General features: G+C 44.3%; 6 protein-coding genes across 13 annotated transcripts; 4 read left to right on the forward strand and 2 right to left on the reverse strand.

Annotated features, from left to right (window-relative positions):
* Positions 1-99,908: 99,908 nt before the first annotated feature.
* Positions 99,909-100,474, forward strand: LOC310711288 (serpin A3-8-like; the record flags this gene model as incomplete). The annotated part of the gene is given in 2 exon segments (XM_083513061.1): positions 99,909-100,074; positions 100,077-100,474. Coding segments are annotated over 2 exon segments (564 nt in total).
* A 9,341-nt stretch (positions 100,475-109,815) lies between these two features.
* LOC310711296 (uncharacterized protein) lies at positions 109,816-145,908 on the reverse strand. Its single transcript, XM_083513075.1, has 10 exons — positions 145,581-145,908; positions 143,050-143,706; positions 128,621-128,882; positions 128,264-128,324; positions 125,848-125,958; positions 121,031-121,160; positions 114,766-115,407; positions 112,474-112,744; positions 111,183-111,330; positions 109,816-110,151 (listed from the first exon to the last, which is right to left on the reverse strand). The coding sequence occupies exons 1-10, from the start codon at positions 145,891-145,893 to the stop codon at positions 109,960-109,962; spliced, it is 2,787 nt and encodes a 928-aa protein (XP_083369201.1). The 5' UTR covers positions 145,894-145,908; the 3' UTR covers positions 109,816-109,959.
* A 13,529-nt stretch (positions 145,909-159,437) lies between these two features.
* Positions 159,438-166,408, reverse strand: LOC310706437 (alpha-1-antitrypsin-like). 4 transcript variants are annotated; one of them, XM_083502160.1, is made up of 5 exons: positions 165,773-166,392; positions 162,106-162,765; positions 161,426-161,696; positions 160,999-161,146; positions 159,438-159,778 (listed from the first exon to the last, which is right to left on the reverse strand). In XM_083502160.1, exons 1-5 carry the CDS (start codon positions 166,266-166,268, stop codon positions 159,584-159,586), a joined length of 1,770 nt encoding a protein of 589 aa, XP_083358286.1. In that variant the 5' UTR covers positions 166,269-166,392; the 3' UTR covers positions 159,438-159,583. The 4 variants fall into 4 exon arrangements, with proteins under 4 accessions (XP_083358286.1, XP_083358289.1, XP_083358287.1 ...); XM_083502163.1 differs by lacking the exon at positions 162,106-162,765 and having other exon boundaries at positions 165,773-166,383; XM_083502161.1 differs by lacking the exon at positions 165,773-166,392 and having other exon boundaries at positions 162,106-163,151.
* A 20,752-nt stretch (positions 166,409-187,160) lies between these two features.
* LOC310706784 (alpha-1-antitrypsin-like) lies at positions 187,161-199,149 on the forward strand. Of its 4 annotated transcripts, none has more exons than XM_083503029.1 (5): positions 187,161-187,225; positions 188,487-189,171; positions 193,978-194,248; positions 196,107-196,254; positions 198,772-199,149. In XM_083503029.1, the coding sequence occupies exons 2-5, from the start codon at positions 188,505-188,507 to the stop codon at positions 198,973-198,975; spliced, it is 1,290 nt and encodes a 429-aa protein (XP_083359155.1). In that variant the 5' UTR covers positions 187,161-187,225; positions 188,487-188,504; the 3' UTR covers positions 198,976-199,149. The 4 variants fall into 4 exon arrangements, with proteins under 4 accessions (XP_083359155.1, XP_083359153.1, XP_083359152.1 ...); XM_083503027.1 differs by having other exon boundaries at positions 187,190-187,705; positions 187,881-189,171; XM_083503026.1 differs by having other exon boundaries at positions 187,194-187,225; positions 188,369-189,171.
* A 9,350-nt stretch (positions 199,150-208,499) lies between these two features.
* On the forward strand, positions 208,500-214,167 carry LOC310706775 (alpha-1-antitrypsin-like). Its single transcript, XM_083502987.1, has 5 exons — positions 208,500-208,972; positions 209,527-210,232; positions 211,137-211,407; positions 212,676-212,826; positions 213,799-214,167. The coding sequence occupies exons 2-5, from the start codon at positions 209,563-209,565 to the stop codon at positions 214,000-214,002; spliced, it is 1,296 nt and encodes a 431-aa protein (XP_083359113.1). The 5' UTR covers positions 208,500-208,972; positions 209,527-209,562; the 3' UTR covers positions 214,003-214,167.
* Positions 214,168-224,434: 10,267 nt separating this feature from the next.
* On the forward strand, positions 224,435-230,929 carry LOC310706782 (alpha-1-antitrypsin-like). Of its 2 annotated transcripts, none has more exons than XM_083502999.1 (5): positions 224,435-224,584; positions 225,676-226,381; positions 227,268-227,538; positions 229,340-229,490; positions 229,645-229,850. In XM_083502999.1, exons 2-5 carry the CDS (start codon positions 225,712-225,714, stop codon positions 229,711-229,713), a joined length of 1,161 nt encoding a protein of 386 aa, XP_083359125.1. In that variant the 5' UTR covers positions 224,435-224,584; positions 225,676-225,711; the 3' UTR covers positions 229,714-229,850. The 2 variants fall into 2 exon arrangements, with proteins under 2 accessions (XP_083359125.1, XP_083359124.1); XM_083502998.1 differs by lacking the exon at positions 229,645-229,850 and adding an exon at positions 230,560-230,929 and having other exon boundaries at positions 224,437-224,584.
* The last annotated feature ends 14,702 nt before the right edge of the window (positions 230,930-245,631 follow it).

The raw sequence follows: 245,631 nt of genomic DNA on the forward strand, positions 1-245,631 counted from the left end.
ACAGTGGTACCTCAGGTTAAGTACTTAATTCGTTCCAGAGATCTGTACTTAACCTGAAACTGTTCTTAACCTGAACTTTAGCCAATGGGGCCTCCTCCTGCAGCTGCGCCGCCGGAGCCCAATTTCTTTTCTCATTCTGAAGCAAAGTTCTTAACCTAAAGCACTATTTCTGGGTTAGCAGGGTCTGTAACCTGAAGCGTATGTAACCTAAGGTACCACTGTACGGCTCCCGCAAGAGCTGTGTGCTCTTTAAAGGGAGCGCGGCTCTTGGAGGCTTTTCTGAGAGGTGGGGGCCGTGTGCTCTGTCCATTTCCCCACCTCCCACAAAAGCCAGGGATAGCTCCTCACTGCCCTGTGGAGGCTTTGCGTGGCTAAGCCAAAACCTAGATCAGCCAGCGGGATCGCAGCTGTCCTGGCTTCTTGCCTGGCCGCGCGCAGCCTCTCCTGGGCAAGGGGAGCCTTCATTCCCTGCCCGGGAGAGGCTGCACGCGGCTAAGGCTCCCCCAAGAGCCGCGCTCCCGTTAAAGAGCGCGAGGAGTGTGTGTGCAGCTCTTGGGGGCTTTTCCCCAGGAGGAAGAAGGGCAGCCCTTCTCCCTCCTTGGGGAAAAGCCCTGAAGAGCCGCACACATGCTCCATGCGGCTCTTTAAAGGGAGCACTGAGCAGAGCCTCCCGCCTGCATTTGCTCCATAAGACGCACAAACATTCCCCCTTACTTTTTAGGAGGGGAAAAGTGCATCTTATAGAATGAAAAATACGGTAATTGGCTCTTTTGATTGCATTATGATTTGGTATGGTTTGGTATTGTAGTAATGTGGCCTATGATCAGGACAAGACAGGATGTGTGTCTGCTTTTAAAGGAGGTTTCTTTCTGGCTACCAAAAAGAATAAGGACCAACTGAATAAAGAGCGTGACTTTGATCCGGTCCAAGAAACTGTCAGATATGCTTTCAAAAACGTATCTTCTCAAATGTGTGTATATAATGAAGTTGACATCTATGTAACTGAATATGAGAAAACTGTAAATATCCCTAAGGGTATTAGATTGCCATTTCCCTTTACACTGTTCCAATACTCTTAACGCTAAGAAAAAACATAAAGCGGTCAGACAGGAAAATAAGGAAAGACAGTTTATTTAACAGATACAAATCTTCAGACAACTGGGGCATATGCCCAAGGTGATCATTATGCAAACATGCAAGGACACCCGGGGGGGGGCAGACATGCCACGGAGTCAGGAACCGATAGCGCTTCCAGCAGTTCCGTTCAGAGGACAAACATCAGCGCCCCACAATCCCACCTAGGAAAAACTTTATACAACCATCTGCATTCATGTCCAAGAAAGAACTTGCTCCCCTAATAATAGTTTTGAGTATTAAGAAACAGCCCCTGCAAATAAGGGCAGCCAGGAGAAAAAACTCAACGGGAGACAAGCGATCTGCCCAAAGGCAAGGTAGACTGGGGATTCAAAACAACTTACTTAAATGACCTGTCAAGCACGGACCAATGAACACAACCAAACAGTGCCATCTTGTGTTTACTACACTGGTACTGCAGTGTAATCCCATATGCTCCCTTCATTGATCCACTATGTCAAAGAGCAATTGATTAGCGTAACTGAATTGCTACAATGTATCCACTGTAATTAATTACTTCCTGTCTATAAGGGCCTTCTCCAATTACGCAAACTTTCAAAATATTCTTATAAATTGACCGTTCCACGGATCTTCACCCTTCCAATTTAAGTCTGCTAAGGGGAAAGATGGCTACCAAAGGGAAGGGCTTGAGATGTGAACCTGGCAACCATAACCCCTAAAGCAGGAGATCACGTACTCAGCGAGCCTTGCCCAAGAGATAATATCAGACCCAGGTGTCAGACAGGTAGCCATCTCAAGAACAAAGACGGACTACCCAAGAAGGAATTTGGGTCTTGACTAAACAAAGAGACTGTGATTAACCTGACTGGGAGGGTCAGGAAACTGTAAATATCCCCTTTGTCTTCATCTATAGGTGTCTGGTGAAGGTCATGAGGAGGGAAGGGGCAGTCTCCCCATACTCAGGTTACTGCCACCAAACCTCCCCTTGTGTGACGAATCTATGATGTAGTAATGATGTACTTTTAGAGGTGTGCATATGTAATTTAGAAACTTATAAAAGTTTCGGTCCTCTTTTGTTTGAGGTCTTGCCTGTCTCTCTGTTGGATTGGGTAGGACCCTGCCATAGCAGTTGCTTTCTATCAAAATAAAGGTCAGGCTTCACAGCTGCTTCGCTTTAAGTTACTTTGGTTGTCGTCTAGTTTCTTTCTCTCTGACCACAGGAACCATCTAGTATCTTGCAGGCCCATCGTTTCTCTTAAGGACCCAGGTCGGTTTTGTTCTGTTTTTTCCTGCTGTATTGGACTGTTATTAATGAAAAATTAATAAAAATTATTTACAAAAAAATACACCAGTACAACAAAGTACTCCCAGCAGGATGAAGTAGGTGAAAAAGAGGAGTCCCAGGCAAATTAGGGGCTCCCTCCAAAATTCCTATGCAGTTCTGTCTCATACAGGGATCGAACCTGCAATTGTGGATCCAGAATTGGCCTCCGCAATCACTTTGCGGACTCATTGTTAAAACCGTGTATATGGAAGAAAATCTTACTCGGCTATGAGTGATCGCCAAAGAAGAAGCTTGGCATTATCAGCACTGTGCTATAACCAACGGCATTGATATATTCAAGTGCAACACTCTTTCCATGACTGCATGCTCACTTACCGTGGCTTCAGTGAATTCATCCATTTTAACAAAACGTCTTCATTAAGAGCATTTTCCAACTGCTCCATTTGCCCTTGTTTGTCAGGAAGAATAAATAATGCTGAAGCATTGCCCTTGTAGTGAAGCTTCACAACCTTACAGGACAAATCCTCATCTTGGTAAAACTCAAGCCAGCTGGCTTTTCTCATCATAGGGACTGTCACTGTTGTTTGTTCATCCACAAAGAAGTCATTTTCTTTTGTCTTCTGAGAATCGAAAGGGTTTTCCCAAAAGGCTTATGGAAAGAACAACAACAGCATACAGGTCATTGGAGACAGAGAGCAGGAGGAAGAGAGCCAAAATAAGACCATGCTTAAGGTAAAAAGCCGTTTCACAAACTCTAAAAGGAATATGACTTTTTGGAACAATAACAACTATTTTTTTTCATTTCTGGAAATTTAATCTTAGGTCTTCCTACTGGATTTTAGTGCAGGAATAAGCAAAAAGAACTTTCAACAGTGTATAAAACAAGTCCTCATGACTTACCTTTCAAGAAGATATAATTTACAAGAACCATTACAGCATCTGGGTCAGGCTTCTTGTAAACATTAGCTAATTTCCCATCAGTTTTCTTTTCAATGTAGCTATTGATTTGACTTTCAGCTTCCTCGGGATTTTTGAAATTAGTTGGCAAGACTTCTGTCTCATAAAAAGTTTTTGCATCATCCAAGAACTTGTCTAGGAGTTGCACTTGGTCAACTGTGAATAGGGCATTCCCAATGCTCAAGTGGATTTCACCATCGGGGTTGCTTAGCATCTGGAAGAGATGGCGGAAACCTTCATGTATTTCCTGCTCACTGATATCTGAATGCTAAAGCCAAGTCCTGACAAAAGCTCACTCAGAGTGGTGGTTCCAGCTCCCAGTGACACCATGGCAAACGCAGTGGAAATCCTCAAAGGTGAAAAGAAAATGTTATCGTGAGGAGTTTCGGAAGCAAGCTGGTGGTATAATCTAAAGTCAAACCCAGTATTTCCTGGGGCTATCTTCAAAGAGGGTAGATCACTGCCACGGTCTTCCTGGCATTCAAAAGTATAGTGGCAGTGGGGGAAAACACAGAGCCCAGCAAGAAGCACATATAGGTAGGTATGAGACATCGTTTTCCTCTGAAAGTAGTCTGTACAGAAAGAATCACACTTAAAATTTCTCATTACCATGACATAATAAAGAATGTTTGCAGTTGGGTGGTGTCTATTAGCTTATTAGCTGTATGAGTTCTTTTCTACTAAGGCAAAACACCAAGTGTCCTCACGATAGCCAAGGTTACTGGACAATCGACGTTGAACTGTGTTCATCTCATGCAGAGCTACCACAGTGATGACATAGACATCTCAAGCCAAAGACATCTCAAGCCATAGACATAGACATCTCAAGCCAAAGAAGGCCCATAACAGAAAGCAGAAACTGCGGCCTCGAATCAATGCTGCCAGAACAATCATCCCTGAACTTTGCGATTGCATCTCTGAGTCCTTCAGACAAGCTCAACTGAACTGCCCCAGGGATATTGTTGAAGCAAGGTGGAACCATGTGGTTCCTATTTTCTGTTGCCTCTCAGGCTGTATTTGGTGACACTTTCATATTGTCACAAAATGAAAAAGAAAGATTGGGTGCATGTTCTATCTCACCATTTCAGTGACTGAAGCTAACAAAACAGGTAAATTACTAGCCTGGCAACTGCGAAGAAGGCAGAAACAAAATGTGATAAATAAGATAAAATTGGAGGAGCAATTGATAGAAGTCCCAAAAGAAATACAGGAAAATTTCCTCAAATATTATGAGAAATTGTATAAAAAGGAAGAGGAAGAAATAATACGAATAGAAAAATATCTAGAAGACTGCAGCGGAAAGACTATAACAGAGGAAGAAAGAGCTCAATTAAATAAACCCATAAAAGTAGAAGAGGTCCAGGACGCGATAAGAAAGATGAAATTAGGGAAAGCCCCAGGACCGGATGGACTGTCAGCTAAATATTATAAAGTATTAGAAAAGCAATTAACGCCAGTGCTATGTGACATCATGAATAATATATTAAGAGGAGGAAGGATATCGGAGACATGGAAAGAGGCCCACATCACGATGATCCCTAAACCTGATATGGACAAACTTAATATCAAAAATTATAGGCCCATATCATTATTAAATAACGATTACAAAATCTTCGCAGAGGTAATGGCAAGCAGACTTAAAAGATGTCTAGTAGATCTAATTCATAAGGATCAAGCAGGGTTCCTCCCAAATAGGTTACTCAGAGACAATGTAAGGCATACCATAAATATCATTGAATATTTAGAGTGTAAGAATGAAGTACCTGCGGCGCTGATTTTCATTGATGCGGAGAAGGCATTCGATAATGTCTCATGGCCGTTCCTACTAAAAAGCATGGAGAAAGCAGGGCTAGAGGGTGAATTTATGGAAGGAATAAAAGCAATCTATTCGAATCAATCTGTCAAATTGATTATAAACAACAACTTAACAAATTCATTTAAAATTGAAAAAGGAACAAGACAAGGTTGCCCTCTATCCCCGCGTTTATTCATTATGATATTAGAGGTAATCACGAACAAAATAAGAGCAACACCAGAGAGTCGAGGGATCAAAGTAGGAACAAAAGAATACAAACTAAAAGCGTAAGCGGATGATTTGATGCTATCCCTAGAAGAGCCGCAAAAAAGTGTCAGTAAGGCCCTGGAAATATTAGAAGAATATGGCAAACTATCTGGTTTTAAATTGAATAAATCAAAAACAAAAATGCTGACTAAAAACTTGGGAAAAGATGGAAGAGAAAAATTAGAGAATCAGAATGGAATTAAGGTGGCCCAAAAAATAAAATATCTGGGAATTTGGCTAACCACAAAAAATATAGATTTAATCCAGGACAATTATTTGACAACTTGGAAGGAAGTCAAAAAAGATCTAGATACGTGGAATAGAGTGAAGCTTTCGTGGTCGGGAAGGATGGCGGCAGTAAAAATGAACATACTCCCAAGAATGTTATTCTTGTTTCAAAACATTCCTGTGATTAGAGGTTCCACAATGTTTAAGGACTGGCAGAAAACTCTTTCGAAATTTATATGGCAAGGGAAAAGACCAAGAATAAGATTCAAATTACTTACAGATTGAAAAGAAAGAGGGGGATTCTCGGTGCCAAATTTGAAATTATACTTCGAGGCTTCCTGCCTTTGTTGGATCAAAGATTGGATCAATTTGGAAAATACTGACCTGCTAGACCTAGAAGGTTTCAACAATAGGTTCTGCTGGCATGCCTACCTGTGGCTAAATAAAGAAAAGGTACATAAAGGGTTTTCAAGTCACATTATTAGAGGGCCACTATATGAAGTTTGGGAGAAAAATAAAAAACTTTTAGAATGGAAGACACCCTGGTGGTTATCACCAGTTGACATATTAACAACCAAAAAAGCAAATATGGAGGGAGAAAGATTGACCTACGAAGACCTAGTGATAAGATCAGAAAGTGGCTGGAAATTGAGAACATATGAAGATTTGAAAGACAAATTAACAGGCTGGCTGCAGTATCATCAAATAAACACAATATGGATGGAAGACAAAAAAGTAGGGATAAGTGAGAAAAAAAATCTAAATTTCAGATTGAAATAATTGAAGGCAAAACCAAGTTATTATCCAAAATGTATGATATATTATTGGAATGGGACACTAAAGATGAAGAAATAAAGGAGGTTATGATAAAATGGGCAATGGATTTGGGATACAATATAGAATATGAAAAGTGGTCGAAATTATGGAGTTGTGGAATGAAATTTATGGCATGCGTCACACTTAGAGAAAATTTAGAAAAGATGATGTATAGGTGGTACATCACACCAGCAAAATTAGGAAAAATGTACAAAACAGGAAATAAGGCCTGCTGGAAGTGTAAAATTAAAGAGGGCAATTTCTACCATATGTGGTGGACTTGTGAGGAAATGAAGAAATTTTGGGATCTGATTTATAATGAGTTAAAAAAAATACACTAAAACACTATTCCAATATTCGACAGTAGCGGCCAGAATATTAATTGCACAGAACTGGAAAAGTCCAAATATCCCAACGGTCAGAGATTGGCAAACAAAATTATTTGAATATGTTGAATTAGCAAAAATGACCCAAAAAATTAGAAACCCAAAAAAATACAAAGTTTATTAGCGATTGGAATAAATTTATGGCATATATTGAAGGAAACTATAGAAACTTAAAAACTACTGCCGGTTTGATATAAATCTTATGACGCGTAAAACATAACAACTTTTAGCTGCAGGAAAAAATTTTTTTGATCAAGAAGCCCGAAATCAGGAGGGAAGGAGGTCAACAGGTGTGTAGAGAAAAGATCTAAATAGGTAAAGATATAAGGATTCAAGGAATAAGACAAGGAAATGTAACGGAAATTGATGTTATTCTTGTGTTGTGCATGGATATTTTCTTTTTTTTCTTTTTCTTTTTTCTGTAACTGTTGTTTTCTTTTTTCTTTTGGTTATCTAAGTGAAATTCAATAAAAAGAAATGAAAAAAAGAGAAACTGGTCTTGAATGTACATAGAAAGACATGGTATTCTCAGGCCCTCGAGTAAGAGGCTGACCCAACATGAAACTGTTCCCTGTTTGGGAGACAGAGGGGAGTGATTGTTTTATCCCAGGTGAGAGCTAAGATGAGGGTAAAGTCCACTATTTTTATATTACGGGTGTTGAATTGTCTCCCACTTGGCTCATAGCATTAGTATATAAACATGTGTAAACTGCCAAATGTTTTTGGCATTTGTGTTTTGCCCTACAGTGCTGTGGCTTCCTTGGGATGTTGTTACGGTAAGTGATCCTGCAGATTTATCACCTAGGACTATTCCTTTAAGGTATCATAAACATTTTCAGCCTCATCCCTAGTGGATGATTTATTCTGAACCAGGCACTCTTCAGATCCTGCACACTTCCCCCCGGCAATCATTTTAAACTGTCTTTTCCCTTTCAGGTTCAGACAGAGCCCATCCCTTTTGTACAGACCTGGGTTTTCTGGAAGTGTTCCCAAGTGCCGCTTGGCACTTGATGCTTGATTGTTTGGGCTGAGATTCCGAGACTCCCGTCTTGCTTGAACAGCAGGTTTTTTTTCCAGTTGCTTTCAATTTATAACTCGGGATAGCATCTCCCTCCTCCTGCAGCAGCCAATTAGATCAGAACAGCTAACTAGCCACAGCAGCAACCATTAAGTTCATGAGGTCATTATTTGGAAGGGGAAAAAATAGATGTGGCCTAACTACTGAGCTGTGTAAGAAGAGGGATATGTTGCTTTTTCATAAATAGAATAAATAAATAAATAAATAGGAGCCTCCTGCAGCCAATCAGAAGCTGCACTTTGAAAGTCAAACTTTTCAACTTCTGGAAAGAATTCTGTTTGACTTCCAAGGTACGACTGTATGCTTTTCTTGATTTGGACACTGTTCTTCTGTTGATTCAACCTAGAATAGCATTAGCTCCCCCCCCCCCTGCTTCATCACACTTTTCCTAGTAGTCTATGAAGACCCCTAGTTCTTTTTCACATATACTACAGGCAAGCCAGGTGTTCCTATCTTATTTTTTTGCAGCTGTTTCTTCCTGCCTAAGTACAGAACCTGAAATCTATCTTTATTACAATTCACTTGGTTAGTTTGCGCTGAGCACACCAATCTGTTAGGGAAATCTTGAATGCCAATTATATCTTCAGTGACATTAGCTCCCCCTGCCAGATTGGAACCATCTGAAGATTTGATTAGCATCCCCATCAATCCCTTCATCCAGGCCATTTATAAAAATGTTGAGCAACAATGAGCCCAGAAAAGAATCCTGTGGCACTCCACTTGTACTTTCCCCCCAAGATGATTTGGAATATTGTGTACGGTTCTGGCTGCCTCACCTCAAAATGGATACTGCAGAGGCAGAACAGGTTCAGAAATGACGAAGAGCAGCTCCTGTATGAAGAAAAATTGCAGCATGTGGGACTTTTTTTTTTTTAGAGAAAAGGCGAGTGAGAAACTGAATGGGGAAGTAAAAAAATTCCTTCCAGTGGCACCTTAAAGACCAACTAAGTTAGTTCTTGGTATGAGCTTTCGTGTGCATGCACACTTCTTCTTCTTCTAGTTGGTCTTTAAGGTGCCACTGGAAGGAATTTTTTTATTTTGACTATGGCAGACAAACACGGCTACCTACCTGTGAATGGGGAAGTTTCAGGACAAATAAAAGAAAGGACTTCTTCTCTCAGCACACAGTTCAACTATGGAACTTGCTCCCTCAAGTGGCAGTAAAGAACACCAACTTGGATGGCCTTAAAATAGGATTAGAAAAATTCATGGAGGAGAGGGCTGTCAATGGCCACCAACCAAGATGGCTATGCTTTGCCTTCACTTTCAGAGGCAGTATGCTTCCGAACACAAGTTGCCTGGACCCAAGAGGGAAGAGTACTCTTGTGCTTGCTGATTTGCCAGAGGCTTCCAGTTGACCTCGCTGAGAAAAGGATGCTGTGCTAGATAACCACTAATTTCTGATCGGAAACCAATAGTTTTCTTGATCACTGAATATATAAATTATATTGCAAGGGTAGACCTGGGTCCAAGTTAAAGGTTTCATCATTTGTTTTTTTTTTAAAAAAATATTTTATTGCAAGTTTTTAACAAAAGAAAATCACTAAACATATAAAACACCATCACCAATAAGTAACGAACAAAGAAAACATAAATAAAGAACAACATAAACATAGAATATAAAAAAAGAATCACAACCGTTCATGCATTGTTTTTTCATAACTATCTGGACTTCCTCACATCACCCTTTCCTGCGTTCTCCATAAAAAAGTTATAAACCGCAATTTATTACCTTATTTCAGTTCTTATTTTCTAATTCTCATATATTATGCCTCAAATTTTAAGTGTTTTCATCAAATACTTAACTGCTTAGTTTAGACATAACATTACTTCAAATTTCATCTTTATCATTCCACTTATTCTCATATATTTCTCATCTAAACTGCTGATGCCATGTTATTTCCTTTCGTGCACTTTCTTAACACTCATACAACTTATAATGTTTTTGTAAATAGTCTTTAAACTTCTTCCAGTCCTCTTCCGCCGCCTCTTCTCCCAGGTCTCGGATTCTGCCAGTCATCTCGGCCAACTCCATGTAGTCTATCAGTTGCGTCTGCCATTCTTCCAGTGTGGGCAAATCTTGTGCCTTCCAATATTTTGCGATAAGTATTCTTGCTGCTGTTGTTGCATACATAAAAAAAGTTCTGTCCTTCTTTAACACCTTCTTCTCCACCTAAAAGGAAGGCCTCTGGTTTCTTAGGGAAGGTATACTTAAATACCTTTTTTAACTCATTATAGATCATTTCCCAGAAGGCCTTCACTCTCGGACAGGTCCACCAAAGGTGAAAGAATGTTCCTTCAGTCTCCTTACATTTCCAACATTTATTATCATGCAAGTGGTATATTTTTGCGAGCTTGACTGGGGTCATGTGCCACCTATATATCATTTTCATAATATTTTCTTTCAAGGCATTACATGCCGTAAACTTCACACCGTGGTCCATAACCTTTCCCAGTCAGCAAACATAATGTTGTACCCAATGTCCTGTGCCCATTTTATCATGGCTGATTTGACTGTTTCATCTTGAGTATTCCATTTTAGCAACAAGTTATACATTTTTGACAATACCTTAGTCTTGGGTTCTAACAATTCCGTTTCTAGTTTCGATTTTTCCGCCTGGAATCCTATCTTTTTATCCAAATTAAAAACCTCCTTAATCTGAGCATGATGTAACCAATCTCGCACTTTATCCTTTAATTTCTCCAAACTCTGCAACCTCCAAGTATCTCCAACTTTTTCAATTATTTCCCAATATTTCGGCCATTCGGCCTCCATATTGAGTCTTTTCCGAGCCTTGGCCTCCATTGGTGACAACCACCTTGGGGTCTTATTTTCTAGTAAGTCTTTGTATTTTGTCCAGACATTAAATATTGCTTTCCTCATTTGGTTTCATCATTTGGATCAGTTTGAAAGGAACTGAAAACTCGTTTCTGTTCTAAAGATTTTTATTTTATTTGCTTTTCCAGAGGGACTGCTACTCTCCACATCCTCCCTTTAATCCCACTGAATTGTAACACATTGTCCGTTCCACTGATAAGATTCCCCATTCCCAGGGGGCTCCAGTGTCCTAAATCCCAGGATCAAACTTCAACTCACTGGAATTGGATGCAGTGGCATAGCTGAGTCAAGCCCCTGTAGACATGGACATCTGGATCCAATCGGATCAGAACAGGTAGCTAACCTCCAACTACCACTGCAGCAGCCAATTAGAGCAGGACATGTTTGTAACGAAAAGAATAAGTAAACAAGCCCTGATCTAATTGGTTCCAGCAGCAGCAGAACGTGGAAGGGCTGTAGGCTGAAGCTCAGAGACTGGGTGGGGTGCAACAACACAGTGCTCCCACCCCACCCCCCATCTCCCCGGGCCAATCCAGAAAGCTACTGTGTTCAACAACCTCGGAGAGGTCAAGGAGAGCCAACAAAGTCATGCTCTGCACCCCCTCCCACTGCCATCTCTCTTCCAACTGGGCCGCCAAGGCAGTTTGGGTGCTATGGCCAAGCTGGAAGGCAGATGGGAATGGATGTGATAAATATTCAATAAACACACAAGATGTAACTGGCTGTACTTTTGAATAAATAAGGTATACTATTCATTGTATGAACCTTATGCATGAACTGTCTTGAGAATGAAATGATCCACTGGGTCTTCTGCTTTTTCCATTGAACTTTATGAGACTTCCGTTGAAATCTACAATTTGATACAATGAATGTTGTTGTTGTTTTTGTTGTTTAGTCGTTTAGTCGTTTAGTCGTGTCTGACTCTTCGTGACCCCGTGGACCAGAGCACGCCAGGCACTCCTGTCTTCCACTGCCTCCCGCCGTTTGGTCAAGCTCATGTTGGTAGCTTCAAGAACACTGTCCAACCATCTCGTCCTCTGTCATCCCCTTGTGCCCTCCATCTTTCCCAACATCAGGGTCAATGAATAGTATACCTTATTTATTCAAAAGTACAGCCAGTTACGTCTTGTGTGTTTATTATGTATGTTTCATGTAACCATATGTTTGTTGTTGTTGTTTTGGGAATGGATGTGAAGCATGTCTGAAGCCCCCACTATTGATTGAAATTATTTGAATGCTAGGTTCTGCTCTCTCAAGGTTAAATTAAGCATAATTCATAGCTGCCGGCAGAAGGAGACAAGGCCAGATGCCTCAGTGGGCTCCCAAGGAGGCAAACATTGCTCATTGCTGAAGGTACCTAACTAAATTAGGAGAAGGGGGGAAATAGATACATCGAGGATATAGGGTCGTGTGGAACTCTACTAAGTTGATATACTGGTATAATAGGCTGGCACAAGAATAGGGAAAAGTGGAACTAATGGACAGTGAAACTAGCAGAACAAACAGAACAAGCGTTATAGGCACAGTATGCACGCTTGCAATCTAAATGGGCACAGAACACATATAGGAAGATGAGATAAGCATGGAGGGTAGAGCATCTGATAAGTATTCATCAGAACACGGAAATTTTACAGCTTCAATGCTCTCAGCAAGATCAGGACGCATAACTGGGATGAGTTTATGGTGGGAAGGTCAATTGAATTCTAGGTGGATGTAGCTGTTTATGTGACCCTCAGCTTCTGCACAATAGAAAACGTCAGCTTGACATTTTAAAACATTTGGCATAATTCATGCATTTTTTTAAGAATATATATATATATATATATGCTTTCGTAGATTTTCACGGGTATAGGAATGCAGGTTTTGGTGTCTTCGGGTGTCTTCCCGTGTAAGAGTTGGGGTGTCTAGGCGACCTCGTCGAAACGTCGCCTAGACACCCCAACTCTTACACGGGAAGACACCCGAAGACACCAAAACCTGCATATATATATATATATATATATATATGCAGGTTTTGGTGTCCTCGGGTGTCTTCCCGTGTAAAAGTTGGGGTGTCTAGGCGACGTTTCGACGAGGTCTCACTCGTCATCTTCAGGCTGGTGCTTTCGGCTTCTTGTTACTGGAACGCTCTGTTCCAGTAACAAGAAGCCGAAAGCACCAGCCTGAAGATGACGAGTGAGACCTCGTCGAAACGTCGCCTAGACACCCCAACTTTTACACGGGAAGACACCCGAGGACACCAAAACCTGCATTCCTGTACCCGTGAAAATCTACGAAAACAAATATATATATATATATATATATATATATGAGCTTGATCATCTGTGATCCATGCTCTCCTGTGCTTCAGGAGGAAATGGTGGAAATCTCTATGTGCTCACTGACCTCAGTTTGGTTAAAGCCACGTCTTGACAAATGGTGGTTCAGTGTGGAGCAGGGCCACTGCTGAAGCTGCCTAAGCTCTTAACGATCTACCTGTTATGAAATAATAAATAATTTTGATCATGCTAGAAAAACAAAATACATATATACCTGGGCATTACCACAATGTATACCTATGGTTTCACTAAAGGACTTTTGACTTTGTGCACTCATTTATCAAAGACGCACTGTGCCAGTGGCGGCGCTTGTCATTCACAAGGGCAGCACTTGCGTGCTGAGGTCCCACAAAACACCCCTACCCCAATAACTCACACATCACACATAATTTTTGTTTAAGGTTTTTGGCATAATTTTGGCCACAACTTTATTATCATACAAATTGTGAGTGGTTGCTTAGGCATTGGTTATGACTAGCTATCCCCCCCCACCTTGGGGGATAGCACTGACTCCCGGATTCCAGCGTGAGTCAGTGTGGAGGAACAAACAGGGCAACTGGGGCTGCGATACAGACCCTTCAGTTCCTCCCTGCATGCGCCTTGGGGTCTTACACGGCCCGCACCCGATTCCAGGGGTTTGGACAAGGGGATGGTAAGCCCCAGAATGCCTTTAACGGAATTCCCATGCAGCAACCGCATTGGAGGGGTAGGCACAGCCAATCCATACCCCTCCACCAACCAATTTAACCAATGCCTAACCGCCACCCGAGCCCTTATGCTCGCCGCCAACCACTCACAAACCAAACCACACCCTCAACTTGGACACTACCGCATCCAACCAAACATCATTCCCAACCGTGGAAAGATGAACCCCATCAGCCCTGTATAAGACCTCAGCCTTAAAGGAAATACGAGGGTGAGGAATCACCAGTCCACCCAAGCTCACCACCAACTTGCCCACCGCGGAATTAATCCGCTTCCTAACTTTCTCAGTGGACGCTGGGCAAGGACTACCCCGCCAAATGCGGTGCTGAAGCAACTGTGACCAAATCAATTTTGCATTAGGCACCATAGCCGCCAGATCCCTTAGGTCCTGTAAAATAGCAGTACACAGCGTATAGCAAGGAAAGGACACCATATCATTTCCCCCCAGCTGCACCACAAGGAGGGCCAACCAGGAGGACGCGCCTTTTCATGAGTGGCAAGAATTCCCTCCAACGCATCCCCCTTCTGGAGATCCAGGACACCTGCACGTGCTGTGGAAGGCCCAGGCCATCTCCCAATCCAGACTGACGAGCTCTGTCAGCGGCCCAATGCACAATACTGTGGCCCACTATCCAGATACGGATAGTGCCCGGACCTAGGGTTAAAACAAAAATGTAAGTACACAACCACATTATTTCCTCACATAGGTCTTGAATGCATCCGACCTCCACCGACCCAAGTCTTTTATCCTCTTCACAGATAAACCCCAATGGGCAGCTGTCGTTGCAGCACCAATCCGGAAGGAGTGAGGAGCGAATTCCGATGCCTGAAGGCCGCACGCTGCAACGGCTTTACGCAACACCTTAGTGAATTGATGCCGCCCCAATGGGTGCCCATTCTCATGAATACACAGGGGCCCCTCACCCACAGGTCGCAAGGCCAGATACTTCCTAAGATCCCTTACCGGACAAGGGCCACTTTCCCCAGACGCCGGGAGCCTAATAACGGCTCCCCTGCCCAGCTGATCCGTCTTTGAGTTTCTGATATTAACTTGCAGGTCTGACGGAGACATACTCACGTCCTGCAACAACAAGCCCCTGGAACCTCCATCCCGCTTAGGCTCAAGGACCACTTCTCCCACTCTCAGGGCCCCAAAGAAAGCCAATGAGAAAGCTGCAGAAAATAAACGAGCCTCAAATTTAGACCAACAGATACCACACAGTTTAGTGTGCATCTGTGCCAGCAACTCAAATGTGATAGGCCATCTAGGGATAGGCTTAGCGGGGGTGAGTCGCCCCCAACCTTCTAATGCTCTGCGCACCACAAACTTCCCACACGGATCCTTGTTAAAAAATGCCCTGCTAAAAAAGGAAATCGCTGCCGAATGAAGTCGCAGCGTCCTGGCCACCCGGCGCATCTGGAATAGATGTGCCAAATACTTGAGCACCTGAGAAGTAGAATGGGGGGCGGTAACCTCCCCAACAGCCGTTTGTCCATTAAACGAAAAAAAATCTGCCCAGGCCTTTTTATAGGACCTCAACGTAGAGGGGGCAACAGATGCAGCTATTCCCTGTAAAACTAAGTGCTGCCAAGGTTCCAGAGATGATCCGGGAAAATTTCCGGACGGTCTCGAGCCACTGGCGCCAGGGACCTGAATCGCGCCATCTGAAAACGGGACAGAGCATCAGCAATCTCGTTAGATATGCCCGGAACAAAATGAGCAGAAAATACAATATTAAAACGCAAACAATGTAAAACAAAAACCCGCAGCAGGGCCGCTACCCTAGGAGAATGTGAAGACTGCTTGGCTAGTATCTTCACCACCGCCTGGTTATCGGACCAAAAACAAACTCGATGGTCCTTGAACTGCTCAACCCACAGGTGCACGGCCACTACAATGGGAAAAAACTCAAGAAAGGTTAAATCCCGAGTTATAGCTTCCCCACGCCAAGCGGGGGGCCAGCGCTCCGCACACCATCTACCGTCCCAAAACAGACCAAAACCAAGGGACCCGGCTGCGTCCGAGTGACCTGAAAGTCATTGTGGAGGTTCAAAGTATCCTGCCACAAAGACACACCGTTGAATTCCTCCAAGAATTCCAACCAGATACTGAGGTCAGCACGCACCTGACTAGACAGGCGCGCCCTATGCTGCGGGGCCTTCAAACCCGAAGTGAGTCTGGCCAAGCGGGAGCAGAATGGCCGCCCAGGGGCGACCACCCTGCAGGCAAAATTCAAATGACCTAACAACGACTGCAGCTGTCGCAAGGTGACCTTCCTCAAGGGAAGCAATTCCTCAATGACACGCCTTAAGGTGATAATCTTATCAGCCGGCAAGCTGGAGGTTTGGGCCACGGTATCCAACAAGATACCCAAATAAGTAAGCTGCGTGGAGGGACCCTCAGTCTTTTCCGCTGCCAACGGAACACCCAGCTCTTCCGTTAAGGAAGCAAAGGCCTGCAACAATACCACGCAGTCCCCCATATCACTCGCCGAGGCCACTAAAAAATCATCGAGATAACACGTGACTCCACCCAGGCCAGTTTTTTCATGCAAGGCCCACTCCAGAAAAGAACTAAAACACCCAAAAGCTGCACAGGCAACGGAGCAGCCCATGGGCATGGCCTTATCAAAATAAAATCCTCCCTCGAAATGAAAACCTAGCAACCAGAAATCATCAGGATGGATCGGAAGCAGCCGAAATGCCGACTCAATGTCACATTTTGCTAAAAGGGCACCGGGCCCAAACTTCCGTATCATCTTGATCGCATGATCAAGAGAAGCATATCGCACCGAACAAAGTTCCGGGGGAATCACGTCATTTACTGAAGTGCCTCTAGGATGGGAGAGATTATGAATGAGGCAAAATTCCCCCGGGGCTTTCTTCGGAACTATACCCAAGGGTGACACATGCAAATTAGGAAAAGGAGGGGCCGAGAAAGGACCGGCCATACACTGCAAAGCCAATTCTTTTTTAATCTTCTTACGTGCCACTTCTGGCATATCCTTAACAGATTTCTGGTTAGTAAGATTCCCGGCTATCGGGGTCGATGCCACCGGAATCCTGAACCCCAAAGAAAAACCCTCACGCAAATAGGATGCCGCTTCCTTGTCAGGGTATGATTCCAATAAGGACAACAGCGGCTGCAGCCTCACCGGAGTATAGGCTAAAGAGGACAGGGTACTACTTTCCGGCTCCAGTGACTGACGCCTGGGGAGCGGCTTTTGGGGGCTGCTGAGAGCCCCCTCCCTTACGAAAGGGTCGCCGCACCCCAGTACACACAGACGCTGAGTGGCTCCCTGAGCACTTCTCACACAGGTGTGTGTACCTGCAGGGTTGCCGTTGGCAGACACCCTTATTGAAATCCCAACAGAACAGCCGGCGACCTGCCCTTTGAGGGAGGGCCTTAAACTTCTGCTGATCAGGGGCCTTCTTGTCAATGCGTGGGGCAACATAGGTGGTCCAAACATCCAAGTCTTTTCGATCCCAGCGGGCAGTGGGGATCTTGGCTGCTCTACGCCTAAAGTTGTGATCATAAGCCAACGCAGCGGTTTCTCCGGCCATCGTGAAGGCCGAGCAGACTATGGACAAGTAAACCCATAAATGCAAAGACCTCCTAGGGTAGGCTGCAGAAACTACGCCAGCGAAAACTTGAAAACTATCTAACCATCGTTCGAAAGTCCTATCCGCTTTAGCTATACTTGCCCGCTTTTTGGAGGCAGCATAGCCCTTCTCCAAGGGCTCTTGACCATCAAGCGGAGGGGCTAGGCTAAAAATGTCAACATAACGACCATTCAGAATCCTGGCCCGCAATTTGGCAGACAAATGGGCGCCAGGAATGAGGTCCCTGGCCGAATTGGTGGAGACTTTAACATCAGGCACCAAGACTCCCTCCTGACAGTCTTGCACTGCCCCATACTTTGCCCGGTGGGAATTCGCCCTCCTCTCCCAAACCCATTTAGGGAACCCTGAGGTCTCACCAAAGCCCCAATAAAGCTTCAATGAAGCATCCTCATCACTGCTAGAGCTTTGGGAAGAAGTACCTGTAGAAGATGACGAAGTGCCCCTCCGTCTCCTCTTGGCGCGCCTCCTGGAGCTCCGTTTGTGATGGCGGTGCCCACCAGAAGAAGCCTTTGGCGGTGGAGGAAGGCTGTCCTCAACCGAAGACTCCGATATATCGCCCTGCTGCACAGTTCCTGCAACTGACTGAAAGGAGACAACCTGTGAATGACCCGGAGTTGAACAGCCAGCTCCCGACGACTGCCCAGGAGGCGCCCGCATAGCTCGATCCCGAGCTGATGCCCTTCTCCTGGCCCCACCCCTGGCATGACTCCGACCCCTTGGCGCAGCAACCTGTGACACAGGTGAGGCTGGGGACTGGGCCAGCTGTATGTCAGGTAAGAGAAACCCGGCTGATAATGGTTCTCTCTCTTCTTCACTAGATGATGACGCCGAAGAAGGAGCGGCCATCAAAGGAGCTGGTCGCGCAGCGGAGGTCGACGGCGTTGAGCACCGTTGCAGCACGCCTTCCATCTCAGCCGTAACCCGTGCCAGTGCCACTGGGTCACCCACCAAACCCGAAACCATGGATTGGAGATGTTGCAGCGACTGGGAAGGCTCAGGCGAACGTAAGGCCTGAGACGGGCCTTTAATATGACGCTTTGTGGAAGGGGCAGGTCCAGGCCTCCTAGCCGCCTTCTTTGGAGCCATCTCTACTATTGCAAGAAAACAGAAAAATTATTTAAAAACAAATAAGTGAAATTATATATAATTAAAATAAAAAAAATAAAAATGAACAATTAAGAACAACCGTAAACTCGAACCCCTAATTTACAATGACTTGGCAACAATACAGGTGGCTAAATAATAGTCACACCAAAGGTAAGGCAGGCAGCTAACTATCCTGCAATTGCCCCAACAGCCACTAGAGGCCACCACTTCAGCCTTTAAATGTGTGCCTGCACTTACTCAGCACGGCCACTAGAGGCTCCCACTCAAAGCAGGCAACCCTGCAGTTACGCGAACTGGCCACTAGAGGCCGCCACGTTAGAAGAAGACCGGCAAAATGGCGCTCCTGCCAAATTGCCATGCGATGGAGGAGCCTCCAGCCACCCTCCCCCCAGTGCCAAAGCCCAGAGTTGGCGGGGGGCTAAAAACTAGAGCCGGGAGCGCAAAGGCGCAAACCGGCTCAGCAATGGGCCCGCGTGCCGCGCCTCCCGCCCGCCACCGACAATCGCAGCAGCGGCGGAAGCCCCGCGGGCCCACAGGCGCTAACCGGAGCGCCAGAACAGTGACCCAGCATGCCGCGGAGCAAGGTAGGCCCCACCGTCCCTCTCCCGGCCACCCTCCCGCTCGCGGGGAAGAGGTCTCAGCAGGCTGTGCCGCTGCGGCGCCGCCGCCGCGCCCCGAGACCGGCCTTTCGGCCAGGACTATGCAGGCGGGCAGGCGGACCCACGGAAGCCAAGCGCCTCGGCTCCTCGGGCGGGGAGCGACCCAAAGGGAGCCCTCCGACCCCCGACTGGCCTCACACAGGCCTGGAGGAGCGGGAGGAGGGGGAAAGGGCCAGCTAGGCCAGTCAAGGCCTACCCCGAGGGCAGGGAGGAGGGCAATCCCCTGGCCCAAACTATAAGCTCGGCCGAGAATCAGTCCGTAAGCTACCCGGGACCAGGGCGCCCCCCCCCCCCGGGCAGCCTACAACACTAACGAATCAAGAATTATGGAGTTGGAAGGGATCTAAAATTAGAGGGAGGAAAAAACAAAAGACAACTAAGGAACAACTGCTATAAATAATGAGGAGAAGGAAGAACAATAAACGGGAAGAGAAGGATAAGAATAAAATAAGAACAAGGGAAATGTTATAAAAACCAATCTCTCGCTGAATTCACTCCGGTGCTGATCCGGTGTTCACAGCGAAAGAGAAAGGAACAAGCTGTGGACCCAGAATAAATAACCTCTGATCCCACCCCTAAAATTGGCAACATCAAAATTTTCCCAGTAACAACCTCCACCAATCAGATCCAATTCCCCTGCAAACAGCCTGGCTAGCAACTGGGGATGTTTTAATGAGAACACGCTTTGTCAGACTCAACGAGTATAAGTGCATTGTAAAATAAATGAGCAAATAAAAAAGTTTCTTTCTTTAGAAAAACCAAATACATATATACCTGGGCATTACCGAAATGTATACCTACTGATTTACTAAAGGACTTTCAACTTTGTGCACTCATTTATGAAAGACGCGCTGCGCCAGCGGCGGCGCTTGTCATTCACAACGGCGGCACTTGTCAGACTCAACGAGTATAAGTGCATTATAAAATAAATGAGCAAATAAAAAAAGTTTGTTTCTTTCTCCCCCCTTCTTTCATAATCAAGAGATAAGGCGTAAGCGTGGTGTCTGACATAAGCATAATAAAAGTTAATTTGGGGGCTAAACTAAATTTGGGGGTGCTGGGCAGATCTTTGCACCCCGGTGGCACATATGCTGAAGACATCCCTGGTGTGGAGGATCCGACTGTGTCACTTTCATCCCCTAGTAAAAAGCACAGCAAAGATGAAAACAAAACATTATTGCTGCCGGCCGCTGAAATAACCTGATTGTAGAATACAGTGGTGCCCCGCAAGACGAATGCCTCGCAAGACAGAAAAGTCGCTAGACGAAAGAGTTTTCCGTTTTAGAGGTGCTTCGCGAAACAAATTTCCTATGGGCTTGCTTCGCAAGACGACAATGTCTTGCGAGTTCCTGCTGGTTCCCCCCCCTTTTTCTAAGTCGCTAAGCCGCTTATCAGCTGATCCGATCAGCAGATAATCCGCTAAAAGCCGCTAAAAGCCGCTAAAAGCCGAAAAATACAGTATTTGAGTTCTGAGGCATCCAAAGAGAATGTTAATTTGCCTGGGTTTTTCCAGCCACTCTGGGCAGCTTACAGCATATGTAAAACATAGTAAAATATCAAACATCACCCACTCAACGGACAAAACTGCCCGTACTCAGGGGGCTGAACTATCCTAAATCCCACTAGTAAACTACAACCTACTGGACTTGAATTTGGGAGGCACCCATGTGGACATTTGGATCCAATCGGATCACAACATGTAGCTAACCTCCAGCTACCACTGCAGCAGCCAATTAGAGCAGGACGTGTTTGTAACGAAAAAAATAAACATGTCTTGATCTAATTGGTTCCAGCGGCAGCATGTGGAAGCTAGTACGGGCTGTAGGCTGAAGCTCAGAGACTGGGTAGGGTGCAACAATACAGTGCTCCCACCCCATCTGCCATCTACCCGAGCCAATCCAGAAAGCTACTGTGTTCAACAAACTCAGGGAGAGCCAACAAGGTCACGCTCCGCACGCACACACACCACTGCCATCTCTTTTCCAGCTGGGCGGCCAAGGCAATTTTGTACTTTTTGTGTTTTTCAAACCAGCTAGGTGTCCTTACCTAATTGCCCTTACCTTCCTGCTGCCGCAGGAAGTAGAAGTTAGCCAGGGCTATAAACTGAATGCAACCCAGCAAGAGAGCCCACTCTATGGGCAAGAGTGAAGACCACACATCTCAGGCCCCACAGACCAAATGCCAAGGTAGCAGGGAACATTTTATAATAAACCCACTTTAGGTATAAAATAGGATCCGTGGAACAATTCATGATCCACAATTCATGATCCACAAGGGACAAGGATGGAAATGTTTATGACTGGCCATTTTGGGGGGGTGTGTGTAGAAATATAGAACAAAATTGCAGGCAAAAGCAGTAGGAGGTAAACTAGATAGCTCATGAAGGTGTGTGGGCTTAATCTCAAGCCCTGTGCTTCCTTGCTGAAGTGGCTGTTTTTAAGAGGCTATCTGCCATTCTTAAACGCAAGTAACGTTAGGAATAGGAATAGGTTCTATTGAGGCTGTATACCATCTCCACAGGACACTCCTTTAACTAGCACACCTTGCACTGGTGCTGGGGAAGGGAGGAGATCACGCAAACCTGCTGGAGATGGTGGGTTGCATCCCTGTATGCAGAGTGAATTATTTCTGTTACATAGTTCTGGAGAACTGCGCCACACTCACAAATAAGGGTGTCTCATTCCCAATGAATTTTGTGTTTGATCAAAATGAATTCCTTTCAGTGGGTTTATAAAGGAGAGTGCTAACATATTCTGTGTTGTGTTATGTTTGGTTTGGTTTGGTTTGTTTGTTTGTTTGTTTGTTTGTTTGTTTGTTTTAAGCAAATCCCAAATCACAATGAAACTTGCCATCCATTTCTCCTTGTTACTGATTGTCCTTCAAGTCCACAATGGTCATGGAGATAAAGAACCACTTCAAGAAAAGCTAGCTTCCAGCATTGCTGACTTTGCATTTAAATTCTCCAAACACGTAGCTTCACGTCAAGGTGCCAAAAATATTTTATTCTCTCCTGTGAGTATCTCCATGGCTTTCTCAGCACTTGGCCTGGGTGCTAAGTCTAAAACCCAAAATCAGATCTACAGTGGACGTGGATTGACGACAATTGACACAAGAAAGATATATACAGGATTTCAACAGCTCCTCAAGGTGCTGACCACTTCAAAAAAAGCAGGCAAGGTGAACATAGGGAATACCTTCTACTTAACTAAGGGCCTCAAAATAGCCACGAAGTACAATAATGATCTCCAAAGTTTCTACAATTCTGAGATCTTTGCTGTTGACTTCAAAGACAATGTAGTGACTGAAAAGCAGATAAATGATTATGTGAAGAAGAAAACTCGTGGAAAAAAACCGAAATGGTTAGAAATGTAGCTCAAGACACTAGCATGTTTCTTGCGAACTATGTCTACTTCAAAGGTATGTTGAAAAAATATAAGTAACAAATATTTAATGCTTTGAATTGTTTAATCACCTGAAGATAGCAGGAATGACAAACAAAGGAACATTTACTCTCTAAAGTACATAATCTGGCAGGCAATGGTGGAAAAGTTATCACTTCCAAATGGGTGGCTTTAAAGTTGCATGTCTTGAACTGATTTTTGTAATAGTATATTACAGACCAATTTTCGAGAGTTTGTAAAGTATAAAAGAGTTGAAAGTTCCAAAATACATAAGTTCAATGAAATATTACAATATTAAAAAAGGGCAAGGGTTGAGGGAGGGGTGACAAAGCTCTGCCCCTACAGATGTTCTGGGACTACATCTTCCACCATCCCTGACCATTGCCATGCCAGCTAGGGCATAACATCTGTAGGGCACCAAATTTCCTGTCCCTGGATGCTTCTACCAAAGGAAACAGTGCCCCTCTAATTAGTCCACATTTTGGCCCGTGGGACCCTGCTTTCCCCCTTTTGTCTTTTCCTTTCTGTCTTCTAAAACTTCAAAGGTCTGTAGACTTGCACTTGGTAGTTTTTCTCCTTTGACTGCACTTGCCTGATGTGACGCATTGCTTTCATGCTTTTTTTGAGGTTAACTCAAAAAAACCCCATGGACCATTTGAGGTTAATCCTCAAATAGGCAGTTACCTATTCTTTTTCTCCCAAGACAACTGGGAGAACCCTTTTGAAGCTCGTTTTACCTGGGAAGAACCCTTTTTTGTCGATGCAAAGACCACTTTGAAAGTCAAGATGATGCGCAAAACCGAGACTCTCAATTATCTCCTCGATGAACACCTGTCTTGCTGGTTAGTGGAACTTCCCTACAGAGGAGGTGCTGTCGCCTGGTTTGTTCTGCCGGACAAAGGGAAACTGAAGACAGTGGAGGATGCACTGGGGCAAAATACTCTGGCCAGGTGGAAAACAACTTTACAAAAAGGGTAAGCTTTCTCTCTCTGCCGTTTCTAAGTACCTCTGTAGTATTTATTGTGCAGGAGAGTATGGAATGAAGGCATTCTTTTAAAATAAAGGAGAACATCTGTGCAAAGGACTTTTACCGATATACCAGTAGACGACTTGGGAAACCACTTATGGTGAAAATGATAGTTTTATTGAATATGGCTCCTTGCAGGATCTGCAAACCAAATTATACTTACCATAGATTCTGGTGTATAAGACGACTTTTTAACCACGGAAAATCCTCTAAAAAGTTGAGGGCCGTCTTATACACCGGGTATGGGTTCACTGGGCAGCAGCAGTGGGCGGCGGGCTCCACGCTGGGAGGAAGCTGCCCAGCAAAGCTGCTGTGTATAAAACTGGGGGCAGCTGCCAATTTGGGGGGTCGTCTTATATGCCCAATCGCCTAATACGCCAGAATCTACAGTAGCTTAACCAGAATATAATCTGTGCAGAAAAGTTCCCCAAACTGGGAGGAACCAGGTCACTCCCACTCCTGTGCATGTTTGAGGACATGGAGAAAAGTATTGGAAGGAATATTTCCTCCTTTCTCCAAGACCCTTGTGAACTAGACAAGTGAAGAGTTGCCCTGTTATCTCAGCATCCCCCCACCAATGTGCATGCCAAGCCTAAAGGGCACCACAATGGCCATATTCAGTGCAGCATCAAATCATCAAAGAGTCCTCTTAACCCAATACAGTCATACCTTGGATCCCGAACGCCTTGTGACTTGAACGTTTTGGCTCCCGAATGTTGCAAACCCGGAAGTGAGTGTTCTGGTTTGCAAACGTTCTTTGGAACCCGAACCTCTGACATAACTTCCGCAGCTTCCGATTGCTGCAGGAGCTTCCTACAGCCAATCAGAAGCTGTGCCTTGGTTTCTGAACATTTTGGAAGTCGAACGGACTTCCGGAACGAAATCCGATCGACGTCTGAGGTACAACTGTACTGCCTCAGCTATTTATCCCTCATCTTCTGATTCGTCTTTCCTGCCCAGACTAAAAGTCAATTAAAGCATAGAGAAGATGGGAGCTCCACCCCAAGGAGAAAGAAACTGAGTGTCCTTTCCAGGGGAACATGGGCTTGGCAGATTTACCCCTGCTTGATTCTGGGAGGGACATAATATGATTCATAAGTAGCTCACAATGATCCTTTAAGAAGTCATTCTGCTTCCACTTTTGAAATATACTCGGAGTCGAGAGTGGACTTCATGCTCTTTATTCAGTTCATTGTGGTGAGGAGGAATGGAAGTTCTCCCAGAATGTCTGCTTTATATACATTATTTACACAATGGGCCCCATTTGAGTGGCTAATTCCGGGATTCTCCTGCAGGCCAATCAGGTTGCGGATTCACTTCCACATGGAGCGGGATTGGGTGGCTCCTGTGGACCAATCAGACTGCTGCATTCTGGATCCTATTGTTCTGGGACCAATCAGACTGCTACATTCCGAATCCTATTGTTCTAGGACCAATCAGACTGCTGCATTTTGGATCCTATTCAACACAATACATAACAACTCTTGATATCATTAAAGAAATGCAGACCACAATCAGAGCTATTGTAGCAGAAAACAAACAGAAATGCCCACCTTTGTTGTTGTTTAGTCGTGACCGACTCTTCATGACCCCATGGACCAGAGCACACCACGCACTCCTGTCTTCCACTGCCTCCCGCAGTTTGGTCAAACTCATGCTGGTAGCTTCGAGAACACTATCCAACCATCTTGTCCTCGGTCGTCCCCTTCTCCTTGTGCCCTCCATCTTTCCCAACATCAGGGTCTTTTCCGGGGAGTCTTCTCTTCTCATGAGGTGGCCAAAGTATTGGAGCCTCAGCTTCAGGATCTGTCCTTCCAGTGAGCACTCAGGGCTGATTTCCTTAAGAATGGATAGGTTTGATCTTCTTGCAGTCCATGGGACTCTCAAGAGTCTCCTCCAGCACCATAGTTCAAAAGCATCAATTCTTCAGCGATCAGCCTTCTTTATGGTCTAGCTCTCACTTCCATACATCACTACTGGGAAAACCATAGCTTTTACTATATGGACCTTTGTTGGCAAGGTGATGTCTCTGCTTTTTAAGATGCTGTCTAGGTTTGTCATTGCTTTTCTCCCAAGAAGCAGGCGTCTTTTGATTTCGTGGCTGCTGTCACCATCTGCAGTGATCATGGAGCCCAAGAAAGTAAAATCTCTCACTGCCTCCATTTCTTCCCCTTCTATTTGCCAGGAGGTGATGGGCCCAGTGGCCATGATCTTCGTTTTTTTGATGTTGAGCTTCAGACCATATTTTGCGCTCTCCTCTTTCACCCTCAATAAAAGGTTCTTTAATTCCTCCTCACTTTCTGCCATCAATGTTGTGTCATCTGCATATCTGAGGTTGTTGATATTTCTTCCGGAATTCTTAATTCCAGCTAGGGATTCATCCAGCCCAGCCTTTCGCATGATGAATTCTGCATATAAGTTACCGTATTTTTCGCCCCATAGGGTGCACCAGCCCATAGGACGCAGCTAGTTTTTTTGGGGGGGGGGAATAAAGAAAAAAAATTATTTCCTCCCCAGGCGCGGGGCTGGGGCGGGGAAAGCCCGAGCTTCCCCCGACCCCAGCCCCCAGAACAGGCAGCTCTCCACAAGCCTTGGGAGACCGGCACGACTTCCCACCGGGCTCCCACGGCTTGCGGATATCTGCCTGAAGCCCAAACCATGTCAGGGGACAGCGGGATGGCGCTGAACCAAAGCCCGGGGGGCACTGTGCAGCGTGCCCCAGGCTTCGAGATACAGGCTGCTATCCGCAAGCCTAGGAAGCCCAACGGGAATTTCAGTGGGCTCCCAAGGCTTGTTGAGAGCTTCCTGAAGCCTGGAGAGCAAGAGGGGTCGGTGCGCACCGACCCCTCTCGCTTTCCAGGCTTCAGCAAAAGCCTGCATTCGCCCCATAGGACGCACACACATTTCCTCTTCATTTTTGGAGGGGGAAAGTGCGTCCTATAGGGCGAAAAATATATCGGTTGTTCCATATCCAGTTCTAACTGTAGCTTCTTGTCCCACATAGAGATTTCTCAGTAGACAGATGAGGTGATCAGGCACTCCCATTTCTTTAAGAACTTTCCATGGTTTGCTGTGGTCGACACAGTCAAAGGCTTTTGCATAGTCAATGAAGCAGAAGTAGATGTCTTTCTGGAACTCTCTAGCTTTCTCCATAATCCAGTGCATGTTTGCAATTTGGTCTCTGGTTCCTCTGCCTCTTCTAAATCCAGCTTGCACTTCTGGGAGTTCTCGGTCCACCTACTGCTTGAGCCTTCCTTGTAGAATTTTAAGCATAACCTTGCTAGCATGTGAAATGAGTGCAATTGTGCGGTAGTTGGAGCATTCTTTGGCACTGCCCTTTTTTGGGATTGGGATATAGACTGATCTTCTCCAATCCTCTGGCCACTGCTGAGTTTTCCAAACTTGCTGGCCTATTGAGTGTAGCACCTTAAGAGCATCATCTTTTAAAATTTTAAATAGTTCGGCTGGAATACCATCACTTCCACTGGCCTTGTTATTTGCAGTGCTTTCTAAGGCCCATTTGACTTCACTCTCCAGGATGTCTGGCTCAAGGTCAGCAACCACACTACCTGGGGTGTATGAGACATCTATATCTTTCTGGTATAATTCCTCTGTGTATTCTTGCCACCTCTTCTTGATGTCTTCTGCTTCTGTTAGGTCCTTACCACTTTTGTCCTTTATTATGGTAATCTTTGTACGAAATGTTCCTTTCATATCTCCAATGTTCTTGAACTGATCTCTGGTTCTTCCCATTCTGTTGTTTTCCTCTATTTCTTTGCATTGCTTCTTTAAGAAGGCCTTCTTGTCTCGCCTTGCTATTTTTTGGAAATCTGCATTCAATTTCCTGTATCTTTCACTATCTCCCTCGCATTTTGCTTGCCTTTTCTCCCCCGCTATTTGTAAATGCCTGCCTTTAAGTGTATGCAAATCTGAAACTGCAAATGCTCCATGCATACCCTCCAGCATTTCTCTGATGAAAATAAGGGTGTCCTGTTCTGTTGCTGCTGCTGCTGATTCTACACTGCCCATTAAACATTAAAAACCTTCCCTATACAGGGCTGCCTTCAGATATCTTCTAAAGGTTGTATAGTTACTTATCTCCTTGGCTCAGGGGTCGTATAACTCCATACCCTCCAACATTTATCCGATGAAAATAGGGACGTCCTATGGAAAAGTGGGACATCCTGGGATCAAATCAGAAACCTGGCCGGCTTCTATAAATCTGGGAAATATGGACACTTGGAGGGTCTGTACATGTTCGCAAAATAAAACTCCGTATTGCCTATCATTTTAACGTTTTCCTTCTCTTGTTTCCCAGCGAAATTAGCCTGCACCTTCCAAAATGTTTAATGTCTACATCCCACGATCTTAAAGATTTGCTTTCCAGAATGGGTATTACTGAAGTCTTCACCAACAAGGCGGAACTATCGGGAATTACTGGAAAACGCAACCTAATGGTTTCCACAGTAGGTACATAAACGGGGTCAAAACAGACTCAGGTATTTTGAGTAGCGTGTGGGCATGAGGCTTTTGCAACATTAAGCTAAGGTAAAGAGGTGTATCTTCAGCATCCACTGGGTGATGTATAATGAAGTTGCCAGACACACCTCTGTGCGGAGGGAGTCCCACATCTTAGGGGCTGCCACAGAGAATGCCCTTTCTCAGGCCACACAAACAGGTATGTGCAAACTGCTCAGGTGGAAGAATTACCAAGCGGACCCTCTTCTGCTGGTCTTCAGCACGTAAGACCATCTATAGGAAGGTCTTTCAGTTGGGGCCCGAGTCATTTAGGGCTTTAAACACTAACATGAACACCTTGGATTGGGCCCAGAAATGGCAGCCACCACAGCTGTTTTAAAACAGGGGTTTTAGAAGATCTAAATGCCTGAGGGCCCTGCTCTTGCCACTTACCATCTGGCCCGGGATGGGGCCTGAAACCTCACAAGGACTGCTCTGCTGCCCAGGAGGACTCCCCTGTGTGAGTGCCTGAGGGCCCGGCTCTTGCCACTTACCACCTGGCCCGGGGCGGGGCCTGAAGCCTCACAAGGACTGCTCTGCTGCCCAGGAGGACTCCCCTGTGTGAGTGCCTGAGGGCCCTGCTCTTGCCACTTACCACCTGGCCCGGGGCAGGGCCTGAAGCCTCAAAATGACTGCTCTGTTCCCCAGGAGGACTCCCCTGTGTGAGTGCCTGAGGGCCCTGCTATTGCCACTTACCACCTGGCCCAGTGTGGGGCCTAACAGGCCTCACAAGGACTGCTCCTGCCACTTACTATCTGGCCCAGGGTGGGGCCTCACAAGGACGGTTGTTGCCACTGATGCTGCTGCCCAGGAGAAGAAGAAGAAGAAGAGTTTGGATTTGATATCCCGCCTTTCATTCCCCTTCAGGAGTCTCAAAGCGGCTAACATTCTCCTTTCCCTTCCTCCCCAACGACAAACACTCTGTGAGGTGAGTGGGGCTGAGAGACTTCACAGAAGTGTGACTGGCCCAAGGTCACCCAGCAGCTGCATGTGGAGGAGCGGAGACGCGAACCCGGTTCCCCAGATTACGTGACTACCGCTCTTAACCACTACACCACACTGGCTCTCAGGAGGACCCGGAGGGGTGCAGAGTTCCTTTTAACGTGTTTTAAAATTTCCTCTGCTTAGCCTGTTCCAATCTCCTTTTTTGCCGTCTTGTAACCAGCATCATCCCTCACAAGAAATAACAATAACAATAACAACAACAACAACAACAACAACAACAACAACAACAATAACAATAACAATAACAATAACAATAACAATAACAATAACAATAACAATAACAATAACAATAACAATAACAATAACAATAACAATAACAATAACAATAACATATTATTTATACCCCGCCCATCTGGCTGGGTTTCCCCAGCCACTCTGGGTGGCTTCCAACAAAGTATTAAAATACAATAGTCTGTTAAACATAAAAATCTTCCGTAAAGAGGGCTGCCTTCAGATGTCTTCTAAAAGTCTGGTAGTTGTTCTTCTCTTTGACATCTGGTGGGAGGCGTTCCAGAGGGCTGGTGCCACTACCGAGAAGGCCCTCTGCCTGGTTCCCTGTAACTTGGCTTCTCGCAGTGAGGGAACCGCCAGAAGGCAATCGGCGCTAGACCTCAGTGTCTGGGCAGAACGATGGGGGTGGATATGCTCCTTCAGGTACACTGGACTGAGGCCATTTAGGGCTTTAAAGGTCAGCACCAACACTTTGAATTGTGCTCAGAAACGTACTGGGAGGTAATGCAGGTCTTTCAAGACCAGTGTTATGTGGTCTCAGCAGACACTCCCAGTCACCAGTCTAGCTGCCGCATTCTGGATTAGTTGTAGTTTCCAAGTCACCTTCAAGCCGCATGTAGAGTGCAGTAGTCCACGTGGGAGATAACTAGAGCATGCACCACTCTGGCAAGACAGTCCGCGGGGAGGTAGGGTCTCAGCCTGCGTACCAGATGGAGCTGGTAAACAGCTGCCCTAGACACAGAATTGACCAGTGCCTCCATGGACAGCTGTTTAAAGAAGATTGGAAAATGTTTATTGAATATATGGGAGGGAATTGTGTACACTTGAATATATGGGGGGGGCATTGTGTACACTTGAAAACGTTGCCAGCATTAAGATAAATTCAACAGTGTAAATAAGTAATAATGGAATACTGAATGGTTTAATTCATGTAAAATATGCAGGGATTTATGTTGTGCAAAACAAACCACGGAAAGAGAAGAAGGGAAGTCATTGATATTTTAAGGTTGTTTAAATGAATATTATTAATTGTAAAAAAGAAAATTTCATAAAAATTATATTACAAAATGAAATAGAGACATGTTTTAAAATTATCTTTATTGTACACGCAGTTTGCTGTCGATGACATAGTTGTCCTTAACAACAACTACTGAAGCATCCAGGGACAGGAAATTTGGTGCCCTACAGATGTTATGCCCTAGCTGGCATGGCAACGGTCAGGGATGGTGGAAGATGTAGTCCCAGAACATCTGTAGGGGCAGAGCTTTGTCACCCCTCCCTCAACCCTTGCCCTTTTTTAATATTGTAATATTTCATTGAACTTATGTATTTTGGAACTTTCAACTCTTTTATACTTTACAAACTCTCATAAATTGGTCTGTAATATACTATTACAAAAATCAGTTCAAGACATGCAGCTTTAAAGCCACCCATTTGAAAGTGATAACTTTTCCACCATTGCCTGCCAGATTATGTACTTTAGAGAGTAAATGTTCCTTTGTTTGTCATTCCTGCTATCTTCAGGTGATTAAGCAATTCAAAGCATTAAATATTTGTTACTTATATTTTTTCAACATACCTTTGAAGTAGACATAGTTCGCAAGAAACATGCTCGTGCCTTGAGCTACGTTTCTAACCATTTCGGTTATTTTCCCATGAGTTTTCTTCTTCACATAATCATTTATCTGCTTTTCAGTCACTACATTGTATTTAAAGTCAATAGGAAAGATCTCAGAATTGTAGAAACTTTGGAGATCATTATTGTACTTAGTGGCTATTTTGAGGCCCTTAGTTAAGTAGAAGGTATTCCCTATGTTCACCTTGCCTGCTTTTTTTGAAGTGGTCAGCACCTTGAGGAGCTGTTGAAAACCTGTATGTATCTTGCTTGTGTCAATTGTCGTCAATCCAAGTCCGCTGTAGATCTGATTTTGGGTTTTAGACTTTGCACCCAGGCCAAGTGCTGAGAAAGCCATGGAGATACTCACAGGAGAGAATAAAATATTTTTTGGCACCTTGACGTGAAGTTACATGTTTGGAGAATTTAAATGCAAAGTCAGCAATGCTGGAAGCTAGCTTTTCTTGAAGTGGATCTTTATCTCCATGACCATTGTGGACTTGAAGGACAATCAGTAACAAGGAGAAATGGGTGGCGAGTTTCATTGTGATTTGGGATTTGCTTAAAACAAACAAACCGAACATAAAACAACACAGAATATGTTAGCACTCTCCTTTATAAACCCACTGAAAGGAATTCATTTTGATCAAACGCAAAATTCATTGGGAATGAGACACCCTTATTTGTGAGTGTGGCCCATTTCTACAGAACTATGTAACAGAAATAATTCACTCTGCATACAGGGATGCAACCCACCATCTCCAGCAGGTTTGCGTGATCTCCTCCCTTCCCCAGCACCATTGCAAGGTGTGCTAGTTAAAGGAGTGTCCTGTGGAGATGGTATACAGCCTCAATAGAACCTATTCCTATTCCTAACGTTACTTGCGTTTAAGAATGGCAGATAGCCTCTTAAAAACACCCACTTCAGGAAGGAAGCACAGGGCTTGAGATTAAGCCCACACACCATCATGAGCTATCTAGTTTACCTCCTACTGCTTTTGCCTGTAATTTCGTTCTATATTTCTACACCCCCCCCCCAAAAAAAGGCCAATCATAAACATTTCCATCCTTGTCCCTTGTGGATCATGAATTGTGAACAAACGTCCCACGGATCCTATTTTATACCTAAAGTGGGTTTATTATAAAATGTTCCCTGGTACCTTGGCATTTGGTCTGTGGGGCCTGAGATGTGTGGTTTTCACTCTTGCCCATAGAGTAGGCTCTCTTGCTGGGTTGCATTCAGTTTATAGCCCTGGCTAACTTCTACTTCCTGCTGCAGCAGGAAGGTAAGGGCAATTAGGTAACGACACCTAGCTGGTTTGAAAAACGCAAAAAGTACAAAACTGCCTTGGCTGCCCAGTTGGAAGAGAGATGGCAGTGGGGTGTGTGTGTGCGGAGCGTGACCTTGTTGGCTCTCCCTGAGGTTGTAGAACACAGTAGCTTTCTGGATTGGCCCAGGGAGATGGTGGATGGGGTGGGAGCACTGTATTGTTGCACCCTACCCAGTCTCTGAGCTTCAGCCTACAGCCCGTACTAGCTTCCACGTGCTGCCACTGGAACCAATTAGATCAGGGCATGTTTACTTATTCTTTTTGTTACAAACACGTCCTTCTCTAATGGGCTGCTGCAGTGGTAGCTGGAGGTTAGCTACATGTTCTGATCCAATTGGATCCAAATGTCCACGTGGGTGCCTCCCAAATTCAAGTCGAGTGGGTTGTAGCTTACTAGTGGGATTTAGGATAGTTCAGCCCCCTCAGTACGGGCAGTTTTGTCCGTTGAGTGGGTGATGTTTGATATTTTACTATGTTTTACATATGCTGTAAGCTGCCCAGAGTGGCTGGGAAAACCCAGGCAAATTAACATTCTCTTTGGATGCCTCAGAACTCAAATACTGTATTTTTTGTCCTATAGGACGCACCAGCATTTATCCACCCCCCCCCCAGCCTGAGCTTCCCCCGCTCCCAGCCCCCAGAACAGGCTGCTATCCGCAAGCTGAGGGGGTGCTGCGCAAAGCCAGAAGCCTGGGGCATGCTGAGCTCAGCGCGCCCCAAGCTTCTGGGTGCAGGCAAGCTCTCCGCTAGCCATGGGAGAGCTGCGCAAAGTCGCACAGCTCTCCCATGGCTTGCGGAAAGCTTCCAGAAGCCTGGAGAGCAAGAGGGGTCAGTGCGCACCGACTCCTCTCGCTCTCCAGGCTTCAGCGAAAGCCTGCATTCGCCTCATAGGACGCACACAGATTTCCCATTCATATTTGGAGGGGGGAAAGTGAGTCCTATAGGGCGAAAAATATGGTACTTTACAACTGGTCTTAAAGAGAATTAATTGCTGAAATCTTTAACATGGACCAATGCTTACTCTTACACTATAGTTTATATTCAGAAACTAATGAACCTCTTAACTTCAGAACAGAGTTTGTATCATATCTCAAATTGCTCAAATTGCCTGATCAACCTGGACTATTGATAACCATCATCTCGACTATACTTGTTACACAGAGGGCTCAAAGGAACTTAACGGCAGAATTAAAAACATGAGCATAAATAAAAATAAGCAGGTTTTGACATCCTAAAAACTCTGTCAATGCAGGGGACAGCCTTCTTCAACCAACTGGGAATCCCACAGAATTGCAAATATTGAATTAGATGGGAAAGTGGCTCTTTGAGGCTGAGTTAGTCAACATTGTGTCACTGTAGTCATTGTTCTCAAAAGATGAACCTGCTCTGAAAGTCCATTGTCCCTAGTTAAACCTTCCTGATTAATCATCTTTGATTGACTGACTACCTGCTCATACTACTTTTTATTATTATTATTTCTTCCTACAAATCTATTTAAGATCAGATCTTAGCATTGCTCATCTCTCCATTGCTGTTTTCCTCCAGCTACAGATCCTTTTGTGGGGAGTGTTTCTGCAGGATCACATGGGTCTCCAAATATACATGCCTGTCCGACCATCCCTCCCATTAACAATGGTCACCCTCTGGTTAAAAGTGACAACAACTGGCCCTACTTAAAAAAACCCCAAAGTAAAATTGACTTGGGCAGAATATTCTACAATCAGGTTATTTCAGCAGCTGGCAGCAATAATGTTTTGTTTTCATCTTTGCTGTGCTGTTTACTGGGGGATGAAAGTACCACAGCCGGATCCTCCACACCAAGGGAGTCTTTAGCATATGTGCCACCGGGGTGCAAAGATCCGCCCAGCACCCCCAAATTTAGTTTAGCCCCCAAATTAACTTTTATTATGCTTATGTCAGACACCACGCTTACGCCTTATCTCTTGATTATGAAAGAAGGGGGGAGAAAGAAAGAAACTTTTTTTATTTGCTCCTTTATTTTATAATGCACTTATACTCGTTGAGTCTGACAAGTGCCGCCGCTGGCGCAGCGCGTCTTTCATAAATGAGTGCACAAAGTTGAAAGTCCTTTAGTAAAACAGTAGGTATACATTTCGGTAATGCCCAGGTATATATGTATTTTGTTTTTCTAGCATGATCAAAAATATTTATTATTTAATAACAGGTAGATAATTAAGAGCTTAGGCAGCTTCAGCAGCGGCCCTGCTCCACACTGAACCAGCATTTGTCAAGACGTGGCTTTAACCAAACTGAGGTCAGTGAGCACATAGAGATTTCCATCATTTCCTCCTGAAACCCAGGAGAGCATTGATCACAGAAGAACAAGCTCTTCAAAAAAAAAAAAAAAAAAAAAAAGCTAACTAAATAAATAATGCATGAATTATGCCAAATGTTTTAAAATGTCAAACTGGCATTTTCCATTGTGCAGAAGCTGAGGGTCACATCAACAGCTACATCCGCCTTGAATTCAATTAACCTTCCCACCATAAACTCATCCCAGTTATGCGTCCTGATCTTGCTGAGAGCATTGAAGCTATAACATTTCCGTGTTCTGATGAATACTTATCAGATGCTCTACCCTCCATGCTTATCTCATCTTCCTATATGTGTTCTGTGCCCATTTAGATTGCAAGCGTGCATACTGTGCCTCTAACGCTTGTTCTGTTTGTTCTGCTAGTTTCACTGCCCATTAGTTCCACTTTTCCCTATTCTTGTGCCAGCCTATTATACCAGTATATCAACTTAGTAGAGTTCCACACGAACCATATCCTTGATGTATCTATTTTCCCCCTTCTCCTAATTTAGTTAGGTACCTTCAGCAATGAGCAATGTTTGCCTCCTTGGCAGCCCAGTGAGGCATCTGGCCTTTTCTCCTTCTGCTGGCAGCTATGAATTATGCTTAATTTAACCTTGAGAGAGCAGAACCTAGTATTCAAATAATTTCAATCAATAGTGGGGGCTTCAGACATGCTTCACATTCATTCCCAAAACAACAACAACAAACATATGGTTACATGAAACATACTCAATAAACACACAAGACATAACTGGCTGTACTTTTGAATAAATAAGGTATACTATTCATTGACCCTGATGTTGGGAAAGATGGAGGGCACAAGGAGAAGGGGACGACACAGGACGAGATGTTTGGACAGTGTTCTTGAAGCTACCAGCATGAGTTTGACCAAACTGCGGGAGGCAGTGGAAGACAGGAGTGCCTGGTGTGCTCTGGTCCATGGGGTCACAAAGAGTTGAACACGACTAAACGACAAAAACAACAACAACAACATTTATTGTATCAAATTGTAGATTTCAACGGAAGTCTCATAAAGTTCAACGGAAAAAGCAGAAGACCCAGTGGACCAGTTCATTCTCTAGTCAGTTCATGCATAAGGTTCAAACAATGAATAGTATACCTTATTTATTCAAAAGTACAGCCAGTTACATCTTGTGTGTTTATTGAATATTTATCACATCCATACCCATCTGCCTTCCAGCTTGGCCATAGCACCCAAACTGCCTTGGCTGCCCAGTTGGAAGAGAGATGGCAGTGGGAGGGGGTGCAGAGCATGACCTTGTTGGCTCTCCTTGACCTCTCTGAGGTTGTTGAACACAGTAGCTTTCTGGATTGGCCCGGGGAGATGGGGGGTGGGGTGGGAGCACTGTATTGTTGCACCCCACCCAGTCTCTGAGCTTCAGCCTACAGCCCTTCCACGTTCTGCTGCTGCTGGAACCAATTAGATCAGGGCTTGTTTACTTATTCTTTTCGTTACAAACATGTCCTGCTCTAATTGGCTGCTGCAGTGGTAGTTGGAGGTTAGTTATCTGCTAATCAAATCTTCAGATGGTTCTAATCTGGTAGGGGGAGCTAATGTCACTGAAGATATAATTGGCATTCAAGATTTCCCTAACAGGTTGGAATACTCAGCCCAAACTAACAAAGTAAATTGTAATAAAGATAGATTTCAGGTTCTGTACTTAGGCAGGAAGAAACAGCTGTAAAAAAATAAGATAGGAACACCTGGTAGTATATGTGAAAAAGAACTAGGGGTCTTCTTAGGCCACTAGGAACAGTGTGATGAAGCAGGGGGGGGGGGGAGAGAAAAGAAAAAAGCTAACGCTATTCTAGGTAGAATCAACAGAAGAACAGTGTCCAAATCAAGAAAAGCATACAGTCGTACCTCAGAAGTCGAACAGAATTTGTTCCAGAAGTTGAAACGTTCAACTTCCAAAGCACAGCTTCTGATTGGCTGCAGGAACCTCTTGCAGCCAATCAGAAGCTGCGGAAGCCTCGATAGATGTTTGGCTTCCGAAAGAACATTCAAAAACCAGAACACTCACTTCCGGTTTTTGATCGGGAGCTGAAACGTTCGACTCCCAAGGCATTTGGGAGCCTAGGTACAACTGTATTCATATTGTATTTTACGTTTCCAAATGGATTATTAGCATATATTGCTCCATATTTTTCCCTTCCCCAAGATTCATTCATGTAACATATTTCTGATTGATATTACTATCATCATAGTTTTCCAAAAGAATCACACACCTCTTAAATCTGTGCAGTTCACAGAAACACCGTTTACCTTCCCGCCGGAGCGGTACCTATTTATCTACTTGCAACTTTGATATGCTTTCAAACTGCTAGGTTGGCAGCAGCTGGAACTGAGCAATGGGAGCTCACCCCATCACGGGGATTCGAACCGCCAACCTTCCAATCAGCAAGCCCTAGGCTCAGTGGTTTAGACCACAGCGCCACCCATGTCCCTCACTATGTGCATACTACCTTTAATATCAACAAAACTGCAACACACTGACAAATCTCCCCATTTCTAGAGGACTAAGCTATCCTAAATCTCTTTATCAAACTACAACTCACTGGAATTGGACACAGCTTGTGAGATATAAAAACACTGGTCCCAATTGGGACCCTTGAAATAAATTCTGAGTAAAGTTAGTGAAGCAGCAAAAATTTGTTTAGTTATCACAAAAACATACTTGCAAAATGGGTGTTCCGAAGCAGGCACACCCAGTTCAGGTAAAGATGAGTATATATCACCTGTCTCCAAGTGCAAGTCCTTCCTCTGTGCGCAGAGGTCACCACCTATCACGACTGCCTAATTAAAATATTAAACTCTCTGTCCCCGCTGGAACCTCCCATTTCCCTTTACCCAAATAAGGAAGAATGTTCCTATGCTCTCAAACATTTGCTCAAGCAATAAGCCACATTCCGACCACCCTTTAGAGTTACATGAATTCTATCCTGCTGAAGCTTCTTTAGATAAACCAGATTCTATCAAGGACAAGTCTTTTTATCACCTCACAGCTGCGATGGTGTCTCTGGGAAACTGCAAAGGCCCCAGTCGGGGGGAAAGAGTCGCTAAGGCAACGTTGGAAGACAGCCCAAGAGCCACTTTGTCTCTTGTGGTCAATACTGGAGCTAAACATTGCCTAGTGCCAACTGGTGGCCTGCTTCGGAACTGCAAGTTTGTAAAAAATGGACGCTACGTGTCACTGGCTGATGCTTCCAAAAGACAGCTCACTGAGACTGGAATGCTTTACTGTTCCTTTATAGATCCTGAAGTGCAGGCTTTTGTGGTGCCTGAGATTGCCAATTCTCTTTTAAGTGTATCAGCTCTTGTTGCTGATGGTTTCAATGTTGTTTGCTAATAACATGTGCTCTTTTTACAGGGATGGGAAGAAGCTATACAGCGTTGAGGGCAAAGATAGGCTGTTCGTGGTGGAGATGCCTATTGCTACTGTTGCTGACCCCCCTGAAGAGGCACAAGTGCAGTGTGCAAACGTACCACCACATGATACTTATGTTCACCTTTGGCATCGAGGGTTTTCACATGTGTCATGGTCTTACGTTAAGAAGGCCCCTGAGAACACAGTTGGGTGCAAATTTAAGGGTTGTGATAAGTTCCTTGACTGCAGAGCGTGCAAGCAGGCCAAGGTAACCACATGCACATATCCCAGCTCAGACAGGAGGACCAGCAGACCCTTTGAGCTGGTTCACGCGGATTCATGTGGACCAATGCAGGTGGCTTCTTTAAGTGGATCGAAGCATATTCTTGTGCTGATCGATGATTTTTCGAAACACACCTGGTTGTTCACACTTAGACACAAGAGTGAGGCAGCTGCATTGATCAGGGATTGGATCACAGCGATAGAGCTGCGTTTTCCCACCAGGATGGTTTCGTTTCAGTCTGATCGGGGGGCGGAATTCACAGGTTCTGCGCTGCAGAATTTCTTCAGAACAGAAGGGTATCAGTCACAGTTTGACAGCACCACATAGTCCCCAAGAGAATGGGATTGCAGAGAGGAAGACTAGAACTCTTCAGGAAGCAGCAAATGCTTTGCTTTTTGATTCAGGTCTCCCACAGCGCTTTTGGGTGGAGAGCTATCGAACTGCATGCTTCATACAAAACAGTGTTCAATTCAAGTGTAGGGGACACATCCTATTTTCTGCTGCATGGTAAGAAGCCCAAGGTGGATTTCTTGTGTGTGTTTGGCTGTGAGGCTTGGGTTCTCATCCCAAAGGCCAATCGCAGAAAGGGTGAACCAAGGTCCAGGAAGATGATCTTTGTAGGCTATGAGCCAGGTTCAAAGACGTGGCGTTTTGCATATCCCAATGGCAATCAGTCTATGCTGCTTATTAGCTGCAGTGCCGAGTTCTGTGAGCAGAATGGTTGGTGACGCGTGCATGGGAACCCAGAAGTTCTTTCAGAACAGTTTGACTCAGATGATGAGGAAGAGGAGGAGGACGAAACTGAACCTGTTGCTGAGGAACACAGTCCGCAGCCACAGGAAGCAGTCCAAATCTTTGTTGATGATATCTTGTATATGGCACAGACAGATAAGCATGTGGAGAAGTTTGCTAGGGAGCTTGGGAAGCGGTTCAAGCTCAAGCAACTTGGAGCTGTTAGGTCGTATCAAGGCGTAGATGTGTCAAGAACAGAGGGTGGAAGAGTTTTTTGCTGAGTCAGAAAGGTAAGATTGAGCAACTGCTTCAGAAGTTCAGGATGTCTGAGTGTGTGGGTGTCAGAACTCCCATGGAGACTGGCTACGTGAAAGATCGTCAGCAAGTAGAACGCGCTGTGTTTGAAAATGCTGAACTCTTTCAGTCAGCTCTGGGTAGTCTGCTGTATCTGTCCCAGTGGAGCAGACCAGACATAGCGGTTGCTATCAATCTGCTCAGCAGGGAAGCTTCAAGTCCAAGTGTGCAGGCCTGGAATGGTATCAAATGGGTGCTGCGTTACCTTCAGGATACCAAAGACTTTTGCCTTAGGTTGTCAGCTAAGGGTGACGTCAAGCTGACTTCGTGGGTGGATGCAGATTGGGCTAACCTCCAAGATCGCAAGTCAGTGTCAGGCCTAGTAGTGAAGTTTGGGAACTCAGTAGTTGGGTGGCGATCCCGGAAGCAAAGTCTCATAGCGCTTTCGTCTTCTGAAAGGCATGGTTAGTTCTGTGAAGGTCTGTGTTTGGGGTGAGCATTGTTGCTTGTTTCCCCCAGATGCAGGGCAAGAGGGGGTGTGGAGTCTGGTGGTTATAGAGTTAACCTCCTGCAATGTCCTGTACCTAGGGGAGGAGCCTCTACATGAGGCTGTGCGTCACAGTTCTTTGTCTGTGAGAGACTTACTTTCAGTTTGAGTCTGAGAGTGCTTCAGCACGGAGCGGAGAGAATGCAGCAAACCTCCGATGGTTGTAATGAACTGATTTATGCTTGTAAATAAACGCAATAGAGATAGAAGAAGCTGTCTCTAGACATGATTTATTCCTCTTTCTCACACGGATGGCAAGACCTCTGCGACTCTGCATTTTCTGCCCAGGTCGTCTCCAGCAAAGTGTGGCCCAGGGAAGCGTGACTGGACGGCAGATTTATTGCACAGATACTGACCCCAATAGTGCCTGCACACCCTACTCTTCCTCCCCATCAAAGGGAGCCACATAGAGGATGTGGATCCTGATAGTGCCTACCCTCCCTCCTTCCCTCCCTGTCAAAGGGGGCCGTGTAGCTGATCGTGATCCCTCCTCCCCTCCCTGTCGAAGGGAGCATTCCCATGCAGCTTCTCTCTGTGCCTCCCTCTGTCTCTGGCAGCCCATTCCCCAATCGGGAAAGCCACACAAAGCCCGTATCCCCACTTCCAGCAGCACTGTGCAAAAATTTGGCAGAGCTGTGGAAGAGGCAAGAGAGGGAATTGGAATATATAATATGTCCGTTTTCTCCCATTTTATTGTACTCAAACAGCTCCCCTTTCCATTCCTCAGGTACTACCGTCTTTCCCTGAAAGTAAGACATCCCCTGAAAATAAGACCTACTTCCAGTTTTGCCTCTCACTGTAAGGTATCCCCCCGAAAATAAGATCTCCTGATAATAAGGCCTCCCCCGAACATAAGGCCTCCCTGGAATATAAGGCACCTGAAGCTACCATAAGGCATCTGACTCCTCTGGACCGTAGCAGCGGGCGCCGCTGCACAGCTCACTGATTGGCTGCAGTGAAGCCAGAGCTATTCAGGCAGTGCGAGGTCTCTTTATTTTATTTTTTAATTAATATTTTATTAAGTTTTATCTATAAAATAATTCCGAAAAAAATACAAAAACAGAAAAATACAAAATCACAAAATACAGACATTAAACACAAAAAGGGAAAAGAGTGTGAGGCAGTGCGAGGTCTCTTTAAATCAGAGAGCCCACACTGCTACTAGGACAAGCTGCCGGCTCTTGCTTGCTCTGCCCTGATGGAGTCTGGCTGACTCACAATTAGACAATAAATGTGTACCGTATTCTTCTTCATGGAAAAATAAGACATCCCCAAAAAATAAGACCTAGCGCATCTTTAGGAGCAAAAATTAGTATAAGACACTGTCTTATTTTCGGGAAACAGGGTATGTGTACTCATGGTACCATGTGTTGCAATCAACATTAAGTGTCCTGTTCTATGTAGTAAATTAAAACATATATTTCATATAAGAACTCCCATCATATATGTATGTAGATTGAGACCCTAGTATACATCTGTTTATATCTGCTCTCCTCTCAATTTAGCTCTTCATATAAAACTAAGCTTCTGCACAATCCTAGAGCCAGTGTGGTATAGTGGTTAAGAGCGGTAGTCTCGTAATCTGGTGAACCGGGTTCACTTTCCTGCTCCTCCACATCCTCCATATTGGCACATTGGGCTAGTCACACTTCTTGAAGTCTCTCAGCCCCACTCAGCTCACAGAGTGTTTGTTGTGGGGGAGGAAGGGAAAGGAGAATGTTAGCTACTTTGAGACTCCTTCAGGTAGTGATAAAGTGGGATATCCAATCCAAACTCTTCTTCTAAATGTTAGCAGGGAAAATGTTGGCTTGATATTTAAAAACATTTGGCATAATTCATGAATTTCTTAGAAGAGCTTGTTCATCTATGAATAAGGCTCTCCTGGTTTTCAGGAGGAAATGATGGATATCTTAATGTACTTCCTGCTTACTGATTTCAGTTTGGTTAAAGCCACATCTTGACAAATGCTGGCTCAGGGTGGTGCTTTTATCCTCCAGTAAACAGCACAGGAAAGATAAAAACAAAACATTATTGGTGCCAGACACTGAGAGAACCTGATAGTAGTATGTTCTGCTCAAATCAATTCACTTTGTGATATTTTCATGTAGGCCAGTCGTCATCACTTTTAGACAGATAGTGGCCATTGTTAATGGCAGGAGTGGTCTGTACAGTGGTACCTCTGGTTGCATACTTAATTCGTTCTGGAGGTCCATTCTTAACCTGAAACTGTTCTTAACTTGAAGCACCACTTTAGCTAATGGGGTCTCCTGCAGCCGCCACGCCGCTGGAGCACGATTTCTGTTCTCATCCTGAAGCAAACTTCTTAACCTGAGGTACTATTTCTGGGTTAGTGGAGTCTGTAACCTGAAGTGTATGCAACCTGAAGCATATCTGAAGCATATTGTTAATGGCAGGAGTGGTCTGTACTCTTCTTCCTTAACCATTTCCCTCTTCCATTCCTCAGGAGTCTCATATGAGGGAGACAAAAACTGTGGAGCCCTCCAATATCATCATAGCACCTCCACGCCATGTTTTTGCACCTTGTGTTTCCCCATGAAAGCTTTAGAAATCCATCTAATTTACAGTTGGTTTTACACTGAGTTAAATCACACTTTAGTTCATGGTTTTTGCAATCTCCAGAGTGATGAAATGAAGGACATCCTCCCAATAATCCCTACTCAATGACAATTCACTTTGAACTTCGCTGGCGAAACTCCCCATACTCTGGGGGCTAGGTTTTCCTAAATCCCACTGTTTAACTACAGCTCATTGGAACTGGATGCAGTTGAATTACTGAACCACCACATATTTGTGTTTTTCAAACCATGAAGTCGTGATCTTATCGGCTGGCGCAGCATCAGATACAAACCAGGTAGGTGTCCTTACCCAATTGGCTGCTGCAGCAGCAGGTAGAAGGAAGCCAGGGTCATAAATGGAAGGCAACCTAGGGAGAAGAGAGCTTACTCTACAAGCAAGAGGGAAGAGCAAACATCTCAGCCCAAAGGAGCAAGTGCCAAAGTAATAAGCAGGACGTTTTGGGGAAAACCCAGGTATGTATACAAACGATCTGGAAAATGTTTGTTGATAATTCACCATCCATAAGGGGCAGTGAGAGCTAGCTGAATGAGTGTGAATGGGGAGACGTACAGGTTAACGTCAGGCCACTTGGCCCCTTTGCAGAAGTTTCTGACTCTAAAAGGCTGCTGTTCTAGGAGCACTAGGCCCTGGTGAGGCTGTATACCCCCTGCCTGAGTGGCTGAAGCAGCTCAGGACACTCCCCAAACTAGGGCACCTTTCATTAGTGCTGGGGAAGGGAGAATGCAAGGCAAGCCTGCTGAGGATGTTGGGCAGCATCACTGGCAAGGATGATGAGCGACAGGAAGCCCCAGGCAGTCAAAGCAAGTTATGCAGATGTGTGAAGGGACAATGAGTAATCCTCATTTACTGAATCATTTGATCAAAGTAATTCTGACCAATAAGGGCTCTGTAAGCTCCCAATGTCTGCTGGGATTCAAATCCTGGCAGAACGTACAACTCAGAACGTACAACTAGGCCACAGTCAACAAATGAGAATGACACATTCCCAATAAATGTTACCTTAGAACAAAAAGAATTCCTTTGAGTAGTTTTCCATAGAAGAGTGCTAATGTGTGCTAAAGAGAGCCAGTGTGGTGTAGTGGTTAAGAGCGGTAGTCTCGTAATCTGGGAAACCGGGTACACGTCTCCGCTCCTCCACATGCAGCTGGTGGGTGACCTTGGGCTAGTCACACTTCTTTGAATTCTCTCAGCCCCACTCACCTCACAGAGTGTTTGTTGTGGGGGAGGAAGGGAAAGGAGAATGTTAGCTGCTTTGAGACTCCTTAAAGGGAGTGAAAGGCGGGATATCAAATCCAAACTCTTCCTCTTCTTCTTCTTCTTCTAATATATGCTGGGGTTTTTTGTGTTTCTGTGTGTTTAGGAAATCTCAGATTGCAATGAAACTCGCCATCCATTTCTCCTTGTTACTGGTTGTCCTTCAAGCCCACAATGGTCATGGAGATAAAGATCCACTTCAAGAAAAGCTAGCTTCCAGCATTGCTGACTTTGCATTTAAATTCTCCAGACAAGTAGCTTCACTCCAGGGTGGCAAAAATATCTTCTTCTCTCCTCTGAGTATCTCCATGGCGTTTTCAATGATTGGCATGGGTGCTAAATCCAACACCCAAAATCAAATTTACGAAGGACTTGGATTGACATCAATTGACACAAGCAAGGTCCATAAAGAATTTGAACAGCTCATTCAGATGCTGAACAGTCCTGGAGCTAAGGTGGACATAGGAAATGCCATGTGGATAAAACAGTCACACCAAATTCTTCCTAAGTTTTCAGAGGATGTCAAAAGTTTGTACAAAACAGAGAGCTTTAACTTTGAACAATCCTCAAAGGCTGCAAAGCAGATAAATGCTTACGTGGCAAAGAAAACCCATGGGAAAATTACTAAAGCAGTTGAAAGCTTAGATCCAAATACCATCATGGTTCTTGTGAACTATATCTACTTCAAAGGTATGTTAAAGAAACATAAGTTACAAATATTTAATGCTTTGTATTGTTCAATCTGCTAAAACTGGAAGGAATAAGTTATCCCTTCAAAACAAAAGCATTTCTACAGTGAAACCAACAATTTAGTTGAATGTTCTAAAACATACAGCATTTAATGCATAATTAGAGAAAGACAGGTGTTGAGGCTGAAGTGGCTAACCTGAAGGATTCCAGATGTTCTTGGGCTACATCTCCCACCATCCCTGACGATTGGCCATGCTGGCTGATAATGATGGTGGTGAAGTCCAGCAACATCAAGATCCCTGCCCCTGGATGCTTCTAAACCACACAGGAAGCAGTTCCACTTGACTCAGTCCACGTTTTGGCCTGCGGGACCCCACTCTTCCCATTTCTTGCTGTCTTCTGATACATCAATAGCAGGTTGACTTACCCTTGTCAATCCTGCTCTTTTGTCTGCACTCTCCTGATTCGACATACTGCTTTCATACCCATAGTTGAAGGTTCATTCTCTAGCAGGCAGCTGATCCAGTTCTGATCCAGTTTTTCTGGATCTCTCAGCGGCTTTTGATACCATCAACCCTAACATCCTTCTGGACCGTCTTGAGGGGCTAGGAGTTGGGGATCCTGTTATACAGTGGTTCCACTCCTTTCTCCTGGGTTCTTCTGGACATGGGTCCAGAAAGTGGAGGGGGGATGAGTGTTCAGACCCTTGTGCTCTCACTTGTGGGGTGCCCCAGGGGTTTGTCCTCTCCCCCATGCTTTTTAACATCTACATGCAGCCGCTGGGAGAGAACATCAGGGGGTTTGGGTTGGGTGTTCATCAATATGCGGATGATAATCAGCTCTACCTCTCTGGTAAATCAGAACCAGTGAAGACAGTGAAGGTCCTGTGTGAGTATCTGCAGGGGGTGGGAGGATGGATGGCAGCTTATGGATTGAGGTTGAATCCTGACAAGACGGAAGTACTGTTCTTGGGATACAGGGGGCGGGCTGGTGTGGAGGACACCCTGATCCTGCTTGGGGAAACTGTGCCCCTGAAGGACCAGGTGCGCAGCCTGGGAGTCATTTTGGACTCACATCTGTCCATGGAGGCGCAGCTTAATTCTGTGTCCAGGGCAGCTGTTTACCAGCTCCATCTGGTATGCAGGCTGAGACCCTACCTGACTGTCTTGCCAGAGTGGTGCATGCTCTAGTTATCTCCCACTTGGACTACTGCACTCTATATGCGGCTTGAAGGTGACTTGGAAACTACAACTAATCCAGAATGCGGCAGCTAGACTGGTGACTGGGAGTTGCCGCTGAGACCATATAACACCAGTCTTGAAAGACCTACATTGGCTCCCAGTACGTCTCTGAGCACAATTCAAATGTTGGTGCTGACCTTTAAAGCCCCCTAAACAGCCTCGGTCCTGTATACCTGAAAGAGCGTCTCCACCCCTATCATTCAGCCCGGACACAGAGGTCCAGCGCCGGGGGGCTTTTGGCGGTTCCCTCATTGCGAGAAGTGAGGTTACAGAGAACCAGACAGAGGGCCTTCTCGGTAGTGGCACCTGCCCTGTGGAATGCCCTCCCAGCAGATGTCAAGGCAATAAACAACTATTTTACTTTTAAAAGGCAACCGAATGCGGCCCTGTTTAGGGACATTTTTAATGTCTGCCTCTTTATTGCTTTTAATATGCGGTTGGAAGCCGCCCGGAGTGACTGGGGAAACTCAGCCAGATGGGCGGGGTATTAATAAATTATTATTATTATTATTATTATTATTATTATTATTATTATTATACTTATTATACTTATTATACTTATTATACTTATTATACTTATTATTATTATACTTCTTTTTCATCTTAGATGACTGGAAATATCCCTTTAACCCGAAATTCACCCATAAACAAGATTTTTTTATTGACGAAGGAAAAACTGTGAAAGTTGACATGATGGTAGATCTGGGGCATTACAGATATTTCCACGATAAAGCTCTGTCATGCTGGGTAGTTGAACTTCCTCACAAAGGCGGTGCTGCTGCCTGGTTCATTCTGCCTGATGAAGGCAAACTGAAGGAAGTGGAGGATGCTATGGGGGAGGAAACTTTGTCCAAATGGAGAACATCTTTAAAAAGGGGGTAAGGCTTTTCTCTGCTGTTTCTAAATGTCTCTGTAGTAGTTAGTATGGAATGAAGGCATCTGCTTTAAAACTGTAAAATGCCTATATTTAAGGGTATGAAGGTCTGACACTGCAAATACAGTTTATTGCTGAATGTTATAAAACTCTTCATCGCTGATGGTTTAATGTTCTGATTCTCGTTTAGGGAAGAAATTCGTCTGTCCCTTCCAAAATTCTCGATGTCTGCATCCTATAATCTCAAGAAGGTGCTGTCTAGGCTTGGCATTACTGATGTGTTTAGCAACAAGGCTGATCTATCTGGAATTACTGGAAGCAGCGACCTGAAGATTTCCAAAGTACGTGTGTAAATATCATGTCTTGGGTATTTTATGGTATGAGATCAGGCTTTTAAAAGTAACTGACAAATTTACTTCGAAGCATTAAGAATCAGCCCCTGGACCTTTCCACCTTCTCTTGCAGTCTCTGTAGCAAGGAGACTGTGCCTGATCATTCCTTATCAGGAGACTCTTTGCCTCCTTGCCATAGTAACCAAGTACATAGGGTTGTAGGCAGTGTTAGTACCACTCAGAGATGACCCATTCAGAATAATTTTATTTATTTTGTTAGTTAGTTAGTACCCATTCTTCACTCTAAGGTCCCAGGGTGGGTTACAACATTGAAGCACAACATTAAAAATAGTTTGAAAACTACCTGCAATCATAAAAACAAGGAGGGTCGTAGAATTGTAGAACTGTAGAGTTGTAAGAGAGCCCTAGGGTCATCTAGTCCAACCGCCTGCAATGCAGGAATCTCAGCCAAAGCATCCATGATTGACGGCCATCCAACCTCTGCTTAAAAGCCTCAAAGGTATGAGAGTCCAGCACCTCCCTTGATCTGGATATTATACTGGAATGGACTTCCTTGGCCTAGATGCCCCTTTACGCCCCTTCTAACTCTACCATTCTTTGAGTCTATGAATTATTCTGGGACCTTTACTGGTGGCAACTGCATGCACACAGACTTAATTGCATTGCATGTGAGAATTTTGCTTGGGTTAGGGAAATGCTGCACTAAGTTCCAACACATCTGAAAGACGAATCAGAACCCAGTGTTGTGGAGAAAATCAAAATAAAGCAGCCAATCAAAAGACAGTCCAGACTGGAAGTTCTTTAAGACAGGCAGAACCCAGTCCCTCCATTCTTCTGTGCATATTTACAGGCAGCGCTTGTGGCCTTGGAACAAAGGTTTGGAAGGAATTCTTCCTCCTCCTTCCAAGCACCTTGGCCATGTGACTTGAGAAGCACCCAGGGGCCCAGAGGGCTTGGTGCTCAGCTCACATGCATGCCAAGCCTCAAGTGCACATTCAGTGACTCAGGGAAAGACGGCAGAAGGGGGACCAAGGTTTCCCTTCTTCTTTTAAATTTTTTTTTTAATTATTTTTTCTTTTTCATTCATAACATACATCTCAAATTCTTAACATTTACTATATATTCCTCCCTCCCTCCCCTCCAAGGTTTCCCCCAACTTCTGCTTCTGGTTTGTTTCTATTTTCACCCACTTCGCTGTCTCTTAACAGAAAAAGTTATTAATTACGTAACTTCAAGCCTAAAGACATGAAAATAATAGGAAATACACCATGATATTTCACTATCTTTTAAACATTTTCTAATGCTAATACAGTGGTACCCCGCAAGACGAACGCCTCGCGAGACGGAAAACTCGCAAAACGAAAGGTTTTTTCGTTTTCGAGTTGCCTCGCAAGACGAATTTCCCTATGGGCTTGCTTCGCAAAACGAAGCTTGCCCCGGGGACAGCGGGTCTTCTCTTTTGAAGCAAGGGGCTGCGTGGAGATCGCTTCTCCCCACCGCCCCTTGCTTCAAAAGAGGTCCGGGGGGCAGCGGGGAAGAAGCGCTTCGCTTCCCGCTTCCCCCGACGTCTTTTGCAGCAAGGGGCTGCAGGGAGATCGCTATCTCCCCGCAGCCCCTTGCTTCAAAAGAGGTCCGGGGGCAGCGGGAAGCGAAGCTCCGATGCCCGGCGGGGGGGGGGGACGTCTCCTCCCGCCGCCGGGCATCGGATGGCTTTCCTGAAGACTTGGGGTGGGAGGAGGGTTTTCCTTCCCACCGCCAACATTCAGAATGCTGTTCTGAATGTTGGCGGTGGGGAGGAAAAACCCTCCTCCCACCGCAAGCCCCGGGAACAGAGGAGAAGCGCTGCCTTCCTCCCCCCGCCTGCCTTCCCCCCCCCGCCTGCCCTGGGCGATCTTAAAATGCTGGCGGGCGGGAGCGAAGCGTTCGCTGCCGACCCCCAGCATTTTAAAATCTCCAAGGGACAGCAGAGAAGTCTCTGTCCCGGGGAGATTTTAAAATGCTGGGGGTCGGGAGCGAAGCGTTAGCTGCCGACCCCCAGCATTTTAAAATCTCCCCCTGTCCCGGGGAGGTTTTAAAATGCTGGGGGTCGGCAGCGCTTCGCTCCCCACCCCCAGCATTTTAAAATCTTCCTGGGACACGGGGAGATTTTAAAATGCTGGGGGTCGGCAGCGCTTCGCTCCCGACCCCCAGCATTTTAAAACGCTGTTCCGAAGGGGGGGCGGGGACACCTGCCCCCACCGCCCCACTTCGGAAAGCTGTTCCGAAGTGGGGCGGGGGGGCGGGGACACGATTTTAAAATGCCGCCCGCCAGCATTTTAAGATCGCCCCGGACAGCGGAGAAGTCCTCCGCTGTCCCAGGGTTTTTTAAAATGCTGGGGGTGGGAAGAAAAGCCCTTGTCCCCCCCCCCCCAGCCTTCAGAAGAGGTCCGGGGACAGTCTGTCCCCGGACCTGGTCTGAAGGCGGTTTCCCTAGGAACGCATCAATTGATTTTCAATGCATTCCTATGGGAAACCGTGCATCGCAAGACGAAAAAACCGCAAGACGAAGAGACTTGCGGAACGAATTAATTTCGTCTTGCGAGGCACCACTGTAATATGAATGTTTATTTACCGTATTTTTCGCCCCATAGGGCGCACCTAGGGGTTTTTTTTGGGGGGGGGAGAATAAAGAAAAAAAGCCTGAGCTTCCCCCAATCCCAGCCCCGAGAACAGCCTGCTATCTGCAAGCCTAGGGATTCCAGTGGTAAGTCGCGCCGGTCTCCCCAGGCTTTGGAATGCAGGCAGCTCTGCGCAGCCATTGGGAGGCAGGCGCGAAGAGGCGCCGGTCTCCCCAGGGTTGCACAGAGCTTCCTGAAGCCTGGAGAGCGAGAGGGGTCGGTGCGTACCGACCCCCCTCGCTCTCAAGGCTTCAGCGAAAGCCTGCATTCGCCCCATAGGATGCACACACATTTCCCTTTCATTTTTGGAGGGGGAAAAGCGCATCCTATAGGGCGAATGCAGGCTTTCGCTGAAGCCTGGAGAGCGAGAGGGGTCGGTGCACACCGACCCCTCTCGCTCTCAAGGCTTCAGCGAAAGCCTGCATTCGCCCCATAGGACGCACACACATTTCCCCTTCATTTTTTGAGGGGGAAAAGTGCATCCTATAGGGCGAAAAATACGGTAAATCCTGCCATCAAGCCTACTGACTTTCTTTGTTTCTGCAAATATAATATGAATGGTTCCCAATCTTTTTCGAAGTCTCTGTTGTCTTTTTCTCTTAGTCTATCTGTCATTTTTGCCAGTTCTGCATAGTTCATCAACTTCTCTTGCCATTGTTCTTTAGTTGGTATTTCTCCAGTCCTCAAGATGGATCAAGATTTCCCTTCACCCAGTACTGCCTCGGTTATCTGCCCCACTGTCTCTTGAGTTGTCTTTCCTGCCCTGACTAACAGCCAATTAATAAAATGCAACTGCAGCCTAACCAATTAGTCCCAAACATATGAAGTTCTGTAGAGGGGGGAAAAGGAGTCATGAAGCAAAATATTCCTCCTCAGCCCCCAAATAGGCAACTAACCAAACCCCATAGCATGCAGGGATGGAAGGTGGGCACTCCAATGAAAAGACTGGAGTGTTTCCAAAGATCGAGGCTTCAAAGCGGCTTAGTGCTTGTGTGCATTTTTGTTTGTGGGTTTTTTTTCTTTGTGTGTGTTTGTGGGTTTATTTCCTTGTTTGTGTTTTGATGGTGGGGGAAGCACTGGGAAATGTTTCCTGGAATGAGGATAGGAGGATTATAAATGTGTTTCACTTTTCATCTGTGATATGTTGCAGGCTGTGATGGTTCCAAAAATATATCTTCATTCCTTCCTGTGCAGGCTACTCACCAGGCTGTCCTGGATATACATGAAGAAGGTAGTGAGGCAGTAGCAGTGACCACTGTACAGGGTACACCTGTTTCTGGACGCCTCCCTTCTTTTCCTATTAGACTAGTATTTGACAAGCCATTCTTTCTCACCATATTGGCACCAAATGATGGACCCATGCTTTTCTTTGGGAAAGTAGTGAACCCTGCTCGAAAATGAACATTAGGTGGACCATTCAGAAGCTTCCAATTACCAGCCATCTTAGTGATGAAAGAGGACTTTCCCCCTTTCTATGATAGAAGAAAGCGTCATAACCAGTAGCTGTTTTTAAGGACAACTATGACACCGACAGCAAACTGCGTGTACAATAAAGATAATTTTAAAACATGTCTCTATTTCATTTTTTAATATAATTTTTATGAAATTTTCTTTTTTACAATTTAGAATATTCATTCAACCTTAAAATATCAATGACTTCCCTTCTTCTCTTTCCATGGTTTGTTTTGCACAACATAAATCCCTGCATATTTTACATAAATTAAACCATTCAGTATTCCATTATTACATCCATCACAACTTATTTACACTGTTGAATTTATCTTAATGCTGGCAATGTTTTCAAGTGTACACAATTCCCTCCAATTTATTCAATAAACATTTTCCAATCTTCTTTAAACAGCTGTCCATGGAGGCACTGGTCAATTCTGTGTCCAGGGCAGCTGTTTACCAGCTCCATCTGGTATGCAGGCTGAGACCCTACCTGCCCGCGGACTGTCTTGCCAGAGTGCTGCATGCTCTAGTTATCTCCTGCTTGGACTACTTCAATGTGCTCCACATGGGTCTACCTTTGAAGGTGACCCGGAAACTACAACTAATCCAGAATGCGGTAGCTAGACTGGTGACTGGGAGTGGCTGCTGAGACCACATAACACTGGTCTTGAAAGACCTACATTAGCTCCGTGTACGTTTCTGAGCACAATTCAAAGTGTTGGTGCTGACCTTTAAAGCCCTAAATGGCCTCAGTCCAGTGTACCTGAAGGAGCATCTCCACCCCCATCGTTCTGCCCAGACACTGAGGTCTAGCGCCAATGGCCTTCTGGCGGTTCCCTCACTGCGAGAACCAAGTTACAGGGAACCAGGCAGAGGGCCTTCTTGGTAGTGGCACCCGCCCTGTGGAACACCCTCCCACCAGATGTCAAAGAGAATAACTACCACCAGACTTTGAGAAGACATCTGAAGGCAGCCCTCTTTAGGGAAGCTTTTAATGTTTAACAGACTATTGTATTTTAATACTTTGTTGGAAGCCACCCAGAGTGGCTGGGGAAACCCAGCCAGATGGGCGGGGTATAAATAATATCTTGTTGTTGTTGTTGTTGTTGTTGTTGTTGTTGTTGTTGTTGTTGTTGTTATTTCTTGTGAGGGATGATGCTGGTTACAAGACGGCAAAAAAGGAGATTGGAACAGGCTAAGCAGAGGAAGATCTTAAACTGCTTTACTCCTGTTAAGACACATTCAAACCAGGAAAGCACTGCTCCTACTCTGCAAGGAGCATCCCTCCATCTTGAAACTGATGTAGGACAGACTCCCACAGGAACACTGTCCAGACTTAATCTATGGATATGTGCAGGAGCTGTGTCTTTCTCCCTCTCTTGTCAATATTGAACATGCGTACTTTGCTGAAGGTCCTGGGGCACCAAATGGCAGTGCAAGAAGTACAAAATCATGAAAATACAAAAGTCCTTTAAAAGTTTTTTTTTTTAAAGCCTCAGGTGCCATCATGGAGGGGGGTGACAAATTATCAAGGAACAATTTCCTTTTTTGAAAATGCCTGCTCCAAAGGTCTTCTCTTACTACACTAGGGATTATATGAAATTTCATGCATATCATTTAATATCTTGACCCTCCTCCATGAAAATAGCTGTTTACTTGACCGTTTTCCTATGTTGTGAAGGCTGAAATTTCAATTCAGTGGAGCAGGGTCAAGATATTATAGGATATGTTTTTTGTTTTGGTAAACCACTTTGCAGGTTTTTGAAAAATATTTTCTATTAAATAAATAAACAATAAATATAAATAAAATAACACAAGCCAAAACACAATCCATCCTGTAGATTTAAGTATCTGTCCACAGTCGCCTACTTGTTATCCGAGACCCAGAATCCACATTCCTTTGTAAGAAAATATGAAATAACGTTAAAACCATTTTTGCAGGCAAAAAAATAATAAAAATCAATGGGGTGACAAGAAATTTTCCACACCGTGTACCACCTGACCTTCCTACGCTTCTGGGTGGGGATCACCTTTCCCTGTGCCCCCCCATTCCTCCTGGAGTTTGTGTGTTTCCCTGAGTCTGGCCACCTGCCCTTTTGTCCTAGAATCCACTAGGGACACCTACAAGGGCTAGGGTTTTCTGAGCACAATACAAACAATAATAACATAATAATTTATTATTTATACCCCGCCTATCTGGCTGGGTTTTCCCAGCCACTCTGGGAGGCTTCCAACAAAGACCAAAAATACACTAAAATGCAACTCCTGGCATTTATCCCGTGACATTCCGGTCACACAAAATCCAAGCTCTGATTAAAGATGGAGAAAGAAATTCAAAGGACATTCACTTTCCTTACTGTGCAGCAGCATGCTGTTCCAAATCACCCTGAAAGAGTGGTGATTCAGGTCCCTGATCTCTGAGAGACCCAGTCCTTGCTGTCAGAAAGGAAATGGCCCCCTTCAGCTCAATTACCCCTAAAGGAGGCAACCCACTGATTTCTTCTAGCAGTGGAGGAGAGTGCAGCTAGCCATAAACCAGAGAAGCAGAGAGACAGAGTGAAAACGGGAGCCTTCAGATCCAATCTGCAAGGTCCCAGTTTTGAAGCTTGGTCAGAGAACAGACTCACTCACACGGCATGCTACTTACATTCCTCCCTTCCTACTCACCCCCGGTGGATTTCTGGACATCCTGCTGGCTTCTAGCTGGGCTTGTCCTGGGAAAACCTCTTTATCACCAAGACCACTGAATGATCTGTGGATTTTCATCCACAAACACTCAATTTTGTGTTGTGCACTGATGAAATCCTTATCCAGGTCCCATTCAGATGCCCTTGAGTGACCTGGGTCCCCATACAGGCCACCAACTGTGGTAAGAATTCACCTCTACACCACTTTGTTCATTACCCAGGTGAGGAACTTTTGAATAAACCACAGAACCAAGGAAACTGTTTTCAAGTCCAGCATCCAGATTTATGAACCCAGCGTTTCTTGTAGCTATTGTAATAGGACAGAGCTCACTCAACTCAACGTGCCAGTTGAGAAGGTCTGCCCTGAGGAACTTCAGAATAAAAGCTTATATTGCAGTTCGAGCACAGCAAACAAAGTCATAAAACATCTTCACATATGCCAGGAAAGGTTACATGTCATGAGAAGTAAAGCACACATGGCTCCATACGGGTAACTTCACCCCCACACCTTAAGAAGTAGATTCTTCATAATCACAGATATTTTATCTAGGCACATCAGCTGGTAGCAATGTTCAGCATTCTAAAGATGTTGATGTCTCATTTAATGAACTTTTATGACAACAAAAAAGACAGCAATATTTAATAACAAGCTATCATATATTCTTTTATTGTATTGTCTCAAGTCAATGCACATGAAATTAAATCTAAGCTGGCATTATCTGGTTATATATTTATTTTGCAGCCGGGAATTAAGTGGAACTGTTGCCTAAACAGCTGAAATAGTGCCGGGATGTAATTCACAAGTTTCAACAACATGACAGCTGCATCATCAGCAGGAAGGGAGAGCATTTTGCATAGGTGCCTTGTTTAATGGTTTGAAATGCATCACACATTCGCAATAGCATCTGAGGCTCCCCTCTTTGTCAATAAAGCCTTAGGGAGCCTTCCTTTTTAACACGTTGGCATTTCTCTAAGATTCAGCGATTTACTGTCTATGTTCCTTTTGAAGGCATAAATGACGTTACAAATCTGAAATAGCAAATGGATGTTCCCTTGGTGTGTCATGCTTGAAGTGGGTTCACTATTTTCCCCATGAAAAGCATTACCCAGTCCTCTGGTGCCCACATGAAGAGAAAGAACGGCCTGTCCAATTTGAGTAGAACAGGACTTGGGGCATTGGGTCCAATCTTGTCACTTCCAAAGCTGACTGCAGCTGCCTCCGTCCCTCTTTCATTAACATCCAAAACAGCCTTGTGAGAAGCCTGCACAGGAGGAAATACATAAATATATATATATTGTTGGAAACCATTGCAGCCTCCAACAGAACCACAAGTGAAGAGAGAGCCACTGATTTTTAAAAGGGCGAAGTTGTTTCTGCTCTTACACTAATGCATGTATTTACATACGTGTGAATGTTGGCAAATATGCACACATATGTAAAATATGTGCGATATAACATTGTGCCACCAGATGGCGATATGGAGTCCTGTTTTTCTCTACCTGTTTTCCCCTCTTAAATTTACAATGCTTTAAACTTCGTCACTTTTTTGATGTGTCTAGATCCAGCCTAGGAGTTTTACTGATGGCAACTGAATGCACACAGACAAAACTGCGTTGCGTTAGAGAACTTTGTCTTGGCTATGGAAATTCAGCACTAAACTACTGTGGACCAAGCAGCAAATATACTGTAGCTGCTAATTTCATAAATGAATTAAAGCATACACAACATGGCAATGTAAAATGAATTTAGAAGCCATGAAAACAGCTTTGTGGCTAGAAATGACACCTTAAAACAATATAAAACAATAATGATGAAATGAAGAAACAGACCACGATGCTCGGCACCTATCCATGCTCTGCTAACCTCCAGATTGGTCCAAAATGCAGCAGCAGGGTACTGGCTAGATTTCCATTTAATAATAAATAATAATAATAAATTTTATTTATATCCCGCCCTCCCCAGCCGAAGCCGGGTTCAGGGTGGCTAACAACAATAAAACAGTACAACAGTACAATACAACACAACACTCTAAAATCATTCATTATAAAATTAATTCAAATCAAGCCACTGGCAACCTTTGGGCCAGAGCTCTGCGAAGATTGCCGAGGGAGGGAGTCAGGCTGTGCCCTGGCCAAAGGCCTGGTGGAACAGCTCTGTCTTGCAGGCCCTGCAGAAAGATATCAAGTCCCGCAGGGCCCTAGTCTCTTGTGACATAGTGTTCCACCAGATCGGAGCCACAGCCGAAAAAGCCCTGGCTCTAGTTGAGGCCAGCCTGACCTCTCTGTGGCCTGGGACCTTCAAGATGTTTTTATTTGAAGACCGTAAGTTTCTCTGTGGGACATACCAGGAGAGGCGGTCCCGTAGGTACGAGGGTCCTAGGCCGTATAGGGCTTTAAAGGTTAAAACCAGCACCTTAAACCTGATCCTGTACTCCACCGGGAGCCAGTGCAGCTGGTATAGCACTGGGTGAATGTGATCCCGCAGCGAAGACCCCGTAAGGAGTCTCGCTGCAGCATTCTGCACCCGCTGGAGTTTCTGGGTCAGTCTCAAGGGCAGCCCCACGTAGAGCGAGTTACAATAATCCAGTCTGGAGGTGACTGTTGCGTGGATCACAGTGGCTAGGTCAGGGCGAGAGAGGTAAGGAGCCAACTGCTTAGCTTGGCGGAGATGGAAAAATGCTGCCCTTGTTATAACTGCAATCTGTGCCTCCATGGAGAGGGAGGTGTCGAAGATTACACCCAAACTCTTAATGGACGGTGCTGGCACTAATTGCACCCCCACAAGAGATGGGAGTTGCCCCCCCAATCCCATATCGTCCCATCCCAGCCACAGGAACTCTGTCTTCGAAGGATTTAGCTTCAACCGGCTCCCACGTAACCATCCAGCCACAGCTTCCAAATATCTGGTCAGTGTGTCTGGGGCCGAGTCAGGATGGCCATCCATCAACAGATAGAATTGGGTGTCATCAGCATACTGATGGCAACCCAGCCCAAAACTCCGGACAAGCTGGGCGAGGGGGCGCATAAAGATGTTGAAAAGCATCAGGGAGAGTATCGCACCCTGAGGTACTCCACACACCAAGGAGTGTTGCGATGATAATTCCCCCCCAAGCGCCACCCTCTGTCCCCGACCAGAGAGAAATGAGCGCAGCCATTGAAGGACTGTGCCCTGGATCCCCATGTCGGCAAGGCGGTGGTCCAGGAGTTTGTGATCAACCATGTTGAAAGCTGCTGACATATCTAGAAGAATCAGGAGCCCTGACCCACCTCGATCCAGCTGTCTACGAAGATCATCTGTTAGGGCAACCAGAGCTGTCTCGGTCCCATGACCAGCGCGGAAGCCAGAGTGGAATGGATCCAGAGCCGATGTTTCTCAATCACCTTACCCAGGAACAGAAGATTCGAAACCGGGCGGTAATTGGATAGATCTAAAGGATCTAATGATGTTTTCTTTAAGAGCGGGCGCACCACTGCCTCCTTCAGTTCCCCTGGGAATGTCCCCGTGCCAAGGGACAAATTGATGTGTGGGGCCCGAAACAAACTGGGAGAGCCCTAGTGTCGCCATGGAAGACACCAGGTCCAGAGCCTGTGAGGAGGGAGTGGCATCAGCATGGATGTTGAAGTCCCCCAATACCAATAGGTTAGGGAACTCCAAGGCCAAGCCAGCCACCACCTCCAGTAGGCCTGACAGGGTGGCTGCTGGTGCGCTAGGTGGCCGGTACACCAGCCAGACAGCCAAGCTCTCCTTGGAGCCCCACACTAGGCCAACACATTCAATGCCAGGGATCGATGGCGATGGGAGAGCCCTGAAAGGACAATCTTCCTGGATTAATAATGCCACCCCTCCCCCCGGCCCACAGTCCGCGACTGGTGGAGGACGGAGAAATCCGGGGGCACCATCTCTTGTAAGGTAACTGTTTCCCCTTCGCGCACCCAGGTCTCCGTCACACAAGCCAAGTCGACCCCCTGCGAGATAAAGAAATCTAGCAGGGTGGCGGTTTTGTTGCCTATAGACCTGGCATTGCACAGCACCAGTGACGGAGGTGAGTAATCCTTGCTCACCCTACCCTCGTCCCTCGGGATGAGGCGCAGATTGGAAGGGGTACAAGCATATCCATATCTCGATCCCCTTCGCCTATAGCATCTGCCCCCACCTCCCTCGCCCCTCCACGGTAGCAATCCCAAGCCTCATATTAGCCTCCATTGATGGCAATTAATGTTATTCTTTCGCAGCCTAAAACAATATAACCTTAAAACAATAATAAAAAACCCAGAAAACAATAAAACAATACAAATAAAAACTGCAAAAATTACAAATCCATCAAAATCAAACAAATTCGCAAGCCCACCCAAACATCCATCCCACCCCCATATATAAAAAATCTAAAGGGAAAGGAAAATTTCAAAACATGTTAAAAGGATCTCTGCACCCCTCCGGGTCCTCCTGGGCAGCAGCATCAGTGGCAACAACCGTCCTTGTGAGGCCCCACCCTGGGCCAGATAGTAAGTGGCAGGAGCAGTCCTTGTGAGGCCTGTTAGGCCCCACACTGGGCCAGGTGGTGAGTGGCAAGAGCAGGGCCCTCAGGCACTCACACAGGGGAGTCCTCCTGGGCAGCAGAGCAGTCCTTGTGAGGTTTCAGGCCCCATCCTGGGCCAGATGGTAAGTGGCAAGAGCAGGGCCCTCAGGCATTTAGATCTTCTAAAACCCCTGTTTTAAAACAGCTGTGGTGGCTGCCATTTCTGGGCCCAATCCAAGGTGTTCATGTTAGTGTTTAAAGCCCTAAATGACTCGGGCCCCAACTGAAAGATCTTCTTATAGATGGTCTTACGTGCTGAAGACCAGCAGAAGAGGGTCCGCTTGGTAATTCTTCCACCTGAGCAGTTTGCACATGCATGTTTGTGTGGCCTGAGAAAGGGCATTCTCTGTGGCAGCCCCTTAGATGTGGGACTCCCTCCGCACAGAGGTATGTCTGGCAACTTCATTATACATCACCCAGTGGATGCTGAAGATACACCTCTTTACCTTAGCTTAATGTTGCAAAAGCCTCATGCCCACACGCTACTCAAAATACCTCAGTCTCTTTCGACCCCATTTATGTACGTACTGTGGAAACCATTGTAGCACCCTGCTTGTGGTTAACGCTTAGCTGGAATGAAATATTCAACGCAGCAATAGAGAAATTAAAATAATTATTTATTTGTCAGACAAATAAATGAGAGGCACAGTGGTATATGGTTACCAAGCTCTGGCCTGGCTTCCTGCCATTATGGCCAGCCCTTATATTCCCTTAATCCAGCCCCCTTTGCTCCTCCTGTGGCTGCCTCTGTCCAATCAGCCTGGTTGGATTTCCTATTGGCTGATTGCTAGAACCAATCACAAAAGATACACCCATATCCTCCTGTCCTTATATGGAGGACAAAGAGCTATATATTGTTACATCTATAAATGACAAATAAGTAGTAATATATCTTACATGTGTCTCAACAAGGAATCTTAATTACCAGCTCACCTCTTGCCCTCCTTGCCCTATTGCCTTCTAAAACAAATGGTTAATCTTAAATTTTTATCTTAAACATATGTCAAGGATCTTGAGTTTCACATCAACATTGAAAGATCTCCTTCATTTGAAGGTTTCCAAACAAATGTCTGACAGCCATATATCAGGACCGCTTGGATGGCGTCTTCCTGTCTGGCAAGAGGGCTGGGCTGGTGGCTGACTTAATTTCAAGATAAATACAACTCTTCTAGCATTTGTTAAATCCTTTGCATAATTACATTTAAGACAATACATAACATAGGTAGCCTTTTAAAAGGAATAAGGCCTTTGTAAAGTAGAAGTAGAAAAGGGAACTCAGTAAAAAAGGAACACAGTAAAAAAACCGCTTTAAAAGAAGCCTCTTCAGTTTACATCCCCCCCTTCTCCAGCTGCTTCAGCCAGCTGCTTTGTTTCCATTAGCTCTTCCTCAAACTCTCTCAGTTTAAGAAAGAAACAGCTTTAAAAGACTTCCCAAAAATGCTTTAAAAAGACTTCCCAAAAATGCTTTAAAAAGACTTCCCAAAAAGCCTCTCTTTCTGCCAGCTAGATGCTTCTCCATTTGGTCTTGGCCTTTTAACCTTAGAAAGAAGATCTGGCTCATTTTACTGGGAGGCACATTGGCATTATTTTACTATTTACCAACTATTAATTATGTTTATCTCTGCCTTTTTTATCTTCTATAACATGTAGGGTCAGTGTCCTTACTCAGTCTGTAATTTCAGCTTTTACGACTTTGAGAATTGTTTTCTGCTATCAATCAAGGGGCCCCTTGTCTAGGAAGAAAACACTGTCAGTGTTTTCTTAAGCAGCTAGCCTTCTTGCCTGGCATGAAACTTTTAAAAATCTAAGCCCTCTTTAATATACAAGCCCTGATCAAACATTAATAAAATGCAGGCTTATGCCTGATGCCTCATTCCCCCCTTTCAAGCTCAAGGACCTTCGTCCCAAGTGTCCTTGATAGCTTGACCTTCATCATATTCCTGAGGTAAAGCTCTGTATAGGGCCATGATATGAGGTAGAGTTTCATTTGAAACCATCTTGCTAATTGTGATAGATTAATAATATACAACTTCCGACTGAGACTCTCTCTGGTTGCAGTACCGCCAAGGTGAGTAGATTCATGATAATTTCTTACAATTGTGCCTGCTAGATGATGAGGTACATAAATCCTATTGTCTGGCAGGATCATCCAACCGTCCTTCACAACTGCTCCTTCCAGTTCAGCCCACTTCCTCTCTTCTGGGGTATAGTGAGGTTTAACTTCTTCTGGAACTACCTCTGGTATGAGGGCTGCTATAAATCCTCCCACAGGCTTCTGGGCTGCCTCTCGGGCTGCTTTGTCAGCAGCATGATTTCCTCTGGTTATTGGATCCCTTCCTCGTCCATGACCTTTGCAGTGCATTACAGCAATCTGTTCTGGAGCCCATACTGCTTCTAACAAGATTTCTACTTCAGGTCCATATTTCAAGGCCTTCCCGTGGGCTCCTATTAGACCTCTTTCTTTCCATAGAGCACCATGTGCATGCAGGGTTAAGAAGGCATATTTAGAATCAGTATAGATGTTTGCCTTACATCCGGCTGCCAATTGCAGAGCTCTAGTTAAACCTATAAGTTCAGCTTTTTGTGCTGAGGTGCCAGCAGGCAAAGCTTCAGCTTCCACAACTTCCTCATTGGTGACCACAGCATATCCTGCTCGTCTGGCACCTTCATGCAGGTAACTGCTACCATCAGTATAATATACAACATCTGGATTTTTCAATGGTTCATCTTTCAGATCGGGTCTACTGGAATAAACTTCATCCATTATTTGGAGACAATCATGTGATTCTTCATCATCTACCTCTGGTAGGGGCAGCAAAGTTGCTGGATTGAGCATATTCACTACTCGTAGATGAATCCTGGGATTTTCACACAATAGGCCTTGGTACCTAGCCATCCTTGGGTTCGTTAGCCAATAACTACCCTTATATTCCATGAGTGTCAGAACAGCATGAGGTACATTCACATACATCGTCTGGCCGAAGGTAAATTTATCAGCTTCTTTGACAAGGCTTGCAGTGGCCGCTACTGCCCTTAGGCATGGAGGCCATCCTTTTGCTACTGAGTCCAATTGTTTTGACAAATAAGCTACTGGACGGTTCCAACTTCCTAATCTCTGGGTCAGGACTGCCGCTGCAATCCCATTCTGTTCATGTACATACAGCTGAAAGGGTTTTTCCGAATTAGGCAGTCCAAGGGCTGGGGCCTCCATAAGTCGTTGTTTGATAACTAAAAAGGCTTGTTGCTGCTCAGGTCCCCATACGAATGGGTCCTTTTCTGCACCTCAAGTGCTTTCATGTAAGGGTTTGGCCAGACTGCTGAAATCAGGTATCCATAGTCTACAAAACCCTGCTGTTCCCAGGAATCCTCTGAGTTGTTTCCTTGTGGTAGGTTCCTTGATAAGGCAAATAGCTTCTTTCCTCTCTGGCCTCAATGCTCGTTGTTGGTGTGAGATGTCAAAGCCCAAATATTTGACCTTTTCTAAACATAACTGTGCCTTTTTCTGGGAAACTCGGTAGCCAGCTTCCCAGAGCAAGTGGAGCAGTTCCTCTGTACCTTCTTTACAGGTCTCAAAATCCTTTGCTGCTAGTATAAGGTCATCTACATATTGCAGAACCACCTTTTCTCCAGGTATTGAGGGGTAACTTGTTAGATCCTTCGCCAAGGCAGTGCCAAATAAAGTTGGGGAATTTTTGAATCCCTGGGGCAATCTTGTCCAGGTTAGCTGGCCTTTTGTTCCTGTCAAAGGGTCTTCCCACTGGAAGGCAAATATAGGTTGGCTCTGTGGTGCCAGCCGGCAACAGAAGAATGCATCTTTCAAGTCCAATACAGTAAAAAATGTTGCTTCTGGTGGGATCAAACTCAGCAGGGTGTATGGGTTTGGTACATTTGGGTGCAAGGTCTCAATAGCCTGGTTTACGAGCCTCAAGTCCTGCACTGGCCTGTATTCATCTGTCCCAGGTTTTCGAACAGGCAAAAGGGGTGTGTTCCATTCTGATTGGCAGGGCTTAAGCAGACCATATTTTAATAGGCGGTCCAAATGTTTCTGGATGCCCTCTGCTGCTCGCCGGGGTAAAGGATATTGCTTTACAGATACAGGGGTAGCCATAGGTTTTAAGGTTACTACAATTGGAGCTATATTCTTGGCCATTCCTGGTGGGCTATTTTCGGCCCATACTCCTGGTGGCACCTGTAGAGTTCGGAGGAGCTTGTTTAACTCTGTATCCAATGTGGGTTGGACTTGCAGGGCTGACATTAGGCGCCATGATTGTTCCTTAGGTACTGAGAGGGAAATTATTCCTGCTGCCTTTGATGGCAGTTTCATTTCTGGACCTCGAGGAGTGAAGGTGATTTGGGCCTGCAATTTGGACAGCATATCTCTACCTAAGAGAGGTATTGGACACTCAGGTATATACAAAAACTGATGGGTTAAACGATGTCCCCCAATCTGGCATTCCAAAGGTTGGAGGAAAGACCTCTTAGCTGACTGACCAGTGGCACTTTTAATGACTACACTTTTGGATGCCTTTTTCTGCAATAGTTCTGGGAGTACTGAGTATTCAGCCCCAGTATCAATCATAAAGTCTATTAAATGGCTTCCTAATTGAATCGTGACCGTGGGCTCCTGGAAGCCTAACTTTATGGAGTCCGGTCTTTCCTAGTCTTGGGTAAAATCCTCCTCTGCCAGTCCAATGACATTGTCCCTACTCCGTCCTTGTCCAGGTCTCTGATATCTTCCATCTCGGATCATTCCCCGTCCCCGTCCCTGGTTTCTTGGGCCGGAGCCTGGGCCTGGGCCTGGGCCTGGGCGTACTTCTTCCAACCTCAGGGGTTCAGGACACTCCCGCTTCCAATGACCCTCCTTCTTGCAATTCGCACATTGATTCCTTCCCAGTGGTGGATTCCTTCCCCGCCCTCTTCCTCCATTTAAGGGGCGGTAGTCTTGCTTCACTGCTGTGGCTAGCATTACCATCTTTTCCTTCTGCCACTTCTTCTTCTCTTGTTTCTCAGCCTCATCCCTATTCCGATAAACTCGGCGTGCAATGGCCATAATTTGGCTCATCAGCATCCCTTCCCATCCTTCTGATTTCTGAATTTTCTTACGAATGTCAGAAGCGCACTGGGCCACAAATGTAGCAGTAATCATTCTGCTGTTTTCAGGGGCTTCAGGGTCAAAAGGAGTCCATATACGATAGGCTTCTTGCAGCCTCTCTAAAAAGTCTCCTGGACTCTCATTTGGTTTCTGTTCTACTTCTGAGACTTTAGACATATTAGTGGGCTTCTGGCATGCCCTGCGGATACCTTGCACAAGCGTCTGGCGATAGGTGGTAAGCCTGGCCAGGTGAATTGCATTGTTTGGATCCCAATTAGGATCTTCCAAGGGAAAGTTGTCTTGGAGATGACGGTCAATATTAAAAATATTTCCCACTCTGGCCTGCTCACGCAAATATATCTGTGCCTTTTCAATTATGTCTCTCCTTTCCTCAGTGGTGAACAGAGTATTCAGGAGCTGGCGGCAATCTGTCCAAGTAGGACTATGAGTATTTATTATTGAAGTCACCAAGTCCATCATAGCCTGAGGTTTTTCTGCAAAAGATGGGGTGTGTGTTTTCCAATTCATCAGATCCGTAGTTGTGAATGGAATGTACTGGAGGGTCGAAGTTCGAGGTGGCCGTGGTCCGAGTTGCCCGTTAACCAGCACAGGCTCCTCAAGTGCATCAAATACTCTTCTGAGAGGGGCTACTACGTGATCTTTCTCTTCGCTTTGCTCTAGGGGCCTCAAATCATAGGGGATGGTATTTGTCCCAAGGCGTTCTTTTAGCAGCTTTATACGCCTGGCTGTATTGCTTGCTGACCGATTAAGGTCTCCCTGTAACTTCTGTAATAATTCTCTAGGACTTGGATGTACAGGAGTTTGGGGTAGGCAATCAGTTGTTCCACTAAAAGAGACTGTAGATGGAGTTCTACTGGGACTCACAGATGGAATAACCACTTCTGCTTGGGCTTCATTATAGGCCTCCAATGCCTCCTGAAGATATTTATCATAATCTATCAAGGAATCAAGTTCTGTGACTCCAGCCCCATTATTCATTCCACTTTCTTGCCTTGGGGTTACAACTGGTGGAGTGTTTGGATTAGGCTCCCTTCGATGTGGAGCATAGGGTGGAGGTGGAAGCAGCTCTTCCTCTGGTCCCTCAAAAATGGGTTTGAGTTTATTTGGCAAGATTCCTTTCCTAGCTTCGGCTTTTACAGCCAATAATTTGCATCGTTGGACTTTGCATTCCCTTATCCATGGAGGATTTTTATTTAATGTGCTCAGCCAGGAATCTATATATGAAAATTGTTCTGGGCACCCTCCAGTTTCTTTGGCGATGTTAGACCAAAGTTTGCTTACTAAATTTATATCAAAGGTTCCCTGAGATGGCCATTCAGTATTTTGCTTCGGCCACTCTAATTCACATAACGTTCTCAGGCGCTCTGGCGTCATTTTGACTCCATACGCCCCTGAGAAGGCTTTCTTAAAATTATTTAACATACATTCAAGAGGTGTATTTTCCCCTTTTGAACCCCCAACTCCCATTGTATGGCCCTGTGAAGTATCCACTCAGTCACTCACACACACGCTTCGTGGGTTTCCTTGCCTAGTGAAGTCGCCTTACTAGGAACCGAAGTACTGCCCACTCCACACTCAGGTCAGCTACAGATTGCTCTGTACTTTCTCACACATACAATGCGCTAGATACTTCACCACACACTACCTCCCATTCTTCCCTTTTCCCCCACCAGATCACCATCTGATGTATCCAACCACCTAGCGTACTCAGTTCCCACTTACTGAGACGCAGAAGTTTGATCAAGACTTCTCTTCCTCCCAATTAATTGGAGGGCCAAAAATCCCTTTGTGCACTTACCCTTGGTTGGTTCCGTTTCCCCCCGGTCCGTCGCCGCCAGTGAGCAGGGTATCAGACAGACGAGACTTCTGCGTTCCCCCTGGAAAAATTTACCAGTGCGCGCTTGGGTAAGCAGTTTAGAGATCCTCTCTCTTGTACCCTGCCCAATAGGGCGAAGGGGCTGCGTTCCAGCAGACCACTTATCCGAGTCACAGGGGCACCATAAAATGTAGCACCCTGCTTGTGGTTAACGCTTAGCTGGAATGAAATATTCAACGCAGCAATAGAGAAATTAAAATAATTATTTATTTGTCAGACAAATAAATGAGAGGCACAGTGGTATATGGTTACCAAGCTCTGGCCTGGCTTCCTGCCATTATGGCCAGCCCTTATATTCCCTTAATCCAGCCCCCTTTGCTCCTCCTGTGGCTGCCTCTGTCCAATCAGCCTGGTTGGATTTCCTATTGGCTGATTGCTAGAACCAATCACAAAAGATACACCCATATCCTCCTGTCCTTATATGGAGGACAAAGAGCTATATATTGTTACATCTATAAATGACAAATAAGTAGTAATATATCTTACATGTGTCTCAACAAGGAATCTTAATTACCAGCTCACCTCTTGCCCTCCTTGCCCTATTGCCTTCTAAAACAAATGGTTAATCTTAAATTTTTATCTTAAACATATGTCAAGGATCTTGAGTTTCACATCAACATTGAAAGATCTCCTTCATTTGAAGGTTTCCAAACAAATGTCTGACAGCCATATATCAGGACCGCTTGGATGGCGTCTTCCTGTCTGGCAAGAGGGCTGGGCTGGTGGCTGACTTAATTTCAAGATAAATACAACTCTTCTAGCATTTGTTAAATCCTTTGCATAATTACATTTAAGACAATACATAACATAGGTAGCCTTTTAAAAGGAATAAGGCCTTTGTAAAGTAGAAGTAGAAAAGGGAACTCAGTAAAAAAGGAACACAGTAAAAAACCGCTTTAAAAGAAGCCTCTTCAGTTTACATCCCCCCCTTCTCCAGCTGCTTCAGCCAGCTGCTTTGTTTCCATTAGCTCTTCCTCAAACTCTCTCAGTTTAAGAAAGAAACAGCTTTAAAAGACTTCCCAAAAATGCTTTAAAAAGACTTCCCAAAAATGCTTTAAAAAGACTTCCCAAAAAGCCTCTCTTTCTGCCAGCTAGATGCTTCTCCATTTGGTCTTGGCCTTTTAACCTTAGAAAGAAGATCTGGCTCATTTTACTGGGAGGCACATTGGCATTATTTTACTATTTACCAACTATTAATTATGTTTATCTCTGCCTTTTTTATCTTCTATAACATGTAGGGTCAGTGTCCTTACTCAGTCTGTAATTTCAGCTTTTACGACTTTGAGAATTGTTTTCTGCTATCAATCAAGGGGCCCCTTGTCTAGGAAGAAAACACTGTCAGTGTTTTCTTAAGCAGCTAGCCTTCTTGCCTGGCATGAAACTTTTAAAAATCTAAGCCCTCTTTAATATACAAGCCCTGATCAAACATTAATAAAATGCAGGCTTATGCCTGATGCCTCACCATCAGGTTGCGTTTTCCAGTAATTCCTGATAGGTCAGCCTTGTTGGTGAAGACTTCAGTAATACCCATTCTGGAAAGCAAATCTTTGAGATCGTAGGATGTAGACATTAAAAGTTTTGGAAGGTGCAGGCTAATTTCGCTGGGAAACAATGGAACGAAAACGTTAAAACTATAGGCAATACGGAGTTTTATTTTGCGAACATGTACAGAACCTCCAAGTGTTCATATTTCCCAGATTTACAGAAGCCAGCCAGGTTTCTGATTTGATCCCGGGATGTCCCACTTTTCCATAGGACGTCCCTATTTTCATCGGAGAAATGTTGGAGGGTATGGAGTTATACGACCCCTGAGCCAAGGAGATAAGTGACTATACAACCTTTAGAAGATATCTGAAGGCAGCCCTGTATAGGGAAGGTTTTTAATGTTTAATGGGCAGTGTAGAAGCAGCAGCAGCAACAACAGAACAGGACATCCTTATTTTCATCAGAGAAATGCTGGAGGGTATGCATGGAGCATTTGCAGTTTCAGATTTGCATACACTTAAAGGCAGGCATTTACAAATAGCGGGGGAGAGAAGTCAAGCAAAATGCGAGGGAGATAGTGCAAGAAACAGGAAATTGAATGCAGATTTCCAAAAAATAGCAAGGTGAGACTAGAAGGCCTTCTTAAACGAGCAATGCAAAGAAATAGAGGAAAACAACAGAATGGGAAAACCAGAGATCTGTTCAAGAACATTGGAGATATGAAAGGAACATTTTGTACAAAGATTACCATAATAAAATACAAAAGTGGTAAGGACCTAACAGAAGCAGAAGACATCAAGAAGAGGTGGCAAGAATACACAGAGGAATTATACCAGAAAGATATGGATGTCTCGTACACCCCAGGTAGTGTGGTTGCTGACCTTGAGCCAGACATCCTGGAGAGTGAAGTCAAATGGGCCTTAGAAAGCACTGCAAATAACAAGGCCAGTGGAAGTGATGGTATTCCAGCTAAACTATTTAAAATTTTAAACGATGATGCTGTCAAGGTGCTACACTCAATATGCCAGCAAGTTTGGAAAGCTCAGCAGTGGCCAGAGGATTGGAGAAGATCAGTCTACCTCCCAATCCCAAAGAAGGGCAGTGCCAAAGAATGCTCCAACTACCACACAGTTGCACTCATTTCACACGCTAGCAAGGTTATGCTTAAAATTCTACAAGGCAGGCTTAAGCAGTATGTAGACCGAGAACTCCCAGAAGTGCTAGCTGGATTTAGAAGAGGCAGAGAGACCAGAGACCAAATTGCAAACATGCACTGGATTATGGAGAAAGCTAGAGAGTTCCAGAAAGACATCTACTTCTGCTTCATTGACTATGCAAAAGCCTTTGACTGTGTCGACCACAGCAAACCATGGCAAGTTCTTAAAGAAATGGGAGTGCCTGATCACCTCATCTGTCTCCTGAGAAATCTCTATGTGGGACAAGAAGCTACAGTTAGAATGTAAATCTTTTTAAAGATAATTATGAAAAATGCTGATCAGAGGTGAAAAAAGACTTGGAAAGTTGGACGAACTTGAAGCTTTCCTTGCTGGGTCGAATTGCTGTTATTAAGATGAATGTATTGCCCAGAATGTTATTTTTATTCCAATCATTGCAAATCATTGATAAGATGGACTGTTTCAAGAAGTGGCAAAGACACATATCTAGATTTGTCTGGCAGGGCAAAAAGCCCAGAATAAAATTTAAAATTCTTACTGATGCTAAAGACAGAGGGGGGTTTGCCCTGCCAGACTTAAAACTTTATTATGAGGCCACAGCTTTCTGCTGGCTGAAAGAATGGCTACTTCTGGAAAATACAGATGTTTTGGATCTTGAAGGGAGTGACAATGTATTTGGGTGGCATGCATATCTTTGGTACGGCAAGGTAAAAGTGCATAAGGCATTTAAAAACCATATTGTCAGAAAAGCACTGTTTAATGTCTGGATAAGGTATAAAGACTTTTTGGAGAATAAAACTCCAAGGTGGCTATCACCTATGGAGGCGAAAGCCTTGAAAAAACTTAACATGGAAGACAAATGGCCAAAATACTGGGAAATTTTAGAACAGTAGGGTGACAAACTGAAATTGCAGAGTTATGACAAGCTTAAGGAGAAGGTGCGGGACTGGCTACATTACTTTCAAATAAGAGAGGTCTATAACTTAGATAAAAAAATTGGTTTCCAGGTGGAAAAATCAAAGTTGGAAACAGAACTGTTAGAACCCAATGTAAAGATACTTTCGAGAATGTATAATCTGCTGTTGAAATGGAATACTGAGGAAGAAACAGTAAAATCGGCAATGATAAAATGGGCACAAGACATAGGTCATAACATTATGTTTGCTGACTGGGAGAAGTTGTGGACCACCGGGATTAAATTTACGGCATGTAATGCCTTAAGAGAGAATATAATGAAAATGATGTATAGGTGGTACATGACCCCAGTCAAGCTTGCAAAAATATATCATTTGCCCGATAACAAATGTTGGAAATGCAAAGAGATTGAAGGTACATTCTTTCACCTTTGGTGGACGTGCCCAAGGATCAAGGCCTTCTGGGAAATGATATATAATGAACTGAAAAAGGTATTTAAATATACTTTCCCGAAGAAACCAGAGGCCTTCCTCCTGGGCATAGTGGACCAATCGGTGTTAAAGAAGGACAGAACTTTTTTATGTATGCTACAGCAGCAGCAAGAATTCTCATCGCAAAGCATTGGAAGACACAAGGCTTACCCACCTTGGAAGATTGGCAGATGCAACTAATGGACTACATGGAACTGGCGGAAATGACTGGCAGAATCCGAGACCAGGGAGAGGAGACGGTGGAGGAGGATTGGAAGAAATTTAAAATTTATTTGCAGAAATATTGTAAAATTTATGAATGTTGAGGACATTGAAATGAAATGCAGGGGTATTAGCAACAAAGTAAAATGTAAGATTGGATTAACAACAGATAAATTAATAGGATATGAATTTGCTGAACTAATTTAAAAAGGGATACAGAAATGGGAGACGTGAGGAAGTCCGGAAAATAAGTCAATTGAAGATGAGAAATTAAGAAAGAGGGAATTTTTGTTTTTTTTTATTATATGTGCTTTTATCTCTCTTTTTTTCTTTTGATGTTTTTAATGTTTGTATTTTTGTCTTGTATTTGCTTTTTTCTTTTTTTCTATTTTGTGGTGTTGCATTTTCTCTGTTTTTGTATGTTTTTATTGTGAAAACCTAATAAAATATCTTATATAAAAAAAGAAGAAGCTACAGTTAGAACTGGATATGGAACAACTGATTTATTTTTCGCCCTATAGGACACACTTTCCCCCCTCCAAAAATGAAGGGGAAATGTGTGTGCGTCCTATGGGGCGAATGCAGGCTTTTGCTGAAGCCTGGAGAGGGAGAGGGGTCGGTGCGCACTGACCCCTCTTGCTCTCCAGGCTTCAGGAAGCTCTCCGCTAGCCTTGGGAGCCCGCGGGAGTTCCCTTTGGGCTTCCTAGGCTTTTGGATAGCAGCCTGCATCTCGAAGCCTGGGGCACGTTGCACAGCACGCCCCGGGCTTTGGTTCCCTGGTTTGTAGGCTGGTGGTGGGGAGAAATGCGCTTGTCCCCGCCGCCAACCCCACAAGCTCGAGGGACAGCGGGGAGGCGCAGCATGCCATCCCGCTGTCCCCCGACCTGCTTTGGAGGCTGGCGGCGGGGAGAAGCCCGCTTCTCCCTGCCGCCAGCCCCACAAGCCTGGGGGACAGCGGGAAGGCGCAGTAAAAAACTTTGAAGTTTTAGAAGACAGAAAGGAAAAGACAAAAGGGGGAAAGCAGGGTCCCATGTGCCAAAATGTGGACTAAGTAGAGGGGCACTGTTTTCTTTGGTAGAAGCTTCCAGGGACAGGAAATTTGGTGCCCTACAGATGTTATGCCCTAGCTGGCATGGCAATGGTCAGGGGTGGTGGAAGATGTAGTCCCAGAACATCTGTAGGGGCAGAGCTTTGTCACCCCTCCCTCAACCCTTGCCCTTCTTTAATATTGTAATATTTCATTGAACTTATGTATTTTGGAACTTTCAACTCTTTTATACTTTACAAACTCTCAAAAATTGGTCCGTAATATACTATTACAAAAATCAGTTCAAGATATGCAACTTTAAAGCCACCCATTTTAAAGTGATAACTTTTCCACCATTGCCTGCCAGATTATGTACTTTAGAGAGTAAATGTTCTTTTGTTTGTCATTCCTGCTATCTTCAGGTGATTAAGTAATTCAAAGCATTAAATATTTGTTACTTATATTTTTTCAACATACCTTTGAAGTAGACATAGTTCGCAAGAAACATGCTAGTGCCTTGAGCTACGTTTCTAACCATTTCAGTTATTTTCCCACGAGTTTTCTTCTTCACATAATCATTTATCTGCTTTTCAGTCACTACATTGTATTTAAAGTCAATAGGAAAGATCTCAGAATTGTAGAAACTTTGGAGATCATTATTGTACTTAGTGGCTATTTTGAGGCCCTTAGTTAAGTAGAAGGTATTCCCTATGTTCACCTTGCCTGCTTTTTTTGAAGTGGTCAGCACCTTGAGGAGCTGTTGAAATCCTGTATGTATCTTGCTTGTGTCAATTGTCGTCAATCCACGTCCGCTGTAGATCTGATTTTGGGTTTTAGACTTAGCACCCAGGCCAAGTGCTGAGAAAGCCATGGAGATACTCACAGGAGAGAATAAAATATTTTTTGGCACCTTGACGTGAAGTTACATGTTTGGAGAATTTAAATGCAAAGTCAGCAATGCTGGAAGCTAGCTTTTCTTGAAGTGGATCTTTATCTCCATGACCATTGTGGACCTGAAGGACAATCAGTAACAAGGAGAAATGGGTGGCAAGTTTCATTGTGATTTGGGATTTGCTTAAAACAAACAAACTGAACATAAAACAACACAGAATATGTTAGCACTCTCCTTTATAAACCCACTGAAAGGAATTCATTTTGATCAAACGCAAAATTCATTGGGAATGAGACACCCTTATTTGTGAGTGTAGCCCTGTTCTACAGAACTATGTAACAGAAATAATTCACTCTGCATACAGGGATGCAACCCACCATCTCCAGCAGGTTTGCGTGATCTCCTCCCTTCCCCAGCACCAGTGCAAGGTGTGCTAGTTAAAGGAGTGTCCTGTGGAGATGGTATACAGCCTCAATAGAACCTATTCCTATTCCTAACGTTACTTGCGTTTAAGAATGGCAGATAGCCTCTTAAAAACACCCACTTCAGCAAGGAAGCACAGGGCTTGAGATTAAGCCCACACACCTTCATGAGCTATCTAGTTTACCTCCTACTGCTTTTGCCTGCAATTTCGTTCTATATTTCTACACCCCCCCCCCAAAAAAATGCCCAATCATAAACATTTCCATCCTTGTCCCTTGTGGATCATGAATTGTGAACAAACGTCCCACGGATCCTATTTTATACCTAAAGTGGGTTTATTATAAAATGTTCCCTGGTACCTTGGCATTTGGTCTGTGGGGCCTGAGATGTGTGGTTTTCACTCTTGCCCATAGAGTAGGCTCTCTTGCTGGGTTGCATTCAGTTTATAGCCCTGGCTAACTTCTACTTCCTGCTGCAGCAGGAAGGTAAGGGCAATTAGGTAAGGACACCTAGCTGGTTTGAAAAACGCAAAAAGTACAAAACTGCCTTGGCTGCCCAGTTGGAAGAGAGATGGCAGTGGGGTGTGTGTGTGCGGAGCGTGACCTTGTTGGCTCTCCCTGAGGTTGTAGAACACAGTAGCTTTCTGGATTGGCCCAGGGAGATGGTGGATGGGGTGGGAGCACTGTATTGTTGCACCCCACCCAGTCTCTGAGCTTCAGCCTACAGCCCGTACTAGCTTCCACGTGCTGCCGCTGGAACCAATTAGATCAGGGCATGTTTACTTATTCTTTTTGTTACAAACACGTCCTTCTCTAATGGGCTGCTGCAGTGGTAGCTGGAGGTTAGCTACATGTTCTGATCCAATTGGATCCAAATGTCCACGTGGGTGCCTCCCAAATTCAAGTCCAGTGGGTTGTAGCTTACTAGTGGGATTTAGGATAGTTCAGCCCCCTGAGTATGGGCAGTTTTGTCCATTGAGTGGGTGATGTTTGATATTTTACTATGTTTTACATATGCTGTAAGCTGCCCAGAGTGGCTGGGAAAACCCAGGCAAATTAACATTCTCTTTGGATGCCTCAGAACTCAAATACTGTATTTTTCGCCCTATAGGGCACACCAGCATTTATCCCCCCCCCCCAGGTGCGGGGCTGGGGCGGGGGAAGCCCCAGCTTCCCCCGCTCCCAGCCCCCAGAACAGGCTGCTATCCGCAAGCTGTGGGAGAGCTGCGCAAAGCCAGAAGCCTGGGGCATGCTGAGCTCAGTGCACCCCAAGCTTCTGGGTGCAAGCAAGCTCTCCGCTAGCCATGGGAGAGCTGCGCAAAGTCGCAGAGATCTCCCATGGCTTGCGGACAGCTTACAGAAGCCCGGAGAGCGTGAGGGGTCAGTGCGCACCGACCCCTCTCGCTCTCCAGGCTTCAGCGAAAGCCTGCATTCGCCTCATAGGACGCACACAGATTTCCCATTCATTTTTGGAGGGGGGAAAGTGCGTCCTATAGGGCAAAAAATATGGTACTTTACCACTGGTTTTAAAGAGAATTAATTGCTGAAATCTTTAACATGGACCAATGCTTACTCTTACACTATAGTTTATATTCAGAAACCAATGAACCACTTAACTTCAGAACAGAGTTTGTATCATATCTCAAATTGCCTGATCAACCTGGACTATTGATAACCATCATCTCGACTATACTTGTTACACAGAGGGCTCAAAGGAACTTAACGGTAGAATTAAAAACATGAGCATAAATAAAAATAAGCAGGTTTTGACATCCTAAAAACTCTGTTGATGCAGGGGACAGCCTTCTTCAACCAACTGGGAATCCCACAGAATTGCAAATATTGAATTAGATTGGAAAGTGGCTCTTTGAGGCTGAGTTAGTCAACATTGTGTCACTGTAGTCATTGTTCTCAAAAGATGAACCTGCTCTGAAAGTCCATTGTCCCTAGTTAAACCTTCCTGATTAATCATCTTTGATTGACTGACTACCTGCTCATACTACTTTTTATTATTATTATTTCTTCCTACAAATCTATTTAAGATCAGATCTTAGCATTGCTCATCTCTCCATTGCTGTTTTTCTCCAGCTACAGGTCCTTTGTGGGGAGTGTTTCTGCAGGAACACATGGGTCTCCAAATATACATGTCTGTCCGACCATCCCTCCCATTAACAATGGTCACCCTCTGGGTAAAAGTGACAACAACTGGCCCTACTTAAAAAACCCCAAAGTAAAATTGACTTGGGCAGAATATTCTACAATCAGGTTATTTCAGCAGCTGGCAGCAATAATGTTTTGTTTTCATCTTTGCTGTGCTGTTTACTGGGGGATGAAAGTACCACAGCCGGATCCTCCACACCAAGGGAGTCTTTAGCATATGTGCCACCGGGGTGCAAAGATCCGCCCAGCACCCCCAAATTTAGTTTAGCCCCCAAATTAACTTTTATTATGCTTATGTCAGACACCACGCTTACGCCTTATCTCTTGATTATGAAAGAAGGGAGGAGAAAGAAACAAACTTTTTTTTATTTGCTCATTTATTTTATAATGCACTTATACTCGTTAAGTCTGACAAGTGCCGCCATTGTGAATGACAAGCTGGCGCAGCGCGTCTTTCATAAATGAGTGCACAAAGTTGGAAGTCCTTTAGTAAAACAGTAGGTATACATTTCGGTAATGCCCAGGTATATATGTATTTTGTTTTTCTAGCATGATCAAAATTATTTATTATTTCATAACAGGTAGATAATTAAGAGCTTAGGCAGCTTTAGCAGCGGCCCTGCTCCACACTGAACCAGCATTTGTCAAGACGTGGCTTTAACCAAACTGAGGTCAGTGAGCACATAGAGATTTCCATCATTTCCTCCTGAAACCCAGTAGAACATTGATCACAGAAGAACAAGCTCTTCAAAAAAAAAAAAAAAAAAAAAGCTAACTAAATAAATAATGCATGAATTATGCCAAATGTTTTAAAATGTCAAGCTGACGTTTTCTATTGTGCAGAAGCTGAGGGTCACATAAACAGCTACATCCACCTAGAATTCAATTGACCTTCCCACCATAAACTCATCCCAGTTATGCGTCCTGATCTTGCTGAGAGCATTGAAGCTGTAACATTTCCGTGTTCTGATGAATACTTATCAGATGCTCTACCCTCCATGCTTATCTCATCTTCCTATATGTGTTCTGTGCCCATTTAGATTGCAAGCGTGCATACTGTGCCTCTAACGCTTGTTCTGTTTGTTCTGCTAGTTTCACTGCTCATTAGTTCCACTTTTCCCTATTCTTGTGCCAGCCTATTATACCAGTATATCAACTTAGTAGAGTTCCACACGAACCTATATCCTTGATGTATCTATTTCATAAGGTTCATACAATGAATAGTATACCTTATTTATTCAAAAGTACAGCCAGTTACATCTTGTGTGTTTATTGAATATTTATCACATCCATACCCATCTGCCTTCCAGCTTGGCCATAGCACCCAAACTGCCTTGGCTGCCCAGTTGGAAGAGAGATGGCAGTGGGAGGGGGTGCAGATCATGACCTTGTTGGCTCTCCTTGACCTCTCTGAGGTTGTTGAACACAGTAGCTTTCTGGATTGGCCCGGAGAGGTGGGGGGTGGTGTGGGAGCACTGTATAGTTGCACCTCACCCAGTCTCTGAGCTTCAGCCTACAGCCCTTCCACGTTCTGCTGCTGCTGGAACCAATTAGATCAGGGCTTGTTTACTTATTCTTTTCGTTACAAACATGTCCTGCTCTAATTGGCTGCTGCAGTGGTAGCTGGAGGTTAGTTACCTGTTCTGATCCGATTGGATCCAGATGCCCATGTCTACACGGGTGTGACTCAGCTATGCCACTGCATCCAATTCCAGTGAGTTGAAGTTTAATCCTGGGATTTAGGACAGTGGAGCCCCCTGGGAATGGGGAATCTTATCAGTGGAACGGACAATGTATTACAATTCAGTGGGATTAAAGGGAGGATGTGGAGAGTAGCAGTCCCTCTGGAAAAGCAAATAAAATAAAATAAAAATCTATATGGATGCTTTAGAACAGAAACAAGTTTTCAGTTCCTTTGAAACTGATCCAAATGATGAAACCTTTAACTTGGACCCAGGTCTACCCTTTCAATTTAATTTATATATTCAGTGATCAAGAAAACTATTGGTTTCCGATCAGAAATTAGTGGCTATCTAGCACAGCATCCTTTTCTCAGTGAGGTCAACTGGAAGCCTCTGGCAAATCAGCAAGCACAAGAGTACTCTTCCCTCTTGGTTTCAGACAACTTGTGTTCAGAAGCATACTGCCTCTGAAAGTGAAGGCAAAGCATAGCCATCATGGTTGGTGGCCATTGACAGCCCTCTCCTCCATGATTTTTTCTAATCCTATTTTAAGGCCATCCAAGTTGGTGTTCTTTACTGCCTCTTGAGGGAGCAAGTTCCATAGTTGAACTGTGTGCTGAGAGAAGAAGTCCTTTCTTTTATCTGTCCTGAAGCTTCCCCATTCAGTTTCTCACTCGCCTTTTCTCTAAACAAAAAAGTCCCACATGCAGCAACTTTACTTCATACAGGAGCTGCTCTTCATCATTTCTGAACCCGTTCTGCCTCTGCAGTATCCATTTTGAGGTGAGGCAGCCAGAACCGTACACAATATTCCAAATCATCTTGGGGGGAAAGTACAAGTGGAGTGCCACAGGATTCTTTTCTGGGCTCATTGTTGCTCAACATTTTTATAAATGGCCTGGATGAAGGCATCGAGGGGGATGCTAATCAAATCTTCAGATGGTTCCAATCTGGTAGGGGGAACTAATGCCACTGAAGATATAATTGGCATTCAAGATTTCCCTAACAGATTGGAATACTCAGCCCAAACTAACAAAGTAAATTGTAATAAAGATAGATTTCAGGTTCTGTACTCAGGCAGGAAGAAACAGCTGTAAAAAAATAAGATAGGAACACCTGGCTTGCCAGTAGTATATGTGAAAAAGAACTAGGAGTCTTCTTAGGCCACTAGGAACAGTGCGATGAAGCAGGGGGGGGGGAGAGAAAAGAAAAAAACTAATGCTATTCTAGGTTGAATCAACAGAAGAACAGTGTCCAAATCAAGAAAAGCATACAGTCGTACCTCAGAAGTCGAACAGAATTTGTTCCAGAAGTTGAAACGTTCAACTTCCAAAGCACAGCTTCTGATTGGCTGCAGGAACCTATTGCAGCCAATCAGAAGCTGCAGAAGCCTCGTCAGATGTTTGGCTTCCGAAAGAACATTCAAAAACCAGAACACTCACTTCCGGTTTTTGATCGGGAGCTGAAACGTTCGACTCCCAAGGCATTTGGGAGCCGAGGTACAACTGTATTCATATTGTATTTTATGTTTCCAAATGGATTATTTGCATATATTGCTCCATATTTCTCCCTTCCCCAAGATTCATTCATGTAACATATTTCTGATTGATATTACTATCATCGTAGTTTTCCAAAAGAATCACACACCTCTTAAATCTGTGCAGTTCACAGAAATACCGTTTACCTTCCCGCCGGAGCGGTACCTATTTATCTACTTGCATATCAAAATATGCTTTCAAACTGCTAGGTTGGCAGGAGCTGGAACCGAGCAATGTGAGCTCACCCCATCGCGGGGATTCGAACCGCCAACCTTCCAATCAGAAAGCCCTAGGATCAGTGGTTTAGACCACAGCGACACCCATGTCCCTCACTATCTGCATACTACCTTTAATATCAACAAAACTGCAACACACTGACAAATCTCCCCATTTCTAGAGGACTAAGCTATCCTAAATCGCTTTATCAAACTACAACTCACTGGAATTGGACACAGCTTGTGAGATATAAAAACACTGGTCCCAATTGGGACCCTTGAAATAAATTCTGAGTAAAGTTAGTGAAGCAGCAAAATTTTATTTAGTTATCACAAAAACATACTTGCAAAATGGGTGTCCAAAGCAGGCACACCCAGTTCAGGTAAAGATGAGTATATATCACCTGTCTCCAAGTGCAAGTCCTTCCTCTGTGCGCAGAGGTCACCACCTATCGCGACTGCCTAATTAAAATATTAAACTCTCTGTCCCCGCTGGAACCTCCCATTTCCCTTTACCCAAATAAGGAAGAATGTTCCTATGCTCTCAAACATTTGCTCAAGCAATAAGCCACATTCCGACCACCCTTTAGAGTTACATGAATTCTATCCTGCTGAAGCTTCTTTAGATAAACCAGATTCTATCAAGGACAAGTCTTTTTATCACCTCACAGCTGCGATGGTGTCTCTGGGAAACTGCAAAGGCCCCAGTCGGGGGAAAAGAGTCGCTAAGGCAATGTTGGAAGACAGCCAAAGAGCCACTTTGTCTCTTGTGGTCAAAACTGGAGCTACACATTGCCTAGTGCCATCTGGTGGCCTGCTTCGGAACTGCAAGACTGTAAAAAATGGACGCTACGTGTCACTGGCTGATGCTTCCAAAAGACAGCTCACTGAGACTGGAATGCTTTACTGTTCCTTTATAGATCCTGAAGTGCTTTTGTGGTGCCTGAGATTGCCAATTCTCTTTTAAGTGTATCAGCTCTTGTTGCTGACGGTTTCAATGTGATGTTTGCTAATAACATGTGCTCTTTTTACAGGGATGGGAAGAAGCTATACAGTGTTGAGGGCAAAGATAGGCTGTTCGTGGTGGAGATGCCTATTGCTACTGTTGCTGACCCCCCTGAAGAGGCACAAATGCAGTGTGCAAACGTACCACCACATGATAGTTGTGTTCACCTTTGGCATCGAAGATTTTCACATGTGTCATGGTCTTACGTTAAGAAGGCCCCTGAGAACACAGTTGGGTGCAAATTTAAGGGTTGTGATAAGTTCCTTGACTGCAGAGCGTGCAAGCAGGCCAAGGTAACCACATGCACATATCCCAGCTCAGACAGGAGGACCAGCAGACCCTTTGAGCTGGTTCACGCGGATTCATGTGGACCAATGCAGGTGGCTTCTTTAAGTGGATCGAAGCATATTCTTGTGCTGATTGATGATTTTTCAAAACACACCTGGTTGTTCACACTTAGACACAAGAGTGAGGCAGCTGCATTGATCAGGGATTGGATCACAGCGATAGAGCTGCGTTTTCCCACCAGGATGGTTTCGTTTCAGTCTGATCGGGGGGCGGAATTCACTGGTTCTGCGCTGCAGAATTTCTTCAGAACAGAAGGGTATCAGTCACAGTTTGACAGCACCACATAGTCCCCAAGAGAATGGGATTGCAGAGAGGAAGAATAGAACTCTTCAGGAAGCAGCAAATGCTTTGCTTTTTGATTCAGGTCTCCCACAGTGCTTTTGGGTGAGAGCTATCGAACTGCATGCTTCATACAAAACAGTGTTCAATTCAAGTGTAGGGGACACACCCTATTTTCTGCTGCATGGTAAGAAGCCCAAGGTGGATTTCTTGTGTGTGTTTAGCAGTGAGGCTTGGGTTCTCATCCCAAAGGCCAATCGCTGAAAGGGTGAACCAAGGTCCAGGAAGATGATCTTTGTAGGCTATGAGCCGGGTTCAAAGGCGTGGCGTTTCGCATATCCCAATGGCAAATAGTCTAGGCTGCTTATTAGCTGCAGTGCCGAGTTCTGTGAGCAGAATGGTTGGTGACGCGTGCATGGGAACCCAGAAGTTCTTTCAGAACAGTTTGACTCAGATGATGAGGAAGAGGAGGAGGACGAAACTGAACCTGTTGCTGAGGAACACAGTCCGCAGCCACAGGAAGCAGTCCAAATCTTTGTTGCTGATATCTTGTATATGGCACAGACAGATAAAATGTGGAGAAGTTTGCTAGGGAGCTTGGGAAGTGGTTCAAGCTCAAGCAACTTGGAGCTGTTAGGTCATATCTAGGCGTAGATGTGTCAAGAACAGAGGATGGAAGAGTTTTTTGCTGAGTCAGAAAGGTAAGATTGAGCAACTGCTTCAGAAGTTCAGGATGTCTGAGTGTGTGAGTGTCAGAACTCCCATGGAGACTGGCTACGTGAAAGATCGTCAGCGAGTAGAATGCGCTGTGTTTGAAAATGCTGAACTCTTTCAGTCAGCTCTGGGTAGTCTGCTGTATCTGTCCCAGTGGAGCAGACCAGACATAGCGTTTGCTATCAATCTGCTCAGCAGGGAAGCTTCAAGTCCAAGTGTGCAGGCCTGGAATGGTATCAAATGGGTGCTGCGTTACCTTCAGGATACCAAAGACTTTTGCCTTAGGTTGTCAGCTAAGGGTGACGTCAAGCTGACTTCGTGGGTGGATGCGGATTGGGCTAACCTCCAAGATCGCAAGTCAGTGTCAGGCCTAGTAGTGAAGTTTGGGAACTCAGTAGTTGGGTGGCGATCCCGAAAGCAAAGTCTCATAGCGCTTTCGTCTTCTGAAGCTGAGTTTAATGCGCTATCTGAGGTTTGCAGAGAGCTTGAGTTCTATGTGTGTTTGGTCCACAAAATCTGTGGACAGAACTGTTTGCCCATCATTTTTTTTGAAGACAACCAACCGTGCTCGAGTTGGCAGAAACGGGGCAATTTAAGGCCAGGACCAAACATCTAGACATACGTTTCCAAAATATGTGTCAGAGTGTTCGTGAGGGATTAGTTGCACTGAAATACTGTCCCTCAGCCAAGAACCTCGCTGGTGGTTTCACGAAACCACTAACCTTCCAGAGGCATGGTGAGTTCTGTGAAGTTTTGTGTTTGGGGTGAGCATTGTTGCTTGTTTCCCCCAGATGCAGGGCAAAAGGGGGTGTGGAGTCTGGTGTTTATAGGATTAACCTCCTGCAATGTCCTGTACCTGGGGGAGGAGTCTCTACATGTGGCTGTGCATAAGGCAGCCCCCGGAAATAAGATCTCCCTGATAATAAGGCCTCCCCCGAACATAAGGCCTCCCTGGAATATAAGGCCCCTGAAGCTACCATAAGGCATCTGACTCCTCTGGACCGTAGCAGCGGGCGGCGCTGCACAGCTCACTGATTGGCCGCAGTGCAGCCAGAGCTATTCAGGCAGTGCGAGGTCTCTTTATTTTTATTTTTTAATTAATATTTTATTAAGTTTTATCAATAAAATAATTCAGAAAAAAATACAAAAACAGAAAAATACAAAATCACAAAATACAAAAATACAGACATTGAACACAAAAGGGAAAAGAGTGTGAGGCAGTGCGAGGTCTCTTTAAATCAGAGAGCCCGCACTGCAACTAGGACAAGCTGCCACCTGTTGCTCGCTCTGCCCTGACGGAGTCTGGCTGACTCACAATTAGACAATAAATGTGTACCGTATTCTTCTTCATGGAAAAATAAGACATCCCCCCAAAATAAGACCTACCGCATCTTTAGGAGCAAAAATTAGTATAAGACACTGTCTTATTTTCGGGAAACAGGGTATGTGCACTCATGGTACCATGTGTTGCAATCAACATTAAGTGTCCTGTTCTATGTAGTAAATTAAAACATATATTTCATATAAGAACTCCCATCATATATGTATGTAGATTGAGACCCTAGTATACATCTGTTTATATCTGCTTTCCTCTCAATTTAGCTCTTCATATAAAACTCAGCTTCTGCACAATCCTAGAGCCAGTGTGGTATAGTGGTTAAGAGCGGTAGTCTCGTAATCTGGTGAACCGGGTTCACTTCCCCGCTCCTCCACATCCGCCATATTGGCACCTTGGGCTAGTCACACTTCTTGAAGTCTCTCAGCCCCACTCAGCTCACAGAGTGTTTGTTGTGGGGGAGGAAGGGAAAGGAGAATGTTAGCTACTTTGAGACTCCTTCAGGTAGTGATAAAGTGGGATATCCAATCCAAACTCTTCTTCTAAATGTTAGCAGGGAAAATGTCGGCTTGATATTTAAAAACATTTGGCATAATTCATGAGTTTCTTAGAAGAGCTTGTTCATCTGTGAATAAGGCTCTCCTGGTTTTCAGGAGGAAATGATGGATATCTTAATGTACTTCCTGCTTACTGATTTCAGTTTGGTTAAAGCCACATCTTGACAAATGCTGGCTCAGGGTGGTGCTTTTATCCTCCAGTAAACAGCACAGGAAAGATAAAAACAAAACATTATTGGTGCCAGTCACTGAGAGAACCTGATAGTAGAATGTTCTGCTCAAATCAATTCACTTTGTGATATTTTCATGTAGGTCAGTCGTCATCACTTTTAGACAGATAGTGGCCATTGTTAATGGCAGGAGTGGTCTGTACAGTGGTACCTCTGGTTGCATACTTAATTCGTTCCGGAGGTCCATTCTTAACCTGAAACTGTTCTTAACTTGAAGCACCACTTTAGCTAATGGGGTCTCCTGCAGCCGCCACGCTGCCGGAGCACGATTTCTGTTCTCATCCTGAAGCAAACTTCTTAACCCGAGGTACTATTTCTGGGTTACTGGAGTCTGTAACCTGAAGTGTATGAAACCTGAAGCATATCTGAAGCATATTGTTAATGGCAGGAGTGGTCTGTACTCTTCTTCCTTAACCATTTCCCTCTTCCATTCCTCAGGAGTCTCATATGAGGGCGACAAAAGCTGTTGAGCTCTCAAATATCATCATAGCACCTCCACGCCATGTTTTTGCACCATGTGTTTCCCCATGAAAGCTTTAGAAATCGAACTACTTTACAGTTGGTTTTACACTGCGTTAAATCACACTTTAGTACACGGTTTTTGCAATCTCCGGAGTGATGAAATGAAGGACATCCTCCCAATAATCCCTACTCAATGACAATTCACTTTGAACTTCGCTGGCGAAACTCCCCATACTCTGGGGGCTAGGTTTTCCTAAATCCCACTGTTTAACTACAGCTCATTGGAACTGGATGCAGTTGAGTTGCTGAACCACCACATATTTGTGTTTTTCAAACCATGAAGTCGTGATCTTATCGGCTGGCGCAGCATCAGATACAAACCAGGTAGGTGTTCTTACCCAATTGGCTGCTGCAGCAGCAGGTAGAAGGAAGGCAGGGTCATAAATGGAAGGCAATCTAGGGAGAAGAGAGCTTACTCTACAAGCAAGAGGGAAGAGCAAACATCTCAGCCCAAAGGAGCAAGTGTCAAAGTAATAAGCAGGACGTTTTGGGGAAAACCCAGGTATGTATACAAACGATCTGAAAAATGTTTGTTGATAATTCACCATCCATAAGGGGCAGTGAGAGCTAGCTGAATGAGTGTGAATGGGGAGACGTACAGGTTAACGTCAGGCCACTTGGCCCCTTTGCAGAAGTTTCTGACTCTAAAAGGCTGCTGTTCTAGGAGCACTAGGCCCTGGTGAGGCTGTATACCCCCTGCCTGAGTGGCTGAAGCAGCTCAGGACACTCCCCAAACTAGGCCACCTTTCATTAGTGCTGGGGAAGGGAGAATGCAAGGCAAGCCTGCTGAGGATGTTGGGCAGCATCACTGGCAAGGATGATGAGCGACAGGAAGCCCCAGGCAGTCGAAGCAAGTTATGCAGATGTGTGAAGGGACAATGAGTAATCCCCATTTACTGAATCATTTGATCAAATAATTTGATCTGACCAATAAGGGCACTGTAAGCTCCCAATGTCTGCTGGGATCCAAATCCTGGCAGAACGTACAACTCAGAACGTACAACTATGCCACAGTCAACAAATGAGAATGACACATTCCCAATAAATGTTACCTTAGAACAAAAAGAATTCATTTGAGTAGGTTTCCATAGAAGAGTGCTAATGTGTGCTAAAGAGAGCCAGTGTGGTGTAGTGGTTTAGAGCGGTAGTCTCGTAATCTGGGAAACCGGGTACACGTCTCCACTCCTCCACATGCAGCTGCTGGGTGACCTTGGGCTAGTCACACTTCTTTGAATTCTCTCAGCCCCACTCACCTCACAGAGTGTTTGTTGTGGGGGAGGAAGGGAAAGGAGAATGTTAGCTGCTTTGAGACTCCTTAAAGGGAGTGAAAGGCGGGATATCAAATCCAAACTCTTCCTCTTCTTCTTCTTCTTCTTCTAATATATGCTGGTGTTTTGTGTGTTTCTGTGTGTTTAGGAAATCTCAGATTGCAATGAAACTCGCCATCCATTTCTCCTTGTTACTGATTGTCCTTCAAGCCCACAATGGTCATGGAGATAAAGATCCAACTCAAGAAAAGCTAGCTTCCAGCATTGCTGACTTTGCATTTAAATTCTCCAGACAAGTAGCTTCACTCCAGGGTGGCAAAAACATCTTCTTCTCTCCTCTGAGTATCTCCATGGCGTTTTCAATGATCGGCATGGGTGCTAAATCCAACACCCAAAATCAAATTTACGAAGGACTTGGATTGACATCAATTGACACAAGCAAGGTCCATAAAGGATTTGAACAGCTCATTAAGATGCTGAACAGTCCTGGAGCTAAGATAGACATAGGAAATGCCATGTGGATAAAACAGTCACACCAAATTCTTCCTAAGTTTTCAGAGGACGTCAAAAGTTTGTACAAAACAGAGAGCTTTAACTTTGAACAATCCTCAGAGGCTGAAGGGCAGATAAATGATTACGTGGCAAAGAAAACCCATGGGAAAATTACTAAAGCAGTTGATGGCTTAGATCCACAAACCCTCATGGTTCTTGTGAACTATATCTACTTCAAAGGTATGTTAAAGAAAGATAAGTTACAAATATTTAATGCTTTGTATTGTTCAGTCTGCTAAAACTGGCAGGAATAAGTTATCCCTTCAAAACAAAAGCATTTCTACAGTGAAACCAACAATTTAGTTGAATGTTCTAAAACATACAGCATTTAATGCAGAATTAGAGAAAGACAGGTGTTGAGGCTGAAGTGGCTAACCTGAAGGATTCCAGATGTTCTTGGGCTACATCTCCCACCGATTGGCCATGCTGGCTGATACTGATGGTGGTGAAGTCCAGCAACATCAAGATCCTTGCCCCTGGATGCTTCTAAACCACACAGGAAGCAGTTCCATTTGACTCAGTCCATGTTTTGGCCTGCAGGACCCCACTCTTCCCATTTCTTGCTGTCTTCTGATACATCAATAGCAGGTTGACTTACCCTTGGCAATCCTTCTCCTTTGTCTGCACTCTCCTGATTCAACAGACTGCTTTCATACCCATAGTTGAAGGTTCATTCTCTAGCCGGCAGCTGATCCAGTTCTGATCCAGTTCTTCTGGATCTCTCAGCGGCTTTTGATACCATCAACCCTAACATCCTTCTGGACCGTCTTGAGGGGCTAGGAGTTGGGGGTACTGTTATACAGTGGTTTGACTCCTTTCTCCTGGGTTCTTCTGGACATGGGTCAAGAAAGTGGGGGGGATGAGTGTTCAGACCCTTGGGCTCTCACTTGTGGGGTGCCTCAGGGGTCGGTCCTCTCCCCCATGCTTTTTAACATCTACATGCAGCCGCTGGGAGAGAACATCAGGCGGTTTGGGTTGGGTGTTCATCAATATGCGGATGATACCCAGCTTCACCACTCTGGTAAATCAGAACCAGTGAAGACAGTGAAGGTCCTGTGTGAGTATCTGCAGGGGGTGGGAGGATGGATGGCAGCTTATGGATTGAGGTTGAATCCTGACAAGACAGAAGTACTGTTCTTGGGGGACAGGGGGCGGGCTGGTGTGGAGGACACTCTGATCCTTCTTGGGGTAACTGTGCCCCTGAAGGACCAGGTGCGCAGTCTGGGAGTCATTTTGGACTCACATCTGTCCATGGAGGCGCAGGTTAATTCTGTGTCCAGGGCATCTGTTTACCTGCTCCATCTGGTACGCAGGCTGAGAACCTACCTGCCTGCAGAGTGTCTTGCCAGAGTGGTGCATGCTCTAGTTATCTCCCACTTGGACTACTGCACTCTACATGCGGCTTGAAGGTGACTTGGAAACTACAAGTAATCCAGAATGCGGCAGCTAGACTGGTGACTGGGAGTTGCCGCCGAGACCACATAACACCACTCTTGAAAGACCTACATTGGCTCCCAGTACATCTCCAAGCACAATTCAAATGTTGGTGCTGACCTTTAAAGCCCCCTAAACAGCCTCGGTCCTGTATACCTGAAAGAGCATCTCCACCCCCATCGTTCAGCCCGGACACTGGGGTCCAGCGCCGGGGGCTTCTGGCGGTTCCTTCATTGTGAGAAGTGAGGTTACAGGGAACCAGACAGAGGGCCTTCTCGGTAGTGGCACCTGCCCTGTGGAATGCCCTCCCAGCAGATGTCAAGGCAATAAACAACTATTTTACTTTTAAAAGACAAACGAATGCGGCCCTGTTTAGGGACATTTTTAATGTCTGACTCTGTATTGTTTTTAATATGCGGTTGGAAACTCAGCCAGATGGGCGGGGTATTAATAAATTATTGTTATTATTATTATTATTATTATTATTATTATTATTATTATTATTCCTCTTCTTCTTCTTTTTCCTCTTAGATGACTGGAAATATCCCTTTAACCCTAAATTAACCCATAAAAATTTTTTTTTTATTGACGAAAGACAAACTGTGAAAGTTGACATGATGAAAAACACGGAGCATTACAGATATTTCCGCGATGAAGCTCTGTCATGCTGGGTAGTTGAACTTCCTCACAAAGGAGGTGCTGCTGCCTGGTTCATTCTGCCTGATGAAGGCAAACTGAAGGAAGTGGAGGATGCTATGGGGGAGGAAACTTTGTCCAAATGGAGAACATCTTTAAAAAGGGGGTAAGGCTTTTCTCTGCTGTTTCTAAATGTCTCTGTAGTAGTTAGTATTTATTAGAGTTTGGAATGAAGGCATCTATTTTAAAACTGTAAAATGCCTCTATTTAAGGGTATGAAGGTCTGACACTGCAAATGCAGTTTATTGCTGAGTGTTATAAAACTCTTCATCGCTGATGATTTAATGTTCTGATTCTCGTTTAGGAAAGAAATTGATCTGTTCCTTCCAAAATTCTCGATGTCTGCATCCTATAATCTCAACAATGTGCTGTCTAGGCTGGGCATTACTGATGTGTTTAGCGGCAATGCTGATCTATCTGGAATTACTGGAAGTAGCGACCTGACGATTACCAAAGTACGTGTGTAAATATCATGCTTTGGGTATTTTATGGTATGAGATCAGGCTTTTAAAAGTAACTGACAAATTTACTTCGAAGCATTAAGAATCAGCCCCTGGACCTTTCCACCTTCTCTTCCAGTCTCTGTAGCAAGAAGACTGTGCCTAATCATTCCTTATCAGGAGACTCTTTGCCTCCTTCCATAGTAACCAAGTACATAGGGTCGTAGGCAATGTTAGTACCACTCAGAGATGACCCAGTCAGAATAATTTTATTTATTTATTTAGTTAGTTAGTTAGTTAGTTAGTTCCCATTCTTCACTCTAAGGTGCCAGGGTGAGTTACAACATTAAAACACAACATTAAAAATAGTTTGAAAACTACCTACAATCATAAAAACAAGGAGGGTCGTAGAATTGTAGAACTGTAGAGTTGTAAGAGAGCCCTAGGGTCATCTAGTCCAACCCCCTGCAATGCAGGAATCTCAGCCAAAGCATCCATGATTGATGGCCATCCAACCTCTGCTTAAAAGCCTCGAAGGTATGAGAGTCCAGCACCTCCTTTGATCTGGATATTATACTGGAATGGACTTCCTTGGAGCATCTTAAGCAGAGGTTGGATGGCCACCTGTCATGGATGTTTTAGTTGAGATTCCTGCATTGCAGGGGGTTGGCCTAGATGCCCCTTCTAAGTCTACCATTCTATGAGTCTATGAATTATTCTGGGACCTTTACTGGTGGCAACTGCATGCACACAGACTTAATTGCATTGCATGTGAGAATTTTGCTTGGGTTAGGGAAATGCTGCACTAAGTTCCAACACATCTGAAAGACGAATCAGAACCCAGTGTTGTGGAGAAAATCAAAATAAAGCAGCCAATCAAAAGACAGTCCAGACTGGAAGTTCTTTAAGACAGGCAGAACCCAGTCACTCCATTCTTCTGTGCATATTTACAGGCAGCGCTTGTGGCCTTGGAACAAAGGTTCAGAAGGAATTCTTCCTCCTCATTCCGAGAACCTTGGCCATGTGACTCCTGCAGGGCTCCCCACGCTGTGGATGTCTGGGGCGGGGCGCTCTGCTTGAGGGCGCCCCGCCCGCCGGGTGGCAGGCTGCTATCTGTAGGCTGCTATCCGCAGCATAAGGTGGACCAAGGTTTCCCTTCTTTTTTAAAAGAAAATTAAATTATTTTTTCTTTTTCATTCATTACATACATCTCAAATTCTTAACATTTACTATATATTCCTCCCTCCCTCCCCTCCAAGGCTTCCCCCAACTTCTGCTTCTGGTTTGTTTCTACTTTCACCCACTTTGCTATCTCTTAACAGAAAAAGTTATTAATTACGTAACTTCAAGCCTAAAGACATGAAAATAACAGGAAATACACCATCATATTTCACTATCTTCTAAATATTTTCTAATGCTAATAATATGAATGTTTATTTAAATCCTGCCATCAAGCCTACTGACTTTCTTTGTTTCTGCAAATATAATATGAATGGTTCCCAATCTTTTTCGAAGTCTCTGTTGCCTTTTTCTCTTAGTCTATCTGTCATTTTTGCCAGTTCTGCATAGTTCATCAACTTCTCTTGCCATTGTTCTTTAGTTGGTATTTCTCCAGTCCTCAAGATGGATCAAGATTTCCCTTCACCAGTACTGCCTCGGTTATCTGCCCCACTGTCTCTTGAGTTGTCTTTCCTGCCCTGACTAACAGCCAATTAATAAAATGCAACTGCAGCCTAACCAATTAGTCCCAAACATATGAAATTCTGTAGAGGGGAAAAAAGGAGTCATGAAGCAAAATATTCCTCCTCAGCCCCCAAATAGGGAACTAACTAAACCCCATACCATGCAGGGGCGGAAGGTGGGCACTCCAATGAAACGACTGGAGTGTTTCCACAGATTGAGGCTTCAAAGTGGCTTAGTGCTTGTGTGCATTTTTGTTTTTTGGGTTTTTTTCATTCTCTGTGTTTGTGTGTTTATTTCCTTGTTTGTGTTTTGATGGTGGGGGAAACACTGGGAAATGATTGTTGGAATGAGGATAGGAGGATTGTAAATGTGTTTCACTTTTCATCTGTGATATGTTGCAGGCTGTGATGGTTTCCAAAAATATATCTTCCTTCCTTCCTGTGCAGGCTACTCACGAGGCTGTCCTGGATATACATGAAGAAGGTAGTGAGGCAGCAGCAGTGACCACTGCACAGATTGGTTTCAAATCTCTAGGACCCCCCTCCGTTCCTATTGAACTCATATTTGACAAGCCATTCTTTCTCACCATATTGGCACCAAATGATGGACCCATGCTTTTCTTTGGGAAAGTAGTGAACCCTGCTCGAAAATGAACATTAGGTGGACCATTCAGAAGCTTCCAATTACCAGCCATCTTAGTGATGAAAGAGGACTTTCCCCCTTTCTTTGATAGAAGAAAGCAGCATAACCAGTAGTTGTTTTTAAGGACAACTATGACATCGACAGCAAACTGTGTGTACAATAAAGATAATTTTAAAACATGTCTCTATTTCATTTTTTAATATAATTTTTATGAAATTTTCTTTTTTGCAATTAATAATATTCATTTAAACAACCTTAAAATATCAATGACTTCCCTTCTTCTCTTTCCATGGTTTGTTTTGCACAACATAAATCCCTGCATATTTTACATAAATTAAACCATTCAGTATTCCATTATTACATCCATCACAACTTATTTACACTGTTGAATTTATCTTAATGCTGGCAACGTTTTCAAGTGTACACAACCCCCCCCCCCCATATATTCAAGTGTACACAATTCCCTCCCATATATTCAATAAACATTTTCCAATCTTTTTTAAACAGCTGTCCATGGAGGCACTGGTCAATTCTGTGTCCAGGGCAGCTGTTTACCAGCTCCATCTGGTATGCAGACTGAGACCCTACCTGCCCGTGGACTGTCTCGCCAGAGTGGTGCATGCTCTAGTTATCTCCTGCTTGGACTACTTCAATGTGCTCTACATGGGGCTACCTTTGAAGGTGACCCGGAAACTACAACTAATCCAGAATGCGGTAGCTAGACTGGTGACTGGGAGTGGCTGCTGAGACCACATAACAATGGTCTTGAAAGACCTACATTAGCTCCCAGTACGTTTCTGAGCACAATTCAAAGTGTTGGTGCTGAACTTTAAAGCCCTAAATGGGCTCAGTCCAGTGTACCTGAAGGAGCATCTCCACCCCCATCGTTCTGCCCAGACACTGAGGTCTAGCGCCGATGGCCTTCTGGCGGTTCCCTCACTACGAGAAGCCAAGTTACAGGGAACCAGGCAGAGGGCCTTCTCGGTAGTGGCACCCGCCCTGTGGAACACCCTCCCACCAGATGTCAAAGAGAATAACTACCACCAGACTTTTAGAAGACATCTGAAGGCAGCCCTCTTTAGGGAAGCTTTTAATGTTTAACAGACTATTGTATTTTAATACTTTGTTGGAAGCCACCCAAAGTGGCTGGGGAAACCCAGCCAGATGGGTGGGGTATAAATAATATATTATTATTATTATTATTATTATTATTATTATTATTATTATTATTATTATTATTATTATTATTTCTTGTGAGGGATGATGCTGGTTACAAGACGACAAAAAAGGAGATTGGAACAGGCTAAGCAGAGGAAGATCTTAAACTGCTTTACTCCTGTTAAGACACATTCAAACCAGGAAAGCACTGCTCCTACTCTGCAAGGAGCATCTCTCCATCTTGAAACTGATGTAGGACAGGCTCCCACAGGAACACTGTCCAGACTTAATCTATGGATATGTGCAGGAGCTGTGTCTTTCTCCCTCTCTTGTCAATATTGAACATGCGTACTTTGCTGAAGGTCCTGGGGCACCAAATGGCAGTGCAAGAAATACTAAATCATGAAAATACAAAAGTCCTTTAAAAGTTTTTTTTAAAAAAACAACAACATAAAAGTAGAGTTGGAAGGGATCCTGAGGGTCATCTAGTCCAACCTCCCGAAATGCAGGAATCTCAACTAGATGATACATGACAGATGGTCATCCGAACTCTGCTTAAAATCCTCTGAGGAAGGAGAGTCCACCAGAATGGGCTTTAATAGCCCCACAGTTCTGCCAATGTTATTTGAGTACTTTAGCTTACAATCATATGGGTGGGGACAGGGGCGTAGGAAGGGAGGCAGCTTGCCCCAGGTGCCATCATGGAGGGGGGGTGACAAATTATCAAGGAACAATTACTGCCCTACTAGGGCAGTTCATAAAAAACTTTTTTGAAAATGCCTGCTCCAAAGGTCTTATCTTACTACACTGGGGATTATATGAAATTTCATGCATATCATTTAATATCTTGACCCCCCTCCATGAAAATAGCTGTTTACTTGGCCGTTTTCCCATGTCGTGAAGGCTGAAATTTCAATTCAGTGGAGCAGGGTCAAGATATTAAATGATATGTTTTTTGTTTTGGTAAACCACTTTGCAGGTTTTTTAAAAATAAATTTTATTAAATAAATAAACAATAAATATAAATAAAATAACACAAGCCAAAACACAATCCATCCTGTAGATTTAGGTATCTGTCCACAGTCGCCTATTTGTTATCCGGGGCCCAGAAGCCACATTTATATATCAATGGGGGGGTGACAAGAAATATTCTGCACCGGGTACCACCTGACCTTCCTACACTTCTGGGTGGGGATCACATTTCCCTGTGCCCTCCCCCCATTCCTCCTGGGGTTTGTGTTTCCCTGAGTCTGCCCATCTGCCTTTTTGTCCTAGAATCCACTAGGGACACTTACAAGGGGTAGGGTTTCCTGACCACAATACAAACAATGCAACTCCATGCATTTATCTTGCAACAATCCGGTCACAAAACCCAAGCTCTGATTAAAGATGGAGAGAGAAATTCAAAGCATATTCACTTTCCTTACTGTACAGCAGCATGCTGTTCCAAATCACCCTGAAAGAGTGGTCCTTGATCTCTGAGAGACCCAGTCCTTGCTGTCAGAAAGGGAATGGCCCCCTTCAGTTCAATTACACCTAAAGGAAGCAACCCACTGATTTCTTCTAGCAGTGGAGGAGAGTGCAGCTAGCCATAAACAAGAGAAGCAGAGAGACAGAGTGAAAACGGGAGCCTTCAGATCCAATCTGCAAGGTCCTACTTTTGAAGCTTGGTCAGAGAATAGACTCACTCACACAGCAAGCCACTTACATTCCTCCCTTCCAACTCACCATCGGTGGATTTCTGGACATCCTGCTGGGTTCTAGCTGGGCTTGTCCTGGGAAAACCTCTTTTCCACCAAGACCACTGAACCACCTGTGGATTTTCATCCACAAACACTCAATTTTGTGTTGTGCACTGATGAAATCCTTATCCAGGTCCCATTCAGATGGCCTTGAGTGACCTGGGTCCCCATACAGGCCACCAGCTGTGGTAAGAATTCACCTCTACACCACCTTGTTCATCATTACCCAGGTGAGGAACTTTTGAATAAACCACAGAACCAAGGAAACTGTTTTCAAGTCCAGCATCCAGATTTATGAACCCAGCGTTTCTTGTAGCTATTGTAATAGGACAGAGCTCACTCAACTCAACGTGCCAGTTGAGAAGGTCTGCCCTGAGGAACTTCAGAATAAAAGCTTATATTGCACTTCCAGCACAGCAAACAAAGTCATACAACATCTTCACATATGCCAGGATAGGTTACATGTCATGAGAAGTAAAGCACACATGGCTCCATACTGGGAACTTCACCCCCACACCTTAAGAAGTAGATTCTTCCTAATCACAGATATTTTATCTAGCCACATCAAGTGGTAGCAATGCTCAGCATTCTAAAGATGTTGATGTCTCATTTAATGAACTTTTATGACAACAAAAAAAGACAGCAATATTTAATAACAAGCTAATCACGCCCTAAGATTTATCATATATTCTTTTATTGTATTGTCTCAAGTCAATGTACGTGAAATTAAATCTAATCTGGCATTATCTGGTTATCTATTTATTTTGCAGCTGGGAATTAAGTGGAACTGTTGCCTAAACAGCTGAAATAGTGCTGGAATGTAATTCACAAGTTTCAACAACATGACAGCTGCATCATCAGCAGGAAGGGAGAACATTTTGTATAGGTGCCTTGTTTAATGGTTTGAAATGCATCACACATTCGCAATAGCAGCTGAGGCTCCCCTCTTTGTCGATAAAGCCTTAGGGAGCCTTCCTTTTTACCACGTTGGCATTTCTCTAAGATTCAGCGATTTACTGTCTATGTTCCTTTTGAAGGCATAAATGACGTTACAGATCTGAAATAGCAAATGGATGTTCCCTTGGTGTGTCATGCTTGAAGTGGGTTCACTATTTTCCCCATGAAAAGCATTACCCAATCCTCTGGTGCCCACATGAAGAGAAAGAACGGCCTGTCCAATTTGAGTAGAACAGGACTTGGGGCATTGGGTCCAATCTTGTCACTTCCAAAGCTGACTGCAGCTGCCTCCGTCCCTCTTTCATTAACATCCAAAACAGCCTTGTGAGAAGCCTGCACAGGAGGGAAACCATTGCAGCCTCCAACAGAACCACAGGTGAAGAGAGAGCCACTGATTTTTAAAATTGCGCAGTTATTTCTGCTCTTACACTAATGCATGCATTTACATACGTGTGCATATTGGCAAATATGCACACATATGTAAAATATGTACGATATAACATTGTGCCACCAGATGGCGATGTGGAGTCCTGTTTTTCTCTACCTGTTTTCCCTGCTTAAATTTACAATGCTTTAAACTTCGTCACTTTTTTGATGTGTCTAGATCCAGCCTAGGAGTTTTACTGATGGCAACTGCATGCACACAGACAAAACTGCAGGACACCAGGTCCAGAGCCTGTGAGGAGGGAGTGGCATCAGCATGGATGTTGAAGTCCCCCAATACCAATAGGTTAGGGAACTCCAAGGCCCAGCCGGCCACCGCCTCCAGTAGGCCTGACAGGGTGGCTGCTGGTGCGCTAGGTGGCCGGTACACCAGCCAGACAGTCAAGCTCTCCTCGGAGCCCCACACTAGGCCAACACATTCAATGCCGGGGATCGATGGCAATGGGAGAGCCCTGAAATGACAATCTTCCCAGATTAATAATGCCACCCCTCCCCCCGGCCCACAGTCCGCGACTGGTGGAGGACGGAGAAACCCGGGGGTGCCATCTCTTGTAAGGTAACTGTGTCCCCTTTGCGCACCCAGGTCTCTGTCATACAAGCCAGGTCGACCCCCTGCGAGATAAAGAAATCTAGCAGGGTGGCGGTTTTGTTGCCTATAGACCTGGTATTGTACAGCACCAGTGACGGAGGTGAGTAATCCTTGCTCACCCTACCCTCGTCCCTCGGGATGAGGCGCAGATTGGAAGGGGTACAAGCATATCCATATCTCGATCCCCTTCGCCTATAGCATCTGCCCCCACCGCCATACCTCCATCGCCCCTCCACGGTAGCAATCCCAAGCCTCATATTAGCCTCCATTGATGGCAATTAATGTTATTCTTTCGCAGCCTAAAACAATAAAACCTTAAAACAATAATAAAAAACCCCAGAAAACAATAAAACAATACAAATAAAAACTGCAAAAATTACAAATCCATCAAAATCAAACAAATTCCCAAGCCCGCCCAAACATCCATCCCACCCCCGTATATAAAAAATCTAAAGGGAAAGGAAAATTTTAAAACATGTTAAAAAGAACTCTGCACCCCTCCGGATCCTCCCGGGCAGCAGTATCAGTGGCAACAACCGTCCTTGTGAGGCCACACCCTGGGCCAGATAGTAAGTGGCAGGAGCAGTCCTTGTGAGGCCTGTTAGGCCCCACACTGGGCCAGGTGGTGAGTGGCAAGAGCAGGGCCCTCAGGCACTCACACAGGGGAGTCCTCCTGGGCAGCAGAGCAGTCCTTGTGAAGCTTCAGGCCCCACCCCGGGCCAGGTGGTAAGTGGCAAGAGCAGGGCCCTCAGGCATTTAGATCTTCTAAAACCCCTGTTTTAAAACAGCTGTGGTGGCTGCCATTTCTGGGCCCAATCCAAGGTGTTCATGTTAGTGTTTAAAGCCCTAAATGACTCGGGCCCCAACTGAAAGACCTTCCTATAGATGGTCTTACGTGCTGAAGACCAGCAGAAGAGGGTCTGCTTGGTAATTCTTCCGCCTGAGCCCTGCTTAAAAATACCCCAAAGTAAAATTGACTTGGGCAGAGTATTCTACAATCAGGTTGTTTCAGTGGCTGGCAGCAACAATGTTTTGTTTTCATCTTTGCTGTGCTGTTTACTGGGGGATGAAAGTGCCACAGTTTGATCCTCCACACCAGGGATGTCTTTAGCATATGTGCCGCCAGGGTACAAAGATTCGCCCAGCACCCCCAAATTTAGTTTAGCCCCCAAATTAACTTTCATTATGCTTATGTCAAACACCACGCTTACGCCTTATCTCTTGTTTATGAAAGAAGGGAGGAGAAAGAAACAAACTTTTTTATTTGCTCATTTATTTTACAATACACTTATACTCGTTGAGTCTGACAAGTGCTGCCCTTGTGAATGACAAGCGCCGCCACTGGCACAGTGCGTCTTTGATAAATGAGTGCACAAAGTCGAAAGTCCTTTAGTAAAACAGTAGGTATACATTGTGGTAATGCCTAGGTATATATGTATTTGGTTTTTCTAGCATGATCAAAATTATTTATTATTTCATAACAGGTAGATCGTTAAGAGCTTAGGCAGCTTCAGCGGCGGCCCTGCTCCACACTGAACTAGCATTCGTCAAGACGTGGCTTTAACCAAACTGAGGTCAGTGAGCACATAGAGATTTCCATCATTTCCTCCTGAAACACAGGAGAGCATGGATCACAGATGATCAAGCTCATATATATATATATATATATATATATATATATATATATATATATATATCTTCTAAAAAAAATGCATGAATTATACCAAATGTTTTAAAATGTCAAGCTGACGTTCTCTATTGTGCAGAAGCTGAGGGTCACATAAACAGCTACATCCACCTAAAATTCAATTGACCTTCCCACCATAAACTCATCCCAGTTATGCGTCCTGATCTTGCTGAGAGCATTGAAGCTGTAACATTTCCGTGTTCTGATGAATACTTATCAGATGCTCATTCCACCTGAGCATTCCTCCATGCTTATCTCATCTTCCTATATGTGTTCTGTGCCCATTTAGATTGCAAGCGTGCATACTGTGCCTCTAACGCTTGTTCTGTTTGTTCTGCTAGTTTCACTGTCCATTAGTTCCACTTTTCCCTACTCTTGTGCCAGCCTATTATACCAGTATATCAACTTAGTAGAGTTCCACATGACCCTATATCCTCGATGTATCTACGGTAGTTTCCCCCTTCTCCTAATTTAGTTAGGTACCTTCAGCAATGAGCAATGTTTGCCTCCTTGGCAGCCAATTGAGGCATCTGGCCTTTTCTCCTTCTGCCGGCAGCTATGAATTATGCTTAATTTAACCTTGAGAGAGCAGAACCTAGTATTCAAATAATTTCAATCAATAGTGGGGGCTTCAGACATGCTTCACATCCATTCCCAAAACAACAACAACAAACATATGGTTACATGAAACGTACTCAATAAACACACAAGACGTAACTGGCTGTACTTTTGAATAAATAAGGTATACTATTCATTGACCCTGATGTTGGGAAAGATGGAGGGCACAAGGAGAAGGGGACGACAAAGGACGAGATGGTTGGACAGTGTTCTTGAAGCTACCAGCATGAGTTTGACTAAACTGTGGGAGGCAGTGGAAGATAGGAGTACCTGGTGTGCTCTGGTCCATGGGGTCACGAAGAGTTGGACACGACTAAACGACTAAACAACAACAACAACAACATTCATTGTATCAAATTGTAGATTTCAACGGAAGTCTCATAAAGTTCAACGGAAAAAGCAGAAGACCCAGTGGATCAGTTCATTCTCTAGTCAGTTCATGCATAAGGTTCATACAATGAATAGTATACCTTATTTATACAAAAGTACAGCCAGTTACATCTTGTGTGTTTATTGAATATTTATCACATCCATTCCCATCTGCCTTCCAGCTTGGCCATAGCACCAAAACTGCCTTGGCTGCCCAGCTGGAAGAGAGATGGCAGTGGGAGGGGGTGCAGAGCGTGACCTTGTTGGCTCTCCTTGACCTCTCTGAGGTCGTTGAACACAGTAGCTTTCTGGATTGGCCCGGGGAGATGGCGGATGCGGTGGCAGCACTGTATTGTTGCACCCCACCCAGTCTCTGAGCTTCAGCCTACAGTTCTTCCACGTTTTGCTGCTGCTGGAACCAATTAGATCAGGGCTTGTTTACTTATTCTTTTCGTTACAAACATGTCCTGTTCTAATTGGCTGCTGCAGTGGTAGTTGGAGGTTAGCTACCTGTTCTGATCCGATTGGATCCAGATGACCATGTCTACATGGGCTCGACTCAGCTATGCAGCTGCATCCAATTCCAGTGAGTTGAAGTTTGATCCTGGGATTTAGGACAGTGGAGCCCCCTGTGAATGGGGAATCTTATCAGTGGAACGGACAATGTGTTACAATTCAGTGGGATTAAAGGGAGGATGTGCAGAGTAGCAGTCCCTCTGGAAAAGCAAATAAAATAAAATAAAAATCTTTAGAACAGAAACGAGTTTTCAGTTCCTTTCAAACTGATCCAAACGATGAAACCTTTAACTTGGACCCAGGTCTACCCTTGCAATTTAATTTATATATTCAGTGATCAAGAAAACGGTTGGTTTCCGATCAGAAATTAGTGGCTATCTAGCACAGCATCCTTTTCTCAGCGAGGTCAACTGGATGCCTCTTGCAAATAAGCAAGCACAAGAGTACTCTTCCCACTTGGTTTCATACTGCCTCTGAAAGTGAAGGCAAAGCATAGCCTTCATGGTTGGTGGCCATTGACAGCCCTCTCCTCCATGAATTTTTCTAATCCTATTTTAAGGCCATCCAAGTTGGTGTTCTTTACTGCCTCTTGAGGGAGCAAGTTCCATAGTTGAACTGTGTGCTGAGAGAAGAAGTCCTTTCTTTTATCGGTCCTGAACCTTCCCCATTCAGTTTCTCACTCGCCTTTTCTCTAAACAAAAAAGTCCCACATGCTGCAATTTTTCTTCATACAGGAGCTGCTCTTCGTCATTTCTGAACCTGTTCTGCCTCTGCAGTATCCATTTTGAGGTGAGGCAGCCAGAACCGTACACAATATTCCAAATCATCTTGGGGGGAAAGTACAAGTGGAGTGCCACAGGATTCTTTGCTGGGTTCATTGTTGCTCAACATTTTTATAAATGGCCTGGATGAAGGGATTGAGGGGGATGCTAATCAAATCTTCAGATGGTTCCAATCTGGTAGGGGGAGCTAATGTCACTGAAGATATAATGGGCATTCAAGATTTCCCTAACAGATTGGAGTGCTCAGCCCAAACTAACCAAGTGAATTGTAATAAAGATAGATTTCAGGTTCTGTACTTAGGCAGGAAGAAACAGCTGCAAAAAAATAAGATAGGAACACCTGGCTTGCCTGTAGTATATGTGAAAAAGAACTAGGGGTCTTGATAGACCACTAGGAAAAGTGTGCTGAAGCAGGGGGGGGGGGAGCTAATGCTATTCTAGGTTGAATCAACAGAAGAACAGTGTCCAAATCAAGAAAAGCATACAGTCGTACCTTGGAAGTCAAACAGAATTCGTTCCAGAAGTTGAAAAGTTTGACTTTCAAAGTGCAGCTTCTGATTGGCTGCAGGAGGCTCCTATTTATTTATTCTATTTATGAAAAAGCAACATTTCCCTCTTCTTACACAGCTCAGTAGTTAGGCCACATCTATTTTTTCCCCTTCCAAATAATGACCTCATGAACTTAATGGTTGCTGCTGTGGCTAGTTAGCTGTTCTGATCTAATTGGCTGCTGCAGGAGGAGGGAGATGCTATCCGGAGTTATAAATTGAAAGCAACTGAAAAAAAACCTGCTGTTCAAGCAAGACGGGAGTCTCGGAATCTCAGCCCAAACAATCAAGCATCAAGTGCCAAGCGGCACTTGGGAACACTTCCAGAAAACCCAGGTCTGTACAAAAGGGATGGGCTCTGTCTGAACCTGAATGGGAAAAGACAGTTTAAAATGATTGCCGGGGGAAAGTGTGCAGGATCTGAAGAGTGCCTGGTTCAGAATAAATCATCCATTAGGGATGAGGGTGAAAATGTTTATGATACCCTAAAGGAATAGTCCTAGGTGATAAATCTGCAGGATCACTTACCGTAACAACATCCCAAGGAAGCCACAGCACTGTAGGGCAAAACACAAATGCCAAAAACATTTGGCAGAAGACACAGTTTACACATGTTTATATACTAATGCTATCGGCCTATGAGCCAAGTGGGAGACAATTCAACACCCGTAATATAAAAATACATCTTAGCTCTCACCTGGGATAAAACAATCACTCCCCTCTGTCTCCCAAACAGGGAATAGTTTCAGCCTCTGTTGGGTAAGCCTCTTACTCGAGGGCCTGAAAATACCATGTCTTTCTGTCTATGTACATTCAACACCAGTTTCAGTCACTGAAATGGTGAGATGGAACATGCACCCAATCTTTTATTTCATTTTGTGACAATATGAAAGTGTCACCAAATACAGCCTGAGAGGCAACAGAAAATAGGAACCACATGGTTCCACCTTGCTTCAACAATATCCCTGGGGCAGTTCAGTTGAGCTTGTCTGAAGGACTCAGAGATGCAATCGCAAAGTTCAGGGATGACTGTTCTGGCAGCATTGATTCGAGGCCGCAGTTTCTGCTTTCTGTTATGGGCCTTCTTTGGCTTGAGATGTCTATGTCTATGGCTTGAGATGTCTTTGGTTTGAGATGCCTATGTCATCACTGTGGTAGCTCTGCGTGAGATGAACACAGTTCAACGTTGATTGTCCAGTGACCTTGGATATCGTGAGGACACTTGGTGTTTTGCCTTAGTAGAAAAGAACTCATGCAGCTAGTAAGCTAATAGACACCACCCAACTGCAAACATTCTTTATTATGTCATGGTAATGAGAAATTTTAAATGTGATTCTTTCTGTACAGACTACTTTCAGAGGAAAACAATGTCTCATACCTACCTATATGTGCTTCTTGCTGGGCTCTGTGTTTTTCCCCACTGCCACTATACTTTTGAATGCCAAGAAGACCATGGCAGTGATCTACCCTCTTTGAAGATAGCCCCAGGAAATACTGGGTTTGCCTTTAGATTATACCACCAGCTTGCTTCCGAAACTCCTCACGATACATTTTCTTTTCACCTTTGAGCATTTCCACTGCGTTTGCCATGGTGTCACTGGGAGCTGGAACCACCACTCTGAGTGAGCTTTTGTCAGGACTTGGCTTTAACCAGTCAGATATCAGTGAGCAGGAAATACATGAAGGTTTCCGCCATCTCTTCCAGATGCTAAGCAACCCCGATGGTGAAATCCACTTGAGCATTGGGAATGCCTTATTCACAGTTGACCAAGTGCAACTCCTAGACAAGTTCTTGGATGATGCAAAAACTTTTTATGAGACAGAAGTCTTGCCAACTAATTTCAAAAATCCTGAGGAAGCTGAAAGTCAAATCAATAGCTACATTGAAAAGAAAACTGATGGGAAATTAGCTAATGTTTACAAGAGGCTGTAATGGTTCTTGTAAATTATATCTTCTTGAAAGGTAAGTCATGAGGACTTGTTTTATACACTGTTGAAAGTTCTTTTTGCTTATTCCTGCACTAAAATCCAGTAGGAAGACCTAAGATTGAATTTCCAGAAATGAAAAAGAAAATAGTTGCTATTGTTCCAAAAAGTCATATTCCTTTTAGAGTTTGTGAAACGGCTTTTTACCTTAAGCATGGTCTTATTTTGGCTCTCTTCCTCCTGCTCTCTGTCTCCAATGACCTGTATGCTGTTGTTGTTCTTTCCATAAGCCTTTTAGGAAAAACCTTTCGATTCTCAGAAGACAAAAGAAAATGACTTCTTTGTGGATGAACAAACAACAGTGGCAGTCCCTATGATGAGAAAAGCCAGCTGGCTTGAGTTTTACCAAGATGAGGATTTGTCCTGTAAGGTTGTGAAGCTTCACTACAAGGGCAATGCTTCAGCATTATTTATTCTTCCTGACAAACAAGGGCAAATGGAGCAGTTGGAAAATGCTCTTAATGAAGACGTTTTGTTAAAATGGATGAATTCACTGAAACCACGGTAAGTGAGCATGCAGTCATGGAAAGAGTGTTGCACTTGAATATATCGATGCCGTTGGTTATAGCACAGTGCTGATAATGCCAAGCTTCTTCTTTGGCGATCACTCATAGCCGAGTAAGATTTTCTTCCATATACACGGTTTTAACAATGAGTCCGCAAAGTGATTGTGGAGGCCAATTCTGGATCCACAATTGCAGGTTCGATCCCTGTATGAGACAGCTGCATAGTCCTGGATTGCAGGGGTTTGGAATAGATGAACCTCAACGTCCATCCCAACTCTACAATTCTATCATCCTATGTGTGCATATATAGAGATCTTAATACATTCTTTCAGCTTTATCTAATTGTAGTCCTGCTCAGAGCACATCCATTAAAATTAGTGGAGATATTTTAGTCTTGCCTATTAATTTCAAGGGGTCTGCTCTGAGTAGGACGAGCACTGGATATAACCCCATTGTTATAAAAATCTATTTATTGTGGTCATTGGCTACTATTTTTTTTAATCTTGTGCTTTTAGCAATAATTGACAGCCCCTTTTAGAATAGAATAGAATAGAATAGAATAGAATAGAATAGAATAGATTCTTTATTGTCATTACACAAGTGCAACATTGCACAAAGTGCAACGAAATTGGATGCCATCCCTTAAAACAACAAAAGCAAGACAACAACAACAACCAAACAAACCACATTCCAGCCACACCCACACCACACCCATCAAACTCCCAGGTCACACTAACGAGTTACAGCATTCAAAAAGGCCACAGCTCTTGGATAGAAACTGTTTTTCAGTCTATTTGTCTTTGACTTGATGTTTCTATATCTCCTGCCAAAAGGCAGTAGTGCAAACAGACAGTGTCCCGGGTGAGATGAATCCTGCAGGATGTTATTTGCTTTCCTAAGACAACGGGAACCGTACAGTTCTTCCAAAGATGGGAGAGGATGACCAATAATCCTTTGGGCTGTGGTTATGACCTTCTGGAGCACCTTCCTCTCCCTAGCTGTACAACTGGAGAACCAAGCACAAATACAGTATGTAAGAATGCTCTCTATGGAGCCTCGGTAGAAGGACACCAGCAGTCTCTCACTCAGATTGTTCTTCTTTAAAAGTCTGAGGAAATAAATTCTCTGCTGGGCCTTCTTCACCAGAGCAGTGGTATGTGCGCTCCAAGTCATGCCCTGATCGATAGCTACTCCCAAAAACCTGAATTCCGCCACCCTCTCCACCCGTTCCCCGTTGATATACAAGGGCTGAATGTCCGCCTTTTTTTTCCTGTAATCCACCACCAATTCCTTGGTCTTAGCCGTATTAAGAGCCAGATTGTTCTCTCCACACCAAACACAGAGCCGCTCCACCTCGTCCCGATAGGCGGACTCATCCCCTCCTGAAATGAGCCCTACCACCGTAGTGTCATCAGCAAACTTGATGATTTTGTTGCTGGAATAGATGGCTGTACAGTCATACGTATAGAGAGTGTAGAGCAGGGGACTCAACACACAACCCTGTGGTGAGCCGGTGTTAAGGCTAAGGGCTGTGGACATGTGTGACCCTACTCTAACCCTCTGGGAACGTTCTGACAAAAAATCCAAAACCCAGAGACAGGTGGAGTTGGAGAGTCCAATCGCCTCTAGCTTGGACACCAGTCTATGGGGGAGGATAGTGTTAAAAGCAGAGCTAAAATCCACAAACAGCAGCCTCACATAACTCCCCGGCTGCTCCAGATGGGACAGAGCAGCATGGAGAGTGGTATTGATGGCGTCTTCTGTGGATCTATTTGCTCTGTATGCAAACTGGTAGTTGTCAAAAGTTGATGGAAGACAGGAAATAATGTGACGGCGCACCAGTTTCTCAAAACACTTCATGATGATTGGAGTCAGTGCAACTGGTCTATAGTCATTCAAACTACTGATTGTGGATTTTTTAGGCAGAGGGACAATAGTTGACGACTTCAGGCAGGGTGGGACAATAGACTGGTGTAAGGACTTATTGAAGATCTTAGTAAAGACCCTCGCCAGCTGTTCCGCACAGCCCTTCAACACCTTTCCAGTGATGCCATCAGGTCCAGCCGCCTTCCTCGGATTCGCCATCCTCAAAACCTGTCTCACCTCATGTTCCTCTACCGTGAATGAGGGCCCCCTATGGGCTGGTGGCTGTAATACCGGCGTCTCAGGTGGCTCCTTCTCGAAGCGAGCAAAGAAGAGGTTAAGCTCCTCTGCCAGCAAGGGGTCACCGTCGACAGCACCAAGGTTAGGTTTGTAGTTGGTAATATGCTGAATCCCCTGCCACATCTGTCTTGTGTTGTTGCTCCTTAAATTATCCTCAATCCTCAGCCTATAATCCAATTTTGCCTGTCGAATACCCCTCCTCAAGTTTGCTCTTGCTACACTGTAAAGCTGCACCTCGCCTGACCTGAAAGCCCTGTTCCTTTCCCGCAACAGGCACTGGACCTCTCTATTCATCCAGGGTTTCTGATTGGGGTAAAACCGGATGGATTTATTTACTGTGACAGTGTCTGTGCAGTGATTGATATAGCACAGAACTGCCGCCGTGTGCTCCTCCAGGTCTGAACTATCGAAAATATCCCAATTGGTTCTCTCAAAACAGTCCTGCAGCTGGTGAATAGCACCTTCAGGCCAGATTTTAACAGATTTTAATATTGTGGGAGCCCGTTTCCTGAGTGGGATATATGCTGGTACCAGGAACAGAGACATATGGTCGGACTGGCCCAAGTGTGGCAGCTGTAAAGCCCTATAGCCGTGATTTACATTCGAATAAACTTTATCCAGTGTCTTGTCCCCTCTTGTGGGACATTTCACATGCTGATAGAGCGTTGGGAGCACTGTTTTAAGTTCAACATGGTTGAAGTCTCCCGCAATGATGTGCACAGCTTCAGGATACTTGTCTTGCTGGCTGCTGATAAGGTCCTGCAGGCATCCCAAAGCCAAGTTGGCATTGGCATCTGGTGGCACGTACACACCAGTTAACATAACAGCTGTGAACTCCCTAGGGAGATAGGCTGGTCTACATTTAACAGCCACATATTCCAAATCCGGTGAACAGTGACTGCCCACAGTCTTCGAATTATTGGACCAGCATTTGTTCACATATACACACAGCCCCCCTCCTTTGGTTTTTCCGAAGTCCATGCCTCGGTCATGACGATGTACCGCACAGCCTTCCAACTGAATAGCTGTGTCTGGTATGGACGGTTGAAGCCATGTCTCAATGACAAATAAAACGCAGCAATCTTTTACAAGGCTGTTTTTTGCTGCCTGCAGCCTCAATTCGTCCATCTTGTTGGTAAGAGATCTCACATTAGCAAGAAATATGCTAGGGAGCGGTGGTTTAGATGGACTCCTCTGCAATCTTACCAGGACGCCAGCCCGACAACCCCGCTTTTGCCTCCTGTCTCTACGTCGCCTTCGCCTCCTCCCTGGAGGCATAGTAATCCATGGAGAGCCCGGTGGCCTGGCTACTCCCACAGGAACGTTATCTGGGCGAAAATAATCAGCTCTTACAGCTTGTTCACACTGTAACCCGACCTTCAGAAGTTCCTGCCTGCTGTAAATCTTTCTTGCCCGGCCAGACATACTCAGACCAAGTAAAAATAATAAAAACAAAACAAAACGCTGAGGGAGAGCACTAAGCCACAGCGTCTATGCGCGCTGCCATCTTGTATATCTTGTATCTGGTTACTGGCTATTAGATTCCCATTAAACCACTCCTTTCCTTATTCGCTTGTTCAAGGCTGAATTAATTTTCGGTCCTCTTCACAATCAGGAAGGTGCAAATCCCGTGTAGACAAATGGCATCCCAAAGCCAGCGCCCTACAGCAGCTGAACTGTCAGTTGGACTTTAACTGCCAGTTGGACTTTACCTGGCTACTCCCACAGGAACGTTATCTGGGCGAAAATAATCAGCTCTTACAGCTTGTTCACACTGTAACCTGACCTTCAGAAGTTCCTGCCTGCTGTAAATCTTTCTTGCCCGGCCAGACATACTCAGACCAAGTAAAAATAATAAAAACAAAACAAACAAAACAAAACGCTAAGGGAGAGCACTAAGCCGCAGCGTCTATGCGCGCCGCCATCTTGGAAAAACCTTTTAATCTAGCCATATTGTAAATTTCCATTATTTGCCTTATGCATTTTTCTCAAAGTGTACCTCACCAGCCTCTGATTCCTCTTTCAACAGGAGAATACATCTATTTCTTCCAAAGTTTTCAATCTCGGGCAGCTATTCTGTCAAAGGACTATTAAGAAAAATGGGTATTACTGACGTATTCACAAACAGAGCAGACCTCTCTGGATTTACTGGGAACCCTGATCTGAAGGTTTCCAAGGTAGGCTTCTCAAAATCAATCACGTTGATCCAAAGGCTCTTTATTTTATTTCACCCTACACTTTGAGTCAAATGTTTTAGAGTGCTTGCACCACAATCCCATCTCCCATGAAGAGGAGGAGCCAAAAAATACTTGGTATTCCAGCTGTGCTGATGAAGAGGCACCACAAACTGTTTGATGACAGTTGAGGAAAAGCCCCAGGTCTTCTAACAGAACTGGTGAAGAAACCCTTAAGCCCTGGCTAACATCATATAAATAACAGCATACATAAAAACAGGCATCAATTAATTAAAATACATCCTAAAATTAATTCAGACAAATTAAAATCTGGACAAGTAGCAGTTATCAGGTTAAGACTGAGAGCGGTTAGTACTTGCCAGGACCAACTGTTTTCACTGATCATATAAGGACCTGTGAACAGGCTGGGAGGCCTCCTTCATGCTTGTTCTTATACAAAGGAAAATAATTATGCACCAAATTCGTCTTGTCTGACTTCCTCCCATGGCTTCCAATTTCAATCAATCGCCATCTTGCATATCATTATTTTTCCTCTATAAATTTCAAATCTTATTTATGAATAGATTGTCCAAATTTAACCCATCATAAATGTTGCAACCCTGCTAATGTTTTAACATATTCAGTGTTCTATAACATATTCTATAATTTTTTTCCAATCTTGTGGAAAAAAATTCTCGTCTTGTTGCCTAATCCTCACGGTAAATTTTGCCATTTCAGCATAGTCTATCCATTCTTCCTTCTTCTTTCCATTTTTGGGCAAACAGCATTCTGGCGGCCGTGGTAGCATACTTAAACAATCTCTTTAGGTTCTTTGGTATCTCTTCCCCCACTATTCCGAGCCAAAAGGCTTCTGGTTTTTTATGAAATGTTATCTTAAATAGTTTTTAAAACTCATTATAAATCATTTCCCAGAAGTCTTTTGCTCTTCCACAAGTCCACCACATATGCAAAAAGGTGCCGTCATTATCTTTACATTTCCAGCATACTTTCGTGGAGTTTTTATCCATCCATTTTCATGTAGTTTTTTACCTTAATTTGCCTAATTTGCCCGGGACTCCTCTTTTTCACCTACTTCATCCTGCTGGGAGTACTTTGTTGTACTGGTGTATTTTTTTGTAAATAATTTTTATTAATTTTTCATTAATAACAGTCCAATACAGCAGGAAAAAACAGAATGAAACCGACCTGGGTCCTTAAGAGACACGATGGGCCTGCAAGATACTAGATGGTTCCTGCGGTCGGAGAGAAATAAACTAGACGACAACCAAAGTAACTTAAAGCGAAGCAGCTGTGAAGCCTGACCTTTATTTTGATAGAAAACAACTGCTATGGCAGGGTCCTACCCAATCCAACAGAGAGACAGGCAAGACCTCAAACAAAAGAGGACCGAAACTTTTATAAGTTTCTAAATTACATATGCACACCTCTAAAAGTACATCATTACTACATCATAGATTCGTCACACAAGGGGAGGTTTGGTGGCAGTAACCTGAGTATGGGGAGACTGCCCCTTCCCTCCTCATGACCTTCACCAGACACCTATAGATGAAGACAAAGGGGATATTTACAGTTTCCTGACCCTCCCAGTCAGGTTAATCACAGTCTCTTTGTTTAGTCAAGACCCAAATTCTTTCTTGGGTAGTCTGTCTTTGTTCTTGAGATGGCTACCTGTCTGACACCTGGGTCTGATATTATCTCTTGGGCAAGGCTCGTTGAGTACGTGATCTCCTGCTTTGGGGTTATGGTTGCCAGGTTCACATCTCAAGCCCTCCCCTTTGGTAGCCATCTTTCCCCTTAGCAGACTTAAATTGGAAGGGTGAAGATCCATGGAACGGTCAATTTATAAGAATATTTTGAAAGTTTGCGTAATTGGAGAAGGACCTTATAGACAGGAAGTAATTAATTACAGTGGATACGTTGTAGCAATTCAGTTACGCTAATCAATTGCTCTTTGACATAGTGGATCAATGAAGGGAGCATATGGGATGACACTGCAGTACCAGTGTAGTAAACACAAGATGGCGCTGTTTGGTTGTGTTCATTGGTCCGTGCTTGACAGGTCATTTAAGTAAGCTGTTTTGAACCCCCAGTCTACCTTGCCTTTAGGCAGATCGCTTGTCTCCCGTTGAGTTTTTTCTCCTGGCTGCCCTTATTTGCAGGGGCCGTTTCTTAATACTAAAAACTATTATTAGGGGAGCAAGTTCTTTCTTGGACATGAATGCAGATTGTTGTATAAAGTTTTTCCTAGGTGGGGTTGTGGGGCGCTGATGTTTGTCCTCTGGCTTTTGACAGGAACGGAACTGCTGGAAGTGCTACCGGTTCCTGACTCCGTGGCATGTCTGGCCACCCCCTGGGTGTCCTTGCATGTTTGCATAAAGATCACCTCGGGCATATGCCCCCAGTTGTCTGAAGATTTGTATCCGTTAAATAAACTGTCTTTCCTTATTTTCCTGTCTGACCGCTTTATGTTTTTTCTTAGCGCTAAGAGTATTGCAACAGTGTAAAGGGAAATGGCAATCTAATACCCTTAGGGATATTTACAGTTTTCACATATTCAGTTACATAGTTGTCAACTTTGTTATATACACACATTTGAGAAGATACGTTTTTGAAAGCATATCTGACAGTTTCTTGGACCGGATCAAAGTCACGCTCTTTATTCAGTTGGTCCTTATTCTTTTTGGTAGCCAGAAAGAAACCTCCTTTAAAAGCAGACACACCTCCTGTCTTGTCCTGATCACAGGCTACATTACTACAATACCAAATCATAATGCAATCAAAAGAGCCAATTGCCGTGTTTTTCATTCTATAAGATGCACTTTCCCCCTCCTAAAAAGTAAGGGGAAATGTTTGTGCGTCTTATGGAGCAAATGCAGGCGGGAGGCTCTGCTCAGCGCTCCCTTTAAAAAGCCGCATGGAACATGTGTGCGGCTCTTCAGGGGCTGCCCTTCTTCCTCCTGGGGAAAAGCCCCCAAGAGCTGCACACACACTCCTCGCGCTCTTTAAAGGGAGCACGGCTCTTGGGGGAGCCTTAGCCGCGTGCAGCCTCTCCCGGGCAGGGGATGAAGGCTCCCCTTGCCCAGGAGAGGTTGCGCGCGGCCAGGCAAGAAGCCAGGACAGCTGCGATCCCGCTGGCTGATCTAGGTTTTGGCTTAGCCACGCAAAGCCTCCACAGGGCAGCGGGGAGCTATCCCTGGCTTTTGTGGGAGGTGGGAAAATGGACAGAGCATGCGGCCCCCACCTCCCAGAAAAGCCCCCAAGAGCCGCGCTCCCTTTAAAGAGCACACGGCTCTTGCGGGAGCCGTACAGTGGTACCTTAGGTTACATACGCTTCAGGTTACATACGCTTCAGGTTACAGACCCTGAAACCCAGAAATAGTGCTTTAGGTTAAGAACTTTGCTTCAGGATGAGAACAGAAATCGGGCTCCGGCGGCGCAGCAGCAGCAGGAGGCCCCATTAGCTAAAGTTCAGGTTAAGAACAGTTTCAGGTTAAGTATGGATCTCCGGAACGAATTAAGTACTTAACCTGAGGTACCACTGTATTCAGGGCTGTGTAGGAAATTGCCTTTCAGGCAAATTGGCTATGGCCTGAGGGTTTTGTCGACATCATAGCAATCATCACATGTTTGGTGGTTTAAGCACTGGGTAACCTTGGTCTTGGCTGGAGGGGGCATTTGTACCCTCACCTCACCTTCCCCAAATAGGGTACCCCGATAAAGGGATCTGTGTAGGAGTTGCTTCTGTCCATATGCCCAAATGGGGACCTGAGCCTCAGTGCTCCTCTAGGCAGCAATCCCTGCCAGGATTACCCCATTAGATGTAAGTCATAGGAATCCCCACTGCTGGGTTGACCCTTGAAGTCATTTCTGGCAGACGGTCCAGAAGTAAATTGTTACCCATTGCCTAGGCCAAACCTCTTCATCTGTAGTCAATAAAGTTGTGGCCTGATTCGATCCCATACTGATTGTGTGGTGCCCTTCATTTCTGGTCTGCATGGTGAAGTGGCAGGGGGAATGCATGACCTGGGTCTGCAACTTTCTGCTTTGTGCACGTGTGGGCACTCATTAATCCAGGTTTATCACTGGGGGCCTGACTGGTATCTGTGGTATGCAGTATCTTCTACCAGCCTTTGTTTGAAGGAATTTGCACATTTTGCCCCATAACATTCTTTCTAGGGGGGGGAGAACATTACTATTCTTGAAAGCTCTCTTTGGGGTTCCTACCCAGGGGCATCAGTGAAAGCCTTTGCAGATGCCATGGAACCCACAGGTGCCAGGAAAGAAACTCCTGGCTTAATTTCAGTAACTCAATCACTCATGTTGTTCCCCTGAAATACACTGCATATTTTTAAGTCTGTGAAGAAAGACAGAAAGATGGACGGACGGACGGAAGGAAGGAAGGAAGGAAGGAAGACACCAAATGATTTTGCAGACAACTCAACTAGTGTTTAATTTGTTTGGGAACATGTTATAGCAATGGCCCTAGTACCTGATACCTAAAAGCATCTTTTCAAACATGCCTCATATTGGAAACCAAAGTTTTCTGTGCTGCGGCACAAGTTGTTCAATCATGTCTCATTAGGATTCTTCACTTTTCCTATGAACAAGATGGTGCTGGTTTTCTCATGAACAGTTACCATCAGAAAGGGGTGGTTGATCTTAACTTCAGGGGGCACGGAGTAGGGGACACTTTCAAAAACAGTAGTAGCTGCAGCTTCTGTGCCATTCTCATGGACATTTAAGTAAGCCTTGTGAATAGCCTGCAAAGAAAGATAGCAATACTTCAGTACAACATAGTGACTGAATCAGGATTTTAGTATGAGAAAATCTAGTCCTTCGAAACAGACAAATCCATTGAATGTCTTAAGAAACAGCTTCATGTGGTCACTTCTCATTCTGATTAGCTATTAATCTAGTCCTCTTAACCATCTCTAAGCATCATCTTTTTGTATCAGTCAGCTTCAAGGAACTGATGGAATTTTCAGAAAATCTTGCCTCTCCCTTAATGATGATGAGAAGCAAGATCCCTGTCCGTTCTGATGGTTGCCCCCCAAAAAGCTCAGCAGCTTTGAGGTTCATTCCCCTCCAAAAGCTGAACAACTTTTGTCTCCAGATTTTAAATTCTTGAAATATGGCAACTCTATAAAATACATTATATACTTATAATATAATTACAAAATTATGCTGCAGAAACATAGTGTATGTGTACACACACACACGGTTAATCAAAGGTTTGTTTGTTTGTTTGTTTGTTTTAAAAAGAGACAATGCATGAGCAGGTCAGACATAAGCAGGTACGTAATACAAGTACGTAATACAAGTATACAAGCAGGTACGTAATACATAAAAATTACATTCCTCCTCCATCCCCAATGCTAACTGCAGTCTTCACAAAGCTAATGAAACCTAATTTTCTGCTCATTAGCATTCAGAAGTGAGGAAGCTGTGGCCCTCCTGATGTTGTTAGATCCCAACTCCCCACAACCCCAGGCTACATGACCAAGGGTCGGGCATGATGGGAAAAGGAAGAAGTAGAGCTTCAGGGTCTCTCAATAAGTTCTGTTGGGAGACCAACTGCATTGGGGCTTCCCTTCAACTGTCTTCAAGTAAAGCTGGGATACAAAATATGTTTGGCTCCTCCTCTCCATGAGAGATGGGATTGTGGTTCAAGTACTCTAAATCCCAAATTATATTCATCTGAACCTTCAGACAAGTGTACCTCTGGCCTAAAATGCAGGGTGAAAGAAAATATAGAGCCTTTGGGTAAGAGGGTGAATTTGGAGGAACCTACCTTGGAAACCTTCAGCTCAGGCTTCCCGGTAATTCCAGAGAGGTCTGCTCTGTTTGTGAATACCTCTGTAATATTCATTTTTCTTAACATCTCTTGGAGAACATAGTTGCTAGAGATTGTAAACCTTGGAAGGGCAAGCTCTATTCTCCTGTTGAAAGAAGAACCAGAGGCTAGTGAGGTATTGCATGGGGTGGGGTGCATAATACAAATAATGACAATTTACATTATGGCTAGAGTATAATTGCTAAAAGGATTTAAATTTAAAAATGGTAGTCCATGATAACATTGCTAAAAAGGAATATATTTGTTTCTTTTTTGTAACAATGGGATTGTATCCACTACTAGTCCCACTCATTCCCAATGAAATGAATAGACAGGACTAAAATAGCTCTGTTACTATGACTACCCTCACCTGATATAGCCAGGTGAGGGTATAAAGGCTGTTCCTGGGGTGTGGCCATTGTCACACGCTGAGCCACATGATAGAAGCCACAGATGAGAGCTGAGTGCAGGGGGGACAGACCAATAGTGGATGAACTACCCAGAAGACGCATGATGTGTCCCCCATCAAGGGAGTAGCCAGGATTTATTTTAGAGTGGGGCAGGCTTTATGTTATGGGGGCAAAACAGAGTTATCTGTGACACAATTGGTCAGTTAGTTAAAATTTTTTGTTTTGTTTTTTAGGCAGGGAAGCTGCCCTTGTGGCTACACCCATGTCCCCCATCAGATATATTGCCCCTCGCCTAACACCACATTAATAATAATAATAATAATAATAATAATAATAACAATATTTATACCCCACCCATCTGGCTGGGTTTCCCCAGCCACTCTGGGCGGCTCCCAACAGAACATGAAGGAGGAGGAGGAGGAGGAGGAGGAGGAGAAGCAATAAAATATAAAACATTAAAAACATCCCTAAACAGGTGGTCAAGATGGTCTTGTTTATCCCATAGTCATCACGTTGGGTTCCAACAGAAATCAAGCATGGCTCGCAGTCTCTGGCTTCTGCCTGCTTCAGACCCACACACAAACATTTCCCCTGGCCTTTGACCTTCTCACCACCAGTCAGGAAAAAGAGATTGTGTCCCAAAGCAACTTCCTTTTTTTATACTAATGACCCATACTTAAGGGCCATTATGGTCCTGTCCTGGATAATTCCACAATGGAATCGTTCACTGATCCAGGAATTAGAAGGGATCATAAAGCCTAATCCCATCCCTCAAATTCACAGCACATGCATTGAAAAGTGTGTGTGTGTGTTACATACTTTCCACTATGATCTCTTACCATGGTTTCACCAATTTCATCCATTTTAACAAAACGTCTTTGCTAAGAGCATTTTCCACCTGCTTCATTTTTCCTTGGTCAGGAAGAATAAAGAATGCTGAAACGTTGCCCTTGTAAGGGAGCTTCACAACCTCACAGGATAGGATGTTATCACGGTAAGTCTCGAACCGGCTTTCTTTGTTCATCATCGGGACTTTGACCGTTGTTTGCTCATCCACATAGAAGTCTCCTTCACTTGTATGCAGGTAATTGAAAGGATTTTTCCAAAAGGCTCATGGAAATAACAATAACAACATACATGTCATGGAGGGGAGTGAGGAGAAAGAGCAAACCAAAATAATATTTCATGCATAAAGGTGAATAGCTATTTCACACACTCTAAAATCAGGAATACATCAGGATTGACCTTCCCCTGTCCCCTGGAGTGTCAACAGAGACTGGGGGGTTGGAAGGTTGCCATGGCAACTGGGTGTGAGCTGACAGGAAGAGTCTTGAGCAACTGTTGGTGGGAAGAAAAGGAAGAAGGCCTGGGAACCATCTTTGGGCAGGCTGGCTGAAGGTCTGAGCAGGAGATATGCCATGGCTGCACTGCTGTGGGAGACAAGCCCCTCTTGAAATGACCTTGCTGCAAGATCTGGACTCCCTCCATGCAGACTGAAAGTGTAAATAGGTGAATAAACCATGTTTCTTAGAGCTACAACAATCTCCCTGTGTCTCAGTTCTCCAAAGGAGAACCCCATGGGCTCTTGTTGCAGCTCGGCACAGAGTGTGGGTGCCCCACCACCACTTTTGTAACAATATGTTAATAAAGCTTTGCCTCTTCCAGGTAAGCAATGCAGTAACTTCATCATTCTAAGATGTGGGGGCAAAAGAGAACAGATGCTACTGTTCAGCCTTATTTTAGCTATTACAGTGGTACCTCGGGTTAAGAACTTAATTCGTTCCAGAGGTCCGTCTTAAGCTGAAATTGTTCTTAACATGAGGTACCACTTTAGCTAATGGGGGCCTCCTGCTGTTGCCATGCCGGCAGAGCACGATTTCTGTTCTCATCCTGAAGCAAAGTTCTTAACCCGAGGTACCATTTCTGGGTTAGCGGAGTCTGTAACATGAAGCATCTGTAACGTGAAGCGTCTGTAACCTGAGGTACCACGTGTATAGCTTTAATCCAAACCCCCTAATCCTAATGGCTGGAGGGGTTTGGATGAAGTGGCGGCGTCCCTCAACTCCACACTCTGGCACTCTGCAAGGCTCTGCTGGTGGGGAGCCTCTTTCCTCCATGCACCTGATCAAACAGTGGGTAGAAGCTACTGCAGGTGCTACCCCTTTCTGTGATCACCAAGTAAGTGCCGGGCAGAACTGGGTCAGATACAGATGTGTGGATTACAATGTTGAAAAAAGGCTATTTAATTCTTCAATATATTTAATTCTTCAATATTATATTATATTATATTATGCTATAAATATTATATTATATTATATTATATTATATTATATTATATTATATTATATTATATTATATTATATTATATTATATTATATTATATTATATTATATTATATTATATTATATTATATTATATTATATTATATGGTGTTTCCTGCTTGGCAGGGGGTTGGACTCGATGGCCCTTGTGGTCTCTTCCAACTCTATGATGATATGATATGATATGATATGATATGATATGATTATACAGTGGTACCTCAGGTTACATACGCTTCAGGTTACAGACTCCGCTAACCCAGAAACAGTACCTCGGGTTAAGAACGTTGCTTCAGGATGAGAACAGAAATCGCACAACAGTGGCGCGGCGGCAGTGGGAGGCCCCATTAGCTAAAGTGGTGCTTCAGGTGAAGGACAGTTTCAGGTTAAGTACGGCTCTCCGAAACGAATTAAGTACTTAACCCGACGAGGTACCACTGTAGTATTATTATATATTATCATACTCAGAGCCTTTAATAAACGCTCATGTTTTAGTGGTATCTTGAGACACATGTCTTTATAGCTCTGTTTCTACTTTAGTGCCCAATTCCTGAATCACATTTCCAGGAAAATGGGTATCACAATATATTTGATTTGTTTTGATAATGGTGGAGGTCAAGTTTCTGACAGATTTAAGGAACTTCTCTGTGATCAGAAGCCTGAGAAGTTTCTGCTCACACAATGGGCAGACGATGATTCCAGACTAAAGCACCAACAAATCTGGACCTAGAACAACAACTTAAAGTTTAAACTTCTCAGTTTAAAGAACATCTAAGAAGCAAAATGTGTATAAAACAAGTCCACCTGACTTACCTGTCATGTAAATATAGTTCACAATAATCATCACAGCCTCTGGGTCAAGACCCTGGACAACATCATCTAATTTCCCATTGGTTTTGTTCTTTATATATCCATTGATTTGACTTTCAGCTACTGCAGGATTCATAAAGTTAGTTGGAAGAACATCTGCCTCATAAAAATGTTTGGCATCATCCAGGAACTTCTTCACGAGTTTCACTTGGTCATTTGTGAATAGGGCATTCCCAATGCTCAGCTGGATTTCAGCATTGGGGAGGTTCAACATGTGTAATAGATGGTGGAAACCCTCGTGTATTTCCTGCTCGCTGATATCTGACTGGTTAAAGCCAAGTCCTAACAAAAGCTGACTTAATGTGGTGTTTTGAGCACCCAGTGACAGTATGGCCAAGGCAGCGGAAATGCTTAGAGGGGAAAAGATAATGTTCTTCTCAGCGGTCTCTGAAGCGACATGGTGGTAGAATCGAAAGGCAAAGTCAGCATTTCCTTGGACTATCTTCACAGAAGGCAAATCTCTGTCACCTTCAGCAAGAGGAGAATGGTCATCGTCCCCCTTGTGGTGACAGTGGGCAAAAGCACAGAGCCCAGCCAGAAGCAAAGACAGGTAGATGTGAGGCATTGTGTTCCTCTGGAAGTTCTCTGGGGGGAGGGGATCACATTTAAAAATGACCATTGCAACTATACAATGAAGGATGTTGGCATTGTGTTTAGGTCTACTTTACATTAACATGGCAGACAATCTTTATTTGTTGCTTTTGTCCTTTCCGGTCTCTTAAGCTTCTCTGGTACTGTTGTGTGGAGGACTCTGGCTTGCATTTGAGCTATTGTCTGGCATTCTGGCAGAAAAATTTTAAAAACCCACTTTTTTTCCCTTTGGGCAGAATATTAGGGACAAAGTTATCTTTGTTAAAACCCATGTTTTTGTTTTTAAAAAAGAAACAAACATGCCAGCACTCATCCTGAAGACTCATCATGAAGTTGCCATAGGAAGTTCCAAACATTTAACAATTAAAAAATAAATAAATGGTGCCAGTACTGTGTGCCCCCAGAAAAAGCACAGGTTAAAACCTTTGTCAATAACCCAAAATGGAATAAGGTAAAATAAAGCAAAATTTGCCTGATACTATTTCTTTTTTCTTTTTTCATTTTAATTTTGCATTGTTACATTCAGTTACACCTTTTATAATTCTTTACAATACATACTATCAACATATATATTACTGTCTATTCATTTTTCTGATTTATACCATTGTGACTTCGCTCCATCCATGCTCAGCTTTCAATATTATTCATTACTATAATATTGTGTTAAGGAAAATTATTTACATATTCCCCATTAGTCACTTTTCTTTTTTTAACCTTAATTTTACAAACTTCAGTCAATGCATATCAATAAATTTGTTTTGAAACAATGTTTTGTCATATATTCTTCCACACATTCCCATTCTTTCTTTAATTTTTGATTTGATTGGAATCTAGTAGCTGCTGTATTTTAGCCAGATCTATAAATTCACAAAGCTTGTTTTGCCACTCCGCTACTGAGGGAATGGTGTCCCCTTTCCAGTTTTTGGCTAATGGTAGTCTGGCAGCAGCTGTGGCACATAAAAACACATTTTTCTTATCACTGGGGATGTCTTTTGAGACTAAGCGTAGTAGAAACGCTTCTGTTTTTCCCTCAAATGATGTTCTAACATCTTTTTTAGTTCTTCATGAATGTTACTCCAGAATTTCCCCCCCCCCACATCCCCACCATACATGATACATCATTCCCTCCACCTCTTGACATTTCCAACACAAATTTGATTTAGTTTGTATATTTTGGCTAGTCTGACGGAAGTCATGTACCACCTACATGACTTCAGTACGTGCCTGATGCTATTTCTAACCACCCTTTGCAACTCCCCATTTCTAAAGCTGTTCGACAGTGGAATTTGCTGCCAAGGAGTGTGGTGGAGTCTCCTTCTTTGGAGGTCTTTAAGCAGAGGCTTGACAACCATATGTCAGGAGTGCTCTGATGGTGTTTCCTGCTTGGCAGGGGGTTGGACTCGATGGCCCTTGTGGTCTCTTCCAACTCTATGATTCTATGATTCTATGATTCTATTCTGCAGCCTCCTTTTCAACCCATTTTTCACTATCACCTCCTTTTTCATACCTGCTCCTCTTCTCTTCTCTCCTTTCCTGACATCTCCATTTGCACACAGACCACCCCCATGGTACCCTCCAAGCCAACCTCTGCTGTAGCAGCATCGGGAAAGGCACGCTTGATACTTACAGAACGTTCAGAGGGGTCTCTGGGAAGAAGCAGGGGAAACTCTTTGCAGTAAGCGGCTATTTATCTTGGGGCACAGTCTGCTTTATTAAACACAACTGACTAACCCAAGAACAACAAATATTGACCATGGCTTGCACTGCTGGACCAATAGTCCCAAGTCTACAGCGTTGTGGTGATCACACAGGGTCCCTGGACGTTTGACGGTCTATTGATCCCTGTGCCACCACTGTGATTGCTTCCCTGCTGCCACTAACCCGTTTCTCTCGGGTACACACTGAGTCCAGACAGTTGTTAACATTAAACCAAATAAATAAGTTTATTTTATAAGCATTAACAAGTTTATGGTTTCAGACAATTTTTCTTGTCAGTTTCTTAACCTTAGTTTCTTTATTGGCCTATACCGGGGGTCGGCAACCTGCGGCTCCAGAGCCGCATGCGGCTCTTTAAAGCCTTTGCTGCGGCTCCGGGGCGGAGGCGAGGGGAGGAGGCGAGGGGCGGAGGCGAGGGGAGGAGGCGAGGGGAGGAGGCGAGGGGCGGAGGCGAGGGGAGGAGGCGAGGGGAGGAGGCGAGGGGCGGAGGCGAGGGGAGGAGGCGAGGGGCGGAGGCGAGGGGAGGAGGCGAGGGGCGGAGGCGAGGGGCGGAGGCGAGGGGAGGAGGCGAGGGGAGGAGGCGCATTTTCTGGGCGGAAACACGCAAAAAGCCGCTTATGATTGGATCACTCCCTTATCTACTGGGGGCGCCTTGATCGCGCCGAAAACCTCTCCGTTTGGATTGCTTGCTGCCTATCCAAGTCGATTCGCTGCTGGGAGCCCAGCGCGCTACGCAAGCTCATCGCCGCATTTTACCTTTCCTGGGGAGGACTCGGCGCGCCTGGCGGATCAGGTTGTGGGCGGATCAAGTCGCGGTCGCATGGAATTTGTGCTTTGTGACTGTTTAAGGTGGTTTTTTTTTTCTTGGGAGGCTGGGCGGCGCGAAGAGAGGGAGGCTTGTGGTAGCGTCGGGGCTTGTCTCTAGCAAAGTAAGTCCTCGCTATTTGGTCACATGCGCAGCATTCTCCTTGTGGGGGTGAGGTGGCTTTGGTGCTCAAACGCTTGCTTTGCCGGCTGCTTTCAAAAGCGTCGGAATCAGCTGTGCTGTTGCTGGGTAACCAGATCGTCCCAGCAGCCATCTTATCTGCCCATGTGGTCTTCTGAGGCGGCCGCCATCTTACTATAGGCAATTCCACATGGGAGTTAGTTGCCTGAAGCCCCTTTTTAGTTGCCTGAAGCCCCTTTTTAAACTTAAGCAGGGGAAAGTTTGGTGAATAGCTAACACTTTCCTTGGGGAACGTTATGCAACAGCTTATTGCTGGTCATTGTCGTCCCGCCTTTGTAAGCAGGCTGCATTGAAAGGGGGCATATACACTGGTCACTGTTTTGAAGGGGAGTGAAGAACACACACTCAAAAAAAGGTAACTTGTTAATGTAATGTTTATTTCTATGACATTGGGCCCTCATTATTAATTATTATTTACATAAGGCACTGATTATGATTTATGGTACACTGGGGCCCTGATTAATTTTCTATGGCATTTTGGGGCATTGATTATTGGGTGTAATGGGTATGAGTTACTCGTGCGTAAACTGCCGCCTCTCTAGGCTTAATTGCCTTTTTAAACCGTTCTGACTGCACAGCCCATCTCCGCGTAGCTGTCTCAGTCGCTAGCAGAATCCGTCTGTGAGCGTTTCTTAAACCTCTTCCAGCATAGAAGCTGTCTGACTCCCAGTCGCCTCCTCCTCTCACTGCGCGGGAGTCTTCTATGCAGGGAGGGCGTGGGTAGTGGAGGACCTGTGCTCTACTCACTGATGTACAGAGAAGAATCCCGGAGCTCTCTCTCCGCTTCCCCCATCTGCCTCCCTTTATCCCTGGTGTTGCGCTGATTTCCTTCCCCCTCTACCAAGCTGCTTCTCCCCCTGGTGCTGGGTCCTTCGCCTGCAGAATCTGGGAGCCTCCCCTTCACCTCTCGCTCTGATGTCAGTTCCCTGACATCGGGCATAGCAAATTTTGCTATGGAGCCCTCTGATTTCTAATTACGTCCCTGTTTTGGACCCCCGGTAGGCCAGCCATGGATAAAGGCAAGAAAAGAAAAATTTCTGAAGAAAACAGAATGTTTAATGATACATGGACAGAATCATTTGCATTCTCTACTGACAAGACTGGTTTGCCTCTAGATTACACCACCAGCTTGCTTCCAGGCTTGCTTATAACAACATTTTCTTTTAATGTAATTTTAATGTTGCATTGCTGGATACCATCATCATCAATCTTTATTACAGTCCAGAGACTCAACAAATCAGTACAAAGCAATACACAATACATACGGCCTACCTCCAGGTTAAACAAGCATTTTGTTCAGAATATAGGGATCTAAAAACTTTGCCACTGCTAATGTTCTAGCGTTTGTCCGGTCTTCCAATAGGAACCTGACATAGCGAGCCTCTGATTTTCCCGGGAAAGGTACCAGCAATGGTAATAACAGTTCAGCCCTGGCCTGCTCATATTTTGCACAGTGCAATAAAATATGTTTTATGGAATCGATGTCTTGAGCACACGAGCAAAATCTGTCCTGGTAGGGAACTCCTCTCAACCTGCCATCCAACACTGCAGAAGGAAAGACGTTTAGTCTGGCTTTGGTGAAAAGCCTTCGATAATTTGGTACTGTCAGATTTTTAATGTAAGATGTTAACTTAAAGACATGCCCATATTGTACTCCTACTGCCAGCAGACTACAGACTGTTGGGAAAAACACCCCCAGGAAGGCTGCCAACTTCCCAAAGCACCGGGGCTTCTCTCCGGTGTTCACTCTCTGGCTGGATTCCTCCCTCAGTCCAGAGAGACCGGTTATGAGTGACCCCTCCCTCCTGAGAGGAGCACGCTAATCTTCTTCTGGCGTCTCATCACAGAAGAAAGAGACAGTCGGTAGCCTTCTCAACTACTTTATTAAGACTGTACAACACAGCTCTTACAAGCATGACTACTCTCCTGAGCAGCAAGGGCAAGAGTCTCCGACTCGACTCAGACTTCAACTCAGAAGTGAAAGTAACTCTAAGTAACTCTCCAGTTACAAGAGAACTAGCTGAGACTTCCTGTCCCACACTCAGAGACATCACGTGATGTCAACAATGTAGCTGCTGCTCGCAGCTGGTGGGAAACTAAAATCCCAACACAGACTGAGTGTGATTGAGATCACAAGTCACTGTGTGCATTAACCAAAAATATTTGCTTTAACGTCTTTAGGGCGCCTTCATAACCCAGGTAATACAGTTGGGAGGGGGTGATAGACCAATAGAGGTGGCTTTTTTAGCCATAGTTTTCTGCCATTTGCTGACAAATTCCTCATTGGTCAGGTGTTGGTACAAACCCTTCCCTAGATCAAACACTGAAATCCTGAGCCAATGTTTTAGGGCAGCCCACCACGCTTTAGTTGAAATTGGGCATTCACCAGCTTCTAACAGAAGTATGGAGTTGGGGACGCAGTTGGGTACCTGCAGGAGAGATCGTAGAAATTTTGCCTGAAAGCCATCTAGTTTTGGCAGGTCCCCATTATGCCAGACATTTGCAGAGTACAGGAGTTGGGAAACGGGTTTTGCGTTGAAAACCCTTAAGGGTATTTGCCTAACTTTGTTTAAAAGAATCTGAGTATGGCTAGCTTTGTGATCTCTGCCTTTTGAAGGTAGGTTTGCCAGTGGTGCTTCTCTGTCCCCGGGGAGCGTCCCATTAGCAATGATAAGGTCAAGACTTATTTGTAAAAAAGCCAGGCAGAAGCCAGCATAGTTGATTTGACAATCTTTTGAATGTCTACGACATTTTCCTTTAGATCTCTTAATATTGGGAATTTTATTTCCAAGCTATCATCATTTGAGCCTATTCTGGCATTCATATCTCCCATTAGGTAAAAAGGCGATCCAGGGTACTTAATCTGTAGGGAATAAAGGAAACTATGGAATTTACGCCATGTGCTCTCGATCTGTGTTTGCTCTGTATATGGTGGGATATAAGCTGAAACAAGAATGATACTCTTGGATTCCAGATGCAAAGTGATCCCTAGTGCCAGCTGCTCAAAAACTGAGCACTCAGTAACCTGTGACACCAATTGAGTGGAAACCAGAATTACTAGCCCCCCCCCTCGGTCATCCCCTTCCGAGCGGTTTAGAGGCCTTGATTTCATAGGCGTGGTAACTGTCGAGAACTATGTTGTCAGTTGCCCACATTTCCTGTAGCATTATTATGTCAAAACATGTTATATATTCACGAAATGGCTCGTCCCCTAGTTTGTTGGCCCAACCCACTATGTTCCACGAGATAATGTTAAGGCTGCATGTTCCATAACTGGCTTCGCTTCATTGTGGTGGGGAAATTGTTATCAGCTCTCAGACTGGTTCAGTAGTGATGCAACCATTCTTAGGATATGCACAGTGTTGTTGTTCTCGGGGTTGAGTTGCAGCATTTTCCCGATTTCCTGGCATCGACGGTGTTATGTGAATTGCTGGGACCATCGGGGGGGGGGGGGAGTCTTTGTCAAAGACAATTAAATCAGTCTCTGGCTTTCTGTGTGTCACATTTCCCTTCGGAGGAGCGTCACTTGGCATTGGCTGATCAGATTCCAGCCAGGGTAAAGAGTGGTGAGATTCTGGATCTGCCAAAGGCATAATGGAGTGTCCTATCTTTGATTTATCTAGATTGGGCTGGCGTTCTTTGTGTGTTTGGCCTTTTTGCTCTGACGTTTTCCTCCCCAAGGGAGTGTTATGGCTGGGTTCACCGCACGTATCCATATTTGATGGCCCTTCCGAATGAATCATGGCCCTATGGTGACAGCCCTTCGGTGGAGAGGGCGTTGATTGCTTGGGGTCGGTCTAACTATACGACAAGTTGGGCAGTAGTTGTTTTCGTTCTGTGTCTTTAAAAACGCGCCTCAACTCAATATTATAATCCTGTAAGAGGGCTTTATATTTCAGGAGCATTTTAGGGGTTGCTGAGTCAGAAAATGTCAGCATGAGTCTAGTGTACTGGGAGTCCGTGCAAAGCATGTTTCTCGCAATCAGAGTGTTGCAATGGATATTTAGTAAAAGTTTAAAGTTTCTCTTCACACTGTTGATTGATTTCCAGTAAGGCAGCATACCATTGAAAGGATATACATCGAGAGCTACTTGAGTGCTTTGTAGGATCAGGTCCCTACTTTCACTTTTGTTGTTTTTACTATTTGTAGTCTCTCGGTTATCAAGTCCAGACTGGTTACTGTTGGGAATCAAGCCTCTATCGGGAGAAGCTGGCAACTCTCCCAGGCACCCGGCTTGATCTCCGGTGACCTCCCTGGCTGCATTCCCCAGAAAACGCAGGCTAGGTCTCTATAGGTGACCCTTCCCACCGTGGGAAGAGCACACCCACTCTTTCCTGCTTCCCCAGCAGGGAATAGAGATAGTCAGAAACGTCTATTTACATGGTTTTATTTCTGACTCTTCAGCATTACAGAAAACATGTCTGCTCTCTTCAAACATCAGCAAACAAGGGACAAAGACTTCCTGCACAATCACAAGAGGAAGGTCTCGTATTACACTCTGAGCAAATTCCGGTGAACTGCCCTGTGAACTGACTGGAATGCTGTTTCCCACAGTCAGCCAAATCACATGATGTCAACAAGCTGGATGGCTGCAGCTGCGATGAGCTCATATGCTAACAGTTACACCCCTGTACACAATGGTCTAGGGGGAGGGCAACGCTGTGGTCGGTCTCTTTAGTACTGAGTGAGCTATTTTTGGCTGCCAGAAGCACCAACTCCGTCAGGAGAGACAATACCTTTTCGAATTTGATGTTTATTTCCTCCACTGTTCTTGCAGTCAGCAGACAGTGGTCCACAAGTATTTCTGCATAGAGCGGTGTCCCCTCAGATAGTTAGTAGTTCATGGGATGGTTCATGAGCGCTCATCTCAGCTTTCTCCTCTGGGTGATATCCACCCATTAAAGCATCCCCACCTAACTGGGAATGAGTTCTATTTGATGTAGTAGGTTCTGAGTTCTGGGCTCTTACAGAATTGTCCATTTTACTCTGCTTGCTCTTCTGCTGTGGGCTGACTTGTGGAGATGAGGCCGGTCGCTTCTTTTTCCTAGACATTTTCCCACAGATAGAGCCGCTACTAATTTCTGCTGTAAATCAGGAAGCTCGGCGTCCTCCCACGATAAGGTGGTGTTTAATCTCCACTCCTGCTGATAAGTAGTTGGTAGGTTGAGTTGAGCTGCAGCTAATTAAGGCTTTCTCCGAGACTTTCCAAGACTTTCTCTAAGACTTTTAACTCAAGCCCTTAAATCAAGTTTGTGAATATAATAGCTGCCAAATGACAGAGATAAAATACTGCGGCTGATAAAAGCTAATAAAAGACTGATAAAAATAATAAAAACCGCATCAACTGATGCGGAGCTCAAGTCAATGCTACCACTAATAACGCCATCTTGACCTTCCGCCACCTCTGTCGGATACCAAGAGTCCCAAGTCTACAGCGTATGGTCCCCTCTAGTGAGGATAAAATTGGGGGTGTCAATGGGTTCTCCTGCCAATCTCATACCCCCAATTGTCCCATTTTAAGTGGGACATCATGGATCACAGAAGCCAATCCTGGATTCTGTTTGGATCCTGGAATGTCCCATTTAAGAGGGGCACTCTGGCACAAATCAACAGGGCCAACCCTGCTGCTTCTAAAAGTCCTGAAGGCAGGCCAAGGAGGAAGGGGGAGGAAGGAAAAGGAGGGAACACCTGCCTGTAGTAAAAAACAACAACAAAAAACAACTTCCAGGGCTTAAGGGAAGGTCTTGGTTTTGGGGAGAAGTGTCTCCCTCTATATGTGAGAGAGACAGGTTTAGTTCTCTGGTGACAGAGAGAAGCAAGACTGTCCACTGCACTGATCAATCTCCCCATTCCTAGGGAGCTAAACTATCCTAAATCCCATTATCACTTATGAATGCCAGGAAGACCATGGCAGTGATCTGCCCTCTTTGAAGATAGTCCCAGGAAATACTGGGTTTGCCTCTAGATTACACCACCAGCTTGCTTCCAGGCTTGTTTATAAGAACATTTTCTTTTAATGTGAAGAGTGTCTGGTTCACAAAAAGGCATCCAATGTCAGGGGCTGGTCTGAATCGGATGCCAGAGACTGGTCTGACTCTGAAGATGGGGGAATGCAGTTGCAGACAGTTCACCCTGTAACAGGGAAAGAAGGGGAGGATTCATCCCCATCTTCCTTCAACATTCCCAGAAGCAGATTTAGAGGCTGCACAGTTGGGGGAAGAGTTAGACAGCTTTGATATGGTAGCTAGGCAACCAGGAGGGAGGGAGTGTTTGGGATATTCTTCAATTGAAAGCGGCGAGGAATTCCCTCCCTCCCCTCGAACTCAGAGGACTGAAAAGGTTAATGAACAATGGAAGCACAGGGGTGGGGAGCAGACCTTTGGTGCACTTCTTGCTGTGGAAGGGGAGGGGATTCAGAGTGAGCAACTGACATCCTGATAGAAGATGGCCCAGGGCTGCTCTCGGTAATTGTTGTTGTAAATCAAATGAAGTCTAAACCTGCCTCAGGCTCTTTAATCCTTATTGGAAGCTCCCAGAGAGAGGGGAAACGCCGATGCCTGCCTGCGTATCTGACATCCAATAGTGATAAGAGTGAAAATGTTTATGACACTGTAAATGGGAAGGATGGCAACTAGGCAATGAAACTGCAGGGGCATTTAACAGCAATCCAAGGAAGCCAAAGCACTGTAGGATAAAATGCACATGCCTAAGACATATGACAAGAGACAACATATACAGATATTTGTTTGAGAAAATCATGCTGGGTCTTGGTAATCACAGCATCCTTTTCTAAGTGCTCACAGGCAGATTGTTTAATTATCTATTCTAGGACCTTGAAGTCAAGGTCACTGCCAATGTCTTCTCCCCCTCCTGAAGATGGGGGAAAACATTTGCCCTCCTCCAGACTGCAAAGACCTCACCTGTTCTCCAAGAATTCTCCAAGATTATAGACAGAGGCTCTTGGATACAGCTCATCAGGCCCTGCAGATTTGAATTCATTTTAAGTTCCATTATCATCTTTTTTCCCTGTCTTAGACTGCAGCTCCCTCTATGGATTATTATTTTTTTCCTGTTATCACCAGGTTGGGCACTGCTTTTCTTTTCAGTGAAGACCGAGGCCAAGTATGTGTTGAGCAGTTCTGCCTTCACCCTAACACCGAATATAATTTCTCCGTGTTCTCCACACTGAGGACCTGCTAATTGCTTGTTCTTCCTCTTGCTTTGGGCATAGTCAAATAAACCTTTTTTATTATTTGTAACCTCTCCTGAAAGCCTCAGCTTATTCTGAGCTTTTGACCTACCTGACCTTCTCCCTGCAACTGTTGGCTACTTGTGGATACTACACCTGCATGAGAGATAATAATAAGATACTGTTAACCTGATCTTTCAAATGGCACAGGGGTCTACACCCCCCAAATGATCATGGAGTGAACGCTAGAGAGCACACATGAAATAAACAGCATATTTTTTAAGATTGTGAGAAAAGAAAGAAAAACGCCAAGTGATTTTGCAGACAACTCAGTCAGTGTTTTATTTCTTCGGATTGGGAACATGTGACAGTATTCACTCTGATACCTAAAAGCATCTTATCAATCATGCTTCATATTGGAAACTCCATGTCTTCTGTGCTACGACACAAGTTGAGAAATCAAGCCTCAGTAGGATTCGTGACTTTTCCCATGAAGGTGATGGTATCCTCCTAAACAATCACCAACACAAAGGGGCGATTGTAAGCAAATACACGACGAAGGGATCTAGGAACAATTTCAGTGGCAGTAGTAGTGCCATTCTTGTAGACATTTATATAAGCTCTGTAAATAGGCTGCAAAGAAATACAAAGAAATACAACAAAAATTAGTGCAAGATTGTGTCTGACTCAGGGTTTTATCATGAGAAAATCTAGGCATTCAAAACAAATAAATCCACTAAATGTCTGAGAAAACAACATCATGTGGTCGTTTCTCACTCTGATTACCTATTGATCTGGTTCCTCTAACCAGTTCTGAGCATCATATTTGTGTATCAGTCAGCCTCAAGGAACTGATGGAATTTTCTGAAAATCTTGATGTCAATCTTCTCCATAATTATTTTTTCCTAGTTCTTGTCTCTCTCGCTTACTGTTGATGAGAAGCAAGATCCCCATTCCAGGCTGATTATGCTATAAATACGAACATTTATTTCATATATACATAATATAAAATATAATATAAAATCATATTGCTGTTGTTGTTGTTTAGTCGTTTAGTCGTGTCTGACTCTTCGTGACCCCATGGACCAGAGCACGCCAGGCACTCCTGTCTTCCACTGCCTCCCGCAGTTTGGTCAAACTCATGCCGGTAGCTTCGAGAACACTGTCCAACCATCTCGTCCTCTGTTGTCCCCTTCTCCTTGTGCCTTCCATCTTTCCCAACATCAGGGTCTTTTCCAGGGAGTCTTCTCTTCTCGTGAGGTGGCCAAAGTATTGGAACCTCAGCTTCACGATCTGTCCTTCCAGTGAGCACTCAGGGCTGATTTCCTTAAGAATGGATGGGTTTGATCTTCTTGCAGTCCATGGGACTCTCAAGAGTCTCCTCCAACACCATAATTCAAAAGCATCAATTCTTTGACGATCAGCCTTCTTTATGGTCCAGCTTTCACTTCCATACATCACTACTGGGAAAACCATAGCTTTTACTATACGAACCTTTGTTGGCAAGGTGATGTCTCTACTTTTTAAGATGCTGTCTAGGTTTGTCATTGCTTTTCTCCCAAGAAGCAGGCTTCTTTTAATTTCGTGGCTGCTGTCACCATCTGCAGTGATAATGGAGCCTAAGAAAGTAAAATCTCTCACTGCCTCCAATTCTTCCCCTTTTATTTGCCAGGAGGTGATAGGCCCAGTGGCCATGATCTTGGTTTTTTTTTTGATGTTGAGCTTCAGACCATATTTTGCACTCTCCTCTTTTACCCTCACTAAAAGGTTCTTTAATTCCTCCTCACTTTGTGCCATCAAGATTGTGTCATCTGCATATCTGAGGTTGTTGATATTTCTTCTGGCAATCTTAATTCCGGCTTGGGATTCATCCAGCCCAGCCTTTCATATGATGAATTCTGCATATAAGTTAAATAAGCAGGGAGACAATATACAGCCTTGTCGTACTCCTTTCCCAATTTTGAACCAATCAGTTGTTCCATATCCAGTTCTAACTGTAGCTTCTTGTCCCACATAGAGATTTCTCAGGAGACAGATGGGGTGATCAGGCACTCCCATTTCTTTAAGAACTTGCCATAGTTTGCTGTGATCAACACAGTCTAAGGCATATTACTCTTATAATATTATAAACACTAGGTAGCCAGCACATAAACAGATAAATACAAAAAGTTTATACAACTGGATAAAAGACATATTTAGTAATATACTTTAAAATTATGCTGCAGTAATACACACAGCATATAATTAATCAGCACTATAGTATATTGTATTTTAAAATGGGGTTTCAGAGTTTTTAGGGGGGGTGAATGTTTTAAGTAGATTTTCAGTTTCATTGTTCTGTGTGGCACAATGACAATAAAGATATCGTATATATCGTAAAAAAGAATTACAGTGCCTGAGCAGGTCAGACTAAAGCAGGTATGTGATAAACGAGACTGTCTGCACAAAGCTTGCAAATATATCAGATTTCTCCTCCTTCTCCAATGCTAACTGCAGTCTTTGCAAAGCAACTGGTACCGAATCATCTGCTCCTGAAAATTCTGTGTCAGAGGTGGGGAAACTGTGGCCCTCCTGATGTCTTTGGATCCCATCAGCCCCAGATAGCATGACCAAGGGAAGAGGGTGAGCTGGGGCTTAAGAGTCTCTCCATCAGTTCTGTTGGGAGACCAGCTCCATTGGGGCTCCCCCCTCAACTGCCATCAAGCACCACTCATGCCATTAGGCTATAGTAGAGGGAGAGATGGGTTTTGGTGCCTCTTAATCATCCTAGCTGGAATAGCAAATATTTAGGCTCCTCCTCTCCATGAGAGATGGGATTGTGGTTCAAGTACCCCAAATTATGTTCATTTGAACATAATTCAGACAAGAGGGTACCTCTGGTGGAAAATGGAGGATGTAAGAAAATATAGATCAACCTGTAGAATTTTGAGAAGCCTACCTTGGAAATCTTTGCCACCTGCTTCCCAGGAATTTCAGAGAGGTCTGCTTGATCTATTCTCCTGTTGAAAGAGGAACCAGAGGCTAGTGAGGTATTGCTATGAAAACAATTGTGCCAGGAGAATTTTGGGTGTCACATGGCAGGACAGAATTCTAATCAAAGATGTGCTCTCCGAAGCCCACATTCCTAACATGTTTGCACTCCTGTCTCAGTGATGTCTGTGCTCAATTGATCCTGTTCTGGAATTACAAGGGACTTGGTCTTTACACAGCCTATCACTACCCCTCAAACTCACAACAATATATTTACACCTACAAATATGTACTACACTCTTTCCACTACAGCATGCGCACATACTGTGATTTTGTAGAATTCCTCCATTTTAACAAAACGTCTTTGCTAAGAGCATTTTCCAACTGCTTCATTTTTCCTTTGTCTAGAAGAATAAGTAATGATGAAATGTAAGGGAGCTGCACAACCTTGAAGGACAGGATCTTATCATGGTAAGTCTCAAACCAGCTGTCTTTGTTCATCATAGGGACTTTCACCGTTGTTTCCTCATCCACATAGAAGTCTCCTTCTCTTGTATTCAGAGAATCGAAAGGTTTTTTCCAATAGGCTTATGGAAAGAACAGTAACAGTATACATGTCATTTAGTTCTTCAAAATATTAATTGTCATACTCAGAGATTTTAATAAAAGCTCCTGTTTTTGTGGCATGTTGTGGCATTTTGTGCTGAGATACTTGCCTTTATTGCTCTGTTCTTAATCTAGTTCCCAATTGCTTAATATCATTAAAGCCAAGTCCTGACAGAAGCTGACTCAAGATAGTTGTTCAGCTCCCAGTGACACTAGGGCCAAGGCAGTGGAAATGGTCAGAGGGGGAAAGAAAATTTTCTTCTCAAGAGTATGTATATGATTGGTTGCATTATTATCAGGTTAATGAAATGTTTAAAAAGGATTGTAAAGAGTGAGGTTATGTGGAAAAGGATTCAAAATTTCAAACAGAAATACTAAGTAACGACTATAAAATTTTATCAAAAATGTATAAATTGTTGCTGGAATGGTATACAAAAGATGAAGAAGTTAAATCGGTGATGGTACATTGGGCCAGGGATTTTGGATATAATATACAATTGGATGATTGGATAAAACTATGGAATGAAAGATTAAGATTTATGGCATGTACTGCGTTAAAGGAAAGTGTTATGAAAATGGTATATAGATGGTATATTACACCAGTAAAACTTGCAAAAATGTATAAAACATGTAATAAGTGTTGGAAGTGTAAAGAAAAAGAAGGGACATTTTATCATATGTGGTGGGAATGTAAGAAAGTGAAAGGCTTCTGGGAAATGATTTATAATGAATTGAAAAAGATGTTAAAATATACATTTGTTAAGAAACCGGAGGCTTTTCTTTTAGGAATTGTAGGAAATGAAATATGTAAAAAAGACTGTAAAGGCTGGGGAGGGTATATTTTAAAGGCAATATTAAAATTAGAAAATGTGTAAAGAAATAAATAAAACGGAAGATTGGCTGAGAAACTGAGGGAAGTAAAAAAAAAAGAAGATTATGTGATAAATTCTGATAATGGTCGTATAAATTTGTATTTGAAAATGAATAAAAATATTATAAAAAAAGAGAAGATGTTCTTCTCACCAATCTCCGAAGAAAAGTCGTAGTAGAGTCGGACTATCTTCACAGAAGGCAAATCTCTGTCACCTTCAGCAAGAGGAGAATGGTCATCGTCCCCCTTGTGGTGACAGTGGGCAAAAGCACAGAGCCCAGCCAGAAGCAAAGACAGGTAGATGTGAGGCATTGTGTTCCTCTGGAAGTTCTCTGGGGGGAGGGGATCACATTTAAAAATGACCATTGCAACTATACAATGAAGGATGTTGGCATTGTCTTTAGGTCTATTTTATATTAACATGGCAGACAATCTTTATTTGTTGCTTTTGTCTTTTCCGGTCTCTTAAGCTTCTCTGGTACTGTTGTGCGGAGGACTCTGGCTTGCATTTCAGCTATTGTCTGGCATTCTGGCAGAAAAACCCACTATTTCCCCCTTTGGGCAGAATCTTGGGAACAAAGTGATCTTTGTTAAAACCCATGTTTTTGTTTTAAAAAAAGAAACAAACGTGCCAGCACTCATCCTGAAGACTCATCATGAAGTTGCTATAGGAAGTTCCAAACATTTAACAATTAAAAAATAAATAAATGGTGCCAGTACTGTGTGCCCCCAGAAAAAGCACAGGTTAAAAACTTTGTCAATAACCCAAAATGGAATAAGGTAAAAGACAGCAAAATTTGCCTGATGCTATTTCTTTTTTCTTTTTTCATTTTATCTTTCATTTTAATTTTGCATTGTTACATTCAGTTACACCTTTTATAATTCTTTACAATACATACTATCAACATATATATTACTGTCTATTCCTTTTTCTGATTTATACCATTGTGACTTCGCTCCATCCATGCTCAGCTTTCAATATTATTCATTACTATAATATTGTGTTAAGGAAAATTATTTACATATTCCCCATTAGTCACTTTTCTTTTTTTAACCTTAATTTTACAAACTTCAGTCAATGCATATCAATAAATTTGTTTTGAAACAATGTTTTGTCATATATTCTTCCACACATTCCCATTCTTTCTTTAATTTTTGATTTGATTGGAATCTAGTAGCTGCTGTATTTTAGCCAGATCTATAAATTCATAAAGCTTGTTTTGCCACTCCGCTACTGAGGGAATGGTGTCCCCTTTCCAGTTTTTGGCTAATGGTAGTCTGGCAGCAGCTGTGGCACATAAAAACACATTTTTCTTATCACTGGGGATGTCTTTTGAGACTAAGCCTAGTAGAAACGCTCCTGGCTTTTTCTCAAATGATGTTCTAAACATCTTTTTTAGTTCTTCGTGAATGTTACTCCAGAATGTTTTTATTTTCCCACATCCCCACCATACATGATACATCGTTCCCTCCACCTCTTGACATCTCCAACACAAATTTGATTTTAGTTTGTATATTTTGGCTAGTCTGACGGAAGTCATGTACCACCTATATGACTTCAGTACGTGCCTGATGCTATTTCTAACCACCCTTTGCAACTCCCCATTTCTAAAGCTGCTTCTATTCTGCAGCCTCCTTTTCAACCCATTTTTCACTATCACCTCCTTTCTCATACCTGCTCCTCTTCTCTCCTTTCCTGACATCTCCATTGACACACAGACCACCCCCATGGTACCCTCCAAGCCACCCTCTGCTGTAGCAGCATTGGGAAAGGCACGCTTGATACTTACAGAACGTTCAGAGGTGTCTCTGGGAAGAAGCAGGCAAAACTCTTTGCAGTAAGTGGCTATTTATGTTGGGGCACTGTCTCCTTCATTAAACACAACGGACTAAGCCAAGAACAACAAATATTGACTATGGCTTGCATTGCTGGATACCATCATCACCAATCTTTTTTATGGTCCAGAGACCCAACAAATCATTACAAAGCAATACACAATTCATACAGCCTACCTCCAGGTTAAACAAGCATTTTGTTCAGAATATAGGGATCGTTGGTTCTTGCAACCACCAATAAAAACTTTGCCACTGCTAATGTTCCAGCGTTTGTCATGTCTTCAAATAGGAACCTGACATAGTGAGCCTCTGATTTTCCCGGGAAAGGAAATGTTAATAAAAGTTCAGCCCTGGCTTGCTCATATTTTGCACAGTGCAATAAAATATGTTTTATGGAATCAATGTCTTGAGCACACGAGTAAAGTCTGTCCTGGTAGGGAACTCCTTTCAACCTGCCATCCAACACTGCAGAAGGAAAGACGTTTAGTCTGGCTTTGGTGAAAAGCCTTCGATAATTTTGGTACTGTCAGATTTTTAATGTAAGATGTTAACTTAAAGACATGACCATATTGTACTCCTACTGCCAGCAGACTAAAGAATGCGTGTGATCGAGATCGCAAGTCACTGTGTGCATTATCCCATAATCTTTGCTTTAACATCTTTAGGGCGCCTTCATAACCCAGGTAATACAGTTGGGAGGGGGTGATAGATCAATAGAGGTGGCTTTTTTAGCCATAGTTTTCTGCCATTTGCTGACAAATTCCTCATTGGTCAGGTGTTGGTACAAACCCTTTTAAACATTTGAAACCCTTTTAAACATTTCATTAACCTGATAATAATGCAACCAATCATATACATACTCTTGAGAAGAAAATTTTCTTTCCCCATCCTACTGCCAGCAGACTAAAGAATGTGTGTGATTCAGATCACAAGTCACTGTGTGCATTAACCCATAATCTTTGCTTTAACGTCTTCAGGGCGCCTTCATAACCCAGGTAATACAGTTGGGAGGGGTGACAGACCAATAGAGGTGGTTTAGTTGAAATTGGGCATTCAACAGCTTCTAACAGAAGTATGGAGTTGGGGACACAGTTGGGTACCTGCAGCAGAGATCGTTGAAATTTTGCCTGAAAGCCATTTACCTTTGGCAGGTCCCCATTATGCCAGACATTTGTAGCGTACAGGAGTTGGGAAACGGGTTTTGCGTTGAAAACCCTTAAGGCTGCTGGAACATATTTGCCTAACTTTGTGAAAAAGAATCTGAGTATGGCTAGCTTTGTGATCTCCGCCTTTTGAAGGGAGGTTTGCCAGTGGTGCTTCCAAGATCCTGTATGATGAATTGTGAGCTCTACATAACTGAAGTATTTGATCTGTTCAAGGTTATGGCCATCCAGCACCCATTTAGACCGGGAGAAGCTTCTTTCGAAAACTAAAATTTTAGATTTTTCATAATTAATGGATAAACCATTTCCAGAATTTCCTAAGCAGAGAATTCAAACCCGGTCTGGAACATGAGATGATGGCCGCGTCATCCCCATATAACAACAAGGCGGTCCTTCTCATTCCTATTTTTGGAAGGTGTCTATTAAGCTCTCTTCTAGGTCATTTAAGAATAGACAAAACAATGTGGGGACCAAAATGCATCCCTGTCTCACCCCCCTAGTCATCTGGATACTGTTTGATAACTGATAAGTGTCCTGCCGACCGCATCAGACCTGCAGTTTGGTTCCATTGTACAGGGCTTTTATAAGAAAGAGGAGTCGTTTGTCCTGCAAAATCAGATTTAATTTAGACCATAGCTGGGATCTGGGGATGGAGTCAAATGCTGATTTCAGATACATGGAGGCCACAAAGAGTTTACCCTGTAGAGGCCTGGTATACTTCTTGGCTAGGAACGAGAACCGGCTTGGCTTCATTGTGGTGAGGAAATTTTTATCAGCTCTCCCACTGGTTCGGTAGTGAAGCAACTGTTCTTAGGATATGCACAGTGTTGTTGTTCTTGGGGTTGAGTTGCAACATTTTCCCAATTTCCCGGCATCAACGGTGTTATGTGAATTGCTAGGACCATCGGGGGGTCTTCGTCAAAGACAATTAAATCTGTCTCTTGCTTTCTGTGTGTCACATTTCCCTTGGGAGGAGCGTCACTTGGCATTGGCTGATCAGATTCCAGCTGGGGAAAAGAGTGTTGAAATTCTGGATCTGCCAAAGGCCTAATGGAGTATCCTATCTTTGAATTATTTAGGGGTAGCTGAGTCAGAAAATGTCAGCATGAGTCTAGTGTGCTGGGGGTCCGTGCAAAGCAACTTTATCGTGATCAGAGTGTTGCAATGAGTATTTAGTAAAAGCTTAAAGTTTCTCTTCACGCTGTCGATTGATTTCCAGTAAGGCAGCATACAATTAAATGGATATATATGGAGAGCTACTTGAGTGCTTTGTTGGATCAGATCCCTACTTTCACTTTTGTTGTTTTTCCTATTTGTGGTCTCTCGGTTATCAAGTCCAGACTGGTTACACCCCTGTACATGATGGTCTAGGGGGAGGGCAACGCTGCGGTCAGTCTCTTTAGTACTGAGTGAGTTATTTTTGGCTGCCAGAAGCACCAACACCATCAGGAGAGATGTTACCTTTTCTAATTTGATGTTTATTTCCTCCACTGTTCTTGCAGTCAGCAGACAGTGGTCCGCGAGTATTTCTGCATAGAGCGGTGCCCCCTCAGATAGTAGTTCATGGAATAGTTCACTAGCGCTCATCTCAGCATACAGTTCTGTGATTCTGTGATTCTCCTCTGGGTGATCTCCACCCATTAAAGCATCCCCACCTCCCTGGGAATGAGTTCTATTTGATGTAGTAGGTTCTGAGTTCTGGGCTCTTACAAAATCGTCCATTTTACTCTGCTTGCTCTTCTGCTGTGGGCTGACTTGTGGAGATGAGGCCGGTTGCGTCTTTTTCCTAGACATTTTCCCAGAGATAGAGCCGCTACTAATTTCTGCTGTAAATCAGGAATCTTGGCGTCCTTCCACGATAAGGAGTTTAATCTCCACTCCTGCTGATAAGTAGTTGGTAGGTTGAGTTGAGCTGCAGCTAATTAAGGCTTTCTCCGAGACTTTCCAAGACTTTCTCTAAGACTTTTAACTCAAGCCCTTAACTCAAGTTTGTGAATATAATAGCTGCCAAATGACAGAGATAAAATACTGCGGCTGATAAAAGCTAATAAAAGACTGATAAAAATAATAAAAACCGCATCAACTGATGCGGAGCTCAAGTTGATGCTACCACTAACAACGCCATCTTGACCTTCCGCCACCTCTGATGGATACCAAGAGTCCCAAGTCTACAGCGTACGGTCCCATCTAGTGAGGATAAAATTGGGGGTGTCAATGGGTTCTCCTGGCAATCTCATACCCCCAAATGTCCCATTTTAAGTGGGACATCATGGATCACAGAAGCCAATCCTGGATCCTGTTTGGATCCTGGAATGTCCCATTTAAGAGGGGCACTCTGGCACAAATCAACAGGGCCAACCCTGCTGCTTCTAAAAGTCCTGAAGGCAGGGCAAGAAGGAAGGGGGAGGAAGGAAAAGGAGGGAACTCATGCCTGTAGTAAAAAAACTTCCAGGGCTTAAGGGAAGGTCTTGGTTTTGGGGAGAAGTGTCTCCCTCTGTGTGTGAGTGACAGCTCTAGTTCTCTATCCGGCTTCAGCCTGTTTGCTTGAAGTCCGGGAAGGGTTAACCATCAGTAGGGGGAGTCCTGCTGTTGCACATCAACTAGGAACTCCTCTGGGGTCGCCACTCGGGGGCGTGCCTTAAGCCCTCACCTCCACAGGCTTTGGACAGGGAGGGCCACGCCCCCCCGGAATCCTTTATCGGACTACCCTTTGTATATTTTATTTTTATGCTGTGTAGTCAGCTGCGTTTGGTTCTCCCTATTGACTTTAATGAAAAGCATTGTAGTTTATTTTATATAAATATATATTGTAGTTTATTTTTTATATATATATATATATATATATATATATATATATATATATATATATATATATGTAGGTTTTGGTGTCTTCGGGTGTCTTCCCGTGTAAGAGTTGGGGTGTCTAGGCGACGTTTCGACGAGGTCTCACTCGTCATCTTCAGGCTGGTGCTTTCGGCTTCTTGTTACTGGAACAGAGCAGGATCTCAGTGTTTGAGTTCCTATAAATACTGTTGAGGGGGTGTGGTGTATAGCCTCCAACGTTCTGGGCAGAGAGGAAGTTCCCAGGTTAGTGTGCCTTTTCTTCTTTTGTTCCTTAATTACTTGAGGGATATCTTGAGTGATTTCTATATATATAATATTTTCCCCACAATCAGGCTCAAAAAACCCACACGTGCTATCAATTTAAGCCACAACCACCAACTACCCAAGCATTCAGAACCAACCATGTATCACTTTAGTAGCAACAAGCTGAAGGCAAGCCACAATGTAGCGATAGGGACTGCAGGCTAAGAAATGTGAGGCAATTACGGTAAATACCAATGTAGCCAGCAATGTCACAATATAAAGCTGCTAGCACGGAGAAGCTAAACTAGATTATAGACAATGTAGCCCACAGGAGGTAAGTAAAGCTGATGATCAGATAAATCCAAGTTCCCAGAGGGCTCGCATGCAACGGAGCTTAATAATAATAATAATAATAAAACCCAAAATGCATCGGATGTGAAAAAAGGGGCCAGCCTTGCAAGAAACTGCCTCTCCTAAAATGGTTGCCCATGCTGGACCACGTGGTGAAAACAAAATGGTGATGGCCAGGCAGCCGTAACCCTGACAACAATAAAGAACCAGCAGCATGTGAGCCATGGGGGGAGGGGAATTAGGCTGAAGCCTGATAAACTGGCTGGTAATGCAGTCCCCAGAACAACCCCTTTTTCCTGCTTGCCTCACCCCCCCAAACAAGAATAATGTACACAAAAGCAACCCCAGTGCTCCCTGACCATGTTCTACAGTGACCAATTTAAAAGCTCCACATGCCGCACTGCCCTTTGCCACAGCAAACAGGCTTTTGCCGGCACAACCCCGAGCCCTCGGGCGACCCTGCCCCCAATAGCTTAAGCTGGGACTGTGAGAGGCTGGAAAAACACTGGTGGTTTGTTTGTTATCTCACTGCTCTTGGAGGGATTTTCCAAAGCAGCCTGCATTTAGCTGCCAGGTGCAAGGCAGTAAACAACCAATAGACTTTTGGATTTTACAGGCTCGAGAGTGAGAGCTGAGGCTTGGATTCAAAATGGATACCAAGAAGGGGGGAGGCTTACCTTACCCACCTCCACTGACTAATGACAATTATTCCTCATGGTCTGTAAAGATGAAAGCCCTGCTTCAGAATCAGAGGCTTTTTGGGGTGATTGATAATCCCATCCCTGCTGCACCAACGCCAGGTTGGAATTCACAGAATGTGAGAGCCAGGACGGCCATAATTCTGTGTGTCTCTGATGATCAACTCATGCATATTGAGGATTTGGAATATGCGTGTGAGATTTGGCAAACGCTGCAGAGAATACATCGAAGAGATGCTGGTTCTTCAGCGTTGCTGCATTTTGAAAAGCTGACCAATATGAGGCTAGCGCCTGATGGAGATGTGCAAGCGCATTTGACGGAGATGAAATTCTTACGCCAGCCGATGGCGCAATGCAATTTCCCTCTACAGGAAGAGATTTTCTGCTTCATTATTATTAACAGCCTTAATCGGACTTATAAAACTGTTGCAAGTCAACTGGGTTCTCTACCTGCCGCAGATCTTACGGTGGAAAGAATTTGTGCCGTGGTTTTGAATGAGAAAGACAGACTTGCTGCAATAGATGTCGCTGACAGGGGGAGAGAAGCTCGGAGTTCTGGCACCCCCACTGCTATTGCTAGTGAAGAACAGGCTGTTGCTTTGAACGTTGTCCGTTGTTACAATTGTGGACTATATGGAACTGGTGGAAATGACTGGCAGAATCCGAGACCAGGAGAAGAGTCGGTGGAAGAAGATTGGAAGAAATTTAAAGGCTATCTACAGAAATACTGTAAAATTAATGAATGTTAGAATGATGTTGGATTGAAGTTAAGTGGTTTTTAGCAGCAATGTTATAAAGGAATATGTAAAAATGGATTGTTAACAGGTGATAATCTAAAGTTATAATATATTAAGATAAAAGATTAAGATAAAATCAAAGAGGGAAAGGATCTGCTGAATTAACTAATTGAACTGGAATAGAAAATACAAAAAAGGGAGGTGTGAGGAGGTCAGGGAAACAAGCAAATGAAGGATAAGATATGGAAAGATTGATCTGTTTTTAACTGTTTTTACCTTGTATTTTCATTTTCTATTTTTTTCTCTTTCTTTCTTTTTTCTCTTATTTTTGTAATATGTTGAAACTTTAATACTTTAATAAATATCTTTTAAAAAAAAAAAAAACAGGAGACCAAGCCGGGTGCCTGGGAGTGTTGCCAGTTACTCCCGATATAGGCTTGATTTCCGACACAGCTTGCTGCCAGGCTTGCTTATAAGAACATTTTCTTTTAATGTGAAGAGTGTCTGGTTCACAAAAAAGCATCCGATGTCAGGGGCTGGTCTGAATCATATGCCAGAGACTGGTCTGACTCTGAAGATGGGGGAATGCAGTCGCAGACAGTTCAGCCTGTAACAGGGAAAGAAGGAGAGGATTCATCTTCCTTCAACATTCCCAGAAGCATATTTAGAGGCCACACAGTCAGGGGAAGAGTTAGACAGCTTTGAGATTGAAGCTAGGCATGAGAGATAATAATAAAATACTGTTAACCTGATCTTTCAAATGGCACAGGTGTCTACATCCCCAAATTATCATGGAGTGAATACTAGAGAGCACACTTAAAATAAGCAACATATTTTTTAAGATTGTGAAAAAAGAAAGAAAAACACCAAGTGATTTTGCAGACAACTCAATCAGTGTTTTATTTGTTCAGTTTGGGAACATGTCATAGTTATCGCTCTGATACCTAAAAGCATCTTATCAATCATGCTTCGTACTGGAAACTCCATGTTTTCTGTGCTGCAACACAAGTTGAGCAATCATGCCTCAGTAGGATTCGTGACTTTTCCCATGAAGATGAAGGTATCCTCATGAACAATCACCAACACAAAGGGACGATTTAACGTAATTATTACAGGAGGAAGGAAGATAGGAATAATTTCAATGGCAGTAGTAGCTGCAGCTTCAGTGCCATTCTCATAGACATTTAAATAAGCTTTGTGAATAGCCTGCAAAGAAATACAACAAAAATTAGTGCAAGATTGCATCTGACTCAGGGTTTTATCATGAGAAAATCTAGGCGTTCAAAACAAACAAATCCACTTACCGTATTTTTCGCCCCATAAGACACACTTTTTCCCCTCCAAAAATGAAGGGGAAATCGGGGTGCGTCTTATGGGGCGAATGCCTGCAAGCCTCGCGCGCCCGGCAGGAGGTCCCACCGGGTGTGCGAGGCTTGGGGCGGCAGCCTGTCGCCCGAAGCATGGGGAGCCCTCATTAGGGCTCCCCCTGCTTTGGGCGAGTGTCTGCAAGCCTCGCGCACCCGGCAGGAGGTCCCACCGGGTGCGCGAGGCTTGGGGCGGCAGCGGACTGCTTGCGCGCACCTAGAAGCTTGGGGCGGGCTGAGCTCAGCTGGCCCCAAGCTTCTAGGTGCGCGCAAGCAGTCCGCTGCCGCCCCAAGCCTCGCGCACCCGCTGGGACCTCCTGCCAGGTGCGCGAGGCTTGGGGCTCCTGGTGTAGCGCAGTGATCCGCTAGCCCTGGGAGAGCCCCGCGGCTCTCCCAGGGCTAGCGGACTGCTTGCCGGCACACAGAAGCTTGGGGCGCGCTGACCTCAGCTTGCCCCAAGCTTCTGGATTAGCGCAGGGGTCCGCTAGCCCTGGGAGAGGCGCCCGGCTCTCCCACGCTAGCGGAGACCTTGCCGGCACGCAGAAGCTTGGGGCGCGCTGAGCTCCGCACGCCCCAAGCTCCTGGTGTAGCGCAGCGCACCTGGGGGGGGAAATAATTTTTTTCCCCTTTATTTCCCCCCCCAAAATCTAGGTGCGTCTTATGGGCCGGTGCGTCTTATGGGGCGAAAAATACGGTAATGTCTTAAGAAACAACATCATGTGGTCGTTTCTCACTCTGATTACCTATTGATCTGGTTCCTCTAACCAGTTCTGAGCATCATATTTGTGTATCAGTCAGCCTCAAGGAACTGAAGGAATTTTCTGAAAATCTTGATGTCAATCTTCTCCATAATTATTTTTTCCTAGTTCTTGTCTCTCTCCCTTACTCTTGATGAGAAGCAAGATCCCAATGCCAGGCTGATTATGCTAAAAATACGAACACTTCTTTCATATATATACCACATATAATATTACCCTATTGCTCCTATATTATAAACACTAGGTTTCCAAAAGTAGCCAGCACATAAACAGATAAATGCAAAAGTTTATATAACTGGATAAAAGACATATTTAGTAATATACTTTAAAATTATGCTGCGTAATACACACAGCATTTGGTTCATCAGCACTATAGTATATTGCATGTTTAAATGGGGTTTCAGAGTTTTTAAGGGGTTTTTGAATGTTTTATGTAGATTTTCAGTTTCATTGTTCTGTGTGGCACAATGACAATAAAGGTATCGTATATATCGTAAAAAAAATTACAGTGCCTGAGCAGGTCATACTAAAGCAGGTATGTGATAAACGAGACTGTCTGCACAAAGCTTGCAAATATATCAGATTTCTCCTCCTTCTCCAATGCTAACTGCAGTCTTTGCAAAGCAACTGGTACCGAATCATCTGCTCCTGAAAATTCTGTGTCAGAGGTGGGGAAACTGTGGCCCTCCTGATGTCTTTGGATCCCATCAGCCCCAGATAGCATGACCAAGGGAAGCGAGAGAGCTGGGGCTTAAGAGTCTCTCCATCAGTTCTGTTGGGAGACCAGCTCCATTGGAGACCAGCTCCCCCCTCAACTGTCATCAAGCACCACTCATGCCATTAGGCTATAGCAGAGGGAGAGATGGGGTTTTGGTGCCTCTTAATCATCCTAGCTGGAATAGCAAATATTTAGGCTCCTCCTCTCCATGAGAGATGGGATTGTGGTTTCAGTACCCCAAATGATGTTCATTTGAACATGATTCAGACAAGAGGGTACCTCTGGTGGAAAATGGAGGATGCAAGAAAATATAGATCAACCTGTAGAATTTTGAGAAGCCTACCTTGGAAACGTCACCTCACGCTTCCCACGAATTTCAGAGAGGTCTGCTTGATCTATTCTCCTGTTGAAAGAGGAACCAGAGGCTAGTGAGGTATTGCTTCGAGAAAAAAATGTGCCAGGAGGTTTTTGGGTGTCATATGGCAGGACACAATTCTAATCAAAGATGTGCTCTCCGAAGCCCACATTCCTAGCACTCCTGTCTCAGCGATGTCTGTGCTCAACTGATCCTGTTCTGGAATTACAAGGGACTTGGTCTTTACACAGCCTATCACTACCCCTCAAACTCACAACAATATATTTACACCTACAAATATGTACTACACTCTTTCCACTATAGCATGCCCACTTACTGTGATTTTGTAGAATTCCTCCATTTTAACAAAACGTCTTGGCTAAGAGCATTTTCCAACTGCTTCATTTTCCCTTGGTCAGGAAGAATAAATAATGCTGAAACGTTGCTCTTGTAAGGGAGCTTCACAACCTTGCAGGACAGGATCTTATCATGGTAAGTCTCAAACCAGCTGACTTTGTTCATCATAGGGACTTTCACCATTGTTTCCTCATCCACATAGAAGTCTCCTTCTCTTGTATTCAGAGAATCGAAAGGTTTTTCCCAATCGGCTTATGGAAAGAACAATAACAGCATACATGGCATTTAATTCTTCAATATATTAATTGTCATACTCAGAGCTTTTAATAAAAGCTCCTGTTTTAGTGGCATCTTACTGTGCTGAGATACCTGCCTTTGCAGCTCTGTTCTTAATCTAGTTTCCAATTGCTTAATCTCATTTCCAGGAAAAGGTACAGTGGTACCCCGCAAGACGAACGCCTCGCAAGACGGAAAACCCGCTAGACGAAAGGGTTTTCCGTTTTGGAGGCGCTTCGCAAAACGAATTTCCCTATGGGCTTGCTTCGCAAGACGACAGCCCATAGGGAAATCTCCGGGACAGCGGGGAAGCGCAGCGCGTCTTCCCCACTGTCCTCAGACCTCCTCCTGCTGCCGGGCATCGGAAGGAAGCTCCGATGCCGGGCGGGGGGGAACGTCTCCTCCCGCCGCAGGCATCGGAAGGAAGCTCCGATGGCCGGCGGGGGGGGAAACGCCTCCTCCCACCGCCGGGCATCGGAACGAAGCTCCGCTGGCCGGCGGGGGGGGGGAACGCCTCCTCCCGCCGCCGGGCATCAGAACGAAGCTCCGATGGCTGGCGGGGGGGGGGAACGCCTCCTCCCGCCGCCGGGCATCTGAAGGAAGCTCCGATGGCCGGCAGGGGGGGAACGCCTCCTCCCGCCGCCGAGCATCGGAACGAAGCTCCGATGGCCGACGGGGGGGAACGCCTCCTCCCGCCGCCGGGCATCGGAACGAAGCTCCGATGGCCGGCGGGGGGGGGAACGTCTCCTCCCGCCGCAGGGCATCGGAACGAAGCTCTGATGGCCGGCGGGGGGGGACGTCTCCTCCCACCGCCGGGCATCGGAACGAAGCTCCGATGGCCGGCGGGGGGGGGAACGTCTCCTCCCGCCGCCGGGCATCGGAACAAAGCTCCGATGCCCGGCGGGGGGGGAACGTCTCCTCCCGCCGCCGGGCATCGGAACAAAGCTCCGATGCCCAGCGGGGGGGGGGGACGTCTCCTCCCGCTGCCCGGCATCGGATGGCTTTCCTGAAGACTTGGGGTGGGAGGAGGGTTTTCCTTCCCACTGCCAACATTCCGAATGCTGTTCTGAATGTTGGCGGTGGGGAGGAAAAACCCTCCTCCCACGCAAGCCCCGGGAACAGAGGGAAAGCGCTGCGCGCCTTCCCCTCTGTTCCCATACCTGTCCTGAAGGCTTGCGGTGCGGAGAAAAGCCCTTCTCCGCACCGCCAGCCTGGCAAGCGGTTTCCCTAGGAATGCATTAATTGATTTTCAATGCATTCCTATGGGAAACCGTGCTTTGCAAGACGAAAAACTCGCACGAAGAAAAAACTTGCGGAACGAATTAATTTCGTCTTGCGAGGCACCACTGTACTCACAATATATTTGATTTGTTTCGATAATGGTGGAGGTCAATTTTCTGATTGATTAAAGGTACTTCTTTGTGATGAGAAGTCTGAGAAGATTCTTCTCACATAATGGGCAGATAATGACTCTAGAGTAAAGCACCAACAAATCTCAACCACAGCTTAAAGTTTAAACCTTAAACTGAGAAGATCCAAGAAGCAAAACCTGTATAAAACAAGTCCATCTGACTTACCTCTCATGTAAATATAGTTCACAATAACCATTAGATCCTCTGGCTCAAGACCTTTGACAGCATCAACTATTTTCCCATTCGTTTTTTCCCCTATATAGCTATTGATTTGACTTTTAGCTACTACAGGATTCTTGAAGTTAGTCGGAAGAACATCCGTCTCATAAAAATGTTTCGCATCATCCAGGAACTTCTTCAGGGGTTTCACTTGGTCATCTGTGAATAGGGCGTTCCTACTCAGGCGGAGTTCAGCATTGGGGAGGTTCAACGTGTGTAATAGATGGTGGAAACCCTCGTGTATTTCCTGTTCAGTGATAAATGACTGGTTAAAGCCAAGTCCTGACAAAAGCTGACTCAACGTGGTTGTTCTAGCTCCCAGTGACACCATGGCCAAGGCAGTGGAAATGCTTAGAGGGGAAAAGAAAATGTTCTTCTCAGCGGTCTCCGAAGCAACGTGGTGGTAGAATCGAAAGGCGAAGTCAGCATTTCCTGGGGCTATCTTCACAGAAGGCAGATCTCTTTCACCTTTAGCAGGAGGAGAACGGCCATGGTCATGATCCTCTTTTTGGTCAGGGGTATAGTGACACTGGGCAAAAGCACAGAGACCAGCAAGAAGCAAACACAGGTAGAGGTGAGACATTGTGTTCCTCTGGAAGTCGTCTGTGAAGACAAATCACATTCAAAATTAATCGTTGCAATGGCTTGCCTTTGAGTCATTCAACTCTTATATGCTTTTCTGGCAGGTTGTTTAAAAAACTCTTCTTTTGGCAGAATGTTAGAAGCATAGTGATCTTTGTTAAAGCCTTTATTAAGGTTGGAGTGAGGTAAAATAAAGCAAGATTGTTTGTGTGCGCACATTTGTGTTTCTTTGAGATAAGAAAGCAGTATACCAAACCTCTTTCACCTAGCAAGCAGCTGTTTCCCTGTCCGTTGGAGCAAAGAGTTTTGTGGCAGCTTAAGGACTCAGAGCACAATTCTATCCATGTATAATTGAATGAAGTGGGGCTTACTCCCAGCTAGGCCCCAGGCTATCTAGGTGACAAGCAACATCTGCAATCCTCACACCAGGCAGGCAATTCCTCCTGCAGTCTGTCTTGGCTTCTTGTACACTTTCTAATTCTGCCACCATGGCCTCAAAGGAATGAACTTGATCCCAGGGGACCAGGAACTCATTGCACCTCTGACATGCCCATGACTTCTGCCCCATGGGGAGATAATCATACATACGGCCGAGGGTGCAAAACCATGGAAATCCCTCCATGTCCCTACTGACTTTCTACATGCATGGTTGGTTATGTTGTCGTTGTCGTTGTTTTCATTATCCGATTAAGAGTTAGGGATTACATTGGGCAGAATGGGGGTGCCCTGGTCTCCTCGCCCTGCTGATGAACTCACATGTCTGAGGCACCTTATCAGCCGGAGCTGATTCTGGTTCTAAATTTATATTCTCCTGAGTAGCTCCTCCCAGCTATTGTAGTAGGCAATAAGATCAGGGTGTGTGGCTCAACTTCTGTTAGCCTCCTGGGGACAGGGAGTGAATAATGGGTGCTCATTAGGTGGCTAGTAAATTAAGTTTAAATAGTTGATTAATCAACCTGCCCCCTTCCTTAAGAAAAGCTACTGAAAAAGCTCACTGCTGTAGCTTTTACTTTATTTTTGTTTTATTTACTGCCAACAAACCACTTTTAAAAATGCCTGTTACCATATAGTTTTAAGTGGTACATTGCACTCTTGTTTTGGATCAATTAGCTACCAAGGCTTATGGTGAAGAGTTGAGGGAGTTGATCTGGAGAACAGAAGACTGAGAGATAATATGGGGGTCCTCTTCAAATATATGAAGGGCTGCCTCATGGAAAGTGGAGGAAGCTTGTTTTCTGCTGCTCCAGACGCAATGGATTCAAATGACCATTAAAAAAATGAGATTCTGACAAAACGTGAGGAATAACTTTCTGACTTAAGAGCTGTCCAACAGTGGAATGGACTCCCTCAGAAGTTTTTACCATAGCTGCAACGGGTGAGCTTGGATCGCAGTAAGCAAGTATACCGGTACTGTGAGGGGCTACGTTTGGCAAAATGACCCCTGAAAAGGCTTGGAAGGAAGCTCAAGCCAAAGGAACTTCGGCAGTGTCTTTTTGGTGTCCCTCGCCGAAAGAAAAATGGCAGAGGTGAGGGGCAATCCAGGCACAGAGAAGAAGATCAAACAGACCAGTGAAAAGCCTCACATCACTGAAGCAGCGACAAGAGGGTAAAATCTCTATTTCTATATTAAAATAAATGTAAAGTAGTAGCAGCAGCAACAAAACCTAAAAGGAAATAAGACAAGAAGAAAAAAGGGGAACTCGGGGGGGGGGACCCTCGTGGAGTGAGTAAACCCAAAACAAAATAAAGAGTAAAAATAGTGGAGGGGATACAATGCTACCACAAAAGTAAAGGGAAGACAGAAGAACAGAAATATATAGAGAGAGTGTAAAGAAATCAGTCAGATTGCAATTAAACTATTTGAAAAGCACACCATCTGAAACAGACTTACTTACTAGAAAACGCAGAGTGGTGCAGGCTGCCTGTTATTGGAGCTGGGTAGAGTAGAGCAGCCACTTTGAAGTTGAAGGAAGGGAATTTAACAAATAAGATGATGACGAGGGTTTGAAGACACTGAGTAATCACGGAGAAGGAGGAGGTGACAAAGACAAAATTGTGAAAGTGAGGTTTAAATGAGGATAGAAGCTGGCGAGTTGAATAAATAAGAACACAGTGACACCGAATGGACAAAGAAAGAAAAGCAGCAGCAAAGGAAAATTGGATGAGAGATAAGATCCTCCAAACAAAGAGTAAGAACAAGTTAACCATAGATGGAAAAGAAATAATTATTTTACGAGAAGTCCTACACAGGTTGATAAAAAAGAGACAGCAATTCCAATTTCTAACAAAAACATTAAAGGCCAAATCATCTGCTCTTGAAAATTCTGTTTCAGAGGTGGGGAAGCTCTGGCCCTCCTGATGCTTTTGGATCCCATCAGCCCCAGATAGCATGACCAAGGGAAGAGGGGGAGCTGGGGCTTAAGAGTCTCTCCATCAGTTCTGTTGGGAGACCAGCTGCATTGGAGCTCCCCCCTCAACTGTCATCAAGTCCCATCTCATCAAGTCCCATCTCAACTCATGCCATTAGGCTATAGCAGAGGGAGAGATAGGATTTTGGTGCCTCTTAATTATCATAGCTGGAATAGCAAATATTTTTGGCTCCTCCTTTCCATGAGAGATGAGATTGCATGATGAGTTCCCACCTACCACCAGTGGAAATCATAGAATCATAGAATCATAGAGTTGGAAGAGACCACAAGGGCCATCGAGTCCAACCCCCTGCCAAGCAGGAAAAACCACCACAGCACTCCTGACATATGGTTGTCAAGCCTGTGCTTAAAGACCTCCAAAGAAGGAGACTCCACCACACTCCTTGGCAGCAAATTCCACTGTCGAACAGCTCTTACTGTCAGGAAGTTCTTCCTAATGTTTAGGTGGAATCTTCTTTCTTGTAGTTTGGATCCATTGCTCCGTGTCCGCTTCTCTGGAGCAGCAGAAAACAACCTTTCTCCCTCCTCTATGTGACATCCTTTTATATATATCGCTGCTGCCGCTTTGCCGGTGAGTCTTGGGGAGGACCGCTCCCCCTGCAAGCCCATTCTCCACCTTGGGCCTGGGAGCGGGCCCCATACTCCACATCAGCATATAAGGCTCCAAGGAGGCCTCGGGACATCGCTGCTGCCGCTTTGCCGGTGAGTCTTGGGGAGGACCGCTCCCCTGCAAGCCCATTCTCCACCTTGGGCCTGGGGGCGGCCCCCATACTCCACCTCAGCACACAAGGCTCCAAGGAGGCCTCGGGACATCGCTGCTGCCGCTTTGCCGGTGAGTCTTGGGGAGGACCGCTCCCCCTGCAAGCCCATTCTCCACCTTGGGCCTGGGAGCGGGCCCCATACTCCACATCAGCATATAAGGCTCCAAGGAGGCCTCGGGACATCGCTGCTGCCGCTTTGCCGGTGAGTCTTGGGGAGGACCGCTCCCCCTGCAAGCCCATTCTCCACCTTGGGCCTGGGAGCGGGCCCCATACTCCACATCAGCATATAAGGCTCCAAGGAGGCCTCGGGACATCGCTGCTGCCGCTTTGCCGGTGAGTCTTGGGGAGGACCGCTCCCCCTGCAAGCCCATTCTCCACCTTGGGCCTGGGAGCGGGCCCCATACTCCACCTCAGCATATAAGGCTCCAAGGAGGCCTCGGGACATCGCTGCTGCCGCTTTGCCGGTGAGTCTTGGGGAGGACCGCTCCCCCTGCAAGCCCATTCTCCACCTTGGGCCTGGGAGCGGGCCCCATACTCCACCTCAGCATATAAGGCTCCAAGGAGGCCTCGGGACATCGCTGCTGCCGCTTTGCCGGTGAGTCTTGGGGAGGACCGCTCCCCCTGCAAGCCCATTCTCCACCTTGGGCCTGGGAGCGGGCCCCATACTCCACCTCAGCATATAAGGCTCCAAGGAGGCCTCGGGACATCGCTGCTGCCGCTTTGCCGGTGAGTCTTGGGGAGGACCGCTCCCCCTGCAAGCCCATTCTCCACCTTGGGCCTGGGAGCGGGCCCCATACTCCACCTCAGCATATAAGGCTCCAAGGAGGCCTCGGGACATCGCTGCTGCCGCTTTGCCGGTGAGTCTTGGGGAGGACCGCTCCCCCTGCAAGCCCATTCTCCACCTTGGGCCTGGGGGCGGCCCCCATACTCCACCTCAGCACACAAGGCTCCAAGGAGGCCTCGGGACATCGCTGCTGCCGCTTTGCCGGTGAGTCTTGGGGAGGACCGCTCCCCCTGCAAGCCCATTCTCCACCTTGGGCCTGGGGGCGGCCCCCATACTCCATCTCAGCACACAAGGCTCCAAGGAGGCCTCGGGACATCGCTGCTGTTCTTCTGCCAGTGAGTCTTGGGGAGGACCGCTCCCCCTGCAAGCCCATTCTCCACCTTGGGCCTGGGGGCGGCCCCCATACTCACCACCGCCATAACTCTAAGGACACTGCTGCTGCGGCAGCAAATGTTTAAACGTTTTATATTTTTTAAAGTGTTTTAAAAGTGTTTTTACTTATTACTTTGTTGTATCACCAGAAACGGTGGTTTTTTATCCATGTATTTTTATTTTGTTTTGTTTTATTTTGGGTTGGGATGGTTGTTGAGTGGGGTGGGGATTGGTTTTGTTTTGGGGTAATTGTTTCTTTGTTTGCTTTTATATTTTGTAAATGGAGGCGAGTATGAGGCTTGGGATTCCTACTGTGGAGGGGCGAGGGAGGTATGGCGGTGGGGGCAGATGTCATAGGCGAAGGGGATCGAGATACGGATATGCTCGTACCCCTTCCAATCTGCGCCCCATCCCGAGAGACGAGGGTAGGGTGAGCAAGGATTACTCACCTCCGTCACTGGTGTTGTGCAATGCCAGGTCTATAGGCAACAAAACCGCCACCCTGCGAGATTTCATCATCTCGCAGGGGGTCGACCTGGCTTGTGTGACGGAGACCTGGGTGCGCGAAGGGGATACTGTTACCTTACGAGAGATGGCGCCCCCAGGTTTTTCTGTCCTCCACCAGTCACGGACTGTGGGCCGGGGGGGAGGGGTGGCACTATTAATCCGGGAAGATTGTTCTTTCAGGGCTCTACCACCGCCATCGATCCCCGGCATTGAATGTGTTGGCCTAGCGTGGGGCTCCGAGGTGAGCTTGGCTGTCTGGCTGGTGTACCGGCCACCTAGCGCACCAGCAGCCACCCTGTCAGGCCTGCTGGAGGCGGTGGCCGGCTGGGCCTTGGAGTTCCCTAACCTATTGGTATTGGGGGACTTCAACATCCATGCCGATGCCACTCCCTCCTCACAGGCTCTGGACCTGGTGTCTTCCATGGCGACACTAGGGCTCTCCCAGTTTGTTTCGGGCGCCACACATCAAGCAGGCCACACGCTGGATCTGATCTTTGGCGTCGGTATAGATGTGATCATGTTTCCTTCGATGAAGGTGCCATGGTCTGATCACTACGCTCTGAAAGCCAGGATTGACGTTCCACCCCCACCCTGCTTAGGTGGTGAGCCGATTTGGGCTCGCCCGCGGAGGCTGATGGACCCTGATAGATTCCGTCAAGCCTTGCGGGACCTTTCTCCCCCTGGCGACTCATTGACTGAGCTTGTTGAGGGCTGGAATACCCAGCTCCTGGCAGCCATCAATGAGATCGCACCTAAGCGCCCTCTGCGACCCCGCAGAAACCGGGCTCCCTGGTTTACTGAGGAGCTCCGGAAAATGAAGCGGGACCTCAGACGGCTAGAGCGAGTATGGCGGGGTGCCCGTGACGGAGCCTCAAGAACATCTTATAGGGTTTTTATGAAAACCTACGAGATGGCAGTGAAGGCCGCTAAGAAGTCCTACTTCTCGGCCTCCATTGCATCCGCTAGCTCTCGCCCGGCACAATTATTTAGTATAATTCGGTCTTTAACGTCCCTCGAAGGACAGCCAAATTTAAATAACAATTCGACACACAGCTGTGAGGCATTTGCGAGCTTTTTTGCGGAGAAGGTCCTGTCGCTCCGCCATGACCTCCCTGCCAATTTGGATACAATAAAGGAACTGGAGGCCCCTCGACTGTCCTCGGGTCCAGTATTGGACCACTTTGACCGGATATCCCCAGCCGATGTGGACAGACTCCTCCGAGCTGGAAAGCCCACCACTTGTCCTCTCGACCCGTGCCCGTCTTGGCTGATTAGAGCGTGTCCAGACGAGGTGCGGGCCCCCCTGGGGGATATCATCAATTTGTCCCTTGGCACCGGGACATTCCCAGGGGAACTGAAGGAGGCAGTGGTGCGTCCGCTCTTAAAGAAAACATCATTAGATCCCTTAGATCTATCCAATTACCGCCCAGTTTCGAATCTCCCATTCCTGGGTAAGGTGATTGAGAGAGCGGTTGCTGAACAGCTTGGTAGGTTTCTGGATGAAACATCGGCTCTGGATCCATTCCAGTCCGGCTTCCGCGCTGGTCATGGGACCGAGACGGCTCTGGTCGCCCTAACAGATGATCTTCGTAGACAGCTGGATCGAGGCGGGTCGGGGCTGCTGATTCTTCTAGATCTGTCAGCAGCTTTCGACATGGTTGATCACGAACTTCTGGACCACCGCCTCGCCGACGTGGGGATCCAGGGCACAGTCCTTCAATGGCTGCACTCGTTTCTCTCTGGTCGGGGACAGAGGGTGGCGCTTGGGGGGGAACTGTCATCCCGCCACTCCTTGGTGTGTGGAGTGCCTCAGGGTGCGATTCTCTCCCCGATGCTTTTTAACATCTTTATGCGCCCCCTCGCCCAGCTTGTCCGGAGTTTTGGGCTGGGCTGCCATCAGTATGCTGATGACACCCAACTCTATCTGTTGATGGATGGCCATCCTGACTCGGCCCCAGACACACTGATCAGATGCTTGGAAGCTGTGGCTGGATGGTTACGTGGGAGCCGGTTGAAGTTAAACCCTTCGAAGACAGAGGTCCTCTGGCTGGGACGGGACGATATGGGATTGAGGGGGCAACTCCCATCTCTTGCGGGGGTGCAATTAGTGCCAGCACCGTCCGTTAAGAGTTTGGGTGTAATCTTCGATACCTCCCTCTCCATGGAGGCGCAGATTGCAGCTATAACAAAGGCGGCATTTTTTCATCTCCGCCAAGCTAAGCAGTTGGCTCCTTACCTCTCTCGCCCTGACCTAGCCACTGTGATCCACGCGACGGTCACCTCCAGACTGGATTATTGTAACTCGCTCTACGTGGGGCTGCCCTTGAGACTGACCCAGAAACTCCAGCGGGTGCAGAATGCTGCAGCGAGACTCCTTACGGGGTCTTCACTGCGGGATCACATTCATCCGGTGCTATACCAGCTGCACTGGCTCCCGGTGGAGTACAGGATCAGGTTTAAGGTGCTGGTTTTAACCTTCAAAGCCCTACACGGCCTAGGACCCTCGTATCTATGGGACCGCCTCTCCTGGTATGCCCCACAGAGGAACTTACGGTCCTCAAATAAAAACATCTTGAAGGTCCCAGGCCACAGAGAGGTTAGACTGGCCTCAACGAGAGCCAGGGCTTTTTCGGCTGCGGCTCCAACCTGGTGGAACGCTCTGTCACAAGAGACAAGGGCCCTGCAGGACTTGACATCTTTCCGCAGGGCATGCAAGACAGAGCTGTTCCACCAGGCCTTTGGTTAGGGCACAGCCTGACTCCCTCCTTTGGCAATCTTTACAATACTTTAGTTTATGGTTGCCATCAATTTTGATTTTAATTAATTCTTATGATGTTTTATAATGTTGCACTATTTTAGTGTTGTTAGCCGCCCTGAGCCCGGCTTCGGCTGGGGAGGGCGGGATATAAATAAAATTTATTATTATTATTATTATTATTATATTTGAACATGGCTATCATATCACCCCTTAACCTCCTCTTCTCCAGGCTAAACATGCCCAGCTCCCTTAGCCGATTTTTTAACTAATAAAGAATGAAATTTAAATTTTTATCTTGGAACTTAAATGGTTTAAACAATAGGAGGAAAAGGCAGAAAATAGAACATATCTTAGAGAGGCAGAAGAAGGACCTTGCTTGTTTACAAGAAACCCATGTCAATACTAAGCATAAAAGATTATTGGTAAAACCAAAGTTAGGGAAATAATTCATCGCATCTGATGTAAGAAAATAGAGGGGGGTTGTAATGTATGTTAAAAGCAAATACGAACCAGTATTGTTATATGAAGATAAAGAGGGGAGGATTGTAATAGTCAAAATATCACTAGAGGGGGAACCAATTTTGGTAGCGGGAATCTATGGATCAAATGAAAGAAAATCAGAATTCTATGCTAAAGTAAGATCATTGTTAATGGAATATATAGATATGAGATTTATTGTGTTATGGGATTTAAATGGAGTAATGGAACCAGAATTGGACAGATCGCAGAAGAAGAGAGGGGGAAATGAAGGGAAGCTGCCCAAACGTTTTGTGGAAATGGTAAGGATTTTTGATTTAGTGGATATATGGAGATATAAATATCCTGTTGAAAAGGAGTTCACATATTTCTCAGAAGCACAACATGTGTATAGTCGAATTGACAGTATATGGATTATTAAGGATATGACAATTAAAGCAGAGAATGCCGAAATATTACCAAAAACACTTACAGATCACAATCCAGTATCATTAACTCTTAAAGGAAAAGAGGAGGGGGGAGGTGGAGAATGAAACAATTGGAAACAATTGGAGGAAACAATTGGAAACAATTGGAGGAAAGGGACAGATGTGAAAACAGTGTGGGATGCTGGGAAGGCAGTTGTTAGGGGATATTTCATACAACAAAACTCAATAGCATATAAGAATAAAGAAAAAAAGAAAGGGGAGCTTTTAGAAGAAGTTAAAAGGAAGGAAAAATTGGACTATGCTGTAGGAGTGCAAATATCCAGAGATGTAGTGATCAGGTGGGATTGCTATGAGGAATTATAACAGATATAGAGTAAGCCATCTGTGTCAGCAATGAAAGCATTGCGTTGACTGGGTTTAAACCCACACCCCTGCATCCCTGTTCCATTCCTCTCTTCCTCACATGTCACGTACACAGCAGTTGCTTAGACAGGCAGGCGTCCTGGGTCCTCAAAGATAGTGGGCAAGTTTCTTTGATGTAAGATGTTAATCTTAGGGCCAGGAAGCGGATCTCACATTAAGAGGATAATAGTCACTGTCCTCCTGGCCATCCTTCTTATCATATGTATTGCTTGTTTATTACCTCCTGGGTTGCCAGATGCTCTTCTTTGTAGTTCTGTTCTTTGTTTACCCCAGAAATATTTGTGCTTAATTAGTTTTAGTAGTTTAATTTCTCCCCACGTGGGTTTGTGGAAATGCTCAGAAGAAATCTGATTGGTTCTTACAAACACTCTGTAAAAAGCTCTTTTGTGAATAAAACTACCTGGGCTGGGGGCTGCGGAGATCTGACACGGACAAGCACAGAGAGACACGATTATACGCACCCTTCCCAGAGTCTTGGTGGTTCAAGCCTCTGTGGATATTCTTATTAATCAGAGTTCAATCCTTCCTTTACTTTGCGAACGCAACATAGTGGTACCCCGTGTGAGGCAAACTTAAAAAAGAGAACGTTTGAGGCTTGTAAAAAAAAAAACCCCTCAGCGTTTGAGGCACAGCAAAAGGAAACCTCAACAAAAGTTAATCTTACTGTGCTGAGATACCTGCCTTTGCAGCTCTGTTCTTAATCTAGAATTTAACAAATAGGATGATGACGAGGGTTTGAAGACGCTGAGTAATCACTGAGAAGGAGGAGGTGACAAAGACAAAATTGTGAAAGTGAGGTTTAAATGAGGATAGAAGCTGGCGAGTTGAATAAATAAGAACACAGTGACACCCAATGGACAAAGGAGGAAAAGCAGCAGTAAAGGAAAATTGGATGAAAGATAAGATCCTCCAAACAAAGAGTAAGAATAAGTTAACCATAGATGGAAAAGAAATAATAATTTTATGAGAAGTCCTACCCAGGTTGATAAAAAAGAGACAGCAATTCCAATTTCTAACAAAAGCATTAAAGGCCAAATCATCTGCTCTTGAAAATTCTGTGTCAGAGGTGGGGAAGCTGTGGCCCTCCTGATGCTTCTGGATCCCATCAGCCCCAGATAGCATGACCAAGGGAAGAGGGGGAGGTGGGGCTTAAGAGTCTCTCCATCAGTTCTGTTGGGAGACCAGCTGCATTGGAGACCAGCTCCCCCCTTACCTGTCATCAAGCACCACTCATGCCATTAGGCTATAGTAGAGGGAGAGATGGGTTTTTGGTGCCTCTTAATCATTCTAGCTGGAATAGCAAATATTTAGGCTCCTCCTCTCCATGAGAGATGGGATTGCATGGCGAGTTCCCACCTCTCCCCAGTGGAAATAAAGACACATGACACAGGTATTTTAGGTTAATGGGCTAAATATGGCCACAACTTTATTGGTTACAGGTGATGAGTGGTATTGGCCTAGGCATTGGTCCTAACCGACTATCCGGCTTCAGCCTGTTCGCTTGAAGGGTTAACCCTACCATCAGTAGGGGGAGTCCGTCTGATGCACATCAACTAGGAACTCCCCTGGGGTCACCACTCGGGGGCGTGCCTTAGGCCCTCACCTCCACAGGCTTTGGTCAGGGAGGGCCACGCCCGCCCCCCCCCCCGGAATCCTTTATCAGACTACCCATTGATATGCGAGGGAGGTGATGGCGCTTCCTACCCCCTTCCATCTACATAACAATAACAATACCAATGCCTAGCCGCCACTCGAGCAAAAGCTCACTGCCAATACCCTATAACCTGCAACCAGTCCCTAATCCCAGCCATCATATCTGCCGACCACATATCGTTTCCCACATTGGAAAGATGTACGCCATCCTCTCAGTAGAGGGCCACTTAGCTGAACTGGATGTTGGGGTGGTCAATGACCGAACCCCACAGAGCTGCCACTCTACACACCACCAAATGTTCCAAAAGCTCCCTGGCTTTGTTTATAGCAATAGGGCACTGACAGTCCCTCCATACACGTCTCTCCATCAGTGGTGACCAAATTAGGGTTGAATCTGGCAATGAGGCAATCAGTTCATTGAAGTCATTGTAAAAGTCCCACATCAAGTCCACGCATTTCCAATAGGCCAAGTCATTTCCCCCCAGCTGAGTAACCAGAGCATGAGGGGACCTTCCAAAGTCGCTCTGGCTTTCACTGCAGGCATAAATTCCGCCCAGTGCTCCCCCTTCCGTGAGATTCAGGAAACTTTTATTTTTTAGTGGAAGATCCAGCCTGCATCCAAGGCCACAGTTGACGGCATTGTTTCTTGCCCAGTGGACAATGCTGTGGCCTGTAATCCAAATGTGCATCACAACGTCTCCTGAAAGCAAAAGAAGGTAACAAAGCCAGGTCAGGTATACCGTGAACAATCACAAGGTCTTATGAATATATCCCTTAAAAGTATCAGACTTCCACCACCCCAAGTCCTTCATCCTTTCAGCTGAGAGTCCCAAATGCATTGCAGTGGTAGCGGCCCCAATCTGAAAGGAGTTGGCCACAAATTCAGCTGGGGGTAAATCACAGGCAACAATCGCCCTTCGCATAGCGCGCATGAACTGATGCAGTGCAAAGCGGGAGCCATCCAAATGTATGAGGAATGGGCCTGAGACGGTCGGCACCTGAGGATCTGGCACTGGCAGCCCAGGGACGTGCAGACTGTGATCGCATGTGAGGATGCATAGATGGATTGCTACCTTATTGTGGAACACTAAATAAGGAGGCCGAAGTGCAAGGGAGCTCCTCCTTGCTTGGTGCAGTAACGAGTATGCAATCAGGAGTACTCACTATTTGGGAAGAGGACGCAGTGACCATGGGCCTGAATTGTTGGTAAAAGGTTTCAAAAGCAGAGAAAAAACTGCAACAAAGCCTGTGGGTTGCAGGGCACAGGAGGCTTCCCTGACCCATCTTGAACACAGGACCCACTTATATTGGGGAGTTCTTGGGCAGAAACAGAAGGTTGTGCCTGTTGGGTTCTCTTGGAAGCCATTATATCGCCTGCAACAGTAACCCTTGTACTCCAAACTTTAATTGTGCAAATTGGTCAAGCAGACCGGGTATTGTGCCTTTTCCTTTGTAATTAAGCCTTTATTACAAGAGGACACTTTAGCCCAGCTGGCCTAGTTCAGGATTGATTAAACCGACCACACTTGGAAAGAAATCAGATTCAAAAACCAGTAATCCCCAATGGCCATTGAAACTAGGTTAAGACCAGGTGTGCAGGTTAAAGACCGCAGGCCTTCACCTTCCCTTCCTGAACCAACCCCCCCTTCCCCCCCTTTTTTATTTATTTATTCTTTCTTTTGCTTTTGTTTTTGGTGTGTGTGTTTTTGTTTTGTTTGTTTTGTTTTGTTTTTTTAGAATACACTATAGACCAGCAAGCCTAGTTCAGCACAGTTTACACTGCTTATAGGCAAAATATAGGTAAGAATTCATAGGCAACAACTAGTAAATACAATAGCCAATGAAATTAGGTTAATTAGATTGTGAAAGGAAGATCAATTTGTTTATTATTTACGTATTTTTAAAGGGTCATCTAGTCCAGCCCCCTGCAAGGCAGGAATCTTTTGCCCAATATGGGGCTCGAACTCACAACTCTGAGATTAAGAGCCTCATGCTCTACTGACTGAGCTAACCCAGCTGCTTCAAGTTTATAACAACTCAATATTGAACAGAGTTGTATTACCTCCCCCCCCCCCCCGAAAGGGGACGTGAAAGATACTAAAACAAACACCGGCCTTTATTTCCAAATCACTTATAATAAATTAATGTAGTCAAGTAAACTGTGCCAGGCGTAAAGGCAATAAAACTGCAATGATATAATTAAATTTTATTATTACTATTATTGTTAAAATTATTTTATTTTATTTTTATGCTGTGTAGTCAGCTTCGTTTGGTTCTCCCTATTGACTTTAATGAAAAGCATTGTAGTTTATTTTATATATATAATATTATATATATATATGGTATATATATATAAATGGTGATGGCCAGGCAGCCGTAACCCTGACAACAATAAAGAACCAGCGGCACGTGAGCCATGGGGGGAGGGGAATTAGGCTGAAACCTGATAAACTGGCTGGTAATGCAGTCCCCAGAACAACCCCTTTTTTCCTGCTTGCCTCACCCCCCCCCCAAACAAGAATAATGTACACAAAAGCAACCCCAGTGCTCCCTGACCATGTTCTACAGTGACCAATTTAAAAGCTCCACATGCCGCACTGCCCTTTGCCACAGCAAACAGGCTTTTGCCGGCACAACCCCGAGCCCTCGGGCGACCCTGCCCCGAATAGCTTAAGCTGCTACAACAAATTACTCCCCAACCCCTTCTGCAGTCCCTCCTGGTTGTGGGAATGTTCTGGGGTTCAGGAGAGGATATATTGCCTAATTATATCCTTATCCAACTTGTACTAACAAGTTCCCAAAATATCAGCAGAGTTTATAGACATTCCCCTTTAAGTTCGCAACGGTAACGTGTGCACAGGTTCGCTAGAACCTCTATAATAATTACTCTGGTAATTTCCCCTTTTGTTCCCTCTTAAAATACAAGGCACGACACAGTCTTTATAAAAGTATAAAAGAGTTTACTCACGTTCTGTTCACAATATGATCCCAGAAGGCAGACAGCTTAAAAAGGTTACATACATTCAGAATCTATCTTGTAGCAAGATAGACCTTATCTCCTCTCTTGGCTGGGAGCCAAGAGAGCATCCTTAGATTTTTCCTCATCGAAGGAAGATGGCAGAGAGAGAGAGAGATGGCTGCCTGTCCTGTGCTTTTATCATTTACCTGCACAGGTGAGGCCACACCCACCTCTGGTCACATGCGGAGGAAGTCCGTCCCCAGGAAGTTTACCTGCTTGCTGGACTGACATCCCTCCCCATGTTCTAACATGTACACTCTAGGAATGTTGTCGTTGACTGCTCCTGTGTTTACATCCCACACTGGTCAGCTCCAAACCTTAGGAAGCGTTGGCTCCAAAGCACCCAGGGTCGAGGCGAAGGCTCCTGAAATGAGGGGAAGGTTCCAAAGCTGGGGAAAGAGACTTGCAGCAAAGGGCTGCAGGACAAAGCGCTACTCACAGGAAAAGAAACGGCCGGCAAACAGCAGCTCTTAAGGGGGAAAGCAGCAGCCAGAAAAGGCAGGCAGCAGCAAGCACAGCAACTAAAAGCAAAGGGGGAAAGAATAAGCAGGCACACGAGCTCCAGAGCAGGCAACGCAGAGATAAGATCTCCGACAAACTGGAGCAGCTGGGAGCGGCAAAGAGGGAGATCCCAGGCCGCGGCTGCATTAAATGGAGCAGGCCATGCCCCCCAGGCCTAGAGGAACCAGAGCCTAGTGAGGTATTGCTTTGGGGGGAAATGTGCCAGGAGTATTTTGGGTGTCATATGGCAGGGGGAGGAAGGAAAAGGAGGGAACTCATGCCTGTCGTAAAAAAAAACTTCCAGGGCTTAAGGGAAGGTCTTGGTTTTGGGGAGAAGTGTCTCCCTCTGTGTGTGAGTAACAGCTTTAGTTCTCTGGTGACAGAAAGAAACAAGAGATGGAACTGGCTGATGTGTGGATGGGGGTCAGAAAAATGCAGGTCACACAACCAAAGTTGAATCCTGAAAAGAAAGAGGTGCTTTGCATTCTGGGCAGTGCTGCACATGCTTGGAAGGAGCAGCTCTGTAATTTGGCGGTACTCCTGGATACAAAATTGTCACTATCCAAGTACTCCCTTGAATAATAACTGAATTGCGGAACATTGTCCACTGCACTGATAAATTTCACCATTCCCAGAGGGCTAAACTATCCTAAATCCCATTATCACTTTTGAATGCCGGGAAGACCATGACAGTGATCTGCCCTCTTTGAAGATAGTCCCAGGGAATACTGGGTTTGCCTCTAGATTACACCACCAGCTTGTTACGATATGGATGCAATGCAGCTGCAAACTGCTAGCTTGAAAACATCACATGATGGAATGTTGGGACTGTTCCGTGGGAAACAGAGGGACAGTCAATTCACAGGGCAATGCACCGGAATTAGCTCAGAGTGTAATATGAGCTCTTCCTCTTGTTCTTGTACAGGAAGTAGAGGAAGTCTTTGTCACTCTACTACTGGAGCTTGAAGAGAGCAGTCATGTTTTCTGTAATGCTGCAAAGACAGAAATAAAAGCATGTAAAAACGTTTCTGTCTATCTCCTTTTCCCTGCCGGGAGAGCAGGAGGGAGGGGGAGGTGTTCTTCCCACGCTGAGAAGAATCACCTATCGAGACCTAGCCTGGATCTTGCTGGGGAATGCAGCCAGGGAGGTCAACAGGTGACCAAGCCGGGTGCCTGGGAGTGTTGCCAGTTACTCCCGATATAGGCTTGATTTTCGACACAGCTTGCTTCCAGGCTTGCTTATAAGAACATTTTCTTTTAAAGTGAAGAGTGTCTGGTTCACAAAAAAGCATCCGATGTCAGGGGCTGGTCTGATTCATATGCCAGAGACTGGTCTGACTCTGAAGATGGGGGAATGCAGTCACAGACAGTTCAGCCTGTAACAGGGAAAGAAGGAGAGGATTCATCTTCCTTCAACATTCCCAGAAGCATATTTAGAGTCCACACAGTCAGGGGAAGAGTTAGACAGCTTTGAGATTGAAGCTAGGCATGAGAGATAATAATAAAATACTGTTAACCTGATCTTTCAAATGGCACAGGTGTCTACATCCCCAAATTATCATGGAGTGAATACTAGAGAGCACACTTAAAATGAACAACATATTTTTTAAGATTGTGAAAAAAGAAAGAAAAACACCAAGTGATTTTGCAGACAACTCAATCAGTGTTTTATTTGTTCAGTTTGGGAACATGTCACAGTTATCACTTTGATACCTAAAAGCATCTTATCAATCATGCTTCGTACTGGAAACTCCATATTTTCTGTGCTGCAACACAAGTTGAGCAATCATGCCTCAGTAGGATTCGTGACTTTTCCCATGAAGAGGGAGGTACCAGTTTCCTCCTGAACAATCAAGAAGAGAAAGGGGCAATTGAACGTAATTATTACACGAGGAAGGGAGATAGGAATAATTTCAGTGGCAGTAGTAGCTGCAGCTTCAGTGCCATTCTCATAGACATTTAAATAAGCTTTGTGAATAGCCTGCAAAGAAATACAACAAAAATTAGTGCAAGATTGCAAGATTGCATCTGACTCAGGGTTTTATCATGAGAAAATCTAGGCCTTCAAAACAAACAAATCCACTGAATGTCTTAAGAAACAACATCATGTGGTCGTTTCTCACTCTGATTACCTATTGATCAGGTTCCTCTAACCAGTTCTGAGCATCATATTTGTGTATCAGTCAGCCTCAAGGAACTGAAGGAATTTTCTGAAAATCTTGATGTCAATCTTCTCCATAATTATTTTTTCCTAGTTCTTGTCTCTCTCCCTTACTCTTGATGAGAAGCAAGATTCCAATGCCAGGCTGATTATGCTAAAAATACGAACACTTCTTTCATATATACCACATATAATATTACCCTATTGCTCCTATAATATTATAAACACTACGTTTCCAAAAGTAGCCAGCACATAAACAGATAAATGCAAAAGTTTATATAACTGGATAAAAGACATATTTAGTAATATACTTTAAAATTATGCTGCGTAATACACACAGCATATGGTTCATCAGCACTATAGTATATTGTATTTTAAAATGGGGTTTCAGAGTTTTTAGCGGTTTTTGAATGTTTTATGTAGATTTTCAGTTTCATTGTTCTGTGTGGCACAATGACAACAAAGATATCGTATATATCGTAAAAAAAATTACAGTGCCTGAGCAGGTCATACTAAAGCAGGTATGTGATAAACGAGACTGTCTGCACAAAGCTTGCAAATATATCAGATTTCTCCTCCTTCTCCAATGCTAACTGCAGTCTTTGCAAAGCAACTGGTACCGAATCATCTGCTCCTGAAAATTCTGTGTCAGAGGTGGGGAAACTGTGGCCCTCCTGATGTCTTTGGATCCCATCAGCCCCAGATAGCATGACCAAGGGAAGAGGGGGAGCTGGGGCGTAAGAGTCTCTCCATCAGTTCTGTTGGGAGACCAGCTCCATTGGGGCTGCCCCCTCTTCTGTCATCAAGCACCACCCATGCCATTAGGCTATAGTAGAGGGAGAGATGCGTTTTTGGTGCCTCTTAATCATCCGAGCTGGAATAGCAAATATTTTTGGCTCCTCTCCATGAGAGATGGGATTGTGGTTCAAGTACCCCAAATTATGTTCATTTGAACATAATTCAGACAAGAGGGTACCTCTGGTGGAAAATGGAGGATGCAAGAAAATATAGATCAACCTGTTGAATTTTGAGAAGCCTACCTTGGAAATCTTCAGCTCAGGCTTCCCAGTAATTCCAGAGAGGTCTGCTTGATCTGTGAATACCTCCGTAATATGCATTGTTCTTAAGATCCGTTGGATAACATTTTTGGCAGAGATTGTAAACTTTGGAAGGAATAGATTTATTCTCCTGTTGAAAGAGGAACCAGAGGCTTGTCAGGTATTGCTTTGAAAAAAAATGTGCCAGGAGGTTTTTGGGTGTCATATGGAGGACAGAATTCTAATCAAAGATTAGAGCCCACATTCCTTGCACTCCTGTCTCAGCGATGTCTGTGCTCAACTGATCCTGTTCTGGAATTACAAGGGACTTGGTCTTTACACAGCCTATCACTACCCCTCAAACTCACAACAATATATTTACACCTACAAATATGTACTACACTCTTTCCACTATAGCATGCCCACTTACTGTGATTTTGTAGAATTCCTCCATTTTAACAAAACGTCTTGGCTAAGAGCATTTTCCAACTGCTTCATTTTCCCTTGGTCAGGAAGAATAAATAATGCTGAAACGTTGCTCTTGTAAGGGAGCTTCACAACCTTGCAGGACAGGATCTTATCATGGTAAGTCTCAAACCAGCTGACTTTGTTCATCATAGGGACTTTCACCGTTGTTTCCTCATCCACATAGAAGTCTCCTTCTCTTGTATTCAGAGAATCGAAAGGTTTTTCCCAATCGGCTTATGGAAAGAACAATAACAGCATACATGGCATTTAATTCTTCAATATATTAATTGTCATACTCAGAGCTTTTAATAAAAGCTCCTGTTTTAGTGGCATCTTACTGTGCTGAGATACCTGCCTTTGCAGCTCTGTTCTTAATCTAGTTTCCAATTACTTAATCTCATTTCCAGGAAAAGGTACTCACAATATATTTGATTTGTTTCGATAATGGTGGAGGTCAATTTTCTGATTGATTAAAGGTACTTCTTTGTGATGAGAAGTCTGAGAAGATTCTTCTCACATAATGGGCAGATAATGACTCTAGACTAAAGCACCAACAAATCTCAACCACAGCTTAAAGTTTAAACCTTAAACTGAGAAGATCCAAGAAGCAAAACCTGTATAAAACAAGTCCATCTGACTTACCTCTCATGTAAATATAGTTCACAATAACCATTAGATCCTCTGGGTCAAGACCTTTGACAGCATCAACTATTTTCCCATTCGTTTTTTTCCCTATATAGCTATTGATTTGACTTTTAGCTACTACAGGATTCTTGAAGTTAGTCCGAAGAACATCCGCCTCATAAAAATGTTTCGCATCATCCAGGAACTTCTTCAGGGGTTTCACTTGGTCATCTGTGAATAGGGCGTTCCCAATGCTCAGGCGGAGTTCAGCATTGGGGAGGTTCAACGTGTCTAATAGATGGTGGAAACCCTCGTGTATTTCCTGTTCAGTGATAAATGACTGGTTAAAGCCAAGTCCTGACAAAAGCTGACTCAACGTGGTTGTTCTAGCTCCCAGTGACACCATGGCCAAGGCAGTGGAAATGCTTAGAGGGGAAAAGAAAATGTTCTTCTCAGCGGTCTCCGAAGCAACGTGGTGGTAGAATCGAAAGGCGAAGTCAGCATTTCCTGGGGCTATCTTCACAGAAGGCAGATCTCTTTCACCTTTAGCAGGAGGAGAACGGCCATGGTCATTATCCTCTTTTTGGTCAGGGGTATAGTGACATTGGGCAAAAGCACAGAGACCAGCAAGAAGCAAACACAGGTAGAGGTGAGACATTGTGTTCCTCTGGAAGTTGTCTGTGAAGACAAATCACATTCAAAATTAATCGTTGCAATGGCTTGCCTTTGAGTCATTCAACTCTTATATGCTTTTCTGGCAGGATGTTTAAAAAACTCTCTTCTTTTGGCAGAATGTTAGAAGCATAGTGATCTTTGTTAAAGCCTTCATTAAGGTTGGAGTGAGGTAAAATAAAGCAAGATTGTTTGTGTGCGCACATTTGTGTTTCTTTGAGATAAGAAAGCAGTATACCAAACCTCTTTCACCTAGCAAGCAGCTGTTTCCCTGTCCGTTGGAGCAAAGAGTTTTGTGGCAGCTTAAGGACTCAGAGCACAATTCTATCCATGTATAATTGAATGAAGTGGGGCTTACTCCCAGCTAGGCCCCAGGCTATCTAGCTGACAAGCAACATCTGCAATCCTCACACCAGGCAGGCAATTCCTCCTGCAGTCTGTCTTGGCTTCTTGTACACTTTCTAATTCTGCCACCATGGCCTCAAAGGAATGAACTTGATCCCAGGGGACCAGGAACTCATTGCACCTCTGACATGCCCATGACTTCTGCCCCATGGGGAGATAATCATACATACGGCCGAGGGTGCAAAACCATGGAAATCCCTCCATGTCCCTACTGACTTTCTACATGCATGGTTGGTTATGTTGTCGTTGTCGTTGTTTTCATTATCCGATTAAGAGTTAGGGATTACATTGGGCAGAATGGGGGTGCCCTGGTCTCCTCGCCCTGCTGATGAACTCACATGTCTGAGGCACCTTATCAGCCGGAGCTGATTCTGGTTCTAAATTTATATTCTCCTGAGTAGCTCCTCCCAGCTATTGTAGTAGGCAATAAGATCAGGGTGTGTGGCTCAACTTCTGTTAGCCTCCTGGGGACAGGGAGTGAATAATGGGTGCTCATTAGGTGGCTAGTAAATTAAGTTTAAATAGTTTATTAATCAACCTGCCCCCTTCCTTAAGAAAAGCTACTGAAAAAGCTCACTGGTGTAGCTTTTACTTTATTTTTGTTTTATTTACTGCCAACAAACCACTTTTAAAAATGCCTGTTACCATATAGTTTTAAGTGGTACATTGCACTCTTGTTTTGGATCAATTAGCTACCAAGGCTTATGGTGAAGAGTTGAGGGAGTTGGTCTGGAGAACAGAAGACTGAGAGATAATATGGGGGTCCTCTTCAAATATATGAAGGGCTGCCTCATGGAAAGTGGAGGAAGCTTGTTTTCTGCTGCTCCAGACGCAATGGATTCAAATGACCATAAAAAAAATGAGATTCTGACAAAACGTGAGGAATAACTTTCTGACTTAAGAGCTGTCCAACAGTGGAATGGACTCCCTCAGAAGTTTTTACCATAGCTGCAACGGGTGAGCTTGGATCGCAGTAAGCAAGTATACCGGTACTGTGAGGGGCAACGTTTGGCAAAATGACCCCTGAAAAGGCTTGGAAGGAAGCTCAAGCCAAAGGAACTTCGGCAGTGTCTTTTTGGTGTCCCCCGCCGAGAGAAAAATGGCAGAGGTGAGGGGCAATCCAGGCACAGAGAAGAAGATCAAACAGACCAGTGAAAAGCCTCACATCGCTGAAGCAGCGACAAGGGGGTAAAATCTCTATTTCTATATTAAAATAAATGTAAAGTAGTAGCAGCAGCAACAAAACCTAAAAGGAAATAAGACAAGAAGAAAAAAGGGAAACTCGGGGGGGGGACCCTCGTGGAGTGAGTAAACCCAAAACAAAATAAAGAGTAAAAATAGTGGAGGGGATACAATGCTACCACAAAAGTAAAGGGAAGACAGAAGAACAGAAATATATAGAGAGAGTGTAAAGAAATCACTCAGATTGCAATTAAAGTATTTGAAAAGCACACCATCTGAAACAGACTTACTTACTAGAAAACGCAGAGTGGTTCAGGCTGCCTGTTACTGGAGCTGGGTAGAGTAGAGCAGCCACTTTGAAGTTGAAGGAAGGGAATTTAACAACTAAGATGATGACGAGGGTTTGAAGACACTGAGTAATCACTGAGAAGGAGGAGGTGACAAAGACAAAATTGTGAAAGTGAGGTTTAAATGAGGATAGAAGCTGGCGAGTTGAATAAATAAGAACACAGTGACACCGAATGGACAAAGAAAGAAAAGCAGCAGCAAAGGAAAATTGGATGAGAGATAAGATCCTCCAAACAAAGAGTAAGAACAAGTTAACCATAGATGGAAAAGAAATAATTATTTTACGAGAAGTCCTACACAGGCTTATGGTGAAGAGTTGAGGGAGTTGGTCTGGAGAACAGAAGACTGAGAGATAATATGGGGGTCCTCTTCAAATATATGAAGGGCTGCCTCATGGAAAGTGGAGGAAGCCTGTTTTCTGCTGCTCCAGACGCAATGGATTCAAATAACCATAAAAAAAATGAGATTCTGACAAAACGTGAGGAATAACTTTCTGACTTAAGAGCTGTCCAACAGTGGAATGGACTCCCTCAGAAGTTTTTACCATAGCTGCAACGGGTGAGCTTGGATCGCAGTAAGCAAGTATACCGGTACTGTGAGGGGCAACGTTTGGCAAAATGACCCCTGAAAAGGCTTGGAAGGAAGCTCAAGCCAAAGGAACTTCGGCAGTGTCTTTTTGGTGTCCCCCGCCGAGAGAAAAATGGCAGAGGTGAGGGGCAATCCAGGCACAGAGAAGAAGATCAAACAGACCAGTGAAAAGCCTCACATCACTGAAGCAGCGACAAGAGGGTAAAATCTCTATTTCTATATTAAAATAAATGTAAAGTAGTAGCAGCAGCAACAAAACCTAAAAGGAAATAAGACAAGAAGAAAAAAGGGGAACACGGGGGGGGGGACCCTCGCGGAGTGAGTAAACCCAAAACAAAATAAAGAGTAAAAATAGTGGAGGGGATACAATGCTACCACAAAGGTAAAGGGAAGACAGAAGAACAGAAATATATAGAGAGAGTGTAAAGAAATCACTCAGATTGCAATTAAAGTATTTGAAAAGCACACCATCTGAAACAGACTTACTTACTAGAAAACGCAGAGTGGTGCAGGCTGCCTGTTAATGGAGCTGGGTAGAGTAGAGCAGCCACTTTGAAGTTGAAGGAAGGGAATTTAACAAATAAGATGATGACGAGGGTTTGAAGACACTGAGTAATCACTGAGAAGGAGGAGGTGACAAAGACAAAATTGTGAAAGTGAGGTTTAAATGAGGATAGAAGCTGGCGAGTTGAATAAATAAGAACACAGTGACACCGAATGGACAAAGAAAGAAAAGCAGCAGCAAAGGAAAATTGGATGAGAGATAAGATCCTCCAAACAAAGAGTAAGAACAAGTTAACCATAGATGGAAAAGAAATAATTATTTTACGAGAAGTCCTACACAGGTTGATAAAAAAGAGACAGCAATTCCAATTTCTAACAAAAACATTAAAGGCCAAATCATCTGCTCTTGAAAATTCTGTGTCAGAGGTGGGGAAACTGTGGCCCTCCTGATGCTTTTGGATCCCATCAGCCCCAGATAGCATGACCAAGGGAAGAGGGGGAGCTGGGGCTTAAGAGTCTCTCCATCAGTTCTGTTGTGAGACCAGCTGCATTGGGGCTCCCCCCTCAACTGTCATCAAGTCCCATCTCATCAAGTCCCATCTCAACTCATGCCATTAGGCTATAGCAGAGGGGGAGATAGGATTTTGGTGCCTCTTAATTATCATAGCTGGAATAGCAAATATTTTTGGTTCCTCCTTTCCATGAGAGATGAGATTGCATGATGAGTTCCCACCTGCCACCAGTGGAAATCATAGAATCATAGAGTTGGAAGAGACCACAAGGGCCACCGAGTCCAACCCCCTGCCAAGCAGGAAACACCATCACAGCACTCCTGACATATGGTTGTCAAGCCTCTGCTTAAAGACCTCCAAAGTAGGAGACTCCACCACACTCCTTGGCAGCAAATTCCACTGTCAAACAGCTCTTACTGTCAGGAAGTTCTTCCTAATGTTTAGGTGGAATCTTCTTTCTTGTAGTTTGGATCCATTGCTCCGTGTCCGCTTCTCTGGAGCAGCAGAAAACAACCTTTCTCCCTCCTCTATGTGACATCCTTTTATATATTTGAACATGGCTATCATATCACCCCTTAACCTCCTCTTCTCCAGGCTAAACATGCCCAGCTCCCTTAGCCGTTCCTCATAAGGCATCGTTTCCAGGCCTTTGACCATTTTGGTTGCCCTCCTCTAGACACGTTCCAGTTTGTCAGTGTCCTTCTTGAACTGTGGTGCCCAGAACTGGACACAGTACTCCAGGTGAGGTCTGACCAAAGCAGAATACAGTAGCACTATTACTTCCCTTGATCTAGATGCTATACTCCTATTGATGCAACCCAGAATTGCATTGGCTTTTTTAGCTGCTGCGTCACACTGTTGGCTCATGTCAAGTTTGTGGTCAACCAAGACTCCTAGATCCTTTTCACATGTACTGCTCTCAAGCCAGGTGTCACCCATCTTTTATTTGTGCCTCTCATTTTTTTTTTTGCCCAAGTGCAATACTTTACATTTCTCCCTGTTAAAATTCATCTTGTTTGTTTTTGCCCAGTTCTCTAATCTGTCAAGGTCGTTTTGAAGTGTGATCCTGTCCTCTGGGGTGTTAGCCGCCCCTCCCAGTTTGGTGTCATCTGCAAATTTGATCAGGATGCCCTTGAGTCCATCATCCAAGTCGTTGATAAAGATGTTGAATAAGACCGGGCCCAAGACAGAACCCTGTGGCACCCCACTAGTCACTCTTCTCCAGGATGAAGAGGAACCATTGATGAGCACCCTTTGGGTTCGATCAGTCAGCCAGTTACAAATCCACTGAGTGGTAGCATAGTCAAGACCACATTTTACCAGCTTCTTTACAAGAATATCATGGGGCACCTTGTCAAATGCCTTGCTGAAATCAAGGTAGGCTACATCCACTGCGTTCCCTTCATCTACCAGGCTTGTAATTCTGTCAAAAAACGAATTCAGGTTAGTCTGACATGACTTATTTTTCAGAAATCCATGCTGACTATTGGTGATCTTCTTGCTACTGAGACAATCTGTTATGGGCGCTGTCAAGTGAGCGAAGTTCTTTATGAACTTCCTGTAGAAGTTGCTGAAGCCTAAGAACCTTTGCACATCTTTCCGGGTTTTGGGGGCTTTCCATTCCAGCACTGCCTTCACCTTGCCTGGGTCCATAGCTAGGCCCTTGTCTGACAACTTGTACCCCAGAAACTCGACCTCCCTGGTGTGAAATTGGCATTTTTTCAGCTTGACCCACAACTGATGCTTCTGCAGCCTCTGTAGCACTTCCCTGACGTCTCTGACGTGTTGCTTCTCATTGTCCGAATAGATTAAGACGTCATCCAAAAAGGCTACACAATTCTTGTATAGCAGGGGCCCCCGCACCATTTTTTTGTCTGCAAATGGTAAGGCTGAAATGACTGAGAATGTTAAAGATCCTATGAATTCTGCCTCTGGCCATTTTTTCCCACATATAAGTGCGTGGCTGATTGTTCCATGAATGACCAGAGGGAAATCACACAAAATGATAGCCCACATTTTTTAATAACACCTGCTATCAATTTCCTGTAAATAAAGGAAGCACTCTTTGCTTGGGCTGCAGGAAACATGATCCCTTAAAAAACTGCTAGCTTTGGTGAATACTTGAATTGCTGAGTTTGTTTTGTTTAAAATCTAGCCCTGTTTTTTAAATCTACTCCTTACCTTTCATTTCCTTTATTCAAATGGTAATTTAGCCAAAAGATGCAACATTTTCAATAGTATAAAAGGTTTGCTGAGACATGAACTCTGCACATGCACAGAGGCTAGATCAGCTTAAAAGAAAAGAGAGAGAGAGAGAGAGAGAGAGAGAGAGAGAGAGAGAGAGAGGAAGGGGGGAGAGGAGGTTTGGAGAGCATGTGCTGCAGGGAGAAACCTATTCAAATTTCCTTATGTAAAACTTGGAACCATTGAGGGAAATCACCCTTAATGTGTCCTTTGCTCCAGGGGCTACTTAAGACAAAAGGGTTAAGTACTGGACCATCAAAAGTCAAGTTTCAAATCTTAACATGCCAAATTCTTTTCACAGGTAAATATCAAAGCACTCCCACTGTGAGTTCCTCTCTTGAGTAGTTCACCTCCCCAATGGGATTCAAATTTTATAACTGCACAAATGATAATGAGGGAATGCAAACAGTGATTTAAATACTCTATAAAAAGTAATTGCATTTGTATTTCATCTTTCTTCCCTTACAGCCAAACAGTCACTTTCTTTCTGTTCTGCAAAACAAGTCTGAATCCCTGCTATATTAGTGACTTCCCTCTATCTCTTTGTGGCTTTGACACTTTTTTAGGTTACAAATAATCTGTTTTCATTTATTAAATCAGTTCTTCCATTATATCTATGAAATTAATCGAAGCACAACCAAACATTGTTTGTGGAATGGTATTTGTTTACCTTTTTGCCTGAGGATTTCTTATTAATTCTGTCATTTTGGCTAGTTCAAGGTACTTGCACTACTTTAAATTGCCATTCATTTTTTCTTGGTATTAACTCATTTCCCAGTATTTTGCTATTAACATTCTAGCCGATGTTGTCACATCAAAAAACACTCCTTTATTTTCATTTCGGATGTTAGAATGCCAAAACAGGTTACTTTAGGTTACTTCAGGTTTCTTAAAAATTGTGTGTCTTAGCATTTATTTATTTTTGGTTCCTCATAGGTCATTGTGTGTGTGTGTGTGTGTGTGTGTGTGTGTGTGTGTGTTTACTTTGGGGACATGTCCATAACATGTTGAAAGTCATTTTCATCAAGTTCTACTTATCAGATAGCACATGCTGAATTTTAAGCCTTTTCCCGTTGTTTTCCCATTTTTTAGTCCAGTAGTAATCTGTGTGGTTTTGATAATATTTTTGTATTATTTAATAATAATTCTTTTCTGAATCTGATGTCTTTGTGTCAAGTCCATTTTCATCTGACTGGTAATCTAATTTTTGGTTTCTTTTTATTTTTTAAACTTTCTTGTATTTTTTACAGTTCTCTTTCTATACATGTGGAGTAATTTTTATTTAATAATAATAATAATAATAAACCTAAGTGAAGGAAAGCAAACAAACTTAGCAGATAATAACAGTAATTATATGGAAATGTGATAATAATATTAAAATGAGTAAAATGCTTAACGTGCTAAGATAACTCAAGGAGATTGGGGGGCTTTTGCCCCTTCCTTTTCTGTCTTTTAAGTCCTTAAAAACCCTGCCCCCTTACAGGATGTCACTTCTACAGATGTGTTACTACAGACCTATGATGAAAAAGCTTCGCCACCACAAGACTATTACCTGCAACAACAGCAGCACCAAAGTTTTCAAAGTGCCCACAGCTATCTCTTTCAAAGGATATAGACTGATGGGGGAGTGGGGCTGACAAAGGGGGGAGGAGTTGAATTGCAAGGACATTTTCTCACTTTTGAACCTTAAGACTGTGCTCCAGGATTGAGAAGATTGTCTCAAGATATGCAACTGATATTTAATTAGCTTGTTGTGTATTATGTGTTATTATGTAGGAATGCTGAGATGTGTTTGATAGTGTGTTACCCCCACAAAGGGGGGACAAAATTTCTGTGTGTAATTGTTTCTGTATAATGTAGGGTGCATAACTATGAACAGAAGGGTTTGGCTTACTCCCCAAGTTTTTTCCATGGAGGATTCTCATATATTACATGCTTTCCGATAGATCAGTGATGATCATATTTGCTTGTCCCACCTGGCACTCTGCAGTGTGCCAACCTTCTCTACCCATTTATTTATTTATTTATTTATTTATTTTAATTTTGTCACAAAAAATAATTTTTATTATTATTCAAAGGACACAAATAGTGATTTGTTTTTTCTATACACGAAGTTCCCAGAAAGAAATTGCTTTTTACTATTTCTTTCTTTCTTTGCAGTCACTTTCTTAATCTTCCAGAAAACTATTTTGAATCCCTTCTATGACTTCTCTGTATCCCTTGCAGATTCAGTACTGTCTTTAAGTAGCAATTGTTCTGTGTTTATTTATTAATCTCGGTTTTCCCGTATAGCTGTGAAATTAATCTGACCACAACCAAGTATTATTCTTGGAACCATATTTTATCAGGTAGTTTTGAAGCAACACTATTATTATTTGGGATGTTTTCATTATAATGCCAAATGGAAATGGGTGTGGTTAATGTCCCAAATTTTATTTATTTATTTATTTATTTATTTATTTATTTATTTGAGGACACATCCACCATATGTAGAATAAGGTTCCTTCACTTTGTTTACATCTCCAACACATTATTATTTATTTTATTATTATTTTTGCTAATATCTGCATATCATTTTCATATAGTTTCGCCCCCAGATTGCACACAGTGAATCTTAAGGTTTTTTCCCCATAATTGCTCTCATTTTTTCATCTCAATTGGACAACCAAATTGTGTGCTTACTCTTCTCTACCGAATTTTGATTTTACCAAGGAGAAGCTTCAGAAAGGTGTATATGCTTTGGTTTAGCAGGAATAATCCCTTATATAGTTAAATTGACTTACTTGAACAAGTGCCCTTCTAAGAATGGTTTTCTTTTAACAGTTTGTTTTGATAAGTTGAGAACCATGGGCATATAAAAATTCAAATTGGACTCAGTTTGAATTGGGCAAGTGTATCCAGGCTGCAATTAGCTTTTTGGTCCTTTAAGAGCAAGTGAGCAACTTTCGTAGAGTGCAAGACCAACGCCAATAAAATAATAAAATCCCATAGAAAGGCCAAGGCAAAGACATCTCTCTCATGAGGTGTCCAAACCTGTGCCAGCTATGGTGAATGCCAGCCGACATGGTTAAATGAAAGCCCCGAGGGGATTCAACAGAATATGTTGCTATACTACTATACCAGTGTGAGACCACAGAAGAGCTACCTTGACACCTGAGAACACAAAAAATGGCGAAGGATAAAACACCAACTGCATTTTTCAGTCATTAGTGGACCTTCCTGCTAGGTGTAAAGCATGAAACACTATTGAGCAAATGGTCTCTCCCAAAGTGTTAGAATGCCGCAAGTAATTTAGTAACAAAATGCAACATGTGGGTTTTTTTACACAAAGGCATCCATTTACAACATGCGATGTTATTATTTGTGGGGCAAAAATTTTTAAGAAAAATTCTAGCCCCAAAGGGGGGATAATATGATAGGAATTTTATGGTCTTAGATATATGGTAATGTTCATAACCACACATACATTGATCAACACAGGAAGGCCAATGTGGAATCATTTTGATTCCTAAACTGAGCAAATGTTTTCTCTGCAAGGTCAAACTGGAAAAACCTCCCCATTGTCCTTTTCCTTCACAAGTCCTGTCTTGGGGGTATGTCTGTGTTTGAATAAGGGTGTGAGCCTTATCACCACAAAAGACTGGCCAGGCTACCAAGGAAATCCAATCAAGTAACTTGCCAGACAGGAGATAAACAAGGACAAGAGAAAAACAACATTTAAATTTCTGTGATGTAGATGGGATGTATCTGAGGGGTGGTCTTAGGTTACACCCCTTCTGTGATGTATGTATAATGTTTCTAGGGGTGGTTTTGATCTACAGGATGGGAATTTCAAGTCTTTATAAGCCCTTGCACAGCATTTTTGTGGGTCCTCCTCCTTTCCTGCGAGTGAGGGGAGCACCCTGTTGCAACAGATCAATAAAGATCAAGCTTACTAGCTGCTTTGCTTCTCAACATTCTCTGGTTGGCCTCTGTTATTCTCTCCTACCAATAGGGAACCTATGTAAGGACTCTATATGGGCTCTTGGATACCCCCATAAGGGAAAAGGGCATATTTTTATTTACAACAGCAGGCCCTGTGGAAAGATATCAAGTCCCGCAGGGCCCTAGTCTCTTGTGACAGAGCGTTCTACCAGATCGGGGCCACAGCCGAAAAAGCCCTGGCTCTGGTTGAGGCCAGCCTAAGCTCTCTGTGGCCTGGGACCTCCAACGTGTTTTTGTTTGAAGACCGTAAAGTCCTCCATGGGACATACCAGGAGAGGCGGTCCCGTAGGTACGGGGGTCCTAGGCTTTATAGGGCTTTAAAGGTTAAAACCAGCAGCTTAAACCTGATCCTGTACTCCACCGGGAGCCAGTGCAGTAGGTATAGCACCAGGTGAATGTGATCCCGCGGCAAGGACCCCATAAGGAGTCTCGCCGCGGCATTCTGCACCCGCTGTGTAATTTAAAGGTATAACAGCCTATACTTCCACGCTTTACTTAGCTGAATGTTTTGTGATTTTAAATCTCTGTGGGGGTTTTCTCACCAAAGAGCATTTGCCCCAAACTTGGATCTTGGCATCTAGGAATTCTCTCTCTCTTTTTTATTATTAATTTTTATTATTTTCAATAATCATAGTAACCAGGAAGTTTAGCATATATATTTTTTCATCCGATTTTCTGGGTAGAGATCTGCTTTGTAAGTATTCTGCTATCTCCTCCTCCTTTTCATTACACTTTTCATATAATTTTTTGAAATATTTAACAAACCTCTTGGTGATTTCTTCCATTTTATCTATGATCTTCTTTTCATCCATTATTCTATTAGTAGATCTTTCTGCCTTTTCTTCAATTGCCATGCCAGTAATTTCCCAGTATTATTTGCTGACTCAAAATACCTCTGTTTCATCCACCTTAAGTTATTTTCTATCTCCTGATTAACTAATGCTGACAATTGATTTTGTAATAGCTTGCCATTTTTGCTTGCTTTCTCATTTTAGGATGTTTGGCTAGTACTTTTTCATTTTCTTCAATTTCCTTTTTAATTTTATCCATCTTTGCTTCCCTATTCTTTTTTTGAATTGATTGTTGAATATAAAAGCCTCTTTAAAATGCTTTACTCACATCCCATATTACCCTAATATCCGTATCCTGCACCTTGTTATTTTGGAAGAATTCCGTAAGCACCGTATTTTTTCGCTTCATAGGATGCACCGGACCACAGGGCACACCTAGTTTTTAGGGGGGGAAATAAAGAAAAAAAATTATTCCCCCCCCCCAGCCCCAAAGAGCAAAGAAGCCAAGAGAGTGAGCGGGATCCATCCCGCTGGCTGTCTTGGCTTCCTCTTTAGCCGCGCACAACCTCTCCAGCCGGGAGAAGGCAGAAGCCAAGACACCGAGCAGGATGGATCCCGCTAGCTGTCGTGGCTAGCTGTCGCCGCTTAGGCGGCGAGGTTGCACGCAACCTCGCCTTCACTCCCAGAGCTTGCGGGGCTAAGGGCGGGGGAAGCCCAAGCTTCCCCCAACCCCAGCCACCAGAACGGGTCTGGAGCTCCTGGAACGCTCCTGGAGCTCCATAGGATGCACACACATTTCCCCTTCATTTCTGGAGGGGATAAAGTGCGTCCTATAGGGCGAAAAAATACGGTAATTCTTGTGCTTTGGCTAAAAAAATGGCATCGTTTAGGATTTTCTCATTCATTCTCCATCTTTAGTTTACCCTTCTCCTGTTTCTTAGTTCTACTGTAACCAAGTTGTGAACAGTTATCGATCTAAATATAATATCTGATTTTTTTTACCTTCAGTAGTAGATTGTTAGTTATCCATATTCCATCAGTCCTGCCCGCTGTCTGTTTTGCTTGGGAATGATGGGTAAATTTTTTCTCTATAGGGTGCTTGTAACGCTGCACATCCTTCAGATTCAAACTCTCCACCATACTAAAAAAAGTAGGGGAGAGTCTTCCTCTCAGTCTACCTCCTGAGTCTGTATGATCAAATTCCAAAGAGGTAACTCCATTTAAGTCTCCTAGCAATATAATCTCCTCATTTATAAATTCTAACAACTTATCTTCCACTACCTTGAAGAACTCTGTCTTATTCCTATTTGGAGCATAAATTCCTGTTATCACAAATTTTTCGTTACCTTTCCCCACTTGTATACCCAGAATTCTACCTTCATTGTCCTTAAAAAAAATTGCTTCAAATTTCGGGTTGACGTATATTTCAACGCCTCTCTTTTTCTTTAAATCTGAAGATATAAAAACAGACCTAAAGATATAAATTCTAGTCATCTAGGAATTCTCATTCGCTTCTCTGTCTTCCCTAGTTGGAGGATGGAGAGATGCAGACATGGACATTGAAATATACTCAGAGTCGCAAAGTGATTTCATGCTCTTTATTCAGCTCATAGTGGTGAGGAGGAATGAATGAAAGTCCCCTCAAAGTATCTGCTTTATATACATTATTTACACAATGGGCTGCACATGATTGGTTAATTCTGGAATTCTACTGTAAGCCAATCAGGTTGTGGATTCACTTGTATCTGGAGTATGATTGGGTGGTTCCTGCCAACCAATCATACTGCTGCATTGTTCTTGGACCAATCAGACTGCTGCATTCTGAATCCTATTGTTCTAGGACCAATCAGACTTCTGCAATTTGGATCCTATTGTTCTAGGACCAATCAGACTGCTGCAGTTTGGATCCTATTCAACTCAGTACATAACACCCCTCCCCTCTAAGTTCCAGTCCTGCCCGGGAGGTCGCATTCATAGTCCTTGAGGTACGCCAGCGGCCTACGTGTGCGTTGCGGCCTGTGGTGTTCCCTGGTCTGGGGTTCAGGTTCTGGCTCGTGTTCCAAGGATGCTGGCTGTGATGGGGCTGTTTGGTCTGGTGCAACCGGCTCGCTCAGTCGTGGTTCTGGTTCCGGTGTCCTTTCGGCCTCACGGGTCCTCTCTGTATTTACTGATTCTGCCTCTCCTGCTGGCCCCTCCTGCTCTATGGGCCTCACTGCCCCGCTGTTCCCTTGGGACTCATCTGACCTGTCCTCCTCCTAGGTTTCTCCCGGGAATCGTTGCCATATCTGGTCGCAGTGGCGACGCCAGCATTGCCCCCCATCCGTTAGCACCTCGTACAACACGGGGCCCGTGACCCTGGTGACTGTGGCGGGTACCCATGCTGGGCCTGCCCCAAAATTCTTTGCGTACACTGGGTCCTGGGCCTCGAAGGTCCGTGGGTTCCTGCCTTCCCCCACCACTACCTCATCCTGAGCTCTATCGGGGTGAAGGCGGTCCAATCTGATTGCAAGGCGCCGACCCATTAGTAGTTCAGCAGGGCTCCGGCCAGTCGTTGAGCTGGGGGTGCTGTGCTGTGCTAGGAGGAATGTGGCAAGGCGGTACTCCAAATCCCCTTGCGTCATGCGGCGAAGGGTGTCCTTGGTGGTCCGCACCATGCGTTCTGCTTGGCCATTGGTGGCAGGGTGGAATGGCGCCGAACGGATGTGGCGGATGGCGTTCTGCGCTGTGAAGGTTTGGAATTCTCCTGACGTAAATGCAGTCCCGTTGTCTGAGACGAGAGTGTCAGGGAGCCCATGGGTTGCAAACAGCCTGCATAGTACCCGGATGGCTGCGGACGTGGAAGTGGACGGTCTTGAACTTTGTTGGTCAGCCGCGGTCCCCGCTAATTGATTTGCGACTCCAATTAGCGATTTATGGCCGCCCGGCACACTTCCTCTTGCGCAGCTCTCAGTCACGTCTCAGCAGAGTTTCGCCCAGCGGTGTAAACTGTCACGTAGTTTGGCTTAGCATCCAGACAAACACACACAGCACCGGTTTGTCTATTTACAGCTGTTTATTTCAACAAATCTCCGGAACAACCGGGACTGCTTGCAGCCATTATAGGACTGCTCTTTTCCCCTCAAAGCATAGAGTGAGAATGGCAAACTCCTCCCAATCTCCTCCCAGCTTCGAAAACTGACGTCAGAATGGTGTGGCATCATGGGAACAACTTAACTCGTTAAGTTCCAGCTCCAACACCCCCCTTTGCCGCCCATTCTGACAAGACCCTTTTGAGTTCAACACCTTCCCCTTTTCCTTGTGCCCCTTCCCGGCATCTTTCCCAGGCACCTGTTGAACCCTTTCAACACTTCCAGAATCACACTGTGCGAATTTTGCCCACGCACTTGTCGCTTGGTACCTTTCAGGTGGAATGCCCTTTGTTGTGCGACTAGACCTTCTGGGCACAAACTCAGATGTTACCTCTGACTCACTGCCACCAGGAACTGTGTCCTCAGCCTCACGGGATTCCCCTTCTGACTTAAAGCGTTTTCGAATCCTCTCCATTACACTCACAGGAGAACTAGGCTCACTCTTGGCCTCTCTTTTCACAACCTGTGGAGAAACTACAGATACCTCCTCCTGTTCCTGACTTTGGTCAGTTACCTGATCGTCATCATCGGACTCAGCCTCTCTTTCCTCCCCCTCAGAATCTTCCTGTTCTGAGTCAGAGAGACACTCTGAGAGAACATCACGCTTGACAGCAGTCTTTGACTTTTTATCCTGCTCATAGAACTCAGCGTGCTTGCTGATCAGCAACTTACTCTGATCACCTGATGGAAATGCAAACCTCCATGCACTCGCTGTTGGCTCATACCCACAGAAAATCATTTTCTGGAACTTGGATCCATCTGGCCCCTGCAAAGCAGCAGGTGCCGACACAGATGCACGTGACCCAAACATATGCAAAAAATGAATCTGGGGTTTCCTGCCATGCAACAACCCAAACGGTGTGTCACCTACCATTGAATTGTAGGTACGATTCCAGGTGAAGCTCACATACTTGATTGCCTCCAGCCAAAACCTTGGAGGTAACCCAGAATCTTTCAGCAACACCTGTGCAGTTTTAACCAGAGCCTGACACTTGAGCTCTGACACTCCCCTCTCATTGGGTGAAGTCACTGTGTGACGTATCCCTTTCTTGCGAAAGAACTTCTGCAAAGCAGAACCTGTAAATTGAGCTCCTCTGTCACTTGTGACAGCTTGTACTCTGGTGGAAAATCTTTGTTCCACCTCCTCAATCCAACGTTTGATCAGCTGTGCTGCATCATCCTTGGATTTGAGACCGTGAGTCCAGGTATTCTGCGTAAAATCTTCCTGCATCGTAAGCAGAAACCTTGACCCTCCCAGACTTGGTTCCCTCACAGGACCCCACAAATCTATGTGAATTTGTTCAAAAGGTTTTGTTGTTATCCTCTCTACTTTTGGATAACTGCATCCTTTTACCTTTGCCAGTTTGCAAGTTTCACAACTTACAGCATGTCCACATTCTGAGATCTTACACCCTTTAGAAACCTCCGGCAGCACCTGTAGTTCTTCTAGAGAACTATGAGCTGTTCGTGTATGCCAAGCATGAACACATGCATCATGATTGGGAATTGTAGCACGCAGTGCTTGTGCTTCCTCAACCTTCCCATCACCCTCCAGAGACGTTTTAAGAATGAAGAGATCATTCTGCCCCTTTTTAACCTTGGCAAGCATCCTCCCTCCTTTGGAGATTGTGCACACATCATCCTGAAAACAAACCTTGAATCCCTTTTTCAGTAAATAAGGCACAGATAAAAGACAGTGGTGCATCCCAGGAACAGTACAACACTTCAACGTTTCCTGTAAAATAGAAAAATGCACATTTACAGAATTAGTCATATTTCTTTTCTGTCCATTTGCAAAGAGAACAGTCTTTCCAGCCGAAATTGCTGTGCAGTTCCACCTCTCGACAGCAGGTGTCTCTGGAATCAAATTGCAATTAGCTGCAGAGTCAATAACAAAACTTAGCTCTGGGCTTGTCTCACAGCTTTCTTCAGCCAACGCCAGACTAGCCGTGATCTGATAAGTCTCTTCCTGGCACCGGGCACGTCCACCAGCCTCAGTCCCACGCCTGGTTGTTTTTCCAGACCGGTTGCCATGGAAACCTGCCTGATTCCCATGAGAGGTGTCCTTGAAGCCTTCCTGTGCAGCTGCCCTCGCTCTCTGTGGGCAGTCTCTTTTGAAATGACTGTGGGATCCACACACATAGCACCGACGAGTGGAAAAAGCCTGAACAAAGCTCTCATCTGGCTTGCCCCCCCCTTTTTCCCGGTGGAGCTCCCTGCACCAGACTTGCTCTCCCTGAGGCGCCTCTCCTGTTCGTCAGCCAAGCGTCCTGTGATGTACGCCAGAGTCAGATCCTGCGGACTCATAGACTCCAAAGTTAGACATAAATTGTCATAAGTTTTGTCCAGAGAGCTTAGCAAAATATAAACCTTCAATTCATCTGTAAAGTTCACCTGCAACAGCCGCAGTTCATTAAACACAGAGAGCATCTCTGTAACATGCTGTCTTATGTCCCCACCTGGACGCAGCTTCATCTCAAACAAACGCCTGGTGGTGTGGATTTTAGCACCAGCCGTGGTCCTGTGGTGCACTCTTTCAAGAGCAGCATAAGCTTCATGCGCAGTGTCCAACCCCTCCACATGGGGCAACTCTGAACCCTCCAAACTGAGCACTATAGCTCCCAGGGCTTTCTGATTTTTCCTTTGCGAAGCATGTGCATCTGCAATTACTGCAGCTGCAGCTCCGGCGGCTGGTTGAGGCAGTGGAGGCCTTAAGACCGCCTCCCAAAGACCCTTAGCTACCAGCCAGGCCTTCAGCTTTCTGCTCCATTCCGCCCAATTCTGGCCGTTTAACTTTTCAAAAGGCACGGAGAATGAATCATGTCCGTCCGCCATCTCCTTCCGTTCTCCCAAGGGGGCCCCAAGCTGTACTTACAAAAACACCAGCTCCTCTGGCTTCTCTCCCTGGAGAAACGATACCTTGCTGCTCTCAGCTCTCAGCAACACAGGCACTTTCTGCGTTTTTTCAGCTTGCTTGCTTGCTTGCTTCCGCCCCTGCCGTGCTTCTCTGCTCGACACTGCAGATCTCAAAGCTCTCGGCAGCCTCTCGTGACAGGTTTACGATCGGTGATTAAGGTTACCCATAACCTCTTGAACTTTGTTGGTCAGCCGCGGTCCCCGCTAATTGATTTGCGACTCCAATTAGCGATTTATGGCCGCCCGGCACACTTCCTCTTGCGCAGCTCTCAGTCACGTCTCAGCAGAGTTTCGCCCAGCGGTGTAAACTGTCACGTAGTTTGGCTTAGCATCCAGACAAACACACACAGCACCGGTTTGTCTATTTACAGCTGTTTATTTCAACAAATCTCCGGAACAACCGGGACTGCTTGCAGCCATTATAGGACTGCTCTTTTCCCCTCAAAGCATAGAGTGAGAATGGCAAACTCCTCCCAATCTCCTCCCAGCTTCGAAAACTGATGTCAGAATGGTGTGGCATCATGGGAACAACTTAACTCGTTAAGTTCCAGCTCCAACAGACGGTACCAGTGCGACTTCCAGCCATTTGATGTAGAAGTCCACCACTATGAAGAACGTTTTCCCCTGAAAGGGGCCAGCGAAGTCCACATGCAGGCGTGACCATGGTGCTCGGGCGGACTCCCAGGACTGGACTGGGGCCCTTGGGGGATCTGGGCGGGATTCTTGGCAGGCCTGGCAGTGTTTGACCCAGGCCTCTATCTCTCCGTCGATCCCTGGCCACCACACATAACTCCTGGCAAGGGCCTTCATTCTTACTACCCCTGGGTGTGTCTCGTGTAGGGCTGTGAGAACCCTTTTGCGGAGGGGCTGGGGAACAACGACTCTGCTTCCCCATAACAGGCACCCCTTGTGGGCTGACAGTTCATGTTTGCGGGTTGTGTAGCCGGCGAATTCTGGCCCGGGGCTGCTGCTGGGCCATCCCCTCCACACCCAGTCCAGGACCCGGGAGATGACCCTATCTTTCTTGGAATGGTGTGCAACTTCTTGTGCCTGAATGGGGCGGTCGGGAAGCAGCTCCAGGCTCATAACCTCTTGTGCAGGTGCTGGGTCGAGGCCTGTTTCCGGTAGTGGTAGCCTGCTGAGGGCGTCTGCATGGCCCATTGCCTTCCCCGGGCGGTGAATCAGTGCATACTGGTAGCTGGCAAGGAAAATTGACCACCTGAGGACACGAGGAGACAGCACTTGGGGGGTCTGCTTTTCGGGGGCAAAAAAGCCAAGCAACGGCTGGTGGTCCGTCACCACGGTGAAGGGCCGCCTGTACAAGAAATCATGGAATTTTTTTACTCCCTTCACGATTGCCAGACCCTCCTTGTCTATTTGCGAGTAGTTCCGCTCGGTTGCGTTGAGTGTCTGGGAAAAGTATACCACCGGTACCTCTCTTCCATCCGGGAGTTGGTGTCCCAGGACAGCGCCAATGCCATAGGGCGAGGCGTCGCATGCTAGCACCACCGGCAGCCTCTCCTCAAAGTGTGCCAAGACCGAGTTTGAGACAAGCAAGTCCTTGACTGCCTGGAATGCAGCCTCCTGGCGCTGGCCCCACACCCAAGGGGCCCGCTTGTCCAGGAGTCTGTGTAGGGGCTCTGCTACCGCCGCCTTGTGGGGAAGGAAGGAATGGTAAAAGTTCAATAGTCCCAAGAAGGCCTGAAGTTCAGTCTTGCTCTTGGGTGCTGGGGCATCACAGATGGCCCGTACCTTGTCCCCAGTCTGGTGGACCCCTTCTGCGTCCACCATAAATCCCAGAAAGTCCACCTGAGGCACTCCTAGTAGACATTTTTCCCGCTTCACCTTGAGACCCGCCGTCTGGAAACGGTGCAGAACGGTGGGGAGGCAGTCCTCAAACTCCTCTGGTGTGGGCCCGGCAATCAACACATCATTGAAGAAGGGGGTGACGCCAGGAATCCCTTTAAGGAGTGAGTCCATTAGATTCTGGAATATGCCTGGTGCCACACTGACACCGAATTGCAGCCACTTTACCCTGAACGCTCCTCTGTGCGTCACAATCGTCTGTGCCTCTGCTGTGGCCTCATCTACTGGCAGCTGTTGATATGCTTGGGCCAAGTCCAGCTTGCCAAAAAATTTCGACCCAGCCAGGGTGGCAAGGACTATGGCAACCGATAGGCGAAAGTTGCCATGAGTGTGCCAAGGAAAACAAACATGAAGTCCAGCACGCTTCCCTTTGCGCAGCTCTGCTGTCTGTCCGTGCTGTTCCAAAAGTCCTCTGCCTCCCTGGCTGTTAGCAGAGCGATCGCAGCAGATAGAAGCAATTGCAGCGTGTGAGTGAATAATTCAGAACAGACACAAAGCGTTTCTTATCTTCTCTAGCCTTTAATCAAGTAGAATAACATCGTAAATTAAACCTGGCGAAAGCTCGCCCATTCTCCCTTTCGCGTAGCGTTCCCGAAAGCAGACTGAAACCCACAGAGTCAAACCACTCCTACAAGAGTTTCTAACCACGCCTCAGGAAAGAGACGTCACACTGAACTCCTTAACCCTGTGAGTTCTGAAACCAATAACACCCCCTCTCGTCTCGAATCCTGAGGGAAACTGTGAACCCCTATTTACAGACCTCTTTGAGTTCAACTCACCTCCCATTGCCTTTTGCCTCCCACTGGCATTTATCCCAGGCAATTGTTGAATCCCTTCCACACTCCCAGAATCACACTGTGCGAAACCAACCCACGCACTGGTGACCTGAAACCTTTCCGGTGGAATCCCCTTTGTGGTCCGAGTTGACCGCTGGAGCACAACCTCGGGCGCTCCTCCTGACCCACTGGGGTCAGCAAGTGTGTCTCCCAGCACAGAGGACTCCCCCTCTGACTTGCTGCGTCTTCGGGCCTCCTGCACTTGGCTAACAGGAGATGAAGGCTCGCTTTTGGGTTCCCTCTTAACCTGTGGAGAAACCCACCCCTGTGCTTGACCATCATCAGCAACCTGGTCTTCAGCAACAGGCTCCGCCTTTGCCTCTCCTTCCTCCCTTTCTTCCTCCCTTTCTTCCCCCTCAGAATCGGACAAGCAATCTGAGAGAAAATCAGAACCATACCTAGGCTGTGACCAACCACCCTGCTCAAAGAACTCAGCATGCTTGCTGACCAGCAGCTTGGTCTGATCACCCTCTGGGTATGCAAACTTCCACCCATTTGTTGCAGGATCATATCCACAGAAGATCATGTCCTGGTACCTTGGACCACCCTCCTTCCGTTGCGCTGTTGGTATCGGCACTGAAGCCCTGGAACCGAACGAACGGAAGAAATGCACCTGTGGCTTTTGCTTGTGCAACAGAAAATGCGGTGTGTCACCTACATCGTGATTGTAGGACCTGTTAAAAACAAAGCTGGCAAATTTCCAAGCTTCACTCCAAAAGCTCTGAGGCAGCCCAGAGTCACACAGTAAAACCCTGACAGCTTCAGCCAGTGCTTCACTCCTGTGCTCTGCCGCGCCTCTCTCTTGAGGAGACTTTGCACCCGTCACCTGGTGACGAATTCCCTTTTCCTTGAAGAATTCCTTCAGAGCAGACCCAGTGAACTGTGACCCACGGTTGCTCCTGAACTCTTGCACCTTGGTGGAGAACCTTAGTTCCACCTCCGCAACCCAATCCTTGATCAGTTGCGCTGCCTCCCTCTGTGACCTGAGAGAGAAACACCATAAATTCTGAGAAAAATCATCTGCCATCGTTAGCAGAAACCTGGCCCCACCCAGACTCTCACACTTCATTGGCCCTGTAAGGTCTGTGTGAACCAACTCAAAAGGTTTTGTGGTTACCCTCTTTACTCCGGGAAACCTGCCCCTTTGAACCTTGCTGCATGCCCTGCACACTAGGGATCCCTCACATGATGTGATTTTACAACCTTTGGTGCAGCCGGGTTGCTTCTTAACATCTTCCAAACTAGCATGAGACAATCTCTTGTGCCATACATGAACACATAAATCATGACTGGGAACACTAGCACACTGCGCCTGTGCTTTTCCAGCATTCCCCCCACCCTCCAGAGGTGTTTCCTCCACGTCGACAAGCAGCTTCCCCCCTCTGGAAATAGAACAGGTGTTATTTTCAAAACAAATTTTGTACCCCTGCTTCGCAAGAGCTGGTACAGATAACAGACAACAATGCATCCCCGGCACAACGTAGATCTCCAGCTGCACCTGCAAAAAAGGAACATACACGTCAACAATGTCAGAAACTTGCTTTTGGGAACCGTTTGCAAACTGCACAATTTTCCCATCCAAAACAGCCCTGCAGTCCCGCAGCCCCCCAGCATGTGTCTCTCCAATCAGGTGGTGACTGGCTCCACTGTCGATTATAAACTTCACAGCTGTGTCCCTGCTGGAATTGTTTTTCAAAGTTGCCAGAGAAGCCGTGAGATGATAACAGTCTCCCTTCTCTGAGTCACGTCCTTCCTTCGCGTTCCCACGCTGGCCTCCTCTCCGAGACTGGTTACCATGGGAAACGACCTTGGAGACATCCTGCCCGGCCTCTCTGCTCCTCTGCGGACAAGCCCGTTTCAGGTGGCTGTGAGACCCACAGACATAACATCGACGAGTGGAAAAAGCCTGAACACAGCTCTCATCTGGCTTGCCCCCCCCCACCTCTGCAACCGGTGGAGCTGCCTGCGCCAGACCTGCCCTCTCGGACACGCCTCTCCTGTTCGTCCGAAAGACGCCCTGTCACGTACGATAGAGTCAAATCCTGTGGACTCATGGATTCCATAGACAGACACAAATTGTCATAGCTTTTGTCCAGAGAGCTGAGCAAAATATAAACCTTCAGTTCCTCTGAAAAGTTGACCTGCAACAGCCGTAACTCATTGAAAACAGATAGCATCTCAGTAACATGCTGTCTGATGTTCCCACCGGGACGCAGCTTCATCTCAAACAAGCGTCTGGTGGTGTGGATCTTTGCACCAGCCGTGGTTCTGTGGTGCACCCTCTCAAGAGCTTGGTAGGCCTCCTGGGCAGTTTCAAGCCCTTCAACCAGAGGAAGTTGAGAACCCTCCAAACTGAGCACTATTGCCCCCAGGGCCTTTTGGTTCTTCCTCTGCGACGCGTGAGCAGCTGCTATGTCCGCCACTGCTGCTCCTGCTGCAGGTGGTGGTAGAGGGGGCCCCTGGGTCGCCTCCCACAAGCCCTTGGCTACCAGCCAGGCCTTTAGCTTCCAGCTCCATTCGGCCCAATTTTGTCCGTTTAATTTTTCGAAGGGAACTGAGAATGATTCACGATCGTCTGCCATCTCCTCCCCCGGGGGCTAAGCTTACTCACGTCTCGGCAGTAGCTTCCTCCGCCTCCCAGCACCGGCAGATCGCTTCTCCCCAGCGAGCTCCTTCCAGCCTCAGAGAAACAGCTCCAGAGCTCCAGCTGGCCCCAGCAACATTTCAGCTAGCTTGCTGGCCTCCCCACACGTGGGACGTTCCTGCAATGCTTCAAAGCGTTGGCAAGCATCCATAACCTATGGCAACCGATAGGCGAAAGTTGCCATGAGTGTGCCAAGGAAAACAAACATGAAGTCCAGCACGCTTCCCTTTGCGCAGCTCTGCTGTCTGTCCGTGCTGTTCCAAAAGTCCTCTGCCTCCCTGGCTGTTAGCAGAGCGATCGCAGCAGATAGAAGCAATTGCAGCGTGTGACACACCCGGGGGATGTGTCCCAATTTTCTGCACTGCCTGCACTCTGCGTTGCGGAAACGGCAGGTCCTCCTCTCGTGACTTTCCCCGCAGCTTGCGCAGTTCCCTCCTTCTCGTCGAGGCAGCTGTGGTATGTGGGCTGCTTGAGTGCGCTGCTGTACTCGGTGCACCTCCTCCCTGTCAGATCCTGAGTTGTCGGTGAGGTCTTCATGGTGGACCCTCGGTTGGGGTGGCAGGCTCGGCCGTGCCTCTTGCGTCGACCTCTCGGCAGCTTCTGTTGCCAGGGCCTCCTCCAGAGCGACCTGGAATGTTAGGTCCTTCTTGGCGTAGAGGCATCGTTGCAGGTTCTCATCCTTCAGGCCACCGACGAGGCGGTCACGAAGCATGTTCTCCAGCTCTGAGAAGTTGCAGAACCGGGCAGCTTGGTGGAGAGAGGTCACAAACCCAGTTATGGTTTCCCCAGGGGCTTGCCGCTTTGCGTAGAAGGCATTTCGACGAGCCACCACTGAGGGCTGCGGCGAAAAGTGCCCCTTCAGCTGTTCCATTATTGTTTTGTATGGAACAGAAGCGACGTCTTCAGGCGCAAGGAGAGCCCAGGCGATTTCAAATGTCTCCTCTCCGCAGACGCTGAAGAATATCGCCCTCTTCTTGGCGTCTTCTTCATCGGTGACCCCTTTGGCTTCTAGAAGGAAGGTGAAACGGGAGGCGTATGCTTCCCAGTCTCCAGATGCTGGGTTGAACGGCGAGAAGCTGCTGTCGGTTGCCATTCTGAGTTCCTTGTGTCCCGGAGCCGAAGCCTGGATACACGGTGCGAGGCAGCGGTGCGGCAGGTGGCGGTGCTGCGGTGCTGTGTGTGGCAGTCAGCTCAGCGGGATCCCACCTTCGTCGCCAGTGAAATAAACTCAGAGTCGCAAAGTGATTTCATGCTCTTTATTCAGCTCATAGTGGTGAGGAGGAATGAATGAAAGTCCCCTCAAAGTATCTGCTTTATATACATTATTTACACAATGGGCTGCACATGATTGGTTAATTCTGGAATTCTACTGTAAGCCAATCAGGTTGTGGATTCACTTGTATCTGGAGTATGATTGGGTGGTTCCTGCCAACCAATCATACTGCTGCATTGTTCTTGGACCAATCAGACTGCTGCATTCTGAATCCTATTGTTCTAGGACCAATCAGACTGCTGCAATTTGGATCCTATTGTTCCAGGACCAATCAGACTGCTGCAGTTTGGATCCTATTCAACTCAATACATAACACCATAGAGAAACCTCTTGACTGAATGTAACCTACTGTAGAAAGATCAGAGGCATGTTTGTTACTCCACCCACTTTTGTCCAACCCGCGGCTGGCATGTGATCCCTGTAGGTTGCCCATAAGGAAATGTGACCCATGAGCTGAGAAAGGTCTTCCCCTACCTGCCATAGCCCATGGGCTCTCCCCTGACTCCTCCCTCTCAGTGTTTATCCCCGCCTTCCCCTTTCCTGTTTCTCACTTTGTCACCTTCTCTATGGAGTCTTTGCACATCTCTCTCTCTCCCCCTTAGTCCATTATTCCAGATACCCCTGCTCTCTTTAACCCTTTCATTTTCTACTCCCATACCATTATCATTTAGTTAGCTGCTCTGTCAAGGAAGTGGAGGAGTGGGAATCTGCCTTTCCTGAGGCATTGTTATAAGTGGAGGAGATTCAGACTGGTGCAATAAGGTATCCCTTATTTATAGTATTTTCAGATCGCCCAACAACTGAGGCTCTGCACATGGTTTAAAATAATAATGAAATATAGAATCATAGAATTGTAGAGTTGGAAGGAACCATGAGGACCATCTAGTCCAGGAATATAGTCAGGTATCTGTGCCTCTGAGCAAGCAGTGGTGGGTGCCACAATAAATGGCCACAATATGAGCTTGGACTACTCAGAAACGAGTGGCTTGAGATCCCTTTGGTCAGGGAAGTTCATGCTTATTTATTTAAAATCCAGCTCTTTATCAACCTGTAGTACCATTGCACAAAGGTCGGCCGGAAGCTACAAATCCCTTGCATCACATTTTGTACCCGACTCCCTTTGGCAACCCATATTTGCTCTGCTTAATGGTTAATAATAAATACTGCGTACAAGCCTGGTATATAAATTACAGGTTTAAGAGGATTGTAGTGCAGAAGGGTGCTGCAATATTCTTTTGGTGATCTGTAAGTAAGCTATACATTCTTTTTCACTCCTCTCTCTAGCTTGTTTTGGCATAGCTTATGATATCCAGTGTTTATTTCATTTCCTTTTCTGGGTTAACATCCATGCAGATCTAAATCAATCTCTGTTTAATATTCAGACAGATCGGGATTTATAGGCTAGATCAATGGCTATATTCTAAGTGGGGCTTAATCTCAGATGCAGCAACTTGTTATGGTAGCATGAAATCTCACCCACTCCTATTACAGGACTGGTTCATCAAACTGGAAGCTCAGAAGTTCCACGACAGGTGGTACAGAGCAGCCCAGTAGCGTCAACTGCTGCACCATAAACCATATGGACATGGCAGATTTCAGAATCTTCCTCTGCTATGTAAAAGGAAAGGGAACCACTGCACACTTCTTAAACAAGTGCCTGCATGTTCGGGCCACACTTCTTAAACAAGTGCCTGCATGTTCGGGCCATGGTTCTGTGTGTTGCTTGTTGTTGTTTAGTCGTTTAGTCATGTCCGACTCTTCGTGACCCCATGGACCAGAGCACGCCAGGCACTCCTGTCTTCCACTGCCTCCCACAGTTTGGTCAGACTCATGTTTGTAGCTTCGAGAACACTGTCCAACCATCTCATCCTCTGTCGTCCCCTTCTTCTTGTGTGGCTAGGTGCATAAATAACTGGAACTACTGACACAGTTCTATCCCATTCAAGTTAATGGCAGAATTTCATTAATTTTATGACAGAGCAGGGATAAACCAAAGTTGCCTAAAGGGAGTCAGTTAGGATTCTTAGGTAAGCAGGTAAGAATGAAAATGAAATAGTCTTTGCTATTCAAAAGTTGATTTCAAAATGATATGTGAAAATAACTATATACATAGATACAGGCATATATAGGTATAGATACATAGTTGTCAAAATTAATATTACTGTGTTAAATTTCAAAAAGTGTGAAAACTTGAGAGTATCACAGAGAAATATTCCATGGTTAGAATGTGCCAGTTTTATTTTTAAATAATAAACTTTTTTAAAAAAAAAAACAACACAAACCATTGAAACACTGAAAAACACAAATGTGGAAACCATTTTCTATCAAAACTCTATTCTGTATGTGATTTAGTGAAACTAACAACATTCTTTCTTACGCCACTCACAGGAAAGGTGAATTATTTCTGTTGTATAAATGTATAGGTCTAGGGCAGAATTCGCCTTTGTTGCAGAGTACACATGCATTTTTGGATTGATCCTTTAACATCTTGTGTGGGAATTATCAGCAGAATTACAAATCCCAAATGAAGCTGGTCATCACCCTCTCCTTGTTACTGATTAGTCTTGAAGTCCAGTGCTATCAACTCCCAGGACACAACGATGACCAGGCTAGCCAAGGAGACAAGACATTACTGGAACATCCACATCTTTCTTCAGAAGAACAGAGACAGGATTCCTCCAGCTATCTTAAGATAGGTCCCAGTAACTCTGACTTTGCATTCGCATTCTACAGGAACATAGCTTCAGGCGCGGGTTCAAGGAACATTTTCTTCTCCCCAATCAGCATCTCTGCAGCTTTTGCACTGCTGACCCTGGGTGCCAAGTCGGAAACCCAAAGTCAGATTCACAAAGGACTCGCGTTTAACCTGTCAGTGACTGAGGAGAATGAGATACACAAAGGATTCCGCCACCTCATCCATGCCCTTCACCGCCCGGATAACAAAGCACAGGTGAAGATGGGAAATGCCTTGTTCATTGAGCAGTCGTTGAAGTTTCTGCCTAAGTTTTTGGAGGATGTCAAAACCTTCTATGAAGCAGAAGGCTTCCTCACCAACTTCACCATTCCCAGAGCGGCTAAAAGGCAGATAAATGATTACGTGCAGAACAAAACTCAGGGGAAAATAGCCCATGCGCTTGAGGACCTCGATCCAAGCACTATACTGGTTCTTGTGAACTACATCTTCTTCAAAGGTAAGTTGGAAGAGTAATTAACTGAAGGGACTGGCAACACAAATTTCCTTTAAGAGGAGTGCTCTAGTTCAGGGCTCCAGTCAGCCCCGAATTAGGAGCCTTGGAACTCACTCCCACTAGAGGCAGTAATGACCACCATCTTGGATGGCTTTAAAAGATGGTGGGACAAATTCATGGAGGAGGTGGCTTTCAATGGCTCCTAGCTATTGGCTATGAATCCCAGTTGCTGGAAACCTCAAGAGTGGAGATTGCTTATGAACTCATGCCCTGCTTGCAGGTTTCCCCACAAGCATCTGGGTGGCCACTGTGAGAACAGAATGCTGCAGTAGATGGGCCATTGGCCTCATCCAGTAGACTCCTATGTTCTTACGCTTGCAGTGCTGTTCAGGGAATTTCAGTACTGGGGAAGGGAAAAGAGACACCTTTTCTCTCTGCCCCCCCTACACTTCCCCTGCTGTGCTGGGTACCATTAGAAGTTTGCCAGTCCCAAACCTAAGTGCTTTATAGTTATATGGCAGAGATGGGCATTCCATGCTGGAAATTGAGAAAAGGGAAAAGATGTGCCTCTTTTCTTATTTGAGAGACGAAATGGTTCCATTTTCCTTTCTTCCTCCTGAAACTTCCCTATAATAACTCAAGGGGTGAGTGGGAGCTATTATAATTAGCATTAGCATTCATTGTGTTAATAATGTTATTATTACCATTCTGAAGAAATTTTAAAATATCCCTGTTCACCCAGGCATTTGATTGCTAACAGATACTGCTCCTGGCAACCTTGAAATTATGAGCTGTAAGGATAGGCCACTGTTTGTAAATGTTTTTAGATGTTCTAAATGTGTTCTTAATTATCTTGATGTGCTTATTCATTATTATTTTTTGAATTGTATTGTCATCCTGCTTTGCTCTTTGCCATCCTGGGCTCCTTTGGCAGGACAGGCAGCACAGAAAATTAATATCTTCATAAATTAGGGCATGCAAATTCCAGCCCTAATCCCAGTTCCCCACCCAAGATGCTTACTTAGTATAAGCATACCTACCCAAATACTGCATACCTGCTGTTCTCATTCCTGAGCACTATGCGTATAAAGTACGATCATACCACTTTAAACAGTCCTGGCTTCCCCCAAAGCTTCCTGAGAACTGTACTTTAAGGGTGCTATTCCTCTCACAGAGCTACAATTCCCAGAGTGCTTTTACAGTCAATCTCTTTTCCCAGGGAACTCTGTGAGGGGAATAGGGGCCTCTTAAACTCCAACTCCCAGGATGTCTTGGAGGAAGCTAGAACTGTTTAAAGTGGCATGATATTGCTTTAAATTTACAGTGCACATTGCAGTCATGAGGGGAAACTTGAGTAGAAAAGTGCTGAGTGGCTGCATCTTGAGGCTTACTTTTGTCATCCAGTGGACTCTCTCACTGTGATTAAACTGATCTTCCAAGGTCCTTAATCATGCAAGCCGCCTTTCTGCTCCACAAGTTACACTAGAAGACAAGGAAACAGAAAGCACCCACATGACAGTAGGGACAGGGCTAAAGCTCTGGCCCTACAGCTCTTTTCTACTTTTTTTGCCCTTCCACCATTATAATATCTGAAGAGGGCTAGAATCTGCCTGGCTCCTCTCCCTTTCTCTGTGGACTGGAGTACCATTGATCTTCTGAAAGGAACCTTTTGTCACAAGTTCTTCTCAGGCAATTTATGTAGCTTTAATTTTTTTAAAAAGACAATGTTTTATTTTTATTTTTTTAAAAAAATAACCACATTTCTGTATACCTAGGAGGTCCTCCCCAAATATTTAAAAACCACCTTTCCTGTTGCTTCCATTTTGTGATCATTTTTTTTCCAAGCTGATAGGCATTCAACCAGCTGACATCACTATTAAAGGGAATAAGTGGGACCTGAAACGCAATGTTGCAGATATATATCCCTGTTAGGTGGGCATACAAACATGTAACGATGGCAACTTTTTAAGGCTCTGATAAATACTCATTCATCTAAAACTCGCAAGAGCTGTTGTGCTCACATCTTTCTTGTGTGTTTCCCATAGGCACTGTGAGAACAGGATGATGGACTAGATAGAAAAGCCAGTTGGATCAGACCAATGGCCTGTCCGCTTATGCCTTTTTGAAAAAAAATGTTGTTCCTGAAACAACAGAGAAGGGTAGTGGAGATCTCAAATTTTTGTGTTTGTAGTTGGGTTTTAGAGCAGAGTATAGCGCCAATGAAATTGCAGCCTGCCATGGAATGTCAAATTTTAATTTGTTAAGAAGAGCAAGCTTCCAGTCAACGTGAGCAGTTGAAAAGAAAAAAAAGAAAACATGCTAAAAGGTTCAACATAACGATTAGCTCAAAGTCAGAGAGGAGGACAAGAGACTCTTTTGGTAGAAGCTTCATCCCTTTGCATGGCAAGGCCCCATGACCACCCTGTTCCCTAAGGTGCAAATAACTAGACAACACACAGCTTATTGGGTTTTTGGGATCAAGTAAGGCCACAACTTTATTGGTTACAGATACGAAAGGTTTGGCCATAGGCATTGAGGTAAGCAATGGCGCATGACACTCCCGCCCGTCCGCCAAGAGGGTGAAGCCGGTGGTCCGCATTGGAAAAGTGGGATGGCCCTAGCTCCCATCTGGGCATCGTACAGGAGCTGCCTTTTAACAGGATCTCCTTACTCATGGAGGGGCAGACAGAGGCTATAACCTCCCCTCCAACCAAGTCTAGGTTTACCCAATGCCTAACCACCTTACAAAGTTGTGACAATTGCTATGAGGCAGCCAAAAACCCAAATGATGGAGCCAGTTTGCCAGGTGGAAATAAATTCCTGACTGGGCCCTGAATCTAGCGACCGACTTTGTCCATAGCAAGGTCGTACCACTGGTAAAAAAACACCAACCCTAATCTGAGGGAGGGTGGGCGGGAGAACTGGCACAGAGAGAGAGGCCAAAAGACCCTGCTGGCTTGATATTTATCCTTCCCCTGGGCATGGTACCAAGTGCTACTACTGGTCATTGGCACCATGGCCAGGTGATGCCCCATGCATCACTGCCACCATTGGCCAATTTGGTGGCAGGAGTACAATCTGGCTGGCAATAGGCCAGTTCATAGGGGAGACACAGTGCCCGCCGACCCCAGGAGGGCCACCTGCCCCAGGAGGGCAAACGAACTTACTCTGTGAGTATTCCACTGTGTCCCATTGACATTTTCACTATTTTGTGTACTGTTTTGCAAGCAGCCACTACAGTTACGTATTTTTCACTCTATTTTTTTTTTAATTTCTCTTTATTAATTTTCATACACACATATACACACATATGTACAGAAAATAAATTATTCACGGGAAAAAACAATAATAAGAACAACATAACTTAATTATAAGAAAACAAAAAAACAACAAAGACAAACATGTAAGTTATTGACTTCCCTCCACTTCAGTTTTGGGTTATGTAATACATTTTTTCCGCTGCTCAGTGAAAGCAGCAATCCCTCTTGCTGTTCTGGCTTCTGGGATAGCTGTGCAGCCTGCATTCGCTCCATAAGACACACACACATTTCTTTAAAACTTTTGTATGTTGAAGGGTTAGATTAAGCCTACTGTGATCTTTGGATTTTTTAAATCTACTTCATTATAGGTTATGAATTTATTCCATTCTTTAATAAACTTTGTTTCTTTCTGGTCTCTGATTTTTTTGTGTTAATTTTGCCAATTCTGAATATTCAAATAATTTACTTTGCCAATCTCTTACTGTTGGGATATTGATTGATTTCCAGTTTTGGGCGATTAAAATACTAGCAGCTGTTGTTGCGTACTGGAATAAGGTCTGGTCCTCTTTCTTAATTTCATTGCCAATCATTCCCAGAAGAAAATTTCAGGTTTTTAAACAAAAGTATATTTAAACATTTTTTTTAGTTCATTATAAATGAGCTCCCAGAAGTTCTTAATTTTTTCACAAGTCCACCACATGTGGTAAAAACTACCTTCCTTGTTTTTACACCTCCAGCAATTTTATCTCCATTCTTATAGATTTTTCCTAATTTTACAGGGGTGATGTACCATCTGTACATCATTTTTTCCATGTTTTCTCTTAAGGCAACACAAGCAGTGAACTTCATATCTTTATTCCAGAGCTTAATCCAACTATCGTATTCCAAATTATATCCCAGATCTATCACCCATTTCACCATAACTTCTTTTATTTCCTCGTCCTTAGTATCCCATTCTAACAGTTGATTATACATTTTTGATAAGAGTTTTGAATTTCCTTCCAGTATTTCTATCTGGAATCTTGATTTTTTTTCGTTTATCCCGATCTTGTTATCTTCTGTCCACAGTGCATTAATTTGATGGAATTGTAACCAACTCGTTAATTTATCTCCTAGTTCTTCATACATATGTATTTTTCACTCTATAAGACGCACCAGACCACAAGACACACCTAAGTTTTGGAGGAGGAAAACAAGAAAAAAAATATTCGGAATCTCAGAAGCCAGAACAGCAAGAGGGATTGCTGCTCAGTGAAAGCAGCAATCCCTCTTGCTGTTCTGGCTTCTGGGATAGCTGTGCAGCCTGCATTCGCTCCATAAGACGCACACACATTTCCCCTTACTTTTTAGGAGGGAAAAAGGGAGTCTTATAGAGCAAAAAATACGGTATTTTGTCTAGGTTTTAGGATATATATTTTTAATCACTCACTTCTATGCCTCTTGCATTTCCTGTACTTACATGATGAAATACTTACCTATTGCACACAAAGTTGCCTTTGGAGGGAATTAAAAATCATGCAACTCTTTTGCTTAATCCTTTTCTTCCAAGCTTACTGGCAACACCCTTTTGACACTCACATGATCCGGGAAAAAGACTTCTTTGTGGATGCAAACACTACGGTGAAAGCCAGCCTGATGTATCGAAAAGGCTACTACAAATACCTCCATGATGAAGACTTGTCTTGCTGGGTGGTGGAGATTCCATACAAAGGAGATGCCACGTCTTTCTTCATTCTGCCTGACGAAGGAAAACTGGAGCATGTGGAAGGTGCATTGGTAAAAGAAAGTCTGTCTAAATGGATAGCATCTTTTAAAACAGAGTAAGTCTTTTCTCTGCACCGTTTCTTCAAATGCTGCTAATTCGAAGAGTTGAAGCTTTTTGTTTTAAAAGGATACCAGATATATATATATATACCAGTTTCAGGGGGCCACTGGTAAGGACACCCCATAGACCTAACCTCAGCTACTGCTGTCAGCCCCCTAACCTCAGGTTTATCTAGATGTGGGTTCAGGCTGGCCGATATCTGGTTTTCAACATTGTGACATATCACCAGCTAAACATTGTGATGTACCGATAGGCCACAATGTCTGAAATAAGGATGGAACTATGCAGAGGCAAACAGTAGGGCTCATGTCAGGATGCTGCCAGTGGCTCTTGGCTGTTTGCCCAGGAAAGTATAAAGACAAGAAAAGGTTTCTTGCCATCCCTTTTCATTTCAGTACTTACAGTGAGAGGCTATAGAACCCAGCCTCTTGGATAAGGGCATTGTCCCGAGTGAATCTCCACCCCACCCCCTGTCTCTCCCACTTCCTCCTTCATCGCGTCTATGGGTGCTGCTACGTGCCCTCTGCCTTTGAGCTCTTTGTTCTCCTACTTTTATGGCCAGGTTCTGGGAGATGGAGGGTCTGGGATGCTTTCTGATGGCACTGTGTCAGCCAGCTGCCTTTCTGCTTCTGCCTCCTCCTTCTCCTCTCCCATTATTTCCCAACTTTCCCCCTCATCTGCCTCTGAGCTGTGACCCCCAGCAAACCCCTGTTGTAAATCTATACTGTCTTCCTCTTCCTCTTCCCTAGAAGGGTCAGGATGGGGACGCAGTCTCCATCATTCCCTCTCTACCCAGTCCCTGACACTGATGGTTCCAATCTGCCAGATGAGCTACCTGTTTTCGAGCCATAGGCTCCCAAGGTGTGAGGCAATGGGAGTGTTATGTACTGAGTTGAATAGGATCCAAACGGCAGCAGTCTGATTGGTCCTAGAACAATAGGATCCAAATTGCAGCAGTCTGATTGGTCCTAGAACAATAGGATTCAGAATGCAGCAGTCTGATTGGTCCAAGAACAATGCAGCAGTATGATTGGTTGGCAGGAACCACCCAATCATGCTCCAGATATAAGTGAATCCACAACCTGATTGGCTTACAGTAGAATTCCAGAATTAACCAATCATGTGCAGCCCATTGTGTAAATAATGTATATAAAGCAGATACTTTGAGGGGACTCACATTCATTCCTCCTCACCACTATGAGCTGAATAAAGAGCATGAAATCACTTTGCGACTCTGAGTATATTTCAGGGAGCTTCCCTGGGAGTGAGTCCTCTGAATCTGAGGAGCCCATTAAAAAAGCAGTGAGAAATCTCCATCCCATGGGCCTAATGGAGCCCAGTAGGGGTCCTAATTTGTCCTATTAGTTCATCTCTCCCTCAACCACATTCACCTGCCCCCACAAGGCATTATATATGATGTTAGTTGTGGGGCAGGTTATGACACAGCACCTTGGCATAATAACTGTGGTTTGCAGGTGCTGCCAATCAGCTGATCACCAGCACTTGCAAACCCCTGAGAATTTGCCGCCGTGATTTGATTTCAGCGGACATTATGGCGATATCAGTCCCACACACCTGTCAAAATGGCACATTGCAGTTTCTGGAGGTCAGGATCTGGCCTGCAAGGTAGATCCAGTTCCTAACGCCCTCTACTAAAGCAATGTATTGTGGCCTGGGAGGACTTGGAGTGGAGAAACAGTGGCCCTTTAAGAGGCTTCAAGAGACCCTTCCTATGCACAGGGGCCCTTTTCCAAGCTTGAATGTGTATCAAGGCCAGGGAATGTCACTGTGTGGGTCATGACTCAACAGCTGAACACCAGTGAAATAACATACGGATTCTTTTTCTTCATCAGCAATGTACGTCTTTTCATCCCCAAATTTTCAATTTCTGCATCCTATGATGTCAAAGACTTATTACAGAAGATGGGTGTGCAAGACGTCTTTAATGACGCTGCTGATCTGTCTGGCATTACCGGAGAACGTGACCTGATGGTTTCCAAAGTAAGTGCTTTCTCTCTTTGATCAAGTGCTTCTTTAAACCTTCATGCTCAGTCATTTGGTCCTCGATTAAAAGAGGACAACATTACCTCCAATAATTTCTCAGAAGCACGTGAAGAACATCTGAGAAGGAACTCTTTTTGTTGATATTTTTCTCATTTGCAGGAAGCCATGAAAACGTTGCAAAATGTGAATCACAGATCCACACCATACACTTAAAGTGAATTCAGTGCACATTTAAAGCACATGCTTCCCTCAAAGAATCCTGGAAGCTGGAATTTCGCCTCCACAGACTTACAATTCCCAGAACCCTTGACAAACTACAGTTCCCAGAACGCCCTGTGGAAAGTCATGTGCTTTAAATTTGCATTGATTGTGCCTTAAATCTAGACTCTGCCACACTTCCTTTTGTGCTGCATTTCTAGGCATGGGTCCTGGCTTTCCAGGTCTGAGCAGAGATGTATTATTATTATTATTATCATTATTATTATTATTATTATTATTATTATTATTATTATTATTCCCTGTGCTTTCTCCAGGAGAACCCTTGTTTTACTGCTGAATTTGAGCAAATGGCAATCAGGTTTTCAAGCATTGTCATTTGCTCTGATTCAGCAGTAAAAGGTGGGTTTTCCTGGGGGAAATGCTGGGACCAAAAGAAAACCACCCACAAAAACAAATCTGGGAAACCCAAACCTGTGCGTAGAAAGCATGGAGTGACGGGAAATGTGGTTGAGCCTTCAGTGACATTGGTTTGTCTTTAGACTGACACCTGAAGAATGTATTCTTCCAGGAGTCTCATGGTTAAATGTTGATTGGATGGTACATCAAGGTTATCTGGGCACTGAACAAAAGAGAACACTGAAACAATTCAAACTGCAATTCAAATAAAACCAGTGAATACGGCATAAAAATGCATAGGCAAAAGTGCTACACTCCCCCTTGAAGGAGCAGGTCCACCGCTGGGGGTACAAATTGATCCACACAGTCCCTGAAAGTTCATTGGCCTCAGTGGTTAGGAGTGCCTGTTTCCTGCTATATAGTCCCTTTTGGACAGAGATGACTCAGCCATGGTACTCCCTGCTCTGGTAACTTCCAGAATGCATTATTGCAATCTCTGCTTTGTGAGGCAGCCCCTGAAAATGACTTGGAAACTTCAGCTGATCCAAAATGCAGTGGCCAGATTACGAGCTGGGGTTCCAACTAGAACCGGCATAAACCCACATTTTTAACCACCTACCTGGCTGCCAGATTGCATCCAGAGCAAATTCAAGGTGCTTGCATTAATGTTCAAAGCCCTAAATGACTTAAATCCCAAAGGTCTGAAATACCTTCTCCTTCTCTACAGCCCCCCTTGGGTGCTAAGACTAGCAAGGGAGATCCTCCTGGTGGTAGTAATAATAATAATAATAATAATAATAATAATAATAATAATAATAATAATAATTTATTTATATCCCGCCCTCCCCAGCTGAAGCCGGGCTCAGAGCGGCTAACAACAGTAAAATAATACAACATTCTAAAATCATTTCATTATAAAATCAGTTCAGATCAAATGCCCTCAGAATTCAGGGAATGAGGGCCTGGGAGACAGCATTCTCTGCAGCAGCTTGCGGAATTCCCTCTCCACAAAGGTGTGTCTTTGTTTTGTATTCCCCATCATGTGCTGAAGACACACTTCTTTACCCTGACTTTTGACAGCGCAGTATATTTTGGGACGCACCATATTCTTGTGGACTGTGGAGACATTTAGAAGACCCCATTTCTCCTCAGAGAGCTACAATAGCCAGAGCAGTTTAACATTCAACCCCCCTTCCCGGGGAACTCTGTGAATTGTAGCTCTGTGAACAGAAAAGGGGTCTCCTAAGAACTCTTAGCACCCTGGACAAGGTACCCCCAGGATTCCTTGGGGGAAGCCATGATTGCTTAAAGTGCCACAGCACCACTTTCAATGTACAGTGCAGAAGGGACTTAGGTTGCAGTATGTGCTTGTTTGTAGTGTTGGCATGGTGCCCAGGACATTTTCTCCTGTTTGTGAATGTGCTCACGCCGCCCTCACCCGCCCCTCCAGGTTGGTAACCCCTGCTTTAGCTAAAAGAGCAAACACCCTCTTGGATTTGAAGGTCATTGTGGACAAGCTATCACAGAGAAAGAATTACAGTAGACAGAACAGCTGCTTCAGGGAGGTCTAATGGAAAGATCCTCAGTATGAGTGATTTAGAATACAAAAAAGGGAGGTTTGAGGAGGTCAGGGAAACAAGCAAATGAAAGATAAGTTATGGGAAGGCTTGATTTGTTTTTTCTTTTGTTTTTAATTGTTTCTATTTTTCTGTTTTTTTATTGTGATGTGTTGTTTTGTCATTGTTTAATTTGGTGTTTTTTCTTTTGCCTTTTTGTAAACTTAAAACCTTAATAAATACTATTTTAAAAAGAAAAAGATCCTCAGTATGAGAACAGTGATCATCACAAGGGTGTCCATATGTGACCTGCAGACAATGATATGTTGTTCTTTCCTCACAGGCCATTCACAAGACTGTGCTGGATGTTAACGAGAGTGGCACTGAGGCAGCGGCAGTCACCACGATAGAGTTTATGTTCCGTTCCGCTCCATTTCAACCTGTACTTACTATCAGTTTCAACAGACCCTTCCTGTTGATTATTTTAGATAAGGCAACACCGAGCATTCTCTTCCTGGGGAAGATCATCAACCCTACCGTGCAATGACTATTAGAAGAGCCAGAGTATTACGAGTACAGCCTTTTTAGGAAATTAAAAAACTGGATTTCCCGCTTTGCATTTTCTTAGCCCAGTCCTGGTGGTGCCCATAACCAGTTGTCTCTGGGATGAATAAGAAGACGACTGACTTCAAAGCCATTTTATAATAAAATGATTTTAAAACATTGTGATATTGTGGGTTCACTTCATGCTCCACCCTTTTGAATCTGCAATATGTTTCTGTCCTTGAAAGGGGCCCACAAATCCCTAGGTGACCTCCTAAATCCCATTTTAGAAAATCAAGTCCCTAAATGAAGGCTGAGCAGATGGTAGATCACAATCAGCCAGTAGATTTGCAGGAGAGTTTCTGCCTCCCAGTTCTTTGAACGGCAACAACAAAATGAGTTTGCCCAGGTAAAGTAGGCTGCTGAAATGAGGGGAAAAGCTAACCAGAAGTGGACTTGTGTATGAAACGATAATAACCTCAGTTCAGTTCTGGTTCTGAAAATAAATTCAAACCAACTCAGAAGGTGCTCAGAGGCATCCTGTGTTCTTTAATTCTAACTGCATCTCTTTTACATAGGGCTCTGGTTGGTAGATATTGGGGTTCTGCAGGGGGAAACAAACTAAAACTGGGAAGCCTTCCATGCCCCTATCATAAGAATTTCTCTATGGAGATAAATGGATGGCACTAGGCCAGGAGAATCAGGTATGATTCTTAGTGACTCTCATTTTTCTTCCATTGGACAAAGCAAGCAGAATGCAATCAGGACACGTTAGTAAGTAAATGTGTGATAAGAAGGCAACAACCGCAAAATGTGGCAAGTAGACTAGCACCCCAAGAGAAGTCATCATCTTCTGTGCCCTGCCTGGGGGCTCATGGGCAGGTGGCTCCCAACACTCTTCCTCATCCAGCCAGTCCCTGACATCAGGAGACCCCATTCCGCTCACAGAGTTACAATTCCCAGAATGCCCTGGGGACACAGATTGATTGTTAAACTACTCCGAAGCCTTCTCTCCCCCCCCCCCGAGAACATTTCTGAGGTTTTTCTGAGTAGGCCACTTTTCAGAACATTCTCCTAATATTATCCACCACTATGTTGGGGAACCAGCTTCTGTGGACCTTGACATACCCGTTTGGCCCAGGTGCTGATGCTAGGCCTGTTCACTACTGTACTCTTGGGGGGGGGTGTCATTTGGGACTTCAGGCCCAAGGTCCAGCTCTAGTTGCACCACTGGGGTGTGCAAGCCACCAAGAGAACTGAGCAGTCCCAGCAACCACAATTTACAAGTTAATGTTATGTCTAAAAGAGAAAGCCTAAAGCAGAAAAGTCAGATTTGGAAAGCAATACAGCACAGAAACAAGAGACAGCTCTGGAAAGCTCTTGGGTAGATAACAGTCAAATATTTTGCTGCTGATTTCATTCTCACATGTCCACTCAGCCTCTCTTGTGGGTGCCATTGAGGGCTGGCATCCCCAGAGGCGTAGGAAGGGGTGTGTGGTGGGGGCAGACCACCCTGGGTGTCATCGCTGAGGGGGGTGACATTTGACATGCTGCCCGCCCACGACTCCCAAGCCTACCTGGAGCCATTGGGGGAAGGGGGAGCTGTGCCGCTTTGCTGGTGGCCTTCCCCCCTTCCCCCTTTGTTTTGACAGCTCAGGGGAGACTTGGGAGTTGCGGGTGGGCAGCACACCCGGGGGTGACATTTGGCACACCGCCCACCAGTGACTCCCAAGCCTACCCCGAGCCGTCAATGTGGAGGGGGGAGTGACAAAAAAAAAATCAGTACCGGGTACCACCTGACCTTGCTATGCCTCTGGGCAAACCCCTCCTTCCCATGTGCCAGGATCCGATATGGGAAATCCCAAGGACTTGTTTCCCAGGCAGCAAAGGAAGCTTCTGGGCTGAATTTGCTGCCTGGGTAATTGGTCCTGCCCACTCGCCTAATCAGCAAATCATGAGTGAGCATAGACCACCAGGGGGTGGGCCTAGCCTGCCTCTTCGGTATATTACATAGGCACATGGTTTGCTCTGCAGACACTTTCTGTTGGCTTCCCCACCCTCCCACCCTTTATATATTACTGTTGCATGACCTTGGTATGGCATAGCCGGTCACCGTATTCAGGGCCAAGTTACGTGCCTCTTACATCTCTTGTGGCCTGATTTCACCCAAATATTTTGCTGGCGATTTTGCTCTCACAAGAAGTAGTGACGGCCACTAACTTGGTGGCTTTGAAAGAGGAATACACAAATTTGTGGAAGAGGAGGTTAAGGGGTGATATGATAGCCATGTTCAAATATATAAAAGGATGTCACATAGAGGAGGGAGAAAGGTTGTTTTCTGCTGCTCCAGAGAAGCGGACACGGAGCAATAGATCCAAAGTACAAGAAAGAAGATTCCACCTAAACATTAGGAAGAACTTCCTGACAGTAAGAGCTGTTCGACAGTGGAATTTGCTGCCAAGGAGTGTGGTGGAGTCTCCTACTTTGGAGGTCTTTAAGCAGAGGCTTGACAACCATATGTCAGGAGTGCTCTGATGGTGTTTCCTGCTTGGCAGGGGGTTGGACTCGATGGCCCTTGTGGTCTCTTCCAACTCTATGATTCTATGATTCTATGTGAAGATAGTAGCCCTGATGTCTAGGTTCTACCCTCAGAGTTGGAGACTGCATGATTCTGAATGCCAGTTGCTGTGAATCACAATGGGGGCGAGTGCTGTTATGTCCTGCTTGGAGCTCCCACAAGCATCTTGTTGGCCACTGCTAGTAGAATGGGCCATTGAACTGATTCAGCAGACTTTCTTATGTTAGTATTTTTTTGAAAAACTATCTAAAAAGAGACAACCTTTTAAACAGGGTGCAGGAACCTTTTTCACCTTCCAGTAGTGGGTAAGAGCAGGGGCAAAAGTGAATAAATATAATTACCTTTATATAGTAGGCTAGGTTCTACACCCCGCTCTGACCTCCATCTAGAAGAACAGGATGAATTATCAGAGTTCATTGACACATTCTAGCCAAGCAAAAACACTCAAGGGGAAGACAACAGCCAGTGAGAGGCGCATACTGGGGAGAAAAGTATGGAGAGAGTTTGGGGGCCCAGACAGAGAGGCCTGAGGATCCTGACACCCTCACCTGAAACCTAAAGAGATGCGGAAATGTGACTATTTCCATCTGTGAAAATTTGGGAGAATATGAGAGAAGACATGGGGCCACAAAATGACTTGAGGCTATAATGTTTGGGGCCATGCATATGATCCCTTATCTTGGCTGCTGATACCATTGTGCAAAGTCTAGAGACCACTTGAAAACCCATTGCTTCACATTTTGCTCTCTGTCCCTTTGATAATCCATGTTTGTTCTGCTTAATGGTTAATGCTGAAGACTAAGTATTATATAAGTCTGATGCATAACTAAGCAAGGAATCACATAGCCCCTAAAATCAGTTGGAGATTCTGTAAGTATGATACGCATTTTTCTTTTCCTCTTTATGTTTTATTGAAATCTATGCATGGGAACAGGACAGTTCCACTTCCCCTCTTCCCCCACCTTCCTATCCCTTCTCACTGACTTTGTTTTATCACAAAATCAGGGATGCAATACACGACAGTCAGAATCACCAATTATCTCAAGCACACACATAACAAAAATATTAACCAACAACAACATTTTTTGTTGATTGGACTGGATACTTTTTTATTCTGCAGAGATCACCATTTGGGATGCAATATCACAGAATGCATGTTTTCATGGGAATTTGTCCCAACCAGAGTAGGGCACATTTAACCCCAAACTGGAAGCTCAAAAGTTCTGCAAAATGTGGCCCGTTGCCAACACTGGACATTAATGAGTATGTGTCTAAAGCACAAACTGGATTTTCCTTGTGTTATACTAAAGGACTGGGCACTAATGCAGACTCACTGTTTTTTAAAAACGTTACATCCAGCTTCTAAAATGTGACATATTTATTCAACTGCACTATTCACAAGAAAGGTGAACTATATGTGCTGGGTGTTGGGCAAGGTAAGTAAAAATGGGACAGACATAGTATAATTCAGATCCTACTGGAGTCAATGGCAGAACTCTATTGATATGTTCTAATGCATACCAATGCATAGAAATGTAAAAAAGGGCAATACTAGAAGAGGAAGAGGAGGAGGAGTTTGGACTTGATATCCCGCCTTTCACTCCCCTTAAGGAGTCTCAAAGCGGCTAACAATCTCCTTTCCCTTCCTCCCCCACAACAAACACTCTGTGAGGTGAGTGAGGCTGAGAGACTTCAGGGAAGTGTGACTAGCCCAAGGTCGCCCAGCAGCTGCATGTGGAGGAGTGGGGAATCGAACCCAGTTCACCAGATCACGAGTCCACCGCTCTTAACCACTACACTACACTGGCGGTTTCCTGGTTGGGGGGGGGAGTCAAACCCTTCACCCAATTCTCTAAAATAAAATGAAATAGTTTTTGCCTTCAGGAAGATGATTTGTTAATGATGCAAACATATATTTTGAATGAATATTTTATTAAATGCATTATGATTACTCTAAAATGCAAGTTAAGAAGCTTGCAAACTTAAACATAAAAACAAAGACATTTGATATATGAAATAATTTAATAGTAGCTTCTTTAAAAAAATTGAAATTTTATCAAAATGTCATTGTTCTGTACAAAACCTATACAAACCTGCGCAGCTAACTTTTGGAATGTCTTGTTATGCTATTCACAAGCTCCATGGATGAATCATGTTGTGTGATTTACAAGCCTAATCCACCGTTTCGACAGTCCCAGTCATTTCCAGTGGAATCAATTCTTTAACAAAACCTGTCCTTTAAACAGAGTTGAACAGGATAATTTGATTAAAAATAATTGCCTTACTGTCTGCAGGCTATTTTCTTTTTGGAAAAATAGTTACTGATCCCACTGAAGGCCTTAATCCACCTCTCCTTACTACTGAGTGTTCTCCAAGTTGACTGTCACCATGTCCCAGGACATCATAAGGATTCTGAGAGTCATGGAGATATGCTATTGCATTAACTTGTGAAATAGCTCTCTCCCTAAACAACAGGAAAATGATAGGGCAGACAATGCATAACTCCAGCAAATCATTGGGGTGGAAATAATGGTGGCTTTATGAAATGTTAAGGCAAGGAAGATACAGCACCAATGCAGCTTCCCTCCATCCAGAAAACAGATTATTTCCTTTCCAAAGGGCACAGACCAGAAATAGTATGTCAAAATGGTAGGGGGCATTTCAGCTAGCCCTTCATGGTAGCTGTACTGGATTTATGAAGCAAATGACTGCCCAAACTCATATAATTGAAATTGAAATACTTTATTGTCACTTGTACAACTTGTATACAAAATAAAAAAAATTCCTTCCAGTAGCACCTTAAAGACCAACTAAGTTAGTTCTTGGTATGAGCTTTCGTGCGCATGCACACTTCTTCAGATACACATGATATGCACACGAAAGCTCATACCAAGAACTAACTTAGTTGGTCTTTAAGGTGCTACTGGAAGGAATTTTTTTATTTTGACTATGGCAGACCAACACGGCTACCTATCTGTAACTTGTATACAGTGAGATTACACGAGCACCCCCCACTCAGGTCTCTTAGTCTTAATTCCCCTTGTTTACTGATGCATACCCACCAAACCCAAAAGTCAGTTGCCCTGTTGTTATCTTTTCATTCAGCAGCCTAATAGCCCACAATAGAAGCTGTTCTTTACCCTGTTGGTGCGACTAATCATGCTTCTATATCTTCTGCCTGAGGGCAGGAGATCAAGAAAGTGCCGGCCAGGATGTAAATCATCCCTGAGAATTTTCCTCACTCTCCTGAGGCAATGTCCTTCCGCTATTTCATCCAGCGGATTCACAGGACAGCCCATAATATCTTGTGCTGTATTCACCACCCTCTGTAGGCACTTCCTATCAGATTATGTCAAACCAGCGTACCACACCAAAGCAATATTTTGTTGCCTAAACTTTCATCTGTACTAATATTATGTCTTAAGAGTACGGTAAGCTAAAAGTCTCCAGGCACTGCAGTTGCCCACTAGGGAATCTCACTTGGTGAGGTTGATGTTGCCAGCCTTCATGACACATTTGCCTAATCAGTATAGGGAAACCTTCCTGATGCTATTGGATCCCAGCATCCCTCAGCTCAATATAGCACAGTTCGTGGTCAGGGATGGTGGAAGTTGTACTCCCACAACATCTAGAGCATGGGTAGGCAAACTAAGGCCCAAGAGCCAGATCCGACCCAATCTCCTTCTAAATCCGACCCATGGACAGTCTGAGAATCAGCGTGTTTTTACATGAGTAGAATGTGTCCTTTTATTTACAATGCATCTCTGGGTTATTTGTGGGGCATAGGAGTTCATTCGTTTTTTTTATTCCCCCCCCAAATATAGTCTGGCACCCCTCAAGGTCTGAGGGACAGTGGACTGGCCCCCTGCTGAAAAAGTTTGCTGACCCCTGATCACAAGGAACTGGTTCACTGTCCCTTGCTCAAAGCTTTTCAATCTGCCATTACCTCATGGCCTCAATGGGCAAAATGAAGGGACACACTAGCAGGCCAAAAACAAATTGCATCAGATTTTGGTTCTCTGCTTTCCTTGGAATATCCTTGTTTGTTCTGATTAATGGTTAATTATGAAAATGGGCATTTGGGGCATATCAATGATTAAGAAATAGTGGCAGAGGCCTGCTTAATATTTATAAGAGCAGGTTAAAATATCGGGGGGGGGGGGAGAGCAGGAAACCAAATTTGTAAATTAGGATAGTGGGAAAAGCTAAAGAGGATGATTTGACGGGCTTTTGGGGTGATTCACTTGCAACTTTGGCAGGTGCTGGTTTTTATGATATCTAAGTAAGGAATGCACATTGAATAAATCCAGCATATGCTAAAAGAAAGGACTTGAATAGAGATGTGCTAATGACTTTCTTGAATAATTCAAAAGATTTCATATTAAGAACAGCTAGAGATAAACCAGAATTTGCAAAACTGGGAACGAAAATCAAATACTTTTTTTCATAGATCTCTCACCAGTGTCCCTGCAAAAAATAATCATGAATTATGTTTTCTGACTGGGAGACTAAAGAAATGATATACGTGGGGTATATCTTTTAGTATATTTTTTGATATGGGCGTAGGTGCTATACAATTAAAATTAAAGTGGAAACATTGCCTTACATAAATATGTTGGATGAAGGGGAAATTGAAGCTACAGCTTCATTGAATAATTCCAAGTTAGCCTAATAAAGGGGGGAATCATTCATTGAGTGACAGAGTGGGGGGAGAAGGTTTTAAGGATGAATGGAAATTGCTTGTTGAATTTGCAAAATATACATATAATGTAAATATGGACAAATATAATAGTTTTTCTATGTAGTAAAATATAAAGTGTGTGTGTATCTTTAATACAGTTTGTTTATTTGAAAAAACAACAACCTTGAGTTTGTTTGTAACGCTCAGCCTTGGGGCTAAATCTCAGACCCCTAGACTGATTTACAAGGGACTTGCTTTTAACCTGTCACAGATCATGGAGGCTAAGAGCCACAGAGGATTCCGCCAGCTCTTCTTTAAGCTTCACCATCCAGGCAACAAAGCCTGGGTGAACACAGGGAATGCCTTGTTCATAATGTGTTCAAGGAAAATCCTCCCTCAGTTTTTGAAAAATGTCAGAACCATGTATTAAGCTGAAGGCTTTTTGAATAACTTTTCCAATTCCAAAGAGGATGAAAAACAGATTAATGATTATATAGGAAGAAAAAGTCATGAGGGAATAGCCCATGCAATTGATGGCCTCAATCAAAAGGATGTTCTGGTGCTTGTGAACTATATTATCTTTAGTCAGTTCCTCTCTGTTTATGAGGACCAGGTTCAAGACCTTGTCATGTCTTCCACCATAAGGGAAATGAAATTGTCTGCAAGGCAATGGAGGAATTTGTTGGCCTTTACATGTTTGGCAGAGTCCTGACAGGTATTGGAGTAGCTGAAGTCTCCCATCACAACAATATCTTTCCTTTTGTAATGTTTGGTAATCTGCTTTAGGAAGGAATCATTCAAGTCTTCAATCTAGCTTGGGGGTCTATAGGAGACACCCACAGTGAGGCCATTGACCTACTATTTTTACTCATATACTCTAAATCTAGTTTCCATGCTCTGGGTCATAGATTTATTCACGATTAAACACATCCTTTACATATCATTATTATTCATCTTGCTTACTTCCCATACTCTGTGCATTGGTATAGAGACAACTGAAACCATGTCATTCCCTCCAGCTACTTCCTTCTTGTCATTTCCTGCCCTTTATCAGGTTTCTGGAGCACCATCATTATCCCCTGTCCTAAGTGTTCGTCTGTCTTCTGTATTGTTGTCTGCCTCCTGCTCAGGATCTAGTTTAAAGCTTTCCTGATCAGATTTGTGAGACTCTTAGCAAACACATTCTTGCCAGCCGCTGTGGAGTGCTGCCCATCTCCTCCAAAAGTCCTTCTTCAAGTAAGCAGAAACCATGATCCAAGAAGCCAAACCCTTCCTGATGACACCACCTGTGCAGCCAGTGATTTACTTCCAGTATTTTATTCTCTCTTCCTGTACCATGAACTTAAACAGGGTGGAGTGATGGAAAAACAACCTGTGCCCTATGGCTCTTCAGCTTCCTGCCTCATAGCCGCTTGCTGTATGTCGAAGCTGTATGTGGCAGTATTGTTTGTACCCACATGAATCAGAAGGAAAGGGTAGTGGTCAGTGGGATTTATAAGACTTGGCATTTTCTCTGTCACATATTTGCATCTGGAAGAAAGCACACCTCTCAGGACATCCTGTTACCTCTGCACACTGTTGCCTCTGTGCCAGTCACTGGGACAGCTTGTGGGCTTCCCATAAGCATCTGGTTGGCCACTGTGAGTCAATGAGCCATTGAACTGATCCAACAGGCATAATAATAATAATAATAATAATAATAATAATAATAATAATAATGCCCCACCCATCTGGCTGGGTTTCCTCAGCCACTCTGGGTGGCTTACAGAATATATAAAACATAATAAAGCATCAAACATTAAAAACCTCCTGATACAGGGCTGCCTTCAGGTGTCTTCTAAAAGTTATGTAGGACTTAATCTCCTTGACATCTGAAGGGAGGGCATTCTCATGTTCTTATGTTTTTGAAAAATTATCTAAAAAGAGGTAACTTTCTAAAACAGGGTAGGGGACCCTTGATCAGCCGGAGGGTGACATTGGCTGCTATGCAAGCTTCTTAGGGCCACCCTCCAGTAATGGGAAAGAGCACAGGCAGAAGCAGTGCTTTTAGGGTGGGGGGCTACTCAAGGGCACGCAGTACTGGCACACTTTTTGTCAAATGTTAAAAGTGTGGCACCTACTATAAGAACTTTATGGTAAGTACCGGCACCTAAGCACTGAGCAAAAGTGAATAGACAGACAAATGTAAATTTTACCTTTGTACAGTAAGCTAGTTTGTACATCCCGCTCTGACCTCCACTTGGATAAACAGGATGTATTCAGAGTTCATGGACACATTCTAGCCAAGCAAAAGCTTTCAAGAAAACAGGCGGTGAGAGGGAAGAATACATCCTGTGGGGAGAGAAGTATGGAGAGCAGCATGGAGAGAGTTTGGGGGCCCAGACAGAGAGGCCTGAGGATCCCCACACCCTGACCTGAAACCAAAAGAGATGAGGAAATGTAGCTGTTTCCATCTGTGAAAACGTGGGAGAGTATGAGTGGAGACTCAGGGCCACAAGATGGCTTGGTGCCATCAGGTTTGTAGGCCATTCAAAGGACCCCTTATCTTGGCTGCTGATACCATTGTGCAAAGTCTAGAGACCACTTGAAAATCCATTGCTTCACATTGTGCTCTATGTACCCTTTGATAATCCATGTTTGTTCTGCTTAATGGTTAATGCTAAACACTAAGTATTATATAAGTCTGGTGCATAACTAACAAAGGAGTCACATAGACCAATATAGTGTCGTTTGGAGAATTCTGTAAGTATGATATGCATTTTTCTTTTTCTGTTTATCTTTTATTGAATTCTATGCATGGGAACAGGACAGTACAAGAGTCTTCATCCATTTTCTCTCTTCCCCCACCTTCCGTGAAAAAGAAAAGTCAGCTCCTTCGCACAAGTCTCCAAAAGAAAATCAAATGGTTTTTACTTGGCGGAAGATGATTTGATAATGATGCCAACAAAGATTTTAAATGAAAACATTAAATGCATTATGATCATTCTAGAATGCATGTTAGGAAACAGAAACATAAAGATGTTTTATTTGAATAAGACATTTCAAAAGTTAGATATGTTGTTTTGGTAGGACAACAAAAATGTCATTGTCCTACCAAAACAACAAAAATGTCATTGTCCTACCAAAACAACATATCTAACTTTTGCAATGTCTCCATGGATGAAATATGTTGTGTGAATTACTAGCACAACCCACTATTTCATGTCCAGTGGGTTGAATTCTTGAACAAACTCCTTTCCTTTGAACAGAGTTGAACAGAATGATTTGATTAAAAATGCCTCTTTTACTGTTTGTAGGATATTTTCATTGTCAAAGAATACTTACCAATCCTAATGAAGGCCTTAATCTCCCTCTCCTTACTACTGAGTGTTCTTCAAGTTCACTGTCACCACATCCCAGGACAGCCTAAGGACTCTGAGGGTCATGGAGATAAAATGATATTTGAACACCCACATCCTTCTGTGGAAGAAGAACAGGGTCAGAACTTGACGTTTGCTCATGAGATTGCTCCCAGTAATGCCAACTTTGCATTTAGATTCCACAAACAAATAGCTTTAGGTGAAGCTGCCAAAAATATTTTCTTCTCTCCAGTCAGCATCTCGAGCACTTTTGCAGCACTGACGCTGGGTGCCAAATCTGAAACACAAAGCCAAATTTACAAAGGACTTGCTTTTAACCTTTCTGAGACTGAAGAGCACAAAATACACAAAGGATTCCATCAGCTCATCAGTGCCCTGAATGATCCAAACAACAAGGCCCTGATTAACACAGGGAATGCCTTATTCATAGATGAGCCACTGAAAATACTTCCAAAATTCCTGGAAGATGTCAAAACCTTGTATGGAGCTGAAGCCGTTTCATCCAACTTCCAGAATTCATCGGCAGCTAAAACCCAAATAAATGATTATGTGCAGGCCAAAACTCATGGGAAAATACCCCATGCAGTTGATGAGCTTGATCCAAGTACTGTGATGGTGTTACTGAACTACATCTTCTTCAAAGGTAAGTTGAAAGAAAGATAAATAAATTGTGAGTTTGTAAAAAAAAATCTCCAGGCATCTTCTAATCTGCTTTGCTCTGCCTCTGGCTTTTGTAATTGCAATACTGGAATAAAATAAAAATTAAAAATCATCTTCAGGCATCCTCAGAATAAAAAGGGCTTTGTAGATGCAAATAAACAGCCATACAGGCACACAGGCAGGTGTAATAAAATTACCAGTAATTAAGGGGAGTTTTGGTTTTGAGGTAGAATGAAAGCCACAGCATTGAATCATTGGGGGTTTTTTAATTAAAGAAATTGGGGGTAGAGAGACTTCCCCATTCTTTTATGTTGGTTTATGTGTTGGGTCTTTCAGCTTGTTCAACATCACAAAGGGTCAACATGGAAGCAGGGATACTTCTAATGGACAATACAATGTGATCTGTGCTTACCTTTGCTTTGCTAGTGTAGGGGTAGAAATCTTCTTCTCCACAAGCTAGATACATCCCTCCAGACTTCCTTATCCATTCCTCGGGACTCTTCCCAGACCATAATCCCTTCCTCAGGGTCATGTCTCCCACTGGCCCTGCTCTGTATTTTCTTCAACACAGAGAATTGTATCCCCCAGGCTGCACCCCTCAGCCTTCCTGTTCCACATCCTCCATGCATTTGCATGGCAGGAATGTGTCCTTGAGGTGCGGCAATACCTCCTGATTCCCTGGATCAAGGATAGAGAGATCGGTGGGGAAGTCTTTCTCTTAGCATTTATACCTCTGGCCCCAACTCACCATTGGCATGTTGCCCTTGGAAAATTTCCCAGGAGAAATTGAAGCCCTTAGGCTTAAAAAGATTGTCCTCCATTGCCCTGGTGAATTTCACGATCCATTTACTCGGTTCTTGGAACTTTTTTCTTTTCTCCCTTCAAAGCCCATTGGAAATATCCTTTCAACACTCACTTTACAAAGGAAGAAGATTTTTTTGTAGATGCAAACACAACTGTGAAAGCCAACCTAATGTATCGAAATGGCTATTACAACTTCCTCCATGATGACGAGCTGTCTTGCTCAGTGGTGGAAATTCCATACAAAGGAGATGCCAGCGCATGGTTCATTCTGCCAGATGAAGGGAAAATGAAGCAGGTGGAGGATGGCTTGAGCATGGAATTTCTGGATAGATGTAAAAGATCCTTCATATACGAGTAAGTCTCCTAGGTGCTGTTATTAAACTGTTGCTAGTGTTGAGTTGATATTCCATGGCATTTTTCCTTTGGCCATTTTGGGGAGAGAGGGCAAAACAAAACTACCACCAACACCCAAAGAAAAAGAGCAGCGGAGAAGGTGGAAGGAGACATTATGCGACATTTCATGAGGATGGAAGTGTGGAGATTTGTGCCCTTTTTCTCACTATGTTTCACAACGGGGGGGAAACCCTATAGCCCTCAAGATATTGTTGCACTACAACTCCCATCAGCCCCAGCCAGCACTGCCAATGGTCAGGGAGGATGGGAGTTGTAGTCCAAAACATATGGTCAACCAGAGGTTTCCCACTCCTGTTTTACAAGCAGGCCATGAGAATTAATCAGAAAGAAACACCCTCACTTTCCCAAGGGATGAGGAATTTTGGGGAATGTGGGTGGGGTTTGGCACAGCGCTACCTTTATTATAGATGATGCCTTTACAGTATAGGACAAGAGTCATCAGTTTTGAAACCTAACTTGGATACATAGGAAGCTGCTTCTCCCAAGTCAGACCATTGATCCATCTAGTAAGCATAGTCATAGGCAGCATTCACGTGACAGCTTATTCCATTTTCAAAATATTATCTTAATCATTAAGTTTCTTGTTATATGTGAGCTTTCACGTGATATAAAAGACACCTCTGGAACTATAGGAATTAAAGGAGAGAGATGCAGGGATTGTAGAGTCCCATCTACAAATGTCTGCAGTTGTTTGGCCTCAACCCTCTTGATCATCTTCTCCAGAAGTTGCAGTAAGCCACCGATATATACAGTAAACATACACACACGACCAATTCGTTTATATTTTAAACTTAATATAAATGTATTATTTTGGAACAAAGTAAAAATCCATTGTATGGAGGTCAGTTCTTCATAACCACCATTTCTCCTCCAGTTATGGTCCTCCCTGATGCTAAAGTGCAGCCTCCCCCAACCTGGTGCCTTCCAGATTGGACAGCCCATCACGAGCTAACTAAAGTTGATGGCAATTTCAGTCTCAAACATCTGGATGGCACTAGGTTAGGAAAGGCTCCTATAGAAGACGAATAACAGAAGCAGGAGGTGAGCAAAGAAACCACCCTGCTATTGTTACACCAGCATACAAATCCACTACTTGCCCCTGTTTAATTGTACATACCAATGTTATTTGCACTTCTGGAGGTAACCTAAACAAAATTATTTGCACTCATAATTTAATGTTTGGATTTTGCTGTCCATGTGTTAATCAGAGAAATGCACCTGTACCTTCCAAAAATTTCCATTTCTGGATCCTATGATGTCAAAAACACTTTGCAGAGAATGGGAGTGACTGATGTCTTTAGCGACAAGAATGCTGACCTGTCTGGAATTACCGGTGAACCTGATCTGAAAGTTTCCAAAGTAAGTATGTGAGGGGGTCTTTAGAAAAGCATTTCATGAGAGATGATCTGGTTGTGGGCATTATTATTGCTACTATTATTATTTGTGCCCTTTCACTCAGCATGTGCATTAGGATGAACGCCAAGGTGGAGGTTGCTTGTCAAATTCATATAGCCAAGGTGTTCAGAGCAACATGCCCAGGAATAAGGAGAGCTTTCATCCCTCCTGCATTAGGTAGCTTCCATGCCCAGACTATACTTTGTTTTGGTTAATGTGGATTCCTTATTCTGCAGGTCTTCAGAATCATTATATTTTAAAAAATAAATATACCCTTTCTTCCATACGTTTGTGTCTTGAGTCATCTTGTGGGTGTGATGGCAATGCATTATTCTTAATCTATGTTGCCAAGACATTTGGAATACTACGTACAATTCAAATCACCACACCTTAAACAGAACACTGTAGAGTAGTTCAGAAAAGGCCATCTGAAACAATTATAGGGTAAAGCAACGGCCTATAGAATTGTAGAACTGTAGAGTTGGAAGGAACCTTCAGGATCATCTAGTTCAACCAACTGCAATGCAGCTGTCGCATGCGGGGATCGAACCTGCAAGCTTGGCATTATCAGCACCAGGCTCTAACCAACTGAGCCATAGGAGAGCTTACAATGTAGAAGTCGGGACAATGAAAGTAAATAAATAAGAGGTGACATGATAGTTCAGAAAAGGGCATCTAAAAGGATTATGGGGGTAGAGGAAATCCCTGTTTCTTTGCAGGGGCAGGGAGAATGGAGGTAAATAAGGGGCATGACAGAGGTGGAGAAGGGGGAAAGAGGGAAGATCTTACCATTCATAATACTAGAACCCAGAGTCACCTGGAACTTTTGGATATTTACATGGAAGACAGAGGTATTTACCCATCCAGCACACATGTTATGGTAGGCTTTTCTCCATCACATATGAAGACAAGTAATATGTCACTATTTCCCTCCAGGCCATTCACAAGGCTGTCGTGGACATTCATGAGGGTGGCACTGAAGCCGCCGGAGTCACAGTTATAGAGCTTTCACCAAGGTTTGGAGGTCTTGCTCCTAATCCTATCTTTAAGATCAACAGACCCTACCTCCTTCTAATTATGGAAAAGAAAACACACAGTGCCCTCTTCTTAGGGAAAATTGTGAACCCAACTGAAAAATGAGTACGTGATCAGATTGAAATTTCCCATTGCAATTTCCCCTGATCTTTAAAACATGGATTTCCTCACTTTGTACTAGCCTAACCCCAGTAGTGTTATCCGATTTGCTTTGAAATTAAATAAGGCAATGAGCACAAATCACTGCTGGAATAAAATGATTTGAAAATATTGTAATCTTGTAGACTATATTTCTTACACCATTTGTTGCCTGCAGCATGTTTCTGGCTATGGAAAGAGATCTCTGTTTCAGTGGTTAATGCTGAATCCTGTAACAATGCCTGCTTCTAAAAAAATAAAAGCTCCACAGAACCAGGCATGACTCTCAGGGTCCCTATAATTTCTGCGGGATCAAGTAATGAGGGAATCAATCCGGGCCTGCTGAATATATTTTGCTGCCAGTTGCAAGGAGCAAGATGACACCAGTTATCCTTTTAGAAACAAAAGCCTGACACTTTGAATCTTCCTTCAAAACTGGCACCCACCATCACGCCTCAGGGCTGCAGGCTAGTTTGGGCAGGTGAAAGCCAGGTCATGTGGTAAACACAGCTCTGTCTTCCACCAGATGGGAAACACCAGAGAAAGGGTTGAAGGAGAGTAGCTGGCGAAGCTGCCATCACCACTGCCATTCAAGTATCCACCAATGGAGGCAGCTAACATGCCCTGCATAATGGATGCAATTGTAGCCAACCCTGGGTGCAGAATGTTGGGTTGGGGGAGCAAGAGGAAAAAGGAGTAAGCCCAATAGATCTGTTTCATAGAATCATAGAATCATAGAGTTGGAAGAGACCACAAGGGCCATCGAGTCCAACCCCCTGCCAAGCAGGAAACACCATCAGAGCACTCCTGACATATGGTTGTCAAGCCTCTGCTTAAAGACCTCTAAAGTAGGAGACTCCACCACACTCCTTGGCAGCAAATTCCACTGTCAAACAGCTCTTACTGTCAGGAAGTTCTTCCTAATGTTTAGGTGGAATCTTCTTTCTTGTAGTTTGGATCCATTGCTCCGTGTCCGCTTCTCTGGAGCAGCAGAAAACAACCTTTCTCCCTCCTCTATGTGACATCCTTTTATATATTTGAACATGGCTATCATATCACCCCTTAACCTCCTCTTCTCCAGGCTAAACATGCCCAGCTCCCTTAGCCGTTCCTCATAAAGCATCGTTTCCAGGCCTTTGACCATTTTGGTTGCCCTCCTCTGGACACGTTCTAGTTTGTCAGTGTCCTTCTTGAATTGTGGTGCCCAGAACTGGACACAGTACTCCAGGTGAGGTCTGACCAGAGCAGAATACAGTGGCACTATTACTTCCCTTGATCTAGATGCTATACTCCTATTGATGCAGCCCAGAATTGCATTGGCTTTTTTAGCTGCCGCGTCACACTGTTGGCTCATGTCAAGTTTGTGGTCAACCAAGACTCCTAGATCCTTTTCACATGTACTGCTCTCAAGCCAGGTGTCCCCCATCTTGAATTTGTGCCTCTCATATTATTATTTTTGCCCAAGTGCAATACTTTACATTTCTCCCTGTTAAAATTCATCTTCTTTGTTTTTGCCCAGTTCTCTAATCTGTCAAGGTCGTTTTCAAGTGTGATCCTGTCCTCTGGGGTGTTAGCCACCCCTCCCAGTTTGGTGTCATCTGCAAATTTGATCAGGATGCCCTTGAGTCCATCATCCAAGTCATTGATAAAGATGTTGAATAAGACCGGGCCCAAGACAGAACCCTGTGGCACCCCACTAGTCACTCTTCTCCAGGATGAAGAGGAACCATTGATGAGCACCCTTTGGGTTCGGTCAGTCAGCCAGTTACAAATCCACTGAGTGGTAGCATAGTCAAGACCGCATTTTACCAGCTTCTTTACAAGAATATCATGGGGCACCTTGTCAAATGCCTTACTGAAATCAAGGTAGGCTATATCCACTGAGTTCCCTTCATCTACCAGGCTTGTAATTCTGTCAAAAAACGAGATCAGGTTAGTCTGACATGACTTATTTTTCAGAAATCCATGCTGACTATTGGTGATCACAGCATTCCTTTCTAGGTGCTCACAGACTGTTTTCTTAATGATCTGCTCCAGAATCTTCCCTGGTATTGATGTCAGACTGACTGGGCGGTAATTATTTGGGTCCTCTCTTTTCCCCTTTTTGAAAATAGGGACAACATTTGCCCTCCTCCAGTCTGCCGGGACTTCGCCCGTTCTCCAGGAATTCTCAAAGATGACTGCCAGTGGTTCTGAGATCACATCTGCCAGTTCTTTTAATACTCTTGGATGCAGTTCATCTGGCCCTGGAGACTTGAATACATCTAAACTAGCCAAGTATTCTTGTACTATCTCCTTAGTTATTCTGGGCTGTGTTTCCTTTGCTGAATCATTTGCTCCAAATTCTTCAGGTCGGGCATTGTTTTCTTTATCAGAGAAGACTGAGGCAAAGAAGGCATTGAGGAGTTCAGCCCTTTCTGTGTCCCCTGTTTGCATTTCACCATCTTCTCCTCTGAGTGACCCCACTGTTTCTTTGTTCTTCCTTTTGCTACGAACATACCCATAAAAGCCTTTTTTGTTGCTTTTAACCTCTCTAGCAAGCCTCAGTTCATTCTGTGCTTTAGCTTTTCTGACTTTGTGTCTACACGTACTGGCTATTTGTTTGAATTCCTCTTTGGTTGTTTCCCCCCTTTTCCATTTTTTGTACACATCCTTTTTTAATCTTAATTCAGTTAAAAGTTCTTTAGATAGCCACCCTGGCTTCTTTAGGCACCTTCCATGTTTCCGTCTCATTGGTATTGCCTGACGTTGTGCTTTTACTATCTCCCTCTTAACAAACTCCCAGCCATCATGAACTCCCTTTCCTTTTAGTATTGCTCTCCATGGGATCTCGCCCAGCACTTCCCTAAGTTTTATGAAGTCGGCTTTCTTAAAGTCAAGAAATTGAGTCCTAGTATGCTTGGCTGCTCCTTTCCGCTGTATAGTAAACTTCAGAAGAGCATGATCACTCGCGCCTAATGATCCTTCCACATCTACCCCACTAACCAGGTCATCAACATTGGTTAGGACCAGATCTAAAATGGCTGTTCCTCTTGTTGCTTCTCCCACTTTCTGGACAATGAAGTTGTCTGCAAGGCCAGTGAGGAATCTGTTTGACCTTATGCTCTTGGCTGAGTTTGACGTCCAACAAATATCTGGGTAATTGAAGTCCCCCATTACTACTATCTCCCTTCCTTTTGCATGCTTGGCCATCTGTTCCAGGAAGGCATCATCTATGTCCTCCGTTTGGCTTGGGGATCTATAGTAAACTCCCACAATGAGGTCTCTGTTATTCTTCTCTCCCTTAATTTTGACCCAAATGCTCTCACTTTGGCTTTGAGGTTCTAAATCTTGGATCTCTTCACAGGTATACACATCCCTGACATATAACGCCACTCCTCCTCCTTTCTTGTCTGGTCTGTTTCTCTGAAATAGATTGCATCCCCCCATTATTACATTCCAATCGTGGGACTTATCCCACCAGGTTTCAGTGATGCCTATTATGTCATATTTAGTTTGCTGTACCAAGAGCTCAAGCTCATCTTGTTTATTTCCCATGCTTTGCGCATTAGTGTACAGACATTGAAGTCCATTAATCATTCCCCCGTGTCTCTTATTTAAGGATTTTTTCCTCCCACCACTAGGTCCGCGTGCTGTTTGCTCCATTTGGTCTATGACATTTGGATGATCATCTTCATCAATTGATAGACTCCTACCTTCAGGAGCACTGTCTCCCTCCCCCACATTAGTCAGTTTAAAGCCCTCCTGATGAGGTTTCTGAGATTTTTGGCAAAAACATTTCTCCCAACCGTTGTGAGGTGCAGCCCATCACTTGCCAGAAGTCCATCTTCAAGAAACTGCAGTCCGTGATCTAAGAATCCAAACCGTTCCTGTTTACGCCATTTGCGAAGCCAGCTGTTCACTTCCACTATTTTCCCCTCTCTCCCTGGGCCACGTCGTTCAACTGGGAGGACAGACGAGATGACAATTTGTGCATTTAGTTGCTTCAATTTCCTGCCAAGAGCCTCGTAGTCTCTTTTGATCTTCTGGAGGCTATTGCTTGCAGTGTCATTGGTTCCCACATGAACCAAGAGGAAGGGGTATTTGTCAGTGGGTTTTATGATTCCTTGCAGTCGTTCAGTTACATCTTGGATCTTAGCCCCGGGGAGACAGCACACTTCCCGAGACATCTTGTCAGGCACTGCTTCTGTCCCCCTCAGTAGGGAATCCCCTATCACCACTACACGCCTCCTCTTAGGTTTGGTCGGGGTTCTTCCGTGAGCTGTCCGTTCCAAGGTCGCATGCACATTCCCTGAGGACTGACTTTGCTGCTCGCCTGTGAAGAAAAGTTAACCTGCAAAACCTGTGAAGAAATGTTAACCTGCAAAATAAGACCTTAACTGAGGGTGGGTAGGGTGGGAGAAGCTCTGGAGCCAAGTGAGGATTCCTAGGTAAGATCCTCCCTCTATTGTGTGGGCAGGTAATCCCTCCCCTACCTGGCCTGGTCTCCTTGGCAACGCTTACCCCAGGTGGGATTGGACAACTGACTGAGGTAGGTGGAGACCTCCAGGTATCCCACCTGAGGGAAGGCAAAGCCAAGCCTATGCTGTTGGAGCCGCTCCAGATCTAGGGGCTGCACGCGTCCACGCAAAGGGCGCCCCCCATTTTAAGCGGGGAGCGGTCATTGTTGGCCTTTACATGTTTGGCAGAGTCCTGGCAGGTATTGGAGTAGCTGAAGTCTCCCATCACAACAATATCTTTCCTTTTGTAATTTTTGGTAATCTGCTTTAGGAAGGAATCATCCAAGTCTTCAGTCTAGCTTGGGGATCTATAGCAGACACCCACAGTGAGGCCATTGACCTACTATTTTTACTCATATACTCTAAATCTAGTTTCCATGCTCTGGGTCATGGATTTATTCACGATTAAACACATCCTTTACATATCATTATTATTCATCTTGCTTACTTCCCATACTCTGTGCATTGGTATAGAGACAACTGAAACCATGTCATTCCCTCCAGCTACTTCCTTCTTGTCATTTCCTGCCCTTTATCAGGTTTCTGGAGCACCATCATTATCCCCTGTCCTAGGTGTTCCTCTGTCTTCTGTATTGTTGTCCACCTCCTGCTCGGGATCTAGTTTAAAGCTTTCCTGATCAGATTTGTGAGACTCTTAGCAAACACATTCTTGCCAGCCGCTGTGGAGTGCTGCCCATCTCCTCCAAAAGTCCTTCTTCAAGTAAGCAGAGACCATGATCCAAGAAGCCAAACCCTTCCTGATGACACCACCTGCGCAGCCAGTGATTTACTTCCAGTATTTTATTCTCTCTTCCTGGACCACGAACTTCAACCGGGTGGAGTGATGGAAAAACAACCTGTGCCCTACGGTTCTTCAGCTTCCTGCCTCATAGCCCCTTGTGTTGGCTATTTGCAGTATGGTAGCGCTGCAGAGAGCTTGCTGGGGAGACCATGCATTAAAAAGGGACTCAAAAATAACTTAAAGAAGGTTTTAATAACAAAAACAAAAACTCCATTTACACTAAATACATCAACAAACCAGACCCAACCACCAACCCATCCCCCAGGGTAATGGGAGACCTAGGTGCTGCTCCTTATATACTACACCCAGATGCTGACACACCTTAATCAAATACAACTCAGCAGCACCTGCTATGTTTCACAGCTGTAAAGCTGGGTCTCGTTATCTTGCTCTGGCCCTTGCTCTGGCCCCTTAAAAACATACACATGGAGTGGAACAATGATGAACCTTTACATTTAAAGTAACCATTCAACATTTCCCCTGCGGTTCACCATTGTGGAACAAAAACATAAAGCATACTTTGTACATGTCTTTCATGTGTAACCTTTGTCAATACTTGATGTAAACTGCAACCTATAATGTTTGGTATGTTTAAGGTACATTACCACTCTCTTAAGAGCAGAGAAACATTGCGTAGTGGGCTTTTCCACATTGTGATGCATCTTTTAACAAAAGCTTAACTGTTTCATATTTTACACTTAGTGAATAACACAAATCATAATCTTCACCTGGAATTTGTTGAAAGCCCCTAGCAACTAGTCTTGCCTTGTACCTTACAACTTCATTTTTGTCATTCATTTTAACTCTATAAACCCATTTTGAATCAATAAGTCTCGTATCTGGGGTTTGTGGTACAAGAGACCAAGTGTTATGCTCTTTTAAAGAAGCTATTTCGGAGATCATAGCTTTATACCAATTTACAGCTTGGTGCTTAGGTAAATTCTGAACATCATTGTAGCTTTTTGGCTCAAAAACCGCCTTATTGGCATACACAGTATTAAAATGTTCATCTGCAAAATGTTGTGGTTTCTGCCTCTTTCTATCTGAACGTCTCAGTCCAGAAGGAGAGTCAGACTCCTCAGACTTAATGGGACTCAATGAACTACTAGTTTCAGGTTGTAAATCATCATTGTCAGACTGAAGAGGTGCCTGTAGGCTAAGCTCACGGTCAGAAAACTCAAGAGAATCTAACCTCCCCTCAGGTGCCTGTGACTTTAAATCAAACAAATTATCAGATTCAACAGGCTTTTTGTCTTCTTCCATTAATTCAGAAGCACCATTTTCTCCTCCTGCTGCTGCTGCTGCTTCTTCCTCTTCTTCCTCAGTATCATTTATACCATCAGTATCTTGGAAAACAGCAACTCCATTCCAATTTACAGTTTGTATCATGCTTCTGGTAATATGAAATTTGCCAGTTGCTGGTATGTAAATTCTGTACACCCCCTGCTGGTAGCCCATTAATTTTCCCTGAACACTACGTTCACCCAATTTCTGCTTAGCAGGATAATGCATAATTACATCTGAACCCCAAATACGTAGGTATTTCAGATTAGGGCGTTTTTTAAACAGCTTCTCATAGGGGGTGACATCTAAACAAGAATGATAACTGCGATTTCTAACATAACAAAGGGCATTGAGTGCTTCAGCCCAAAACGCTTTGGGTAGATTAGCATCGTGCAGATAAGTTTTAACCCCTGCCTGCAAGTCACGCTGCACAACTTCAACAAGCCCATTTTGCCAGGGACTTCGGGGGCAAGATAACTCATGAGTAGTCCCCTGCGCTTCCAGGAATTTCTCAAAATCCTCAGAAACAAATTCCCCGCCCTGGTCAGAAAACAGGTTCTTAATAGGTTTGTTAAAGTGCGTTTTTACCCAGTTGCAAAAAACCTTGTACTTCTCAAATGCTTGGGACTTCTCAGCTATTGCATAAGTCCAACAATATCTACTATACTGGTCTATGAGGGTAAGCCAGTACTTTGAACCTCCTAATGATGATGGGAGTGGCCCAACTAAATCACAATGTACACGCTCAAATGGCTCAGTTACTTTCCTATCTGAGCACCTACCCTTGCGTGCAACCTTAATCTTATTCTTGCAACAGAATAGATACTGCATAAAGAATTTGCATGGTTTTAAGTTGAGGCCATTGACAATATTCTTTGTCTTAATTACATCAGCAAAATTCAGGTGTCCCAGAATTCTGTGCGCCACGTGGACACACCCAGAATGTGGCCTTACATTCCTCAACCCCTGGCTTGACTGTGCTACTGTGCAGTTCATAGGCGATTGGGAGTAGGTGCGAAAATACAGTCTATATAAACCATCAGATTCCCGGGCATACAATAGATGTTTGTTCCCATCGAAAAACTCACACATAGACTTTAAGAAACGCACAGTTATGCCTTGACGAGCAAAGCACCTTACTGATAATAAATTGTCCATTGACGGGCAGTAAATGCAGTTCGCTATTGTAATGTTTAAAGAGCCAAGTTTAACGGTACCCCTGCCAAGCGACTGCAAGACTTGTGAATTGGCTAAATGTACATTACCAATTTCCTCTTCGAAAGAAATAAACAAACTTCGATCATTGCAGACGTGCTGAGATGCTCCTGAGTCGATAACAAAAGACTTCCACTTGGCATCTTTAATTCTATTACGATCTGTAGTCCGAGCGTGAAAAGCTTGCGGCTAGTTTCTGTCTTTACGGTACGATGCCGGCTGCTGGGCTGACGACCGTGATTGACGAACAGAAACAGGCTTGGGAGTACTTTGCTTTCTTTTGGCTCTGCAGTCCTTTGCAAAATGTCCTTGCTTATTGCAGAACCAACAACGCTTTGCAGCTTTAAATGCAGTTGTATCACCACAGGTTTGCATATGGTGTTCCTCATTCTTTCTGGAAACAGGAGTGCTTATGGCACAAGCCTCCCTTCTATACAACTCGCCCATTAATCTTGCCGTTACCCCTTCCACAGTTAATTGTGCTGGTGGAACGGCAGATATCTGGCTAGCTACCCCATCAAAGTCCTCATTAAGGGAACAAAGGATGATAAAAACATACTGAATATCAGGTATCTCCATGTCCCTTCGAATTAATTCACCGCGTATTGCCTCCAGACGTCTCAAGTGTGCTGCCAAATCACCACCAGGCTGCAACTTCGTCTGGTACAACTGCTTGAAAAACGTCAATGCAGACGCTGACTCTTTTCTAACATGCACTGCTGCAAGACTGTCCCACATTTCTTTGGCAGTTTTCTTATTTCTTATATAGACTACTTGCTGGTCGCTGACTGCCAAATTAATTATCGCCCTGGCTTTTGCATCTCCTTTCGACCAAGCATTAGTTACAGGGTTAGGAGGGTCATCAGTTACATAGGTCCATATTTCTCTAGAGGTCAAAAGCGCCTCCACCCGAAAAGACCATAAACTATAGTTCTCATCTGTCAGCTGTGGGAAGACCAGAGCCTTCTCAGCTTCAGGAACCCGGTCAACCATTCTGGAACTCTTCCAGACCCACAAAAACTACGCTAACAGGAGAAGGAGTTTTCAAACCTTTCTCAGAGTCCAAAAATATGCAGTCATCCACTCAGCAGCTGGGCCCATAACCAAAGATGTTGGCTATTTGCAGTATGGTAGCGCTGCAGAGAGCTTGCTGGGGAGACCATGCATTAAAAAGGGACTCAAAAATAACTTAAAGAAGGTTTTAATAACAAAAACAAAACCTCCATTTACACTAAATACATCAAAAAACCAGACCCAACCACCAACCCATCCCCCAGGGTAATGGGAGAGCTAGGTGCTGCTCCTTATATACTACACCCAGATGCTGACACACCTTAATCAAATACAACTCAGCAGCACCTGCTATGTTTCACAGCTGTAAAGCTGGGTCTCGTTAGTTTGCTCTGGCCCTTGCTCTGGCCCCTTAAAGACACATACATCGGGTGGAACAGTGATGAACCTTTACATTTAAAGAAACCATTCAACACCTTGCTGTATGTTGAAGCTGTATGTGGCAGTATTGTTTGTACCCACATGAATCAGAAGGAAAGGGTAGTGGTCAGTGGGATTTATAAGACTTGGCATTTTCTCTGTCACATATTTGCATCTGGAAGAAAGCACACCTCTCAGGACATCCTGTTACCTCTGCACACTGTTGCCTCTGTGCCAGTCACTGGGACAGCTTGTGGGCTTCCCATAAGCATCTGGTTGGCCACTGTGAGTCAATGAGCCATTGAACTGATCCAACAGGCATCATCATCATCATCATCATAATGCCCCACCCATCTGGCTGGGTTTCCTCAGCCACTCTGGGTGGCTTACAGAATATATAAAACATAATAAAGCATCAAACATTAAAAACCTCCTGATACAGGGATGTTCTTATGTTTTTGAAAAATTATCTGAAAAGAGGTAACTTTCTAAAACAGGGTATGGGACCCTTGATCAGCCGGAGGGTGACATTGGCTGCTATGCAAGCTTCTTAGGGCCACCTTCCAGTAATGGGAAAGAGCACGGGCAGAAGCAGTGCTTTTGGGGTGGGGGGCTACTCAAGGGAACACAGTACTGGCACACTTTTTGTCAAATGTTAAAAGTGTGGCACCTACTATAAGAACTTTATGGTAAGTAGCAGCACCTTTTTTTCTATATATATATATATATGCACTGAGCAAAAGTGAATAGACAGACAAATGTAAATTTTACCTTTGTACAGTAGGCTAGTTTCTACAACGCGCTCTGACCTCCACTTAGATAAACAGGATGCATTCAGAGTTCATGGACACATTCTAGCCAAGCAAAAACACTCAAGAAAACAGGCGGTGAGAGGGAAGAATACAGCCTGTGGGGAGAGAAGTATGGAGAGCAGCATGGAGAGAGTTTGGGGGCCCAGACAGAGAGGCCTGAGGATCCCCACACCCTGACCTGAAACCAACAGAGATGAGGAAATGTAGCTATTTCCATCTGTGAAAACTTGGGAGAGTATGAGTGGAGACTCAGGGCCACAAGATGGCTTGGTGCCATCAGGTTTGTAGGCCATTCAAAGGACCCCTTATCTGGGCTGCTGATACCATTGTGCAAAGTCTAGAGACCACTTGAAAATCCATTGCTTCACATTGTGCTCTATGTACCCTTTGATAATCCATGTTTGTTCTGCTTAATGGTTAATGCTGAAGACTAAGTATTATATAAGTCTGGTGCGTAACTAACAAAGGAGTCACATAGACCAATATAGTGTCGTTTGGAGAATTCTGTAAGTATGATATGCATTTTTCTTTTTCTGTTTATCTTTTATTGAATTCTATGCATGGGAACAGGACAGTACAAGAGTCTTCATCCATTTTCTCTCTTCCCCCACCTTCCTATCCCTTCTCACTGACTTTGGTTTATCACAAAATCAGGGATGCAAAACATGACCGGCAGAATGACAAAGTGCACCTATTAACTCAGGCACACATGTAACAAAAATATTAACCACTACCAGCATTCTTTGTTGATTGGGCTGGATACTTTTTTATTCTGCAGAGATCACCATTTGGGATGCAATATCTCAGAATGCATGTTTTCATGGGAATTTTTCCCAACCTGAGTAGGGCACATTTAACCCCAAACTGGAAGCTCGAAAGTTCTGCAGAATGTAGCACAGTGCAACCAGAGAGAGCCCTGTCCCAACACTGGACGTTAACCAGTATGCGGCCAGGGCACAAGCTGGATATTCCTCATGTTATAGAAAAAGACTGGGCACAATGCAGACTTGCTGTTTTTTAATAAAACAAAAGAAAAAAGAAAAAAACCTTGCATCCAGCTTCTAAAAATGTGACATGTTTATTCAACAGCACTATTCACAAGACAGGTGAAATATATTTGCTGGGTAGGTAAATATGGGACAGAGATGATATTTCTCAAGTCCCACTGAAGTAAATGGCAGAGTTCTATTGATATGTTCTGAAAAATCAAATGGTTTTTACTTGGAGGAAGATGATTTGATAATGATGCAAACATATATTTTAAATGAAAACATTAAATGCATTATGATCATTCTAGAATGCACATTAGGAAACAGAAACATAAAGATGTTTTATATTCAGAATAACTTAATAGTTTTTCTTTTAAAAAATGGAAATAACATTTTATCAAAATGTCATTGTCCTACCAAAACAGCATATCTAACTTTTGAAATGTCTTATTCTATTCACATGCTCCATGGATGAAATATGTTGTGTGAATTACTAGCACAACCCACTATTTCATGTCCAGTGGGTTGAATTCTTGAACAAATTCCTGTCCTTTAAACAGAGTTGAACAGAATAATTTGATTAAAAATGCCTCTTTTACTGTTTGTAGGATATTTTCATTGTCGAAGAATACTTACCAATCCTAATGAAGGCCTTAATCTCCCTCTCCTTGCTACTGAGTGTTCTTCAAGTTCACTGTCACCACGTCCCAGGACAGCCTAAGGACTCAAAGGGTCATGGAGATAAAATGATATTTGAACACCCATATCCTTCTGTGGAAGAAGAACAGGGTCAGACCTTAACGTTTGCTCATGAGATTGCTCCCAGTAATGCCAACTTTGCATTTAGATTCCACAAACAAATAGCTTTAGGTGAAGCTGCCAAAAATATTTTCTTCTCTCCAGTCAGCATCTCCAGCACTTTTGCAGCACTGACGCTGGGTGCCAAATCTGAAACACAAAGCCAAATTTACAAAGGACTTGCTTTTAACCTTTCGGAGACTGAAGAGCACAAAATACACAAAGGATTCCATCAGCTCATCAGTGCCCTGAATGATCCAAACAACAAGGCCCTGATTAACACAGGGAATGCCTTATTCATAGATGAGCCACTGAAAATACTTCCGAAATTCCTGGAAGATGTCAAAACCTTGTATGGAGCTGAAGCCTTTTCATCCAACTTCAAGAATTCATCGGCAGCTAAAACCCAAATAAATAATTATGTGCAGGCCAAAACTCATGGGAAAATACCCCATGCGGTTGATGGACTTGATCCAAGTACTGTGATGGTTTTACTGAACTACATCTTCTTCAAAGGTAAGTTGAAAGAAAGATAAATAAATTGGGGGTTTGTAAAAAAAATCTCCAGGCATCTTCTAATCTGCTTTGCTCTGCCACTGACTTTTGTAATTGTAATACTGGAATAAAATAAAAAATAAAAAAGAATCTTCAGGCATCCTCAGAATAAGAAGGGTTTTGTAGATGCAAATAAAGAGCCATACAGGCACACAGGCAGGTGTAATAAAATTACCAGTAATTAAGGGGAGTTTTGGTTTTGAGGTAGAATGAAAGTCATAGCATGGGATCATAGGCGCTTTTTAAATTAAAGAAATGGGGGGTAGAGAAACTTCCCCATTCTTTTATGTTGGTTTATGTGTTGGGTCTTTCAGCTTGTTCAACATCACAGAGGGTCAACATGGAAGCAGGGATACTTCTAATGGACAATAAGATGTGATCTGTGCTTACCTTTGCTTTGCTAGTGTAGGGGTAGGAAACTTCTCCTCCAGACTTCGCTATCCATTCCTCGGGACTCTTCCCAGACCATACTCCCTTCCTCAGGGTCATGTCTCCCACTGACCCTGCTCTGTATTTTCTTCAACACAGAGAATTGTATCCCCCAGGCTGCACCCCTCAGCCTTCCTGTTCCACATCCTCCATGCATTTGCATGGCAGGAATGTGTCCTTGAGGTGCGGCAATACCTCCTGATTCCCTGGATCAAGGAAAGAGAGATCGATGGGGAAGTCTTTCTCTGAGCATTTATACCTCTGGCCCCAACTCACCATTGGCATGTTGCCCTTGGAAAATTTCCCAGGAGAAATTGAAGCCCTTAAGTTTAAAAAGATTGTCCTCCATTGCCCTGGTGAATTTCACGATCCATTTACTCAGTTCTTGGAACTTTTCTTTTCTTTTCTCCCTCCAAAGCCCATTGGAACTATCCTTTCGACACTCACCTTACAAAGGAAGAAGATTTTTTTGTAGATGCAAACACAACTGTGAAAGCCAACCTAATGTATCGAAATGGCTATTACAACTTCCTCCGTGATGAAGAGCTGTCTTGCTCAGTGGTGGAAATTCCATACAAAGGCGATGCCAGCGCATGGTTCATTCTGCCAGATGAAGGGAAAATGAAGCAGGTGGAGGATGGCTTGAGCATGGAATTTCTGGATAGATGTAAAAGATCCTTCATATATGAGTAAGTCTTCTATGTGTTGTTTTGAAAATGTTGCTGCTGTTGAGTTGATATTCCATGGCATTTCTCCTTTGGCCATTTTGGGGAGAGAGGGCAAAACAAAACTACCACCACCACCCAAAGAAAAAGAGCAGCGGAGAAGATGGGACATTTCATGAGGATGGAAGTGCGGAGATTTGTGCCCTTGCTCTTACTATCTTTTACAACAGGGGTGGATACCCTATAGCCCTCAAGATATTGTTGCACTACAACTCCCATCAGCCCCAGCCAGCACAGCCAATGGTCAGGGAGGATGGGAGTTGTAGTCCAAAACATATGGTCAACCAGAGGTTTCCCACTCCTGTTTTACAAGCAGGCCATGAGAATTAATCAGAAAGAAACACCCTCACTTTCTCAAGGGATGAGGAATTTTGGGGAATGTGGGTGGGGTTTGGCACAGTGCTACCTTTATTATAGATGATGCCTTTATAGTAAAAAGGGACCCCTGATCATTAGGTCCAGTCGTGACCGACTCTGGGGTTGAGGCGCTCATCTCGCTTTATTGGCCGAGGGAGCCGGCGTACAGCTTCCAGGTCATGTGGCCAGCATGACTAAGTCGCTTCTGGCAAACCAGAGCAGCTCACGGAAACGCCGTTTACCTTCCCACCAGAGTGGTACCTCTTTATCTACTTGCACTTGGATGTGCTTTTGAACTGCTAGGTTGGCAGGAGATGGGACTGAGCAATGGGAGCTTACCCCATCGCGGGGATTCGAACCGCCGACCTTCTGATCAGCAAGTCCTAGGCTCTGACGCCACCCGCGTCCCTGCCTTTGTAGTACAGGACAAGAATCATCAGTTTTGAAACCTAACTTGGATGCATAGGAAGCTGCTTATCCCAAGTCAGACCATTGATCCATCTAGTAAGCATGGTCAGCATTCACGTGACAGCTTATTCCATTTTCAAAATATTCTCTTAATCATTAAGTTCCTCATTATATGTGAGCTTTCACGTGATATAAAAGACACCTCTGGAACCATAGGAATTAAAGGAGAGAGATGCAAGGATTGTAGAGTCCCATCTACAAATGTCTGCAGTTGTTTGGCCTCAACCCTCTTGATCATCTTCTCCAGAAGTTGCAGTAAGCCACCGAGATATACCGTAAACATACACACACAACCAATTTGTTTATATTTTAAATTTAATATAAATGTCTTGTTTTGGAACAAATTAAGTTTGAAGTGTGCTTTTGGGTGAAATATTAGGGGTGTGACTCCCAGAGATCCATTGCATGAGGAATTTGGCTCTTCTGCTATAGAAATTTGACATTCCTGAGTCAGCAGGCTCAGTAAAAATCCATCGTATGGAGGTCAGATCATGCACACACAACCAATTCGTTTATATTTTAAACTTAATATAAATGTATTATTTTGGAACAAAGTAAAAATCCATTGTATGGAGGTCAGTTCTTCATAACCACCATTTCTCCTCCAGTTATGGTCCTCCCTGATGCTAAAGTGCAGCCTCCCCCAACCTGGTGCCTTCCATATTGGACAGCCCATCACGAGCTAACTAAAGTTGATGGCAATTTCAGTCTCAAACATCTGGATGGCACTAGGTTAGGAAAGGCTCCTATAGAAGACGAATAACAGAAGCAGGAGGTGAGCAAAGAAACCACCCTGCTATTGATACACCAGCATACAAATCCACTACTTGCCCGTTTAATTGTACATACCAATGTTATTTGCACTTCTGGAGGTAACCTAAACAAAATTATTTGTGCTCATAATTTAATGTTTGGATTTTGCTATTCATGTGCTAATCAGAGAAATGGACCTGTACCTTCCAAAAATTTCCATTTCTGGATCCTATGATGTCAAAGACACATTGCAGAGAATGGGTGTGACTGATGTCTTTAGCGACGAGAATGCTGACCTGTCTGGAATTACCAGTGAAACCGATCTGTATGTTTCCAAAGTAAGTATGTTAGGTGGTCTGCTCCTGAATATTGCTATAAGTCCTCTTATACAAGCACTTTAGAAAGGCATTTCATGAGAGATGATCTGGTTGTGGGCATTATTATTGCTGCTACTATTATTATTTGTCCCCTTTCACTCGGCATGTGCATTAGGATGAATGCCAAGGTGGAGGTTGCTTGTCAAATTCATATACCCAAGGTGTTCGGAGCGAAGGGGGATGATTGTTTCCAATCTTTGTCTCCACCACCTCAGGCAATGCATGTAAACATGCCCAGGAATAAGGAGAGCTTTCATCTCTCCTGCATTAGGTAGCTTCCATGCCCAGACTATACTTTGTTTTGGTTAATGTGGATTCCTTATTCTGCAGGTCTTCAGAATCATTATATTTTTAAAAATAGATATACCCTTTCTTCCATACGTTTGTGTCTTGAGTCATCTTGTGGGTGTGATGGCAATGCATTATTCTTAATCTATGTTGCCAAGACATTTGGAATACTACGTACAATTCAAATCACCACACCTTAAACGGAACACTGTAGAGTAGTTCAGAAAAGGCCATCTGAAACAATTATAGGGTAAAGCAACGGCCTATAGAATTGTAGAACTGTAGAGTTGGAAGGAACCGTCAGGATCATCTAGTCCAACCAACTGCAATGCAGCTGTCGCATGCGGGGATCGAACCTGCAAGCTTGGCATTATCAGCACCAGGCTCTAACCAACTGAGCCATAGGAGAGCTTACAATGTAGAAGTCGGGACAATGAAAGTAAATAAATAAGAGGTGACATGATAGTTCAGAAAAGGGCATCTAAAAGGATTATGGGGGTAGAGGAAATCCCTGTTTCTTTGCAGGGGCAGGGAGAATGGAGGTAAATAAGGGGCATGACAGAGGTGGAGAAGGGGGAAAGAGGGAAGATCTTACCATTCATAATACTAGAACCCAGAGTCACCTGGAACTTTGGGATATTTACATGGAAGACAGAGGTAGTTACCCATCCAGCACACATGTTTTAGTAGGCTTTCCTCCATCACATATGAAGACAAGTAATATGTCACTATTTCCCTCCAGGCCATTCACAAGGCTGTCGTGGACATTCATGAGGGTGGCACTGAAGCCGCCGGAGTCACAGTTATACAGTTTTCACCACAGTTTGAACGTCTTGGTCCTAATCCTATCTTTAAGATCAACAGACCCTACCTCTTTCTAATTATGGAAAAGAAAACACACAGTGCCCTCTTCTTAGGGAAAATTGTGAACCCAACTGAAAAATGAGTACGTGATCAGATTGAAATTTCCCATTGCAATTTCCCCTGATCTTTAAAACATGGATTTCCTCACTTTGTACTAGCCTAACCCCAGTAGTGTTATCCGATTTGCTTTGAAATTAAATAAGGCAATGAGCACAAATCACTGCTGGAATAAAATGATTTGAAAATATTGTAATCTTGTAGACTATATTTCTTACACCATTTGTTGCCTGCAGCATGTTTCTGGCTATGGAAAGAGATCTCTGTTTCAGTGGTTAATGCTGAATCCTGTAACAATGCCTCCTTCTAAAAAAATAAAAGCGCCACAGAACCAGGCATGACTCTCAGGGTCCCTATAATTTCTGCGGGATCAAGTAATGAGGGAATCAATCCGGGCCTGCTGAATATATTTTGCTGCCAGTTGCAAGGAGAAAAAAGGAGTAAGCCCAATGGATCTGTTTGAAATGATTCAGAAAGAAGCAAGTTTATTTTTTTGCTGAAACAGGAGCCTGAAACATTTCGGCATTAGGGAAATTCTTCAACTGGGGACAGGAAGAACGATTTGCCTGTCTCCGTTGCCTTTACCTTTTAAACAGCTCTCTCCCTAAACAACAGCAAATCGATATGGCAGACAATGTGTAACTCCAACAAGTGCTTGGGGTGGAGATAATGGTGATGTCTTCTTTATAGAAAACCGCTTTTAGAAATGTTAAGGCAAGGAAATGTTGAATGTTTTTAATTCAGTTTTACTAGCAAACCAGAGGTGAAACGAATCCCTTCCCAGCCTCAGGAGGAGTGAAGGGAACGTTCGTGCAACACACCTACACACTGCAGCCGACACACTTAACGTGTTGCGACACACACTTCGGAAAGCTCTGAGATAGATGGACAGACTCAATCAACTTTTGGGGAAAGGCGTTCAGTGATAGAGTGTCTGCTTTGCCAGGTCCCAGGTTCAAACCCTGGTGTCTCCAGAAAGGACTGGGAAACACTCCTGCCTGGAACCCTGAAGAGCAGCTGCCAGTCAGTGTAGACAACGCTGAGTGAGATGGACCAATGGTCTGGCTCGGTATAAGGCAGCTTCCTATGTTTCTAACTCCCAGCATCCCTCTGTCATTTTTATGCAGAAACTACACCCGAAATGTGCGCGATTCAAATGCAGACTTTTCATGAACCCTGCCAGTTAGTGTTGATGGTGCTGGGGCCAGTGAGTGGGCTCAATATTGGGCAGTTTCCCATGTTCTCTCTTCCTCACCAGCCTACAGTGTAGGTTGGTAGCTCAATGGCAGAACATCTGCTTTGAATGCAGAAGCTGCCAAGCTTAATCCCTGGCATCTCCAGGTGGGGCTGGGAGAGACGCCCAGGCAGGAACTCTGGAGGGCCATGGGCAGTTGACATAGACCAACCTTTGCCAACCTGGTGCCCTCAAGACGTTGTAGGACAACAGCTCCCACCAGCCCCAGCCAAACACACCAATATTGAAACAATACTATTCAAACTTATTTCTTTTCCAAAAAAAACCCTTCTAAAAACAATTTGAATAACCTCCTAAAAGCAGTCAGCTCCCCTCAGACTAATACTGCCACTAATACAATTTCTATCCTGCCCTTCCTCTCAGAGAAATCCAGGACAACATATACCATAGCGAAAACTACACAGTTCAAAGCAAAACATTTAAAAGCAATTAAGAAGCCCCCTTTTAAAAATCCACATACCTTCACAATTAATAATCCCAAGGTTGCCGGGGTGAGTAAGCAAGAGGGAGCAAGAAGGTTTTTATATTCCTCCTGAATGTTAATAGCGAGGGAGTCTGAGATGCTTCACCAGGGATGGTGATCAATGGATGAGGAACTGCTCCAGCATAGAATAAAAATTTAAGACTTCGCTGTGTGTTGCTGTTCCTTTGGTTCACCACAGAGGCAGGAACAACCCCCTGCAATCTGACTGCATCACCTCCCACTTCCCTGCCTTTTCTAGCCTCCTTGGCAGCCTGTCTCCTTAACATCTTCCTTAGTTTCCTGTTACTACACTGCAACTCCTCTTCTCTTCTCTCCTCTCCTCTCCTCTTCTGTTCTCTTCTCTTCTCTGTCTTTCCCCCACCTTCCTTGCACAACTCCAGTGATCCTCCATCTGTTTTGCCCCAACCTCCCTCCCTCCATTTGCTTAGTCAGTCTCCCAGCCAGCTCCTCTCAAGCCTTCTGCGATCTCTCCTTCACTGCTTTTGCATCTGTCATAAGGCACTGTCTCTCTGTCGGGTCTCATAACGTCCCTCCACCCACAGTTCCAGCTTGCCAGGCTCCTTATTTGCATATTCATCCTTCCGGGCAACACTCTGCACAAGTGGTGGTCATGCCCCTCCCTCACATAAGAGTACAGATTTATTTTACAAAGTCTATACATGGTTTAATCCATAAATAAATCTGTAAGTGGTTTCCGTAAAATAGTCAATTTTTTTATTTTAAGAAGATACCGATAAAACCAACAGACTTCGAAAACAAAGTCATCGCATTATAGATAACATCTACAAAGTTTAAGAACAGCTATACAGTACATAATAAAATTGCATTGCCCAACAGAATATTTTTTAGCAGATAGGTCGCCCCAACATTTTCAGATGGATTGGGGAAATTAAAAATGAATAAACAAATGAACAGATTGCAATGTTCTGGAAAAGCATGAACCTCTTGCCAATGCATAGCACCTCTTCTGGATTAATCCTTCACAAGTTTTTATTCCATTTTATTTTAGTTTATAAACATTTCCCTCTTTTTTTAGGCAGTTTGATAAGATCTCTTATATTTTTTATGGAAAACAATTGGCTAACATATAAGGAAATATTAGAGGAAGAAAACAACCAACTTGAAACTTAAGAAATATGAAGAACTAAAAGAGACAGATATAAGTTGGTTGCAATATTATCATCTGAATGAAATCTTTAAAATAGACAAAAAAAGAATGGATTTGATACAAAAATATCAGATTTAGAGAAAGAATTATTATTAAATAATATATATATATATATATATATATATATATATATATATATATATATATATATATATATTTGCTTTAGATTGGAATTTGAAAGATGAAGAAAGTGAAGGAAGTGATGGTAAAGTGGGCACAAGATTTCGGATACCCAGTTTAAATGCAAAAATGGGAAGAACTGGAGGGGGGGGAGACCTTAAAATTTACAGCGTGCTATCTGATTAAAGAAAATTTTATGAAAATGACCTACAGATGGTACCTGACCCCATCCAAATTAGCCAAAATAAATAAAATTAATAACAATAAGTGTTCGAGATGCAAACAACAGGAAGGAACCTAATTACCTAATAAAATATGGTTCCAATGACAACACTTGGCTGTGTTTAGATTAATTTCACAGAAAAGGATTTTTTTTCATAGTGTCCGGACAAACAATTAAATACAGATAATTTAAATGCAATAGTTGAGTTGAAACTGCAAAGAGATAGAGGGAAGTCAACAAATTTATAAAGGACTCAAACTCAAACAAGTATGAAGGTAATTTCTTTTTAGGATTTTGTGCATAGAATATTTAAGTTATGGTTTGTACTCCTTAAATAATGTTGTTTTTGTTAAATAATGTTCTGTTTCGTTTTGATTTTTTCTGTTTCGTTTTTATTTTTTATTAATTTTTGTGCTATTTTCTTTTTCATTGTCCTATTTATTTTAGATATTTATACATTTCTACTATGTATTTTGTACTATTTTTTTCTTATCTCAGAATATGCAATTTAGGATCAATTTATTCTTTTTCTTTTTTCTTTGTAAATTTCAAAAATGTAATAAAAGATTTTTCTTAAAATATATCTTTTATTTTAGTTTAACTCTGCCGCCTGCCATTTGTTTAAACGGATTTTTCAAATTCAGCTTTCTCTCAATTTAAGTTACATTTCTGTCTCTGTTGATTGATCACAAAAGTTTTAGATCTGTAAAAACTGGATGGGGGGCGGAGAGGCTTTACCTGTTCATATGTCACTAGTGCATCATTTTAAAGCCAGTCTTGATGCCTATTAAAAATTCTGCTTATATATTTCCTTCTCGGTTAAAGTCTTCATTCTTAACTATTTGTTATGAGGTGTTTTTTTTTTTGGTGGGGACAGGTAGGGTCTATATCAATACCCTTCTAATTCCTGGATCCAAGAAGTGTCAAAATATACAAGGAGCTTCCTGGTGAGGTAACGGGCCATTAAGGAAACAAAGGGAGTGGCTCTGAGAGAGATAAAAAATGGGTGAGCCCCCCTCCCTCAGCTGGCTGGTAGAAGGACAAAGGCCAGAGTGGAGCGATGTAAGCTAGAAACTGAAAAGCTGAAGGCTGGGAAGCCAGACAGAGAGTGCCATGCTTGATTTCGGATTGAATCCGAGACTGTGGCTATGGGAAAAGCATAGCCAAGAACATAAGTCAGTGTTTTCCAGTGTGTATTAATCTAAAGTAGTGCCTGGACTAAGACTGGATACGTTGCAAGGAGCATAAACAATATGACGTGTGAGCCAGTGTGGCGTAGTAGTTAAGAGTGGTGGACAGTGTGGAGTGGTGGTTAAGAGTGGTGGATTCCCCGCTCCTCCACATGCAGCTGCTGGGTGACCTTGGGCTAGTCACACTTCTTTGAAGTCTCTCAGCCCCACTCACCTCACAGAGTGTTTGTTGTGGGGGAGGAAGGGAAAGGAGAATGTTAGCCACTTTGAGACTCCTTCGGGTAGTGATAAAGCGGGATATCAAATCCAAACCCTTTTCTTCATCATACTTACAGAAGAATCTTCTTGCATTCAGCTCCTATTTTTCTTAGTGCATATTTTCTACCCACCAAATGCCCAGTTTTCATGATTAACCATTAAACAGAGCAAACAAGGATTTTCCAAGGAAGGCAGAGAACCAAAATGTGATGCAATTTATTTTTAGTCTTCTTGCATTTTGCGCAAAGAAGCCATGAGGTAAGGGCAGAAGAAAAAGCTTTGAGCCAGGGAAGGTGAATCTGTGTTCCTCTATGTTGTTGGACTGCAACTCCCACCATCCCTGACCATCAAGTCTTTTAGCAAACATTAATAAATGGCAGGATGTTGATTATTTGGGAAATGAAGGGCAAATACACGCTGCAGAGGAATTCCTGGGCTGGCCTATGCAAAATGAAGTGGCCAAGCTAGGGCCATTAAGAAGCAATACAAGGTCATTGAGGGCCATTGGCAGGGCAAGAGAACTATCCTTTGCCCCTTCCCTGAGGTGTGAACAGAAACCGGCTGTTTCGAATGTTGTCAAGGTAATGGTGTGATGTCACAGGAAGAGTTTGGGTCCTTTGGCAGGAGGCTTGGGAAAGCTGAGAAAAGGTGAGAATGACCTTGGCTGGTTGGCTAAAGGCCAGCTGGGAGAGATGCCTTGGACTCCAGTGCTGCACTACTGTGGGGAGTAAGCCCCTCTTGAGATGACCATGCTGTAAGATCTGTACTCCCTCTATATGTAGGTGTAAAGGTAAAGGGACCCCCTGACCATTAGGTCCGGTAGTGACCGACTCTGAGGTTGCGGCGCTCATATCTCTTTATTGGCTGAGGGAGCCGGGCGTATAGCTTCCGGGTCATGTGGCCAGCATGTCTAAGCCGCTTCTGGTGAACCAGAGCAGTGCATGGAAATGCCGTTTACCTTCCCGCTGGAGCGGTACCTATTTATCTACTTGCACTTGGAAGTGCTTTTGAACTGCTAGGTTGGCAGGAGCAGGGACCAAGCAATGGGAGCTCACCCCGTCTTGCAGATTCGAACCGCCGACCTTCTGATCAGCAAGTCCTAGGCTCTGTGGTTTAACCCACAGCGCCACCCACGTCCCAAAGCTGAATTACTGTGTCACAAAATGATACATGTCAGTGCGACCCTTGGAGGCTTGGCCAGCACTCAGTGTGGCCTTTGGGTTGAAAAGGGTCAAGCAGCCCTGCAATAGAATTTCCCCTGAGAGAAGTGCGTTAGCTTGAACTCCCTGTATGGCAGCCAGGATGGAGTCTTTTGGCATGCCACAGAAGGCTGCACACACAACATTGGTGCAATTCGGTAGCTTTATAGTCTCTGGACTAAGAATGGGCAAATCCGTCCATTTTGGCTCCTCTTCTCTGCAATCTTAAATTCTTTTCTGCACATTTGCACGTCATTTGTGAAATGTGTTTTCTAAAAAAGAAAACCTGGTGAAAAGGCATCAGCCTTTTAGTGCAAATTCCTCCTGATATGGATCAGTCATCTGATGCCTGGCGTCAGGTGGGCTGAGCCTGACACACCCAGGCGATGTGTCCTGATTTTCTGCACTGCCTGAACTCTGCGTTGCAGAAACAGCAGGTCCTCCTCTCAAGATTCTCCCTGCAGCTTGCGCAGTTCCCTCCTTCTCATTGAGGCAGCTGTGGTCTGTGCGCTGCTTGAGTGTGCCGCTGTACTCAGTGCACCTCCTCCCTGTCAGATCCTGAGTCGGCGGCGAGGTCTTCGTGGTGGATCCTCAGTTGGGACAGCAGGCTCGGCCGTGCCTCTTGCGTCGACCTCTCAGCAGCTTCCGTTGCCAGGGCCTCCTGCCAGAGCGACCTGGAACGTTAGGACCTTCTTGGCGTAGAGGCGTCGTTGCAGCTTCTCATACTTCAGGCCACCAACGAGGTGGTCACAAAGCATGTTCTCCAACTCTAAGAAGTTGCAGAACTGGGCAGCTTGGTGGAGGGAAGTCACAAACCCAGTTATGGTTTCCCCAGGGGCTTGCCACTTTGTGTAGAAGGCATTTCGACGAGCCACCACCGAGGGCTGCGGCAAAAAGTGCCCCTTCAGACCTTCCATTATTGTTTTGTAAGGAACAGTAGTGGCGTCTTCAGGTGCAAGGAGAGCCCGTGCGATTTTGAACGTCTCCTCTCCACAGACACTGAAAAATATCACCCTCTTATTGGCGTCATTGGTGACCCCTTTGGCTTCTAGGAGGAAGGTGAAATGGGAGGCGTATGCTTACCAGTCTCCTGATGCTGGGTTGAACGGCGAGAAGCTCCTGTCGGTTGCCATTCTGAATTCCTTGGGTCCCAGAGCTGAAGCCTGGATACATGGTGCGAGGCAGCGGTGCGGCAGGTGGCGGTGCTGTGGTGCTGTGTGTGGCAGTCAGCTCAGCGGAATCCCACCTTCGTCGCCAGTGAAAAATACTCAGAGTCAAGAGTGGATTTAATGCTCTTTATTCAGCTCATAGTAGTAAGGAATGGAAGTTCCCCCAAAATATCTGCTTTATATACATTATTTACACAATGGGCCGCATGTGATTGGCTAATTCCAGGATTCTCCTGTAGGCCAATCAGGTTGCGGATTCACTTCCACCTGGAGCTGGATTGGGTGGCTCCTGCGGACCAATCATACTGCTGCATTGTTCTAGGACCAATCAGACAGCTGCATTCTGAATCCTATTGTTCTAGGACCAATCAGACTGCTGCATTTTGGATCCTATTGTTCTAGGACCAATCAGATTGCTGCATTTTGGATCCTATTCAGCTCAGTACATAACAACACTTCTGCCTACAACTTCACCAAATATATGCATTTTTGAAAAGCATACCCCTCCTAATATATAGCAGCTTTGCAAGTTAGTTTCTCTGATGTGTGCCTTTTTATACACACTTTACGTTAACAAATGAATTATTGAACCCATTGCTTGGTTGGAGAACCAGGTTGCAAAATTCGGAGCACTGTCTTTCTGTTCACTTTTTTTTGGGGGGGAAGGGCAGATTTAGTGGGTTTGCCTTTAAATGCAAAGCCAACCAAGTTTCTCCCCCATCCCTAGCTACTGCACATCTCATTTTAGTCTTCTGGTGTGGTTCTGCTCTTGTGTGCATGTTGAATGAAATGGGGAGAGTGTGCCTGTGTATATATTCACATCCCGGCCTTTTTGTATGTGAGGGAGGGGATGTAATGCCCTAGAGAACTCATGAAGGGATTTCTAGAGCTTAGCATTCCCAGAACCAGCATGGACCCGCATCATAGACAAGTGTATGCAGAAGTATTACTTTGGGGGTTGTCAAGTTTATGCTTATATCTGAGAATCAGAAGTCTGTCTGAATGCAGGAAGCTTCTGTGTACAGTCATACCTCGGTTTACAGCCGCTTCAAGTTGCATTTTTTCAGGTTGTGGACCTCCGAAACCTGGAAGTACCAGAACAGATTACTTCCAGGTTTCGGCGGTCGTGCATGCACAGAAGCACTAAATAGCACTTTGCGCATGTGCAGAAGCGCCGAATCGCAACCCGCGCATGCGCAGACGCGGGTTGCGAAGGCTGCAGGTTGCGAACGTGCACTCCGCACAGATCACGTTCGCAACCCGAGCGTCCACTGTAATTGAAAAAAAGGAACAGGAAACCACCACCCCCCCGATGAGTTTCTAAAATTTGTGAGCAAGTCGTCATGCGATAATGTCTCATTTATAGGTGGATGCACCTCATTGCTCATAGACAAGGATCACAATAATTTACACCTGCACATTATGTTTATCGAAACTCTACATAAAACACTAATGACCCCATTGCACAAAGTAAGCAAAAGTGTATAATGCAGCCAACTATGAAGTCTTCATCCCCCATGCACAAAAAAACCCCTTCAGAGTTGTTGTTTTTAAAGAAACCTAATTACTTATACCCCAACGGTACACATACACATACACATACACATATACCCCAAAGGTACACATACACAAAATAAATAAGAGCCTCTCACATTTTGGGGGAGGAAACTTGTGTGAAATGGTTAAAGTCTGCCATCTAGTGAGAGAGTGTGTGCATTTGCAAGGGAGACACATTGGTATTTTAAAGCTGCTTCATCTATGCATATTGGGATGATATAAAAAGGCCCTCCTGTTAGGTGAAGTTTTTTGTGTTTTTTTTTACTGTTTTATTAAATTTGCTTAGCAACATAACATTATTATATGTATTCTATAAAACAAAGAATACAAAACAAAATTCATTCGTACTACAATGCATAACTACATAACAGTAATATATATGGTTTCTGAAAAAAGGCTTACATAACAAAATCAATTCAAAATACCATCTGGTTTACTTTTTTTTTCTTCCCCTCCCTTCCGAGCTTGTATGTTAGGGTTGGCTCCCCCTCTTTTTATCCAGTTCCTGTAAAATGCCCATTTATTTGTGATTCTTTGGCATTTATTTTCCCATCTATCCTCTGCCACTATCTGTGCGAATATTTCTGATTGTACGTATTCAAAAACATAATCATTCCATTTTTCCATATTCCATTTGGCTTTTTCTTTCCATCCCAAAGCAATAACTGCCATTCCAGCTAAAATCATAATCTTGTACAACTCTTGCTTATTACTTTTTACTTTGTTATTTCCCAGTATTCCCGAAAATAACAAATCCCTATTAACTTCTATGTTTATTTGAAATAATCCAGAAATTACCTTTTGCAAGGGTAATCTTTTGCCAATATTCCTTAACCAGATTACATTCCCACCACATGTGTGAATATAGTCCTTTTTCCTGACCACAATGCCAGCATTTGGGACTAAACCCTTTCACTATATACGACATTTGTGCCGGAGTTGTATACCATTTTAATAAAAAAAATCTACTTAATTCTTTATACTTTTCTATTTTAATATTGTTTATATTCTTCATCAGTTCTTGGGCCTGTTTGGATGCATCATACCTTCCTGCTCCCATTTAATCTGGATTATCCTTATCATTCTTTCTTTGTCGCTTATCAGCAGTTTATATAACATCCCTGCTATCCCTTTCTCCGTTATTTGTCTTTTGTTCAGCACCATATCTATTTTCATTTCTGTCCTCATCGTTTCCTCTGCTCTTTCTGTTTTTATTAAATCATAAAGTTCTTGCACTTTCAGCCAATATTGTTTTCCTATTTTTTCTAAAAAAAAACTTTTTCTGTAATTAAATTCCCTTCTTCATCGAACATACCTTTTAATGTATAAAATCCCTGATCTTCTAATTTCTTCCACCAACCCAGTTCCCTTTGACCCTCCTGCATATATTTTAACGGCGTCCACCTTGAGTATGTTGGTATCCATTTCGTATTCCAATTCTTCCAGATTCCTAACGCAGCTTTCCTTGGTCCTATTGTCTTCTTAAAAGCCGTATTAATATCTCTATTAAATATGCCTTCTCTTCCTATTCCTTCACTTATTTCATTCTCCAGCCTTATCCATTTAATCCCATCCTTATATCCAAATATCTATTAGATTTTTCAATTGGAATGTTTCATAGTAAAATTCTAAGTTTGGTATTCCCCATCCCATCTCTTCTTGAGATGAATAATTTACTATGTCTGGGGTTCTAACTCTTTTACTTCCAAAAATCCAATTTTTAAATACCTTATTCCATGTTTTGAACCATATTTTCCTAATGGGTAGCGTAATTACTTGAAATAAATATAATAATTTTGGTACCAGAAACATTTTAACTGCTCTAATCCTACCTAGAATAGATAAATTCTTATTTTTCCATGATTTTATGTCCTTCTTGATCTTCCTCCACGCTTCTTTGTAATTTACATCTGGAATCCTAGCAATATTTTTAATAATATTCACCCCCAAGTACCGTATTTAGCGCCCCATAGGACGCTCCGGCCCATAGGACGCACCTAGTTTTTTGGGGGGGAAATAAAGGGGGAAAAAATTATTTCCCACCCAGGTGCGGGGCTGGAAGAACCAGGTCGGGGAACAGTGGGAAGGCACGCTCTGCCTCCCCGCTGTCCCCCGAGCTTGTGGGGCTGGCGATGGGGAGAAGTGCGCTGATCCCTGGACGGCAGGCAGCTTTGCGCCGCCATCCCGAGCGGGACGGGACTTAGCGCCCCGCTCGGGATGGCGGCGCAGATCTGCCTGCAGTCCCGGCACAGCAGGCAGCTCTGCGCCGCCATCCGGAGTGGGGCGGGAGTTAGCACCCCGCTCGGGATGGTGGCGCAGATCTGCCTGCAGTCCCGGCACGGCAGGCAGCTCTGCGCCGCCATCCGGAGCGGGGCGGGACTTAGCGCCCCGCTCGGGATGGCGGCGCAGATCTGCCTGCAGTCCCGGGGATAGCGGGGCGGGACTTCTTTCTATTTTCCTTCTGGTCTTAATGGCCTTAACCCTCTGTTTATCCCTTCTTTTCTTTAAATAGTTTGCCAGTCTCTTATATGATCCTATTGAGGTTCTCTGAAAATCATTTTTGATCATATTATCTCTCTTTCACACCGCAACTATATCCAGCTCATCCAATTCCTGTTTTAACTTTCTTAACTGCTCCTGTCTGCTCCTTAGAAATTTAACCTGTTGCTGTTGTTGCAAAATTTCAACCTCTTTAATTTTTTCCTGTCTCCCTGAGTACCAATCCTTCTTAATCGCAATCTCTTTCTGTATACAATGTCCTCTTATAACAGCTTTGAAAGCGTCCCATACTACCGGTATCTCGGCCGAACCATTATTCTCTTTAAAATACCAACCAATTTGTTTTCTGATATATTCCCTGTCAATCTCTTTTGCCATTGTTAGGTTATTGTGCCGCCATGTCCTGCTTTTTCCATCCTCTTCCTGTCCCAGCTCCACAAATAGTGGAGCATGGTCTGAAATCCATATTCCCATAGTCTTTGCTGTTCTAACACTGATTTCATTCCCTTCTTTAATTAGCACGTAGTCGATATAAGAGAAAGTCTTATGTCTGTTGGAGAAGAAGGTAGGTTTGATGTTGGGGTTTCCCCTCTCAAAAACATCCTTTAATCCCCATTTAGATAATCTGGCCTGGAAGTTTCAGTGCCTTGTGGCATGCATTATCTTGCTTTATGTTCAAACCAGGGTGGGTAACCTTGAAGACTCTGCATTAGCCCGGGATTCCTTGCCAGTAGCAGGCAGGGGTCAGCTGCAGAAATGTGAGGAGCCAGGACGACACCCAATTGCATACCCTTAACCAGTGCTATTTTTCTAGAAAAAGAAGTGCCGGAACTCAACATGAACGCCTCCCTTGTTCTCTTATAATGACAATGGTGCCTACCTGAGAGGTGCCAGAACTAAGTTCTGGTGAGTTCCGGCTGAAAAAAAGCCCTGCCCTTAACTAACACACACACACACACACACACACACACACACAATCTCTCTCTCTCTCGCTCTCTCTCACACACAGCTATTTCCCATGGAAACAGGTATATGTTATTCAATTCTTGGTAACACCACTCAAGTTTTAAAATTCAATTTTCTCCATAAACTTTTTTATTTATATACATTTTGTAAACAAACCAAATCTCTCCAAGGCCTTTTACCTGTCCTGGCTGCAAATCAGTAACCCCAGTAGAAGAGTGCAAATAGCATTATTGCACAGCTAAATTACAAGCCCTGCCTTAGAACTCTTCGAAGCCTCCAACTTCAAAATGCAATTGCATCTCCAGAAATGACATTCAAGCAGTGACAAAATGCATGGACCCTTCTGACAGATTTCCAAGAAGTGAAAGTCTCCCTCTGCAGATATTTTTGCAGAGGAAGGAGCTGCAACTGGACCCTCGGTACAACACCACTACTTTTCTCTCTCAGCTTTTGTTTGCTGAACAGCTGGTGGGTGGGAGGGGATCCAGTGGCCAGGTTAAACCAGTCTGTGGGTTGCTTCTAGCCCATGGGCTTTGAATTCTGCACCCTTGTTCTAAATGTTTGTAAAGCAGTACCTTATGCATGCTTCCCATATGAAGTTTTAAGCAGGAATATAGATCACATCCAACTGTAGACACTGAGACAAGAGACAGGGTAGCAGGGCAGACCAAAGACTGCAACAGGGACTGCAGCAGCAAGCAAGATGGAGAAGTACTGGGGCTGGCCAGGAAACAGCAGACACCTGCCTTATTGTAACCAGCTCCTTTGTACCTGCTACCTGTTGTGTAAGCTACAATTATGACCCCAGTGGATGTTGGATGTTCAGTCAACATTATAGCCTCCTATCAGTTCTGGTATTCTGTAACCAAGTGGCTAAATAAATATTTTGCAACTTAGTTAACATAGGTGGATGGGTAAATCAACTATGTTTCATCGTTGTTTGCTCTGGTTTTCCTGGTTGCTGAATAACCCACTCCTTTCACGTTAGGGATATTAGAGCTGAGGGTACCTTTTTCGTTCCCAACCTTCGAGTCAGCTTTCTGATTTACTTAAGGCAGGGGTGTCCATACTTTTTTCAAAGAGGGCCAGATTTGATGAAGTGAACATGTGTGAGGGCCGACTAAAGCTTTTTTTAGGATTAAAGTTGTTGAGCTTCTTTTGGGATTCCCCCCCCCCCAAGTTCTTGAGCTTTTTTGATTTCACCCCAGGAAATAAACTGCCACAGGGGCCGGATTAAACCGAATGGCAGGCCTAATCTGGCTACACTTTGATCATGCCTGACTTAAGGACTTCTAAAAATCCAGATGGCGCCAATTCATACACAGCAAAATTAGATCTATTAGTATTGATTTGGAATAATTTTTGTGAGCAATATATTTATTGCAATATCCAAATTAGATTGCTTTTGAAAAACAAAACATGAGTCAGCTATAGATAAAATCTGCTCCCCCAGGTTCTATGGTTTAAATACAACCGATAACAGGATCACTTCTATCTTAAAGTTAATAATTCCAGACCAATGCAGGGCATTTATGTTAACCCAACTGAACATTTTCCCATCAGCTTTTGTTAAGGGCAGATACTTAAACATCCCTAGAAACATTGCTTATGTTATTTAAATGTGCTGGACACTGTAAAACAAATTCTTTTCTACTGTCCACTATATACCAGAAATCAGCTACATAAATGCGTGTTATCACCCTTTTTGGATAGTTTAACTGCGTGTGCCCTGCAGCCGGGGGCAGAGCGAGCCACCAATGTCGGACATTTAATGCACTGCCCACCCACGACTGCAAAATATCACTCCCCTCAGCTCACTGTAGTTTGCTTTCTGCAAGACCAAACTGACATTGATTATATAAGTAACACATTCCTGAAGTGCTTTTACTGTCAGTAGCGTCATCTCCAAAACTCGCGTCAGCATAAATTTCAAGACCTCCAGATTTTTGGTTAGTAAACCTTAATCTGTAGTGCATAGTACCCTTTAGATATCTGGCTATGCGTTTTAGTGCTTTCCAGTCTTGAATGGAGCTTGAATGGGGCTTTCTAATCCCCTTCATGGATCACTGCCTCCCCTTCATGGATCACTGCCTTGCCGTGGCAAAGGGGCTTGAATAACTCAGAGAAGCTAAGAGCTATGCCGTGCAGGGCCACCCAAGATGGACAGGTCATAGTGGAGAGTTTTGACCAAATGTGATCCACCTGGAGAAGGAACCAGCAGGCCACTCCAGTATCCCTGCCAAGAAAACTCCATGGATAAAGACAACAGGCATATAAAAGTTATGACGCTGGAAGATGAGCCCCTCAGGTCGGAAGGCGTCCAACATGCTACTGGGGAAGAGCGGAGGACAAGTACAAGTAGATTCAGAGCTGATGAAGCGGCTGGGCTAAAGCCGAAAGGACGCTCAGTTGCGGATATGCCTGGAAGCGAAAGGAAAGCCCAATGCTGTAAAGAAAAATATTGCATAGGAACCTGGAATGTTTTTATTTTATTTTATTTTATTATTATTTTTGTTTAGTCTTTATTTAGGAAAGATACACTCTTTACATCATTATTCAGATATATACACGCATAAAAGTTTCCATCATAGAAAAAAGTAAGAAAAAAAGAAAGAAAAGGGAAAAGAAGAAAGAAAAAACAAAGAAGGAAGAAAAAAAAATAACATACAATAATACAAATGCAAAACTTCCGTCCAACTCGGTTTTGGAATTACATAATCTTACATTAATTCGCAGTATTACTAAAACGCTATACGTCAATGCTTTTAATTATCGTCGATTGATAAATTATTTATTCCCTGGCTG

Source organism: Podarcis liolepis (genome assembly GCF_965112155.1).
Source record: "Podarcis liolepis genome assembly, chromosome: 1".
Taxonomy (NCBI): Eukaryota; Metazoa; Chordata; class Lepidosauria; order Squamata; family Lacertidae; genus Podarcis; species Podarcis liolepis.

What these genes read in the sequence shown, in the direction of transcription:
- LOC310711296 (XM_083513075.1), bottom strand. Translation starts at nt 145,893, where the DNA reads ATGGTTAACTTGTTCTTACTCTTTGTTTGGAGGATCTTATCTCTCATC. An exon ending in GAACTATATTTACATGAGAG is followed by an intron (nt 128,883 to 143,049) that starts GTAAGTCAGATG and finishes TCTTTCCATAAG; the next exon opens with CCTATTGGAAAAAACCTTTC. An exon ending in ATGAAATTGGTGAAACCATG is followed by an intron (nt 111,331 to 112,473) that starts GTAAGAGATCAT and finishes TTCTTTCAACAG; the next exon opens with GAGAATAGAGCTTGCCCTTC.
- LOC310706437 (XM_083502160.1), bottom strand. Translation starts at nt 166,268, where the DNA reads ATGCTATCTGGGGCTGATGGGATCCAAAAGCATCAGGAGGGCCACAGT. An exon ending in GAACTATATTTACATGAGAG is followed by an intron (nt 161,697 to 162,105) that starts GTAAGTCAGATG and finishes TCTTTCCATAAG; the next exon opens with CCGATTGGGAAAAACCTTTC. An exon ending in AGGAATTCTACAAAATCACA is followed by an intron (nt 161,147 to 161,425) that starts GTAAGTGGGCAT and finishes CTCTTTCAACAG; the next exon opens with GAGAATAAATCTATTCCTTC.
- LOC310706784 (XM_083503029.1), top strand. Translation starts at nt 188,505, where the DNA reads ATGAAGCTGGTCATCACCCTCTCCTTGTTACTGATTAGTCTTGAAGTC. An exon ending in GAACTACATCTTCTTCAAAG is followed by an intron (nt 189,172 to 193,977) that starts GTAAGTTGGAAG and finishes TTTTCTTCCAAG; the next exon opens with CTTACTGGCAACACCCTTTT. An exon ending in GTGACCTGATGGTTTCCAAA is followed by an intron (nt 196,255 to 198,771) that starts GTAAGTGCTTTC and finishes CTTTCCTCACAG; the next exon opens with GCCATTCACAAGACTGTGCT.
- LOC310706775 (XM_083502987.1), top strand. Translation starts at nt 209,563, where the DNA reads ATGAAGGCCTTAATCTCCCTCTCCTTACTACTGAGTGTTCTTCAAGTT. An exon ending in AAAAGATCCTTCATATACGA is followed by an intron (nt 211,408 to 212,675) that starts GTAAGTCTCCTA and finishes TGTGTTAATCAG; the next exon opens with AGAAATGCACCTGTACCTTC. An exon ending in CTGATCTGAAAGTTTCCAAA is followed by an intron (nt 212,827 to 213,798) that starts GTAAGTATGTGA and finishes ATTTCCCTCCAG; the next exon opens with GCCATTCACAAGGCTGTCGT.
- LOC310706782 (XM_083502998.1), top strand. Translation starts at nt 225,712, where the DNA reads ATGAAGGCCTTAATCTCCCTCTCCTTGCTACTGAGTGTTCTTCAAGTT. An exon ending in AAAAGATCCTTCATATATGA is followed by an intron (nt 227,539 to 229,339) that starts GTAAGTCTTCTA and finishes TGTGCTAATCAG; the next exon opens with AGAAATGGACCTGTACCTTC. An exon ending in CCGATCTGTATGTTTCCAAA is followed by an intron (nt 229,491 to 230,559) that starts GTAAGTATGTTA and finishes ATTTCCCTCCAG; the next exon opens with GCCATTCACAAGGCTGTCGT.